The sequence below is a fragment of the Hippocampus guttulatus genome, chromosome 14, assembly GCF_054856545.1.
Source record: "Hippocampus guttulatus isolate MCC_2025c chromosome 14, RoL_Hgut_1.0, whole genome shotgun sequence".
NCBI classification, from domain to species: Eukaryota; Metazoa; Chordata; class Actinopteri; order Syngnathiformes; family Syngnathidae; genus Hippocampus; species Hippocampus guttulatus.
Window position 1 is genome coordinate 5,263,595 of NC_141274.1, and position 241,312 is coordinate 5,504,906.

Sequence of the window (241,312 nt, forward strand, 5' to 3'; positions counted from 1 at the left end):
GCCAGCGATAAGCCCATCAATTATAATAATTCTACAATAATAGCAAAAAAGTGCTCCAATTTAACAATTGCTCTATTTCTCCAGATAAACTGACGTTAATGTTTTGGTGCATCCGTTGTGTGCAAATCCAGCGTGTTGAAGCGTGATCAACAGTTGCCACGGTAACGCATATTCACTCGCATGTGATCTGAAACTCAATTTCATCACAGCACGTCCGAGATCATACCGTCTTTTGTTTGCGATGTGCAAATATCAAGAAGAAAGCAAATCCCCCCACATAATAATCACAAAAATGAACTCAAAGGGCATATTTGCTACAATTAAAAAAAAAAGAAAAAGTGACGCGTTATACCAACGCCACATTCAAATATTTTAAAATGAAATATGTTTTTGTCACATTTCTACATATTATTATTAAGGTCTATGTAATTAAATAATCCATAATTCATGCAAACAGCGTCGCCCTGGGGTAAAAAGGTCAATAAATTATGCAAAACGTATTCAAAGTTGCTCTTCGTTTGGACCAAAGCACAATCATCATTATTCAAATGAGCTGCCACTGGAGGCCAAAGCCAATTATTTAAAATTTTTAATTCATTCAAATGTTGTAATTGGGGTAGCAAGGCTCTTATTTGATGCAAAATGTATTGAGAACCTTCCAAAATCTTGAGTTGGACAGGGAATACTTTCAGTTCATTTTTTGTTATAAGAATCCCCTCACCCCAGTTACATTTAGCGTTGCCGTTTGTGTCATGTGCATCACTGTTCGCAGAACTGTTAGTAACGCTTGCAGCATCACTGTTAGTAAATTCTTAGCAAGGTTATTAGAAACATCGTTAGCACCTAGTTGATTGAGAAATTCACCTATTCGCAGATTTTTTTTTTGGGTGGTACCTCTCGGAAACCCCTGTTCAGACTTTTTTTCCCCTCTGATCTCCAGTTTATTTCCATTTTTCTCCCCTCCCCCAAAATTTCCCGTGGCAATTATAAAGAAGAGACAATTATTTCATCTCAGGAATGTGGTTCGTACCATTTCTTTCCAATATTCTTTGCACCGGTCTTAGCATTTTTGTTAGCACTACAGTGATTTGGCTTTTTTTTTTCTTCCTCAAGATTGTTAACCCCACCGCTATGATAATTGTTAGCGCTTATGTCAGCGCAGTTTACTACCTTATAAGGACGGTATTTGGCTTATTATTCTTATTGGCTGGTTGAGGTCATGTGGTTTTATTGACATGTGGTGTCTATTTTGACTTCTGTTACCAAATACGGTCCATTGTGTTAGAAAGGTCGATTATATTGTTGAGGGTTTATTAGCCAATTTGTTTTGGTTTGACATTTTTTTTCCAAAATACAGCTTTTTGCTCGCCTTGACATTTTGATGATGGAATTAAATGAGGGATGCTACATGCTACTGCTAACAGATCCCGGAACTGGTCTGTGTCAGTCAAAGACCAATTTCTGATTCTCGCTCCTGATGAATGATGGAGGTGAAGGGAGTTCAAGGCAGGGGGATGAAAAAGTTTGAAAGAGTTCAAGGGGTGTCTGATGAGCTCCAAACGAGGTTCTCCTCTGGGAAGGTTATCGCTGGAGCTATACCGGTAAAAAAAAAATACTCTATGCTGCTCGGTTATCCATCATGCCGCAAGCAGGAGATTCATCGCCAGGAATTAAGAGAGCGGACCTGGACATCTTTAGCATGGGCGTGGGAGGGGGGAAGCACATCGACAACATTTGAGGTTTCCGTCACTGAATTTCATCATCACAAGATCTCAGCGTGGACCAGGACAGCATCGCTGTTTGTAATAAATCAGTTTGAATTTTCAGGTTAGATAAGACGCGCATGTTTGATGGATTGCGGCCTGCACTGTATGCTGGCTTTATCTGATCCACTGCGCGAGCTGGAATGGATCACGCTGAGGGGAGGGAAATGGATTTCTTCCACTTGTAGAAAAGGATTCATGGCATCCACAGGCCTGAATTTAATTACTGTTCAAATGCCGTAGTAATAGCAAACCGATGGTAAAAATATTGCAAAAATGCCAACACTTCTATGCCTGCAAAAAAAACAAAAACAAAAAAAAAGCAACAAAATATGCTCGGAATTATGCCAACAATAGCAACTGGTTAAATGCAGAGGTTTGTCACTTCGATTAAATATTTCAGGCCAACTATTTCCATGTGATGTGATCTATTTCGATCAGGTTGGTATACAGTATGTGCCATTACATTTAATCAGGACAGCCATTTTAGAGACGTGCAGAATTAGTATACCGATTCGACCTGTTTATTAAGATTGAGGCGATTTAGTGAGCCTTTTTTTTTTTTTGGTTAAAAATGAAATCAGAATTCTATTAATCAGAACACAAGGCTCCATGGAAACGCGGTTATTAATTCTAGAACAAATGCAATCCATTACACTCCCAGTGATGCTAAACATAGTCCCAAAAATGATGCCAGAAGTGATGCTAACAATTCTCCTAGCTAGCACAGATACAAAAATGAATGTGTTCAGACTTGCGTTAGCGCCTGGTTGTTAGCATTAGCAATCACGGTTACATTGTGTAGCTGTCAGAGTATAGTTCACATTCTGGATAGATTTTCCTATTTTTCATGGGGTCTTTGATGGAAAGCTAGTTTCAAAAGGTGGAATTGCATCTTTTATCATACACATTCAGTACGTTGGGCACATTCCATGCGCAGTCATGCGTCAGTCTGGCTGGCTTTGTGTCTTTTTGGCACACTGGCACACTGACATTGTGAATACAGTACAATGGAATAGAATGAATTGCCTCCGGGCCCGACATAAAGCGAGATGATGTCAGCGACCCCGGTGGCTTGAGGCCACTTTAATTGAGTCTTTCTTTCCCTGAACGGGAAGCCAAAAGAGCCGCGAGACAAATGAAAATGCCTGAAAAGAGATTGTCTCCATAAACAAGCTGCTGCGTTAGCTTTTAACACATTTGTTAATCTGTGAAATATACCTTTACAGCCAGGGCAGGCTTACATTTTATTAGGTACACGAGCTCATCATATGCATTATGGAAGAAGTCGAGCAGACGTTCGATCGAGGACGAAAAGGCAAAGGCAATTAAAAAGCTTGTAAAAATGTGACGTCTTCAATACGAAACCTACCTACAGTTTATTGCATGACCTTTTCTGCTAGACATGCGATTCATTTATGAAACCATTATTTCATTTTGTCATTATTTTCTTGTATTGGATATACAGGATTCCATTTATTTAATTGAATTTTTTTATTTTGTCACATTTATTTGATATTTAATTTACTTGTATAGTGATGCTATTTTAGGAATCGTATTTATGATTACACTGGTAAACACATTTTTCAAAATATTTTAATCCGATTTCTTTTTTTTTTGCCCCGATTCAAATTCGGCCCTCAAATTTATATCAGGTTTTCATCATCATAAATAAATAATCCAGTTAGATATTGAGAAATATTTAGGAAATTAAGGTTCAGGTTCAGCAACAGGTGGATGTTTTTCCTGAAAAGTCATAGCTCTAAATTACATTTATTATAATTAATTTTTGTCCCTTTTTGACAATAGAATATTTCCATTGAGTCTCAATAGCTAGCGTACCTAATGACGTGTCCCGTGAGTGTCCATGAAGGTGAAGTTGAAGGTGAGTGGAGGTGCAGTAATCCTTGCCGGGGCGCTGTTGGTCTCTGTGGCTCGTCAGGTGGGTTAACACCTCACTATGAGCCTCCCCAGCAACATGGCTTGAAGGATGTGAGCGTCTCGAATGAGGCCTGGAGAGCCCGAATCAAAAAGTCAGTGAGGATTTAAGGGGGGATTTGGAGCATCCCGCTTGCACGCGCTACCTTCACCTTGACATTAGCGGTTGCCTGGCAACAACAGCAACAACCACACAATTGACCAAGGAAAAGCCAAACTTGGGCTGTGTTGGGAATCACTCACTAATGACTTCTAAAGCTGACTAAAAATTCCAATCAAAGTTTGGCCAGTTATTAGGGGCGAATTGGTTATGATTCCACATGAAGCAATCACAATAAGGAGGGTTGTTATATCTCGGATTACAGAAGCCCATTTCTGCCAGTACTAAATCAGTAAACACACCTTGGAAAAGGAGGGGGGGGGGACAGGAAAGGCAAAGCAACATCCCCCCCAAAAAATGTAAAGATACTAAGTCATAGTATCTTTACATTTTAAATTGTAAGAAACTTAGCCACAATGATAGTCTCTCAGAACTATGATTTAAAGACCGTCAGCATCAAGATATCCCACATTTCACTAACAAGCTCACTTTATAGATATTTTGCTTCGGAAAATGCAACTAGAATTCATTTTCAATATCATCAAACAGAGCAATCTGGTAATAACCTGGTTGCGCCTGGAACGCTCCTTTTCTATCTTACGCATCACGTTGCCATATGACGATTTGCTACCACATCTTATTGTGACGACAGTTCCAGAAGTGGACACAAAATTCATGATATAGCCGCTGTGGGTGAAGCAATGTACGACTCAACATATACTGCATTATTGCTGTTGGGTGGAACACTGTCCCCCAAATCCAAAGTACAGACCTTAGAGGGGGGGAGAACCCACCGCACCCACACACACGTGTAACATGTAACAAGACAGTTCGTAATTTTGTGTTTTATAATGATAACAATATAAACCAAAATCACACCTAGCAATTTAGGAAAAGTAGACAGCATGCTTTCCCAAACTACATTAACAATACTGTAAACCACAGGTGTCAAACTCAAGGCCCGGGGGCCAGATCTGGCCCGTCACATCATTTTATGTGGCCCGCGAAAGCAAATCAAACATGTCAACTTCTACCATGATTGCTAAAATCTGGACCAAAATTCCAATTTCTTATATGTAATAAGAGATATTGTAAGCATTTTCTCTCATCTACAGGAACGTAAACAATCGTTGACTCAAACATTATTCTTGACCTCTTTAAATGCTTTCAGTTATAACGACCCTCCAAGGAAAATGGTCACTTCAATGTGGCCCCGCGAAAAAAATGAGTTTGACATCCCTGCTATAGACAAAGCTGAGGTTAGCATTAGCATTTCCAATCCAATCCAATCCATTGCTAAAATGCCCAACCCTGGTGTCAAAACAGTCGTTAACTTCCATCCAGCCATTCATTCTGTGCACCGATTATCAAGCAATCGCCCCTTTCAAACCATCACTTGCAAACTCTTTTTCAAAGAAATAAGCAGTAGAACACTGTACATATTGTAACATACATGTAAGAGGCAGAAAGAAATCTGCATGTCCTTACCTTATCATGCCGCACAGCTTGCTTGCGCCGAATAGCCGGAGCATATCACTTCTCCGATGTTTAAGAGCAATTACAGATTTGTTCTCAAGCTATTTTCACTTTAAATGAGTTCATTTTGCATCAAAATGATAGACCAAATGAGGACGGACGCCTGAGCCACCACGGGGAAATGTGCTCTTCGACCACCTTTGACATCCGTAGACAGAAACAAACAGTCAATTTATTTGAAATCAGGCCTAAAATGATGATTACGTGTGTTTTTTAGATTTTCTTCTGCAGGCATCACTTTTAAGTCCGCACCTCTAAAATAAGTGAGAACTTTCAGACCGTTCGAGAGGACCTTTGCTACGTGTATGATTGCTGATTTGAAACACCCGTGCATCCAGGTGCGACTTGATCACTAACATTCACTCAGTCAAAAGTGTCACCAATGGGAAATAGGAAAGTAGATTGTTAGTGCTACAGACTGCAAAAGAGCGAACACAAATGCACTCTAAAAAAAATCATCTGCAAACCAAATATTTTGAGGTATAATGTTGGAAATATTAAAATGTGAGTTAAAGCTAGCCTGGATCAATGCTAGTTAGCATGCTAGGCAGCTAAAAAATTGCTTTGCTGAAAGGTCATTCAATAGCTGCAGTTTTAATCTCTTAAGTTATGGGGTCGTGACCCGAGGGGGAGGCGGACATCAAAGTAGCGTCGGGGGGCTTGCACCGGGCGGATGCGCACCTCCCATATAAGGGCGATGTAATATCAGAGTGGCGCTGACCCCTTTTCACCCTGACGTCCCTGTGCGAGCGCCTTTCATTTTGACGGCCATCAAAGCGGACGCCGGTGATGGAGTGCCTCCTAATTCTCGGGGAGGCTTTGTCATGGAAAGAGGAGACGGCTTTGGGATGCTTCCACAGGAGCACCACTGTTAGCTCATTATCCAAAATGTTACCATCATCCTATCCATCTGTATTTAAAATGCTGCAGGCATTCACTACGGTAGAAGATTGCTAGAACTGGTAGAGAGAGATGCATAGAAGGATGAAAATGAAAGTACAGTACGGAACATCATCCCAACAGGTTTGGTGCACCTGCACAAACACACAATCTTGTTTTGTTATTTTATACATCACCTGTACATGTGCAGCTGCAGATAGATGCTCTTATTTGGATGGGACCGGGCTGTGGACTGCATGTCAAACAGCAGAGGCCGATAAGAGGAAAATGGAATGTGCTGTGAGCAGATGGAAACGGAATAAACATATGTTATGGGCACATTTCGGTTCACTCTTGCCAAGTTGAGAACATCAGGAAGTCATTCTGCCTTATCTGTCTCTGTTCAACAATTGTAAGAAGACATGATTTAAGTACGTACACGACCAGAATGTAGGCACATTAGCATGTACAATAAGTGAATGGCATACTAGTCAAAAAGTACGCTGTTTAAAAAATAAGATCGACAGCCCAAAGTAAGTAAGAATAAAGGTATCGTTAAGTCCGAGAAAACAGACGACCCTGAGCATGAAGGCAGAAAGAACTTGACTCAAACTGAAGTCACGTTACAAAGTTTGCTAGCAAGAAAGTATTTTAGTCGAAAGAAGATGAGAAAATGCAGTCATCGAAAATAAGTGGTGGAAAGTGTGAAAGGGCAATGTGTAGGAAGAACAAATAGCGCGCTAACAAATGTGAAGAAAGCTAAAGACTAAGTATGCACACTACTTGGCGTTTATGTTGTCATGTAGCCCCATTAGCAAGTTTTAGCTAGTTCTGACAATGAACTAGCATTAGCTAGTGACCACCTACCTGTTTTTGCAGTTTTTCATAATTATTTTGATAGAAAAGCTAAGTCAACAACTCACATAACAGAAATAAGACTAAGAACCCAACGCTCCACCGACGCCTTTAAGCAAGACCTAGAAAAACAAAACTGGACCGAGGTCTACTCAAACGAAGACCCAAATACAGCGTTTGAAGTATTTCAGTCTACCATAATCTCTTTATATGATAAACATTTTCCATTAACTAAAGTCTCCAAAAAGTATAAAGACCCAAGTAAGCCATGGATAACGAAAGGCATAGAAAACGCATGTAAAAAGAAAAACTATTTATATAAATTGTTTTTAAAATTGAGAACTGAAGAAGCAGAAAAAAAATATAAGACCTATAAAAATAAACTAGTAAATATTATAAGAACCAGTAAAAGAGATCATTATCATGCACTATTAGAGCAGAATAAAAGTAACACACAAGAAATATGGAAGATACTTAACCAAGTAATCAGAAATAGTCCTAAAAAATGTATTATCCAGAGTATTTTATCAAAGGCAAAAATACTATTTTGGAAAAAACTGCAGAAATAGCAACTGAATTTAATGAGTATTTTGTCAACATCGGCAGTAACCTAGCAAAACAAATTCCTGATCCAACAAACTTGTTTGAAATAGATAGATATGTAGAAAAAAACTCCTCCACGATGTTCCTTACTGCTGTAAAACAAGAAGAAGTATCAAATATTATAAAAACTTTTAAAAATAAAAAGTCAACTGATTGCTTTAATATTGACATGACAATAATAAAGCAGATTATAGAATATGTAGTGCGACCTTTCACGCACATATGCAACCTGTCATTCAAAGCTGGTATCTTTCCATCAAAAATGAAAATTGCTAAAGTTATTCCAATCTATAAAAGTGGAGAAAGACATCGGTTTACAAATTATAGACCAATATCACTACTACCACAATTTTCAAAAATATTAGAAAAACTATTTTCTCACAGACTTGATAGCTTTATACAAAAGCATGCGCTGTTAAGTGAGAATCAATATGGCTTCAGGGAAAAACGGACCACCTCAATGGCAGTTATGGAGTTTGTGGAAGCATTAGCCACTAATATAGACAACAAAGAATTTACTGTTGGGGTTTTCCTAGATCTAAAAAAAGCTTTTGACACAATAGATCACAGTATATTATTGAAAAAACTAGAAAGATATGGCATTAGAGGTGTAGCTTATAAATGGATAAAAAGTTATTTAGAAAACAGATATCAGTACGTGCAACTCAACAATAAAAAAACGAATCAACTAAAAATCACTCACGGAGTTCCTCAGGGGTCAGTGCTTGGTCCAAAACTATTCATCTTATATATAAATGATATCTGCAAGGTCTCAAAACAATTTAAATGTGTCCTATTTGCTGATGATACAACTTTCTACTGTTCTGGAATAAATCTGAAACAGCTCCTGACAACCGTAGAAAACGAATTAAACAAATTAAAAAACTGGTTCGACAGAAATAAATTGTCACTTAACCTGAAAAAATCGAAGTTAATTGTTTTTGGCACAAGACCAATCAAACACCAAGCTAAAATTATGGTAAACTCAATTGAGATAGAAAGAGCGTATGAAACCAAGTTTCTCGGATTAGTAATAGACTCAAAACTATGTTGGAAGCCACATATCGATAACGTAAAAAGAAAAATAGCCAAAACCGTAGGGATCCTCTACAAAACCAAGGAAGTGCTAAATAAGAGATCTTTGTACACATTATACACTTCATTATTATTACCATATATGACCTACTGTGTGGAAATATGGGGAAATGCCTGCAAAACAAACACACTCCCTATTCTCAACCTACAAAAAAAAGCAATTCGAATTATTAATAGATCAAAATATACGGAACCCACAAATCCACTATTTATCAAATTAAATACGATGAAATTTTATGACCTGGTTGACTTTAAAATCGCCCAATTAATGTACAAAGCACACAATAACCTGCTCTGCCAAAACATTCAGAAGTTTTTCGAAATTCGAGAAAGCAGCTATGATTTAAGAGGTACCAACTTATTCAAAAAACTCAAAACAAGAACAAACATCAAGCAAAGAAGTGTATCTATCAAAGGCGTTAATCTGTGGAATAATCTCGAAACGGACCTGAAAATGAGTAAATCGCTTGCTGAGTTCAAAAACAAATTCAAAAAAATAGTACAAACAACCTACATCAATCAGAGTTAAAATGATAAATTCAAAACATTAAATATAATGATAAATCAGAACTAAGTTGATAAATAGAGAAAGGTATATAAATATCCATTATGAATACAAGAGAAAATTGACACAAGAGTGTCAGGGTGTGGAAGTATATAATCCCGATACAAACCAAAAGTTGTAAAAATATCACGGTTAAGGGTAAAGTATGAGCCTTAATGGAGACTTCTTTCTTCTTACTTTTCTGATTGATATAAAAATGATTTATTAGATACAATCACATAACGGGGTAGGACTAGATACGTTTTTTACTTCTTCCTACTCCCTTGAACATAATAACTGTGTTGTATGAAGATTGATTTCTTTCTTTTTTTATCTACCTTATTTTCTGTCAAATTATTACTGTATATATGTTTTATGTTCAATAAACAAACCAAACCAAACCAGTTCTCAAGTTTTAGCTTGTTAGTAGTTAAGTACGTATGTTGGTTCTTATGGTAATTTTCCGCTGTGCTTCCATCACTATGTACAAGTACAGTACTAGGAGGTACATGTGTTGGCAAGTACATCTTCTCTGAGTGCTTAAGTTAAAACCCTGGAGAACCCACGGGGTCTGATTTGGCCCCTATAAATTCTGCTACTCAAATGCTACCCTTGAATCCCAAAGGGTCAAATTTGGCCCTAATCCTAAATGAGGATTTAAGAATTAAATATTTGAAATACCATATTTTGGTGTTCAGTGAACATATAGCAGTCATTTAATGTATAATTCATCGTTTTCCAAAGAAGAAAAGGGTTCTTGGGTTCTCCAGAGTTAAACAAGGCTGTGTAGCTTCGCAATTTACTCACCGTAGGTGGAGCAACCTAAAATGTGGCCATTCCCTTGCAAATTTGGCCTTTCTTGTCATCTCCCATCTGCTTCAGCACTTTTCCTCTTGCGTGCTCCAGAGGCTCCAGTTGGTCCACTAATTTAATATTTGATTGACTAATAAGCACATGAGAAATTTAAGTACTGTGAATGTATGTTGGTTTGTCTGCACATAGAAGGATAAGGCAAAGGTTTTCTGTCCAGGTGGTGGTTGCTGAACCAATGTGGAAAAGTTAAACTTTGGTAAGGCGTCAGAAGATGTGCGGAAGCGCAACAGATGCAAGCAAAGTTGAAAGGTCAAAGCGGTGTGCTCATTTGAGAAAGACGATTCATGCTCAGCAGGTGGCAAAGTCACCATCAATCATCACTCAACTTCCTGAGAGGTCAGACGAAACCCTCGACGACGAACCTCTGACCCCCACGCTCGTCTTCACTCTCCACCAAGTCAACTTCCATGACACGTGAACAAGTTTTGGTTTTAGCTGAGCTGCTCGCTGTTGATGAATGATTTTGCTAGCTTGGTTACTTGACCTGGAGTTGCTTGCGTCACAGTAATGAAAATATAAACAACCTCCACCCCCAAACCCATCTATTCATATTCCGGCTGCATCGCTGCCGTTTTACTCCAGGTATTTAAAAAAATTGTTTTATTGCCAACTTTCAGCCAATGACCGCAGAAATGAGACCAAGGTCACCAAGCAGCAACGACCAAGATTTCATTTAAATTTTGAACAAAATGAAACAAATAAAGCTTATAAAAAATAAAAAATCTGAATTCCACTGTAAATGACTGCACTCTAATGCTAATTGGTGACGCAATGATCTTTCCACTACAGTGATGAGGCAGATGGCGTTGTCGTCTTCCCAGGTGACATCACTTCGTCCTGACATCTGCTTCCAAGCTGTTGACACATGACCTTCCTCTCGGAGGTCGTCCATGGCTCTTTCTTACTTCGTGTTCTTCTCGGGATGGAATCACTTGAACCATTTGAAACTCGGCTGCTGCTACACGGCGTTTCGGATAACGCATTGTCGGGAGGAATCCTCACACTTCGAAAATGAGTACCTTTCAGTAAATTAAAATCATAAACATAATTATAAATAAAGGAAATTAAGGCAACTATTACACTGCACGCTTCGTGACTTTGTCAGACATTTTGAGGATTCAAGATACATTTGTTCTCAATCTATTTTCAACACTTTCAATAGGTTAACAATGTGTAAAAAACGGAATCCAGTGGTGCTAGGCGTATTGCTAAAATGATGTTAACTGCCATAGGGGTAACAATTTTGCTATCAAAGCACTAGCAGCATTGCCAACAAGAGGACATGCTGCTAAAAGGGTTGATAGCAATGTTGCTAATGTTGAAAACAAAAAAGCCAACAGTGCTTCTAGAAATGTTGCTGATTAGGCGCTAATGATGACAATCTTAGCAAGAACGTACATTTTATTCTACATTTTGATATGTACACAACAAGCGACTTATGATAACATGTCCAAGAAAAATAAACAATTGCACATCAGCTTCCACTTTTCGTCCTACTTTAAAAATAAAATAAAAATCAAGATACAAAGATAGATCCAAGATGGCCGATCGCTCACTCCAAAGTGGCCACAGTTGCATTTATAGTTCAAACAGAACAGAGGAAGGAGTACCAGGACTTCATGAAATACTGTAGTATTACAAAGACTATAAGCAAAAGCATACTTTATGCGTGTAAAATATGACATCATCATGATTATCATTATCAGGCACTTCGCAACGCCGCAACTAGCGCAAAGACAACCTATTTTCCATCACATCTATTACTGTGGCGACCACACACAAATTTCATTTTATCTTCTCAACTTGTTTACACGCACAAAACGGAAAAAAATAATACATTAAAAATACAATTTAAGAAGTTTCACATGTTTAAAGAGTAAAATGATGATGATGCTGCTGCTCACTAGTGACCTAGCTCATTAGCATCCAGTCTGGAACGCAAAGTATGATGGCAAAGTTTGATTCCAAAACTTTTATGGCTTCTTTGGAGAGATCAAGATTTTTTTCAATTTACTTCACTTCATGTTAGCATCTTAACTTAGCCTAGCTAAGCTTTTAGCAGGGGCGAAGGTAATCTTTTGACAAAAAAAACACTGAATGGAATTAGCTAGAATTGGGAGTAAATGGCAACAAGGCCGCATTCTCTAATTTAGAATGAATTACAAATCATGAACATGATTATTATATGTTGTCAGCTTCGGAGTGTGGCAAGCTTTTCAATGATACCATCCTTGTGAAAATAGGATAAATATTAACTCATTCGGTACCAGCCAACTCTGGACCAAGTCTGAAAACACGTTTAAAAACGTCTTTGGGAGTGAATGAGTTAAGAAAGTGATGAAGGTTTTGTGGCCATCTCTTGCAAATTTCCCAAGCTCGCAGGGAGAGAGTTATGGGCACATTTCATGCAGATTGCAGCTTGTGGGCACATGCTCATCATTTAGAATGAATTCTGATTCACTAACATACGCAGGTTGGTGAGAAACAAATTGGCCAGTACGTAAGCGTCATCAACGGGATGGTGATTTTCTGAACAAGTTGTACTTGTGAGCAGAGGGATAACATTTCTATGGATTTATTATGAATGAGGTCCAAAGATGCTAACAATGTCCTATCACTGTTTCTGACAGATTTGCTAACGGCGGCGCCAGCGATGTTGCCTACAATGATGCTTGAAAAGGGGCTGTCAGTATTGCTCACAAAGTGGTAGCAGAGTTCCTAAAATAGATGCTAACAGCAATGGGAGTAACGTCGCCACCAGTAATGGTAACGAGGCCCTGACAATGTCGCTAAAGACGCATCAACCGCTAACAGGGTTTCGCGTTAGTCTCGCGAAAAAGGTGCTAGCAGTGATGTGTGTTACCTGACGACACACGCTAGTTAGCTAGCATAACACTCAAAGGCCCAATTGTGTCAAAGCGAGCTAATTTGTGGTCGTCTTTGCATCTGCTTTTCTTTCTTCTATCGCGGGCAGCAGGTGGCTGCCGATGAAAAATTCAGTGTGAGAGAGCAGCTCGTGAGAGGAAGCGGAGAGGGGTTGGGGGGGTGAGTAGCAGGACGAGGGTGACAATGAAGTCGGAGAGGGGGGAGGATGATGAAGGCACGGAGGTGGGCTAATGAACAACAACATTGAAAGCCCGGAGCAGCAGGCAGGCCAACGAGCCGAGCCCAGAGTGGGGGTGGGGGGGTTAGATGGGAGTTAGACAGCAAATCAGAGCTGTCAACACTTCCTAGTAGAGCATCCACAGAGACAGCACCTCATTAATTATTCATGAAGGGTGGGTTGTATTTTTATTAGCGACACAGCATGTCCCATTTTTCCATCTTTTCTGGGCAGGGGTAGGGAACTCCGGTTCCTTAAGAGCCATATACTGCCTGTTTTAGATCCCTCCCTACTCCAACACACCTGATTCAATTGTTCATGATCGTTTCAGGCCGAACTGGATTTCCCTATCCCTGCTTTAGGGGGACAAGTTTTATTTCGGGAGGCGGAACAGGAAGTTCACCAAATCAGGACATGGAAGTCATGGCGATGAATCGTTTATCGACACGGAAGCCAACAACACTGTTCGTTTTCTCTTTACAAGGGAGAACCAAGGAAGGAAGATCAGAAAGTGAATGTAGCATAGTACTGAAGAGGAAAATAAAAACCATCACAAATCCGCCGCTGTACTCTGATCGAGAACATCTCAGGGTGTTATCATAGCATTGAGACGGAAAACAAAAATGAAACATCCGTGGGAGAGGAAGTTGACTGAACATATATATGTGCTGTTTAGCATGGTAGGCTCAGCTTTGAGGTGGTAAATAATATTAAAACCCTCCACTGTGCAGATTTTTTTCCTATTCACTTAATTTGGTAGGATAAAGCGCAAGTAGATCGAATATCACTTTAGGTCACTTGTACGCATCTCACAGCAATGCATTCTGGGAGGTCTCTTTTTTTCCTGGCGCTGCCACCGTGGGAGGTTACACACGTGCTGTACGCATGCACACAGAGCTGTTAACAGCGATCATCAACTAGTTTTACGATGGCAATTTCCAAGTATTTTGATGACTTACGAGTTGATCCACAACTCGCAATGCTGACAGAAAGTTACTCTGGAGAAATCGACCCGTACACGCTGTGCAAGGTTTGATTTTTCGCCGGAGATCCCGACATTGTTTACTATCTGGTGTTGACGACATGCTCTGTGACACACGCCAGATGAAAGCTTACAAATTCACTGGAAGATTACAACTATTTTCTTAGTGGATGGATACAGCGTGTAAACTTCAAAATCGTTGTCTGAAGAAGCTGTTTAAGTTGTCGCACAGGTGGCTAAACCAACGGGTGTTGTTAATTTGCTATTATTCGCTTGTATGAATCGCAGCGGTCGGCGTTTGCCTCAAGACACGTCCGCTAGCAGGCTTGTACTAGCCAACTAACTTGCTAACGAATCCAAAACATTAGCGGCATGCAGTTTAGTATTGTTTCATGAGATTTTTTACATTTTGTCTATATAAAATAATCACTACGATCTTAAAGATAAGCCGACTAAGTGCTGACAAAGCGATCGCTGCACACAGGAACCCAAACTATAGATTGGTCACGGAGGTCTGCCACTTCACTTGCCGTGTTTTAAAAATGTCTTCAGTCTCCTGGCCAAGGTGCATAATTATCTTCGGTTATAACACTCAATGACGCAGCAAGAGTGCACCATTTTTAGAACAACCCAGAGGCGTGTTATGCAATCAAATGCAAAGAGTTGAATGCTATCCACACAAGATGGTGAGCGGAGAAAAACCCAAACAAAAACAAAGCGGAAGTGACTTCATATGTGAGCGACCTGTTCGGGCTGGCTAGCATGTTAGCCTAGCACTGAGCCGGAAAACGAAAAATCTGACAACTGTCGCCAGGAACAAAAATGAAGACAAGGTACCGATTGTGCGTGTCAAGCCATGGCTGGAGGGGGGTTCGAACAACGGGCCGCACATTTTGGGTTCACAGAACGGATGCCGGCGATAAGCGTGTCACAAAATGGACGCCTCAGATGCCAGGCTAAGCTGGGTCTAACCCTCAAGAATAAAATAGTCGTCCTTTCTCAGAGCCGATGCGGTTGAGTCTGGCGAGCTGCGAGGGCGAAGGTGGCACGTCGTGGCGGTACGGACCTTTGGGGGATGCCACCGGGGAGGCCAGCACGTCTCTGGGGGAGGCCCGCTCCTTGGCCTCCAGCTCTCGCCGCCTCTGCTCTTGCCGGAGGAGCTCCTGCGCCTCGAGGAGGACCCTGGCGTTGACGTTGGCCACGCTGGGGAAGCCGTTGCGGGAGCCCTGGTAGCTGGAGTAACGAGGATTGTCCTTGGCCGTCTGGAAGACCTCCCCGGCCGGGTACGACTTTTCCCAAGAGTCCTGAGAGATGGAGCTGGGATTCTTCCGGGGTTGGCTACACACCAAAATAAACCAACATCATCTCATGAACACAAATATCAGAATAGAGATGAAAAAAAATTCAAGTTTACTCTAAAGCTCATCATGATATCACTTTGTGTATATAAAACAACCACAGCGCTTTGCCTTCTGCAAGCTTCGTGCGAGCAGACAATGCAAAAGGCCACAGTCAGGCTCCTCAATGGCAACCAGAGTCACGGTGTTACGATCTCCGATACGGAAGGACCATATCAATTTAATTTTTGTTTTATGTTATCGTATGCATTGTGTATTTTATATTATTATTATTTTTATTATCAAAACCTGATGTGCGAGAGTAAAAGTTTTCTTGCATCTCTGATTTGACCCCGTCATGCACCATATAACCTGATAACATGATAAGCTGTCCACTGTTGTGACCGCTATCCCTCAAAGGGTTAAAAAAAAAAAAGTTTAAAATTGTTGGCCAGTATATGTCACATTGTAATATATTTTGTAATATTTATAAATTGTGGGATAGGTTTAGCAACAGGTGAAGTGAAATCCATTTTGTGCAACCCAAAAACCACCATCAGTTGAGCTGACGCGCCGTGCGAGAAAGGAGCCGAGGGTCCAAAAAGCGTCAAACGAGCATCCAAATGCAGACACTGCCAACTGTTTCATCTCCCAGTCTATCAATAATAGAAGAACCCGTCGTCGTCGTCCTCCTCACACTTGTTTCAATGCGATCACCACAACCGAATATCGTCTTTTCTTCTTTTCAAGGAACAGCGAACGCCGCCGTCGCTATCTCCCGCTGCTCGCTGAGTCGCGCCGGAAAATAAAGCTTGGGTTTTCTTCTCCCGCACGCTCCGACGGTTTACAATCTTCTCGGTGGTCACGCTCTCCTTTCATTTGGACAAAGACGGCCTGTGCATGAGCTTGAGGGCGGTAGGCGCACGTGTGACAAACATATGAACATAAACCAACTATCATGAACATAATTCACGTACAACAATGTGCATCGTCGAACAACGACAAACGTGTGGACATACATGGCGACATGAATAAACAAACAGACAAAACATGAAGCAAACACATCCAGAACACGCAAACGTAGGTAAACATACAGGACCTAGACATATCGTAACATGGATGAACAATTGAATGCACAAAAACATCTGCAAACATACGTGGAAATACACAAATAAACATGATACAGACGAATACACGCATTCATACATGAACATCTTACCGTGGCAGTGAGCTGTACTGCCGCTGAGCCTGAGCAAAAGAATCTTCCTGCCGTTGACGCTGCATCTGAACCTCTACCGACACCGAGTGACGACCCGGCTGGTGCCCGGCCGCCGCGCCGGGCCCGTTGGACTGGAAACGACATCATACGACATTATCATGATCTATTTGAATACAGTACTGTCATAGAGTCACTGGCATTTTCCAAAGACATGACGCTCATTTTTGTTGCTGGAGCGTGTTCTTAGTCAAGACTTGGAAACTTTTGACCTGAGGTATGGGCAGCCAATAGATTCAAATAGTATTTCTGTTTTGAAAAAAAAAAAAAAAATGGGGGATTTTTATTTCAAGACCATATTGCGCAGCCCTACCTAGAGTCAATATTGCCCCCTAAAACATAGCCTGGACGCTTCAAGGTTTTGTTTTCTTAATTATTATTATTATTATTTGTTTTACATCCCGCACCCTCAAAGAGCCAGGAATTTTTTTTATTCACCAAAACAAAAAAACATGGCCCCACCACCCCAATATAAATAAATAAATAAACCGGGTTTTCTTCTCCAAGTTGATTATTGATTGAAAGTTATTGCTTAAAACGTTCTAATGTTATATAAGAGTTACAAGCAGAATTTTTTTCCCACCTTGTTTGGAATGAAAACCAGCAAGACAGGAGTGGACCCCCCCCCCCCCCACCAAAAAAATGATTACAATCAAACAACGGTTAAGAATGTGACTTAAAACATGGCCTGTACAGTTATTTCTTTTTTATTTAATAGATAATCCTGCCCCCCCCGCAGTTGAAATAAAGCAATGACAAAAGGAAAAATAAAAATAAAATTGTATTGTTTTTTTTAAAATATAAAATTGGGGGATTTTATTTTAAGCACCACCATTTCATTTGAGTCGTCAAGTCTGACTGACAAGTGACAAGGATGACAATGAGCTGCCTGATCAGGCACATGTGCAGTCACTTACCCGGCCAAGATGATGATGTCATAATGATGTCATAACGGTGGTCAGGTGACAACAAACAAGACAGGAGGGGACGGAGTGAAGGGAGAAGCATGCTGGACACTCTGACACAAGTTACTGAGGATGATGATGATGAAGATGTTAGTCAAGGTTAATTCGTGCACTTTGAGCACAACATCACGCCCATATAAGGACAGAGGTTAAGCCCCGCCCCCTTCCCCGCACAACACTCGTATCCATCAAAAAGGCCTGGCGTTTGTTTGTGCATTTTCTGCACTGTTCATTTAAAAGAATGACGTGTTTATGTATATCTAAACGATTTAAATTTGGACAGAATTTTTTTCACCCAAAACTGATTAATCAATTAATTGAAAAAATAATTGACAGATTAATTTATCAATATTTTCCAAACCTTCTCACTAGGGTTGGATTAAAATAATCAAAAGGGAGCAGCTCTTAAATTGTAAAATGTACAGCTCGTTTCAGGGTTTTTTACCCGGACACTCGCCCACGTGATCGGTTTTGGAATTGGCCGATCTCACTCATGGATGATCGATTGGTTTTGGAAACATCGCATACACCCCTGATCGGAACAGCCCAGTTCATTAAAAAGTATCTTTTTCCATTTTTAAATGTATCAGTTGTCTCAGGATATAATTGATTCATTGATTTGTCATAATTCTTGAGCACTCCTGTCATAACTAGTGATCAATTATATAGAACCATAAAAAAATATATATATCATATATATATATATATATATATAAATGACGGTATTGATTCCTACACGCAAGCAGAGAAATTCTGTGTAATAGAAAAAAAAAGTCCATAGAAACCATCGAGTTTTGGAGGTACTAAGAAAGACCTCGAGGAAGCTCTAAGACCAAGTTTTTTTAGTGTGTGAACAAGGAGATTATGCAAATTGATGGCAAAGTTCTGAGACTCGGTTCCTGTGGTCTGAAATCTTTCAGTTTTGTTGCCCAAACGTTGTTTTCCTTGTTGTGCTAAAAGAGTCAAACGTGTCAGAAAAACTTTTTATTACGCAGACAAAGAAGAGAAGAAAATAGAGTCTCTCGGCTCTCCGCGGATTTGATCGAAATCTAAAAGGCGAACCACATCGGCACATTGACAAACATTAAAAAATGGACGGGGGCTAACAATCACGATTAAAAAAACCTCTCCATTTGAACAGGAATTGTACAACACAAAAGTCCAAAAGTGCTTGCTGTTGAGTCTTTCAAAAGGAGTTCATAAGATCATTTCATCCTTGCGACAGCACACAAACATCGTTTCACATTCAAACTGGCTCAGAAATACACATAACCTACGTTTGATCATTTTGCTCAATTAAAGTGTGAAAAGGCACCAAATTAAAAAAAAAATAAAATGACAACAGGTGATGAGCTGACAGCCCCTCCCTTGATTTGCCAAGAGTTGTCGACTTGGTGGGCGTGTCCATGCCAACGATTTGACAGAAATAACGGACCAATGAGATTAGTGGCGATGCTCGCATGCAGACAGTCCAAAGGGGTGTGCGTGTGCTGTGTTAGCGTTGGGTGGGCGTCCGGTCTAGTCTGGTCGGCGGTTAGTGGTGGTTAGCATCTCATCGCTAACGCTGTTAGCATCCCGTCGTCAGACACTCACCCACGGCTGCTCGAAGCCGAACGCGCGCCTGCGGTCGTCATCAGCGTCGGCGTCGGGAACGTTCTGCGCCTGCTGAAATTCCTGCCTCAGCCGCTGTATCCGGTCGTGGTTGCTCGGGGCCACGCGGTTGCTAAACAACAAACACACACGCAGATCTGTCAGTGAGTCGCAGCATGGAAGAGAGATGAATATGAGTGTGTCTGAGTGTGACATATCCAGATGAGTGTTGCCGTAAGTATTTGAGAGTGTGCGAATGTGAGAGAGAAACTGAAACAGTGAAGAAATCGAGTGCGTGAGTTGAGTGAGAGTCTCTAAATGAGTGAGTCGGTATGTGGGTGTTTATGAGTGTTAGTCCCTCATCTTGCTCTTACTCATCTCACACACGGTTACCGGGAGTGTGCATGCACGTGGGTTTAGGTGAGAGACCGATGACAGTGTGAAACTGCGACTGAGGAAGTGTGTGAGAGAGAGAGAGAGAGAGAGAGAGAGAGCGAGAGAGAGAGATTGACATGTACCAGTGCATTCCAAAAGTTGTTCCAGCTTGCCCACGTGCACGTGAGGAGTCTCTGACAGGTGTCAATCAAAAGCGATTGTCAAATCAGACACCGTCCGCAATGAAATGTCCCATGTGTGCATTTCAGTGACATCATCATTGACGTAAATGAGATGCGGCGGTGTTGCCATCAAGACCGGTTGTAAAACCGATGTTCAAATTTAAAAGAATTAACCAATCAATACAAGTTCCTCCCTTGTGATGCAGGTTCAACTGTGCAATATGTTCCTGACAATTTAAAAAAAAATGTCATCAACAACATCATCCCTTTATAGCTCAGCCTTAACATTCAGTCATATTCACTTTTTAATTCAGTGAATTCAACGTTCCACGAGGAAGAAACGTTGGGATGTTGTTGAATCTGAAGGAGACACTAAGGCGCACTGACACACACACACACACACACACACACACACACACACACACACACACACACACACACACACACACACACACACACAATACTCACTCAAGCCTCTTGACTGGTACTCGTAAGAGGGAGCACATAACTCCTACTCTGGCATCCCTTCACTGGCTCCCCATTCATTTTAGAGTTATTTTCAAGATCCTCTTATTTGTTTTCAAATCTCTGAATAATCTCGCGCCACCTTACCTCTCTGAGCTCATCCGCCCCTACACACCTGCCCGGCGCCTCAGGTCTGTGGACCAGACTTTATTAGAAGTACCAAGAACTAAACTGAGGCTCAGAGGGGATCGAGCCTTTTCTGTTGCTGGTCCCTCTCTCTGGAATGACCTCCCACTAAACATTCGGCAAGCCTCCTCGCTGCCCATCTTCAAAACCCTCGTCAAAACTCACTTGTATTCTTTGGCATTCGACTCAGCATGACTTAGATTTGTTCTTGGTTTTACTGTTTGGTGCTTTCTACCGCCTATTACCGATTTGTCTTACTGTTTATTGTTAAATTGCTCCATGTACAGCACTTTGTATGCAGCGATGGCTGTTTGAAAGTGCTCTATAAATACTGTTGACTTGACTTGACTCAAGTAGACTGACACACTCTTGCACACAAACACACATTACTCTTTCTCTCACACATACACATGCACACAAACTCTCCCTTTAACGCACGTATCTCACTCTCCCAAGTCACTCACTCACTCACACTTCAACGCAAACACACGCTCACACTGGCTCACTCGCTAAAACATTCACTCACTAACTTCTGCACATAAAAACACAAAAACTTTCATTCGAGCAGAAGACATATTGCGCAACATATTTGAACCATTTAGCACAAGTCATGATTAAAAAAAAAAAGTGATCATCACTTTACGATGCGTCTGTAGCGTCAAGGAAATTAGGCGGTGATGATGATGCTACTGCTGCGAGTAGCCCTTTTACTTTTGAGTGTTGACTCATGGCGCTTCGACACACCGGCACTCGAAGGCGTCCGCCCTCACCAGGCGCTAAATGGCGCCAACGCCGGGCGCGGCGCTGCGCTGCGTTCCTTTCAGAAAGGGCCGCTGGCTGGCGGCTTCTCCGCCGGTCGGCGAGAGCGCTCAGATGGCGGGGCATACGCGCGAACTCGCGCTTTGCCTTTCCGCCGCTCACGCGGCGATTGAGCGTTTCACAGCTCGGTTGCCATGATTGCCTTTATCCATTCGCACTTCGATAGTTGGTTGGTTTGTTGTAATGCTTTGATGTTTGTTGTTTTCTGGTCAGTTTTCGAACGATGTTTGTGGACATTCTTCTCGTCCATTTTATTTTTGGTAGACAAAATTTGACGTGTCGACTATTTCTGAGATTTTGATTTGGATTGGTCGTTAAATTGCTTGCAAATCTGTCAGCCCGATATCGGCGCGGCCGCAAAGCCGCTTCATGGGCAGCGAAAGCTGAGGAGAATCCGGATGACCTGCAGCTCGATGTCTTGTTGATGCGAGCGCCACTAATCTCTCCGCAGCGTCAACACAAACACGCCTTGTTGAGCATGCTAATCCTTGGCTAATGCTTAGCATCCATTCACACCCGTTCCCATTTGGAAGCAAAACGTTGCCCTGGAAATACTTGAGCACAGAGCAGCAGCAAGCGACATGTTTTTGTTTTGAATATTAAAAAATATTTTTAAAAAAATATATATATATGTTGTATATTTTTTATATAATCAATTTTTTTATGTTCTTTGACAATTGTGTAGGTTTTAATTTGTGTTTAATTATTTTAATGTGTGCTGATTGTTTTGGTTTACTTTCCAATATTTGTTGATGTATTTAAAAAAAAAAAAACAATCTTTGTTTTAAATGTAACCCCCCCAACATTGATGTATTGTCAGCCAATATATTTTTTATAATTTTATCCAATATATTGAATTATTTTTGAATATTTGGTTTGTCAAATAATTTTGAGTCTTTTGTTACATATTTTTTCATCGAATATTTGAATATTTTCTTGACTAATTGATTACTTTGCATTTTATTAATTTTAAAATTTGTGTATTCCCCCAACATTATATTACATTAATATAATTTTATATAATTAAATAATTTACGGTTAAAAAAATTTTTTTTTTCTTCTTTCTTTCCTTTTTTAAAAGGTTGTTTCAAATTTTTGAAAAACTTTAAAGTTATTTTCAGTTTTAAAGAGAGACTTCAAAGTTTCTCAATGTCCTTTAAAGGTTTGTTAAGGGTCGGAAACTCTTATTTTAAAATCTTTTAAGTGATGAAGGGTGCACGGTGTTCCAGACTGTTCCGGGCTGTCGGCTAGCAAGTTGGGAAGGTTTGTAGGGGGGGAGGGACGCTTGGGGGTCCACACCATCTTTGGTCGGTCATAAAGACGTCAATGTCTTGGCTACTCAAGTGAAGAAGTCTCTGTCATTTCTGACAGCTTCAAAAGTTTTTCTTCAAAGCGACGTTACTGAATGAACTCTCAAGACAAAACACATAGCATTAAAAAAAAAAGATTCCTGGTTGGGTAAGCATTTTATAATTCGGAAAAATACGCTCAAATTTCCATTCTTGAATATGTATGTACCTTTTGAAGATACTTTGGGAGGCACTGTCGAACAGACGCTCTCCCTTTTCTGAGAACCAACACCATGACCTCACAGCAACTGAATCCAATCAAGCAATATTTTATAAAGAGACAACAGGCTGAACAACCAATTTCCTGCTGCATAAAAATGATTGAGGGGAATTGACTCACTAATTTCCCCCCCGTTCCTGACACCAAATAACAAATCAGATATATTACCCAATGACGTCAAAGCTTCATCCAATGCATTTTTTTGATACTTTTCAGAAAAGAGATGACATATTTTAAGGATCCTTATCAAAGCGAGCCCCCCCCCCCCCCCCCACTTTGCCCGTCAAGGGAAAGAGACAGGGCACGGCATCAAAAGAGCACCAAGGATGGAAAAGAAAAGTCAAAGGGTGTCAGCGCGCCGAAGCCTTCACGCTTGACGCAATCCCTCCCGAGGATGTCTGCTGCTGTCTGGAGAAGATATCCCAGGATGGGAAGCGCGTTTGAAGGCTGAGCTGAGGGGAGAGGGCATGGCAGCACAAGATAAAGGGAAGCAGGAAGGAAGGATGAGTCCGAGGAAGATAGCGGAGGTGCAACAGGAAGCAAGTTGCAAAAGAAAAGCAGGACAAAGCCGCAAAGAAGTTTGCCCTCAACAAATTCTGCGAGAGTACATCACAACCCCCCCTCCCCGAGGGGTTTTGCAAACGTTTTGCACAAGGAGCGACGGTCGAGTTCTCCTCAGAGTTCAAGGTCGCCAATGTTTGCCAAACGTTCTCCAGACGTATGCCAACAGCTTTTTTTTTATTACAAAATTTTGAACATGAACTCAACATTTGCTACCTTCGCCAACCCTATGACAGCTGAAATGCTAATTTGTCAGATCCTTGACAAAGATGTCACTGCAAAATATGGCAATGCTGTGTCTCTTTGGCCATTGAATTTCAGAGTTCATAAACACTCATCAATATTATTATTGTTTGTGACATTTATTTATCCGGATAAGGCAATTAAGAAACTCCCAAGTATTTAATCACGTACAGTATTTGTTTGAACAGAAAATAAAGCATATTATAAAGCATATATAAGGCATATTATCACGTTGGAATTACAGTATTGGCCTAAATATAAGACGGTGTTTTTTGCATTGAAATAAGACTGAAAAAGTGGGGGTCGTCTTATATTCGGGGTCTAGACATTATACCCATTCACGACGCTAGATGGTGCCAGATACCATTGAAGCGAATGCTGAACTTGACTCCCCAGGCCAAAGCGAACCCCTGTCACGAAGAAGAAAAAAATAAAAATAGCGGTAAAAAAGAAAATAATAGAAGAGATAACAGAAAATGGAGAAACGTAGCGACAATCTGGAGAAAAGTTGGGTCGAAGATCGGCCAGGTTAACCGGCAGCTGAGGAGAAGTTATGATGTCATTTACATTTCAAAAACCAGAATCCATTCATTTACGAATGTGCACTTTAGTTTACATATTTTAATGTTCAGATATTAAGATTTGAATGAGGCAAAATAACATGCTTTTTCTCTCAAATATATTGTTATAATCATTTGTTTCAGATGTACTGTAATTATTTTCTGTATAAAAATTAATTTGGTGTTCAAAAAGTCTTTTTTCAAACTTGAGTCCTGAAAAAGAGGGGGTCGTCTTATAATCAGGGCCGTCTTATATTCGGGCCAATACGGTAAAAGAAAAATCGTTTTGAACTCGAAAAATTCTTGTTTGATGAGTTCAAGACAATATGAATCAATACTTTTGTGTTTCATGTTTCACCAGTGCTCCGTATAATCATAGCGAGAGATCCAATAGTCTTGAGTGTCAGCACCTTCATGTTCCCGCCGAACACTCAGAGAAGACGCGGAAAGACTGATGTGGAAAAAAAAAATCAAAGGCCAAAAAAGGTTTGCGCTTCTTTCGTCTTCTGCACTTGCGAGAGCGACGGCGCTCGCCGCGGGGCCAACAACAGGCGAGCATGGATGAATTGCTGCAGGCGAATATTTTATAGATTAGACGGACGCCACTGAGGAGGAGGCTGGCGAGGGCCTCAAAGAGATTGGAAAGGGTGGAGTGGGGCGGGGGGCGCTAACATGCTACGTCATGGTTAAGTGATTAAAGCGGCGAGGTGGAGGGGGGTCAGGGTTCAAAGTACGTTCTGGCATCACGTGAAATCAATCCCTGGAGAACATGCTAGCTGCTTGATGGCAAGCCAGGGGGGTCATAAATAAGACATTAAGGAGATTGAAGGGGGTCGCGTGGGGGGCTCGGCTTGACTTAAGTGTGCCACTTGTGTTGTTAGTTGTGCGCCTCGGTCGTTTGTCACAGCGAAGGCGGCGAATGGGTGCGCAGCTCTTCGCATGTGGTTGATGATTTACTGCATTGTGTCGCATCGGGGCCGCCGCTCGGTCGGTCGCCATCAGGTGACGTCATCGCGCATCATAGCGAGAAGTCAGGCTGCATCGCTACACTCGTCAATCTTGTTTACAGTGAAAGCCTCGCTATTGGCGGCGGCTGTTAGCAATCACATGAGAGCAAATGTTATCATTGCTCATTTTGATGCGGCATGATAGTGGTGAGTTCAATTTTTCATGGGGGGAAAAAAACATTAAAAAATACATTCTGGGTGTTTGGGGGGGAGGGGCTGGAACAGAGAAATCACAATTTCTATGAGAATAGACGATTTTTGAAATTTGCTCAGGTTCCAAAAATAGCCCCAGAATACACACAAAAAAACAAACCCCACCATTACTTTGAGGGCCAAAAGATAGGTCAAATTTAAGTCGATTTAATTGCGACACAGGCACACAGAAATAAGTCTTTCAAGCACAAAGCATTACAACCACCTAGTGTATCACAACACCCACTAACACAGAATTAGAACACAGAAAAGAAACCACATCAAATCCTCATCAAAATTTGATGTCATTTCCATGCAAATCGGGAAACCGAATACAAATAAAAGGCTTGTTGCATCTTTTTTTTGAGGGGCAGTGGGTGAAAAGGTCAGCCGGTGACTTGTGTCACGCAGCACTAAAAAGACTTTCACCCCAAACGCCCATTTGGCATGCCCAAAAATTTGCAAACAAACCAGCATTTGCTTCAGAGCTAGGAAGCTACGAGCTAGCCGTACCTTCTTGCGTGAGCGTGCGATCGCTGCGTTGGTCCAGGGAGCATGAACAAACATTTCAACAGTGCTTAACGTCGCTCTCATTCTGAACAACATGAAATTTGGGAAGCAAGACCATCATGAGTAGATCGACAAAAATCTCTGAAGGGACCAGCGTGGAAAACAAAACTGCCACTTCAAGCTTCTTTTTCCCACGGGCAATGTGTCCATTTTCAGGGGTCCTCATTTTACACACAGACACAGACACACAGACACACACACGCGTGAATATAAAAGTAAGTACCTGGATTGAATGTACATGTGTGGACTCTGAAAAGACAAATAAGTGTTTGGGATTGAATGAGATTTTAAAAGACATCATAAGTGGACTTACACAAAAGTTGTTAGATCCCAATCTGGCAAACAAACCGCGAGTCTTCCATTTTATTGTGTCTAACTTCCATTCGTCACCGCTCACAGATCTATTTCTTATTCGGACGCCACTGATATGTGTCATATTAACATCAATGATGACTCGCTTCAAACTAATATCGATCACGACAGGCGTGCTGCGTGCACGCAGGTTTTAACTATTGATCCCATCATGAGAAATATGGAAGATGAGAAGGGTGGCGGACTATTACGGCCGATTGATACGTGACAGTTTCTATTCTCCGACGGCCAGTGCGAACACGACCCGTCCCTGGGCTCATTAGTGCAAATAACGACCAATCAATATGTCGCACTTCCTGTGGAAGTCCTCTTTAGACTTGATTGATGCCGCAGTGCTACGACATGAACGGCCGATCAATTCTGACAATTGACAATTAAGACCCGTGGTATACACTCAAATGTTTGCATGATGAACAAGCGGTTGAAAAAGGAGGAGGAAAAAAATAGAGAACAAGACAAAGGAGAATGAGAAGAATAAGAAGAAAAGGGAGATGAAATGGAGCAGAAAGAAAATGGTGAAGATAGAAACGGAGAATAAGTGAAGGTAGAAAGTGGCGACATGATTGGTCAATGTCCTGATTTGTCATCGCTGCTTCCTCAAGTCTTGTTGAAATTTGACCGTAACAATAACTGATGAATTTTTTTCCCCCTCTAAATCTTTTCATATATCTCAAGACTAAATCTTGCGAGATTTCAACTCCATCTTCTGAGACATCATGTGTTTTGGGATCGTGTATCCAGTCATAGAGATCAGCTTGATTTCACGCTTGATTTCCTCCCAATGCTTTCCGCCCACAAACAGTCAACGATCAAAGCTAAATTCCCGCCTGCGGGTTCAACCGCCGCTATCCAATAACGCGACCTGGCTGGCTCGCCGCCTTCGCCTCTAGGCGGCCATTACGCGACGGCAAAATGAGACCGGTCCAGAGCCAGACGCATTGTGAGAGTTCACATGCGCTCTGAAGCGACATTACAAAGTGTTCAAGGCTGCTAACCTACAAAAATTCAACAAAAGTAAAGCAAAGCTCGTCACGTGGAGAGCTTTTGCTACTGTAATCGTTAGCCACAGGCCAGGAGCACAAAAGAAAAACCGTAATGCGGCGACCTAGCCTCCAACATGTCTGCGTCAAGACACGCCAGCCGTCCTGTGGCATGTTGGCTCAGAAGCGGAACGCACGTGTTCACATGTATGCGTTGTCAGGCCAAAACAAAAGTGAAGAAAAGAAGCTTGCCGGATTACAAACAATCTTGTGATGGTGTCGCTGATGTGCGAGAGGATGAAATCAACAGATGCACAACCTCGGCGGTCGACAATGGTAAATAAGAAGACAACAACAGGCTTCAATCATGTGTTTGTCTGTGTGAATGATTTTGTGAATGGATAAATGGGCCTTTGCATCATGCTACACACAGAAGTTTTGTGTGAGTTGACAGTTGTTTACATTGCACTTATATGTAAATTGGCGTTCATGCCCATATTGTGTCGGTAAACATACAGACTTGTTTATCGTATGTGAGCGAACGGACAGCCAAATGCTTGTGTGTGCGTGAATGGAGAGAAGGGCATTGACAAACATATTTGTTCAATTTTTATGACATAATACTGTGATTTTTTAAATTATCTTGCCAACAAGAAATACATAAGAAAAAACTAAAATACTAAAACCCCCCCAAAAAAACCTGACAAACCTGCTTTGAAGACTAATTAAAACTTAAAAAAAAAAACACGGACTGTGATGAAAATACCATAACTATTCTAATCGTGGTGTGGATGCAAATAGATACATGTTTACAGTTTGTAGATGGACAGACATATGCTTGAAGTGAATGAATGGCCTTCCAGTCATCAAATCTGTTTCATATGCTATTAAACAGAAGAAGCAACACACTGACATGAAATGTGGGTCACCAGCCTTTTTGGAGCACACTGATGACACACTATAAAGATGATAAAGACTCCCCCCCCCCCCCCCCCCACATCTCTGTCAATCCCATCCCTCCAATCCTGTTCTCCCCTGCTGCGCCGGAACAAAATCCACGTACTGCCACCATTAGCGTCAGGGCTGGTCCAGTTGCAGATAAATGTACTCGTTAAAAAAAAAAAAAAAAAAAGACCCCCCCCCCCTCTTCCTGCTGTGCTGTTAGTACCGCACTGAATATTAAACACCGTAAGTGGATTCCACGCTGACATTAATGGCTGCCTAAAAGGACTCTCAGAGTTTTGCCTGGATTAAAAAAAAAAAAAAAAAAGTCCAGAAATGCCTGTTGACGCGGCACAATGCGTCGACTTTGAATGAAAGCTATAAAAGTAGGAATTATAGTTGTCTGTGATTTCATGCTGTGCTCGATGACGCATGAATTTAGCTTTGGATCACAGCGGTTGACATTAAGACGAAAAATGATAAATTTGACATTAAATATAGTGGCTTATCAACATATCCCCGCCCTCTCCCCGGAACCTTTTGACCTTTTTCCACATTTCGGGCTGCAATCATAAAGATATGAAATTCAATTTTTGGTGAGTGGTCATATGATATTTTCAACTTTTGAAAAAAAAATTCTTAAAAAATGATAAACTGAAATGTGGGGCGGGAGATCTTATTCAGGCCCCTTTACTGTCAGTGCCACCAGCTCACTCCAAAAGTTCCATGAGCAGTACCAAGACTCGGCTGTCCCTCAAAACTTTCAGCCCAAAAAAGGAGAGCACTGATCAGAGATGCAGCCAAGAGGCCCATGATCACTCTGGATGAACTGCAGAGCTCCACAGCTCGAGGTGGGAAAATCTGTCCATTGGACAAATATCAGTTGCACACTGCACAAATCTGGCCTTTGTTGAAGACTGGCAAGAAGAAAGACATTTCTAAAGAGCAACCATAAAATGTCCCATTTGAGGTTTGTCATCTGGGAGACAAACATGTGAATGAAAGGTCAAATGAGATCAAAATTGAACTTTTTGGGGCTAAATGTAAAATGCAACACTGCAGATCACGCTGAGCAAACCGTCCCCGCTGTCAAACCACAGCACCATGTTCTGGGACTGCGGTTTGACAGCGGGGACTGAGAAGACATTTTGAGTTGATGGGAAGCCAATGCAGAATCTGCGGAAAGACCTGCACACTGCTGTACACAAACGATCTCCATCTAGCCTTACTTTTTGACCACACATTGTTAAAATTTACACCACGTAGGTTTTACGTTACAAAGATTTTGTTTGGCAAAAAAAAAATTTCAGCGACAAAAGTTCGGTCTTAGGCCACAATAGTTTGTTTGTTTTTTTAGCGGACAAATGCTTAGTTTTAGATCAAATTGGTTTAGTTTTACACCTCGAATGTTTACTTTTAGATCAAATGGTTTGGTTTTCGACCACAGAGGTTTCATTTTAAATGACGAAGGTAGTTTTTGGCCACAAAAATTGAGTTTAAGACCTCAAATGTGTGGTTTTGCACCACAAATATTTAGATTTTGGTTTACAAATGATTTAAATTGAGACCACACAGGATTTCAACCACAAAAAGGTTTTTTAATTATCAACCACATAAATTTGCATTCATACCACAAAGGATTTGCCCCCCCCCCCCCCACCCAAAAAAAGAGTTCCAAGTACAATGCCCATTTTTTCTTTTTAGACGGGATTACTTTTAGGACCGCATTGGTTTCGTTTTCAACCACAAAGGATTAGTGTTAATCAAATGAAAGCAGATGATGTTCAAGAGAGAAACCGTGCAGTAGATTATGAATGAAGAGGGATTAAAACAACAGTGTAATCCGGGATTGGCACATTCATTAAGTAACATCATCAGACATGACTCGACTTTAGTAGCCATTAAACACATCTTCTAATGGTTCACATCTGTTTTCATCCCAAGAGGATAAGGAAAGATTTTTTTTTCTTTCTAATTGGGAGCAACGATAATGATGTCATATAGACGGGGGGAAACATCACCTGCTATCTTTGAGAGGAGATCTCCTCAGTCAGCATTCAGACCTTTTAAGTGTACTGAGACGTCCACTCCCACGTCCATTAAAGTTTCTTCCCGTGGGCATAGAACTCAGTCGAGGAGTTTTTGGCTGGCGGCCAGAAGATTTGCTCTTGTCATCCCGCCGCCGTGTTACAACAGCTGCCAGGCCACTAAAATGTAACTAAACGCACACGCGAACTAACACTGCGTCAACGGCATGTAGGAGAAGCCTTTTTGAGGGCCGTTTTGATCAAATTGAACACCTCAAAAATGACCAAGTAATTGACTCATTATTAGATGTCGCTATATCAGCAAATTTTCAACCAAACAATAAAAAAAAAAATCCATTGTTTTTTTTTGGGAGGGGGGGAATCAAATGATGGCTGGTTTAAGGAAGTCAGATTTTTTAAAGACTTCTCATTCACAAAATATGATCATAATTAGGGATTAATAATACACCAAAATACGGAAGTGACAACATTATTTTGTCAGTATTTTAAAAATAAAATTGACGTTGAATGAAGCCAACCACAATCAAATTTAGGACTTCATGATTGATCATTGGAGTCAGGCGGCTGTGATGTCGGGTCAATATTACTTACGTAACTTTTTTTTTTCTTATTAAATCTTTAAGTAATGTCGTGCTAATATTTGTTTTTATAACCAAGCTATCATTGGTGGTTCTACTCATTCAGATCTCCATGATGCTAAAAAGATTGGCTATAAAGACTCATTTTTCATGAAATAAGACTGTCATATCAGAAAATTGAATTCACATCCATTAAAAAATTATTACTTTTATTGCTGAGGTCTGACTGAATGATTGGTGTGAAGGAAAAGGATAACTGAGATCAGAAGTGTTTTGGGTGGTTGGCTACAGATCGTTAATCTTGATTATTTGTGGTCACCATCGCAACGACATTGAAACTATTACACGCTGATGTCGCATTGATAGAAACAATTGCAACATTTGCAGGATGAGGGTAAATTAGTGGAGTGTTGCATTGTGGGTAACACACAGCCTGAAGCGGCGAGTGAAGTACAAACCAAACGGGAGAAAAGAGAAGATCAAGCACAGCCAAGCTACGAAAGCAGCAAAAAGCGAAGAAAAAAAAAAAAAAGCAGAGCTGTGCAAATCCTTCCTTTGCTGAGGTGGCTACTTTCCTGCCAAAGTTAAGAGTAGCGAAGGAAGGCGCCTCGCATCGCACGCCGGCAGCGGAGGTCCGTTCAAGTTTGCATCATCAGCTTTTCCCGCGTGCGGAGTGACGGCGACCCCTCTGGCGAAGCCGCAAGACGTTCTGTTCCCACCATGCCCACCCAGTTCGCACATGATGAGCCAACGCGATTGGCGATCTGCGTCCCTCTCAGGTGTTGAGTAGAACCCGATTACTTTGGCACAAAATGTTCCTTCTCTTGATGTACTTGATGAGTGTTCAAGAAATGAAAGTGAACGCCAAGTGTCGGTAAGAAGCCCTCGAAAAAAAAAAAAAAAAAAAAAAAAAAAGAATTGTGGCATGCGATGCTGTCACCAGAGATTCTGGAAAGATGATTCACAATACTTTTTTTTTTTAAATTCAAAGTAAGAAATAAGCCCCTGCAACAACTTCACTAATCAACAAAAAATGGGGTACTGTGTTCCAGAATAGGACACACAAAAAAACCTTTCAAGGACCAAGCAACTGAACAGGAAGTCGGCCATTTTAGTTCGAAGCAGCCAATTTTGCACTCAGATGGATACACTGAAATGTTCGAAAAAGGTTTGAGAGGGATCGAGCACAATTTGAAAACAAATCTTAGTGTCAAAAAAGAAATGTTTCATCACGCAATTTATTTACTCTGTATGCAGCTGACCCTCATGGCTGACCGTTTCTTTCTGCACCGAAGCATTACATGACTACTCATGGTCTGAACAACATCCAGACTTAGAATCTTGAGGCGGCATAATGCCGTACAGCTCCCACAGTGTGAGGGAAGGGGTGCACTTTGGTGACACTTTTCAGACAGTTTGAGTGTCCAACAGAGGTTAGAGATTTTAAAAATGTGCCTTATTGGACAGAGGAAGTTTCCACCTTGCAGTGACATTCTTTTTAAAAGTATTTTAAGACTCACTGTTTACAACAAGAAATCGTGTTAAGCATGTAAACATAAAAAAAAAAAGTCTTATCGGGCTGTGAAAAGGCAGACAGGAGAGGCAAGTCAAAGAGACGCGGCTGGTTTGTTTGCAGGCGGTATCTTCCTTTTTATTTTATTCCCTCGGAGCAGATGAAGCGTAATGGAGGCCGTTCAATAAAGAGCCAGGAATCAAATCACTGCAAATCCCCGGGGGCTTTTCTCTCAGCGTTCCGAGTGGAGGATGAAAAAAAACAAAAAACAAAAAAGGCGGTTAATTCTCATGATCATTCAAAGACGAGCGAGGAGTGTTGTTTTTGTTGTTGCGGATAAAGCTTTCAAACGATAACTTAGCTGTCACCAGTTCAGCACTTGAACAAGAAAAAAAAAAGGATTGCCTTCCGCTTTTACTCTGTGGGATTACGACGCCGTGCTAGATGTCAATCATCCACCCCACATTCTTCCCGGGAAAACATTTGTGCTGAGCATTGCAGAATATTTAGTTTGGCAGGATCAAGACGAGGGAGCAAGAAAAGTCCAACAGGTTTCCCCACAGCAAGGGCCAAAGGGCGGGACCAACCAAATATCGGCAACAGAAAACAGCCCTGCCTGCATTTCAAAGGCAGTTGAGTTATTTTCAGAAGGAGAAAATATTTGCATTTGGCAGCGATGAGCTGGCACACATCTTCAGCAGCAAGTTGACCAATTTGGTCTCAAAGTGCTGCTCTCGAGGTACTGCGCCAACAAAATATGTGGTCGTTCTCATTTCTCGCGTATCCACAATATCGCTTCTAATATTTTGGACGATTAATTAAATATGTGTGTTAATTTTATCATTTTGGGGTCAAACTGATTTAAAGGTTGGACTGTACCTGGAGAATTTAGTACTTATTTTGTGGGTTCACCTCCCCATTCAATATTTAAGCAATAAATCATTGATTAGTTTTGTGGTTATTTACTGGATACTGATTTTTAGAATCGCCACAACTACGATGGGCCGTCTCAACAATAGAGTACTCAATGTCCCCCATCCTTCCCCTCGGGACGTGGGAAAAGCTCCGCCAGAGGTGGGAGTTGAAACTCCTCCTGACAAGGGATTCCGCCAGACGCTCCCAACAAACCGTCACAACGCGCTTGGGTCTGCCAGGTCGGACCGGCATCTTTCCCCACCATTGGAGTCAATTCATCACCGGTGGTGATCAGTTGATAGCTCCGCCCCTCTCTTCAGTCGAGTGTCCAAAACATGCGTTGGCAAATCCGCTTATATGAACAAAAAGTCAACGATCGAACTGCGGCCAAGGGTGTCCTGGTGGCAAGTCCACATATGGACCCCCCCTTATGTTTGAACACAGCGTTCATTATGGACTTTGATGTCAGTGTGACGGCATCAATCTCAACAATTACAAACTTCTGAACTTTGGAAAAAACTAATCTCACAGCAATTCCCATGAAACCTAACACTGTTTATGTTGTACTTATCATGTTAGTGCCACTGGACTGGCCACATAACAAACATCCCCCCCGATCGCCTAAATACCGTACTCACTTCCTTCCCTCTAAGGGGGTGCGCGCGAAGGATATCCACTTTCTGTTTCTCTATCTTGGAAGAGTATTTATTTTAGGATTGCAGCGGTGGGAATGGACACAGTATCCTCGTGGAGTTGGCAACAATGTTGTTATTGTGTCATCACCATGACAACAGCAGCAGGGGAACACTTGAGACCCTTTCAAGCTGTGCGTCAAAACCAGATTTTATAAATGTAGCAACAATTTCACACTAAAATGCCATTCCCCAGGTAATATTTGAAACCATATACATGATTTCATGCCACCTTATTTAAAGCCATCTTGTCTAATTAATGCCACATTATTGGATGCCATTTTGCGCATGACATTTTGCTGTTTGTTGTCGTTGGCACAAAGACAACTATTTTTCGTGGATCATCTTATTATCCATATATACATGTATGTTGTTTCTGTGTTCGCTGGATTCTGTGCCGTCTCGAGTACAAGTGAAAATATGACAGACAGCTGGTCAGCAAGCGAGAGCGCAAAGTTAAAAAAAAAAAAGGTCAGACGTTGCAAAGGTTTCATTCCAGGAGAAGGCTGCATTGTGTGCTGACATTTAGCGGCCATCTTGTGATTACTTTCTCCTGCAGGTGTGATGACCGATGCTCTATTTTACGCCTCAGGCTCACCAGAATGAGCCCACTAAGACCTTTCACACAAATACCAACATGAACTGGTGGAAAGGTCGCACACCGACTGTCCCGTCACACATGCAGAAAAAAGGCGGCAAGTGGATGGCGATAGTCAGCAGACATAAAGACATAATAAGACACAAAATGGCGAACGGATTGTCATCAGCGAGGTTGTGTTAACCATCGTGAATTTGGGGACAATGTGTCTATTTTTCCAAACGGCTGGTCTATTTCCTGGCCGGTCGAACCGCATCACTGCCGCCCCCGATCGCCGATTAGCTTTCATGTGTGACGGCCGCCGACCCCTCCCAGCCATATGTAACTGACCCAAATCAGTGGTCAGTATACGCACCAAAACAGCAAATGGTGTTGAGTTGACGTACCTGTCTGCAGAGGGCGGTCTTTCGGGCCGTGCCTTGCTGACTTGTGTGTAGAGGGAGTCCAAGTGCTGGTGAGCATTTAAGCAGGGGTAGTGCTCGTGGTCATCGCGGGGGGCATGGCAGTCGCCGCGGGGGCTGCCGTGCCCTCCGTTGTTGAGTGGGCTGACGCCGGCGTACAGGTCTTCAGAGGACCTCTCCGGACATCGACTCGCATCCAGGATCTCGGCGTAGTCCCGCTCCCGTGCCTGACGCTCACGCAGCTCTCGTGTCTTGGCCTGGATCCTGCCAACCCCAGAAATGTTTTTTAACTCATTCACTCCCAAAGACGTTTTTAAACGTCTTTTCAGACTTGGGCTAGAATTGGCTGGTACTGAATGAGTTAATCACTCAGAACGGCGAGTCACGGGTGCCTATTTAATTCTATCAAACAGGTCGGCTCATTTGTGGCTGCAAGAAAAATATCACTGTGGGCGGATTTAATAAATTCTCACTTAGAGGTGGGCTCACTTTTGTTGCCAGCAGAGTTGTTTTGAGGGCAAATTAAACGGAGTACTTTAAATGATAGCAATACGGTTATTTCTTTAGTGTTGTCCGATGAAACAAGATCACAAAATATTGACAAAAATGTTTGGGGGGTTTTTGTGTTATGAATCACTGCATTTAAAAGTAATCGGAATGAATCAACGTCACCTTTCTTGTTCCATCCTCATCTTCAGCGTCTCCTCATCCGAAACTTGCGTCTCTTCCGTCCGCCATTTGCTGGAACCTTTGCGATCCATCCTGTCGTCTTTGCGGTGCTTCCCAAACCTGGAATCGTCCAAAAGCAATCGTACAAAGTGTACGCAGTCACTCAAACACTCCCATTACTTGTCAATTCTAGGTTTGCTTAGCAATCAGCACGACTTCTCCATCGATCCTTTTCAGAGAATGATTCTTGTCAAAAGTCAAACTTATTCGCCGACATGAAGCCGGTGAGCCAGCATCTAATGTTACCTGAACATGTCTCCAAGTCCTTTGAGCATTCCCTTCTTGGCTTTTCCTTTGTCCTTGTCTTTTTCCTTATGCGTGTCCCCCTTCTTCTTGTCCTTGCCACCTTTGTCGTTTTTCTTGTCATCTTTGGCTCTCACATTGCCGTTGACCATTGTCGCCGTCGTCCTTTCGCCGCCCGGTGACAGCGGCGTCAACTCGGCCACCGTGGACACGGAATCTCGACCTGAACGGGAACTCTCCTCGGTGTCTTCCTCCACTGCAAGACACCCACACATTCATGCTGTGAGGAAACCATTCTTTATATATAGTTCTGAGGGGAGAAAAATAAGTCCTTGATAATGGGGTAGTACTTTTGAAAGGTCATGGAACCTTTTGGGTTTGGGTCTACAGTGCTGAACAAATCTGATTGCCATATGGGTGAGAGGATTGCTCTCTTACCATCTGTTTGTGATGTCTGACAATAAGGTGAAGATTCAGACCACAATGTTAGATTAGCTAATAATCTAGTTGTGGTTACTAAAACATTTTTTGTGAACATATTAATCTTTATCATTATGTGATTTAAGTGACAATTTGTCATTCTCACAATGAGTTTTTTCCACTGCAATTTTTTTCCCCGACCTGATAGTTTGTTCAAATTTTTCAAGTCAAATTAAAGTCTGTTGCTATTGTACATCGCAATAAATGGCGGAAATGTGTCAGTAAAAATTTCAAAAAATTTCTCTAATCTGAAACAAAAAACCCAAATACAAATTTCTTTGGTCATTATGAACGTTTTTTGGTGTTTTTCAGTTAATGTTAGCAAAACTATGGGAACACATTTTCATTACTTAAAAGTCTAAATCAACAATAAAAAGAAAAAGAAAACGGGAAACTACTGAGTCTTTTCCTTGTACATTAATCAAAACAGGTATTGTACCTCGATTTTCTTTGGTTGGTTTTTACTGTACTTTTACTGTGCTTTACTTTGGCCAACTCCAATGTTTGATGGTGTGCCATTAGATTTTTTTTTTTGGATGTGATGAACAGACCTCGGAAGACACCTCAAGGCAAGGGATAACTTAAACCAAGAAGTAACTTGAGGTTAGAAAGTAAAGAATGTATAGGGTCAAAACGAGTAACATTTACCAGGACATAACTTGATGTAGGGAAGTAACCTCAAAATAACTTATATCAATAACTAAATTGTAAATTGGGGTAAGAAATAACCCCAAAGAATGAAGTCGTCTTTGAATGAGTTTTCACTCCCAAAGACGTATTTAGATGTCTTTTCAGACGCCACACATTTAATCCCAGCTCCCCATTTTATATAGACTGTACTTGGAAAGGGTCTGAGAGTGGCTGGCCATTTTGAGACCCTTTTCAAGTATAGTCAATATAAAATGAGGAGCTGGGATTAAATGTGTGGCGTCTGAAAAGACATCTAAATATGTCTTTGGGAGTGAATGAGTTAAGTAACTTCAGCTAAGAAAGTAACCATAAAGTGCTTAATAAAAGTTGGGAAGGACTGCACGGTGATGTGATGATGATAATAATGGTAAGACCAAAAGCTGTTTGTTCACAACTCGCAAAAGCAACATGAACGGTTAGCGTCCAGTTGTTAGCGAAGATGCTATCACGCCCATGCATCACAATGCAGTTTCAGGCTCGAGGCGGTTAAGTTACGTGGTAACCGAGGTCCTCGCCGGGGAACGTCAACCTGCCCAACACCTGGTATGGAAGGCAAAAAATGTGTGATCGGCGGCACAGAGACACGGGGGTTTCATGACGGACGTCTTACGGGTCTCCATGCCATCGTCTTCGTCCTCCGTGGCGGCCGGCCGGTCATATGACTTGTCGATGGCGGCGCGGAAGCTCTCGTTGCAGCCGCGGCCCCGGATGATGCGAGGACGAGGTCGGTGGAATGGCAGGTCGCCGTTGAGTGTCGCCTCGGCAACGGCTGTCTGGAGACTCTCCAGGGAGCTGGACTTCTTCAGGCCCAACGACGGACCCACATCCCTCGTGGACGAGCCTGAATCAAACAAACACAGACAGGTGCATTTAAGGGAAAGTTTATTTTCAACAGATTAGAACGTTTGAAGACAGTTAAAAAAAAGAAAGTACCGGTAGTCGAATTCGATAAAGGCCAATGTGGTCCAGATGTGTTTGAAAATGTAAATAATACATCTTTATTCACGTAAGATGACAAGTTTTTTTTTTTGGAAGAATAAAAAAAGCAGACTGTCATGAGAATAACATTTAACTTTTTTTTTTTAACAGAGAAACCGATTGTGTGCTTGTCTGAACTCAAGCCAGCTTTTGTTCTAAAGGCTGACAGGTAATTTGAATGCATTCCAGTGCGCTGAGCGAAACAGTCAAGCGTTGTTAAGCAATTACAACATTTAATGGATTTAATTGCACGTCTGTCTCGTTTGAAGGAAAGACAGAAAAAAACAAAAACAAAATGATTTAATTGATTTTCAGTCTACCTTACATGCTTATCATGGACAGAGAAAGTCTATGTTCACTATTGTTACCTCCATAATATGCTCTATGAGAGACAATAAACTTGTTTTGTCGTTACTGGCACAGTCGACTTGTGGCCAACTGCATTTTGGTTGTTGGAGACGTGCTGCCTGAAAAAAGGACTCGAGTGGCCGCTGATCATTGGCTGCATCTTGGTCAGTGTTTGTTAGGAGGTCATGCGAGTGGCGCAGCCCACAACGAAAGACAACCCTTTCACAATCCCATATTGATTATGTCAAACTCCCACCTGCTCCCCCCAGCGCTGAGCTTAAACAACTTTCCGTCTAGCAACAATTTTTATCGATATGTCGGCAAAATCTTCCAACATGCTTTTGTATTCACTTCATTGCAATCTACTGAGTGCATCGTATTCATGTCAACACGAACTCGGCCAAATTTGTGTTTTCCCTCTTGATGGCCAACGAACACCCGCTTTACCTCGTGGCCCATCCTGCTGAAAGACACACTAAAAGGTCAAACCCACACAACTTACAAACACGACTACTAATCTAGTACTACCACGACCCCTGCTACCTAATACTATCTTCTAGTTCCTTTATTGTGACTCCGACTACTTGGATTCCTGTGTCCACAACTACTATCTTTTTATCTACTACTTCTTTTACTAATACGACATTGATGACTTCTACAGGTCTCCAACGACCACCATTTCTACCTCCACCACATCTTCACCTTTTACAACTTCTACAGCTACTACTATTGATACCAATTATCGCATACATGGACATACCTTGCGCGGTGGCTTCATTTACTCCTCGTGGCTTTGGATATAGGGCCACACAAGCGATGGTAAGGACTATTCTCGTTATCTTCGAAAGATAACGCTAAGTCATGGCTGTCCATCAGCTGCGCATTGAGCTGAGCATTCGGCCATTGTTTATTCATGTCTGTTGCTTTCTGTCTACTTCTTCAACTTGCAAACCAAAGTAGAGAAGCAAAAGCTGGACACTGTCTGGCTGGGGTCATGCACCGCCGCGTCACACAGCTGATCACCATCATACCACAATTCTCTGTCATTTAATCACAAAGCCCGACTTAAAAGTGCCCTTAGGAAAGTAATCGACAGAGTGGGGGTTGTTTGGGGCGGACGTTTTTGCCCCCCCCCCCCAAAAAAACAAACAAATAGATAAATAAAACTACTACCACTACTCATACATTTACTAACATTTCTATTACTTCTATACTTCCTAAATCTGGTAGTGTAACTACCAGATCATAACTTCTTCGAGTATCATTTCTAATTCTCCTCAGGCTCATATGACTGCTTCTACAAGTACAACAAATACTACACACTTTTTTTTTTAAACTCAAGAAATTCTTCATTTGGTGAGGGAGGCAAGCCGCCTTGATTTGGTTTCAAGTCTGTTTCTGTCTGGCATGGCGGTCCACCTTTGACATACATTCTACTTTGACACGCATGAAGGGCGACAAGCCAGCTGAAGGTCGTTCATGCAAGGCGCCACGTCTTGTTTGGTCTCCGTCAAACAGAGCGTGCATTATTTACACGTGCGGGATTATTTTAAAGCCGCCTCCGAGGAGACTGAAAATCTCAAGAAGATAGTTTGGGTTTTCATGCGGTAGGGGGGGGGGGACCCTCTCAGGTGTTAATAAATCCCCACAAGAACTTTTATTGGCTCCACTGTCGCTATAATGGATTTTGAAAAGGGGACATTTGAATGAAAATCGAAGTTTTAATGTTTGCATACCGCCTACCCATCGTGTGTGAAATTAAATTAATTAAATATATTCGAAAATGTCTGAGCCAGCCCTTCTGAAGGTGATACCACTGTGATGTTACAGTTTGACGAATTTACATAATCCGCCGACACAGTGGGTTCTTCCATCAATGACTTGGCAGCTAAACTGGATAAAGTTCCACAGGCAAAGAACCACTTTAATGCAACAGCCCAAACGCCATCATGTCAAAGCCTCAAGGTAAGCAAAGCTGCACTAGCATTACTGTGGCAATCAAATGAAAACCAGGTTTGCCATTGGCCCCTTGCCGGACACAGAACCGCTCCTTGAAACAAGCCAATTTCGACCACAAGCAATATATTGTAAAACTGTCTCTCGCATTCCACTGGTTAACAGCAAATTTTAATCAGAAATGACTTAGTGTGTGTGTGTGGGTATGTGTCTTAACATATTTTTTACGCTGATTTAAAAAATGGCTTTCCTTTTTTGTTTTTACTAGCACATCACGTTTTTGAGTTTGACCAATAAAAACTTGAAAAATACGGAATTTGCCATACTTTGCTGTGACATTTCTGGAAAAAAAATTCACCTGTTGCTGAACCTCATCTGCAATTTAAATATATTACTGTATTACTATATTATGTATTATTGTTATTAATATTATTATGAGATGATGACCTGGTGAGCTCGAGGAAAAAAAAGGGCAGCTTAAGAGTCAGCGCAAAAAAAATGTATGCAGAAAAGTTCACTTTTGGTGTCTGTTGTAAGCATTTTACAGATGTTGCGTATTTTACATCTGACAGGTCTTTACATCTCGCTTTCGGATGATCACTGATCAATTAGGTTCTTTCTCCAACACAACGATAAATGATGAATGCTCAGACTGTATTGGTTGTACATTGCAGAGACGCACATCTCACTACTTAGTGCACAGCGCATGATATGATGCCGATGATATCCCAAAACTCAGGAAGATGGAAAAAAGAGAAAAAAAGACTGTCTGGAGAATGGTTGGTTGTAGTTGGATGATGTATTTGGGGGGGAAAAAAATGTGTTGTCAAGATGTGGTTGGCGCATGGCATAACACGCTGCTTGCTGCTGTTTCTGACGGAGGTAAGGAAGATACTGGAAATGACAAAGCTTTCAACAGGCGGATGCGTTAAAAGTTGATCTGTGATGTAATTTTCATGGACATAAGATTGTTTAATGGATGGATGGGTGCAAAGTCAACGAAGTGCATGATGTGCTGCTCATTGCCATGGCTCCCTGAACCCAGAAACACAAACAAAACAACCAATGGACTGGTTCAACTTCATCAAATTGATGACAGTGCTTCATGTTATGCCTCACTGAACTAGAAAAGAAAAAACAAAACAAAAAAGACAAAAACAAAACGATTGGACTGGCTGATGTTGGCAATCATACATCACTCAAAAGCAGTGCATGATGTGCTGCTGCTTTTTGCGTCAACTCACTGAACTCAGGAATAAAAAAAAACAAAAAAAACAAACACTGCAATCCATTAAGCTCCCCTCATCAATCACAACAATCAAATACAGATGACGGATCGTGATCAGAGGAAATTAGAGCAATGGGGCCACTGAGGATTTTTCAAAATAAAAGTTGATATTTGGAGCGTCAAAAGGTGATTTAACGCCGTCATTTGGCAGTTCTGAAGGTCTTTGAGGCTACGCCAGAATGTAGCGCTCCCACTAGCTACTAGCCTTACCTGTGCCGGCGTCAGGACGAGGGTTGAGGTTAATCTCGTCGGCTACTGTTAAAGGAAGTGGAAGACGGGGGGTGGGGGGGGGAGGGGGGCAAAAGATTCGGGGCTTCAGTTAGTGCTCATGACATTCCTCATGCAACATCCCGCCACAGCAAACATCACAAACGTCAGCAAACGTAACGGACGGGATGAGTGCCAGAGTAGCGGGTGAGTGGCTGAACGGACGGAAGGACGGAGGGATGAGAATGGAGAGACAGAGGGATGAACTTAGTGTTATTGATGAGGAAGAAAAGCCGGATGGGAGGAGGCATTTCAAGGAGACGTTATTGATGAGGAAGAAAAGGCGGATGGGAGGGGGCGTTTTAAGGAGACAAGACGTTGAGCAAACTCCAGATTTTGGGCCAAAGAGGAAGAGTTTGAAGAAGATGATGCATGAGGTATTGGAAGAGTTGAGGGAGAAAAGTTAGCTTGGCTTGATGTTTCACTGTTTGGACTGAGCCCTGATCATCTATAACAATTAACAACAAATGCTAACCCTTTTCTGTAGGGCTGGGCAATATAGACAAATTCAATCCCATTCATAGGAAACCCATTTGCAATTTGCCATTTTCCAACCATACACTTATTAACAAACACATACACAACATGACAGTATTCCAATTATTAACCTGGGAGCACATGATTAGCCCACAGGCCTGACATTATTTCCTAGCAAAGCTTTAAAAGGGTTCATGTGAAAATGTAAACACTTGCAGAGAGTTGTAGGAAAGCAATGTTGCATGTTGAACTTGAGCTGTTTCTTTCCTTGATAACTCTTTAAATTGAAGTTAAATAAAGTTAAATAAAATACAATTACCTCCTTCACTGCCAGCCTTCCCAGTTTGATACTATCGGCATATGAAGTCACTGCCTATCAACGGCAGTGAACAAGGTCAAAGTCTTCATGTAAATGAATATCATGACTTACTAATAACATATAATAATTAAAAGTAAGACCAAATGCCCAAGTCGTCAACGCTGACAGTGATTTTGCAAGCTAGCGCCTCTTTGTTTGATTCACCGCCCAGCCCCACATTCTTAACTTCGATGCATGGCTAAGGCTAATCGCCTGAGTGTTTTGAGTGTGTTGAGTAGCTACCGAGGTCCATGCTCTTGGACTTGCGTGTCTTGATGATCTCCAGCTGCGAGGCGTCGCCAAACTGTTTGGTGCGCTTCTCCGACATGCTCTGGCGGCCGAAACCTTCTCGCTGGAAGGCGGCGTCTGCGTTGGCGAGGCTCTCGCCCGCAATCTGTGGGCTGGGCGGCAAATAGAAAGAAATATTGATCACGATTGCCGGTTGAAATTGGTGGCGATACCGATCCTGGCCGATCGATTGGTGCACCCCGAAATACAATACAACTATTTTTACAGTATTGCATTATTATTTATGCTAAATTGTTACAAAATAATTAATGTCAATTTTATGATTTTCATATTTAATTAATGTAATTATTTATTTAAATATTTTGTAGTCTATGTAAAAATATTTTTCATACTCATGTTTTATTTTATAAAGAATCATGTACGCAATAGATTAATATTTAAAAGAAAGGAAATATTATAATCATAGCCTTTTTTTCCCCAACAATTTACAACACATCAACTAACCGAGTATTCAATGAGATGAATAAATATGGATGCAAAAAATATGACAAGATGCGAATGTAAATGTCTTCCTTTGCCACCTGTCCTTAGGAGCGGGGATCTCTTGCGCCCAGGACGGCGTAACGTCGCCGCCGCTTCCGCCGACGTCGTCGCGGGAGCTGGACGACGACTGGTCGGACAAGTGAGGAGGGAGGAGCGGCGGCCCGTCGTCCTCGATGATGACCGTGTCGTCCTGTGGCATGTTGACGGTGGGAGATAGCTGGTAGTTGCCTGCAGAGCAGCCACAGTTCAGTCCAATTCCGACACAAGGCGATACACAACAACTGATGAGCCACCCCAGTGATGATGCGATAAGATAGAGTCCAAATAAATTTGCTCAAATGATGATATGGTGTGATTCACTCCAATTAAAATCACTCCATAGAATATGCAGTTTGATCCACACATCCATTTTCTACTGCTTATCCGGGGTCGGGTCGCGGGGGCAACACAGGAGGCATCCTAACCAAATGCCTGAGCCACCTCATCTGGCTTCTTACGACGTGGAGGAGAAGAGGCATCCAGTCCTGCCTGGATGACCGATCTTCTCACCTTATCTCTCCTATGGGATGTGGGAAAAGCTCTGCAGGAGTTGGGAGTTGAAACTCCTTCTGACGGGATTCTGCCAGATGCTCCCAATAAACCCTCACACTACGTTTTGGGTCTGCCAGGTCGGACTGGCATCTTCCCCCACCATCAGAGCCAACTCACCACAAGGTGGTGATACATTGACAGCTCCACCCCTCTCTTCTGCGGACAAATCAATCATCGAACCTCGGCCCAGGGTGTCCTGGTGCCAAGTTCACATATGGACATTCTTATGTTTGAACATGGTGTTCGTCATGCAGTATTAATCACTCCTAATAGGATATGCTTCACTCCAATTCTGATATAATACAATTCATTCAGTATACAATTTACTAAAAATCTACGACGATTCACTCCAATTATGATTCTATTCCTTTCAAAACTGTGACAAGACAGACACTGTGAGAGTGCACCAGAATGCCTCAAAGGAAAAGATCAGGAAGACAAGAGAAAACCAAAAATCAGAGGGTGGCGTTTTTATAATATAAGATATTGGGGACGGCGCGGAAAGGCAAGGCGATGTGATGCCGTCTAATCAGCTTAGAGAGTTTATCGGGCAGAGCGGCGTTTTGTTGTCACAAGAGCATGATTAATTCAAGCTGCGCTATCGCCACTAATGAAGATAAAAACTTCAGCGCTGACTGAGGTGGGGAAACAAAATAAGTCGGCGCTCTCCCGCGCTGAAAAGCCGGCCTTAAAACCCCTCACTGATACACAGTGCAAGACTTTGTCGTTAATCTCCGCTCCTAAATTGGTTTTGGGGGATGGGGGAGGCGGCACAAGGGGAGATTTCAGGACCATGACGCCTCATGCGCAGACCTCAAGTTTGTTTGATTTTTTTAGTGGGGGTGAATGACTGATCAATCAAAACAGTTACATAAAATCGGAAAATCGGACATTAACGAGGGGATTTGTATCACACTGTGTCGCCTTGAATCACATCATAATGGAGCCAATTCTATTTCTCATAATCCGAGGGAATCCGATCATCAGCACAGCAAATTGTAACATGCTGAAACCCAAGTTAATCGTAGTAAATCATATCGGAACTGGAGTCAATTATTTTGTACGTTGAGTGAATCGTGGATTGAAATTCAAGCATATCAGATTGCGCCGTAATGAAAGAGAGTAACTCGTATCATAAATTAAGAGTGAATCATCGCAACATGCACGGTGTCCCATAAAAATGTACACACGTTTAGCAGCACATAACTGAATTAATTAACGTGTGCACAGTTGGGAGTGAATTGTATCACATCTCAACAACATGCAGCAGTTTGGCAGATAGTGAGCAATTCATTATAAAAAAAAAAAAGGCTTCAAGCTGTTTATTGTCATTCCCGCTTGAAGTTTACTGGCGAGCCTCAAGCTAAAACACCATGCAAAATGCCATGAACTGGATGCGGAAGCTAGTATTGATATGGTGGCACTACCAGACGTTTAGACTACTTATATAGACATCGGACATAGAGATAAAGCATGCAACAAAAATGATCACAGGCATGTATTCTTTATCATCTACAAACAATGACAAATATTACAGTAGCTTAGTTGCAACCTTCTTCTGTTTTATCATTCAATATATGTGCAGTATATTTGTCTGTATTATACTGCCCCCGGTGGCCAGGGAAAGCCCATCAGAAGGCCTCCTTCTGATGGGCTGTATTAAAGCATGTTTTTGCTGCGTGTCTCAGAAAAACAAAGCAATTGAAGGGCTTTCCCATTCATTTCAATTGGGGAAATGCAAGCCAACTGAACTTGATACTTGAAGTCAACTGTACACCTCAGTTAAAACACGTGACTCAATGTATTCAACAAGCTCCCTTCTAATTATGCAAAGAGAAGGAAACACAATGAAGAGATGTCACGCTCACCTTTTTACGGCTCTTTTCAGAGCCTCCTGTCATCTCCATCTCCTCCAGCAAAATGTCAGCTATTGTTCCACGAAAACTATTATTCATCATGTCCCAGGTGCTGCTTTTGAGAGCCTTTTCAAGAAACACTAGCCATATGTTTGGCATACTGATTTAAAAGGTAGCGTGAGCCATGTTGTGGAATCAAAGGCAGAACCACGAGCAAGTAAAATTGTTAAAAACCTTTAATGTTGTCAAATTGACTCCACACAGACCTGCAAACGAGTGAAAATACTGTAACATGCATGCCAGGCCACTAGATGGCGACGTCAGGAAATAGTGTGATCATTTGCAGTTTTGTCTGCTAACATCGCTTTTTCAATAACATCAAATGGGAATTATTTCTCGATTTGATATATTGTTGTGTCTCGCATTAACACTGGTGGAAAACCAATACGTCAATTCTGAGATTCAAGGGAAAAAAAAACGTTTCGGCCAGTCCGATACGATTCACTAAAATTATGAAGGTATACAATTCACTCCAACTCCAATACGATTCACTCAACTGCAATGCGATGTGTGATTTCCTCCAATTAGAATTCAATACAGCTCAATCCAGTTTCACTACAATTCCAATAGTGTGATTTATTACAACGATACAATTCACTCCAATTACGATGCAAGTTGATACACTAAATTTCAATGCTATTTACTCACAACGTGATGTGGAAACTCAGCGTGTAAAGTGAAGGTAGGTGGTAAGTTTGCGGACAAATGCATCACCAGGAATCATTTTGAGCTTTCGACAAAGTGCACAGCGTTGTCAGGTGTAATGCATTGCTTTTTACACGATGGGAAAGTCCATTTAATGCTCTGCTTTGCTTGTCATCTTCTTAGTCTGAGGAGCGACAGTCAGTGCTTTTCCACCTCAAACGAGAATAAAACCTGACTCTGTAATTCCTTTTTAAGTTTGTGCGGCTTTGTCTTTGCTACAAACGCTCCAGTCTTGAGGGGAAAAGAAATCCTGCCTCTATTTCTGTGCGTCTCCTCTTGGGAATGAAAAAATGTCTTACTGGCCTTATCTGGCGTCCAGGCCTTTCACGCCTGCTGTGGAGCCTACTTGCAGTCTGAAGTGTGAATACGGAGAAGGAAATAAAAAATTGAAGGAGTGTGAAGACAGCGAGCAGCAGCCTGCAGCTTAAGACGTCTGGACTTTTACTTTGAAGGTCCAGAAGAGCCTACAGGTGATTTTATTCTTGTGAAGACAAGACATCTAGCTGCACCTGTGATCTACGCTTGTTGCCATGGCGATGGTGAACTGAGCGATCCCTGTCTTGTCCTCTGGCTTATTTGTCAAGCATGAGTGAACCTCACCTATTATCGCTTTCTGTCATTTGCAGCTGAAGATGATTTTTGTTGTTTACATTTATCAAGTGTCAAGTGACAGGGCAATTTGCATGAAAACAGAGTTGACATATTGTGCTGTGTGGTTGAGCGGTCACCGGGAGGGAGCCGTTGGCATTTTCATTGACGGCTGACTCTGTTGACGCTTTTTCGTGGTTTAATTTGACGGCACTCTTTTGTCAGAGCGCCAGGCTTGACAGAGCGCACTTTTTGGCAAATGTGTCTCAGCACCGAAAGGGATGAGCTAGGAAGAGTGCACTTTTCGGCATCAAGTGGAGTGGTGAAATATCAAAAGGGTGGTTAGTGACAAACACAATGCACTTATTGGCATCTTTGTGTCAGGGTACCTCAAGAGCAAAACGAGACAGAGTCCACTTTTGTTATCAAGTGATTGGTAAAAACGAATGTGAAACAATCCCAGTGAATTGCATCTCATTTGAAGCACTCAATGAGGGCTTTCCACATCTATTGAGTCATTTTGACCAGAGATGACCCAGAAACTGTTTCAAAATGCTACCTGAGCTTAACCTGGTGAAAACCCTGAGAAGAGGTCTTACCAACAGTGCGTGGCATCAGGCCTTGTCGGGGCATCAGGTTATCATCCAGATCCTCCAGAGCGCCGTACAGCGAGTGGGAGATCCGACGTTCGTGCTCGTCCAGCGATAAAGAGTTGGTGCTCTGCTGAGGTCCCAGCGGACCCCCCGGTGGCTCCTAGCAAACAAAACACAACCACTTAGCGATTCCTACTGTGTTTTAAATGCAAGGAAAAGTACTGCATCACAAATACAGAAATGTATGATATCACATCGTAGCTGGAGTAAATCGGATCATAAATTGGAACCAGATTTAACCATATTGTATTGTAAATATGAGTGAATTGTATTGCATTGAAAACGGAGTCAATCAAATCGTGTTGTATGGTATCTGGAGGGAATCCTATCACAAATGGAGTGAATTGTAAGGAGTCATAAAAAGAGTCAATCGTATCGTAAATTGAGTTAGTGGAGGTGCAAATGGGGCAAATCATCTCGGAAATGGAATGAATTATGAATTGTAAATGGGGTTACACCTATAAAGTGGAACTAATTGTATCATAAATGGAGTGAATGATATCGTACAGTAAATGCAAATAGTTGTATTTCAAATGAAATTAATTGAAAAGGAACTAAACCGTTTCACATCGGAACTGAAGTGAAAAGTATCAAAATCGAGCGAATCATATAAATGGAGTAGATTGCTTACATCGCGTACCTGGAAATGGAGAGTCACGAATTGAGTGAACCGCATCACAAATGTGAATTGTTTTGTAAATGTAGTGAATTGTATTGCATTGCGAATGGATGAAATCATATAAATGCCATTTGAGCGAATCATAATGCATTGTCAACACAATGGAGTAAATTGTATTGTTTCATAATTGGTGGGAATTGTATCATGCCATAAGGTGAATTGCTTTGCATGGGCCAAGCAATAAAATGGAATCGTTTCTCCAAACAAATCGCCAGTGACTTCGTTCCATCGCACCAGTAATGAACAGACAGCAGGATGCATGCTAATGCTAGCAGTGAAATAACTGGGATAAATGAGGATGGATTTCCAATTGGCCAGCCAGCGGCCCGCTTTCTTATTAGCCTGCCAGCATGCTGACGACGTTCCCCTCGGGGACTTGTGATGAGACTCCACTTTAGCCCGACAAATTGACCATTTTGTGCTCCTCTTATCCATAAGCACACATTCCTGGACTCTGCGGGCAGTGTGTGTTTGTGCTTGTGTGGCCAATGGATCATTGGCCGTATTGATTGGCTGCGGTTTGCTGCATTTAACCGTCTAGACGGCGACAGCCGGAGCGATGAGGATTAGCATCGTTGTCTGCGCCGCGTCACAAGCGATAAGACTCTCCTTGAGTTTGTATTGTTGAGAGGTCTACGCAACCGTTTACAAACAACGCACTCGCGGTGTATTGCGGGAGGAAAAAAAAAACGCACCGCCACACTCACTTCAAGTCACAGATACTACAGTGTCGAACATGAGTATAGCGTTCCCGTGTGGACAACTATTATACCTGCAGCTCACGTGAATATTTTGCTGTTAAATGATGCAAAAATACATTTTTATCTGATTACTTGCTCTATCGATAGTATAATCGATTCAAAAAAATATTCAGTAGCTGCAGTTCTAATCAAGATATTTCTAGACACACCGCAACGGTGGCGAATACAAAAACACATCTATGGTAAATTTTAGATACCTACCGCTGCAGCTGTAGAAATAGTACACATGGGTATTGTACTGTATATCTTGCACCTTAAAAAGCAGTGCACTGCATCACATTTCAGGGTGTTCCGAATATTATGGAGCAAAAGACAGTATTGAGGGTTTTCCAAGGCGATGTGTGTTGCTCTTGTCTTAAAATGAGCTAGTTAATGAATTTGGCCGGCGGAGGTAATAGCAGAGGGGGTGACGGGGTTGGGGGGGGGGGGGGGGGGGGGGGGTTCGAGCCGTTGGTGTGCGATTCGCTACGCCGAGGGAGCGCGGACAAGCCACAGTCCAGCGTGTTGCATATTCAGACAGATAATTAAGCAGCGGGAAGGTCTGGATCTCGTCAGGTGGCCGCTTCGAGTTGGCTAGGATTGAAGATGGAAGAAGGATGGAGGATTTGGGAGGGTGCAGTCATGTGTGTGATTTATGCAAACATTTGCGATTGGAAATTGGCTCCTCGGGAGCCGAGCCGCAGGCAGGAAGGTAAATAACACATGATTTGATTCTACATGTCAAGTGCGTGTCACGTATGCATAAAAGCCTTCGCACATCATATTATGCTGCCGCATCCAAAGGCACATTTGAAAAAAGTTGAAAAGCTAGCTTCTGGCTACGTTTTTTTTTTTAAATCATGATAAAAATCACACTGGGGAACTTAAATATGACACAAAGGTGCCTCTCAAAATGTATCGCAACTCCACTTCTACTCCTAAAATGAATGGGATTTCTAATGTCAGAGTAATGAGACAATTAATTTGAATTTTTGCATCAATTCAATGGAAATTGGACTGCTCCTTCTAGTGTGGGCACCAAATATAAATTGATGCCTATGCAGTAACAATCACATATTCAAAGCTTCTGAGTAAGTCACTGGAATATTAGTCAGTCTTCAGAGGATAAAGAATATATGTCTGGAAGCATCACTTTCTTTCTACATGTTACTCCACCATTTTAGTTTATAGATTCACACATCCACAGCTTCAGAGTAATTCACTGTAGTCAGTATTCATAAAGGATAAAGAATATATGCCTAGAAGCATTACAATATGTGCTCCTCCACCATTTTTGTTTGTCGAGTCGAAAAGAATTTTAACGGCATGACACCAACGCTATTTGTAAGTCAGTTAAACGCATTTTGCATGGTTACCATTAAGACAAACAAATTTGTCTAGAGCAAGCCTAGGTGCTTGTTTTAAATATATAATGTACAACTCTCTTTGTTCTATTATTTAGATTGTCAGAAAACTGGGAGTAGCAATATTATTTTAACAATTGTTCACCTGCGGTCATATTGCAAGAAACAAAAAACAAACCAAGCACAACAAAACAATGCCACAATTTGCCAGGGTAATCTGTGACATTAGGACCACTCAGGTGCCATTGGAGGAAGAATTCAAGTTTTTTTTCTTTGTCTTTGTTTGTGTGCAGAGCCTGGAATAGCCTGCGGCGTCACCTGCAGCCCTGTAGCTGAAGCGTGGACAAGCCGCCATGCTGCCTTGAACCTGAATAAATGCATGCACATGCAGCTAATACACACTACATGTTTAATAAAAACAAAACAGATCTCCGAGCTTGAATCAGGCTTTCAATTAGTTGACGGGCCAAGGGGAAATCTAAAGTTTGGTTGAGAGAAGATGAGAGCGAGGCAGCAAAGGAAAAGTGCCAGAGGCGCTTACGTGCACGCTCACATTCACAGTGCATGCGCGCTCAACTCAAAGACTGCCAGAGGGGCTCAGGTGCTGACATTGCGTCCGAACATGACATTGTCGACATGGAGAACACGTACAGCGCAGTTGGCTTTTTATTTTCTATTCAAGCTTCCTTGAAGGGGAGGTGGGGGGAGGCGAGGTGTGCAACCGAGGCGGACGTGAGTGGGTGCTTGCTCCTCGAACAGCATGACAATTTTTAGAAATCATAACTTTGCTCTCAATAGCCTGACGAACAATGCAAGCTTAAATCCAGTGACATTTCAAAGGACTTTTGAATGGAAACTCGCCATGATAAAGTAGAAACTTCAGAATTTCAGACACCATCACATAACGGTACTTACTGTACAACAGTTTAATTCCGTTAAGATGCAAAGACTCATATGGTGTATGTCGCGATCACACTTTGTTGGCACCCAAGTCAAGAGTTCGAGTCTTTGGTTTCTCAGCAATACATTATGAAAAAAAAAAAGAGCGTGCATACAAATGAGCGTTTTCACATCGTTCATGTCTCCTTGCTGCTCCAAATACAATTTACATTCTACTGCAGCGTACAGGAGAGCATTGTGCACACATGCAGACATGCCTGAGTGAGTGTGTGGCTCTTGCCGTAACTCTAACTGCTCCTCGTCCGCCCCCCCCCCCCCCCAAAAAAAGTAACATTATGTAGTTTAAGACTTATCTATTCCGTTCCATTTGAAATTTTTGCCCTGTCAGCTAAAAATCTGGTGATAAGATTGTGACATATCGAGCTCACATGCGCATGTTTTGCTTTTGCTTTGACTTTTTATGAGACACAATTTAGAACAAGATCCCAATTTTTGCAAAAACAGACTCATAATTTCAACAACTTTAAGTTCCAATTCATATTAAGAGACTCAATCCAAACAATTCCAAAGTCTCAACATGTTTGCATTTGCGCTGTGATTTTTCCTTCGTTCTTTTTTGAAAGCCTACACATTCCAAGCTATTTAACTCTGATGTCACAAGTGTTCACTTCATCTGTGTTGGGCTTTTTCTTTAGCTTCTGTTGGTCAATGACCCACCTGGCTCCTCTTGCCGACACGCCTGGCCACAATGAGCTGAATCATGCCACGCTTGTTTCCCTCGGTGGACATGGACTTGCGCAGCGTCTCCATGGCGTCCTGGTTGGTCTTGCCCAGCAGTGACTCGCTGTTGACAGCAATCAGCTGGTCGTTCACATGGAGACGACCGTCCTGGACCAGAAGTCACACAATACACAACACAGAAGCGACATTAGCATGCTAACTGACTCATTAGCACTGCAGCGAGAGCTCAGCAGCAGTACTGCAAACTGTAAATTATTTCAATTTGCTATTGTTTATCATACTGGAGTGCCATGATAGTAAAATGTTCAAAAAAGTGTGGATCGGGTGAAAAAAAACCCCCTGCTGTTTTTCGTTGAAAGACTTCAGTACATTTTAAAGTATTAATTTCTTTAAGTTAAACAGTAGTTCTGGCCAAGCTTGCAAAAAAAAAAAGATCATATGCCGTCTAATTATGCCTGGCTCAAATGATGTTAAGATCTTCAAACAAATTGGCAACATTTTTCTGAGCATTTTTGAGGGTAAAGCAACCTTGCACGCGGCCCCTCCATTGATGATGGACTTGACGAAGATGCCGAGGTCGGCGTGGTTCTCCTTCGACCGGTTCCCCTTGACGCTGACGCCCAGGCCCGCCGAGCCCGAGTCGCTGAGCGGGATTTCGAAGGTCAGAAACTCACGTGTGCCGTCAGGTGTCAGCACGAGCTCGTCCTCCTCCGGCTTCTGTCACCACAGACACAAAATCCTTGATATATATATATTTTAAACACATTTTGGGGAAACGGGCCTCGAAATGGCTTCTCGGGGGGCAAGGGAACACGACTGAGCATTGAACGGATATTTAAATCACCCAATTTGGAATTCAACCACATTTTTGTGAAAACAACAAGTTTGGGAGTTGAAGTAGAGACACTGAATGTCACACGTGGTGAAAATGAGCTTTCTCTTTCCTCTCGACCGCCACAACAGGTGCTTGTGTCACATTCTCCCTCCCTCCCGACAATAAACGGCATTCTCTCAGCCTCGTTATTTGACAGCTGTCCTCTGAATAGTCGAGCTGCGTGCACACCGCCGCCTGCCAATTATCGTGCTCGCTTAATGAATTCAATCACCGGGCTCACTGTCAGCGCGCTATTAGCCGCTTTTGTTTTTCTGAGGAAGGAAGAGAGAGGGGGGGTGAGGATGGAATGTGTGGAGGAAGGAAGGAAGAGGATGAGGAAAGACAAATAAATGCATCCTGGGATTTGGATGGGGAAAGAAGGGGAACAAAATAACCATGTTTGTTGCCTGTGATCATCAGTGAGTGCGGTGGAATAAATAAGAAGACAACAGGAACGTCATTACGTATGAGTCCGGAATTCAATTACGCAGATACATCAATCCTATTATGCTGCAAAGCATCACAATAAGGAGGCAGGAAATGATCTGTAGAGGGGAAATAACTCTAAATAGGCCATGTGTCACAAACATGGTGGATTAGGATTGGTGACAGTATTGGAATTGTTGCTAAATGCTACCGGCATGAACGGCTGACTTCCTGTTCCAGGGAGTAGACTTTTTCTAACTTTTTAAGGGGGTACGTTTGAGGGCAAAATGGCTGCTTCGAACCAAGACAGCAGACTTCTTGTTCAATTAAAGACAGGGATTCTACAAGGGGAAGACAAATAAATAAATACAATTACAGTATTTTCAATATTTCCGATGCAGCATCACCAGGCTAACAGTATTCTATTGTTTCAGAGTTTGGTCATGAGACGTTCACAAGTTGAGCTGTGATTGGTTGTTAGCTGAGCCCTGAGCAACTGTGATGTCATTTTCAGTCAACAGCAGGTGACAAAATGGCCGCCCCGCCGAGCAGGACAAAAACTAAATTTTACTCGTCAATTCATATTCCAAAAACGCAACATTAATCAAAATGCCGTGTTTAGACTAGTGCAGCCAATGGAATATATTACTGCAAAGAAATCTTTTGACTTAACGTGAAACTTTTTTTATGCATCCCGTGAGGATAGCCGTATCCCCTAAATCTCATGTTCATTTGTGAAATTGGTATCAGCAGCTATTTTTTTTCTTGCCACTGAGTACCAAATGGCTGCCTCAAATCAAAATGGCCGACAGCCTGTTTATTTTCAGCATGGATCCTTGAAACTATTTTGTGCGTCCTCTTATGAATGGCACATTCACTCAATTTCAGTGGGCTAATGTTTTACTTACCGGTATATAATATTGTTTTACTTTCGGGGGGTTGCAACTGAGTGTGGAATGGCTGCTTCAAACTACCAGCTATAGCTTTTTTTTTTTTTTGCCTTCAGCGTTCAAGTCTTCGGCAAATGAAGAGATGCTTTCCACCCTTTCGATGTGAAAAGACCAATTACCTATTTTTGCACTAACACACGCGCGCGCACGCACACACACACGCACACATACATACACACTCGCTTGCACATTGTGCAGTGTCTGGAATGATTAGCGGGTCGGCGGCCGTGTTCAACTTGGACCCAACAGAGATGTCATCTTGACAGCAGAGAAGAGTCACTGCAGGCCAAGTTTCTCTCTCGGGAAAAATAAATAGATGGAAAAAAAAATACAGGAAGAAAGGAGTAAAGGAGATCGCGAAATGAAGAGAAGAAGGATGGAGGAAGGAAGTACAAATAGAACAGGAAAGAAAGAGATCACTGAGGAGAAAGGTGGATGAAGGAAGGAACAGGGAAGAAAAAGATAGCAAGGAGGAGGGGCAAAATGGAAAAAAAAAGGATGCATAATGCGTTCCTCTTTTTCTTTCGTTCGACACGGGCCCCGCGGCAGTGTCGTTTCCGTGGCGACCCGACCAGTCAACTGGCTGACAGCACGCAGAAAATGCACTGAGGAGTCGAGGTGCACCGAGTGCCAGGTGGAAGGCTGGTGGATGCCGTCTCCTTGTCAGCACATGCGCACACCAAAAAAAAACGCACACACATTCATCACACAGACACACTCATGGTTTTTCACGACGCACACTCAGACACACAATCAATGGTCAGTCACGCGCCCACGCACGCGCTCACTCACCCACACATTCACGCAAAGGCGACAGTCACTCACTTATAAACACACGCAGACACACACACTCATCTCTCAGGTGCACTCTCTCTTGCACACATGCGCAGGCGACAGTCACTCACTCACTCATGCACACTCGCACTTACTCATTCCCATGTTCACACACACACACACACACACACAAACTGTTTTTCATAATCTCCCTCTCATTCACTCTCTCACACACACACGCACGCAGGCACGTCTCCACGCACACACAAAAACACAGTCTCACACACACTCTTGAGCGCACACACACACACAAACATGTACGCAAACCCACGCACCTGCACACACTTAAAGGCAACAGTCACTTGACTCACTCAGTCCCCCCCCACACACACTTATTCATGCTCACTCACTCCTTGACTGTTTCACAAACACAAACAAACATGCTCTCTCTCTTGCTCTCACTCACTCATAGCTCTTACATCCTTATTCTGACACGCAGTCACGCATTTAGTCGCACACAATACACATTCTTGTCTTCCCGACAGCACTATGGCTTGCGCTGGTGGTAGTTAAACGTCCGTCATGTCTCGATGATGATGGCGTAATGGCGCCATAACGCGAGACGGTGTGCCATGTTGTAGGGGCCATTAGTCAGAGGCTTATGGGAAGTGGCTGCTTATGTTGCAATTCGACAATACTGCGCAGACGGCAATGTGCCAGGAACCTATCCACGCACACGCACGGACGGACACACACACAGCCATCTGTTGTAGGCATGATATGAAGTAAAAAGCATATAATGAGATCGTTGACATTGTCATACTCATTCAGGAAGGCCAGTCAGTAGGACTTGTTGAGTGCGTGTGTGCATGCGTGCGTTTCATGTGATTGTTTTGGAAAGGCACACCCGATCGATCTTGACTGATCGCAAGCGCACAAAACGTCGTGGAGACTTGTGTGTAACTGAAAGCTTCTTTTAAGAAAGTGTGACTGTGCAGAAGTTTGCGTCTCCTTGTTGCAACAGTTTCCAAAAGTTGACTGACGGGGAACGTGCCACAAGATGCCTTCTGTTGACTTGGGGCTCCCTAGTGTTTATAGGCGGGATCATTACCAAAGCGCGCCCCCAAAGCAGATGTTTGCAGAAACTTTTTTCTCTCCGCCTCCGACCAGGGGTGGAAAAAAAATTGTTAGAATTCACCTCATGCGCTGCCATCCAGACGGACCGGCTCATTCGCAGCCTACAAATGAAGAGTTTTTTTTTCCCCCCTGCCTGACACATCCATACAAGATGAAGGATTCAAATTAGCCTCAATTTCCCTTTGCGTGACTGCAAAACTCAAACATTGTTTTTATTTTTTTTAATCCACTTGCCGCAGATTTCAAATGTCCACGCAGAGAGGATTAAACAGAGGAGGAAGAGGAGCAGGATGAGATTTTATGGGGGGGTCTTACCAAATCTCTGGGGCTTTGCATCTGCATCTGGGCCTCGCCGCCCTGCTGGAGGTCACACAAACAACAAGCACATGTCACAATGTGACACACGGCAACCAAGACAACATCTCAATAGGGTCACAATGTTGACCATCATTTGACTGCAACTCACGGGTGTTTTACTTATCAACACATTATTTTGTTGATTAACCAATGAATCGATTTAAAAACTATTTTAATTTCCATGCCTATATTAAAAAAAAGACTGGCATACAGTTATTATGATTCAGTTTCTAATTTGGCCCAAAAGAATTGGCAAATATGTTGCTCAGTTTTCCAAAATAAAAGCAGATATTTTAAGGTAAACTGTCTTTTCACGAGAAATTTTATTTGCACTAAAATGTAAGTGCAAATTTAAATTTTAATATCAGAGCATCCATTTTAAAAAATCCTTATTTCAGGAGAATTCCCTTTTTTTTCACGAAACAAAACTTTTTTTTTTTTAATTTTTATATTTTTTAAAATTCTTCTATAGAAATAGAAGTTATGGAAATTACCTTTTTTTTATTCTAACGCTGTGCGTTGGTTATTTTATCACTTGGCATTGTATATTTCAAGAGAAAACATTGTTCTGGTATGGTTTTCTTTTTTCAAACAAGAAAAAACATTGAACTAATTCTTTTGAAATGTATTTTAAAAAGCACCTTTAATGTTGTACAGCTAACCTTGTAGTACATTTTCCTGCTTGCCAGCAATTCCAAAGACTGCGCTGAAAAGAATTCAACGAGGATGCTCGTGCAACGTTCAATACCTTTCATTGTAAATGTCAAGTTGATATTAAAGTACAAGTAATATCGCAAAAGTACCCTACCGCCCCGTGCCCCACCCCAAGCTGAAAAATGATGCCTCACCCTCAGCTCTGAGCCTGCCTGCTCTTTTCGTGTGCCTGCCGCTCTCATCTAAAGACAACTTTGACTTGCTTGCCAGAATTGTCACCACTAAGCCGCTTGATTGACACTCCTTTAGCCTCCACTGGGAGACGAAAAAGTAAAGAACGGAGCTATTCCATGTCTTAACAAGCTTTGAGGCCGAGAAAGACTCAGAGTTTCCTCACACACACACACAGACGGATGGACGTATGGACGTTCCTCCTCAATCTCGTGCGTAATTACGAGCGCACTTACTAAGGCGGCGTTTGATGGCGGCAGATGTGCGGGACATCACGTCTCATTTGCCACATGGGGCAATTAGCACCGACATCTGGATGCTTTCAAACTTATTAGCAGTCCACTTGATTTGTTCCTCACCAGATGCCCTAAGGAGGCGCTGGGATGCAAGAAATGCTCCCAAGAATAAAATCTGAATTGTTTTTTTTTCTCCTGAGAAAAGATGAACATTTAAACATTTTTAAAATAAATTGTCTGAAAACAAAACAATATTTCCAATTGGAAATAACACAAATCTAGTCAATCTGTTCCATTTACACATATGAACAGGAAAACATTATATAAAGAATAACTCTAGAATGAAATACAGAAAACAGTACGAAAGAAATACATTGTAAATGACTAATAAAGTGCAGAAAATAATACTGGACATCCATTTCGAAACTTCATTTCAGATTCTTGATGTCGCTGCACTCAAAATTATTTCCGTGCTTGTTCATTAAGTGTGACTGTGAAATAAGCCACCAAAGGCCAAAGAAAGTGTGGTGCAACTGTTCTTATATTGCATGCTTTTATTTTGAAGGTCTGACTTTGGACGGGATGCGTTATCCCGATGTTGCCTGAGTGATGCTGAGCAGATCGGACAAAAAAATGTTGAAATCTGAATTGGAGAAAAACTCTGGCAGATGTAAACTAAGATTTCACTGTACTGCGAACATTTGCACTTTCTCCTTAAATAAAATGACAAATGGCAACTAAAATAACACATCTTGCCTTTTTGCAATTTACTTATTGTCTTCTAACACCAAACACATTTTTTCCTAATAATAAACTAGGCGCTTCCTCTTTGTTTTAACTTTTGGGGGGAAAAAATCACTCGTACTTTGACCAAATTGTGAAGTTGCCAACACTGACTGCAGTTTTGCAAAGTAACTCCACTGTAGGCAGCCACGTTGTTAGTGGCCACGTTGTTAGTGTTCAGCAACGGCCCCAGCGACTAAAATGACTGAATTCTGTGGCCAAAGAGTCAAGGCAGAGATAAAATATGAAAGACTTACCGATTCTTGGGGGAGGAAGGTGTCTTCCTGGCGGAGGACCAGCAGCCCCACAGTGCCACCCATTGGCGTGGCCCTGAGGATGGAAACCACTTCCTCCTGTCTGCGTCCATTCAGGTCGATCCCATTCACCTGAGCAAAAGTGATACCAGTCACGTCGGAGCTTTCTCAAAAAAGGACAATATATTGTTATACCAGGCAGGCATAAAACGGTGATGGGGAATACGTGATGTCATCTCATAATAACAACTTCACTCTCAAATCATCGAGCATTTTACAGTGATATATTCAAATGAAAGTACTTACAATTCCAGTTTAACTCATTCAATCCCAGCCATTTTCACTGGAGCAACCCCCTCAATCCCAGCATTTTACTGGATTTTGACTGATCTTGCAAGGTCCACAGAATATTCAGTTCTAATGCTATATAAACATGGAGCCTAGCAAAAAAAAAAAGTTTGGACTCTCTTCTTTCAGCAGAAAAAAAAATTGTTTCTATCTTTTTCCATTCTTCAGCAACCGGCATTACAAAATGGCAAAGCTTCATGAAAATGGCGATTTCTGGGCAAAAAACGGAGAAAAAGCTTTTTGTAAAAGCATGCATTTCAAGCACGTGAGGCACCACTGCCACCTACTGGTCACTTTTTTTACATGATTTACAATGCAAACGGCTTATTCTCATTCACAGATTGCATCAGACCCTCCTCCTCTCTATGACGCAAAAAAAAAAAAAAAGACTCAGACGTACAAGTATGTCCTTGGTAGGCAGGGCCTAATTTTAAAAAGACGTACAAGTACGCCTTGTGGAATTAAAGAGTTAATGTCAGTCGAATGTTTTACAATAGAAAAAAAAAAATCACATCCTCACCTCGAGTAATCGGTCACCTGCCTTGAGGCGTCCATCTTGAATGGCAGCTCCCCGCGGAAGGATGTTCTTGACGTAAATGGGCGCCGAGCCCCCGATGGGGACGTCACGCGACGTGATGCTGAAGCCCAAACCTTCGGGCCCTGCGGGGGTGAGACCACAGTCAAAGCAGGAAGTCCATTTATAGACCATCAACTCGAGACTAAACAAAACGTTGAGGCGTCACCCAGAGGGAATATTTATGTCATTAAGACAATCATAGCATGGTTGTTTTCTTTGAATTTCCTGTGCAGCTCTGTGGACGCGACCAATCCCTGTCACAACATATTCTTGTCCCCGTCTTGCAGGCTAGATATGATAACCAAAATATTAGGACAAGTCTTCAAAGGAACCCTGGAAATGGTCATTATGAGCCAAAGATGGCCGGTCCAAAGCAAACCAGCGTATTTCCTTTGTCTTTCCAGGCATGCTTGCTGGAGCCTTTTTTGTGGGTCTACTTGACAGACATGTCCCTCAAAATCCATGTGGCTGACTTACTAAATTAGATGGACTGTACTTTGGCGAGTCATTCAATTTTGGGGCTGTGCACCCACACAGAATGACTACAAATCTTAATATTTCACAATTTAGCTATTATTAAAATGAATTGAATTTGTTGGGGGGAAAAAAACCCTCATGAAATTATTGCTCAGGTTTGTATTTAATGTCATCGATCTGTTCAAATTTGGTAGCAATCGAATCAAACTCACAAGTAGGGCTGGGTAATATATTTTTATCGTATCGAAAGTGAAATATAAACATTAAAGATAATGTCGAAATGAAGACGGTATCGGTCATGTGACCTCGCCACTCTTGTATTGCATGTAAATCTCAGTTGATTCACATTCCTGCTTCCATGTTTGGCCTTGATCGACAAGTTAATACAGCAGCAGATGACAATCATCTAGCAGAGGGGGAGGGAGGAGGGACACACGCAGAGTGAGCGAGTTGACATCCGCAGCTGCTGCTGCTGCCTAGACAGCACACACTCAACAAATTCATTTCCATGTTTGCTCTCAAGTATATACCGGACGGTACACATATGTCAAATCAGTCTTGAACAAATCTTGGAATGAAGTCCCTAAATTGGTTACTTCAAACCAATAACGGCAGACTTCCTTTTTATTTGACAACAGGAGTCCTTGAGACCATTTTTATGTGTCTACTCTTGATGAACAAATTTCATGCAGCTAAGTGAAACTGGCTTGAGTTGCCGAACTTTCAAAAGTCAAACCTACACTTCGCTACATAATGATGAAAACCCAAATGCGTCATATCTGTCAAGTATACAAACAAAATTTTGCAGCAATTGGACAAATTCCAGAGGAAAAGCCCGTTTTGTTTTACAGCACAGGACTTCTTTGTGGGTCTACTCATGATAAACACGTCTACACAGATTTCATGTATCTGAATTAAAAAGTGCCTTCGGGGGGTAGATTTTCACAGTTCTCCTTGGAGGCATGTTTTGGAAAGCAGAAAGCAGTGAATCAACATCCCATTATGAGGACAGTTATAGAGAGAGGAAATGATGACAAAGCCTCCATCCTGTCCCGACAACTATCGTATTTGTGCCTGGGAATTAAGTGCGCAAAGCAAGAAGTTGGGACTAAGTGGATGTTAATTACACAAAGGTCAGCAAGACGCTGGCAGTGTTGCCAAGTTAGCAACTTCTACGACCTTTCTAGTTCTAGAGACTATTTATAAAAATAAAAAAATGCGAGAAGTGATAGTGATTTCTGCTAAGAAACAGACAACATGAGCAGAATTCACAAAATTGTGGCGGAACTGGCCCAGCGTTGCCTGCCAGTCTTAGTCAAGCTGTATTCGCCATCGCTCCCACGCCGCTCGCAACGTCACTTTGGCCGTTTCCGTCCATTACCATGGCAACCAAGCACAACAGTAAAAGGCGACTTCACGCATCCTTACTGTGCTGGTCCCCTTCTTCTCTACAGTGTAGTTCACAGGGATGTCGAAAGTGAGCGGCACCTCGTTCTTGTTGGTGATGTGGTTGGGCTGGATTGTCGGCAATCCTTTTGTTGTATTTCAAAATGCAAAGTATTTTATTTGAGGTAAATTAGAGGCACTTTTAAAGCTGTCAGGTGTGTGCTGTCTCGCATTTAACATGAGTTTGAATTAGATTGCTTCTTTCTGATCATAGCCCCTAGATGCACATTTCTGAAACCAATCAGTTATTTTTACTTGGAAAGTCTTTCCACTTAATTTGCACAGGTCACAATAAAGGAGGAAAAATTACTTGTGTACATACACCTTTTATACCCACTGCCGCGACTTTACTTTGCTACTTGCAGGATTCAAAAGTATAAACCATGTAGAGGTTTAAGGCGTGCTGGGAGCGGCGGGATTAAGTGGAAACAAAACGAGAGATGAGGCAAACGGTCCTCTTGAGAGACGTGCCGCTAATCTCCCGGCAAACGTCTGCCGCTGAAAGAAAGAGCGAGAGGATACGAGGAGATTTCAGGGGGAAGACCAAACAACAAGAAGCAGCTGTTTTTGTTTTTGTCACGGATGAGTGAGAGAGAGAGAGAGAGAGAGAGAGAGAGAGAGAGAGAGAGAGAGATGGAGGGGAGATTGGGGGGGGGGGGGTGGGGGGGGGATTTTGGGAGGTTGCAGTCCCGTCTTTGTTGCAGCACAGGCGGCTGCTAAGCAACAAGCTCTTCGCCCACAACCCCGAGTGACGCCTTGGCAGAGGTGCGCACGCGTCACCTGTGCCAAGACGTCTGTTTAAGGCCACGCCAAATTTCTGCGCAAAATGCTGTGCGGAAGCCCACCTGTTGCTTTTCGGGACATGTGGATTCAAATATTGCAACAGATTCCACCTACGTGAATTGAAAAAGAAAATGCTGAAATCTAAAATGGATGGGCAACAAGAGAGGACACTGATTTAAAAAACTTTTTTCCCCCACCCAAAGACATTTATTTTAAAGATTTTAAGACTTTTAGCGTTCCTCATGGTTTCAAGTCAGGGTTAGGTTTTCCAAAGTAGGGTTTCAAATATGGTTTCAAACAGGGGTTGGGGATTCAAGTCAGCATCTCTAGCTGAGGTTAGGGTTTGTCGTTAGGGTTTCAAGTCAGCGTAACGTTAGCATACACTAATTAGCATTTCCTATTTCCATTTGAATTTGAAGGTGTTTCGTTTTTTTCCGCCCTAGTACCTTTCTGAAGCTGAATGTTGAGCCTTCTCCCGATCTTCTTGTTGTATGTCGGGGTGGGGGTGGATGTCAGCCCCCTCTGCGGTGAGTGAATCTGTCCGGTGGGAGGTTTGGCGGCAGAAATGGCTGGCGGGTGAGCGGCGGCGGGCGTGTAGCCGTCTGTCTGCTCTGGATGCGGATGAGCGCGCGCTTGTTTCTGAGAGCCGTGTCGGGACATCCTGTGAGGCGTGAGATCCGTGGCACTGGATGCCGAGTCAGCGGTGAAGCGGCCTGACGAGTAGGCCGGGTTTCTCTCGACCTGGGACAGATGCTCGTAGTGGGCTTTCACCGAAGACGGCACCACGTGGAACATGATGACAGAAGAACGCATGGCCTGGCGGAACATGCTCTGGGCCCTTGGCAGACAGGAAACAGGAATAAAATCACAAATCTTTCACACAAACGAAGGGGAAGACATGTGCGAGTAGTCAGTAAGTAGCTTGAAAGTACCATGTATGTTGTTCGGTCAGTAAATTGTTAGCGTGTATGTAGTTAACTCATTCACTCCCAAAGACGTTTTTAAACGTCTTTTCAGACTTGGTCGAGAATTGGCTGGTACTGAATGAGTTAAGTAGCTTTAATGGACGACAGTAGATTGGTGCAAATAGTTGGGGAAGAAGCTTGAAAGTAGGAATGTAGGTTCTTAGATTGGTGGCAAGTAGTTAAGTAGCTTGAATGCTGGTATGAAGGTCGTAGGTAAATCAGTGACTTGGATGTGTGTAGGTAAGTTCCATTAAGAAGGGTTTACTGGTAGTAGGGTCAGAAGATCGGTGACAAGCAGCGAGGTAAGTAATTTAAAAGTAGATAAGTCGGTAGTAGGTTGGTGGAGAGTGGGTAGGTCTTTAAGGAAGTAATTGGTAGGGTGCCATGGTAGGGTCAGAGGCATCAACCGTGGCAGTGTGAAAGGGAATAGCTGAAAGCCTGAGTGGGATGCGAAGTTGAACAACTGACACTCAATTTTCAGACTCTTTTGCACTGAAAGCAATCGTTCGTCCCTGTCAAATATTTTCTATATCCGACATCCGTCTTTGGCCACACGAACGTCGTGATAAATTCAATATTACTGCTATGGTTCCATCTCCTGATACTCTCACTTGGATGGACAGAAAATCTCCTGCTCAACTGAGCCCCCAACCCCCTTACTCGCTGTGAGCTCATACAGTAAAAGCCCCCAAAAGGAAGCTCATGTTGACAGCAGCAAATCCTCACTGGCACCATTTGCTGCCCTCCATCACATGTTGCTTTGACTTGTCCAGAGAGGACATTCAGGCGAGTGGCCAAAGCGGCAAAGAGGCTTTTAATGCATTCCCGCGGCGTGAAAATGTGTTGTGAAATTCCAGGAGCTCTTTTTGGCAGCATTCCCAGGGGGAGGATGTACTTGTAGATGAGGTAGCAGACGACAACGATATGTAGAGTAGCTCCCGGAGAGACGTGATCTGCATGCACCTGTGTCAACAGAGTCACAACACTAGGACTGACAGGCGCCTCTTTCACACACTTTCAACCCGTACACAGTCGTAAAAGACGTGTCTTTGCATCCGACAATCACTTCTCCCACACTATTGCGTTGAAAGAAACCATCTCTGTCCGACAATTCCTGACGCTAAAACTGCCAGTCACAAAAACTAGCGTCACGGTATTCTTGTTCACGGCTCTGATGCTGACAATTTGTGGATTCTTGATGTTTTCGCATTCTTACCCATACATCACACCTTAGCCTTTCCTCAGCAGTTGGCACTAACATGTTTGAGACGATCGTGACAGTCTCAATTTTACTCAACCGCAGTGAAGATTAACTTCTCCAAAAACCGTCCCTGCATATTCACGAGCATTCTCGGGTAATGTTGCCGCTGCAAGCGGAACCGCATACAAATCTCAGGTTTTGGGCTGTGGAGAATCTGTAAACCTATTAGCAACTGTGTGTGTATGCGCATTTCTGTGTGTGGTAAATATATATATATCCTCTGAATTATAGCTGCTGGTATGAAAGTATAAAAACAACAAACACACACACACTACATTATCATTTCTCCACGCATCATACGGGAATGGGAAAAGAGGCAGGTGGGTTTAGGTAGACGGGGGACTGATGCAAGAAGCGGGATTAGTGGTCAAAGGAATGGTTGGTCCACAAGCTTTCTAAAAAGGCATCCAGGCTGAAAGGATTGAAAGGATCGAATCGGTTGTAAAAGGTTCACTTAGCGCAAGCCTTGGGCACCAGGTGCCAGTAGCAAAGAGACAAAAAGCAAGGATGAAGCTAGGCCATCCGAAAGTCCAGGAGTGGTGTCTCGGGAAATAGTCTTACTGTTCAAAGCGGATGTTGCGCAGGTCCCCGTTATTGATTCTAACAATGCAGTCGTTCTCCTGGAAGAGGGCCTGTTGCTGGGCTTTGCCACCGCGCTCCAGACGCTTGACCAACAAGCCAAGAGTCCTGAAAGTGTCCAACAGGGTCATGTCAACATAACGCAACACAGAAGGTAGTGTGGCTTTGTTGGGAGTACTCGAGGTCAAAAAACAAAAAGGCGGGGCTATTTCAGATTCAGACATGTATTCATAGGGAGGTCAAGTCAAAAATGTTCTGAACAATATGGTCGATGTGCCTCAACTAGTCTAAACACGGCATCCTCAATCATGTTGCGATTGTGGAATATGAGATGGATAAAAACAGATATATTTTGCACAAATGTAATATTAATCCAAAGACCGTGTTTAGACTGGTGGGGCCGTACAGAACATTTTATTCTAAAAAATATTTATGATTTGACTTCCCCTCTAAGGAAAATTACCGAAATCACAAAATACCGAAATTTAAGGTCTTAAGTTTATCTTATTCATGGCAATGCATGTTTTGCATTTTTGAGACCATAAAATGACAATTTGGGGATGAGCAACCATTTTTACCCGAACTGTTTTGTTGCGGTTGAAGTGACCCACTCTAAAATGTACTAATGCATTTTTTTTGGAAAGGAAATAGAAAATCAGCATCGTCATGGCATTTTTAATCATTCACCATTTTACTTCAACATATTTTTTTTTGCCAAACTTCCCTTTGAGCCAAGGACATTTTTGGCATTTCAATGAAAAACACAAAAAGGGCTACTGGTAAACCCTGTCATCATTTTGTTGAAGCACTAGTGCCAATATTCTTGGAAGAGCACAAGATGTTTTCTAAGGGGAGGGAGTGGGGGGTCGACCGGATGATGGTGGCGCAAGCAGCTGAGCCGCCACGCTTGTAATCTGCTGTGCAAAGTGGTTTAGGGCGAGAGGCTAGCATCACCTGAGAAAGGCGCTTGGCGGATTACATAGCCAAAAAGGGAATTTAGGAAAAGATGTGGCAAGTCCAGTCTTCTTGTCGACCTATCATCTCAAGGGGTTTTTTTTTTACACCCTCTCTCAGCGCATGAGCCACCTCTGTAAATTGAGTAGATTGTACAGTTTAACACTCGGCCCCGGCTTCTAATTCAATTGGGATGAGAATTTGATTACGGTGAGGGTAGCAGAGTTCAGGAGGGCGAAAGAGTTCAGAAACATTCCAGCTGATTGGAATGGAGTGGGAACACAATGTGATTTGCCGGGAGAAGGCCTTCCACTTCGTTTGATGAAGGCGTAATCGAGGAATAATGCCCACACATTTTCCCCAATAAAGGCAAACGTGCCTTAAAAGTATGCTCTTAGCGTGATTGAGTCGGCCTGTGAAGAAGGCGATAGCATCTCCCCTCTGAACAAGTTTGTAGTCGCGGATTTTGTTTCAGCTTCACTGCCTCTTTGGGAACATTCAAAACAGATGTGAAATTCCTGGTAATGCCTCTCCGGCCGGCTTTGTTCCAGCTGTGCTCAACGCGTCCTTTGAATCCCGCGGAGCGGACGTGACGGGAGGCCGGCGGAAATATGACGGTCACCTGCAGGCATCAAAGCCCAATGATGGATGGTGGCGAATTGGCAAATGACTTCATGATGCGGGCGGGTGTTTACGCGTCAAGTGGACGATACATGGGCACGTTCAGAGGCCACACCCCCCCCCCCCCTAAAATTACAAATTCGTTTGTTATGCAAGAGCACGATTTCACTCAGGTACAGTCAGGATTTTCTGTATTTTTATACTGTGCATAATGGTAGGCAGTAGGGGTGAAACAGTAGTGTTTATCTGCAGCTACCGAACCACTAATATGCATGGGTCCAATGCATTTGTACCTTTTTTTTTTTTTAACTAAATCAGTACTGAGCCTGGGATTATATGATCAAAAGATTTGGGATGACATAACTGTGCAGGCTATTCTCAATGTTTTCTGGGTCAACCACAACATTAAAACTACTGGTGGGGGGGCCAAAAACTTAAACATGTCTTCTAAAGACTCCTAAAAGAACGTACTTCCCACCTGGACGGCATTATTTTTACCTTCGGTCCCTGCCACTGAAGGGCACCACATGGATTCCCAGCGGGCCACCATCGTTTGTCACCTCCACCACTTTGATTAGGTCTCTGCGATCAGCCGGGCGCGGAGCGATGGGCGACCAAAAGAGTGAGGGTGAGACGAAGGACACCATGTGAGCAAACAAGCAAAAAAAAAGGAGGAGGAAATGTGATGAAGGTGCACATGAATCAAAACAAAAGGGGGGAAACTGAATTAAAACATGGAAAGTAAAATGGTGTCGAAAATGTGACAAACACAAGCCAAAACCTGATACTGACTGTGAACTAAAACAAGCGTGTGACAATAATTATATGCAGTGGAGCCCTTGGAAGCCTTCCAACGTTTTCATGAAAAATGAATTCTGGACTGGGTTCAACTCTTTTCGTTTCTGCTGGGCTTCTGCCCGTGCAAGTGTTAATTATAAAAGATGACTTTTTAAATTGGACATTCCGGCAACACTTCAACCTCCAACTGCTTGTTCATGAAGAGGCGAAGACTCAACCCGGGTGGCTGTGCCCCATTGGGTAGTGCGGGTCATCCAGTGAGCAAATGGTCGGCAGTTCGAATCCTGACTCTGACTGTCTGCTGTCAAAATGCCATTGGGGCAAGGCACTGAAACCTCAATTGCCTCCAGGTTGGCATTGTAAATGAGAACTGATACTTAAATCCATTACCTGGTTACAAAAAGAATAAATAGACATATGGACAAAATCCTGGAAGTTTATTTAATCAATCAAGAAATAAACTGGAGTGTTTTCGCTGTACCTGAATTTTACACAATTACCCAAATGCTTTTGTTTACAGTTCCGGTAAGTGTCCCAATACATTCACTTCTAACTTAATCGAGGTTTTTTCATTTCATCTTCATTTTCTTCATTTGCATTTTCCTTGAAGTTGACCAGATCCTTCTTTTGCTCACTTTTCACTGCCTGCAATGTGTCCATTTCATCTATCCGCACTGTCATGTACATTTAAAGCTGCCAAAATGACGAAAAACAAGTGCTTGCATTTGCAGCCGAGCTCGACAAAACATCATCCAGCCGGCTCGCTGCTTTGAAACAATAACTGTGATTAGTTTGGGGGAGTGTAAACCGCGTGCCTTGTTGACAAGCAAGAGGCGTCGGAAGAGTAATAATAACAGCAATAGGATACCTACATATCAAAGTGGAAAGAGGACCATAACCAGACACGCTGGCTAATAACATTGGCGGCGGATTGGAGGAGTGTGTGGGAGCTTCCGTGCCGCTTTTGCTCCCACTCAAGATTGACAGACTTGAAAATAATTTTGCTATATTGCGTCAGTTTCCAAGAGTTGTTTGGCTGTTGTGCTGCAAATAAGATATTACACCACTTACAAAAACTTTGTGATATTGGGCGTACGGGTGAATTGCAGAATGAACTTTTAAAATGAACTATAACCTTCCATCCAGGTCAACTCAATTTCATTCATTCATTCATTCTCCGGACAGCTGATCCTCACTAGGGGTCACGGGCATGCTGGAGCTTATCACAGTTGTCTTTGGACAGGAAGCAGTGAACACCCTGAACTGGTCACCAGCCAATCATGGAGCACAAATAGACAACCTATTTCATGCCAAAGCTCCACTCATCTCCTTAACTTTTCCACTTTTTGGGAATAGTGTATAGATTTTTTTTCATTTTAGTATCAAGCAGTGAGTGTCTTTGGAAAAGGTGATGGGAAGTTGGGAGACTCACTCAAGAGATCTGGCGGTGGCGGTAGTGTGGTCCAAGCACGAGTCGGCTCGGCCCGCTGGCTCAATTCGGCCATTTTCTTGCTCTCTTGCCTTGTCCTCCTGCAAACAAAAAGACAAAATGGTGGCTGGACAGAAACCATTGCTTTGAACGTAGATAGGTGTTCCAATATTTGTGTTCTGACCACAAGTTTTCTTCACCTGTCCATTCCCTGCATTTTTATTCAATTATTCTATTCTAATGAGGGGGGCGGGGGGGGGGATCTGGGATTGAATCTTTTGGACCAAATCATCCAGCCCTATTGGAACATCCACAATATTGCATCAAGTCGTAGATAACCTGACGGCACCAGCAGAAGCAGATGGGAGGAGGTCTTCAACAGCAATAAAAATTCATGGACTTCAATATTACATTGCCTTCTGTTCTGTGCTGCGTATTAATTTTAATCCACACGTGTGGACACACATGCAGACGCAATACCACACACAAAAACGCTGATCGGCAGCAGTAGCCGAGTGGTAAGACAAAAAGAAGAGGTCATTAAAAGTGGAGGGCTCCACCCGAGAGCGCAGACCTCATCAGTATGAAAATGGGTCTTGTGCTCCTAACGCTGCATGATTGCCATGACACCCGCAGGACGCCGCCGCCGCCGCCGTCGTTCCTGCCTCCATGTCTTTTCTCGCCTGTTCAGACCGCTGCTGATGGCACTCTACCGCAAAGACGGCAAGGGTAACCTCGCAGGGAGCGTGACAACCAGATCGGCGGAAATTCAACGCAATCTGCTCCCGCAGGATGTCCAAGCTTGCATTTATAAAAGAAAAATAATGAATTTTAAGGGAAATAAACAAAGGTGTCAATTAAGCACTAGGAGTACTCTTTTCAGGAGGAGCAGAAATTAGATTGGAAACATAAGATAAATCTTATGTTTGTACGAAGGTAGCCAGTGCAAAGTTTCTTTTTTAGTAGTTGTTCCTTGAGATGCCAGTCATTTTTTTCACAGTATCCTATCAGCATATTTGGATTTAAGTGTATTTTCATGTTCAATTCACATTTTGACTGTTTTCATAAAAGGCTGTCACTTTGTCACTTGAATATTGTCACGTATAAAGATGATGTTTTTTAAAATACGGATTATCATGCAATCACTGTAATGGCATAAAATTGGCGTATGTTGAATAACACTGATTACTCCCCCGGGAAAATGAAAAGAATAAAAACAAGAAAACACCAAAGACCAGCCTGATTTAACATCTCAAGTCACAGCCTTGAAAGATCTACTGAAGTCTGTTTCATCCAAGTACAGTTTACTTATGAATGCAGAAAGCTCCCAGTGTAATATTACTATTCATGAACATTTGAAAACAAAGAGAGAGCTCCATGGAATGAAAAAAAAGGGAAAAATAAGAAAGGAAAAAAAGATCGGGCCGGGGTGCAAGCGTGGGATCGGCGGCGCTATCTCCTGGAAAGGCCAAACAAGACAGACGGGCTTTCATCGTGGCACGCTCCCGACATTTCACCGTCGCTCTTTTCCTTTCAATACGCGCCACCAGCGAGGATCTGGCGGCACGCAGACATACTCCGCAGTCGGGAAGTGTACATACATAGAGGGGGCTAGATGACAAACAATAGAGGCAAATGGAGGCCAATGATGAAGAGGGAGATAGCACACTTTGACACAATTAGATAAATTTTACAACGGTATACTGTCACTGCTAGCTCAGTTGTATGCGAAGTGGCGCTGCATGCAACGCACAACAATTTGATGAACCTGATTTTGGGTACCACAAACAACATTACGTGTTGGAAGTCGCTCAAACCAAACCAAACTGGACTGGTTGGCAACAACAAGCTACACATGGGTTAATGTACTGATCCTGCCAGCAAATGGCGGACGTTCTGAGTCGCAACCTGGTATTATAGGCTCGTGGCTAACAACTTGGAGCGGAGCGTGACCACTCGGCCGGCACTGGCGAGCCGCGGGTGTCCTCTAACCTGCTCTAAGTCATTTGGCTACTTTTCAAAGGCAGTGTGTATTAGGCGAAAATAAATCTGCCTTCGAAAACTAACAGCCGGATACACTTGTAGTTGCAACCGATCCATCTTTAACAAAACATACTTAAATGTGTCTGTTTTGGGGGGGGGGGGGGGGGGTCTGTTCTTGCCTTAGGTTTGGGATGATTTAGGTCCATCGGAAATGATGTGGGTTCATGGTAGAACCAGCCATCTTATTTTGTTCAGCCACGAAAAACTACAAAGATAGGCAGGAATTCCCAAAAGTTAGCTTCAATGCCAATTTCTGGTACCCTGAGGTACTCAACTTTGGGTTTAAAAGATTATTATTTTAGATAATTTCTTGTGACAAAATTGGGCTTTAAAAACCCGAAATCAACATTAGCAATCGCTGGATCTAATGGTGCTTTGATTAGGGGTGTTCACATGGCACACATTTGCTCCGGCGCTACACCGATGTATTTTGTTGCGATATATTTTACACCGGAGCAAATTTTGTGGACTGGTCACACGTACAAAACCGCTGAGCGTGTCGGCACCGGCGCAGCGTCGGTGCAGCTCCACTTGCGTTCACACAGCAGTTTCTGCAGCGGAGCAAAACGACAGAAAACAAATGAGCTGTCGTGTTGGTTCTTTTTAAAACTTTTACACAACTCAAGCAATTATTGTACAGGCACGTCCTTCCCCTTCTCGGTCTCCGTGCCTTCTGCTCGAGAGTGACCGCCCCCAAAAACGTAAATCAACGATGACTTTAATGACACTCAAGCAAACATGTAATGCGCCAAACAGAAAATCAAGAGAAATAATCAAAATAAATTATATGGGGTGCGGGGGTTGTGAACACACAACAAAGGAACAAACCACATAAACAACACCGAGACAGTCCAGTCTCCTACAAAAGGAAAGATGACGTTTGTGGGACTATCCCCCCCCCGCTCTAGTTGAGATGGTATAACCCAAAATGTGCTTGCTACTGTTATCAGCCAAGTCTTGTGTCGTTATTAAACAAACACATGACGGAAGTCCGACAGAGCACGAAAGCAACGCATTCTCGCCGTACGTAATCAACTCTTCTCGAGCATTTGCTCTGAGCAAATTTAACCCAGTTGCGTTCACACGTGCAAATTTACATCGGTGCTGCTTCGCAAATGAGCATTTTCTCTGGAGCAAATTTTTAAACCACCTCCCTGAGATGGATCAAATTTGCTCTGGTGTAAGCTGTTTTCCGGGGCTACGCCGGAGCTAATTTGCACGTGTGAACGCTCTACTGGGGCAGCCCCGGCGTAGCACCGGAGCAAATCTTGCCGTGTGAACACCCCGAAAGACAGCTGACCTGCAGATGAATGGGCGTGAGGTGGCTGCATTTGAGTGACCGCAGCATAGAAACTCCTCCGGTTCCTGCCGCTGGGAGGTGGGCTCTGACCGAGCAGACGTAAATAATTCATGATGGTGTTTGGGGGAGGCAGGCAGGTATGAGGAGTAGTTCCTATCACCCCCCCCCCACCCCCACATAAGTCGTTGTTTGTTTCCTGAGCGAGGAAGGAGAGGCGGCTAGGTGGGGGGAGGAAGGGGGGCGTCACTGTGGCCCAGACTCATTAAAGATTAATTCCAGAATCCATTGAGGTCTGTCCTCCCTATCTTTCGCACTAAATAAAGTGCCCCCACTATGTGTGTGTGTGTGTGTGTGTGCGCGAGTCTGAGAGTGTTGCTGCACTTTAATGAAGTGCAGCCCGCGCGCAGTTCCTGGAACTTTGACCGCACTGACACATATAAATGGATGTCCATGCATGCGGCGGCATGCATGGCTGTAAACTTGCGCACACACACACACACAGTTTGAAGTAAGTATATGGTTCTTTGGTGGATTTGTTAGCTGGTTGGATGGTATCAGTTAGTCGTAGAACATATGAAGCGTTTTAGCTCGAGATTCCACTGTGTCTTCCAATGAATGTAGCTCAAGTTAGTCAGAAAATTTCAGGAGTGTTTGAACGCATTCAGTACCAGCCAATTCTAGACAAAGTCTGAAAAGACGTTTAAAAACGTCTTTGGGAGTGAATGAGTTAATAGAGGCTCCACTGTGTTTCACAATTAAAGTAGTTTAAGCTTTAGTGAGCTAGCTTGCTGAGCAATTAGATTGTATTGTTAGTTGTAGACCTTCAGGGGAGTTTTACCCTCACACATTCCACTGTTACAATTGATGTAGATGGAGTTAGCCAGCTCGTCAGTTAGTTGGCTAGCTAGCTCGCCAAGTAAGTAGTTCATTATTTTGTCAGCCAGCCAGTTAAGTATAGTTTGGGATGCTAACTAAAGCTAATGCTTTAAAGGTTTTGGAAAAAGATGACTATTTGATTGCAAAAGTGAAATCATCTTCATCAATAGTTTAATCCCATTAAAGGTTTACTGTTGTTCCTCACTGAAGAATAATCAGCAAAATCCACAAAATAGAGGAATTTCAGCTTTTTTGTTAATGCTGAATTAGTTTTGAATCTGTGAAAACTCACAAAGACAAATCAGAATGTTTCAGGGATATTTTGGCTTTCAACGCATTGATAATATGCATAATATACAATATATCACAGTTGGTCTTAGAAAGAGTGTCGCGTCTGTGAGAAAAGATGACAGTTCATGGAGTGAAAAACGAATGGCGTGTAAATAAACTACTCAGTTTGAACCATATGGTGAGTCGCTCTTCGTTGTTTATTTGTCAAGAAAAGACAGTAAGCCCTTTGTCAGGCTTGCTTTTACTGTTTCATAGTTTGAGAGAACTCTGCCGTAAAAAGGCAGTGAATGAGTAAACAGCGGTTAGCACGTGACATTTAAAAAACACTTGTCGATGATAAAACAGTGCTTATACAAGGAAATATATTGAACTCTGCAACAGACTATTATTCCCTTTGAGGAAAATGGTTTTGAAATGTGAAAAAAAAAACTATGACAAGCCAAGGTTCCACAGAATATGTATTATATTGCATATTGTGCACGGTTCAACTGCAAATGTCAGTGTGAGTTAACCTAATACTTAGCTAGAAGCTAGAGCATAAGTTGGCGATCCTGCGGGATGGATAGCTTGCACAACCTTCTAACATAATTCCAAGAAAGGAAAACATGTCATAAACCCATCTGATTTCCCTCACTTATGGACTTCGAGTAGACTTGTTACCACGGTAACTTGGAAGCAGAGGTGTGACCATATGCGCGCGTGCGTCCCCCCCCTATATGCGGCCCTCGACAGGCTGTCGGTCGGGTCTGTCACAATCAGCCGGGGTTCAAGCTCAGTGTCGACGATGACACGTGACCGAAACGCAGACAGACCCAGCTCAACTCCTCAGGCTTTGTCGGGTTGCATGAGAAGGCAAACGGTCCAGGAAAAGGGTAACGGCGGAAATTTCGGTTTACGGCGGGCATATGGGCAAAGGAGCGGATCAAGCCAGTGGATGTGAAGTCAACCGAGGAGTACGTGTTTTTCGGGAATCCTTGAACCGTTTTTCAAAAGCTCCAGTAGGGTATACTTTGGCTGACGTGGCCATCACAACCAGACTTGACATTTTGGCTGACTGTTCACGCTCTAGCTCAATTCCAATTTTATTTTTTCATATGCGACACATGTGTTTTTTTTCCCCCCCATGTAGTGTGAACAGTACATTTCCAACTAAATGGCTTCAGGGAGTGCAATGTCCGAGACACTGCTTTTGTTTTGAACAGTTTGGGCATTTTTCCACATTGGTGAAGGAATAACGCATCTAATATATTTTTCTAAGATTTGTTTGTTTGTTTTTTAATATGAAAGAGAATATGCAGCATTTCCAATGTGTTTGCATTTGTGGAAATAAAGGCCATTGTGAGGAATATAAGCTTTACGAGCTTTTTAACTCATTCACTCCCAAAGACGTTTTTAAACGTCTTTTCAGACTTGGTCTAGAATTGGCCGGTACTGAATGAGTTAAACAACGCTCGAACTCCCGCTTTGAAATTTAAACAGGTGGATTATGATTTTTTTTTTTTTTATGGATGCCATCTGCTGTGGTAGGTCAGGTTTGTTTGGAGTCGAATTATATTTGAATTACAGTTATTGTGTGTGCAACTTGCACCCTAAGGTGCTGGTGGTGGCCCTGAGGAGGGAGCAGAGCGCGCTCCCTCAAGATGAGCGACACTTTGATCTGCTACTTGCGTCTCCAAGCTGGGTCGAGAGCCGCACAGCTGGGGAGAGGCGAGTCTCCTGGCACACCATTACATCAAAACCACAAGATCAAAGATGACGAAAAGAGCGCAAGAGAGCGCCCATTAACGTCTTTCCGAGGTGAAGGATCCTTGTGAAAACGACTGAATACACAACTATTAGAAGCTTTATGGGATCAATGGTTCAAACATCAAGGCATTAAAGCTTAAGATGCATAGAAAAATATGGTGGAAACACCCTCTTGAGGATAATGTTTTAGATAGATGGTTAAAAAAAATGAATTCAATGAAAACAAAACTTATTTTTTGTGTGTTTGTCTATTTTTGTGTGCCCATCAACTTACACTGAGTATCAATTAACCTTGAGGGCCATTATCCTGCATGCTTTAAATGTTTCACACCTCTAGCACACAAGATTCTATTGATCAGGTCATCAGCAAGGTCTTCAGAAGCCTGATCATTTGAATCAGGTGTGTTGGAGGAGGGAAACATCTATAAAACATACAGGATAGTTGCACTCGAGGAACACATTTGGACAGCAGTGTTAAATAAACCCACAAGGAAAACTTCCTTGATGACCAATCAACGATGCAAGTTATCAGCAAACTCTTGGTGAGGAAACACCACCTCCTCAAGAAACTATGGTGGAAAAAAAATTGCATGTCCCCGTTGAAAGTTTATGGTCTGCCTCAGTTTAATTTCATTATGGCTACGGGGAAAATGAATGCCAAATGAAACAAATAAGATTGCACTCCACTTGCAGTGCAGTTTATTTGTTTAAAAGATGCAATCGCCCTTCGGCTTGTGCTTCTCGGCAACGTGAATAATTGCAAAAGCGCAAACAAACACGGCGCGAGAGGGTCGTCTGGCGGCGAGACGCGAACAAGCCGGAGGGGAGTCACGCACGGGGACTCCAGCACAACATGGCCGCCGTGCACTTGCTTCACCTTCACAAATCTGAACCCAAAACAACATCATACAAATCATCTGAAGAGATGTTCATTCAAACTGTGCTCTCCTAACACGCGCACACGCACACACACACACACACACACACACACACACACACACACACACACACACACACACACACACACACACACACACACACACACACACACACACACAATTTGAGTCACATATCAAAGCTCCACAGCAGCACCTACTGGTCACGCACTTAAACAGATGTTTGCCGGTCTGTATGTCTGTAAGAAAATCAATTCACACCGACACACACATATACACAGCGACAGACACATTAGTGCACACACAAAGAGGGATTGACATCATACATAATCGGTGTGTGTGTGCGTGTGCATGTACATATCAAACAGCAAGCACCTGCTGGACATGCAGGGATTCAATCTCACTCACAAACACACACGCACAATAAAATCAATTAACACACAAAAAGATACAAACACAGTCAAAAAAATCTATGCATACAAACATACAAAAAGTAATAAAAATCAATGCAAACACTTGCACGCACACTCAACTAATGGATGCACACACTTGATCACACTACTAACACAGACACACACACACGCACACGGGAGCTCGCACGTTCATACATATATAAAATCAATACACATGCATGCTTACAGAGACAGACTTGAATCACTTCAAAGTTTCCAGCAGCACCTGCTGGTCTCACTCACACAAAATCAACACCTGCACACGCATGTTCATATATATGTATAACACTTATTCATTTTCTCCCACACAGAGACACGTTGAACATGCCCTGGTTGTGATTTATGAGCGCTCTGCTGACGAAAGGTGCACCTGAGGGACACACGCACGCACGCGACTCTCCTAACAAGCCTCTGAGTGTCTGCGTGTGTTAGAATGACACATTGAAGGCCAACTGCGCACATGCAAGTGTGCACTCACAAACGCACATATGCACACACATCTCAGGAGCTTTTGCCCCTTGTGCGAACACGCACATTTGTGATCAGTGTGTGTGCATGTGCAGTTTTGCCCCGTCTGGCCTGGCAGTCCCTGCACAGGTGTGTGTCCACACAAGTGTGCGCAGCCGGTCTTCAGTGTGTCATTCTAAAAACATCCCTGGTGAGTTGAGCGCCGCCTCCCCTCACTGGCCTGTCCCAACAGATAACCGCATTGCTCCCTAATAATCCGGGATACACACGCACACACACAAGTTACACATGCAGTTACTCCAACATGGTGACTACATTTGTGTGTTGTGTAGTGTGAGTTCACTTGAACAAAATAAAATAAAAAACAGTAAGGTTTTGAAGGACTAAGCCCCACACACACACACACACGCACACGCACTTTGATATATTGTGTGCGGATATAAATTATATATTATACAGTCTTCCGCAGCAGCGGTGAAGGCTCGCTGTTGCCATGGCGACCCACCCTACCTGTTCGACATCTTTCAACGCTAATTGTACAAGAGCACAAGACTTCAGCTGCTCCATTTGGCCGACCTCGACATGTTACCTCAAACGAATGCATGGTTGGGAGTCGAGCGTGACGCACTTTGCCATTTTACGGTGCAGTGTGCGATTATAAGTAGAGGAAGACTTTTTGAAGCAGCAAACAGTAAGGGCAGCTGAAATCTATTTCAACGGTATCTATCAATCATAAATACAGAAAGACAAAGTGATTGGACCATGTTGGCATTACAAATATGACAAACAAAAAATATCCATGTAATGACTGGTTTCTGTGCCGATTTGGGAGTTCAACAAGGAGTGATGACATTTTCAAGGTGGAACTGTTGGTATCGTCCCAAAAAAAGGAAAGCTTCTAAAGCCCTAATCGCCGGCTTTCATTAGTATTTTCGATCTTCTTAATAACTTGAACCTTTGGTGAGCTCCATCACAATTTTTACAAAAAAGATTTTCTGCTTATAATCAAATTTCCCCCTTTGCCTATGTAGAAAAAGCAAATGACAATTAGGCAAAAATACTTTGCCTTTTTATTTTCTCTCAAATTTTCTGGGATTTGTTTTACTGCCATAGATTGGATAGATAGCTAGATATATAGATAACTAAATATCGAGAAACGGTGGTTTCAGGCTGTGCCTGAAGGCGATATCTGATTTTGATTGATATAACACATCACCAAAAAAAAAAGGGATTTCAGGTAGTAATGAAGGCAACACCAGAAATGAATTGGTCAAACGTACCTGTTCCTGCCTCTCTAGCCATCGGTCCACCATGGGGTGATTGGCGCTGAGGGACGAGCGCGCTGTCTCCCTCTGAAAGTCTCTCTGATTGGCCCACGTCCCATCTCTTGGCAGGCTTCGATAAGTGTCCAAGCCTTTACTCTGCAGCAGAACAATTAAAAAAAAAAAGTTAAAATAACTTATTTGTACTCATTTGGATATCCATGAAGGTGTGTTGTATTCACCTTCCTCTCCAGGCTATTGGTGCCCGAGGCATGGCGGGCTTTTAGGAACCCGGCAGTGGTGGACCATCGGGTCGGGTTCTTCCGTGATGGTGGTTCTTCCGCTTGGACCCGCGAATTGCCACCACCGCCACTGAATGGCCCGTTGAGACACATCAAGGCGGGGTCGCTGCTACGGCGGACGTGGAGGGGCATATCTCAAAGGAAAAAGAAATAATTTGAAGAATCATTATTTTTTAAAACGGCATGTTTGTATGATATGCTGGCTTATTGCTGTCACTCAAAACAAGACAAAAGAGAAAACCTTCCACCGCACATTTTCACTATTCAGCCCACACAATCAGTGACGTTATGCTGGTCTCATCAACAGGGACAGCGCATATGATGCTTGTACAAAGCCCATAAAGTGACACGGAGGGGAAAAAATTGATAGAAAAAAATTCCGTTCAAACAAGAAATGTTTCTCATCATAATGAGAAAATGTTCTGCTGCTAACGAGAAAACTCATCTTGACGAGAAACAATTATCCTCATTTTATCTTCTTTTAGTTGGTCGATGGCACTATTTCGTATAGTCCTTCTTTTGAGGAAAGAGTGTGAGTCTTCTTCTGCTGCCATTGTCTCACTGCAGTGGAAGCAGGTTGAACATAGACTACCGATCACAAGAAGCTAGCTCACGCTGGTAAATAAGCTAGCGCTCGTGGGGAAATACGTTTCTCATTAAGACGAGATACTTTCTCATCTTAACAAGAAACGTTCTAATCCTAGCGGGAAGGTGTAACCCAAAATGTGCACAAATGTACCAAGAAATAGCGGCACCACACCGACGTTACATGATTTATGATACAATCCATAATACACTGCTTGCTGCTATCTGAAATGAAACAAAGGGAAAAAATGACAACATACAAACCCAAGGTGAGCTACGCCGATTATGTAGGGAGTGCTACGCCGTTTATGTAAGGAGGGCATTATCATAATTATCATAACTCTCAGAACAAATAAAGGACAGTAAAACAAACGGCGGAAGTGCGCGTGACGCGAACATCCGAAAAGCTAACTCTGCGACTCTGACTCAAGTGAGTGATGAAGTCAATTAATCAGCGGCATGCCACCGCGGGGGAACGCGACTAACGAGGCCGCGAGCTGGACTCGGCTCAACAGTGTGGGAACAACAACAACGCGAGGGAGGGAAGAGCCTTCCATTAAAACTAATCACGCTGTTTAAAAGTTGCTCCGCGTGGGAGGCCCAGATCTGAACGACATGCCTGCCAATAAACGGCAGCGCAACTCACACCACCGATGACCCTCAATTTAATGTTTTTTTTTTTTGGTTTGTTTTGTTGTTCTTTCTTTTTTTAAATTTTTTTTTAATGAGATTCAAAAATCTGATGGTTAGTTCTGGTGAACCACATAAGGAAAGCGACGGAGACAAATGACAGGATGAAGTGTCATGAACCGTCTTCATTTTGAGCACAAAAACCAATGAGGATTTTTATAAACACGAGAGGCAACAGACGCAAGAGTGTCAAGCGCAAGGGTAGGGGGGCACTTGGGAGCGTGGGACCAGGAAGCCACTGCGTTGGGAGGCCAAGTTTTGGCGTGGACCAACGGCTCTGCACTCCATGAAAAGATGTTGCTTGGATGGCTGCATATGTTTATCCAAAACACGTATGTACCTTTCCGCATTAATGTCGTATTTACAGATGCGTATTTACAGATTAGCACAAGCGCAGGCCCATACTATGACAGATGGCTTTTGAACTTTGCATCCATAACAATTCAAATGGTTCTTTTCCTCTGTGGCCCGGAGGACACGATGTACACATTTTCAACGATTTGAAATGTGGACTCGTCAGACCACGGAAACTCTTTTCCACTTTGAATCAGTCCATCTGAGATGGGCCAGAGAAGCCGACGCCGTTTCAGGGTGTTGTTTGCTAAATGGCTTTTGCTTTGCATAGTAGAGTTTTAAGTTGCGCTTACAGACATATATGTATGTGTAACATTATTGGAGTCATTGGAATTTGGTTTGGGATGAAGTTATAAATCTACATTTTTAATGTATATTATAAATATATGGTGCCCTTTTCCAAAAAAAAAAAAAACAACAATTTTTATCTTTTAGATTTTCGGTGACGCATTGAAATAAGTACCGTAGAAAACATTCGACCGAAATCGGGCTTACTAGTGCGCAGGGCCGACGGCGTGACTTCGATCTCGCTGGCCGCCTGGTAGGGTTGGAAGGCTGAGGCGCCGCCACCGCCTGTGACGAGGTCGACGGTGGCAAATAGGTCTGGGCTTTGGGTGCCTGTGGAACTGGTGCTCGTGCCGTCGCCGCCATGGTGGGGCTCCTGCTCGTCATAAATGGCGATCAACTGCGGGACAGACACAAAGAGGACGGTGATAAGGCGGATTTTGTACACTGAATATCTATATTGAATGGACCGAAATCCACAAGGACAACTACAGTTTGATGTTTTTCACACTTGCATGACACTTTAAAGGGAACAGAAAAAATGTAAAACTGACTTGCATCCAAATAGTTGTGTGTCTGGAGAACCTGCCTACAGAAATTAAGTGTGAAATTAAACCAACTAAATCATTAGCGAGCCAACTAGTTCCCAAAATGTTTCTGCAAGCGAGCACTCCTCAATTGGGGATATTTTACATCGCCCGACCTCCATAGAAAGTTCCCCACCCATTGACTTATACATAATTGGCGAACTAAAGCCAAGTTATATCACGATTAAATCAAACAATGACCATCAATTGTTATTTTAAACATTGACATATTTTACATACCGGTTTTAACGTAGCGCATCTTTTCATTTTAAATATCTAAAGCACCCAGTCTACAGGGAAGCTTGACAAAGCCATAAACTAAGCAGAGCTGCATCGTTCGCACAGCTTAGCCAACGTTATCAGCGTTAGTTTCTGATTGCCAGCACTGAAATGTTCAGCAAGGGTGGAAATGAGTGAGCGCGTAGTCACTGCTAAAGTGTGATGGCTTGCTGATGACGCACTGCATCTACAAGGGAAAAATCACAATTCATAATTTTACTGCCACTGCTTGGAAGTTTCTGTTACCCCATAAACTCCGACACATGGCAACTAAAGGCCTCGCGGTAGAGGGGTCCGTGGGAATCTGTTTTATTAAAGTGCTAAGAAAAACAACATTCACATTTTTTTACTTGGCTGTGTAAATACTCCCTAAACATCACATATGCACAGGTATATAACACACATACGCACACACAAGCACACGCACACACTCATTTCATCGTAGTATCTGTTGACGTTTCCAGCACATTAACGGTTCACTTCACATTAGCGCTTTAATAGCAGGCTGGACAGTCTGCTGTTAAAGCAACACACACACACACACACACACACACACACACACACACACACACACACACACACACACACACACACACACACACACACACACACACACACACACGTCAAAACCCATTTTTCCCATTTGGGCATTAAATAGGTACACACTTCACATTAGAACTGGAGTCAGCTGAAGCTGGATGTAATGAGGCTAATAAAAGGTGCAAGGTGTGCACGTGTGCACGTGTGTGTGTGTGTGTGTGTGCAGTATACAAACTGTTGGGCATGACCTGATGAAAACTCCGACTCTTGCCTAATTCAGCAGCTGAGTGAAGGCCAACTCACAGGCAGGCAAGCACACACACACACACACACACACACACACACACACACACACACACACACACACACACACACACACACACACACACACACACTGCATGTGCTTGCTATTAGCTATTAGTGAGTAATCAGTGAAGGTTGTCTGTCAGAGGGCACAATTAGCCAGCAAAGTGCTTTGTAACCCCCCCCCCCCCACACACACACACAATTTTCTGGCATTACCTCCCCTGCACTATGCCATTTTAGCACAAATGCTATTCAAGTGAACAAAAAAATTCTTAGCTTGAGATCATATCAGAGAAAGAGCTACAGCAAAGCCAGGACAGGTGTATGATAATTATTAGTCTGTGACAATCGCACCATGTTTTTGTGGTTTTTGCATTCCAATCCAACTAGTGCCTTTCAGAGTTCTTTTCCCTTAAGTCACTGTTATGTGTGAAGGGTAAAAATACTAAATTGGCGAATTCTAAGTCACAGTACTCAAGAGTAAAAAGCAAAGGGAAAAAAATGCTTTTCTGGCTCTGATTTGCCACTTTTGTGATCTTTCTCTGTGTGAAAAGTCTAATGTAAAACAATACACGAATCACTTTGACAAGCACAGCTGCATAATCTAAACACTGTTGTCCCAACATGGCTGAGGAGCAGACTTTCAAACTTTCCCCTTCTTACAAAACACTTTTTCCCAACAGGACCACCTGCAGACAGCAGAAACTGCGACAAACTCACTCGCGTTCATTGTTTATGTAAGCTGCTGCTAAATGTTCATTGTCAAATTGTTGTGTAACTCCACTTGAAGACAAGATTCTGTGTCAGGAAAGTATACGTGCCGTTTTCTCTCCTCTTCAGCAAGTTATCTTGGATTGCAGATAATGGAGGAAACGGACCGTCACTCATCCAATAAGCCGTCTAGCGTTCCATTAATAATAAAACCAGAGCCTCAGCAGACCAATACATCGAGAAAGGAAGGAAAAGTCATTAAGTCAGAAACCAAATGAAAACTTAATATGGTAACTTGTCTTCAGCAGATGTACTTCACATCCATGTGCATGTTTTTTTGGACTTTTGGGGACTTTTTGGTGCGTGTAGAGCGTGCCAATGATGCTAAGCTCATGGAGAAAGTGCTAATGGCTACACAATGAAAAGAAACACATTGGCTTGGCACTAGCTGATCTACGTTGCTTTTGTCCACATTCTGGGAGGTTTCTTGAGCTTTTTTTGGGCAAGCGTCACCTTTCATAAGTGGTGTCTGCTATGCAAAGCTAATGAGGAAATTGGTTAACCTTGGCAAGTATAGTTATCAGTAATGCTCATTTGACATTTGCATCTGTTGACTGGCTGTTTTGGAGTGTGAAGTGTATTTGTGATGCGATAGTGAGAGGAAACCACTAATTAAGAGAATACGACTAATAATTGGCCAAAAACTGACCAAAGCAACATGATCCACGCATACAACCATCAATGATGCTAAGCTAAAAAGGAGAATGCGAATGACGACAAAGCTAAACGTCACCACTCTCGGTGTTGAGTGCGACATTTTACCAGACAGCTTTTGAGCTGCATTAAAAAAATGTTGTGATACATTATTATATTTACACTCTTACAGAAGGAATTGTATACTTGTCGAAAGTCTCTTAATAGCAGTCCAAAGTTGAGTGCTTGAAGAGGAAAAGTGAGGTGCCGAGAGAGCTGCATTCCCCTGTAATGACCGAGAATGTGGGCGGCAAGGCTAGCGGTGGCGTCGGTAACGAGTGCCATGCATCATGTGCCACCATTGCTAATTGTACTGCCCGGCTATATTTAGCTTCTGTGCTTCAATTACCTATTTTTTTGCACAAAGCTAATCAACACGTCGCAGGCGGCTGCGCTGCCGTTAAAAAAAAGAAGAAGAAGGGGAAAAAAACGCAGATGGTGGCGAGAGCGTTGATGGATTCGTTTAATTAAGTCGTCCGATCCGCACGCCAACGCTTAATAGCATTTGGAGGGGAAACTCGTTCACAGACAAGATTAATACGATGACTTGTACTTGGCTCAATACTCCAACTACGTCCACAGTTAATAAACAACAAAGCATAACAACCTTATGAAGTGAACTATTTGTGGGATTTATCACAGCTGCATAACACGTTCACGTAAGAAAGGTCTCTAATTTAAGCATCATTTAAAATACAAAAACAAAAAAAGAAGCATGAAAGAGCTAAAAATGTCATTGCAATCACCAATTAGTGTAGCACCAGGATTAAGGAAGCCAAACTTCTGAAGAATGTGTTTTCTCTTTGAAGACCTCTTTCCATGTGTTGTCTGGCTTTACAAAATTTCCAGAGGGTCCTTTAACTCATTCAGTACCAGCCAATTCTAGACCAAGTCTGAAAAGACGTTTAAAAACGTCTTTGGGAGTGTATGAGTTAAAGGACCCTTGGATGTGGCCAGAATGACTCTAAAATGGCCACTTCAAACTAAAATGGTAGATTCCCTTTTGTATTTCAGCATGGAAGACGCTGTACCCCGATCAGTAAAAAATGTTTGTTAAAATATGGGTTCAGATCTTTGGAACACAATTAGTTTCTCTGAAGCTGAAGATAATGGATGTTATTGCGAGCGGCGGTGATTTCAGAGGGAGAATTCCTCACCATTGAGGATATTTGCAACGCGCCGAGGTTCCGGAGAATTAGGGCAAAGGGACGGTGGATGAGCGATTTGTGGGAGTTGGTGGGTATCGCTTGCTCTTCCCACTACTGTCTAAATATGAATTCAAACCTTAGAAGAAGCTTATAACACTTCATCAGCTTACAAGTTGTCACTCAAACCTCATAGAAAGAGCTCCAATTGTCTCATCAAAGTCACCACTGGGACAGAAGAACACAACTCAGCAGGACAGAGTTTCAACATGTGGCAATAAGGCTGAGGTAACGAACGTGCAAGTTCCAAATGGAGAAAAGACATTTTCCCCTTATCCAACTGTAAATGTAGTTCAGATTTGGTAGCAATCAGACAATCTCAACTGGACAAATTAGTCATTGAAGATCATTTAGAAATGGGCAAAATCAAAATGGCAGATTTCCTGCCTCTTCTTAACATATAATATAATCATAATAATACATTTTATTTATAAGCGCCTTTCAAAACACTCAAGGATACCTGATTTGTGGCTCAACTCATAATAGACATAACTTCCAAATTTCATGACCATCAGGGAAACAGATTTCAAGAACTTAATTCCCAAAGAATTAAATAGTGACTTGTAAGAGTTTTGTATTTTATAGGTAGTCATCAAATTGTGCTGCAATGCTCGGGCCACATGCAATTCTAATAAATCCGGAGAACACCAATATCCCGCGGTATTATATGTATGTACATGGATGAAATTTGGTAACAATCTGTCCTAATCTCTGAGAGAAATTAGCTTTAAAGACCCCTAAAATTGTCCAAAGTTGTCTTTTTTTTAATTTTGGAAGAAGGAAAAAAATAAAAAGAAAAGCTTTGTTTCAAATAAGTGGCAAAATTCCTGTGTCTTTCTGGAAATGCCTTCTTTATACATTTTTGTGGGTCAAGTCATAAACAGACATTGCTACCAAATTTTGTTAAATAAATAAAAAGAATAAATTATGATATAGGACAGGTTCATGTTTGAAGGAGCCTAGGATAATTGGCCCTAAAATTGCTGCTTCAAACCAAAATGGCAGATTTCCTGCTTCTTCTGGAAATGACCTCTTGAGGCATTTTTGTGGGTTTACTGAAGGAAAACCGGCTTTGGGGGCTGAATTTTCCCCAAACTGCAACCAACTACTAATGGACAATTCCTTCAAGAGAATGTAAAGCGGGGGAAGAGATTCTGGAAGGGATACCGGGAATGACTTGTAAACACGTACAATGTTCTCTCACGTCAAGTCTTTGGGGATCTACTCGGCTTTTCAGGAGGCTCAAGTTCTGCATGGCGGCTGAGCGTACAGCCGTCATCACAATCCCCCGATTGCAGGCTCCTTATCCAGTCTTGGCAGGGGAAAGAGACTATTTGACGGTCGGACTTGAAACTTGCAGTCCTTCTGGAATTGATGTTGAGGAACATGAGGCATTTTGAGTAGGCACGTGGGCTTAAGAACAACGGGAGAATGTTTGGTGTCTGGATCAAATGGAAGAATGCTGCGGTTCATTGGCAGTCTGAAAATGTCTTTTTGAGCAGAAGGTTAAGACCAGATAGAAACACTGCGAGGGAGAACAAAGGAGGACGTGTCCATTAATCGGGCATCCGTAAACGGCTCTTGTATGAATGATTCAGCTTGATACAAACAAGTCAAGGCACCACAGAATATTTTTAAAAAAGAAGGAGGAGGGAAAAAAAACATGCCGTTTTAATTGTGAATCCATTTTTGGCCGCCATTGCGCGGTCACAGCGCCCTCACTATCGGATTCTGTCCATCTAAACTCTAAGAAAATAGTCCACGTAAACATTTCCATCACAGTGAATCTCATTCAACCCTCTGGTTACAAAGATTAGGAAACCATTGCATCAGTTCCATCACCCGGCTTTAAAAAAAAGACTTTTTGACACACAGAAGCGGCAGAAGCAATTGCTCTCGATCGGTCTTGATAAGCCGCACCAGAGCAAAAGTTCGCCACGTTCTTAGTCGCGAGTCCAAGGAAACTAAACGACATGAGGTGAAAGTCTCCAGAGAAAGAAGCGAAGGGGGGCAGGGGGGTACGACGAAAGGACTACAAGTGGCGTGTCACTTTTACGGGCAATTAATCTTGTGAGCAAAGAGGGACTTGAGAGGACCAAATACGTCTGCGAGCATTTCTTTTTATGGGGCAATTAGAGTGACGACGATGGGTGTGGAGGAGGGGAAGGGAAGACCTAGTTGGGAAGTTGACAGTGTGAGGCCTATTTCAAAACAGATTCTGATTTATTTGGAGGGAGGCGGGGTAGCCGAGGATAAGTTCCATAGAACAAAAAGATGTAAACAGGTAAATTCCTGAAGGGTGATATAAGAGTGCACTGCATTATAGTTCAAATATTGATGCTTTCTCCGATAAGTAACTAATCCTCGCCTTCGTGGTGGAAAATAAACTACACTTCTAACTAGCAGTGCTATCACAAAAGGCAGATGAATAGCTCAACATGCAAACACAACGAGCAACAAGAGAGAACGGGACAAGACGGATCAGCTAATATTAATCGCTAAACTAATGTGACATGCGGCCGCGAAAGACCATTACACTATTACACATAATTGCATATTTATCCAGGTATGACATTGATGTCTTGCATTACTGAACCCTTTTAAAAACCTTGAGAAAGGAATGCCTGCCTAACACCGCCTCTTTAGTGTTTGGGCATTATTAGACTACCGGTAATAGCTTTTCGGGCATTATCTGTCAGAAACATCACAATAAAATCATTCAGCCCGACTGGCAACACTTGTCGCTTTGTGACAGCCTTTGTCAGAAGCACACTCAGATGTGTGACTGTGTGTGTGTGAGAAAGTATTTAACCCTGCTCGTACAATCACATCAGGCTAAATAAACATTTTCCTTGGCAACAGATGCCCACTTGGAGTAATGCTAAAAAATAAACCGGACTCTTATGGGGAGGAAAGTCTGGGAGACGCGTCTTCAGAGATCTCCCCAAAGCCATGCTTATAAAAACACGCCAATGATGGAACAGCCGGACAGATTGTTTGGGTTTGCGTGCTTGGAACACAATCGGAGGATGGAAAAGAGACGACAGAGCAGCGGTTGAGTTTATTAGGCACAATGCTGATTTGATTGTATGCGGTCAACGAGTTTGTTGTGAGAGCGGCTCCTTCCTGTTAAAATGCTCGACTGACAGTCTGGGGAGGTCTGGGGCCCCTCGGCTAAGCAGAAACACTTTCTTAGCCGTTCCAATCACGAGTCCCCAAAGTCGTAACAGCCAGTTGAGCGGCTGACTGAAGTGATGACTGAGGTCGTATGCCTGGACAGCAGTCAAGTTCTGTGATCCGACGCTGACCCCTTGTGGTGACCAAGTGATCACCCCAAAATCCAGAAAGGTCTCAGCCTTTCTCTACAGACACAGAGTGAATGAACAAATGAAGGCTGTAAACTATTCCCATGATAAATTCCATCTAAGTATCAAACAGGCAGCGTGTGGTTGAATCAAGTGTTGCCAGAGACACGCCACCAAAATTCAGTCTGGCTTAATCTGATCATACACTGACACCTACTGGTGAAAGCGTGCAATAACTGACTTCTAATTCGAGGGGATCCGCACTAAGCGTGTGATTTGGACTCAGTTAGGATTAATACTAATGATTAATTTAATAATTGAGTAATATGCCGATTGTATTTTTCAACTAATATTTTAATTGGACTTTTTCAACAATATCCTTCTCTTTATTCAAAACCAGGACTTGATTTCAAATTGACAGTGCAAAAAAAAAAAGTACAGACATAATTGATTGTGATATAGTTATTGGTGTGATCGAATCATGTCAGAAAATAGACAAAAATGTTCCTGAAAAGTACAAGGAAATGTTTGCGAATGTCTTATTTCGTGTAAACACAAAAGATAAGCGCTCTTTTGCATGGAGAATGAAAACAGAGGACTTAGGAAATTTTAAGTTAAACAAGAGTACTAAACTCTTCATCAGTTAACAAAATACTTGCTTATGAATTGATAATCGATTAGCTGGTGCTTAAATCGATTCATTGTCCCCTCCCTCTTGGCTCAGTATTGTGGACCACAAAGTACAGTAAATCCACACAGGAAACGCTGACCTAAATTGGTTATTATCTGGGACAGTACGTGGGATTTAAGATCCTTAAAATCTTATTTGAGGATTAAGTGTTCGTTGCAAGGATGACGTGTCATTTTAAGGATAATTAAGCCTTTCACTTTGGAAAATCTATGGGGGAGGGGAGGTAAAATGGCCCACGAGTATGTAAAAAGGTCACAATTCCAAGGACAATGGGTAACTTTCCATTTATAACAATCAGGGTGTTATTTAGAAATACAGCATTCTTGGAAGAAAAAAAACACACCACAATGTACTCCACACAAATGTACATCCCCTGAAAACTGTGTGTACGACCAAATATTTGGAATGGTGTTAGTCCACCGGATATTGGCATTTTGTTGACTTTCAACAATGTCAGCGTCTTTCACACCACAAGAGGGCAGACTTGAACAACAGAAAGCTCAGCTCACCTGGTTGCAAGTGAACTAACACAGTCAACGGTTTTCGGCCATTTTACAAACAGCAGACTAGACCTGAGATTGAACCTTTTTCGATCAGGCAACCAACCTTCACGAATTGTCACTATGATGCGATGACAAACAACAATTTATGAATAGTGGAGATATGAAAATGGGGGCATTTGGGGGATAAATTTCAGAGTCTCACATCCACTTTCCAGGCTCAACTGTACGGGCACGAGAGTAAACACATTCATGAACAATTTATTTTCATATGTAAAGCAGCAAACGGGGATGTAAGCTTTTTTTTTGCAGAGATGGCCAGCATCATGAGGTCATGATTTAGGGCAAAACTTATTTTTTTAAGAATAAAAATGACCACGGCCATTATTTTAGGAAGGAGACAATACAGAAGGTTGAGTTGTAGTATTCCACAATCAGTCACAACCATTTCAGTATTTTGCCCTTTTAGAGGAGTTAAAATCGGACACCCTGTCTCTGTCCTGTCCATGTACGGCGGTGGTGCCGGATTTAGTGCCCTGTTGTGGGTCCACGGGATCACTGAAGCCAGGCCTCAGGAACAAAAAGATGAGGAAGGACGCGGGAGTGACCACAGAAGGAAATATGCAAACTCGAAACGGTGTTTAACTAGACCGGACCGAAGAACTTTGAGGACTGTAGTATCTAGTGGCTGAATTTTATTTTGAAGTCATTTATTTATCAGGGCCAAATGGTGTAAATTAAGGGATCAACGCTGGCCATCAGGAAAGCGACATGCTAACTTTATCATCACGTCATCTCTTAAAATAATTGTACCAGTTGACGCTATCTTATCACTACGCAATATGAAAGACTGTATAATGAGACATCGCAGAAATCCAACATGCGCTGTCATCAGTGTACATGTTGGCAACAAGCCCGTTTTTTGTGGGTCTAATGTAATTTCCCCATTGCGGGACAAATAAGGATATCTTATCTTATCTTAATCATGGAAGGCATGCCTACCAAATGTCATTCTATTAAGGGAAACACTTCAAGGCGGAATTTTCAAAACAAAAAAACACCACGAAATTATTTTTTTATGTTGCAAGTCTTATCAAATTCAACCACCATAAAAAATATAAATATATCTTTGCAATTTAGCATAATCTGTTTAGCATGCATGTCTTAAATTTGATCGCAAACGGGCAAAATCCCTTGGACAAATTTGTCTTCCAAGTTCCCGGTAAGTGCCCAAATTCAACTAAAATGGTTGTTTCAAACCAAGATGCCAGATGTCTTGTCTTTTTTAAGAATGGCTTCAAGAATTTTTCGTGGGTCTATTCATGATATAAATGCCGATCAAATTTCACTGTGCTATGTGAAATTGGGTTCAGAAAAAAAGTTTTAAAAATATTTATTTTAGACAGTCAATGCATCTTCTAGTCCAAATGTATATCATCCCGAAACTCATGGTGGCGCCACTGATCCAGATTGAATTCAATCCAAATTTTGAAACCCAAATTTTGCATGCCTTTAGGTTTTTTGCGCTTTGGACTGCTGAGCTGCAATAAAAACCACAGAAAATGATGCACTACTGGTTCTTCCGAAAAATATCTATAAAGTGGTAAATCAGAGAGGGGGTGGGGAGGAAAAAGATCAATAGCATATGCAGCATTTAGCATATCTTGCGCACAATCAATCAATCACAACAGAGATGTCATGAGCGGTCCTGCTGCGGCCGAATTTGGCAACGGGTCATCATCTTGTTCTCGTTATGGGGCTGCCGTGGAGGAAGCATGGGGGAAGGAAGGAGGAGGAGGGCAAGCGTGGAAGGAATGAGGTCATCCCCGATGCTCACCCACAAGGATCTGAGGGCCGAGTGCGGCTGGTGTGGTTTGAAAAGTGATAAGGAGAGCCAACTCACATCTAATCCACGGCATGTTTAAGCAACTCACTTTCCCACTTTATTTTCTCACCTCGTCTTGTTGCAAATTATTAATTGTCATCCTGCCCGGACATGTCTCTGACCGAGGTACACAGACGCAAGCACGGGCATGGAGCCAGAACAAAATCTGAGATATCAGATGAACCTTCACTGTATAGATGCCTCACTTCCACTAAAACATTTTCATTGCTTATATTACTGGATGGATGTTCAAATAAATCTCAAACTGTGACCCCAAAACACTTAAGTATCATTTCAAAGCCATGTGACAATATTACCCTTTCACATCAGCAATTTTTGGGGAGAACTATCAAACATGTTGGCTTTTTCAGACAGAATACGACCTCTCATGACCTGCTTTAACTACTATTTTCATCTTTACCATTTTATGACACTTTTAGCTACTTAACTAGGGATGTCCCGATCACATTTTTTTTTTTTTTGCAACTGAATCTGTGTCACTCCATTTTGAGTTTCTGCCGAAATGTCAGGCAGATGTCTCAGTGGCTTCAAACAGAAAAGGTTTCATCAGAATGCTTCCTAGACTACAACTCACACTTGCTCAACACGGGAATGTAAACACACACACACACACACCAGACAGGAGGAGATGTCATGAGAAACGCCTGAGGGCTGTTTTAACCTCGTGGCCTTCCTGTCTGTCAGCTCGTCTCTCTCGCTGGGAAAACCCGGGCGCTGTACACTATATTCATCTTACAAACATGACACGCTCATAAATGTTTAAGTAAATATGTATACACAAGACGCATACGCAAAACTGTCCAGGCAACATCCTAAACATCCAAAATAAACAATGAGGGAGCAAAAGTGATATTTTTTTAATTGTCTGCATCGTGTTGCTGCAAATATGTCAAGTGAAAGTTTCATTTAAAACTAAAATGCTGAGATATATCATGAATTTATTAAGTGGTAGGGAAGACTGTGCAGCAACCATATGTGAGAAGGGAAAAGGAGAAAAAGGGTTGACTTCCACTTTCAGTCAAAATAGAACACAAAAAAGTCTTGTAATAAATCATGAATTTAAAAAAAAATTCATTGTCAGTTGAGTAAATAGCGTAGGCTCACTTTGGTCGTTGCCGTGGAAATTAAATAACTGCGGCAAAATAATTACCACTTCTTAGTAAGAGGGAGCACATAACTCCTACTCTGGCATCCCTTCACTGGCTCCCCATTCATTTTAGAGTTATTTTCAAGATCCTCTTATTTGTTTTCAAATCTCTGAATAATCTCGCGCCACCTTACCTCTCTGAGCTCATCCGCCCCTACACACCTGCCCGGCGCCTCAGGTCTGTGGACCAGACTTTATTAGAAGTACCAAGAACTAAACTGAGGCTCAGAGGGGATCGAGCCTTTTCTGTTGCTGGTCCCTCTCTCTGGAATGACCTCCCACTAAACATTCGGCAAGCCTCCTCGCTGCCCATCTTCAAAACCCTCCTCAAAACTCACTTGTATTCTTTGGCATTCGACTCAGCATGACTTAGATTTGTTCTTGGTTTTACTGTTTGGTGCTTTCTACCGCCTTTATTACCGATTTGTCTTACTGTTTATTGTGCATGTTAAATTGCTCCATGTACAGCACTTTGTATGCAGCGATGGCTGTTTGAAAGTGCTCTATAAATACTGTTGACTTGACTTGACTTCTTGTGGAATTAGTGCGATGACGACGCGCAACAGGCGTGTCAAACATTTTAACGCTGACAAGGGTCACACATGGACGATGACCTCTGCGATGGCGGACGCAGCTGTGATACACGTCTCCAAACGCATACCCTTACAAACACATACACTAACATCGTCTACACAGATGTCATGTTTGCAAGTCCTGGCATGGTTGGAGGAGCGTCACCTGGCAATGTGGTCATCTGTCCGGCTCGACAAGAAACCTGGGAATTTCTTTTCATCGAGAAAACGCCTCAAACAAATCCTTGACTGACTTTGCCGATGGTGGGAGGGTGATGGAAAGATCTGGGAAAAAAAGATTCACTCGACTTTTCCTGGAACCCCGCACACACATACTTTTAAAACATTGAGTATGCTTGGCTTCCCCAAGCAAGCGCGCACTCGCGTGTGAGAGCTAATAAAAGAGGTGGTGGCATTCCTTCCAGACTTTAAAAAGCTTGGCCTAGTGGAACGGACTCTGAAGATGAGTCACAAGAGGTGCCAGGAGCTTCATGGTTGTCCCAGTGGAGGGAGGTCCCATAATGAAAGCACCCCATTGCTTTTGGGCAACATCCCAACCGAAGATATTTGAGGGGGCGGAGAGATTTAAATTAGCACATGTTGGTCGTTGGTGCACGACCAGACATCTTTTTAAAACCGACCTTAAAGATCACACCTAACACAAAATTGCCGAGCTAGTTGAAGTCGAAATTGTAAATTAGTGCACAGCTTGTTACCAGTCAGTGGTGTCAATCAAGTTTCAGAAATTGACAAGATTGTCTCGCATTCAAGACTCACGGCAAAGAAAGAATCCAACTGATTTCAATGGAAATTCTTTGAGGTTTTGGTCCAAAATAGGTGATTTGAGTACCCATTAAATAGTAGCGTATTCACAAAAAGCTGACTGTCTTCACTTTGTGGTCAGAAAAAAAGTGCATTTGGTGAAATTACGATTCTACTGTTGATTACCGGAACATTGAAAAAGATAAAAACTTGTTTTTCTGGTGAAAGAAGAATCCACTCATTCTTTTGAATGAGTAGATTTGTACTTACATGGTCGCATAACACATTACTGTGGGTCAGCCTCTAAAACAGGCAATATGGGCAATTCTGTTTCGAAAACGACTAGCAGTGAATGAGTTAACTGAAAACAACACTCATCGAAACAGACAGTCTGTGCGTCACAGTCCTGGTAAGCGTGTAGCTGGTTTGCGGCACGCGACCGCAAACACACGGGTTCCGCCTCCAGAGTGCTTTACAACATCCATGCTGCGTGCCAACACAATCAACCGCTGCTGGATTTCAACTTGGAGCACACAAGCACAAGGAACAAAGCTCCAAGCATTGTGGGAAACTGCCGCTACGCTCAAAGTTAGGTCGAAATAGGCGTGGGAGTCTTTTAGCTCACCACCGCTACATACACCAATTGTCTGCTTGTTCTTACCCGGTCTTTGTCGTCCGCTACGTCGCAGAGCACGTCATCCAGGTCCAAAATGCCGCCATCGCCATGTTCAAGACGGTGCACCTGAAGCCAGTAGCTGGCATCCTGGGAAGAAAGCACAGCATCCTTACTTTAAAATACTAGCAAACATATTACGCGTAGCAAACTAGACGAGCTTAAACCGTTGCTATTGGACTGTTGTTGCACTCCAGCCCAGAGGAGGCAGTAAAGAGTACCACAAGGTGGGTACATGCCGCCTCTTTTAAGTTAAGGGAAAAACTTTTTTTTTTTGCATTTCTTTGAATAAATAGAAACATCTGACAAGAAAAAAGAATTATCCTATACATTTGAAGCCGGCATGTGGATTCACTTCAGTCCTGTAGGTGGCAGTAACGGGCATCACAAAGTTGGTTTTTTTTCCCAGTTAGATAAACATGGTAGAGTTCATTTAAACACCGTATTTTCACGACCATAAGACACACATATTATATTACATTACATATTATAGACACACTGTTTATATAGAGGAAAAGCGGATGCAACTGAGGACAGCATGCGGACGTTAAAGTGGGAAGGGTGGGTATGAAAGAGGACGCTAAAGGCTCGTCCCCAGTAAGTGTATATTGCATTTAGTACGTGCATTGTGCAAAACATCCCGAAAATGGCTACTACGAAGAGACAAGCTTAAGAAGCACAGCTTAAACAGAGCTATCAGTTATGCGGAGGAGCATGGAAATCGAGCAGCTGTCGGAGAATTCAAGATCAACTAATCCATGGTGCTTGGTGCTTTCGTTTTATGAAATGATGCCAATCTATTCATCCGGACTCTGACAAAGACGTAACGGAACCTTGCGTTTACCATGCCTGCGTCCAACAATACAATTGCATCTTGTGTACGTGTTAAATACAGAAATAGCAACTGTAACTGACACTAAGCCTTTTACTACGGTGTGCCGTATGGTTATGAAAATACGGCAAACAACCTAGCTTCCCGAATTTACTTTCAGAAGCGATACATTTATAGTCAAATCAAAGCGCAGATATTTGTCATCTACAGGCATCCCGATCACAAACTAAAAATAGCTGCTAGTAAACGTCACCTCGCTAATATTTGAAGCTGCTGGTCCACACAGACTTAACGACAAGTTGGCTGATGCGTGATGACAAATGATATCAACACAGAGGTCATCGAGCACTTTTCGTGTCAAATATGAACGCCGGCAGGCAGTCCTGAGATACTTGCTGCCACTCGATAGCATCTCCGGGCAGACAAGAGAATGTGTCTGGCAAAACATTTGGTACATCTTACAGATGTGGAAATCTGATCCCATTCAACTACTATGACACACAGATGTGGTCCAGATATCAATATTTTAACACAATCCTTTGGGTGTGTGTGAAGCGGTGTTACAGTGTAGCCTGCTACATCGCGGTTCACCTCGCAATATCATGGATTTAAACAGGGTTTTTATTGTTTTTGGGTGGTATTTTTACAGTGTGCGGTACTGGCAAGCCCCATACCAAAGAGTTGCGCAACTTCAGTGTAATACGATGTTGTTCCCAAAGAGCAGAAAGAAAACTGGAAACCCATGCAATTAAAATTTTACCAAACACTGTCAGAGGAGTTAGAGCAGCTTTCCTAAATTGCATTGTCATGATAATGCTATAATTCACAATGTTTTTCCCCTTTCTATTTATTTAGCGCAGTGTCCATGACCAGATGCAGTTTGCATGTGACCTTAAGGTTGGGTTGGGATTGAGCTAAGAAATGAAAACTGTGAGTAGTTAACTGTGGCTACTGAATTATTGATGATCGGTATAAAGAATTGTCTTCGCAAACAAAAGAGAGGTCTTTAGCAATGCTTTGTGTATTCGTTTGACAGGAGTGTTGACATTTTTGTCCACCTTGATTGCATTATAAATATCTTGTAAAACGATTTTGTCACTCCAAAAAAAAGGCGAAATAATTTAAAAAATATATATATGGCCATACAAAAAATACAAAAAAACAGGCATGAATCAAATAAGACTCGTATGTTTACATGTTAAAAATGACGAATTGTTCCATATATAAATGTACTGATGACAAATGGTGTAAAGAACCGGCTATTCCGACAACCAAAGCTGCACGCCAACTTCATCATCACTTAACAGGAGTACTACGGTTTGGCACAGAGACTTTTATTACACAGTTGATGCGACTTCATCGCAATGAATCGGCGTTGGAGTTTATGAAAATTTGAACAAGAATTTCACATCGCGTAAATCCGACACGAGATATTCGAACGCCGAAAGCTAGCATGTTGCTAACTAACAAGCCGCTGGTGCTTACCCAATAAAACGATACAGTAGTCGTTCTCATTCACCGCCATGATTTTCATTAGTCACAATAGATGCAGAAGAATATACATTTTAAATTAGCGCCCATAAGTGGCGGTGTCGTCCTTGACGTAACGCGATGACGCCAGATGACGCAGCAACTACACCGTTGATAAATCCATAAAAACAACGTCCCTTTATAAAACCACTTCAAAGAGCAAAGGCGTGACGTCGTGTACACGAATGTTGCTGCAGTATTTTTAAACAGCCACCACAGACGCGGCACTAAGACAACCGAGAAAAGTACCCAGTGGTACTGCCATTTTAAGCAGCGGAGAACCGGCAAAAGAAGACAAGTGACCAAATGGACGTGACGTCATACAAACGCGGCGAGGACGAGGAGTCCGCATGTCTGGAGCTCGTGCACCTGTTCAACAATCTCAAGTGCTTTGACAGCATCTATCTCAACAACGTGCTCATTGACATGGAGGTAGGAGGATAAGTGTTTCTCCTTTCGTAATGGTAGCTGATGTACGAAATCTTATTTGATTTCACACTGCTTAAAACGGTATGAAATCAAATAAAATGTGTTCAAACTGTTTTCAAACCACTGAGAAATCGTTGGCCAAATTTGTGTTAAAAAATTGGCTAGTACATAAAATGAGGCTTCAGAATGGTGAAAAACCGAGCAACTCTCAGCTATATAACGCTGTGGGCGAACTGTCCATCAAATGCGAGTACTGACATTTGGGGGGAAAAATTATGCAACTTCATCTAGCATCTTTTTTCTGCCTACACACACCTGCATGTTTGAGTCGTGAAACTACTGTATCCCACTTCAAGCTGGAATATATTTCCAATCGAATCATGTCTTTTACACACCACGACAACGAGGCACTCTATTAGTGGCCACGCCAATGCGAAGCCCCATTCCACATGCTAGTTGTTAAATCTGAGAAGAAGAAAAAAAATCATATATAGAAAATATTCCCCCGCCTTGCTCATCTTTCTCTGCGTGACTCAATGAAAAGGTGCTGTGAAGCAGGCACGCCAGTGGACAAAAAAGATATATATTTTCAAGGAGTATGCAGGGAGTTAGCTAAAGGTATGTGATAACTGCTTCTGTGAACGTAGGGGCTAATGTCCTTCTATAGTTGGGGAAGGGGGGGGGGACTCATCCCAGACTGCATCACGCAGCACTTTGCCCACCCCCCGAAAAACCAGGAATCCTAAAATAGCAATAAACTTTAGGCTATGCCTTCACAATTGCGTACAACATAATTCTCAGTCTTTGCATGTTTTCAGCAACTATCTTCAAGCATGCACCAACTATTAAGAAAACAACTGGCAACAGAGAAACTGACGGCTGTTAGAAAACTAGTTTCCTGTTTACTTTCAAACTCAGCTCGTAGCAAACACAAGAGACATGATCCTGGCCTGATGATACTGTTCAAAGCCGACTTCATGTTTTACTCCTCTCTCATCTACCAGCTAAGCTTCAAAGGATGTGCAACGAGAGAGAATAAAACTCTCCACATGTATCCCAAGTGCCCTTGTTCCTGTATCCCAAGTGCCCTTGTTTAACAGAGTGATGGTGTATTTCCAGTGGAGATTTTCCCTTGCACTTTTTGAAATACTGTATTAACCAAGTTGATCTGAGTGTCATTCTCCATCCTTCATCTATTCAGACAAAAGGTGCCAAATTTTGATTGCGGAAACACTCAAAAAGATGTACCGTGGTTGCCATGTTTTTGTGATTGCGAGGTTGTCGCACCTGATTTGAGAAACTCACAGATTCAAGAACCCATTAGACAATGGAAGCACAAAAAATGTGTGTACATGTACATCTGGGGGCTGCAGACTGGTCCATTAGTGGAGCCTAAATTTCAAAGCAAACATGGTGAAGCAGCACTGAGCTGTTATGCTGCACACAAATGGAATAAGTTGCTAATGGAAGTGAAGTGAGCCCAGATTATAAATGCTTTTGTAGAATGTTGTTTTCTAAACACAAAGTAACAGCAATTGAGTCCATCGCTTTTGCAACGTTATTAACAAAGCCAAGCCATTTCATGGTTTTACGAACGTACCGTTGTTAAGTGGACAGGAGCTCTAGGTTGAAATTTAACATGCTGACTTGCTCTCTTTTGGCAGTTCAAAGCGTCGCAGAGCATCACGGAGAGCGACATCTCAATGCTGGAGTTCCTGGTGGACTTCATGGAGTTCCAGAACACAAACCACACCGACAACTCAGACTCGGAAAGCGCTGATTTCGCCAGCGACAACTCCGCTCTGAGTAGCGGTGTAGACGAGACAGACAGTTTTGGCGATTAGTTGATGTGAAACTCGTTTATTTAAAAAAAAAAATCCAAAGACTTTCCAATAAGGGTTTGGTCGCAGCGCACTTTTTCACGAGCTCAGGATCTTGACAACTTTCTAACTTGGAAGTTGTTGAAAATGTCAGATCAAAACATTCTGTTTACATGTGTCAAAACACTTTTTTTTAAACACACTTTTTAATTAAAGCAACTGTACCTCAACTGTCTTTCCAAAAGTGAACCTGGTGTGATGATGTTTTCTAGCTTTCCTGGAGGTGTGACTGGTGCAAAATTTCAAACCAAAACGGTTGACTTCCTGTTTAATTGCAGGCAAGCGTTCAGACTATTTTGCTCAACCTGTTTTGAAGTGTACATGTACGTCCATTTTTTTTGTTGTTGACTGGTGAAATTTGTATTACGTTGAATTTTTTTTCTTTTCAAAATTTCCAGAGGGTGCTAAGTAGTATTTCTTCCCCCCCCATGAGGACCTTCAAAATAACAGGTGGCATTATTACATTGAACTGCAAGTTCTTTTGGGCCAAGTGGAAGTCAGAAGAAAGGCTAAATTGGAAAGGGGGACTCAAAGACTCAAATGCTAAATAGTGTTACTCTGTAATATATTTGAATAGAAAATAAAATGTACTGTTTAAAAAAAAAGTCTACATTTTTCATTACACCTTGGGACTTCATGTGACATGAACCTTTTTTCTTCTCGGAGATCTAAGATTAGTATGAGATTAAGATTGAGGTTTTGTGGGCATTTAGAGAGGCCAGGTGGCGGATTCAAAACGTGTTTAAATGTAGAGGGAAAAAAAGTAACAACTCATTCAATTTATGGCAAACTGGCATTGATCCTCACAGCGGGTGAGGTGAATTAGCAACAGATTAAATAAGTAACAAGAAGCTTTACTGGCACTTTACTCAACACTGTCATTGCTTTGTGCTCCTCAAGTGTTTTCCATCTGCTTTATACCAAAAGAGTACCAGGTCTCCAAACTAAATTATTGCAATGGTTGGCCTTGGTGCAGCAAACTAGTTGCACCCAAATTTTTACCTGCATCGCATTCCACAACATGTGCCAAGTAACAACACCGATTTGGGAAATAAGAAGTAGTGACATCACACCAAGCAGATCGAAGCAACCCCGTTTTGCAATCAGATTTGTGCAGTTTATCAAAAAGTTGCCTCGCGTATACTATGTGCAAGCAACCACCTGTTGCTACCGTTCGGGCTCTTGTTTTGTTATATGCACCTGGCCATATAAAGAAAATAAAAACATTCCGATGGTTCTACTGTGTTTATGCGGGCACTCAGCATGATAAATTAGCAACTTTTTTTTCTTTATATATTTATGAATTATTCCAAGTATGCGCAACAATTTAACAATAAAAAATACGCCATCAGGCCGCAAAGGAAGCATCTAACTTTAGACGGCCTTTTTTAAGTGACGCACCCATTGACTACCGATGTCAATTATTTGAGGAAACGTTTTCTGGCCTTGACCTGGCAACGTTTTCCCATCCGCTTGTGGGGTCATCACACGCTGCATGTGTGAGCGTGTGTGTCTGTGTGCACATAATGACGAGACGCTTTTTAGTGATGTTAAACTTGGGCACAAAGCACCCTTTCATTCCCGTATTGTCAATACCACCCGTGAGACGACGGGGCAGGAGAAATTGTGTATGAATCACACACAAAAGTGCAGATGTCTCCGCACCTTTTCCAACAATGCTATACTTTTTCCATTGGCTGATTTCAAGAAACTGGAAACAACCTTTTTGTGGTCAAAGAGAATCTATTGTTTCTTTTGGTAGGTTTGGTGCAGTTATGTTGTCAAAGAAAATATTTGGTGGATCTAGAGTTTAAAAAAGAAAAAGTCGAAAATTACAGTCAATTTGTGGAAATTATGGAACAAAAAGTTTTATGATTTGACTTGTATCAAAAGTCTCCATGTACTCGCAATAAATTTTTGGGCCAGGAGCAGGAGCTTGTGGTTACAAACATGATCATTGCTGGATTTAGAAGCCAAGGGGACATTTTCCAAACAAGCTCTTATTCGCTGGCTTCAGGTCGTCTCCGGCACATTCAGCAAATTGACAACTAAAATAAATCTGAGGAAGGACAGGAGACGTCACAGTGTTCACATTATAAACTTTGACAGTGGGCCCTCAGTTCACGAATGGCCCAACTGTGACGGTGAAATTACTAGTTCCCCGCACTAACGGTTGCATTAATAAGCAGACGAACTGAGTAACTGCAAAGACCTTGCTGATGGCTCAACTATTCAAGTGTTTATGAGGAGACCACTAAACAGTCACCAGGTCACACGAACGAAGCTTCTTGTATGAACTGTTTTTACATGAAACGGGACAAAAATGTTTGTGAAGGAGTAGCTGGCTAGCTAGCTAGTTAGCTACTCCGCAAACATTTAGCTGGTACAGTTGATGTAACAGTTGGATTAAGTGTGGGTTGACTGGTCATGCCTGGAGAGTGACAAACAAGAAAGACGTAATGCAAAAGCGACCTGTGTTTTACCGTCGCAGATACTACGTTAGCATAGCGACAAAGCTAACTCATTAACCCACACTTCCAAATATTATGCACCATACATGTTTTATTAATACGATATATGAGTCCCTCACCATATTTTGGTTTGCTTTATTGTGGCCTCACTGTGTATTTTAAAATTGGACGTGTGATTTTATGTTGTGGATTTTTCGCTTTAATGTGATTTATTTTGTGCTGATAATTTTTCTCAGGCCTCATCACGAAATCCTTCATTCTGTCAATGAATGGCGGGCTTGAGTGAAACCCGAGAAAGGCTAACTGGCGTGAAACAAAGGTGCCATTGAGAGAAACGTTTATATCGCACCAGAACAGGCGGACGCTTGATAGGCCGACATCTAAAAATAGTCGACATGACATACTGGCACAAGGGATTCGTCCGTAATTTTACTTATATATTTTTTTCTCCAAAAAAGAAGAAAAAAAGCTTGTGCATGTGTGCGGTGAATGTTCCTGACACGAATGTTAAATGAAGGTGAAGATGAAAGGACATTTTTCTGAGCGGCAAACAAAAGACAACATCCATAATTCAGCAGGAAAAAACATTCCGTGCCGACATGACGCCACGTGGGGATTCCACCTGCAAAGTCTCAATATTGACCTATAAAAACCTCCGCTATACGGATTTTATCATGTGTTGACATTAATAGCTATAACGTTTTATGGAAAAAAAATCCAAAGGTAACCCTTATTTCATATATTACTTACTACATTACATATGTGCTCGAGATAAAAAGACAAGGACAGATTCTGAATCAGTGCGAACAAATCTGGAAAAATTGACTTGCATCTGATTAAATAAATTGTAGAGAATTGTTGGTCAGTGTTATTTTAGATCATTTTTAAAACTAATTTTAGTTTGCAAAAATAAAATCATATACATAGACTGTTTTGTCCATGACATTTCCTTGCACAATGCCGGTTTATAGCTATGTTAGAATTTTGTATATCCTGTATGATATTGGATTTATTTTCTTGACATTAACTTGGACTGGTAGAAGGTGTGTCTTTATCATGTGTGCGTGCTTTGCGTGTGCGTGTGTAAAAAAGATCACATTTGAGTGGAACACGACACCGTGCTGTTGAGATCACATTACGACAAAGTGTTGTCCTTTGAGAAGGCCCTCAAGCCAAGGATGCCAGCACTCTACGTTGTCTGCATCTCTGATCAGAACAAAGCAACCAAACCATCCATCAAGGACAGATTCTTCAGACGGGTCAATCCGGACGCTCAAACTGACATGGGGACCTGGCGGAATGGTTGCAGCCTGAGGCCAACACGGGAATTTAGCTTGGAGATGTTTATCATGTCGTGCTTTGTGGGACATGACGACAGGATTTCCCATCTGCTTGTCGGGAAGTGGAAGTCAATGAGACAAAAATTGCAGACCCTCTTCACAGAATAACATCATTCAGGAAAATAATGCTTCCTTTAACACAAGGATTTTGTTGAACAAAAGTGTTTATAGCACATGCAGATCGTTATATGGCACATCTCTAACGACACATTTGAGTTGTGAAAACACATCTGCTGAAAGCTTTTGGCTGCTGAAATCTCTCTCACTGGGTTGTCACGGCGTTCTTCCGTACCGCAACAATGAGGCGTTCTAGAGCGGCCACGCCGCACAAAGCCCCTGTCAGCAAGTTGGTTACCGTGTCATATATTTTTTTAAATTTACACTGCTCTTCCGCCTTCTCTCTATCACATACGCACACTCGCAGCATACAATGAGGCACTCTAAAGTGATCAAGCCAGTGCAAAGCTTCTATCCACACGCTAGCTGTCAAATTTTCTGCATGACTTGCGTGCACTCACAGCAGAAAATGAGGCATTCTAAAGCATCAACGCCAGCACACTATCTGAATGGATGATGTCTTTTCAGGATGCAGCTCGGTGAAGACTTTTGTTTCGCGTTTGCATCCCAACAGTGAGTCAAGTCTATTGATTTTGTCCAGTGTTTTGTGGGTCCCTTCGCAGCTGTCGGCTTGTTCCATTCCGAGCGGTCCGCACATGTATTGCGACTGAAGACGCCAACGCCCCCGCCGGCCTTCGTCTCAACTCCAAAAGTTGATCCCATGACCAAAGTGTCCTACTTATTTGTTTCCCAGCTCCAGGCCTTCTGCGCCGTGGTGTCAGGAAAATCCTGCAGTTAGCTCAAACAAATGTCTGACCCGCTTTGTGAGCTCGCTCTTCGCGGAGGAATGCGGCTAACGGGTGTCCAAGTAGAGCGTGTAGATACGCTTGGTTGAAGCAGCTGTCAATCAAGGTTACCAAATGCGGTTTGCATGTAACCAGAAGTGCCTACGCTGTCATTACATAGCACGTCCGGTATATTTGCAGCATCTGGAAAATCTTCACAGCGATTCACTTTTTCCACATTTTATTGTTACGGTTTTGATTCAGTTGATTTTTTTTTCCCACACAAAATTAAAACAAATACACGCAGCACACTGTCATGACTGTTTGAAGTCTGTATTTCTGACCAAACGTTTGGCAAAACTCCCAGCCTTCAAAACTTTTAAGATAGGAAGCTTGGCATGCCGTTCTTCGGCCAGTTTTGCCCTCTATGCAACATTTTAAGCTTGTTTCATTTATTACAAAGCATTTAGAATTATCATGAGATTTTGGGCACGTCTTATGTTGTGTGTCATTAAATATTGCAGTGTCCCGTCAGTAGCTGTAGTGTACAGCATTACTTCTTTCTGAATGTTTTGGTTTAAGTGTACAGTAAAAAGTGTTTTCATGTCAAGAGACCGCTACACTTGCATGGATACGTTTGTCCCAGTTTTTGCCTACGAAGGCCCGCCACTCACATGTAAACCATCATAAACCTGAACTGGCCAGTTCAATAGGCACACCATACCATAACATCCAAAATCAAAACGTCCAACAACGCTGCCAGTGAATAACATGTTTTTACGATATCACACTGAAAACTGTTTCTAACATTTTGCCCCTATATGAACTTTTCTCCCCCAATTTGTTGACGTAATCTGACAGCCAGCGGTCACATGACGACAAACGACAGAACTCCGAGCCATTTCCACGAAATACCGGTAATCCCAACATTGCAGCATGTGTCCATTCACCAAATGTTCCCAGCCACTCGCAAATAATCCTCTTGTTCCAAAAGTACAGAAAAAAAAAAAGTCTTGTGTCATTTTTGTCTCGCTACGACACGGGATTGTGACGTAGCTGCGGCTCCACGGCAACCACAGCGTCACAACAAAAAAAATCGACGCGTTACAGTGATGAAAGCTTTCTTAACTGGACAGCCAATGTCACATGTTAATAGTTTTAATTGTCATACAAGTGAAAGTAAACGTTAACCATTCTCATCAAACCCTTTCACTATTTATGTAGCCTCGCCTCACCAACTCGTCCTGTCGTCCATTCTGACCCTCGCTATCACCAGTCTTTCAGACCCAATTCGTTGTCACCACCATGAATTATTTGGTATTGAATTAACTGCACCATAATTATTGCGTGAAGTTCTCTGCCCTGTTTCACCTGGACTGGGCTTTCCTGCTCATAAGATCGCTTTTTCAAGAAAAGTGGCTGATTTTCTCTGCCATATCGGCATTGCTAAAAAATCTAAACATTACTTTGACAAGAAGGAGATTTTTATATTAAGAAACACGACATGCTTGGATGCAGAAAAGAGGCAATATTTACATGTTTGTGAAATCCGCGAGGGAAAATCAGGATGACAATAGCACCAACTAGCGGGGGGACCACAAATCGATCTGTTTCTTCTTCGGTACTTGCTTCAGGTCTTTCCTGTGCACTGCTGCCCCCATAGTGGCGCAATGCTGCAACTGCAGTTAAATACAAAGCTGATGCAGAGGGACATCAATCGCTCAATCAGCACAGCTGGAGCTTTATGCCGTATTGAGCGATATCAATTGTTCTGGCTGGGGGATGGCACAAAATTAGCTGGATGTGGCTGCCACCCAACTTTGAACGCAGGGGAAAACCTCCGCCTTTGTTCCCAAAAAGTTAATCAAAACCACTTTCTACTGTGGATTTATTTACTGATAGAAACTTTTCAATAACAAGTATTTGCTCCGGCTAATGTGCACTTGTCTGTTTGTTTAGTCCTATCGTTATTAACCGTTTTAAGCGTCAGTTGCCGAGTCAAAATTTCTGTATGTCTACTTGATGCATTTGGCGAATGAAGGTTGGGAGCTAGCTGGCTGGTGACATGGCAATGTACATCTTCACTCAAAGATCCTTCAGATTAAACATCACAAACAGATGGACAACATCAATCATAGACGATCCAAATTTTAAATCCTTCGTAAATACCATGGCTAACGCTAACGTAGCAGTGTACAGCTTGACTCAGTGCACCTTGTCAAACAGCAGCTGAAGTCTCATTCCAAAGTCTTTTGTTCACAAAAAAGTTTGTTGCGCTGTTCAGTGCGAGCGGACGTCTTAGGGCCCGGTTGCTAATTGACGGCAGTCATGTGACGAATGTGACGGTACAATGACAAAGAATCAAAAAGCACAGCAATAGGTTGCTGTGGTAACCTCACGTATATCAATGGGGAAAAAAAACCATCAGAGGTGGCAGGGGCTGATTTGTGAGCGTAGATTAATGATGACTGTATCTACTTAGGGTGATGAGGCTTTGTGGGCTAAATATAGAGCACGGCGCTTCCTTTGACAGCCTACTGATGATTGGCCCGCAGGCACAACCGACTTCAACTTCATTACTCATCTGCTTTGCGCTTCCTTCACCCTCCTCTTCCTCATCCTCCTCAGGCTGACTCCATGTACTGTATTCATACGTGAACATGAGCTCATGTAAAGCCGCATATGACGACTCAAGTCTGAAAAATTCACAAGAACCCATGCATGAAACTGAACAGGAACTCGCCCATTTGGGGTAAATTACACAGGGTGCGTTCGGAAATACGCTCCGAGAGCGCACTGGTCCACGCAGACCGTTCGGAAACTCAAAGCGTTGTTCTAATGTGCCGTTCAGTTCAACAAAGTGCCCCAACAAAGGAGTGCCGGAACACATTCTAGACCCAACTACTGACATCAGGCAGTACAGATGGAAACAGTTCGAGCACGAGCTGTATGATTGGTTCAGAACATAGGTTGCGTTGACAAATTAATGTGTGTGGAGCACACTCTGCCTCTGTGAACACACACACACACACACAATCTCAGAGTGGCGTTAAGGCATTTGAGTAAATTTCCGAATGCGCCAATAAGTACTTCACTTTGGAAAGTTTGAAAAATACTCATCCCCCCAAAAGCAGTTTCACAGATCGACACGAAATTGGGTTGACAAGTCTATCAAAACAGAACACATGAAAAAGTCTCATGCTTGACATTTAAAACAATTTAAAAAAAAAATCAATTAGCCACTTAAACCCATCAATACAAAATCGTGCGGCCATGTTGATGATAACATGACGAAGATCTGGGCAATTAATCGAAATGTAATTGCAACACAAAATTTCGAAAATCTGTCAATCACAACAGGGGGCATGAAAAAGTCTCATGGGGCCGTGGATCAAAACTCAATCAGAAGTCGGTTATTAGTGTTTGAAGCAGCCATTTCACAATCAGTCCCGCCATCTGGAAAGTTTGGAGGAAAGAAAAAAAAAGGTAAAAAGAACAAGGTACCCAAACAACTTCTGTTATGTTATGTGCCTTTAAAAATAAGGGCCCACATCACAATTTAGGTCAAGCAATGCAGGTAGATGAATTTTTGTGGTCATTTTGAGCGCTACACAACACATTTTATTATGTGCGGGCTTGTTACCAAAACAGTAAGACTTTTACAGCAAGGCACACCCACAGGCTAACCTGAGGTCACCATGTTATTTTGCACATTTTTCCTTCAGAGCGGCTACTCCAAGTGACCTTTGAATACATTTCAGCCATTTTATTATGCGGTTCACCTCAGGTGAAGCGTCCCACACGCCGCACAGCCATCTACCCTGTGGCATCGCGACATAAAACACGGGACAGGCGGCGCCTTGCCCTCAAAGAGTTTCTTGTGATGGGGACAGTGCAAGCGGGTCACTGGTCGACGCGACTGGACGAGTAAATATGTCGTGGGTTTGATGACGACCCACTTCTGGAGAGTGATGGCAATACACTGTATGCGGAGTCGGGGTTTGTTTTTACTCCTTATTTTGGTGCTTTGTTCTCAGAGCTTCTCAGAGGATCAAGGTCAAACAACACGGTCACAGCAAGGTCTCGTATACCAAATTCTAAATTCCTGAAATATTCCTCCAATGTTTTTCCTTCCAATGTTCAGCCAAGACACACCTAGAAGGAAGCAAGCTGCTGAGCTGGTTCATTTTTCCTGCGAAAGCTCTACTTAAGGAGAACACCTCAGAGTAATTTTATTTGGGAAAAATGGATTGGCGATGAACCACATCAAGTCACATGTCAAATTACAGCTTGTAACGAATGCTTTCTACACCTGCCATTACTTTCTGCAATATGGCCTCGTATGATCAGCAACGGCCAGAACATTCATTGACCAGTCTCAAAATCTATAGGGCCAGGTCATATTTTTCAAGGTGCGTTTTTTTACTCCCGAGCAGCGTCAGCATCAGCAGGATCATCGGAGAAGCTCTTAATCCCGCATTGTGCCCGTTCTGGAAGCGGCAGGCTCTGGCCAGTGACAAACAAATGAACCGGAACGTCATCGGAACGCACGACTCCCCGCGAGGAACCGGCTTTTGTCTCCGGCACGTATCCCCCCCCCGCCCATAAGAACAGACAACTCCAGGTTGGATCAGATGACACTAGGGGGCACTATGTAAGAGGAGTCAATACCTGTACCATAGATTGAGGTGAAAATAAGAGTCCGGTCGATGTACGAGAGGAATACGGACGCCAAGTCAATGCGTTCAACTCAGAGTAAAGTGGATGAAAAGAAATCCAAGAATGTATTTTGCGAATATTAAATGAAGGACGGGTGACCATTTTCATGGTCTCACGCGTCGACCTCACAGTGCAGAAGTCGTATGTTCGATCCCGGCTCTGACCTTCTGTGTGGAGCTTGCATGTTCTCCCTGGGCCTGGGTGGGTTTTCTCTGGGTACTCCGGTTTCCTCCCACATTCTAAAAGCATGGATGGCAGCCTGATTGAACGCTCAAAATTGTCCCTAGGTGTTGGTGTGAGCGCGGATGGTTGTTCGTCTATGTGTGCCCTGCGATTGGCTGGCAACCGGTTCAGGGTTTCCCCCGCCTACTGCCCGAAGACGGCTGGGATAGGCTCCAGCACCCCCCGTGACCCTCGTGAGGATAAATCGGATCGGAAAATGGATGGATAAATGGATGGCAAGGAGTTAAAAAAAAAAAACAACAACAACAACAAAAAACATCACCTGTATCTGTGTAGTGGTGTTAGAGCTTTAAGACACCACGAGAACCCAGCAAACCATCAAACTAGCGAGGGTTCACTGTAAACCACTTTTGAGTGGACATTTTGGGACATCCTGAGGAATTCTCGTGGTGTTAGTTCCATCCATTGGTGCTGCAGTTAAGCATGGGGGGGGGGGGGCTGTTTGAAGCATTCTCCCTACAGCTGTCAGTGTAGAAACTACAACTTTTTAGTGGATGCAAACATAAACTTTTTGGGCCTTGTCCCCTCCATCACCTGTGTTCTAAACACCCCCCCCCCCAAAAATGATACAGTAATCAATAGCTACGTCCCCATTTTTCATGGTCTAGCAAGAAATTTCAAGTTTACCACACCGTAGACGTCTGTGCGGTAAAAGCTAAATTAACTACTGCGACACATGATCTGCTGCAGGCTTCAGCTCTTCTGAACAACAGTCGAAAAGCCACGACGACGCGGTGAGCCTTGGGAGCACTTTTCCACTAGAGAGATCTATCTGACACCAACTGGAATCGCCACACTTTCTCCCAACCTCCGCCTCATCCAGCTCATTGCTCAGGTATGAGAGGACTTCTCTCCATGTCAAAGCTAGCACGCTGATTTTCCTTCCCCCCCCCCCCCCCCCCCTTGGGAAGCATTCCTCTGTAATGACAGGGGAAGTGACAGTACAAGCCTCCACGTATAAACATCACGGCGACAGAAAACACGCCGGACTCACGTTGCGACATTCAGAAACTTTACGCGTGTTCTCTTCATTATTTATTGAGACAGAGACTTTTGAAGGGAATCTAAAGTTGTTTTAAAAATGATAATAAAAATGAGGGAAGGCGTGGCAATCTGGCCTGGAAATAAAAGCGTTGATTTTTTTTTTTTTTACCCCCTCGGCTTACAAATAAGCAAATGATAATCACATTAAACAAAACAAAGTTTGCGCTTGGGTGTGTTTCCTTCTGGGATTTGATTTATTACTCCTGCTGCCAAACAAGCACTGAAAACTTTTTTTTAACCGATTGTTCACCATTTTAACGAGCAACTTTGACAGGTGAGGTGAACTGTAATAGGCGGTGAATCTCGGCTTTTCATGTTGATATGAGGGAGCAAAATCCCAACACAGACAAGTTAAGGCACATCACACTGCAACAAAATGTATGTGTGTGTTAAAAACACATTACTGTATGGACCGTCAAAGCCTTTTCCCTGTCTTGTTTTGGTTGTCTTGCAGTTTCAGGTGTCACAGAAGAAAATCTATGTTTCTTTCACAAACTTTCACTTATGTTTGACAGGTTATTACTAAAGAACTGAAAAAAATGAGAAACAAACTTGGTGAAAGACTAAAGTGCCTGCTCTTTCTTTTTATCGGTGGATCTGTGTTTATATTGTCACGGAACACAATGTTTTGTGGGTCTAGAAGGAGGACTCGAAATGTTGTTGTCTCTTTTTATCCATCGGCACGATGCAGATAGATAATGTGTCATGGTCTGTGTTTTGATATGGTTCAAAATAAACAATTGTGCCCTCCGGGTAAAATGCAAAAGTAAGAGCTTCCTGCGGATCAAAAGGGAAGAAAATTTAACAAAACCCGCATCAACACAGGTTGATCTGATAAGATGCGACCGATGGAGAAAAGTGTCTGAACACGTTCCGTGGAATTTGATGACACTTTCCAATTAAAGCCGATTTGACGACAAGTTGATTTATTCATCCGTCCGTGTTCGAGAACACTTATTCTCATCAAGGTCACAGTCGGGTAAGCTGGAGTCTATCCCAGATGACTTTGGGGATTTTTGGTTGCCTGCCCATCACAGGGCACATGTTGACAAACAAGCATCAATGGCAGGAAAAAATATTTGACAACAAGAGGCCTGGTTGCCACATGTCAAATCGGATGCACAATTTGTATACAGTGCTGTATTTGCATATAAGACTTTCCTGTGAGAAAGTGCTTGGCCAAAGTATTGTCTTGAGATACAAGCAAAAATTTAAGACAAGTGCGGTTCAGACCCCCACCACCGGATGGCGGCAACTATCCAGATTTCCATAGTCGCGTATCTCCTGCATCACTTCCAGTGGATTAGTTTGCCATGCTAGCTTTACTCATTCAACCTTTAAACAGATTTAAAAATATTAAACTGATTAATCAACATTAAATTCATCCAAGTTCCGTTTTGCAAAGCGTAGTAACTTTTCTCATTGTTTTCAACAACCCCGTCAACTTGCTGTTAGCTTTGCCGTTAGCACGGATTCGCCCTGTTAACTCGCCAACCATCGGTTTCTTTAGTTGGCATTTTGTGATTAAAGGGCTAACAAATGTGGCTTAAAAACTCATGAAAGAGGTGTGTTGCGGCAATTAAAACTGTTGACTGGGCGTTTAGCGAACAAACAACAGTAAACCTAAATAGCAGTAGAGGGCCCGCACCCACCCCCTGTGAACCAGCTGTACCCCTTGGCAGACACAGCGTCTGTGCGAGCATTCAAGAAGGCATGGCCCGCCCGGAGCGAAAAAAACCCTCACTTTTCTGCCACACAAGTGGGATTTAATGACAAGCGCACACCCTCTTAATGAATGATTGCGTCCTCTAAAGTGTCATTTGATGTTGAAAAACATGTAATACGCGTTTAAAATGCACCTTAGACAGCGAGGTAATATAGTATATATTGTAACCTGTTTCAGGCTTGAAAGCCTACGTACCTTGACGCGCTAACCCAGGCTTGAACTGACCTAAATGCGTTGTTTTATGGCTGTCGGTAATTTTCAGAAGAAAAAAAAAACATAAAACATGTCAAATTCTTATTTTTATGATATGAAGTCAATAATGAAATGTTTTATCAGGTATTGGGATTACAAGTCACTGTCCTGAGGATACAATAGTTTTTATGAGCTCATCAGTCATCAGTTCATAACAACTTCCAGTCCCAGATTATAGTCTTGAGACATTTTCCTTTATGACATAGTTTGACAACTTGAATCGTTCTGATGAAGGCTGTATAAATTATTCATGAAGTCAACAATCAAACCCAACATTGTAATTTGGAGCTAGTGAGTCAGCATTGGTAGATGACTTCACATTGCACAATTTGTTTTTATTACAATCACGAGGATCAGCAGCAGAATGTTCCAAATGTTTGTTGTTGTTGACACTGGTCACACGCAAACCCGCCAGCAACTTCAGGAAGCTTCTTAAGACACTTCTGTCGTGAGCCCAACATTCCCATCTGGGTCCAAAACATTTTAATAAGCAAGTGCGCATGGTCCTGCTGATGCTAACAGTCTAATTTGCTAACATCTCTTGAAAGCTACTCCAACTCTTTCAAATCACTATTGGTTGATTGAAACACGTCCATTAAGTGAAGAGTCGTGCTGATGCTAACATGTTAAACAGCTAGCACCTCTGGAAGCTTCTACCACTCCTACCAAGTGAGCCCAAAGTTTCCAAGCGGATCGAAACGTTCTTAGAACTATACCAGCTACCTCGAAATGTAAAATGCTCGACCTACTTCTTTTGATGCTAATTGGCTAGCATCTCTTGGAAGACCCACGCAGTCTTCGAAAGTGAGCCCAACATTCCCTCTTGCAGCTCAACACTCCCAACTCCATCCAAAACATTCCAAATCAATCAAGCTAGACCCCAAACAGTCAATGGAACAACACAAGATTATAAAATCGTTAACTGTGTTGATGATGCTGCTGCCATTAATGGCCGTGACAGGCTTACAGGACAGATCGAATGAAAATCTTTATTTTGAAGTGAGCAAAGTGTTGACTTAAAAAAGACAACATTGTCAACGGGGGAATGTACAGGGGACAATTACCTCAGTAATAGATGGAATAATCCATTCTAAAAATATTCACTGGTGACAGCCCAACAATAACGTATGAAGATGAAGGTGATGTTTGACTGCCCTGATATGCCAACGCTGCGCGCTGATGTTCAGGAGCAAAAAAAAAAATCACAATAATCAATGAAAACAAACATTTGAAGTGGGTATTATTTTACAAATCATTTTAGTATATAAAATGAGATCACCCTTTTGCATTCATGTGGACAGCTGACTGCATTAAAATAAAATGATGGGGGCGGGGCAAACAGCATTTTTGGTTTACTGCAGGTTTATAATTCAGATTTGGGTTCAATTTCACAAATACAAAGACGCAAACAGGCACTGACTGTTGTCATTTAGCAAACTTTCATCCATGCACCTTTTTTAAGAGTTCAAAATGTGTTTTTTCTCATGCAGAAATTACATTTCGTGTTCACTGTAGAACTTCAGTGATTTCATAAATGCTGCATACTGTAGTTTCTTATATTAGGTCAAAATATGTCATGCAGTGTTATCCTCGTGTAAGATGTCAAGAGTTTTGTGTCTCCCGGTGTTTTTCTTTTTCCACTGTGGGCGACCGTCCAAATCTGAGTATTTCAGCTTGCCGACTCCAGCCCTCATTTGATCCCCCAAAAGTCCCATGGACCGAACTAGCCAAAATGCGCGTGCATGGTCTTTCCGATGCCAATATGCCAACAACAAAGTTGCACACTACCTCACTTTTTTATGGGATTTTGTGATTGCTAACTTTTGCACAGAGAAATAGCAAAGGGCAAGCGCAGTGCAAACTTGGCAGAAACAATCGGATCGCTCCAAGTTTGCGCCATATTGCGTGCGCACGCGCACGTCCTCCCTCCGCGTCCCGAAAGCTCGCAGCAACAAGTAGGCTAGCTAGCCGGGCGTGCTAACAGGCTAAAAACAACAGTAAGAAGACAACAACGACGGCGACGACGACTTGGCTTACCTTGGCGATGGCCTTTTTATACCTCATAACGGCCTGTTGGACGAGCGCGTATACGTGAATGTTTCCATCCCCGCACGGCACAACAACGCGCGTCCGTCCGAAGCACACAGTCACTTTCATGGTCTCCGTCCGCGCTCGCTCGATGCTCCCAAGCCCGGCGAGAGGAATCGCAAGAAGTCCACAAGCGGCATGAGGTGGAGGGCGACCACGGTGGGGTTGGAGGTGGATATTTCCTCGGTTCGTTCGGTGGTGCTTCCGTTAAAGCGTCTTTTCGCGTCCCCCCCGGCTGCACGACATGCTTGCTTGCTGTCTGTCTTTCTGACTTTCTTTCTTTCCTTCGGACCACCTGTTTAGTGGAGGTCGCTCTCTCTATTCTCCTTTTTTCCTTCCCGCGCTCGCTCGCGACGCATCCCAGCGCGTGCCCGCCAGGCCGCTCCGTGATGCATTCATGTAAACTCGGAAAATTTCTTTTTTCCTAATACAGGTACAGATCTAAAAGGTGCTAGATTGGCGAACAAATAATTTAGATGATGTTATCAAGACAAAATTTTAAAATGTACACAGGGAATATAATGTAGAAGAATAATGCCTAAAATCAGACGTGTTATTTTTTACTGTTTAACGTCATTTCGAAGTTCACCACTTTGATCAATGTTGCATGTTCGATATCAATCAATCAAATCTTTAGTTTTATTCCACCTTTTATACTTAAAAAGCAGCACAAAACACAATAGTGCTACACTGTAACAAAATACTGTACATAATACATATGTCCGAGATAAACACCCAAATGCGGTCATCATGTATGTCATGTGTCACAATGTAAGATGACCGGAGCGCTTGCTGTCACAAATTTGCCCTCGGAATTAGAAATGTAGAACATTTCCATCCATCCATGGAAGCCAGTGACGAGTGTCCAAACTATACTGTGACATTTGAACCCCAATATTTGACGATATGGCGCCCGAAAACATTCAAAAACACGCACAACAAAGGAATATTGAGAAGTGAGGATGTGGACGTCGCGAGTTATGTAAACGCTTACAGCTTTTAAATTCAAACAATAAAGAACATCACAAGCCTGAGTCTGAACGTTCCGTGATTTCGAAGCCAACTCAACCATACAAAGAATGTTTAAATTTCGTTTACATTAATTTTACTCAAATTCCAATGAAAAGAAGCAGAGAAAAATGAATATATATTTTCTGTCCCTTTGCACAGGAAAATAATTACATTTCACTTAAGGCCTTTCTATTCAAACAAATCCACTAAAGTCGTCTGAGTGTGATTTTAAGCGTGAATGGTTGTCTATTGTGTGTCCTGCTATTGGCTGGCAACCAGATCTGGGTCTACCCCGTTTCCTGTCCAAAGACAGCTGGGATAGACTCCGGCACGCCCGCGACCCTCGCAAGGATAAGGAGAAGAGAAAATGGATGGATGTAAATCGTTTTCGGATTGTTGTGAAATGTGCACATTAAAGGCGTCAAGTATGCTTCCCTCCAATAAACGAGTTAGTAGCTCCCTCTAGAGATCACCAGTGGTAGCAACAACCTCCTCTGGTTGTGAGGGCGTGTTGCTACAGTAACGTGTATTATGGCGCAACAACTAAAATGGCATTTCTGGCTCATTCTCAGTGAATGTAAAATATCTATGTAAAATTACATAAGCGTGATTAATTATCTTAAAATCCTCCCCTAACTAGGGTTAGGGGTTTAAAGTATGGTTTCAGGCCAGAGTTAGGGTTTCGAGGGCTTTAAACATCAGAGTATGGCATCAAACCACGTGAAGAGTTTTAAAGTCTGTTTCAAGCCAAGGTTAATTTTTGTTATGGTTCCAATTTAGGGCTTGTACCAGGGTTTCAAACCATGGGATATGTGCCAAATTAGGGGTTCATGACAGAGGAAGAGTTTGAAAGTAGGGTTTCAAACCAATTTTGGGTTTCAAATTAAGGTTTGAAGCTAAGGTTAGGTTTCCCAATTTAGTCAATGGACGCTCCAGCTTCTTGTTTACTTTCAAACTCTTTGCTTGTAATAGACGTGTGCACATTTTGTGCATGATGTTTCTGATCCACTGGTGAAAGGACACTTGAGTCTCTCCTCTTTCATCGAGAACTGCTTCAAACAGCAAAAGGCATATGCTGGAATATGTTTATGATTGCATGACTGTCCCCGTCTTATGTGTTGCATTTTATGTTTACTGTTCTGTAAAGGACTTTATTACAGCTGCAGCTGTTGTGAAAGCACTATACAAATAATGATGTACAATATTGTAATGTGTTTTACGAGTAAGGGTTTCAAGCCAGGGTTCCCAATTAAGAGTTCAAAAGTAAGTTTTCAAGACAGTGTGAGTGTGTCAAACCAGGTTGAGGGTTCAAAGTAAGGTTTCAAGTCAACGTTAGGGTTTGAAAATGGGTATTGGAGCCACAGTTAAGGTTACAAGTTAGGGTTTTAAGACGGTGCGCGTTTAAAAATAGAGTTTCAAGTGTGACGGTTTCTAAACAGGGTAAGGGAATGAAAGAGGCTTGTTGTGTCGTCAAAGTTAAGTAATCGCCGGAATCTGTTGACTTCTAAGTCCTAATTTTTGGCTTTGAAGAGCCAACCCGGAAGTAAAGGGGGTGACCACTCTCGCTCCTTTCTGGTCAACAAGCACTCTTTGTCCGAAAAGCGTTTCTCTGGGTCGTCGTCATCCGCCCCGTCGTCGCTGACGTGGATCGACGCGAGCGTGGTCACACCTCGTCACCAGTGACGAGCACTGCGTCAAAGTTTGGGTAAGTCTCAACTCAATCCGTCGACCAATCCAACGATCACCCAATCACGACTTTTACGTGAAAAGTCCGCTCGAGGTGCAGCGGAAAAACCGTCGGAGTGAGTCAGCAGGAAGCACAAAGTATATGTCAAGTTAAAAATTGTGACGTCAATGCAGCCAGGACGGAAGTGGGCTCTTGAAAATAAAAGACAAACGCCTAACATTTGCTTCAGAATGCAAACATGGGTTTGGTGAGGCTTTTGATTTCAGGTTTCAAGACTGGGGTATGATTACAAGTCAAGGTTTGGCTTTTAAATACAATATGCATTTATTGACTATTGGAACTCCAGTTTTCTGTCTTTCATGTGACTAAAAGTGTTTCTTACTCATCACTTCCAACATTTGCTTGTGTTAGATATTTGTCACTTCCTGTACGAAAGTTTTCGGTCATTTTTCACACGCACACTTCACTTTTTATTCATTACTTAATAACCATCTACAAGTTGCCTATCAATGTCAGGGCACATCGAGACAAACAATAGACTTGCAGCCTGTGTCGGAGGTCATCTAAGTGGACCGCTTCAGTGCCGGGAGGGGGCCACAATTTCTCATCAGTGCTACTGGGAGGCCACATAGAATCAAGCACTCCCAAACCAGAGAGATCACAAAAATGCCATTTCAAATACAGACAAATTACATGCCCTTATTATATTCCATTTTTCAAAATACATTTCGCAATACATTCATAAACGGAAGCTCCACTATCCTTACCCAATATCAACGGCTTTGAAGCAAGCAACAAAATGAAAAATCCCACATTGTAACTCAGACCATCATAATTGCTAGACATGCGTGCTAACCACTTGGACACTGTGCTGCAATCGCAACTCAACACGGTTCCATTTTTGACTCCAAAGAGCAATCACAAATTGAATCTATTCATTTTGTTTGAAACCCTGTCCAAACTGTGTTTTAGGGTTTTTTTCCCCCTGTTCAGAGGTGAGAAACGATGGACGACAGCGCCAATGACTCGACGGCAGACGAGGAGGAGCAACTGGACGGAATGTCTCCTTCACGAGTAAACGCCTTACCACTTTTTGGACTTTATCGACGTAATATGGCGTGAATTTCGACCTCGATTTTGTGGTCTTGTCCTGAGTACTGGACGCTTTCTGTGGGTGGGACGGGCCTTCTTCACTTGGGCAGGCATCACCAACCACACAGCAACGCTGACCATACTCTTAAGTCTCCAGAGATAAGGCTTCAAGTCTGGGTTAAGATCGAAAACAAACGTGAGGGTTTCAAGCCAGGGATTTCAAACCAATGTTAGGATTTCAAAGAAGGGTTTCAAGACTCGGTTAGATTGCCAAACAAAGGTTGGGCTTTCAAATTAGGGTTTCAAAGAAGGGTGTCGTGCCTGGCAAAGGGTTTTAAACCATTGTTAGGGTTTCAAACAAGGGGTAGGGTTTCAAAGATGGGTTTCAAGCAAGGGACAGGGATTCAAGCCAAGGCTAGGGTTTCAAACCAATGTTAAGGTTTGAAGTCAAGGATTCAAACCAGGCTTATGCGCCACAAAACACACAGCAACACTGCACAAGTGTCCAGAGAAAAGGGCTCAAGGCTGGCTTAAGGTTGCAAAACAAAGGTTAGGGTTTTCAAACAGTGTTAATTTCGTTAACTAAAATTTTTCATCTTTTATTTTCATCACAAATAATATTTTTTTCAGACAAAAAAACAAAATTAAAAATAGAAGTCATTCATTGATACAGGAACGATAACCCAATCGATTGACAATTTTGTGAACAAATAGTTTCAAGGTGGGTTTAGGGTTTCAAATTCAAGGTTGTGAAACAAAGTTTAGGGTTTCAAAAAAAAGTTCAAGCTTCAAGTTAGGGTTTCAAATTGTACATTAACTGGGGGTTTCAAAAAATGGGTTAGGGTATAAAATTAGCGTATCAAGGCTTTGAGGGGAGAGGTAAGGTTTCAAAGTCGGCTAACAAGCCAGGGTTAGGGCTCCGGAGTAAAGTGTCAAGATAAGGTTAGGATTTCCAAATAGGGTATCACGTCTGACTTATGGTTTCATGCTAGGTTGTCACGTCGGTCAGTTTTCAGAGAAGCAAGAACTTTGAACTTTGAAGATACGGATGTCAAACAAAGGTTGTGTTTGGGGTTAGGGTTTCGTGTGAGATTAGGATTTTAAATCAGGGGTTCAAGGCATAGTCATTCCAGTCTTGTTGCCATGTCGTCACATTCAGGTGTTGGACAAACGGGAAGACCACGAGTCTGACGGAGACCCGCCCACGGGACGACCGACCTCCTCCATGGATGAGTATTTGAGAGAGGAGGGGGACGACTCGACTTCATTGACAAGCTGCCACTTGAGATCGGGACAATACGGTAAGATACCGAGCGGAACGGCACAACTCTCACCCGCAACATACGCCATAGAAATCCTCTCACACATATTACTAAGACGCTGTCATACGTTACTGTATATTTTGCTCCTCTCACACCGCGCATGTTTTTTTCCTGCTCTCACACAATGTCCAAAAAAGCTTAACAGTTGCACACTCGTTGTACTTGCTCACACTCGCTACTAAAACGCTCTCTCACACCAGGTAAAATACGTTCACAAACACAACTGAAATGCTCACAGGCACTCCCAATGAGCTCTCATGCTACTGTTCAAATGCTCGCACACCCAGATAAAACACTTTCACACACTAGAAACATGTTCTCATGCCAATACTAAGTTTTCACTAGAGAACGCACACTACTAAAATACTCTTACATACACCACTCGTCTCACACATGCTACTTAATATATTTTTTTCATTTACATGAATTCCTAACACACACTCAAGCTCAGTGTTGAAATATTCACACTGACGCTGCTAAAACGCTCTCACACACACACACTGCTAAAACATTCTCTTGAGCACACAACTGAAATGCTCTCATTCAACTAGTCAAATTCTTTCACACACACTACAGGATTTTTTTTTCGTACACAGATGCAACTGAAAAAGCCTGATGCTCACAACTTCAACTTTTTTTTGCTCACATCCACGGCTGACACACTCTCACACAGACACAATCCTGATTATCATCCTGAAAGCTAATAATGTCGAGGTTTCATTTCTGCAGCCGCCATCTCACAGAGCGCTGCCGCCGCCTCCTCGGGCGGCGCCCACCAGTTCTACATCCACGCAGGACAGATGATAATACAAGGTATGGTTTCCAGTTAGGGTTTCAAGGCCGGGTTTCGGGTTTCAGTCAAAGGTGGTTTGGCTTGAAAGTGAAGTTTCCAAGCCAGAGTTAATGTTTCAAGTCGAGAAACTGCTCTCCTAAGTGGTGCCACGCGTTTGTGTATGGGTTGCTTGGTCTCCCCAATGTAAAGGTGAGGGCTCTCCTTACTGGACTGCGAAGCTTTACCAACTTTGCAGAGTTTGCTTCTCAAGATTTCATACGAGACCTGAACCCGTTTTTTTTTGTCTGAGGCTGAGGAGAAAATCCAAAAAGTAAACTCAGCAATTTTGTTGTAGTTTTGAAAAACCTAAATTCACTGTGCAATGTCTGATTTGAAAATATTTTTAGGAGTTGAAAGTTTGTGAGAACTTGCACAGCTTCTTCAGACCACTGGCCCCGCCCTCTCTTGAGAAGCAACCAATCAGAGTGTCCGATTTAGGATTTTAGAACAATGCTTAGGATTTAACAGTGGCTACGTTTTTAAGATTTTGGTCTCATTTTGTCAATATTTCTAGTCTCAAGTCAAGTTCAAGGCTCTAGGTTCAAGTCAGGGGTTACGGTTTCAAGACTGCATCACAAATTTAAATTGGGATTTAAAATCTGGGTTTTTCCCCAGGGCTAACAATTACAATTAGGGGTTTCAGGGTGTATGGATTCAAGCCTGAGTTAAAGATTCAAGGGTTTCAGATAAGGGTTTCAAGGAAATTGGATTTCAAATTAGGATTTCAAGCCAGGGTTAGTTTCAAACAAATTGTGGTTTTCAAGCCTGAATCAAAGTTTCAAGTAAGGCTTTCAAACCAAATTTAGGGCTTCAAATTGATATCCAGGGTTTAGGTTTCCAGTTCGTGGTTGGATCAGTGTTAGCAATTCTGGGTCAAAGATTCAAGTTAGCCTTTCAAATAAGTCTTTCAAGCCAAAATTAGGTCTTCAAATTACTGGTTTTACCAGGGGCTAAGGTTGAGAATGAGGGTTAGCGTTTCAAAGTAGGGTTTCAAGCTTGGGTCAAAATTTCAAGATAGGGTTTCAAGACAAATTTTGATTTTTGGTTCGCGCAAAGTTAGGATTCTGTTTACATTTCAAATTAAGCTTTAAAGTAAAGGTTGTTAGATTATCTTTTCAAGACAGAGTGAGGGTTTAAATTCGGGTTTGCAAGAAATGAGATTCGGCTGAACTGCACTACATTAACTGAAAAAAGCAAAAGAGATAAAGGCCTTTGAGAGTTCAAAGTTCGGTAAAACTCAGCCGTCTTCCCCAACTTGACACAAGCCATCTTCTTTGGCCGCTCGCCCCGCCTCCCGCTCCAGAAGCAGCCAATCAGAACGGCCTCTTGTTTGTCGCTCCTCTCCAGTTGCGTCACTGCCTCTAAAAATAATTCCCCTCCCCCTTGACATTTTTTTACTCTGGAGGGGGGAGGCGCTCCACCCCAGCGCGTCTTTCACTGACTTCAGCGGCCGTCGGTGACGTCACCGTGACGCCAATGCCGGTAATTGTAATCCGGCTGCAAAGTTGACGAGCGGCCAGAGACGGCGCAAAACGGCCAAGGAAGCGAGAGCGCAGCGCCAATACAATTTTACCCGGCCAGCGAAGTAACGACGGTAGTCTAGCACTTTGGGTTTTTTTTAACCCTCTTTTTGTTCGGTTCTGGCTCACTGGGGAACAACAATGGCAGTCACCGGGGATGAGACTGAGTCAGGTACGGTAAACTTTTTAAGTAGCCCTAGTTTATCTATTTTAACTATACTTGGTCTTTTTGTTTTGTTTTCTTCCTCTTAGTTGTTTTTTGTGTGTCTTGATCGTCTCGTTTTCGTCGTCTTCCGGTTCCAACTCGCGCATGCGCAAAGGATCGACCTAGCAACAGCAGGATATCGTTGCGCCAATCTTGGTTCGACTAAATTCATTTGAAACGACTGTCACCAAGTTAATAGGGTGTATGCGTACACAGACCCAGAAACTAACTTAGCTCGTCGTGTTTTGTTGAGTGACGAAAAATGTGTGTAGCCATCTGGTAAATAGCAACACGTTGTTGACAGGCAGATTGGGGGGGCGGGGCGGTGAACAGATGTGCTCCTTTGACGTCATCGTTGCTTCCTGGAACAGAAGTGGGGAGGGGGCGGGGGGAGACGCACGCAGTGACGTCAGTACGTCCCTCTTTATCGCTGTGTGCCTTGTGGGTCAAGATGACTCATCGTTCCAAAGTTGACATTTTAGAGGTTTAGATCTAGGGATGAATGAGCAAAATGTCTTTCTTGTGAGTTTTTAATGTACTAAAATTTTACTTTAACACAAGCAGAGGAACAATATCAACACAAATGGACAAGGCTTTGCTTCCATTAACTAAAAATAAACTTAGATTTAGTTTACAACGATAAAAGCCACCAAGCTACTTTCTTTACTGCCAATATAATGTTGTTATACTCCATTTATTTGTTATATGTTCCAGATGGCCATTTGGTACTTAATTATTCGAGTGACGATTATGACACACGAGTGTTGCACCCGATGGCAGCGATAAACAACAGTAGTCAAATTATTCAGCACAAACAACCTTCACATGAGGCTCATCTACGGTATATTGGCATTAATTTATACTAGCACAAACTGATGTGACATCACACACAGGCAAACAAATATGCTAGCTAAAACTACACTAAAAGTCATTAAATGTATCTTTTGGCATCGAGAATAATTTTTGTTATTGGATATTTCATTGTAACAACAAACTATAACAAATGCACCATTCATAGGTCTCAACCCGTATTGTTTTGTGTTTTTTGTTATTGTAAAGTGTCCTTGGGTGTCTTGAAAGGCGCTTATAAATAAAATCGACTACTACTAAAAGTCAAAACACACTAGCACTTTAAAACACACAACAACAAAAAACTACATTTCCAACACCAGCAAGATTCCACAAGATGGCACCAAAGTGGAACCTTAATTTGACCGAGAATAAACGAGATTGTCACAGAATAACAAAATAACATAATGATTAGAGAATGGGAGACATCACATCCCAACACAGTCGAAGTTACAAATCTTCTGAGCTAGCTTTAGCTAATCAGCAGAGATTGCTGAAAACAGATTGTGGAGGCGATAATGTGTCATATGTCACCCACCACAGCCGCCACCGGAGACATACCCGCCTGCCAGTTGCGCTCACCCACCTCGGGCCTGGCCCACAGCATCGTGTTGGCGGCAGCAGCGCCGGGCGCCACGCACAGCCCGGTGTCGCACCACGCCGAGGAAGTCACCCGCAAGAGGGAAGTCCGGCTTATGAAGAACAGGTAGACTTTGACTGCCGACCAATTAAGGGGGTCCAGGATCGTGTGTGTTTCAATTATTGTATTTTGGCAGGGAGGCTGCGCGCGAATGCCGGCGGAAAAAGAAGGAATATGTCAAGTGTCTGGAAAACCGCGTGGCCGTGTTGGAGAACCAAAACAAGACGCTGATTGAAGAACTAAAGGCTCTCAAGGACATTTACTGCCACAAGGGGGAGTAAGAGCACCCGGAATCTGCTCCAGTGTTTCACCGCCTTTGCCATAACCCGAAAAACTGTTGTGACTGCGTCCGCTCGCTCTGGCCTCTGCCTCCCTCCCTCGTGTCCCGGGAACGGCCTTCAGCTCTGGACTGTGAGTTGTGCTGTGAAGGATTTTAAAGAATAATGCCTCCCGGGAACGGCACCCTGTTTGCACCATTTGTGGCATTTTCGCTTTAGTTTCTGCCTATTTTTGGGAAGTCTGCATCGCGATCACTAACTTGCATGACTTCATTTCCAACCATTTTAAATCAGCAGTAAGGAAACAAATGGTAATTATTTTTTGTGTCCTGGGACTCCCCCTAGCCCTTATTTGATTGGACATGATAAAAAGCTAATGATGCTCATCCACTTGCTAAATGCTAACTGTTAATTGTCATCAACAAAGACCAGAGGTTTGCTATGTGAACAGTAATCCTATACTTGGAAACTCCAGATGCTACGTTAAAAGTGAAAATTCTCACACAAGTCGACACGAGTGCTTGGTTTACACCTACACATGCTAAACACAAAATGTCCATATAGTGTTCATGTGCAAGCACGTCACACCAATTTTCAATGTGAGCACTGATGCTAATGCGCCCTGGCTGGTCTCTGGGTGGCCATGGTAAGCTAGTATTGCTAAATGCTAACAAAGCTTGTTTATGTTGTCACAAAAGTGTTATTTGTTACAAGAACCCACAACCACACTATTTGCTACAATAGCGTTAGCACTGATGCTTATAAACAAACCAGTAGGCAATCCAGGGGTTGTCATGGCAACAGCAAAGCAATTTTCCATTACGGCATAGCATCCTGATGATTTTCAAGCTGTTCCTTTTTGGGTTCAGTTGGGACATATGTGACTTGAATTGATACAGATCTGTATTATTTTTTTTTTCGAAATGAGTTTAGCTGGCTATGGCTGCTCATCAATCAAGCTAGTATTGTCACATCAATGTCTGGTTATTATGGTCTTTGTGGACAGGCAATACACAACAATAGCATTAGCAGTGAAGCTGAAGCTAACAGAACAGTATATGTGTGCTGGCTGATCCACCAAAATGAATATAAACCATGAATGTTTTTGAACAGTCATTCTATTCTCCATGTTACATAAGCTGGCGTAGCATCCTCACAATTTTTTGAAGTTATATTGTTACATGTCGTTGCTTTAATTAAGACAAAGGACAACACCAATTATTTGTCTATCAAAGCACAACTAATGAAAGCCAGTCAATACCTTTTCACTTATTACGGTTATAAATAAAATTATGATTTTGAAAGATAATTTGACACTTTTTAAACAGCACGAGAGCCCAATCGTCCTTTTTGTACATTTTTTTTTTCATTTTCGCTGTGGTGTAAATAAAGTTGTTTTGTGGCAAGAAAATGGCACTATCTTTGTGTGTCTGCGCGTGTGGGTGTGCTCGCGCATGTATTAGAGTCCACAAAGGATGCCCTTGAGTTGTTTCCACGGCAGCCAAGCTTCGAATTGATGACGCAGGAAATAAACATTTTGCTCAGCCAAATGTGCGATAAGCAGCACGCTCAATGAAGCTTACAGCCTCCTCTTAAATGTTTCTACAAAAACACTTGCCAACATGCACTCAAGTATACTTAATTCGTTTAGTATTCAAAGGGTTTTTAAAAGGCTGAAATTAGCATGTAAAATGTATTTTTGGTCACCCTTTTGTAAACATTGTCCTTGCTGTTTTGCCTTTAAAAGATGGCATCTCTTACGTTATTGCCTCAAAAATTCTGCTGGCAGCATGAATGATGGAATTTTACACATACACACACACAGACATACAGAAAGCTGGAAAATGTCTAAGGATGTTTAAATCTATGTTTGACGCTAATTTTAAAAAAAATTAAACTTTTTTTTCTAGCTCATTAAGAGATTTTTTCTTGCGCAGTACGGATTTTACCATGCGTTATTTATAGCTATGACGTTTCAGAAAAAAAATCCAGCTGTTGCTAAACCTAAACCTACAACCTACTACAACCTAAAAATTAAATCCATTATTGTATGCCATATATTAATTATAATTTTTATTATAATGGTTATTTTGAAAACCTGATGAACTAGAGGACAAAATGAGGGCAATTCCAAAGAAGCGCAAAAACAATTCAATCCGAAAAGGTTACTTGCATCTCCGATTAAAACATTTATTAAGAACGTGTTGGCCTATTTTATCAGCTTTGAGTTGTGTATTGTATCCTATTAGGCGGCTCTTCATGCATTCTAGCAGTTTAACACTGAAACAATTACAAAAATATGACATACAACTACACCAAATAAAATTACTACAAAACTACTGCTGCAGTATTACTTTCACTACTATTATTTTTTTTAATATGCCAAACGGAAATAGAATTCAAATATATGCCTAGTTACATTCATCCATTCATTTTTTAATCTGCTTTCTCCCCGCAAGGGTCGCGGGCGTGCTGGAGCCTATCCCAGCTATCTTCGGGCAGTGGATGTAAAAAAATTGAATTTGTCAACTTCGTACATAATGCACTGTCATAAATTGGCCAACAGATGTCGCCATTTTTCTCGCACGTGCTGGTGCAATTTGAAAAGCAACAGTTTACCACACTTGAAGTTGCCACCCTAATGGAAAACATGCCTTCTGTTTTGCTCTCTTAATAGATGGGGGGTGGGGGGGGGGGCGGGTTAAGATGAAATTGAACTGGTCGCCACCCAGGCATGGTGCTTGAAAAGCAGTGTGTTCTGACCACCCCGAAAGTGCACTCCAGACTAAAAGAGGTTAACATTCAACCGGAACCGAGAACCCACCAAGAGGAAAACAGCCTGTATCACATCTAGTGACAGTGAGAATATGAAAGGCCGGCTCACCCACGAGGTAATATACAGTAGAGAAATGCAAAGCCACAGATGCAGCGATGTCCAGGAGGCGCCACAAACGTTAAAAAATATATATAAAATAGCAAATGCACGTTTATTAATACGTTTTTGAAATATTTTGATGGTGGCTCCGATCTGTCGTTACAATTCGCGTTTATTGTTGTGTGTAAATCCCTAAAACTGAGGTTAAGTATTTACTGTTTGTATGAAATTCTTAATGTACAGTATTATTAGGAAACCAATCTGTGATTTCACGTCACTTTGTAAGTTCGTGTTATTCGGGCACACATTACAAAGCTCATGGCACACCACCAAACCAAAATGGGACCAAATGTATGAATATTGAAACAATGATGACCTCGTCTGAATGTATTCGCCAATTTATTTACTCAGTGAGGAATGTGTGGCCGTTTCATTGAAAATAAAACGTAGATACTAGCCAGATTCACGACTAATTTTGTTGTATGAATGGCAATTAAGAGGTTTGTTGTGATGCACACTCTATACCAGTAGGTGGTAGTAGTGCACCTAAACGTAGACGTTATTAGTTGAAGAAGTGGCACTGCGCTTCCGTTCTGTACGAAACCAAACATGCCCTGATAAACATTTCTTACCGAATTAGTACTGAACAAAATGAAGCGTCGACTCAGTACGTCTATCAATACACTGTAGGTTGAAAACGTCCCTCATTCGTGTCTGGGTAGACATTGCCACATTTGTCAAGCTAGCTTAGTTTAGCTTAGCACAACTCGCTATCCGCTAACAAAGCGAAATTCCAGACTTGTTAGCCCGCTACACCCCCACCCCCCAAAAAACTGAGACCGAGTGTGAACTTGTTGGCATTATCGTGTGTGCAATATGTGTGGAAGATCGACAGCAGATTACGCCGAAGACCTTCGTGGGACCAAAGAAGACAACAAATGTCAACGACCAGACGCTGTTTTCAAGCAACCTACAGTTGGGGTACTAAAAGCCGGTATGTACACACGACAAATAAACCAAAATAATCACTCAAAGGCGTTGCTGACAAAGTAACTTAAATATCTTTGCATTTCTATTATTTCAAAATAATATATTCGGTATGGTATATGATACTGATTTGAATAGTCTGCAAACTACATATTGTTTGTTGAAAAGTGGTGCAGTGACATACATATTTCCCCCGAACATGATGAATAATTGTGATTACAATATTAATAAAAATAATTGTGATTTATCATTTTTGGCCATAATTGTGCCACGCTATGTGTATGTGACTTTTGACCTAATTACAGTTTGTAGAAACATCTTAGTCTCTCTTCTTCAAAATGTGTAACATTTTAAATTTAGCGGGCTGAGACAATTGAGTGATATTTCACTTCATGTTCAGTTGGATTGTAGGAACAATAATACACAACTGGCGCTGCAATTTTCGGTTATTTTCATAATTGATTACTCTGTCAATTATTGTGTCGATAAATCAGTGAATCAGATTTTTTTTAAACCGTTTTAATTTCTGTCTTTTGTGTCCTGCAGACGTCAGTGACAAATATCTTCATTGTGAGCAACACGAGCCAGAGGCCCCTCACATTCAAGCGGAGGAGGAAGAGCGGCCCGACTTTAAAGAGGAAGAGGAGACAGAGACCATCTTTGTTAAAGAGGAAGATGAACCACAGGGCCCCCATGTTAAAGGGGAAGAGGAGCTCAATATCACCAAATGGCCTTTGAGTTTTGCCCCTTTGAAGTGTGAAGATGAAGACGAAGAAGGTGAGTGTGAGGAGGACAGAGGGGCGGCGCCTCCAAAGAACAGCTCAACAAAAGCTGATGCAGACCAACGTGGACCAACACAAGCACATCGTGAAGACACATCACCACATTTCCATGATGATGATGATGATGATGATGATGGACAGTCTGAAAGTGGCACGTCATGTCACACTGACAACAAATGCTGGCAATGTGCTCAGTGTGGGAAAACATTTTGTTCCAAGGGGAATCTGAATGTTCACATGAGAAAACACTCTGGGGACAAACCTTTCACTTGCACGGTTTGCGGTCAAAGCTTCACTGAGAGAGGCACTTTGACAGTACACACGAGAACGCACACCGGGGAGAAACCTTTTGCCTGCTCGTTTTGCGGCGAAAGCTTCTCTGTAAAGGCAAGTTTAACCCGACACACAAGAACGCACACTGGAGAGAAACCATTTGTGTGCTCAGTGTGTGGTAAAAGCTTCATCGAAAAGGGGACTTTGATCAAACACACGAGGACGCACACAGGGGAGAAAAGCTTCGTCTGCTCAGTTTGTGGGAAATGTTTCTCAGAGAAAGGGACTTTGAGAAAACACACAAGGATACACACTGGAGAGAAAGCGTTTACTTGCTTAGTTTGCGGTCAAAGCTTCACTGTCAAGACAAGTTTGACTAGGCATACAAAAACGCACACCGGAGAGAAACCTTTTACCTGCTCAATTTGTGGCAAAAGCTTTGCTGCAAAGTCGTGTTTGGCAAGGCACACCAGAATACACACAGGAGAGAAACCTTTTGTGTGCTCAGTTTGTGGGAAAAGCTTTGCTCAAAAACCAAATTTAACGGTACACAAGAGAATACACACACGAGACAAAGCTTTTGCCTGCTTAGTTTGGGGTCAAAGCTTTGCAAAAAAGGCAGCGTTAACAAGACACAAAAGAAGACACGCCAGGGGGGAAAAATATGACTTGTCGAGCGTCTGCTGAAGGCAGGCGAGCATGCTGCAGAGAAGGGCTGCGGCCAAAGAAGCGGCGGGGGAAAAAAAACCGGAAGAAACTGAGTTTATGTTGGGGACCCATTCTGAACTCCATAATCATATTGTGGAGTTCTTCACATAAGGGAATATGGAGTGGGCTCAAATAAAAAAAAAAAAATCTGTTTTGATACCAAGTCCAGTGATTTATTTTCTACAAGTTCGTAAAAGAAGGAAACTCATTTTCATGCAGAGAAATTTTTGGTTTGACTTTATCGAAACGGGTATATGTGTATAATTGGCAGTAGAAACTATTTATTTTTTAATTTCACAGTCTGTACTTTTTTTTTTTTGTTACTTTGAAAGACCGAATTGAGTCAGCGCTTCTACTTTTCTTTTTTTAAACAAGTGTCTGTACTTCTACTCAAGTACAAAGCATGAGTACTTTTGCCACCTCAGATTGTCGGAAACGTCTGAAAGATTATCCTCGTCGATGATCTGTATGTTGTCACGTTGTTGTTGACCAGGAATATCAGACACTGGATCCGTATGCCATTTTCCTCACGTGTTGAATAAAGTATCTTTCTGTCCATCTCTCTTGGATTGGATGTTTTTATCCAGGATTTATTACTTTACCTCAGAGGTCACCGGCATGGAGCCAAAAGATTTCTAGAAATCAAGTGTTTCCTTCCTAATTATTGTGAGAAATTGATATGATCTGGATCTTCATAGAAATCATTTACTTTGTATCATGAATAGAAACATATCACTGGTTTGGTACATTTTTTTTCAATATACAGGTATATATTTTTAAATCAGAGAGGCAAGCAAACCTTTCCAAGTGTTTTTTTTTTGTGCTTCCAAATCTGATCTTGTTTTTTTCCCCCTTTAGGACATTAATTCATTTGGGGTTTGGGTTTCAGCTGTGAAAACTACATTTGCTTTTACGCAAACTCGTAGAGCCTTATCCTGCCTGTTTTAGATCCCTACTCCAACACACATGATTCAAATGATCAGGATCGACTTTTCAAGTAACCGACCTCCCGCGATCAACCCGCTACCGCACGTGCACGCATAGAGACACACGCATGCCATGATAAGCAACAGCCATAACGGCCCAGAACATGACCGAAAGATCAATATAAAGTCAATATAAGATCTTGTGAATTTGTAAAAAGGAATCGGTGCCTACCTTAGTCGAGACATGACGCGGCGGCATGGGACGCACTTTGGCAGCGTCTTCGATGCAATCACGTCACTATCGTCGCTCACGTGTATCCTTTTAGTTTTTTCTCCTGGCACTTCAGATTCCCATTCTTTGCCAGTGCCATCGGCGAATTGCAGATGAAACAAACTTTGATATTTTAAAACAACAAATTTATAGGGCAACAGCTGTGATCGCAAGCTGTAATTGCAGACTGCTAACAACTTCCGGTGATGCAGGTCACGGCCGCCGTAGGTTAAAGGTGACCTCCTTTGTTATATTATTTTATTTTTAACTACTTTTTTTGTGAAAGTAAAACTGAGAGTATGGTTAGGGTACAGTGTGCACTAACACAATAATATAGAACATTAATAACACGCACACAGACACACATCTTTTATTTTAATCCATTTCCCCCGAGACACCCGCGATAGACTTGGCACCAGTTCGCGGGCTACCGGTTGATCGCGATCAACTGGTTGGGCACCCCCAATGATTAGGGGGTGAACAATCGTGTTTTTACTGTAATTAAGATGAATCACCGCATGCTTGGCGATATCTGTCAGTGACTAGGACGAAACGAGTCTGGGAACCTAAACAGCCAATCACATCGCGGCAGGGCGTGTCCTGTCCTGCCCCACTTCCGCCACACAACTACTTTCATACACGGGTTTTCTTGACATTATTCAACGCTATCCGCTTAATATTGCCTTGCGATTTAGTACTGAACGAACTGCAGCCTCCATACAAGACGTCCGTCACAACTGAAGAACTACGATGTCGCTTATTGAGTCTTTGTGTGCCGATAAACGCGTCTTGGTGCGCGTTGTTCTCGGCCATGTTAGCTTAGCTTAGTTTGGCTTGCTAGCCGTTCACAAAGAAAAGCACGTAGTCAACTAGAGATCGACTGCGAATTTATTGGGATTATCGCGTGAAAATGTCTGCAAGACCAACACTTGAGTACGAGGAGGAACTTTGTGGAATAAAAGAAGAGAATGTGCAACATCTTCAACGGCTGGATGATCTTTACAAGCGGTCTCGAATTGTGCTACACACACCAGGTTTGCATACGATCACTTGTTTAATAATGAGCGCCTTTCAAGTGTTTAAAAAATGCACACTTGTATTTCGATGGATTACTGTCTAGTAATGATGGCCAGAAGTTGTTATGGGGAAATGCGTTCACGACTTGTGGCAACATTCTTATTGAGTTAAGTCATTATTTTTTAAAATGACCTTTTACGTGCTGGTCTGCTTAACATTTGAGAAAATGCGTGCCTTATGAAGTTTACTCCGGTTTGATGGCCCCTACACCTCCGCACGATGAGGCAGACGTGAACCAGTCGCCCACTGCGCCACCCTAACTATCTATATCTAACCAAATAATCAAAGAAAAAAATTCTGAAAAAAAGTTACTTTCGGTCTCTCTCTCTCTCAGAGAGATAAGAGGCGGAGAGAAAGAGAGACTTAACAATTTCTCAGATGTTTTTCTTTGATTCCTTGGATATAAAGATGTAACATGTCAGTCAAGGTACATCATTTCAAAATTATTGAACTATAAATAGGAGATTAATGAACAGAAAGTGAAGATATTTAAGGCAGCTACATAGCATGTTTCATTCACAAGGTAACTATCTACCTGAGATAATAAAAAGTACAACATTTAAAAGCAAAAACACACACACAAAAGAATCAAAGACTAACGTGAACCATATAAACAGGGTTCAAACGCCGTTCCACCGTTACCGTATGCGCGTGAGTGCCCACACTCGCACAGCGCCGCGCAAGAGCTAGTTTGAATTTTTACCATCATGGTTCCCAGGAGGCTGCTCGACGATGTAGTAACTTGCACTGGCATCATCGAGCTGTGGCTTCTCTGGGCTGGCCACGAATAAGTTGATTCATCGCCTTCTCCGGTGCTCCTCCCACTTCCGACAAAGAAGGATAGATCATAGATCAAATCGCTCCATGTGTAGGGTGAGTCGCCAGATTTTTTGCAATGGTCCAGTCCGAATCAGGTTAGGACGCCTCACTCGGTGTGCGGTGGGCCCAAGTCCGGGTACTACTGTACAAACAATAAAACGCAAATCAGTTTTGGCAAGAGATGAGACTTTACCAAACCAAATCCAATCCAATCCAAATCTGCTTGTTTTTTTTATGTCCCTCAGACGTGAGTGAAAACTATCTTCATCCTGAGCAACAGGAGCCAGAATCCTCTCACATTAAAAAGGAGGATGAGGAAGAGCACCATTGCATTAAAAAGGAGGAGCCAGAGGCCCCAATCATGAAAGAGGAGGAGGAAAATGATATCACCAACTTGCCATTGACGTTTGCCCCCTTGAAGAGTGAAGATGAAGACAAGGGTGAGAGTGAGGAGGACAAAGGTACAGAGTGTCCAAACGGCAGCTCAAGTCAACACATAACAGAAGGTGAAGCAGACCACTGTGGAGTATCACAAGCACTAAGTGTTGACTTTACATTACACTCTTCTGAAACAGATGATGATGATGATGAAGATGAATATGAGCACTGTAAAGGTGATAAGGCATGCGACAACGACAAAAAATGCTCCAAATGTTTCCAGTGTGGCAAAACATTTTCTTCAAAGTGGTCTTTAAAAGTGCTTGCAAGAGAACACACTGAAGCCAAACCTTTTACCTGCTTAATTTGTGGTAAAAGTTTTTCTCAAAAGTCAAGATTAGTAACACACACAAGAACGCACACTGGAGAAAAACCTTTTGCCTGCACGGTTTGCGGTAAAAGCTTCTCTCAAAAAGAAAATTTAAGCCAACACTCAAGAACACACACTGGAGAGAAACCGTTCGCATGCTCACTTTGTGACAAACGGTTCTCCCAAAAGGTATCTTTAAGAACCCACACGAGCACACACACCGGAGAGAAACATTTTGCCTGCTCAGTTTGTGGTAAACGCTTCTCTCAAAAGTCAAGATTAGTGACACACACAAGAACACACACTGGGGAGAAAGGTTTTGCCTGCTCAGTTTGTGGTAAAAGCTTCTCTCAAAAGAATAATTTAATAGTACACACAAGAACACACACTGGAGAGAAACCTTTTGCTTGCTCACTTTGCGTCAAAAGCTTCTCCGACAAGTCCAATTTAATGAAACACAAAAGAACACACACCGGAGAAAAACCTTTTGTTTGCTCAGATTGTGGCAAAAGCTTCTCTGACAAGTCAAGTTTAACAAGACACACAAGAACACACACTGGGGAGAAAGGTTTTGCCTGCTCAGTTTGTGGTAAAAGCTTCTCTCAAAAGAATCATTTAATAGGACACACAAGAACACACACTGGAGAGAAACCTTTTGCTTGCTCACTTTGCGTCAAAAGCTTCTCTGACAAGTCCAATTTAATGAAACACAAAAGAACACACACCGGAGAAAACCCTTTTGCTTGCTCAGATTGTGGCAAAAGCTTCTCTGACAAGTCAAGTTTAACAAGACACACAAGAACACACGCTGGTGAGATAACATTCCCTTGCATTGTGTGAGCTAAAAGATTCTCCAATAGACCAGATGTTGAGAGACACGAGTGTGCTGATGAGAAGAGCGGTGATCGTTGAAGCTTGAAGAAGAAACTGACTCTTGGTGGTAAGACGTAAAAGTATGAATATCAATTGGATTAAAATATGATGAGGATGCTAAGATGCTGTTGTGTCAAAAGCTTCTCTGATCACCCCAGTTTGAAGAAAAGCAGCAATTGATGGAGCTTTAAAACAATTGAAGAAACTGACTGAGTTAAGTTAAGCTGTAAAAGTGAAAATGTGATTAAAAAATATATTTATCTTCTGCATTGTCCTTTCTCACACCAACTGCCGTTATGTTTCCCCCCCCACTGCATCGATCAATATTATTTTAGGTCATCATTCTTGCTCACTTTCCTGGCAGTTTTTTTGTTGTTGTATAAAAATACCCTTCAATAATATTAGCACCCCCTTTGACACCGTTTTGGTGTATTATTGTGTGAGAATGTAATTTTTTGTATTTTTGTTTATTTGTTGAATTTATGTAAGTGTCATGTTTTATTTTAATTTGGACTCCAGGAAGAGTAGTCTTCACCTTGGTCAAGACTATTGGGAATCCTGACAAACGTACAACTTGAAACATGTGCTATTTCCTGACTTTTTGCCACACCCCTTGTACATCTTCAAAGTGTTAAAAAAAGATTTTTTTGCATTTGCAAACCTCCTCTAAAAGCCAATTAAAACTGGAGGAAAAAAATAAGTCAAAACAAAATTTAAAAAGAACTACGATGAAAACCCCCAAACTATGCAAACCCTGGCATTCACACATTAGCACACAGCCTTTTCGCAGAATTTGAAGGGCAACCATTGGAAGTTGTGCAACTCAGTTTCTGGGAAGCTTTTGAAGCCTTTCCGGTGACACTTTTTTGCCTTGAGCAAGAAGTGTGTTTCAGTGGGCCAAGACTATTTGATCTGTCACTCAGGATTGCCTTTCCCATGAATGCCTCAATTCGAAATCAGCAACTTAATGTTATTCTATTTATTTCTACAATTTCTAGGACCATAAGCATTTGGCTGTTTTGGCATGGGAGACGCTGACCCATTTAACACAGAGGCAGCATTAAAAAAATCAAAAGGAAAAAAAAATTCTCCTACCTGTGGATGGAAATTCCACAGCATTCTGCGATCATGACGATTCCGACCAATGACACTCACAAGATGGCGGAGACCCGTATGTATCCTTCGGCCAGTCGGCGCGGCTTCTTTAAATATGTTGGAGTTTCCTTCGCGACTTGGCGGCGGAAGGAGCCAGGAGCTTGGACGTCAGCAGGCTGGAGATCCACCCGGTGACTCGGCCCAACTCTGTGTCGACGCCACATACTGTAAGGATTCGCCATCAGAAAGAGTGAACAGCTTTCACATTTACAATCGTGGCTAGATGAACAGAAAGGACAGATAGATCTTCATTTGGTTGGTAGTTGGTAATTTATTCATCCTGTGAGGGAAATGAAAACGTGTATTGTATTCACCGTATATGACAAAATCAAAATTAATTATTTTTAGGCACCTTAACGCAAAACACAATATATCGGAGATAACAGACAGTCACAAGTAGCATAACTACCGTACTCCCACTCTGGACTAGACTAGAACTAGAAATATTTGTGGCAAAGAAGACTCGTCATAAAATACTCAACACATGTGTTTATAAGTATCTAAGTAAATGTTACTGTCAGTTCTGTCCAATACCCATTTGAATAACTTCACACAACAACTACAACATTTTATTGGGGTATAAACTGCATAGCCCACTCTTGAAAAATATTCCTGTAGTGGCTGAGGAATCTCAAGAACGAATCGGTGCTTCTCAACACAGCCGCAATTCAATTTTATTTCTATATTCGTGACAAATCACAAGACCATTTGTCTCAGGGTCCTTTACACAGGGAGCAGGTCCAAGGCCACACTTAGCAAAAAAGTAACGCTAACCCATTGAACACACTCTGACGAATTCTGATGTGAACGTACATTTTAGTACCTTTGCCAACAGTCGCTATTTTCACTCCTCAATGGCGATAAGGGCTAATGAGTGTGTATTAGTTCAATCAGGTTTTACAAATTATCAGCTATTGGCGAGAGATTTCTTCTTTTTTTATGTGAAAGAATGCTGCTCTTGAGACTTTTTGAGTGAGAGCACTAAATGCTAAATTCTGGTCAATGCATTCGTTTGCTCAGGTTTCCTAGTTAGGTAGAGTTGTGTGTCATCAGCATAGCAGTGGAAATTGATGAGTTTTTGAATAAACTCACAAGGGAAGCATATACAGTAGACTAAATAGTACTTGTCAAAGTACGGACCCCTGCGGGACACCATATCTGAATTTTATACGCAAATCTTTGTTCTCAACATTTACAAACTGTAGGTGATCTGAGAGATATGATTTCAAGCAATTCAGGGTAGGAAGATGGGAGTTAGTGCTCGTCTTGAATTTTGGAACAGTAACATCTGATTAACACCTCATGGAGATGATTTTATCTGTGACAGAGTAATTGACTGGCTAGAAGCTAAAGGGTGATTACAAAATGGTCAGTTTCTTCAGTTTATGCTGCAGCTTCGTTGGGGCAGTGTTGTTTCTCTGACCATCACAATCAAAAGTCCAGTCCACTTAATATCACTTGGAAAATAAAAACCCCACCAGACCTTAATTGTTCCTCACCAATGTGTTCTGGTATGTTTGTTTAAACCTGACTTTGTAGAAAAGCTGTTGCCACAAACTGAGCACGGGAATGGTTTCTCGCCAGTGTGTGTTCTTGCGTGCGCTGTCAGACGTGATTTTACGGTGAAGCTTTTGCCACATACCAAGCATGGGAAAAGTTTCTCTCCAGTGTGTGTTCTTGTGTGCAGAATTAAACTGGCCTTTTGAGAGTAGCATTGGCCACAAACCGAGCAGGCGAAAAGCTTCTCTCCACTGTGTGTTCTTGAGTGCATTGTTAAACTGGACTTTTGAGAATAGCTTTTACCACATAGCGAGCAGACAAAAGGTTTTTCTCCGGTGTGTTTTCGCGTGTGTATCGTTAGACTTGACTTGTCAGAGAAACCTTTGTCACATACCGAGCAGGTAAAACGTTTCTGTCCAGCGTGTCTTCTTGTGTGCATTGATAAACTAGACCTTTGAGTAAATCTTTGCCCACAAACTAAGCAGGCAAAAGGTTTGTCCCCAGTGTGTGTTCTTGTGTGTTTTATCAAAGTACTTTTGTCAATGAATCTTTTACCACAAAGTGAGCACAAGAATGGTTTCTCTCCAGTGTGTGTTCTTGTGTGACTTGTTAAATGTGCCTTCACAGGGAACCTTTTGCCACACACGGAGCAGGCAAAAAGTTTCTCTCCGGTATGCGTTCTTGTGTGCGTTGTTAAACTTGACCTTTGAGAGAATCTTTGCCCACAAACAGCGCAGGCAAAAGCTTTCTCTTCACTGTGTGTTCTTGTGTGTTTCACCAAAGTACTCTTTTCTAAAAATCTTTTACTGCACAAAGTGCAACCGAATGGTTTCTCCCCAGTATGCGTTCTCATGTGTACTTTTAAATGCCACTTTGACGAAAACGTTTTCCCACACGAAGAACATTTGTAGTATTTGTTCTCAGTGTCACATGCCATATCACCTTTTGAGTGTTCATCATCATCATCACCATCCTCTTCCTCATCATCATCCACATCAGGAAAGTGTGACATGTTACTTTCTGATAGCGGAGCTAGTTCATCTAATTGTGACGGTCCACGGCGGTCTGCATCACCTTCTGTTGTCACGCGTTGACTTGAACTGCTGCTTGAAGGCTCCGCCCCACCGTCGCCCCCACTCTCACCCTCGGCGTCATCTTCGTTCTTTGAAAGAACAAGGGTCAATGGTGACCTGCTGATATCATCCAGGTGAGGGTGCTTTTCCTCTTCCTCTTTGATGTGGGGGTAATATTCTTCCTCTTGCTCCTCCGTTTTAACGTGAATGGGCCCATCTTCCTCTTTGATGTATGAGTCCTCCTCCTCTTCTTCTATGATGTGAAGGGACTCTGGTTCTTGTTGCTCAGGATGAAGATCACTGACGTCTGCGGGAAAGAAAAAGAAAAGATGTCAAATCTCATGCTGTGACTGATGTCTGTACAAGCGTAACCTCAGGTTGTGAACTTAATCAGTTCTGTGATCCTATTCCTCACCTGAAACATTCTGAAACACAGGTAACGCTTACAATTGAAATGAATGAAAATGGAATAATTCTGTTACAACCCCAAAACTAAGTTGAAGGTATTTTTTTCCCATCAGTGCATGTTTGAGAATAAATGTAGGACAGTACAAAATGAATGAATATAGGCCAATTTGAAGAAATAAAATCATCTAAACATGGTGACTGTCAACTTCTCACTAACTTTCACTAACGAGGGGAAAAGGAAGAAGAACCGTCATTTTCCATAATGACAACGGGAAATTCTGATTCGGGTGTTTTTTTTCTTTTTGTATGTTTCAGGGAAAGTTGCTAAAAAAATTATTAAAGCGGGACATCAAGTTGTCATTTAAAAGACACATTTCTCAGCTAGCCATATTGCTGCGCGTTTAGTTACATCATATTTATGGTTCTCTCTCTCTCTCTCAAACCATCACCTTCAAGCACTTTCAGATTCTGTGTCAGTCTAATAAAGTCTTTAAATAGAGTGAGGCACTTTGTGGGTTGTGGTGTTGACGGTTTGTGTTGTGAATTTCTTGATACAAATTTGGCATAGCAGCTCTGCGTTCATCTGGCTTGAATTCTAAATCTCCACACAGCATCGCAAGGTACAACATTGATTTATGCCTCCCATTCTTCACTCTGCTACCCGGTGGGAACTGACTGGCATGAAAAACTCACGGTAAACCACCCACCAAAAATATTGTAAACAGTGTGCATAATGAAATCATGATATTGTCTCAATTTAGTCACAAATGGACTCTGTGTGAAATCTGGGTTACCCTGTGTGAAATCTGGGCTTGCTTCTGGGATGGATTTTCAAAAATAATGATGTGATAACGAGAGTAGTAATTCATCACAATGCTGTGAGTCTATACTACATGTAACTGATTTTTTAAGAGTCAAGGCGTACCGAAACAAAAACAGTGATCTTAATCGATTACGAGTCTATTAAAATATAACCAAAGGAATATTTTTACCAATTCTGTAGTGAGTGTTAGAAGTGTACAAACCTGCCATGTGTATCATAACACGAGGCTGTTTACAAACGGCGTTCAAAAGTCTTGTTGCAAGTTTTCCTCCGTCAGTTCGGCTCTCGGCTCCGCAGTTTCACACAATAACTCCAACAATTTTTGGGGACATTGGCGATGTATCGCTAACAAAGGCGACCCTTTGTTAGCGGCTAGCGAGCTAAGCTAAACTAACCTAAGCTAACGAGGCCGAGAAGCTTCAATGCGCACTGAGACGAGTGTATCAGGGCACAACGATTTAATAAGTCGCGTTTTAGTCCAGTTAAATAGTGTTGGATATGGGTTCACTCCTTTCAGTACTAATTTGGAAAGAATATTTTGGTAGTGTGCATATGGCTATGTGCACGGGCTAGATTATGAATGCCAATTCAAGACGTGATATTCAAGACATGCCCCGCTGCAATTTGATTGGCTGTAGAATCGTTGTTGGATACGTTTCAACGTTTCCTTCCGCAATGCAACAGCCAATTATATCGCAGCAGCGTTGCACCGCCAAGAAACACGTGACATTCATAACAACGCACGTGAACATTTTTCATTGCGGAACCAGAACCACACGCGCTACGCTAGATGATTCTTCCCGATTTTAAAGTGAACGGACCGAAGCCTTGACAATTAAATCACGTCTGATACTACTGTACTTTAAAGGACTAAAATATATGTTTTCAGTCTTTGCGTCCGGTTAAATTCGCCTCCCTATGTGCTGATTCTTCTCGTCCTACCTCAGCTTACACATTCATAAACATTCATATTTTGTTCAGAATCATTTACACTTTTACAGCTTACCACAAAGATTCATTTCCTTCAGTGATTTATTTATTTTTGGGGAAGCACCAAAGATCCCTGCTATTCTCACCACCACACTTAGGTCTCTTAACACACGGCTTACTCGAGAAACTTTTAGCACACCCAATGCAACTGAATAGTTTTTTCCTCAGCGCGTCACGTTTTTGTGTGTATTATTGAACTTGATTTTTGAGAGAAACCTTTTCCACACTCAGAGCAGGCAAAAAGTTTTTTACCAGTGTGTACTTCAGAGTGCTTTATGAAGCTTCTTTTATTAGTGAAGCTTTTGTCACAATCTGAGCATGAAAAAGGTTTATCGCCACTGTGTGTTTCCTGTGTGTCTCGTTAAACTTCCCTTTTTAGAGAAGCATTTGCCACAAACTATGCAGGCAAAATGTTTTTCTCCAGTCTGTGTTCTCATGCGGTTTAGTAACACTGAGTTCTGAGTGAATCTTTGACCACAAACTGAGCAGGAAAAACGTTTCTCTCCACTGTGCGTGAATGTGTGGAGTCTTAAATTTTGCCGAAGCGAGAAGCTTTTGCTAAAGTCCGAGCAGGAAAAAGGTTTTTCTCTGGTGTGTGTTCTTGTGTGTTTTGTTAAATTTTGCATATGTGAGAAACTTTTACCACAGTCTGTGCAGGTAAAAGGTTTTTCCCCTAGTGTGGGTTCTTGTGTGCGTTTTTAAAGACCACTTTGAACTAAATATTTTCCAACACCGAGTACATTCCCATTGTTTGTTGTCAGTGTGACATGTCCGTTCAACTTTGGCGTATTCATCATCGACATCATCACCAGAGTCAGGAGACTGCGACCTTAAGTCATCACTTGGTGCTTGCGATGGTCCACTGTGGTTGCCGTCACCTTCTGTTATGTGGGAACTTGAGATGCTAGTTGGAGGCTCCGCCTCTCTGTCCTCCTCACTATCACCCTTGTCTTCATCTTCACTCTTCAAAGGGGCAAATGTCAATGACAAGTTGGTGATATCATTCTCCTCCTCCTCCTCCTCTTTGATGTGAGTGGGCGATGGCTCCTGTTGCTCAGGATGAAGATATTTTTCACTGACGTCTGCGGGTCACAAGATGACAAACGCACATTTGATTTGCTCAAGTCATATATCAGGCACTGATTTTGATGTTGTGTAGTACTGTTTCGACAGTGGTACGTTTTGACTTGTACAAAATGAGTTCTTGCACTTATTGTTGTTTTCTTGTTCAGCAGTATGGGGTCATTTTTGAATACGTTATTTTATTTCTTTTTTTGCAGGAGAGCCCTTTGCACTGGAAAGAAATACGTGGTTGTTTTGTTGTTTGGTTCAAACCCCTTGTTATTGGGTTAGGATAGTTGATCTTTCTTTGCACATGACACATGTTTTGTCCATATCTAATATGCCATTTTTGTCATACATTTGTTTTGGAAGTCTGTGGTCCTATGTGGCTCCCGGTCAGCACTGATGAGAAATTGAACAAGAAGAATGTTACGACTGACCTCGATGAATATAAATCGTTTTTCACAGATTGGGAAGAAGATGTGTCTTTGAGTATTGTTATGTTCACCCGTGTGAATGTGTTTCAACCACAGTTGTGTGTGAATATTGGTTATTTGAAGGTATATCAATCCCAGAGTTCAATGCTAATGCAATAGCTGCAGCCCTAATAAATGCATATAAAACAAGAAGCAAATACAAAAGAAAAACTGACAAAATATGAAGAAGGATATGAATCATTAGCCATAACAAATATAACTTTGCTTGATCAATAACAAACAGCGCAGACTCCAGTCGCCATCAGGTTACAGACTCGTCTCCAGTCTAGCCAGATCGGCCCCAACGTACCAAAAACATTGAGAGATACTGGCACGACTTGCTTATCCATTTCCTGTTTTTCATATAATTTATCTTCATCTACAATATTTATGTTGTTCTTTTCACATTTTCACACAGTGTCATGTAGGCCGGTTGAGCAACAAGTGATTTTATTGAGGATTGTGCAAAAGGGCTGCCGTTTCACAAGCACACGTTCTCCTTTCCCATGATGTACAATTATGCTTTTTTGTTGTGTTTTAAACGCTTACAAATGTTGGTTACAGGAAAAGACAATTGACATCTGACCTCATTTACATTGATGCGTTTACAGTTTAGCACAGAGTCGGTGCCTTCAGGTATTTTAATACCCTTTCATGCACCCTGTAACCCGATAACAAGATAAGCTGTCCACTGTAGTAACCGCAGTGCCCAAAGGGGTTAAAGCTTCAAGGATTGCTGCTACTCTGACCAGCACATTTGTGTCTCTTCACACACAGTTTATAAGAGAATCTTTTACTGCACACACTGCAACTGAACGGTTTTTCTCCAGTGTGTGTTCTTGTGTGTGTTGTTAAACTCGACTTTTCAGAGAAGCTCTGGCCACAAATTGAACAGGCGAAAGGTTTCTCTCCAGTGTGTGTTTTTGTGTGTCTGCTTAAATTTGATTTTTGGGAGAAGCTTTTGCCACAAACTGAGCAAGCAAAGGGTTTTTCCCCAGCATGCGTTCTTGTGTGTTTTGTCAAATCTCCATTCTGAAGGAAGCTTTTGCCACAATCTAAGCAGGAAAATGGTTTCTCTCCAGTGTGCTTTCTTGTGTGGACTGTCAAATTGTTTATTTGAGAGAATCTTTGGCCACAAATTGAGCAGGAAAACGGTTTTTCGCCACTGTGTGTCCTTGTGTGTTTTATTAAATTTGATTTTTGAGAAAAGCTTTTGCCACAGTCTGAGCAGACAAATGGTTTGTCTCCAGCATGAGTTCTTGCGTGGCTTTTTAAATTGGACTTTTCATAGAAGCATTTGCCACAAACTGTGCAAGCGAAAGGTTTCTCTCCACTGTGTGTTCTTGCATGGCTTACTAAACTTGACTTTTGAGCAAAACTTTGGCCACAAATAGAGCAGGCAAAAGATTTTGCTCCAGTGTGTGTTAATATGTGCATTCTTAAATTTTGCTTCAGTGAGAAGCTTTTGCCACAGTCTGAGCAAGAAAAAGGTTTCTCTCCAGTGTGCGTTCTGGCGTGGCTTCTTAAAAGTCTCTTTTCAAAGAAACGTTTGCCACAAACTGTGCAGGAAAAAGGTTTCTCTCCAGTATGTATTCTTGTGTGGCTTCTTAAATATCTCTTTTGAGAGAAGCATTTGCCACAAACCGCACAGGTAAAAGGCTTTTTCCCACAGTGTGTTCTTGTGTGAACTTTCAAATTCCCCTTAGAACTAAATGTTTTCCCACACAGGGAACATTTCCAGCATTTGTTGTCGGTGTGCTGCGCAATATCATCATCAGCGTCAGGAGAGTGTGACATTATGTTGTCACTATCAGATAGTGGCGCTAGTTCATCTAGTTGTGATGGTCCACTGTGGTCTGCATCACCTTCTCTTGATATGTGTCCACTTGAGCTGCTGCTTGGAGGCTCCGCCCTTCCATCCTCCTCACTTGTACCCTTGTTGTCATCTTCACTTTTGAAAGGCACGCAGGTCAATGACGAGTTGCTGAAATCCTCCTGCTCGTCATCGTCCTTCTTGATGTGAGTGAACTCTGCCCCCTGCTGCTCAGGATGAAGATACTTTTCATTGACCTCTGCAGGGCCCAAGAAGACAAACATTTTATTATTATATAATGTTAGAAAGCAGTTAATTATCAAACAGGTGAGAATAGGAAATGTACAAACCTGTGTGCAGCATAATTCGCGGCTGCTTGCAAACATCATCTAGCAATTGAAGATGTTGCTCGCTTTCTACTTTTATTCCGCAAACGTCCTCCTCGTACTTTGGTGTCAGTCTTGCACACATTTTCACACGAGAATCCCCGATAATTCGCACATGAGCTCTTCTTTGACGATGTTTCCTGTGCTTCTCTTTGTTAACGGCTAGCGAGCTAAGCTAAGCTAAGCTAAGCTAAGCATCAATGCGCACTGAGGCCATGATATCCGGACACAAATGATGTCGCAATGTCCCAAAGTAGTTTTGGACGGCCTGTGTGGAGGACGCAGTACGTTCACGATTAAAAAAAAAAAAAGAGATGAATCTGAGCGCTTATGATGGAAAGAATAACAGTGTACGGAAGTAGATGCGCGGCGGAAGTCCTACAGGCCCCGCCCTGCTGCAATATGATTGGCTGCTGAAAAATTTGCGGAAGCTTCCAAGCTTGTATGGAGCACCGTCTTCAAGTCACCGACAGATGTCGCAATTTTGGCTGCTAATTGAACCACGCGATAGTGCATTGAATTAAAAAACACGATTTCACCCCAATGTTGTCATACCCCACCGAGTATTACTGAGACCTCGGAAAACATATCTTGTCTCATTTCACAATGAAGCCTAGCGGCGGCTCAACATCCCTCCCAGGTGGGGCTTAAACGGCGCACGTGCAAGTGGGCTGTGAGGCTGGGGCGTCCCGGAGGAGTCCAGGATGGGCAGCACGATCTCATGCTGCGTCCCCGCCACCCCGAAAGTCCACTCCAGACTGGAAGAGGACCGCGCCGAATCGAAACTGAACCTGCCGCAGGAGGAGAGGCTTCAAAACAACCTGCAACACATCAGTGACATCGAGAACATGGACGGTAATGTGAACTCAGCACTTCTCAATGAGCTCAAGAAGGCGAAAGAAACAAAGTTGACTGAATATCTCTATTCAGTCAATACATGGGAAATGTGTAGTGGATATTGTATACCTTGATCGACAATATCCACTATACCTTCCCCATGTATTACCTACACCGGTATACAACACACATTTTGGAAGCTCTTTCGAGACCATAGTTGGTGATTTAAAATGTGACTACAAAAAATTTGTCAATAAAAACCTACCGTACTCCAACATCTGACATTGTACACTGGGTTTTATCGGAAGAACCTGTCAGACCTCCACGAGGGGCAGATACAGGATCAGCCATTTGGGTTACTCGGGTTCGACAAGGCCGCCGTGTGATTCCTCTCATTTTGACAAAGTTTCATGTGTGAATGTTTTCTTGTGAGGACCAGCTACTTCTTGCCAACATTTTGGCTCTGTGAAGACAAAAAAAAAAAAAAAAAAAAAAAATGAAACAAGCAGAAGGGCCCGAGCTAGAATACAACCGTTGCTTTCGGAGTAGGCAGGCAAGCAGGGTGTTGTATTGTTCATGGATTATTCACCAGCGTCTCCTCTTTCGTCCTCTTTCAAGCTTCCTGGAAAAAAAGGTGTGCAGTCATTACAAATCCATCCTTACACATTAGAACTGCATTCAAAAAAGATTTCAAACCCCATGATCGAGGGTGTTAATCCTTCTTCAAAAAACGTCCCAATGAATAAAAGTGGGAGAAAAGCCGTAACAGATGTCGGGTTCCCTCCAGATCGAGATTAGATCGAGATTCGCTCTTGGTTGATGATCGAGTTTCTAATGCAATCGTGTGTCTCCAGAATTGGACTTGATGTTGAGTCCGGCAGATCATCCACAGAGCTGCACGATGTTCCTCACCAAATCCATGAACGATGGTGAAGTCATTTGCTTACAAAAATTTCATGTATATATGACTAATTATACAATGTAATGCAATGTAATATACTGCAATGTAACATTTCGTTACACATCGTAACAGTTCATAATGTAACATACCAGAGACATACTGTATTATACCTTAATGTACTGCAGTGTAATGTAACATAGCATGTCCGGTGATATAATGTGCTGTAACATTTCGGCATGCAACGCAACACAATGTAACGTTTCACTCCGCAACGTAACATATTGTACCTCATCGTAACATACTGCAATGTAACCAAACGTAATGTACTGCAACATACCATGTGCGACGTTACTTCCAACCCTAGCATGGGAAGCTAATTTTGAAAGCTATCACTGAAGAAACCTCCAAAGCTAACGTTAGCATGAATCTTGAAACTAAAGTTGGAGCAAAAGTTTGACAGGTCATGTTGGCATTCCTCAGCTTTAACATCGGATGTAAGATGGGAAGCTAACTTCAGAAGCTAACAGAAGATGTTAACTTCAAAAGCTATCATTGAAAGCTAGGTTTGTGAGCGCACGTTCAAGCTAGCATTGGAAGCTAATGTTGGATAACACTGGAGGTTATATATACCGGTATATATAAAAATGTAGTGCGTAGTACTCAATCCCCCACAGTCCTCAAGCTCAAATGGCGCAGTGTTATCAACTGTTGTTTTTCTTGTGTGTGTGTGTTTTGCAGTGCGAGAAAGACAAAAGATCCACCTCATCCGCTACGTGAGTTAGCGCTCTCATCTGTCAATCACTTTTTTCCGGCCTTCTAATGACAGTCCCTGTACGCGTGTGCATGTTAGCGCGGCCCGACCAGCAAGTGGAAGTACAGCTCCTGCTCCACAATCTTTCTTGATGAGAACACAGTAAGCAGGCCTCACCTCAAATACACCATCAAATGGTAAACTCATCACAAAGTTGAACATTTTCAAGTCGGAATGGAGCAGAATAATATGCTCAAGCAAAAATCTTTTTTTTTTTTTAATTCACAGTGTAGCACTGGCAATTTACTACCACATAAAAAACAGGTGAGAGGTTGAAGATATGTCTTGGATGTCACTGATTGATTGATTGACCGTCTCCCTGCAGGGATGACAACGAAACGCCGCTTCTGGACATTTTTGATGAGAGGCTTCACCCACTCTCGGTGGGAAGTCCACCTCGTTTTCTTTTTTTGTTTTGTTTTCTTGCCTTCAGCTGCAATTCTTTTGGGCCGCAGAGATCACACCAGGTACCTGCCGATTGTAACCATCGGGACCCAGAACCGAGGCAGGTTTACCGCTTTATCCGCACGCTCTTCTGCGCCGCACAGCTCAGGTCCGAGTGCGCCATTGTCATGCTGGTGAGGACCCAAAGCGACTGTTGCACCTTTAAACTGTTCACATTTGGATTTGTTTTACCATAACCAAAGTACAACGAATGTTCCACAACCATTTTTAAAATATCACATCCTAGCAAAGGTCATTGTTTTCTAAATGCACTTAGAATGTCTCGAAACGCATCAACCAACAACAATGTTCCCTTTCATAAGACAACGTATCATTTCGTAACACACCACACCACAATGTAACGTACCGCATAGTAACATATCGTAACGCACAGCAAATCTTTCGTAAAGCAACGTGCCATAGAGCAAACTGCCACATTGCAACGGCATGTCATGCAATGTAACGTAACGCAATGCAACATTCCGTAACGGAACATAACGATTCGTAACGCAATCTACTGCAATGCAACATTTCGTCATGCAGTGTAGCGCAATGTAACGTCACACGTTGTCCCGCTAGTTAAGGTTCTGTATAATATACCGCAACTAACGCATCAAAATGTAACCAAATGTACCGTACCGTACCAAATCGCATCAAAACGTTCTGTACCATGTATACACATGTCCTATCCCACCTGACAATGTGTCCCAAACTTTTACACAACTTAAGTACAAATTCTGGCAAATGAGGTTGAGCGTTTCGCACGACAGGTCTACCTGGAGAGACTTCTGACGTACGCAGAGGTCTCCATGAGTCCTGCGACGTGGAGACGAATGGTGCTGGGTGCCGCCTTGCTGGCATCCAAAGTGTGGGACGACCACGCCGTGTGGAACGTGGACTACTGTCACATCCTCAAAGACATGACTGTGGTCGACATGTATGTCTTCAGAAGCTGTGTCGCGAATGCTTCAGAATGAACTCCCCTGTTGCTGGCTTGTACCTTGTATACTGACTATCGATGTCTCAAAATGCATCACCGTATCAAAGTAGTCATCATTGATGGTCACTAGAAAGAAATGTGTTTCTTCTGGTTTTCCACCTACAAATGACAGCAAGTAATAATATTTCAATATGACACAATCTTTTTTTGGCAGACTTTGTTGTGAATTATAATGCTCACCGTATAAAAAATCCTGTGATGCGATGTCCTACAGGAACCGTCTGGAACGACACTTCCTGGAACTTGTGCAGTTCAACATCAACGTGCCTTCAAGTGTTTACGTCAAGTATTACTTTGACCTGCGCTCGCTCTCCGAAGCCAATGACCTCAGCATCCCGCTGGAGGCCCTCAGCCACCACAAAGCCCAAAAGCTGGAGGTACGTCCTTTGCACCAACTGTTGCCTGCTATCATCTATGTACAAAAATGTGACAACCAATAATAACACAGTAATAATACATTAATAACACAACAACACCAATGACTTACTAATAACATGTCTACAAGACAACTTGAAAGCAAAAAGGTAATTTTGAAACTAGCATTTGGAGTTAATGTCAGAAGCTAAAATGCCGTCTTCACAATCTATAGATTTCCTTACATGCAGTCTAGCTCCAAAGGGAATGCAGGTCATCCCGCTATCCTTGGTTCACATTCTGTCGAGGTCGAGCCCGGTTTCTCTCACATACTCCCGGATGAGCTTTGGGAGTCCTGGATCCTGCAAACTCGGTCATGGCGGCCTTGTTGTTCTGTGTGTTGTGTGATTAATGACCACACGGATGATCATCCAACAGTCGGACTACAATGAGTGGATGAAAATGATCCGATATGTTTCTTTAGGAACTGTGTGCACCGTTAAACTGTATTCTTGAATACAGATTTACAGACGAGCTGGATCCCGGCGTTTCTATTTTGCAACACCTGATCAAACTAAGTTCCTGGGTTTTTTTTCTTTCCTTTTATGATGTTTTGAAGTCAAGGAAGTTGATTTTGAAGGACAGGAAAAACAAGAACGTGTTTTTTTTTTTTTTTTTACGTCTTCAGGCTATTTCCAGACTGAGTGACGTCACCTTCAAGGACGCACGGCGAGCTTCCAGGAAGCGCTCGGCCAGCGTGGACCACCTGGACGGAGACGCGTGGGTTCCTGCCATCCTCTCATAATTCCATCTCATTGATGGACAGGTGGTCGAGATGCCTTGGACATGCAACTCGTAGACTCTGCCTAGATTTCTTTTTTTTTAAAATGGATTCCTTTTTGTATTTAAGTTTTTGTACAGACTGTAGAACTGAGGAAAGCTCAACTTTCTACTGGTTTATTTTTCACTGTGAGTTGAATAAGAACATAAGAGACGTCACTTCTAGTGTTTAGTTTCTATGACCTCCTCCAAGGAATTAGGGTTTCACCCATGTAACTTTGCTACCACATTTGTGTGTCTAAAGTCTTCACCTTTCATTTCCTCTGTCAGTCTCCACACATTTTTTGCTTCCCATCTGCGTGAATACTTTTGTCCAATAACTTTTCTTTCGTTTCAAGCTCATTTTTGGAGATGCTCAAATACCCCGAAAATGTCCATCATTTTCTTTTAAAACAAGAAAGAAATATTTATCATCAAAATTTTCACTTGGTGTCCGAATCCTTTCGTATAAGCTCCACATTTCCTTCACTCTTCATTTCCTTCACATCAGGAAGCTGTCCGAATACTATTCACAGATTGCTTATTATTTTGTTTTCATTATTCATCACTTTTCTTTTGACGGCGGCGCGGGCACCCGCGGCGGCTCCTCTTGTTGCATGTTGTCTTGAGAGGGAAGAAATTTCATCTGTGCTGTATGCACATTTGACAATAAAGTTGTACTTGATGTCCTTGATAACCCCGATACCTTTGTCCGAGCTCCATATTTTCATCACGTTTTAATTTTTGTCGCCATCCAATTTTGTGCACATGAATATACTATGCGCCTGTATAAAAAGTACATTTATGGACCTCCCCCCTTCTGAGGAGCTGTGACAGCTTGTCATCCCAACAATGCTTTGAAGACAGCAGCAGAGGTAAGAATAGTCACACACAGGAGCTCGTGTCGGCCTTGGTACACAAACGCGAGCAGGTTAGCAGTTGGCGGTGGCGTTAGGGCGTTCAAGGAAGTTTCTCGCGTGTGTTTTTGTGGGTCCTCGTGAAGCCATGAGGACGCTCTGCTATGTAATCTTCATTGGCATCGGCCACAACATGTCCTTCTTCGGTGAGTTTCATGAAGTCTCAAGCCAGGCATTTTCCATGCCGTGGCGTACCGAATGAAGTGTCCACATTTTGCGCTCATCTTTAGGGAAGGCGTGGTGGCTGCTGCTGGTGTTGGGTCGCGGCCTGGTGCTGTGGCCGGCTGCCCTCAGCCTGTTCGGAGACGAGCACGACCACTTTGTGTGCAACACCCTCCAGCCCGGCTGCTCCAACATTTGCTTGGACGTATTTGCCCCCGTCTCCCTTTTCCGCCTGTGGCTTTTCCAGCTCATCTTCCTCGGCTTCCCCCAAATTCTCTTCCTGACCTACGTTACCCACAAAAGCAACGCTGCGGCCGAGTGGCGGACGCGGAGCTTCCGCCGTTTTTCCGTCGGCGCCATCGTCCTCCGCATCCTTGTGGAAGTAATGTTCGCCGCGGGCCAGTTCTTACTGTTCGGCACGTCGTTCCCGAAGAGTGTGATGTGCTACGAGGCCCCCTGCAGCTCGGGGGTGGAATGCTACGTCTCCCGGCCCACCGAAAAAACGCTCATGCTACGCCTGATGTTGGCGCTGGCCTTCCTGTCGATTCTTCTCAGCCTGCTGGACCTGGCCGGTTCAGTGAATTCAGTCACGAGAAGGAAAAGGAGGATGAAGGCAAAGAGGATAAGCAAAGAGGAGCAAAGCAGCATTCACACGGCAACGGTACAAGCAGACAGGCTCCTGATACCGAGGACTAGTCCCAGTAGGAGCTCCAGGAGCGGACATGGACGCCTCTACGATAAAAAAGTGGTGCGGACCACACCTGGTGTCAATCGATCTCTTCAAGACAAGAGGGAGTGGGTCTAAAAAACACTTGGGGGCATTTGGGGATTCTGGTTTTTGCTTCAGAATGTTCCTTTCCAAGCAAGATGATTCAGAAGTATTTAGGGAAATGGTTTTCTGAACTTCTCCTTTAACCCTTTCAGGGACAGCGGTTACGACAGTGGACAGCTTATCGTGTTTTCAGCTTACAGGGTTCATGAAACTCTTTTCACTGCCATTGACATTACCATCAACGTCCATTTTAACTGTGCTGGCAGAGGAGTCAAGCACCTGCTTCCGAACACCAGCTGACCTTGAGCAGGTTGTCGCCGGCGCCGCCAGGAACCGAGCAACACACTGACCTCAAATCTGAACTCTGGCCGTAACCCCAAACAACTTGCCAGAAGAATTCACGCCTATTTGCCACCTGCAATCATCTCAGCATACCGGCGACGTTGACAAAAGCAACCTTAACTGTTGGAGGCAATTTACGTGTTTGGCTGTCGTCTTCCTGAGTGGAACTTTACAATCTTAGTATTATTCATATTAACCCTTTCATGCACCTTGTAACCTGATGACATGATAAGCTGTCCACTGTAGTAACCGCTGTCCCTGAAAGGGTTAAAGTAGGGGTGTCAAATATGCCGCCCGCGGGGCGGAACCGGCCCCCGAGGAGGTTCGATCAGGCCCGCAGGATAAATTAAAAGTGAAAAAAATGCATAAAAGACATGGAAAGACGTTTTAATCAAATGCAATTGATTGATGACACACTATTATGTCCTTAGTTTGTAAAGTGTAAAGTAGGCAGGGATTAAATTTAGATTTTACATGCACGTGTAAATGGTTGAAAAATTCCTTTCTTTATAAATCTAGTTTAATCTTAAAATGTGTCACTATATTTTTCAATACCAATTGTTGTGTGCCTTTGTACAATCAACGGCATCAGTTGCAATGCATATACGTGAACGATCAAAGTCAATTGCACATTTGTCTCAGGGAAATCTAAGGTGCTTAATGAAATGTTTTGTAAAAGATATGTTCATTCAATTTCAACATTTTCCTAATGTTCTTGTGCTTCACTATACCAAAACAAAGGAAAGACGTGATATTTTGGCTATTTATAGCAGAGTATGATATATGATGGCGGCCCGGTAGTCCAGTGGTTAGCACGTCGGCTTCACAGTGCAGAGGTACCGGGTTCAATTCCAGCTCCGGCCTCCCTGTGTGGAGTTTGCATGTTCTCCCCGGGCCTGCGTGGGTTTTCTCCGGGTGCTCCGGTTTCCTCCCACATTCCAAAAACATGCATGGCAGGCTGATTGGACGCTCTAAATTGTCCCTAGGTGTGAGTGTGGGCATGAATGGTTGTTCGTCTCTGTGTGCCCTGCGATTGGCTGGCAACTGATTCAGGGTGTCCCCGCCTACTGCCCGAAGGCGGCTGGGATAGGCTCCAGCACCCCCCGCGACCCTAGTGAGGATCAAGCGGTTCGGAAAATGGATGGATGGATGGATATGATATATGATGAATATGATTTTAATGGTTCGGCCCACTTGACATCTACTGAGACTGTATGCGGCCCACAATGTGAAATGAGTTTGACACCTCTGGGTTAAAGGAACGCTGTACCTTCACTGAAAGCTAGCGCCAGTGGAGTTTTCATTGCTTTGTAATATGTGGATGCAGCATTTCATCACCGAGCTGATGAATTACACTAATCAATTAGTGTAGCAGTGTGGCAAATAGGTGCTAAAACTGCTAACACTCCTTATCTTTATGCTTTTGACACCATAATAGTTGTCATAATCAGAAGCATTTTCCAAAATAGTCCAATCACTAAAGAATGGTCTGGTTGTTTCGTTACACACTTTGTGGGTGGGCAAATTTGATATGCTGAACAAGTATTCTTTTAGAAGCCTTGCAGTATATTTAACTCGGTTATGCAAACTCAGAATGTGACTGCAAATTTCTCACCTCGTCCTTCTCCTTCGGTGGTATTTGGGGCAACCAAGGCGAGGAGAAACAAAACACCAGCAAAGTGTTGTCACTCAACCAAACAAACAAACCGTGAAGGTAAACTGAAGCCGAACCCGGACGCAAATAACACGCGCCGCATTTCAGAAACATGTCACCTTGGCCACCATGCTACTTTGTGGACTACTTTTTCTATTCCAACATGATAATTTATTCGTCCTGTTGCATAAATATGTACAGAATGTTTTCACATACACGTCACTTATGGTTTCTTATTTTACCACCCATGATGGATCTTTCTTGATCACATCGTTCTCCGGGCCCAGGATGGAAACGCCGCACGTCTTGTTGCCGACACTCAGGTACCTGCAAAAAAGGCAAACAGACACCATTGTCATAATGCATAAAAATGATTGGGAGGATGATCTACTCGTATGATTCTCAATGGGTGATAATTAAATGTTCAGTTGTAATTATATTTGAACCGACACTTAAATATTTCTATTTAAATGTCGATTCAATATAACAATACTCAAAGCGCTACATTCCTTATTCTGTGAGAAAAATAAGTAATATTACTGCAGCCTCCTGAGCAGTTGACTGTCTCTGTGTATATCCGTGATCGCGCCCCAGGGTGGCCAAGAAGCGCACACCATAAGGAGAGCAGCACAATGTCCATTGAAGCAGAAAGGTGTGTCAAAAACTGTTACGATTGTTTGCATTTTATTTAACAGTATCAACAGTGTATATGTAATTAATTTTATAAAGTACAATATTACAGACGGGATTTTTGGGGGGGGGGCGCAGGGGGGGGGGGTGGAACTTGTTAATGGCAAGTTTGGAAAAAAAGGGAGTGACATATCGAGCTCGAACCTCTCAGCCACGTCCAGCAGGTTTTCCCGAGTGACGTCAAAGAGTCGCTCGCGGTGCCGCTGCTTCATTTCGTCGGTGATTCCGCTCAGGAATACCGACATTCCTGCATCAAAAACAAAAAAAACTTTCAAGTACTCTACGTGCCTGTGTCAAGAGCCGGTGCGCTTTCCCACAACGCCAGATGCGTCAAAATGGGCCATCACGAGCGGCATTTGTTACCTTTGCTCGAGGGCGCCACAGGCGAGTCGACGGCAGAAAAAACAGAGAGCTTGGCTTCGTCGATGTCCTGCTGGGTGAACTTGGCCGACTTGACCCAGTTGACACCTTTGCTAAACGCGGAGAGCGTCTGGACCGAGTTTGGATCCCTTTTGACACACACGCGAAGAAGGCGAATTCATGCTAACTGCATCACTCAAATGTATTTTATTGAATGAGGATTTTGGTGTCTATTTTGACAGACATGCTTTGATTTTCTTTTCTAATATTGTTTTCTTCTCTAAAATGCTGGTATTTTAGTCTAAACAATTTTTGTGTAATTTTTTGGACACATATTTCGGTCTTGTTTTGTGTGATATTTCTGCACCCAAATAAATATTTCTAATTTTGTTAATACACCAATATTGTAGTTTTATCTCATATTATCTTCCAACATCAACTATTTTTGGGGGTATTTTTCTTGAACTACTGTTTGACTTTATTTTTTTAACCAAATATTCTCATTCAATTGAATTGACTGTCAGCATTCAAGCGAATCGAGCATTTTGGGCACCTGTAAGAGTAAAACGAGAACAGGCCGCCTCCACCCATTCTGGCTCCACCACCGTAGGCCCCGCCCTTTTCTCGGATCTCCCCGTGAAGAAACTTGGCTGTCATCATCCTTCCCAACACGCAAAGACTGGCGACAGAAAAAGGAAGTTGTTTCAAACTCATTCCCCACACATGTTCCGATCATTGTGTCAGCGGAGTAAATTAAAAAAAAAAAAAAAGAATCCATTCAACACAAAACCTGGCATAGTCGTCGTGGCTGTAGGGGACGGTGCGCACAGACTCGCCGACAAAGTTGACAGGAAATGGCATTTGGATGAAAGTCTTCATGTGACAAGGCTGGAAATGTGGATGCTTGGAAAAAGAAAGTGAGGACAGTAAAGGATATGGAGGACAAAGTCATGTGACACATTTGGGGATCCTAGTTGAGAAAATATCAACCAAAACACACTTTGAAAGAGGTTAGAAACTCAATTATTGCATGAAGGGGGGAAAAAAAGACCCTCAAATGGCTGCTTGAAATCAAAATGGCACACTTCCTGTTGCTTTTCAGGCATGGCTTCGTCACACTTTTTTGTAGGTTCACTCGTGATAGAAGATTGCTGCCAGATTTCATGTGTTTAAACAAAAGTGGCTCTGACTTCTGCTAATGGCTTCAATCAACCTGAAATGACAATTTCAAACCATGGTGTGTCTTTTCAGGCGTGGCTTCTTGGGACGTTTTTTGTTCGGCTTCTCATATGGACTCACCTATCGAAATTCATGAAGTTAAACTGGTGTTGGGGGCTGAATTTCCCCACAATTCCCATTTACAAAACGGGCGAGTCATCAAACTTCACTGCCAAAACGGCAAACTTTTTGAATATTTTAAAATGTGGCTCCTTGAGACATTTTTTTTTGTGGGTCAACTGAAAATAGACATAGCAATGTGAAATTTGGTTGACAAGCAACACTGGCTTATGGGGGCACATTTTTAAAAAAGGTGTGAGGAAGATGGATTCATGTCATGAAGTAATTTAAAGCAAAGAGGACAAAGACCTACAGCCACAAGTGTCCTGCTGGCTCCAGAGACGTTACGGACATCTAGCGGCCTCTAGTGGAAGCACATGACAGCGCATCAACATGACGTGACGCTCTTTTCAACTATGAAAGCTGGTCCGTCGCTCTCTTACCTCGACGACATTTGGCCGCACGGCTTTGAAGTGCTTCCTGTTGCCGGCCACGTCCTTCATGAAGCTCTCCAGGTGGGCCACCGATTCGGATGTCTGCTGAGGCGTGGCGTTGATGGCACACCTGTCGGAACAGCCAAAATTAGGTGGGATTTTTTTTTTTTCCCCCCTCCCCAAGAGTGTGAATGTCGGAAGGTGAGAGGCACCTCATGCTGTTCGGGTTGAGGAGGTGCTTCTTGATCCTGGGGAGCATACGGAGGACTGGGGTCAGGTCCGACATCTCCGCTATCCTCTTCATGAACTTCACCTGAGGATCACAACAACCAACGGAGCAAGGCAGTGAAATAAAGAGCAGAAACAAACATGGATGAAGGACATTCCTTCAAAAGTCTCCAATTTCGGTACCTGGTCCATCCCATCAAATGTTTCGAGGAGTTCTCCGGCCGGGGTCAGGAGGTGTCCGGCCCGCGTCATGGCGTACACGTGTCCGGAGTCGGAGATCCCGTTGGCCAGCTCCTGCGCTGACATCATCACCAGCACGCGCAAGCGCTCCCGGTCATCAAAGCGGGGGCTGTTGAAGATGTCCCCCCACAGCCGGAACATATGGGGAAGGTTCCTCTCCAAGCAGGAGGAGGACAGGAGGACGCCCTGAAAGAGGGGATGAGGCTGCAACGTCATGTGTGTTGTGTTATTACGGATCAGGGCAGCCAAAGTGAAGCGAACCTGCTCGAACATGTCCATGTGGGTGCAGTCAGGGATGACTTGGGTGGACACGGGCATGCCGCCAGTCCTCAACTCCATCTGTTGGGCCTGCTGACGATAGTCCATAGAGCCACTGCCCAACCTGAACACACCAAAAACAAAAAAACAAGGAGGTCGAAGGGCTAATAAAAAGCATGTCTGGACTTAAAATGTCACAATTTTTTTTCACAGATATAATTTACAATTAAAAGCAAATAATAATAATTCTTTTTCTGGGGGGGGGGGGTTGGTTATGTTATTTGTGGATTTTGTTTTTTATTGATTATTAAAAGGTACACAAATATAAGTACTCCTAAAATATTTTTTCTTCAAGTACTCCTAAAATATTTTTTCTTTCATAGAGTTTTCTTAAGCGACCTCTCAGTGCAGAGGTCGTGGGTTCGAACCAGGCTCCGAACTTCCTGTGTGGAGTTTGCATGTGGCCCCCGTGCCTGCGTGGGTTTTCTCCGGGTACTCCAGTTTCCTCCCACATTCCAAAAACATGCATGGCAGGCAGTTTGAACACTCCAAATTGTCCCTTGGTGTGACTGTGTACGTGGATGGTTGTTCGTCTCTGTGTGCCCTGCGATTGGCTGGCAACCGGTTCAAGGTGTCCCCCGCCTACTGCCTGAAGACGGCTGGCATAGGCTCCAGCACCCCCGCAACCGTTGTGAGAATAAAGCGGATCGGAAAATGAATGAATTAATCAAGTTTTTTGAAGTCATTCACTCCCAAAGATGTTTTTAAACGTCTTTTCAGACTTGGTCCAGAATTGGCTGGTACTGAATGAGTTAAAAGGTTAAAAAAAAAGTACCGGTACTGTCTTTTTTTTTTTTTGAATCGATTTTTTTTTTTTTGTATTTTTTTCCCCCAAGTTAGTTAATGTTCAAAAATACATACTACTCCCTCCCCCGCCCCCACCTGTACGTAAAATCAATGAATGGGCGAGCCTGCCTAAGAGTGAGCATCAGTGGGTGTGAAGTTGGGACTGACTTGGTGATGACGCTGCAGAAGAGCGGCACATAAAGCTTCAGGTCCTCGGGCAGCGTGTTGAGGCTGCACATGGCCCGGAAGTACACTAAGCCGTTGGTGGGCTGCTCGCACAGCTGAAGCGGAACACCGTCTGTGCGTGAGAAGACAAAAAATAAAAAATAGCACAATAGTCACAACTGAAGATTAAATTGGGGGTATTTTTCAGGATAATCAAAGGGGGCATATTATGGAAAACTCCGAGCATTTCAGCCAATGAGAAACCCAAAGAAAGTCAATGTTAGCAAAAGGCATGGAGCCAGGGAACGAGTGGATTTATCCCCTTATATGTCAAATCTGAAATAAAGTAAACAAACAGGTAGATAGCACAGGGGTACAATAATATGTCAAATAAAATAACAACCCAGGTTTAGGAAGGCCTTAAATGTGGTGTGGTACCTGCTTTGGTCATGTGTACAGGAGTGATGGGGATGGTGGGCGCTATGTCGGACACTTTGAGTGCGGGCAGACACGAAGCGTCCTGTGTTTTGCTTTGAGCGTCCAGCAGCTGAAGACCTGAACAAAGAGGACACGGTTGCCACGTGAATGTCTAATAACTCAATGCACTCATCAAATCAAACAGATCTTTCCCACAGAAATAAATTCAAATGCCATTCATTTCAAATTGCCCTGCAATCCTCCACATTTTTGATTTGTGTTTGTCTTCACGGTCACGATCTGAAGTCGGCATGTGAGCATCTAGAAGTGAGTTGTGGTCTACAGCAGCGCCTTGCGAGTGTTTGTGCACTTGGGTCCCTTCCAAACAAAGGCAGAAAATGCATCAGTGACAGCGGCTCTCCTTGCCGTCATGCCAGGGCACGACAGTATCTCAGAGGCTTCATTTATGATTTCATTTGGGAATTTCTCCATTGTAGAGGTTTTCTTATCTTAATTTTTTTTTTTGTCCATTCACTCGAACGGCGATGAATCTGAAGCTCACTCCAACTTGAATGTTGGTTTGCAATACAAAGGGAGAAAAATAACAACATAAAACGACAAAAAGCGACGGATGGTAACTGGGAAAATTAAAAAAAATAAAGAATAAATCACAAGTTGAGGCACTTGGAAGCCAAAGTATGAAGGCCCTTTGTGGCCTTCAGAAATCCCCTTTGTGAGTGATTGTCAGCACCTTTCACGTAAATGTCCTTCTTGTCGCTGTCAGACAGAGCGCTGATCTTCTCCTGGAGGATGCGCTCTTCGGCGGAGGCCTGCTTGTCCAGGTAGGAGTTGTCGGGACTCATGGAGAGGGTGAGTCTGTGGGTGTTCTCCTGGATGACAGAAAGACTTGAGAAAATGATGTGATAGCACTTAGTTCTGAAATTAAGGCTGGATGATTAAATTGACTTTCCACATTTATTGCTCAGGACACGCCCCCAAAAAAAAGAAACTTCTGGTCATGTTCTTAAACTGTAAGCAAAGGAGAAATCCTGCTCAAAACTGGAAATCCCAATAAAAAAATATTTTTCATTTCAGTCTTTATCATCCAACCGGACGCATAATGGGCGGTGCCACCCTCACAGACCTTAAAGTAGTGTTGGACTTTGTCCTGGAGGAAACGCGGGTTCTCTCGCAGGGCCTGTCTAAACTTAAGGACGCTGTTGCTGATCTGCAGAAGCTCCACCGGGTCGCCGTCGTGGTTCCACGAAGATGCGATGTACTACACAAGCGGACTCCGGGTCAACAAACACAAACTCACCGGCCTCTGAAACGTCTGCGTCAGCATGTGCTCACCGAAGCCAAGGAGAGGCCAAAGTTGGTGGACTGGTGCTTCATCTGGATCTCGATCTTGTGCAGGAGCGCCTCGATCCTCTCGTCCTCGAAACCGGTCCTAATGAAGAGCAGAAATATAAAAAATGAGGAATAACGAATATGATGATCCATATGATCCACCCCCCATTCGGACTTACTGGATGATGTCATCGATGGTCCGGTGTATGACGTTCTTGACTCTCTCCGCGTCGTCCTCGGCCATCCCCTGCAGGCCGATGCTGAACGACGCCTCCTTGGTGCTGCCGTCGTATCTGCGGAACACAAAACACAACGCCGAAACGTCACTCCCAATTCCAACTTTCTTCTTCTTCTTCCTCCTCCTCCTCCCGCCCGTCTCACCCGACCACGGAGGAGAAGTCCGTTCCGATTTTGGGTTCGATGAGAGCTTTGTAGAAGGGAGCGTTGGGACCGGATGTCATCAGAGAAGACAGCAGGCTGAGGGTGAAGGCTTCGAAGGTGTCGGTGATGCTGCGGAGGAAAATTTTACAGGCTAAATTTATAATTCAACGCCACCAACACGACACACATCTAAAAGAGCAAACTATGCTTTTCCATTGAAAGAGATTTTGGGTGACAAATTTGGGAACTTGAAAGAAACAAAAATAATCTAATGTGATCCATCAGTCACTATGATAGCAAATAAAGGCACCTTTTTCTTGTTTTTTTTCTATTGACGAATGACTCCAAATGAACCGTTTGTATAAAACATATGACGCGACAGAAAAATGTGTTGTCTTACTCTCCCAGCAGGTAGCTGACACACAGCGTGTTCTGTCGCGTGGCGTCGGGAGCCATCGCGTCGGGACTGCAGGTGACGTGCTCTTCCCTCTGAAAATTGGCAATAAATGTCTTAAAACCTTGTTGTTTACATTTAGCATCCTCGCGATTATTTGTAGAGCTAACAGGGCCGGTCCAGTGCGGTTGAGACGGGACTTGAGTGTTGGGGTGGATGCGTTGAAACTTGGACAGCGCCTCCTGGTCAATCTGCTTCAGGTGCTGCTCCAGAGGAAGATCGCCATACGTGAAGAACCTGAGCGACATAGTGGAGGAAAGATGTAATGGACAAAGGTTTGGAGGCACAAATAGGAAGCGCATGCAGTGGATCAGGAGCAAATTGTACAACTTCCTCAACCCCTTTCACACATTCACACATCGATTTAAAGACAGTTTTTTTCCCAGGTGGCTGTTCCGTGTGCCAGGTATGGGAGAAAAGGTGGAAGTAAACGTGCCATTTTGCAAATTTCTAAAATTAAATTTTCCAAGTAGGATGAGAGATGCCTGTGTGTCAGGGACTGGAGGTGCTTTACATACGAGTCTAAGATACTCATTTTGAACTTTGCTCTCCAATCTTTGGTGCCATTGATACAGAACAGCCAGATGGAGAATAAAAAGGCGGAAAATGCTTTTTTTTTTTTTTTTACTAAGCGTCACTATATTTCACACAGTTTCTTTCAAATGCGAAACAGGCTGAGAAAATTCCACGCAAGCCCCTTTAACGCAGGTGTCCACAAAAGGTGCCACGTGGCATTTACCTGCCTGTGCCTTTTACACACAGACAAATTGGAAAGCGCAGCATGATGCACCTTCATACAGGTTTGCAAAAGATTTGAGTCTTGGCAATAAGTCACGTGGGATCTGTGCCTTTTATGCACAAAAAAAGAAAAGATCGTATGTGTCACACTGAGACCCGAAACAAAACTGATCTGCCTTTCTAACACAACCCCAAAAACGCTGGCATATGGCTCAAACTGTGTGCACTTTCACACAGCAACCTTGATAAGAATGGCAATAAGTGCTTTCAAGAGTGAATATTGGTGCTAAATTTAACAACCTCATCCCTGCTTTTGACTTGTGTGTGTTACCTGGCATTGCTGGGGTGGTAGTGCGTGGCGTGGAACTGCTTGAGCTGCTCCCAACTGAGGTTGGGAATGGCCAGCGGCTCTCCGCCGGACACCACCGAGTACGTGTGGTCAGGATAAAGTTTGTTCTGGAGGTGCTGAGCGTACAGACGCTCGTTGTCCGACTGCCAAGAAGCAAAAATGAACAATCTCAAGTTTCAACTCTGGTGGTTGCGATTTGACATTAAGAAAGAGGATTTGGACTCACAAAAGCCCCTTTCATCTCGTTGAAGACCACACCTTTGAAGACCAGAGGCGAGCTGGCGTCGGTGGGGTCTTCGTTTTCCAGCCTCCAGCCCTCCTGCCTGGAAAGTTCTCGCTTGTGACGCCACAGGAGAGGATACCAAAAACAAACAAAAAAAAAACTTACCAGAAATCCTGCTCCCGCAAGCACGGGAAGAAGACGGCATCCAGGTAGACAGACAGAAGATTCTGGAAGTCTTTTGCATTCTGCGTGGAGAATGGATACATGGTGTAGTCGCTGGCTGTTGGCAAGGAGACAACTGTCACTTTAAATGTTGGGTTTATTAAACAGGGTGGGGGTCATTGCTTGGCCATATTTGTTCGAACTGTCAATGAGAAGCTGACACAAGTACATGATTAAAATGATGAGTAAAAATCTGCGGTCAATGAAATTGACGATCAGGGCTTCAATATGTACCTGTGAAGGCGTTCATGAAGGTGGATAGGGACCTGTTGAGCATTTTGAAGAACGGATCTCGGCACGGATACTTTTGGGACCCACACAGCACGGTGTGCTCCAGGATATGAGGGACCCCTGTGCTGTCCATAGGGGTGGTCCGGAACTGCACACTGAAAATGCAGAAAGACCAGCAAGGCATATTAGCGGAGCAACATCGCGTAGAGAACATATGGTACGGTTTTATTTTTTAGCAACCTGAAGAGATTGTTGGGATCATCTCTGGCCGCGTGCAGGTACTGAGCTCCTGTTGTGTCGTGAGTCAACTTGATGGCAGTGAGGAACAAGTCAGGCACCGCCACAACCTCCAGGAAAAAGACAATGACATTTAATTTTGGTTTAGATACAGTATGACTTAAAAAGCAACCCGTCATGTTAATCGATCATTTTGATCCATCTTTGTTTGAAATTACCGTTTTGCTCCGCCATGACTGAGTGATTGTACCAAAAAAAAAAAAAAAGATCCATTGTACCTCTTTAACTGTAAATCCATGCATTTGTTGCCCGGCTGTGTATTGAAGAGCCTTCTTTCCTGCTGCTGCAGTGCTCCTCTGTCTCCATGAAAGATGCGGGCCCTTTGAACTAGGTTAAAGGGAAAAAGTCAAATAAACCTGAGTGTATTTTCAAATTAACAGTATGCAGAATATTAACCATTGATTCAAATACTCCATACAATAGGCTGAACCAGATTATTAATAACAGTTCTCAAAACTATTCTATTATCTTCTGCGTTCAAGGTTGGTGCTGCTTTCTGAGAGTTGATTGGCTCAAGTATCAACTTTAGGGACAGTGAAATTACAGTTTTCATCTCCAAGAATGTAGGTTAAGTGTTTAGAAACACAAACAAACACAACTACTGATTGTATTAGCAAAATGCCCTCAACTATTCACTTCAATTGTGTATCAAACTAGCGACCTTTATTTTTAAACCTTGGCCACGTTGCCGCTAAACTAAAATAGTGTCACTGTCACTGTCCATGGGTTATTTTGACTGTAGGTAGCGAATGCTAGCTATCTTACCGGACATGTCGAAGTTTCTGGAGCACCGCCTTCGTCTGGCGAAACATGGCGAGCTAAATTATGTTGCGCTCATCAACGACTGCGAAGTCCGCGTTGAGCTCCAACGTACACACTTCACGATATAATACGATTATGTCAGACAAGTTGCATCACAGCATCTTGTGTCCTCTCATGCCATACGACTTCAGAAACGGCGCGGCCATGCTGGTATGAGTGACCAATATTTGAGTGCAGATCTCAAAACTTATCTCGACGCAGGTATTTAATTTTTCTCGCTTGTCGTTTCTATCCAGTACTAATACAAATCTACGGTGCCACTGTTTGACGTTTGCGAATGACCCAACAATATCCCCGCTTGTGATTGGCCAATGATCAAGAATGGCAACACTTGATTGGATACATTTCGGTTACGCCAATTTCGCTCGACAGATTTAATTAAAAAAAAATCAGGAAATATATATTTTTCTCTGTGTTGAAGTTCCAATAAGCGAAAGTGCACTGATATACGGGTCGCTATCCTGTACGACTTGAGATCGACGGTACTACAATATTATAAAATATATTAATGAGGTGTTCTCAGCCCCCCCCCGGGGTACCCGGAGAAAACCCACGTAGGCCCGTGGAGAACATGCAAACTCCAGACAGGAAGGCTGAAGCCGGGATCGAACCCACGACCTCTGCACCGGGCCGCCCGGGTGATACAAGCGTTAACTTAAAAAAAAAAAAAAAAAAAAAAAAACGTTTATTTAATGTAGTTTTACCATATTTCCATCAGATGGCACTGTATAACCATTTTATTTCATCCTTCCTGAGTTTCTCCCTGAATTATTTCATATAGCTCTCATTTTCACATATACCGTATGGACAATTCCAGTTGCGCTCCTTTGCTTGAAAAATGAAGAAACCACTAATAACCAAATTACATTTAAGTGTTTTATATGCAGTTTATGCAGATAAAATTGACCACTGAATGAGCCCACACGATCAGCTTTTCTACACATCATCAGGGACCACACAAAAACAACACCATGTACTATGTATTCCGCATATTCATTCAAATAGAATGTGTACTAATGTAGTATTGGAATCCACCTTGGAGGAAGCCACAATATTCCCCCTAGTGGTACACATGTGTACTGTAGTTATTAATCATTTAGCACCAAGCTAATTGCCAAGCGGCTCTCCGAGATGATATTAGAGCCTAACATGCTCTGACTGCACACTCATTCCAAGCAAGTTCTCCGTCTAGATGGAGCCTCCAGTAACATCTTAGACTGCTGACAAGAAGATCCTCTCTCTCTCTCTTTGCATGTCTTCCTTGTGTTCTCACTGACATCGAGTGGGAGAGTTTTTCCCGGCGGCGTGAATAGAAAGCGAGAGACTTCGACTCTTTGCTGCCTCCAGTCTGTTGGGTCATTATCAGCAAAAAGTCTGCATGGCGCTTTCACATAATAGGAGAAAAAAATTGAATTCTGGTTGGAAATGTCACAGTTTTTTTGGGGGGGGAGGGGGGTTTACCTCAAACTGATGGCATCATTACAATACACTTAACATTACTTGCAGGTATAGTCAAGTCTGTCTAAATGACATTTGAATTTCTTTTAAAGGAGACATACGATATGATTCATTTTTTTCCGAAAGGCAGTCTTAATAAAATGGCTGTGGCACGCGGTGCGTGAAGGTCCAGAATGACTGGCAACAGTTTTAAAGCATATTTCTTGCAATGTTGAAACTAGCTCATTTTAGGGACATCTCTGTCTTGGCAACCTTGGCTCTCATATGAATGAGAACAAGTCGGATGGATATCATTGCTTGTTTCTACCAGCGGAAGCAGAATATTAAATCTGTGCTGACGCCGCTTCTCTGCTTACCTTGCGGCTGTGACATGACGGCGCTTTGTCCAGCCGAGCTGATCAAGTGTAGACACTAAATTTGAGCTGGGTTTATATAAGGTAATTTCAGACTTGTGACATCACAGTGGGGCAAATTTCAGGAGGGCTCAGAAAGGTGGATGGCGACCCCAAGTAATACTTTGGAGTATACCTCACATCAGTGGCATAGTGGCCACCGGGAATTCTGTTAAAAGGTCTGGATTTTCCAGAAGGGCCGGTCTATTTCCCAGCTGATCAGGACGCCTCACCCTATCAAGGATTATATTTATGCAGCGGTTTGCACTCCCAAATTTTTGAATTTAGGTACCGCCATGCCTCACGTGCATATTTTGTATTGGTCTTCTGTATAAATCTTTAAAATACGTATGAATAATAAAACACGGATTTTTGTCTATCATAAAAGGGACGAGTATACTGCGATACAAACATTGAAAAGTCAATTTCCTCCTTGAATCAGTCTTTTATTTGGTGTAGTGTATGTAACAGCCTCAAGATGTATAGGCCATTTGGTGGGTCAAGCATTGTTGTGCTTTGAGTGCTATTTCCTGCAGGTAAATCCACCGGATTTTATAAAGGTCTGCACTGTCCAGACGCAGGCATAAGCCATTCGTCAGTGTCGGACGGAAAACAAAAACCACAAAACCTTGCTTTGTCTTTGCAGCTTTTTTTTTTTTTTTTTTTTTTTACACAGCTTTTTTTACAGGGGGAATGACAGTTGACTGGAAGCTGACGTTTCCTCCCCCTCCCTCCATCCATCCTCAGGACCGACACCACTCCGCACATATTTCATGCTGAGATATTGTAGATGACAGCGGCCGACCTGGAGGAAAACAGTTCGGAAAACACCGTTTCCAGAGGCTGGAGGCACTTAAAATGCCAGTTGAACAAAAGATTTTACGGTAAAATCTATGAGACCGCAGAGAGGAATACAAGCAGTGCTAATGAGACGGGACACAGATTGGACAAGACCGGGAAGGCAAATAGATGATTGGCTCGATAGACATGAATGGGGGGTGGGGGGGGGGGGGGGGCAATCAAAGGTCAGCTGGCAGATCACATGATATATGCGTTATAACACATAATATATATGCATATGCCACATGGTGGTATGCACACATACGTCACAGTCACATAGTGCACAAATCCGGCACGGTGGCTGACCGGTTAGCACGTCGACCTCACAATGCAGAGGTGCAGGGTTCGATTCTGGTTCCGGGCTTCCTGTGGGGAGTTTGCATGTTCCCCTCGTGACTGCGTGGGTTTTCTACGGGTATTCCGGTTTCCTCCCACATTCCAAAAACATGCATTGCAGGTTAATGGAACACTCGAAATCAGGGGTGGCCAACCTTTTATGATCGAAAATCAACTTTTCAAGCAGCCGACCTCCCGCGATCGACCCGCCACCGCACGGGCATGCACACACGTACACAAACGCACACACGCGTGCATGCCATCATGAGCAACAGCCATAACAGCCCCGAACATGAACGAAACAGAAATATAAAGTCGATACAAGATCTTGGGAGTTTGTAAAAAGGAATCAGCGCCTACCTTAGTCGAGACCTGACATGGCGGCATGGGACGCACTTTGGCAGCGTCTTCAGTGGAACAACGCCCCTATTGTCGCTCACCTGTATCGTTTTAAATTTAAATCCTGGCACTTCAGACTCCCATTCTTTGCCAGTGCCATTGGCGAATTGCAGATGGAACAAACTTTGAATGAGGATAATTAGAAAAAACAAAGTTATAGGGCAACAGCTGTGATCGCAAGCTGCAATTGCAGACTGCTAACAACTTCCGGTGATGCAGGTCACATGCCGCACTAGGTTAACGGTTACCTGCTTTGTTATATTATATTATTTAAAAAAAAAATTATTTTTTTTTGTGTGCACTAACACAAAAATATAGAATATTAATAACACACACACAGACGTACAGGTACATCTTTTTTTTTTCCGGCTGGCGACCAATTCAGGGGCTTACCGCGCCGAGCGGCCAATGACAGCAGAGCAAATGTCGCTGTTCTGGCTTGACGATCGTTCGACCGCCTCCTCCCTCTGTCGATCCTCCTCATTGAGTGAGCGTAAATGTTTGTGCATGGGAAAATCGCCACATTGGAGTGCGTGGATGGAGATTGATTCGGGGACTTGGGGGGGGGGGGGCTTAAGGGAGACCCCTTGTGTTCCAACATGCAGGATGACTCCATTAGAGCTACGTCGTGGCATTATATTATATTTCCGTGAACAACAATGATAATAATCATGATGATGAATGTGGAACTGCTGTTTGGAGATATTTCACACTAAAATGTGTTATTAGGAGTCTAATTAATACCTTTAGGATATTAAATATTCATTTGCTTGGAGGTTTGAAGTCCCAGAAGGCTCTTAGATCAGCTATTAGCTCATCGGGGGTGACTGGAAGCTTCTTTTTGCTACATTCTTTTCATTAAGTGCACATTGTATATGGAAATTGACCGGCAGCAGCCCGTCTGCCTCCAACCCTCGTCGCCCTTCTCGCCCCTCCTTACCTCCTCACCCGCGGGGCCAATTAGGGCGTAGGAGCTAAACGAAGCAAAGTGTGTTTACTGTGAAACCTGGCCGTTAATTTAGAGAACCGGCTCATATCGGGAGGGCATCTGGATTGGGAACGTGGAGGATTTTCATTTTGATCCTCCAGATTTTGGTGGGGATTTTTTGTTGTTGTTGTTGTTGCTGAATGACACCTTCACACAAACGCAAAAGCAAAGTTCAGTTGAGTTCTTTTGTTGTACAATAGCTCACTTCTTTTTACAATTACAAATTAAAATGCGAGCAATTGACTAATTAACAATTTGGCTGAATGACTGACTAATCTATTGATGAAATAGAAACTAAATAACTACCGGGAACTAACTAACTATCAAGGAGACTACTTAACAGACGGAGTGACTTAATAACTAACCGACAGACGAACTATCTCACTGACTAAATTACAGTAACTAAATGACCGACGAACAAACTGAGTACCGGTACTTTGACTGATCGACAACCCGCCCACCTCCCACAAAAAATGACTGACTAATTAACTGACTGCCAGATTAACTGATGGAATAACTAACTGACTGGCCGACTAATTAACCAAGTGACTTACCGACTGACTGACTCACTGACTAATTAACTAAATTGTTGTTCGTGAAGGTAATGCCATCAGCTGGCAACACTTGCCAATGTAATGGCTAAACGTGAACTATATTGTTATACTAAACAAAAAAAAGGGAAAAAAAAAAAAGCAAAAATGACAAACGGTATTCAGATGAGCAGACCCAAAAGTGACAGGTATGCAAATGAAGCCTCGTGGCCATATATGGACAACAGGGTCTGAAAACGACTTTGAAAACGAGGGCGTCCATAGAAGAGGCGCTACTGAATGCCGAGCAGTGTCCTTGTGCGACTGAAGCCTTTCCCTTTGGCTAAATTGCGCTTTTGCCGCGACGCCTTCGCACCTGCTGCATCACGCCCGTAACCTTGTTGCATATTTCATACGGCCCACATGTTTCTGTGTTGACTTCCACAAAGCCAAGGAGGAGGAGGAGGAGGAGGCAGGGGAGCAAGAGGATGTTCTGGCACCTTCTTCTTTTTTTCTTTATTATTGTTTTGCATCAACAAGCGTGCAACAACAAAGTCAATTAAGGATGCACGGCTCATCAAAGCAGCGAACGCGGCAGCACGTCTGCCAGCTTCGTGTCTCTCTCTCTTTCTCTCTCTCTCCCTCGTTCAATTATTCACCAAGGTTTTAATAGACGGTAATATTATCGTATGCTTTGACAATGAGGAGGATGGGGGAGGGAGGAGGGGTACCTGCTCGCCCAAAAAGCTGCATTTTTCATCAGCACACAGCAGTAAAAATCACATCGGTTAGCCCTCATGATTGTGTCCTGCTAACTGCTACTATTAATCGTTCACATGCTATTTTAAAAAAAATAAAGGTGCTAACTCGCTGATTCACTCAATGACGAAACTGATAATTATGCTAATCAACCGCCTGACTGAGTAACGAGATCATAAATTGACGAAGTAATCAACCGACTGCTGGCTGACTCACTCCCTCATTGACTAACCTGCTAACTCGCTAACTAGCTAACTCACTGACAAAACAACAAAATAACTGACAGACTGATTGAGTTGATTGACGAACCTACTGAACGACTGACTGACTGACTGCACAACTCGCAATTGACTAACTGGCTAACTCGATTTATTTATCGGCTAACTGACAAGACAGTCAGTTTGACTGACTGACAAATGAAACCAGTACACATTTTCCAAAATAAGGAAATCAATTTAAGACGACGACAACAAAAATCTTTGTGTGCGCGCGTGCGTTTTGTGCTCTGTTTTGTGGTTCGATTGCTCTGTCAGCCGGCAGCAGTGATCAGAGGCGCGGAGGTGCGCGTTGACTAACAAGTTGAGACCAAAGTTTACATGAAAGACACATGGAGGTTCAAGAAGATGGTGGGAGGGGGCTCACACTATCTTCTATTAGATTTATATTTAGACCTACTGTATAGAAAGAAGGCAGCGCTCACAAACACTGTATAATAATGTGCATTGTCGTGTGTGTGGATGTGGGTGGGGGGGTGCTCATACATGATTCATGGCCTCGCTTCAGTCAACAGGTTACACATTCCTATGTATATATACGGTGCGGTGTATATATTTATAGGTGTCACGTTGAATAAAGTGAAGGTGGCGGTAAATAAGCACACTTTGGTCTCATGACTGCAACCAAGGGCAAACCTTGCACTAGAGGGACTCTTTAAGGCAACACCATTTGTGGATACAATGACACAAATGATGATCTAACCAACTGATCCAACAATTGAATGGCCATCTGGCTAGCTAGCTCGCTAACTAACTAACTGAGTGAGTGACTGAGTTGCGTTAGCGCTTGAACATTGAGTCAGTGGGCCATCCAGTCTCCCCGTCTCTTCCTCGCCTCCCAAGCGCCGTCTCCTCTGCTGGTCTATCAGCTGGTCTGGGAAATTAAATATGTCAGCTCTGAATGAGCGGGACCGCCATGTAATGTGCAGGACGCATAATTAACCCACGGCGATTTTAGGAGACCCCACGGAAACCAGTGTGTGTGTGTGTGTGTGTGTGTGTGCGTGAGCTGATTGAATGCAGTGTCCACTCAGAATATTCCACTAGTTTTTCCCTCAATTGGACCACATCATGAACACCGAAAAAATGGCGAGTTAAAATGACTCCAATTTGTTTTCAGCAAGTCGTTTGCATGCACACAATAGAATCATTTGGTTTTACATCCATTTTAAAGTAGATGTACAGTCTACTGAAATTGTATCAAAATCTAAAGGATTTTATTTCATGCAAACACTTAATAAAATGTATAGTAAATTCAACACAACATTTTTTTTTCAGTTTTGTATGCAAGTTAAGTAAAGTGGGTAGAATACTCATCCAATCATCCATCCATTTTTTGATCTGCTTTATCCTCACAGGGGTCACGGGGCGTGCTGGAGCCCATCCCAGTCGTCTTCGGGAAGTCGGAGGCGGGGCACATCCTGAACTGGTTGCCAGCCAATCGCATTGCACTAATAAATGAACAATGATTCACGCTCACACCTTGGGATAATTTAGAGTGTTCTATTAACCTGCCATGCATGTTTTTAGAATGTAGGAGGGAACCAGAGTACCCGGAGAAAAGCCACACAGGTGTGGGGGGAACATGCAAACTCCACACAGGAAGGCCGGAGCCGGAATCGAACCCAGCAACTCTGCACTGCGAGGCAGACAAGCTAATCAGTTGACCACCGTGAAGCCTAGTGAGCATGATTATTTTTAAATGCAGATTTAAAATAATATTTTAAAATGTAAGAAAATTATTGGCGATATTTATATGTGTTTATTCTTCAGGTTTAGGGATTTTACAAACATTTCGTGCATTTATTATTTTTTTGAAGACAGAATTAATGAAGAATATTTTTCTTTGTTTCATAAAGTTGATGCGCTGCCTGCAGTTGGAAAGTTTTCATTCACACCTTTTTCTCACCTCGCGTCACCATGGAAACAAGCTGGCACCCCTCATCACACACACATGCACATGCTCACCTGCCTACGTATGTTTATAACGTGCGTACGTGTGCGCATTCATGTTCAGCGTGTTTGCGTACGTGTGTCACTGAACATTTACAGCACACTATGCCAGGCATTCATATTGTGTACACGTGTGTTCAACGATGCATGTGCATGTGTGTATTTTTGTGTGTTCATCACATGATGTGTGTGTGTGTGTGTGTGTGCGCGCGCGCAAATAGCTCCTGGCGTATTTGTATTTATCTGACTGTCTGCACTTGTTTGTACATGCGTGTGTGCTCATATCATGTGACTGAACGTTTGTGTGTGTGTGTGTGTGTGTGTGTGCGTGTGAGTGTGAACGCGACAAATGGCAAAAATGGAAATGAGTCAATTGATGATTTTCTGATGGAACAAATGACCAAAGATGCATTTGATGCTCTTCTCTCGACACACACGCACACACGCACACTCACTCACTATCTCAGACAGCAGACGCAGATGACTCGTGTGTGTGTGTGTGTGTGTGTGTGTGTGTGTGACATTTCAGCTCTTGAAATAATAGATTTTATTTGACCAGTAAAACCAGCAGGAACACACACACACACACACACACACACACACACAATTAACCCCAGTCAAGTGCAGCCTCAGGGGAATGCAGGGTGGGAAAAACAACAGAGAGCTAATGTTGACCAGAGGCGTGTTCGCGGAAGATTTCTACATACAAGCATGCATGCTACGTCTTTTTTTTTTTTTACCCCTCTATTAATACAGCCTCCCACACACACAAGAGTTGTCGAGTCAAACACAATGATTCACATTTACACACACACACACACACACACAAAAAAGAATGAATAATAATCCCCATAGGGGCTCAAATAGAAATAATGTGTGGCAGGTTCAAACTGTGGCCATCATAAAGCTTTTATTGTCTTTCGCGGGAATCTTTCAAGGCAGATTGTGCGACCAGTCGGCTGTGGATTATTTCGAGGTGTATTTATTTCTATCACGCATGCTGGGGGCGAGAAGCACAATCACAACATGAATCGTATGACACGCGCCATTCCATTTCCACACGTGCCGGTGTATGACCGTCTTATTTATTTGATTTTTGGGGGGACTATATGGATTATTTGGAGTCAAATCGAAAGCTTCACCCAAATTTGTACTTCACAAAAGCATGCAATAATTACATCTCTCATAAAATATCGAGAATCAAACATATTTTGCAACTTCAATTCAATGGACATAGTGTTGCTCATTTTGGTGTGCGGTCATTGGCCACCAGGGGGCAGTAGAATACAGACATACGGCAACACATGAAGCTGGTCCAAACCACAAGTGCTCAAAATAGATGCCATAATAAAAGTCATTCTTCACAGAGGATAAAGAACGTATGCCTGTGGGTGTTGCTGTTTTATCAATCTACATGTCCTGTAACACAACAACATCGATGCTATTTATGTATTTATTTATTTTTTGCCCGTCTCAGGCATTCCGTATTGCAAGCATTATGCTGAACAGAGTTGAGCAGTATTTCGATTGTGTAAATTGCCAGTCATTTATGATAAATGACACCTCGCACAATAACACTTGAACAAGGTCCAAATTATAATTAACATGGAATTACTATTTCATTAGTCGTAAATGATGTATGGGTGACATAACACTGAATGCACAAATCTTGATTTTTTTTTTTTGTTCAGTTTGTTTCAGTTAACATATTGATCATACGACACAAGCATGCACATGCAAATATGTAACTGAGCATCCTCCAGAGTTTTTTTTCTGTGTGGATTCATATTTATTCCTGTTTTGGAAGGTGCTCTATTTCGCCACACAGGCGCAAGTGTGCTCAGGATAAAAACAGGTGCATTTTCATTTTCATGCCGGGACAAGTTTTGTTTAGCATTGAGAATTTGGCAGACGTGCTGGGCGTTTTTCTGGACACGCACTCGGTGGACCTGGCACTTTGATGACAGAAAGCAGAACAGACCTTGGACTGGCTAAAAGCAGGTCTAAGTTGTGGCGCATGAGGTCTCATGCGATTTTGGTGACTTTTGATGGCAGCGTAGGCAGACGGATTTTGCTGATGGGTGAGCTGGATGTCATCGTATTTCATTCAGAAATATGACACGTTCATCAAACCCTCTGAATCGTTGGCGAAATAAATTTCATTGAACGCATTATAATCATCATCATCGTTTTTAAATCGGTTAATGGGTACCAGAACCTCCTGCGAAAAGGAATTTTCGTGTCTGTAGGTACCACTATGTTTAAAATATGCAAACAGTATTTATACTATTTGAGACAAAGATGACAACAGTACACGTATCTACTTAAATCTTCGATTATAAAATCACTGACCTAAAATGAGTCTGAAACTCGAATTTTTAATGACCCGTCGACCTGACGTGACATAATGATGTACTTTTCCATATCCAATTCATCTTTGATTTTTCCATCGACTGCTGATCTGTCTTTGCTTCTTTTTTTTTAATCTTACTCATCACTCTGCTTTCCTCACCTCACCTCCGACCTGCCTTCGGATCTCCTCCTCATCTGCGCATCACTGTGGCCTTCATCGCTTCCTGCCCGTCTGTCTGCCACCCCGCCAAATATGGACACAAATCCTCTCTCGCTTTCTTTTTCGTCCGCCGTCCCTCTCGCGCGCACACGCATCCAGAATTGGACGTGCACGCGTGTCTGAATTAGCCTGCCATGCCCGACGGCGACTTTCATCTTAATAAGTGCATTGTTTATGCGCCGATAAGCCAAATGCTGCTGCGTTGCTCATTACTGCTGAGTGGGGAGGGAAGCGCCCCCCGCAACCCCCATGAGGCTCCACGCACGCAAGCACAGACAGGTACACACACATGTATGGATGCACGTGTGATTGTGTCCATCATGATAACATCTGTCAGGGTTGTAGAATTCACGGCATCAGCAATGCAAATGTGGAGAGTCATTTCATTAGGTACACAGATCAACGGGTCAAAATGAAAAAAGGCAACATTTTAAAACTTAAAATGAATCTATTCTTTCATATGGTACGCGGACACTCCATGAGCTTATACTTTTTTTTTCAAAAATGTGTTTATCACAGGACAGTGGCAATATGTGAATATACGTAGTTTCAGGTACCGTATTTCCACGACTATAAGGCACCATTAAAAGTCTTAAATTTTCTCCAAAATGGACAGGACGCCTTATGATGCGGAGCGTCTTGTGTATGCGCCGAGTTCCAAAACCTGACTGACAGCCGACACGCTGTTTATATAGAGAAAAGGCGGAAGTGACTGTGGACAGGCATGCGGCAAAGAAGTCGGCCAATCAGTGAAGGGTGGGCGTGTAAGTGGACGCTAAAGGGACGCCACAAGCAGGTACCAACACCTGTATAGAGTGTGGCTATGTGCATTGTTGCAAAACAACTTCGGTTTTGGTTTCTAAGAACCCCCGAAAATAAATTCTACAAAGAGACACGCCTACGAAGCTCAGTTCAAACTTCAAGCCATCGGTTATGCTTTTGGCATGCGTGCCCATCTCACAGCAGCGGTGAAAAACCAAGTCAAGCAAATGAACTCTGAGCTTGCCGTCATTCCCGGAGGCTTGACTAAAGAACTCCAACCGCTGGACATCGGCATCAACCGGGCGTTCAAAGTAAAGTTGCGAACGGCATGGGAACAATGAATGATCGATGGCAAACACAACTTTACAAAGAGTGAGAGGCAGCGCCGGGCGAGTTACGCCACAATTTGCGAATGGATTGTGGCTGCTTGGACGAACGTGTCTGCTTGCACCGTTGTTCGAGTTTTTGGCAAAGCCGGCATCATTTCTGTGGAGCCACATGGCAATGAGAGTGACTGACAACGAGAGGGAACCCGGCGTTTTTGATGGATTACCGGTACTTGCACAATTGTTCAATTCTGATACAGAGGATGAGGACTTTGATGGATTTCTGGGTGATGATTGATCGAAAAACGTGAGTACATTGTACGATGGCTAAATAAAATACAACGGAACTCAGTTTTGCTTCCGTTGCCTTTTTAAAAACGTGGTTTTAGCTTGTATCTGTATGTCTTGGCATGCTACCGTATGCTTCAAGCTAACGTGTTTTTAGCGTGCGCGCATGCATGCCGTATGTTTAAGCTGGCGTATGTTTTACCACTTTAAAATTGCGCCCAATAATACAGTGCGTTTTGTCTATGTGTAAAATACAGAAATAGCACCCATTAATGAGACTGCGCCCAACCATACGGTGCGCCGAATGGTCGTGAAAATACGGTAGTTTTAAAATCATTTTTGGTTTTATTTTATGAATAAAAATGTTTTGTTCAATTTTGGTTTTCGTGATTTCATTGGTTTTCTTTAACTATATGAACCTTGGTACATTTTGCATGCTTAGTCGTGCACGTGGAAGAAAAAAAAACTATAAAGTGAGACGCTTTCGAGTTTTGCTTTGATCACATCCGTAACCACGTCAACACGTTAGCTGTCAGTCCACCTTAACTAGGATGATGAGGTGGAGGGGTTTTGGGGGGGGGGGCCTTCTAAGAGGACTCACACATGTAGACGCACCTGCACACGGAACCCATACACACGCACTTTAAATGAGCGAGTTTTCAGTCCGACATTTATTTGACTTTGGCCTGTCAAACATGGCAGAGATAAAAGCCCCCCTCGCGTCTCTGATTCCGACTTCAGATGGAATCGCAAATATGGACGAGGTGCCACAACCTTCAACCACAACCAGCACATCCCACCCATCGCTCATCACCAGTGTGGCTAAATAAGCTAGCTAGCATAGCATGTACAGTAAGTATAGCACATTGGCGTCAACAGCAACATACATCAGGCGCACCGGTCACTTCATTAGGTACACATCCTCAGGTCAGCCAATGGAAACATGGAAGTCAAAATATCAGGCAGCCAAGCCGATGTTGGGCCACATCAGAAAATGACAAAAATGTCTTGTTTCAGAACGTTTTCTGTCATTCTTCTTCAAAAAACAATTTCACGCACAATCTCAGGAAACATTGGGGGAAGGGGGAAGTGCAGAAAGCAACCCCCTCCCAAGGGCCCCCCTAACCCCCACCAACACACACACACACACACACACGCACACACCAATGACATCATCACAGATGAGCTCATCCCATCCGTTGCACAAATTCTCAATATTTAATAACTCTTTGACTAAATTGCATTTGCTTCGTTTGTTCTCGGGCAACAACACGCCCGGTGTAATCATTATGAATGATAAATGAAGCTCCCAAACTTTTTCCTTTCTCTTGGTCTTTTTCAAATGTCAGCCGCACGAGGCCTAAGAGATGGGAAGTAACGACGGCAAAGGCGTGGGCTTCTTAAACAAATGAAACTTGCGGCAGAGTGATTTGACGTCGCCGTTCTTGTATCGACGGAAGCCGCACGCTGGGTGTCATGCGTCGGCCTTCATTTGACTCTGCTGAACGTGCACAAATGCAATTGAGAATCAAATCACTGAGCTTGGTTTGCTCAAGCGAAAGGCAAAGAAAAGCAACGGCTTGCTTGGCTGGTGCTTCACGGCGTCATCATATTAAGTCCCGTTGACAAAATACACACGGCCCAAGACGGCCTTCAATGGGCCGTCGAGACGATCGAATGAAAATTGTTGAAAAATTGACGACCACATTTTGATTATGTTTTTTGTATGTTCATTAATTGAGGGTACTTTTTCATTTGTAAATTTGTCTTTTGTTTGTTATGCAGATTTCAATAGTTGTACAGTATGATGTGTTCACATACGGGTCTGTGTGGAACTTTTATTTTTTTTACTTTGAAGATTATTTAGAGTGGTCGTATGCTATTTATTTCGACTGTGCAAAACTGTAGTGATTATGAATAACTGGCAAGGAACGGTCGCATCACAGCATTTGTATACCTTGTCTACATTAACTGCAGTGGACATTTTTTTTCACTGTGTGGATTATTTCTTATAATTGTTCTGAGGAGGTTGCACATTATCGATGATGGCAATTGCCTGACATGTTGTCATCTATGATCAAGGGTGTAGAGAACTTATTTTATAAATGTATTTTGAGGATAATATTGAGTGTTCTGTAGATTTCTGTTATGCAAGGTGAAGGTGATTGCAAATATCTGGTACATCACTACGTACATGGACTTTTCCTTTACTTTGTGGATTATTTATAGTCCTTCTGCAAAATTCTATTCAGTCCCGAGTATCATGAATAACTGGTAGGCATTGCTTATCGCACAGGTTCATTGCATGCTTAGATTTTGCCAAACATGGCCTAGCATGTCTGGGATGTTTTCTTTACTTTGTGGATTATTTTGAGAAAATGTATTTATTTCTATTGTGCAAAGGTTCAAAGTCATCAAGAAAAATTTAGAAGGAACAATTGCATTCCAGTGCCGATTGGTCGGCAAATTTTCATTTGACATTATGGATTATTTCGAGCCATGTTCATTTCGTTGTTGATCCTTTAATGCTGCCTTGAATTGTTTAATTGAACTCTGAGGAGGTAAAGTGATGCTTGAACCTGGTTTAAACTCTGTCGTGTTGTGTATTTATTTAATTCAGGAAACAATCTCATCTTTGGTTCAAACTAGATAATTTCATCCATTTGATAATTTTTTTTTTTTACCCAAGATGAGCGGACGCCGTGATGACTCGATGACGATCATCTCCGCAGGGAAAGGTTGCCGACTTGCTTTTACGACGCGTCCTTTTTCCAATAAAGCACTAAAGCAGCGGGCACGTCCCAGACCGCCGCCCAGACGAGCCCGCCGACCTGCGAGTAAAACGAGTAACGTCCCTCCAAGGCCGAGCCGCCTTCCTAATTAAAGGCATAAATTCTTTCGCACCCCCCCCCCCCGCAAAGACAACCACAAGAAGATAAAAAGGAAAAGGAAAAAAGGGGAATCAAGGGAAAAACACTCCAAAGTCTTCCCAGGAAGACTTTCCCGCAGAGCCTTGTTGTTCCCGTTACGCTTTGATGGAGGAACACATTTCAATTCAAACAAAAGACAAAATCACTTGAAATAATCCACACAGCCATAACAAAGAAGAGCCCAGTCAACACTCAATTCTTGGCATATTCTGTCACCATATTGTAGAGCTACCGTAAATAATAATGTCCTCTGCGCCATTTCAAACGAGAAATATTCTACAATCACAACACATAATCCGCAAAGTCAAATCATGTCCACGGTACCCTCGGTCATATGCCTGCACATAATGTAGACGTGTTATACCACAAATGTGGTCATGTGATTACTTCTTGTCAGGTATCCTGATACCCGCCACTTTACAGATTAGAAATATGCAAAACGATTACATAGAAATAATCCACAAGGTTAAAAAAAAAGTCATTATGTCATTGGGATTCCTCTCAGTAGATTGTTGGATCTGCCACATGGCAAAATAGTAATAAAGAAAAAAGTGACCAGAAATAATCCACAAAGTCCAATAAAATCCATAGCATGATGAAAAATGTACATGTGATATCATACATTCAGTCGCACTCCTTCCCAATTATTTATAATCATCAAAAACTTGAACAATATAAACAATCAGATTGATTTGAAATAATCCACAGTCACGTGTGCTTGAAATGTAGGAATGGCACTCAATTTCAATATGCCATCATTCTTTGGCATTGAATCACGATAAGCGCATTTTGCAAAATGGAAATCGACAAAAGAATGACAAGAAATAATCCACAAGGGTAAAAAAATACACACAATTCCACAACACACTTGTCCACGTTTGTGCACAATATATATTTGTCGTGCAATGACGATATGATAATTCAACGCCATTTGTTCATGCGAACCAAAAAACAAACAGAAGAAACAATCCACAATCTAAAAGAAGACCCCTCTCATTCAAAACAGAAATTACAACAAACCACACATCAAGTCATACGTCAAATTCAAGGTCTCAATGAGATCCGTCTCGATCAGTAAATACTTTGTGGATATGTAATCACAGAATGGTAGAGTAACCCCCAAATATGATTTCTTTTGTTGGAAAATGTTGCCTGAGCCTTCAGGTGACATTTCGTGTCGTGTTTCACTTTTAGCACCTGTGTAGATTTTTTTTTTCTTGTCACTTTGTGTCAAACAACTCAAAATGTCGCCGGAAAGAACACGTAAACAAGAATGGCAGTCGTAAAATAAAGAAATAAAGAAATAAAATGAAAAGAGTTGGCTCGCCTTGAGACATTTTTACCTTTTACGCTCCATTTCGCTGACCTTCTATTTTTTTTTTTTAACACCTTAATCTGGACCCCAGATCACTTTGATGGAAAGTTCCGCAATCGGGGGGGAGACCAAAAAAAAAAAAAAAAAAACAAGCACCGAGCACAGCGGACAGACAGCGCAAACCATGGCCGGATGGCGTCGGAGTGCTGCGGATTACTTTATAGCTTATTTCGTCACACAAAAGAAGATCTTGTGCGGCGTTTTAACGCAAAATCAATCGGCTTATCGCTTCAGTCATAAAAGTGGGAATGAGCAGTTTTGACGGCCGAGTGCTGACGACAAAGACCTCAAGCAAATCGCAATGAAAATTGACAGCGTTCTGGCTCCGACATGGAAAATAATCACCGGTTGAATCGGACGTCAGTGAAAATCGAAGGGGCGCTTGCTTTTGACGTATAACTCGGAGAGTTCAACCACTTTGGACTCAAATCACTCAAATGTGGAGTCCGGATTGCCCCCGCCACCCCACAGCAGATAACGTTAGCTCCATTTGCATAGTTGACGCTAACGATCTTGGGCTGGGCTTCATATCTTCCCTAATTGAGGCAGCCTGCAAAGCTAATTAATTAGCAATTATGCGCTAACGGCATTCATTGACGAGCCCCGCTAGCGCCTGTTAGCCCCCAATAAATACTTATTAGCGGGCACCGATTGCTAAGGAGCTCATCGCTAACGCGCTCGGCGCACTCGTTAAAGTCGGCTTCGACAAAATGAAGCTGGTGGAGATTCTTTCACATACAGGCGGCCGCGTAGCTCTAGCGGGGGCCTGCATTCTTCTGGATTGATTCATTTTGAAGCTCACATGACTTTATCAAGAGCCTGAATTTTTTTTTTTGGGGGGGGGGGGATTCATTTTGTCAATCGCATCGCTGAATCCGTATGTTGGATTTATTTTGCTAGCCGAATAGCTTCATCCCCGTTTCCTGCTTTTATAGGTTCGCTGCAATTTGAGACGTTTTCATAAAAACTTCAACACTAAACTTGATGTGCCTTGATGTGATTATTTTTGCTACGTTGCAATGGTAAAAACTTTTCCGTCCTCCAGAGAGTGACTTCAACCAACCCGTTGACGCAGGTGCGGTGCCGTGACATCTTTTTGATCCAAACGTTGAGACTTTTTCCGAACGCGCGTCATCAAATCAAGAGAATTATTCATGCGCCATCACACGTATGCGCTTACATTAACTCTTGTCATCTTCTGTGTGTGTGTGTGTATCAATTACACACACACACGCAGAGCATCAGACATATACACTCCTCCTACATTGGCTTTAGGGTGTTGTCACGGCGACGGCAGGGATGCACTCAGCTTCGCATTCACGCAGCTGCGACCTGTGCTGTGCGTCGCCTCGAGGGGTGGGTGAGGTCTTGGGGGGGGGGGCACTAAAGGGTTTTGTGTGTAAATAGGGGGGGGGGGATTAATTGTGTTGTTTTCTTTGTGTGCGTTCACTATGCGTTTGTGTGTTTGTGTTGTCGTTAAGGAAAATCACCAGGATGAGATGAGACAGCAGGAGAGGAAAATCTATAGGAAGGAAGATAATGAAAGGATGCTAATGGACAAGATGCAGGGAGTAATAGGTGTGCGTGTGTTTGAGTGCGTTTGTGCGTCTATTCAAAGTTGGAGATGAAAGGATGAGAAACCTCTTTGAAATTCCTGAAAAGTACATGAGGTGTTTTCCTTCCTCTTAATTTTATCTAATTGATCACATTTAATTTAATCAAATTTCATTTCATTTGATCAAATTTCATTTTAGACTTAGTCAGGTTGGAGTATCAGGTCACATATAGACAAACAAGAAACTGGTCGCCGTCACTGTCAGGCATGTATAGATGAAAAAGGGACTGACTGGACAAACCAGTCCATTGTTTGTCTCTAACTAGTCGATTTCGTCGGCTATAGGTGCCTTGACATTGGCAGGTGACTATTCCGTTTTTCTGGGCGAGTAACGATACCAGGCATGGTATCGGACCGATACCGGCATTATTTAGAGGTATCGTTCCGTCGTGGAGGCTGCCGATATCATCCTCTGATACTTAAAGGCCAACTGTGAAATAATTTCAGAGTGAGTCCTCCTTGGCAATAGTTGGCGCCATACTGTTGCAGTTTGACACGTCGGTGAATTCGCATCTGCATCGTTGAGAAAGGGGGCAGCACGGTGATCGACTGGTGAGCACGTCGGCCTCACAGTGCAGAGTTCGATTCTGGTTCCAACCGTCCTGTGTGGAGTCGACATGTTCTCCTCGTGACTGAGTGGGTTTTCTCCGGGTACTCCGGGTTCCTCCCACATTCCAAAAACATGCTTGGCAGGTTAATGGAACACTCAAAATTGTAACTAGGTGTGAGTGTTAGCGCGGAGGGTTGTTCGTCTATGTGTGCCCTGCGATTGGCTGACAACCGGTTCAGGGTGTCCCCCGCCTACTGCCTGAAGACAGCTGGTTTAGTCTCCAGCACGCCCACGGCCCTTGTGGGGATCAGCGGAACAGAAAATTGATGGATGGATCAGCAAGAAAGGTCTTTTTTCAACATTTTTGGATCACTGTGTTTTTTAATATTCCAAAAGTACGAGAGAGATCGCTAGTGCTCAAAGATCAAATACCCGTACTGGTATTGGTCTGAAAAAAAAAAAAGTGGGTATCCAATATCCCGTGTCCACACGACTAAATACATAAACCGGCGACTTCGGCTATGTATACGACGAGCATTAGCATTGGCTGGCGACCAGTCCAGGGTGGGTCTGCTGGGATAGACCGTCAGTCACGGCCGACCGAATGGAAACACACCCGACGGATTCCGAGTGTTGCCTTGGCGTTTTGATGGATGTTGTTCATATGACGGCCGTTAAACGTATGGAAAAAGCCAAATGGCAAAATCCATAATGTCATTTTGCAGAATGTCAGCCGGCATCAGTGTATCGATCCGCGCAGGTAACTAAATCCACCTGTCAAGCGCCCGCAGGAGCGTCTGGCGGCCAGATATACGGCTCGCCGTTGGGTGAGAGTGGGGGAGCTGCCTACGCCGAAGGGAGGGGCTTACAAACCTGCCGTTTGGCTCGCGTGTCACATGAATCAAGCCAATTGTGCGGCGGCGGCGGCGGCGGCCTCGTAAACACAAGGTCGCTCGGCGTGGCCGCGGGATTGAGATATAAAGGCCTCGTATATATTGGAACAAGGCCTCGGGTCAGTGCAAACATCACCTTGAGCCCCCCCCAACCTCTCTCACTCATTCATTCGCTCTGACCCCCCGGCATGGCCCATGCCCTCCCCTCGGAGGATGCCTTTATTGCTGGTTGCCATGACGATGCCGAGACAGTCTTTCGGACATCGAAAGCCGACCGGCTTTACAGGTAAGAATGTTGATGACTGCGATGCTAACAGCCACGCCATCAACAATACTAACGATCTTGCTCGGAACAATTTGGTGATAACAATTGAGCGCAAGTCACTCGAAATTATTCTAGCAAGCAAAAGAAAGAAAGAAAACTAGTTGACCAGACTTGCGCTGGACAGCAAAAAAAAAAAAAAAAAAAAAAAAAAAAAGAGCCTATTATTCTTAAGTCACATTTTTATCGTTAACCCTTCCATGCAACCTGTAACGTGATAGCATGATAAGCTGTCCACTGTAGTAACCACTGTCCCTGAAAGGGTTAAAGTACAATTTTATTCTTTAAAAAAAAAAAAAAAAACTCATGCTTTTTTTGTTGTTTACAGATAGACAAAAAAATAACTTTAGCATCAGGAAATTGTTTCATTTGAACGAGAACATGTGACTCTTTGTATTACTATTAGAACACTGTTGCTATATCAATCAAGTTGCGTGGTGTGTCCTTGCTTGGCCCACTGCCAAGCAAGGACACAATCCGTTCATTTGCACTCATTCACAAGACAAAACAACACATGATTCTCCTCAACCTTGACGAGGCACCTCCATTGATATGAAAACCAAAAAAAAAAAAAAACACAAAACGCCGACATGCATGTGTGTGTTCACAATTCATCGTCATCATCTTGTGGACAAATACCATAAATATATTACAAACGCAGCAAAAAAAATTAAATAAAATTTGGTCACTTTTTCCAGTCTAAAAAGCTCATTTTTTGTTGAATAAACACGACTTGTCAGTAAAAAAAAAATACTTTTTTGACCAGAAAAATATAACTTTCATTGTACGCACTCATGTACACTAATTTTCGCGTATAAACACACACGCAAAGTAGTACAAGCGTGCACGTCATAAAATACGTATCAGCGTAGCATGTAGCATAGAGCATGTAGCATCTAGCATGTCGCGTGACAGGTTTGTGCGAGAAGCTTAAAAGATAGAAACGTGAATCAAGTGTAAAGCACACACGAGAAGCGGAGAAGGCGAAAAAAAAAAATGTCATGAATAGAGTTGGTGTTTAAATACAAAATGTGTTAATCCTCATGGTGGAGACGCTTTCCTCCCCAAAAAAGGATTAGGGAGTTTTGCAGGGATTAAAAAGAAAGAAAGTAAACATGATAAAGAAAGTTGCATGAAAATATGGGAAAGTTGTTTTGGAGAACTTGTCATGTGAGTCAGTGGAAAAAAAAAATGCTACAAGTTTTAGACATTTGGATTCCTTGGTACGCAGTAAACATATTTCAGAAAGGATAACACACACGCACACATTCTATTTAAAAAAAAAAAAAAAAAAAGATCAACCAAATATTAATCTCCAAAAAGACAAATAATACAATAACTATTGTCGGATAAACACAACAAAATAATATGACATGACCCGCATGAAAACTGTGGTATTTTCTAAACAATAATAAACACAAATCATGACATGAGGAACTTCCTATCTGGCCGCAACACTCTCTGGTTGCTATGGTAACGTTTAAGCGTGCTTTCAAAATAAGATACACCGCAAATACAAAGTGCATGAAAACATACGACTCACCATTGCCGCATATTCTGCAGTGGACTTGGTCCGTGGGAATTTCCTGTTGAGATAAATCCGTATCTTATTTAGGACTCCTGACACGGTCTATAAAATGTAGCTGTCTTTTTCTCGAAAGTTGTAGGCTCCTCTTTTGTCTCCTGGCTGGGCCTTTTCCCCTTCCCAAAGACGTTTGGGTTTTTTTGCTCATTTTGCTAGCTCCTGGATTTCATTTTAGCGGTAACTTAGCATGTGACCCAGAAGCTTGCCTTCGCCTGTGCCAAGAGTGACAAATTGTAGACGGATATAACAGAGAATCCGGTAATTTTTCAAAATAAAACATCTTTCATTCATGAAATGAATAAAACGGATGTAAGCTATTCATTCTTTCTGTGCGGCCTGGTACCAAATGACCCACGGACTGGTACTGGTCCGTGGCCCGGGGATTGGGGACCACTGGTCTAAAGTATTGGGACATGGACAGAACATGAAGAAAAAAAAATTGCAATCTGGACCAAAACAGTTTGGGCACATTTCACCTACACAAATGTATTGAGACATTTCCAGGATGCAAATAAGTGAAGAAAATGTGCCTATAATGGGCCGTGGACAGGACGTGATGAAAAAGTGGAATTTTTACAACTACAGACATAATCCTGGACCCTGGCACGAAATCATAAGTCAGCATAGCCAGCCGGTATGATATTATGCAGTGTTGCTGTCCTCAAGTCATAAAACAACAACAAATAATAAATGACAATCGTAAACCAACGGCAGTTATTTGACAGTGTCGCATGCCGGCATCACAGAGCGCGTTTGTGAGATTGGAGCGAGTGGGTCATTAGGCTGAGTGAAGTGGAACAAGCATCTCGATCAATGTCTCCTCCTGACACTTGACAACCTGACGCATGATCACACATGACGTCTTCTCCATCGTCCCTTCTGCGAGGGGGGTTGTGGGGGGGGGGGGGGGTGCAAATCCGGCGGTGCGCACACTTGATTGGATTCCTTTTATTCCCCCGGGGGGAAGCCTGCCGGAGCCTTTCAATTTTCACCGCGGCCATGCGATGAAGACACAAGGAAGATGATGTGGTCAGTCAGTGGAGGGCAAACAAAAGTATTAGGACAACTGCAGGAAGGCGCAAATTGATTTGAGGACAAAAGTCGGGCAAAAACAAAAAAAAGGAAATCTGTTTGGACAAAAGTTTTGGAACGTATACGAAGTGAAAAGGTGGACTTTGAGACAGAAGTGTCGGGATACCTATGGTGGTGAAAACAGCAGGGGGGGGGGCACGCAAAATTATTGTATTGGGACATGAAAGGAAAGAATGAAAAAGAAAGTTGGTGAGGTGAAAAGTGGAGGGCAAAAGTAATGGGACACCTATGGAAAGTGATGAAAATGTATGGCAAGGACAAAAGTACTGGGACCGGCACTCTTGTATTTAAATTATAGACGGTATGCGTGGATGAAATAATGAATCCGATATCGTTTGATTGTGTACCTATTAAAATGGCGAAGTGAGCGTGTCACACTGGCAGTAGCCGAATGACTTTAAAAAACCCAGCTTTCCACTAAATAACCTTCACAACATTGATTGTTTTGAAAACGTGTGTCTTAAGAATATTTTGATAATAATTAAAAAAAAAGGCAAGGTTTGCAAGGCGGTGTCACTTGTCCTTCCTTTTTCCGATCAACGGCAAGTCAAGCTTCAGCACTTTGCTTCATGCAAGTCAGCAACTGGCTGAATGCTGCACAGATCTTCGTGCACACGGGGTGCGTGCGTGTGTGTGTGTGCGCGTGCTGCAAGTTGTGTGACCAGCAGTTTCATTCCATGATCACACCTAGTTTTTCTTAATACTTTTATGATACTTTAAATCAGGGGTGCCCAAACTTTTTTTTTTGGACCGAAAATCTACTTTTCAATCAATCGATCAATCGACTCGTTAGCGCACACGGGCTCATACGCACGCACTTACACACGCAAGCCATGATGAGCATCAGATCAACGAAACAGACAGACAGTAGACACAAGAGTTTATGAGCTTGTGAAAACGATATCGCTGCCTACCTTCGTGGGAGTCCTGACGCGGATGCATGCGACGTACTTTTTGCAGCTTGTTAGCTACCGTAGCTCACGGGTACAGTTTAAAAATGTTTCTCTCGGTCGTCCAGATTGCCATTTTTTGCGAGTGCCATCGGTGAATTGTACACGAAACGCACCTTGCCTGATTATAATAATAATGATAACGAAGGCTACATCGCAACAGCTGTGATCGCAAGCTGCAATTGTAGACTGCTGACAACTTCCGGTGACGTAGGTCCTGCTTTATTTTATTTATTTTTTAAATGCGTTTTTTGAAAGTGAGACTGATAAAATGATTAGGGTGCAGTGTGCATTAACACAAAAACATATTACTAACATACACAGAGACACACACGTTTGTTTGTTTGTTTGTTTGTTTGTTTTTACGTCGGCACCCCTCGCGATCGACTCGGGACCAGTCCGCGTGCGACCGGTCGCTCGCGATTGACGTAATGGGCACCCCTGCTTTAAATAATCATTGTTAGATGTATTTTTAAAAATATATACATAATTTATGGGACATTTCGAAGGAATTTTATATGATTATTGTGATGTAGCCTTTATTATTTTTGTTTTTATTTAAAGCAATAATTTGGGGTGTTCTGCGTTTTTTGAATGTTAATTTATTTAATAAGTAAGCCAATATGTTTAGATAATAATACTATGAATATGTTTATTTGCACATTTTCAAATAACATTTGTGAGACTTAAAATAATTATAATAACAATTAAAGATAATTTGAAATTAGATTTTTTTTATAGGTTTCAAATATTCATGAAGCCAAATAAGATGGCATGTGAACGATTTACACCTTTATTCTTGGCAAATCCTTTTATTATTATTTTTAAACCTAATTTCTATTTTCAATTATATTTTTACCCCCCCCTCCCCCCTACCATGTACTTCATCTCCTCTGACAGTGACCCCCACCCCCACCATAACACCCCTGCATCCCCCAGGCCAGGCAGTAGCGCTATTTTCGGCCCCCGATTCTTGACATACTAATTATATAACGACAGCGACGCTAGCTGACTTTTTGCTGCTCCATTTCTTTTCTGTGCCAAAGAGTTTACAGTATACAGTACACACACGCACGCACACACACACACACACACACACACACGAACATGCATCGAGTGGCACGGCTTAAAATGTCAATCTTAACAATAGTGAGGTCAATATTGTGTGTAAACGCGAAGGAGGGAGCGTAAACTGTTTAGTACAATCCAAGACTTTGTGTAGAGAAAATAAAAATCTATTTACTGTAAAGGTCAATATTTGGAAATAGAAATCATGTGACGTCCTGCAGCCAATCAGTTACTAGTCATGAGTGCCGTTCAAATACGATATTAAAAAAGTCTTGCCATGAAATGGTTGGTGAAAATATGAATGAAGAAAAAGTTGCAATTGGATGATAGGGATTTTTTTTTTCATTTGTTACTTTTTCCATCCATCGATCCATTTTCTGATCCGCTTTATCCTCACAAGGGTCACGGGGCGTGCTGGGGCCATGCCAGCTGTCTTTGAGCAGTAGCCAGGGGACACCCTGAACCGGTTGCCAGCCAATCGCAGGGCACACAGAGAAGAACAAACATCTGCGCTCACACTCACACCTCGGGACAATTTAGAGTGTTCCATTAATCTTCCATGCATGCTTTTGGAGTGTGGGAGGAAACCGGAGGACCCGGGAGAAAACCCACGCCCCCCCCCCAAAAAAAGATGGCCGACGGACTGCTCAGAGGCCGTTCGCGACATGTGTCAGGAGACGCACAAACGTCGTCTTCGGGTGGTGATTTACGGCCGCCCAGCTGTTACGTAAGGCGATGAAATTCGCCGACCGCCGATGGCTCTGCGCTGCAGGGCGCACGAGAAGCCAACAAACTTTGATCCGCTCTCCAAATGTCAGCGCTCGGTTTTGCATATGCGGCAAAAATATTGATTTATGCTCAGTAGTCGCCATCACGAGCACCGCACGCCCTCGGCCACCTCAAAACAAAACACAAAGTGGCAACCTGAGCAGGTTAAAGGCGCATTTCAAATTTTTTTAAGGGTGGGGGCTAAACTAGTGTTAGCGTTTCAAAGTAGGGTTCGGGTTTCAAAATCGTGTTTCAAATAAGGTCTAATAGTTCAAAGTAGGGTTTGAAACTAGGGTTGTGGTTTGAAAGTAGGGTTTCAAATTAGGCTTGAGGTTTCAAAGTAGAGTTGAAAGCCCCCCCAGTCGAGGTTTTCAATTGAAGGAGGCGTCAAATATGTCGGCACAAAAAGTGTTCTGAGATGTCGGTCCCACTTTCTTGCCGTCTTTCAAGTGGAAATGAAATTTTCTTCCTTTTTCGCATCTCGCTGCATTTCGATAAGACATTCCATCTTCTTTTTTTTTTTTTTTTCCCTGCAGATGTGCGCCAACGCCGCGCCAGCGGCGAATTGGGCCACGGCGCATCTTTGTGGAATGAAACGCTCGCGCGGCCCAGGCTCCTGCGAGCGCCGGCTATCTCGCGCGCGCGGCTCCTCCTTGGACACGCCAGAGCGAGCGCTCGCACGTGTGGAACGGCCAAGTCCAAACTTCCAAACAAAATGGCGGACTTCCTGTGTCTTTCCCCGCATGGCTTCTTCAGACTTTTTTGTGCCTCCGCTCATAATAGACATGCTTACTGACGGCCTTTAAGAAAAAAAAAAACTTCCAAGTTCATCCTTTAAAGAAAGATTTTTGACTTTTTCAAGTGAGTCTTTTTGAAGCGCGCCATGAAAATGTCCTCAAACAAAATGGCTGACTTTCTTTGTCTCTTTCGTCAGGGCTTCCTGAGACTTATCTGTTAATGTACACGTGACCACTTTTCATGCTGCGAAGGGAATCTCCCCCCCCACCCCAAAAAAAGGGTTAGAGGAGTGACAGCTAGTCGATTTTAGGAGTTCACACACACACACAATAAAATGTTAACTATACCATAAATTGTATATTGATATTTTGTAGAGTCCTAAATTGCATCCTTCTGAAGCACACACACACACACACACACACACACACACACACACACGCACACATACAACGCAATTAAGTATGAATTGAGGTCCAAAAAAGAACATGTCTCAAAGTGTGTAAGTGTGCGTGTGTGTGTGTTTGTGTAGGTGAGAAAAGTGACAACAAGATTACGACCCTCAGTGCCACATTTGTGCTACAGGACCATGATAGCATGTTATTAGCGTATCACAAACGCGCGTGCGCACACACACACACACACACACGCACACACACACACACACGCACGCACACACACACACGCACGTTCAATCAACTGACAGCAGCCATTAGCTAAGTAGCAGATGCAGTTGGCCTCTTGACTTTTGTTTTGTACCACTCAGATGTGACCAAATTTACTAGAATTGCATTTATTTTTCAATAATTCATAAATGTCTTTTAGAGCATGAAATAAAATGCCGGAGGGGGTTAACTGACACGACAGAGAGTTCTGATGGCAGTAGTATTAGCATCCCCTAGTCCCGGTGTTGCGCACATAGATACTAGAGTGTATGTGTGTGTGTGTGTGTGTGTGTGTGTATGTAATGGCCAGTATGCGCAGACAAGCAATTCAAACCTAAAATTAAAAATAAAAACAACCTGGAATATTCGCAAAGTCTCAAGAGAGTGCCGGCTAGTTAGCAGTATCTTCAAGTTAGCGTCTTCATTCTATGCTACAAACTCATGACAAAGAAATATAAAAGGACACTTGAATCCAATAAAACCTTTTTTTTTATCCACTTTCCCATAGAAAATACATTCATACACATGTTGCGCATTTTACAAAACAAAGTAAAAACAAAGCGTCACATTTGATCATCCAAACAAGTCACATGGCAAATAAAAAAATAAAGAAAAATAATACTTGTGTTTGCAAAAAAAACCAAAAAAACATTTGAACGATTTGTTATTTTTTTCTTTTTTAATATCTTTTTTTTTGTTAGCTTTTTTTTTTAACAACCCCCACATGGTTTTATTGGTCCCCAGTTGAAAATGGGCCTTCTTGGAAAATGTCCGCAACAAAACTTTTGCTTTGTCAACCTCGCCGAGTGGAAGAAAACAAACAACCAAAACAAAGAACAATGGCCGCCCTCATCTTGTCGCGAATGAGTCGCAGGCTTGTTGTCGCAGCACAAGTTGCGCTTTTGTTAACCTTTAGCTTAGCTTACATCAGCGCTATGAGCCAAACGCCTTCCACAATCTGCACTCAACTCTCCATTCAAGATGCAATTTTTTTTTTGGTCATATTTTTCTGGCAATATGACACGAGTCCTAATTTTGACTCGCTATTAGCTTTAAGTCTTTTTTCCTCCCCAAAATAAAAAGTCATAAAATGTCAATTTTTTTTAAGAGGAGAAAAGTAGCAAGTTTACAATATTTAGCTCCCTGTTTTCTCGATATTTATACACTCGCATAATTTTGGGGGTTAAAAATTTCATTTACATTGAATTTTTTTCCCTCCCAAAAGTCTGAATATTTTGAGATATTTATTTTTCAACAAGAAAAATCTGAGGTTGAAGTCTTATTTTCTTCCGAGAAAGAAATTACATTCGCTTTTTTTTTTTTAAACAAAAACTCATCATTCTGAGATTTAAGTCCTTTTTTTCTAGCAAAATGTCAAACAACTACAAGATGAATGTTGAAACTTTTAGGGGTAGAAAAGTAGTACACAAGTTTTTGTTTTTTTTTTGGAAAAAAGTTAGATTACAAAATTAAAGTCTTACTGTAAACGTAAAATAAAAGTCAGAAAATCAAGTTTGTGTTGGGGGGGGAAAAAGTCAGAATATTGCAAGAATTATGTCAGCGCTTTTCAAGAAAACATTGGAAACTGCATTAAAAAAAAGTGAGAACATTTTCGGATTCAGGTCATACATTTTTCCCAAAAAGTCATACTCTTACAAATTCAAATGTATTCATTTATGTATGAATTAATTTTTAACTGTTTTCAAATGACAAGATTGAAGTTTATTTGGTTGCCGTGAGCGCTTCAAGCGAAACGTCGCCATTCAGCATCAACGCGATGACAAACCGGTCATGCAGGTTTCACTTGCGTCAACATGCGAGAGGAACAACCATGTCGTCGAGAAATTCTCACAGAGTCAGAACGCTTTTCAAGTTGAAGTTCAGACGGACGTTTAGTTGAATGTTGTATTTATTTATCGTGGCAGTGCGGGGGAGATATTCGTTGTTTTTTTGTTTTTTTTTTAGGAAAAAATTCAAGTATTAAATTGTCATTCTTGTCCCAAGAAAAGAAGTTGCAAATCACAACATTAAAATATATTTTAATTTTTTTTTCTTCGAGAAAAAAAATGGAATTTTACTACATTTATGTTGTATTTTTTTTTTTTCCAATTGGGAAGATCATGTTGACCTTTTTGACAAAAAAAAGTCACAATCTGAAATGAGTGTTGGATCTTTATCAAGTGGAAAAAAAGTCATTTATTTTGGCGATTGGCCATTTATTTAACTTTTTAATTGGATCATTTGAAAAGAATACATCTTAAATGTACATCGATTAAAGTCTTCGTATTTTTTTCCTGAGGAAAAAAGTCATAATATTACAAGACTAGTTAAAATGCAAAAATGTAAAGTCAAAATCTAAAAGGGGAGTCACATTTTCACATATAAATAATTTTGTCATCTTATTTTGAAAGCTCTCTGGTTGACTTGGAGCCGAAGGTTTCCTACACAGTAGCAAAGGCCGCCCACACATTCCTGTTTGACACAGTTGAAAGAAGAAAAAGAAATTGTCAAAAATGAAAATGTCTGTCTTTTTTTTCCCGACTGTGATGCGCGGGTTTTATTGTGGCGGGGAGTCGGTTGAGAGGAAATGAGTGTCTGTAAAGCTTTTTCAAGGACTGCATGTGTGTGTTGAATAGGACAAGGCCACTTGCGTAAGGCATCAGGAAGGTCAACAGTGCACTTTTTTTCCTCTCGCTTTTGTTTTGACATGTCTAAGCCAAAGAAAAAGTGAAGGCGACTCGCCTCTAAAAGCGCTATTATTAAGTGGTATTCCCAACAACAAAAAAGCCTTGTTATGCATCTTTCAACAATAGCAACGTGAAGCGAGCTGCTCTCCAACGACGTCATCCTGCAATCGCAACAAATGTGAACAGAGCCGCCCCCCCCACCCCTCACTCATGCAACCCCTGCCCTCCCCACAGCATTGACGTGACATCGACACCCGGTCAACACGCTGCAATTTGCACGCCAAGACACTAGTTGGCGATGTGACTTTTTTTTTCGGGAGGAGCATGTCAAGTCACGAGATGTGTTGACACGTAAACAAAAGGGCGAAATCATGACTGAGCTGTTCAGTCAAAAATAAAAAAACCCCGCCACACCTTCGAAAGAAAACACTGGAAAGAAAAAACGGCAATTAAATCCAAACCCTGTAGGATATGGAAATATTCATTGATTTCAAAAGAATAGAATTTTTATTATTTTTTCGTGCTTCAGTTTGAATTTTACAAGGTTAATGTCAGATTTTTCAAGAGGGGAAGTTGTAAAAGGATTCAAGGTGGATTTCTATCCCCCTCAAAAAATTTATTGATTTCTAGATTTTTTTTTTTTTTTTTTACTATTAGGAGATTAGCCATCTTCATGAGGAAAAACGTGCCAAAGATACTATTCCAAGCATAAATTAGACTTGATGAACTCACATTTTCTCTAGAAAAAGTTAGAAAATCGCAGGTTTTTTTCCAGGGGGGAAAAAAAAAGTTGCCACACCGGAGGATTTTTCAAGAAATTCATATTATTTCAGATTAAAGTCAAGTCATTTGTTTTTCGTGGCAAGTATTAGTTTGATGAGACGAATAAAGACAAATAAATCCTGTGTTATTGTGGGGACAGATTAGATTGGACTATACTGGAGTGTTTCTTTTTTCTGGAGAAAAAGTCACAAAATTAAGATTTTTTAAAAAAAAATGATTTTTTACAAATCTTGCTTTTCAGAGGAAAAAACGTCATAATTGTACAAATTCCTTTATCATTCATTCAGTAATTCATTTAAATAAGTTTTAATATGACACGATTTTAGTTGGGTTTTTTTGAGGGGAAAAAAGTTTTAATATGACAAAAATACAGAATTTTTTTTGGATCAGAAAAGTCAGAATACTTCCATTAAGATTAAAATTGGATTAAATTGATGTAAAAAAAGTCCTTATCTTGCAAGGTTCAATCTCATTTTGGATAGAAAATGCCTTCATTTTACAATATTAAAGTTGAATTATTAAAAAAAATAAATTAATAATAATAATCCTACAAGATTGAAGTCAAATTTTGGGGCGGGATAAAAAAAAAAATTTGGGGGGGGGGGCAAAATTGGATTTGATCAGAGCTGTAAAATGACCAGATGAAAATGAGTTTCCTTTCCAGCGTGTCCTTGACACTCCTGTGCCACTTCCCACTGTTGACGTTCATTGCTTTGAATTTCTCTCGCTTGCTTGAACAACAAAAATGAGCTTTCTGGCGTGTGTGTTTTCAGACAGGCTACGTAATACATTGCACATTTATTAGCTGCACCCAAAAAAAATCCTCCCTCTCTTATTTTTTTTCTTCTTTTTTGTCTTTTTTTTTCCAATGAGCAGGAAGCTGTAGTTCCACCTCCAGTCCTCCAGAGGGCACACAAACAAACATAGAAACCGTCCGTTGCTCTCCAGGCTTTCTTCTCATTCACTCGGAGACAAAAAGACGCCATTCGTCCACCATGCACGCCGCACTTCAGCAAACCATCGCAGGCATCCGCAGTCCAAACACTCCGCTGCGCCCCCGAAAAGTCCCAAGATCCTCCGGCCAGGGGTAAGGAGGGGGCCTTAAAAAAAAAAAAAGCGCCAAACACCATACACCAATTCCCGTCCTTTTCGGAACTTTCCTACTCCAGCACAGCGAGCTGTCGGAGGCACTGAGTACGGTGCAAAACGAGAGCCTGCGTGTACGTCCTGCTTTTTTTCCCCCCCGCTGACGGGAACGTCGTCCGCCACGGTGCGCCGCCGTGGTACCTTGTCGACACGCCCCACCGGCCTCGCTGACGCCACACAGGTCAGGAAACATCTGCCCGATTTGTCCCGCCTTGGCCTTCCACGCCGCCGCCTTAGATGTGCCGCTTCATGTGCAAGGCCAGATGGTCCGAACGGGAAAAACACCTGAGCAAAAGTGAGAAAAGTTGCAGCACATTAGTGAGCACGGGACAGGCCGATTTGCTAAAATTTCCATTTGGAAATCGTGACATTAGCATGTAGCATTAGCATGTAGCACAGCAAAAAGTAATGTCAAGAATAAAGTCAGCCATTTTTGGGCCTCCCCAAAAAAGGTATTATGAGACGTTCAGAGATGAAATTACGGTTAAAAAAAAGTTATGAAACGACAAGATTGAAATCCGATGATTTCCCCCAAGAAGAAAAATGTTCATAAAGTACCTGTCGCAGTGGCTGCATTTGAATGGCTTGGCTCCGGTGTGCTTCCTGAAATGGCGCGTCAGCTCATCGCTGCGCGCAAAGCGCCACTCGCAGCCTTCCCACGAGCATCTGTACGGCTTCTCGCCTGCCACGCAAAAACATAAAAACACGCAAGCGCGTAAGCCGCCGTGCACAAACAAAGACAACAAAATGGCGGCTGAAAAGAGTTGTCATTGAAGTTAGGATGGCTAATGTACAGTACGTCCGGTTTATGGCATGACATACAATTCTACTGACTAATGTTGCCACTGTTGTCACAGACAAATATAGTATGCAGTGTTCTGTCGACATTATTTATTCCTGTATCGTATTCACGAGTCATGGTAATTGTGCCTGTATAGTTAAGACATCAAATGCTGCTAGCTTATCTTGCTATTTTTGTTCGCTCACATCGGGATAGTATCCATGCATCAGATTGCTTCTTTTCAAAGGACAATTTTTAATTTGTGTCGTTTTCGTGCGACACAAAACGATACTGAATGTTGCCGACTCGTGTGAGTTGAGCAGAAAAACAAGCTAGGGTGCAGTGGTATGCAGCTTATGTAATGTGTGTGAGCGTGTGGTGGCATTAATGGCGGTGGAGTGGAGGGGAGGGGGGGGGGGGGGCGGGGTGCGCTCACATGGTCGGGCAAGGATGCGAGGAATGCGACTTCCTCCGCGAATGGGAGCCACTGAAGCTGTAAACAGCCCGCTTGCGGGTCAAAGTTGACGAGGCTCACATGTGAACGGTGACGGCGCAGCACCGCGCTCATGAAAGCTAAGGCAAAGAGCACATTTCCCATCTCGTTTTTTTTTTTTTGGTGGGTTATTTTTTTTCCCCGATGGCAGGCGTTCCCAGGACGAAATGTCAGCCGTGTTTGCAGGATAAACACGGTCTGTTTGACAACATCAAAGGATATTTCCCTCTCTCAAATCTAAAAGTTGACATAAACAAACCAATTTGGCAAAAAAAAAAAAGAAAGAAAGAAATACCCTTCCACCTCATTTAACATGACATTCAAAAGTTGCTTCAAAAAGCTAAAATTCACTGGACCTACAGCCTTTGTTTTGACTTTTTGGGGGGGGGGTTGAGGAGAGCGCGCGAGTCAACTTTAGTGGGAATGCTTAAAGGGGTGTGTGGCTGCAAAAATCTGCGGAAGGCTAACAGGAAGACTGAAGTGTAAAAGAATGAAGTGGAGATGTAAACAAATGCCTCCCAGGGGGTGCGCAGGCATCTTCCGGGAAGGCTTCCGGAGACAGAGGCTTTTGACTATTTTTGGGGGACATCAACTCTCTCTTGTGCTGGAAAAAAATGAGTCTGATATCTCTTATTGTAGCGGATGGTCACAAATCCTTATGAACTACAGTCAGATTAGTCGCTTTTTTTTTGCAGAAGATAAACAATACACGCCAATGAGTCTTGCTTGTTCGATTGTCTGTCTACATGTGGTTGTCCGTGGTTGTGTTGAAGTATCCGTTGCTTAAAGGTTTCTAACACCAATAATTTCGATGCGATTTGCTAGCTATCTGTGCCGTTTTCCATTATCTATGAGCATTAGGCTAGCAGAAAAGAAAAAAAAAATCCCCATAACGACAGCTTCTAACTTGGAAAACGATTAAGTCGGTCGGGTCACTCGTACTTCAAGGCACGAGTGTATTTTCAGAATGCGGGTTGATCAGGTATTAACTCATTCAGTACCAGCTAATTCTGGGCCAAGTCTGAAAAGACGTTTAAAAACGTCTTTGGGAGTGAATGAGTTAAGTGTTCGATGTGGTGCGTACCTGTGTGGGTGCGCTGGTGCGCCTTGAGGTGCGAGCTCTTGGTGTACACCTTCCTGCATCCGTTGAAGAGACACCTGTGCACTCGCCTCCTGCCGTCGGGCGATGCTTCCCCACTGACGAGCCCCGCCCTCTCCGCCCCGCCGCTCGTCCTGCCTTTCCCCGCTGTATGCGGCCCGGCATGGCCGCCGCCCCCCCACACCTGCAAGCCCGCCAGGCCCTCCTTGGCCAGCTCGGGTGAAGAGGGCGGCGTCCCGATGATGACGGCGGCGGCGCAGGCGGCGCTCAGGTCCTCCTCGGGGCTGTCGCCCAGGAGATCGGCCAGCGAGCCGGCGGGGAAGTCGAGGGTGGGCGACAGTTCTTCGGAACAGTCCGACGCTTCGCTGCTGGCGTCCGAGTGGAAGCAGCAGCCCGCGGCGTCTCGGCTCTCCGGGGGTTCCTCGTCCTCCTTGGCCAGCTTGGGGTCGGCCGCCTTGTCGCCACAGGCCAGCATCAGTTTGCTCCACAGATCCTCTTGGTTGTCAAACTTCAGCTCGGACGCCGACACGTACGGCTCGGCCTGCAGGTAGCGCTCCAGCTCCAAGCATGTCTAAAAAAAAACAACAACAACAAGAAGAAGACACAAAGGTCAATATAAGGAAAGGGAAGTTGTCATTTTTGTTATAAGAGTGTACCACACATTTAGTAATGCGCTCATTGTTTTACATAAACGGGTGCAATTGACTTTCATGCTGTTTGGAACAAAAGTGCGCAGGACACATGGCAAAACCGATCGCGGGCTTGTCATTTATGAATAGAAATGTTCGACAAAGGGACAGCACGCAGAGTTCGCATTAAAGCACTTCATGATTTGAAGTGACGAGTTGTTGATTTAGATGTCACATTGCATTCTTGAACAAGAACATTTGCTTCAGAGGTTGAAATTAGGAAGTGGTTTTTATTCCAAACGGTGAAATGCGAAACACTCGCTGAAACTGAAAGAGTCTGCATTAAAGCATGGCCACAAAACTATTTCTTGATTGAGTTCCCAGATCATATTACTGAACATAAAAACAAAGTTTCGTGGTTGAAACAGTTTGTTCTTGTTGAGGATGTCCAAATGTGAATCGGTCACTGACATTGAAACAGTCTGCATTAAAGCTCTTCATGGGGAAACATTTGTTGTGGTGGTTGAAATTCATAACTGGCTCTTGTCCAAAACAACAGAGCACTCGCTGGAATCGAAAGAGTCTGAATTAAAGCACGTCACGATTGCGCAATGAAACACAGTCCTTATTTAGATGTCAAATTATATTCCTGAACATAAAAACAAGATAGAGGTTGTTCAAAATGTTACAACGCAAATCACCCGCTGAACCGGGACGACTGCATTAAAGCACTTGATGAACTATTTGGGGATTGAGACGTCAAATTTCATTACTGAACGTAAAAGTGAATTTTAGCGGTAGAAATGGATCGGTTTTGTTCAAAACGCTGCAAAGCGCCATCGCTGACACTGAAACAGTGTGCATTAAAGCCCTTCATGAATAAAAATGAGTTTCCTGAATGTAAAAAAAAAATGTGTTTCAGTGGTTCGATTTCCTTGTTCTAGTCAAAACTTTCAATCACAAAGTGCAAAAAACCCCCCTGAAAGAGTCCACATTAAAGCGCCACGTGACACCGGCGGCTCTCCTTACCCCCTTCTCCATTCCTTTTGCAACTGCAGCGAGCCGAACCAGGAAGTAAAGCGAAAGGGTCGCATGCCGATGTCATGCGCGTTGACGAACATTCCCGATGTAGGATTGCGAACTGCCGTCTGTGTGCCAAGTGCTTGTAGATCTTTTAGCACCATCAATTATTCAGCATAATGTGGATTTAATAATGCATTTGGAGGCATGGCTAGAAATAACATCGCACGCCGGGGACCTGCGAGGAGGATGCGAGATTGGTGGTGGCGGTGGTGGTGGTGGTGGTGGGTGGGGGCGGGGGTGGGGGCAGTCAGGGAATGGTTGTGTGTGCGTGTGTGTGCGCCATAAAAAGCTCCGGCATGAATACTGCAAGATCCACTTTGGGAATGTATGCGGGGGGGCTTTGGAAGCCGCTATTGTGGGTCCAGCGGGGGCAGAATTCCGACGGTTGCAGATAACTGGAAGATGCCTCATTAAAGGAATCTGCAGCGGCATTCCCAGACAAAACGTGTTGAGGAGAAGAATGTGGACACCAAGTCCAGAGTTGCATCCCACTCCAAGTTGAAATGTTGCAAACCAAAGCATGCAACTCCTGGAATTTGGCTCCGGGCCTGTCTCGGGGGAAGTCTGACAGGAGCCATTCCGCTCCAAGACGAGGATGTTGAATTTGAATGAGAAACAAGGAAGGAAAAATTGAAACAGTGGCCAACACGAAGAGCTCACTGACATTCAAAGACTCTGCATCAAAGCACTTCACCGTGGCACCAAGTTATTTCTTCATTATGAAATTAGTGGGCAATTGTATTGCTGAATGGGGAAAACATGTTTTCGTGATTGAAATTCAATTTGTTCCCGAGTTCACTTTGAAGTGTAAAGAGATGAAAGAACTCGAAAGAGTCTGCAAAGCACTTGACGATGGCGCTCAAGTATTGCTCGATTTGGATGTCAAATTGCATTCATTAAAAATCTAAATTTGCTTTTGGCCGTTGAAACTGCTCATTCCTGTTCAAAACGGTCCAACTTTGAGAGCTAACTGGAATTGAGAGTTCATATCAAAGCATTTTATTTGGACAAACGTCCTGAAGAGCAAAAAAGCAAGTTTTTTGTTGTTGTTGTTTTGTTTTGTTTTTGGTGGTTGGAATTGCTCTTTCCTGTCTGAAACCTGGTCAGCGTTTAGAGCTCATTCCATTGTAAAAAGTCCACATTCAATCATTTCTCAATGTAGATGTTAAATGACCTTTCTGAAGCCGCACAAGTCGTTTTTAGTGGTTGAAACTGTTCATTGCTAGTCAAAACAGTTCCATTTCTCGATGATATCCAAACTTATATCTGGACTTTCCTGTTTCAAACTTAAATGCAAAGCGTCCGCATTGAAGCGCTTGTGCGACGCCACATTATTCTTATTTATAAATTATGAAAATTAAAAAATGAACGTTACAGGCTGGTAGTTTTCCCTCTCGTGCTTGCTGTCGCTTTAGCTGTCAGTCTGCGCGCGGGCACGCGTGACAGCTCCACGCGCGCGCATGTCGACCATCGGAGCTTGCCCTGGGGGAGGTCCGGAATTCCACTCCGACCTATTCTTTTTTTCCGACGATGAAAAAGTCGCTTTTAAAAAAGTGGAAATAATAGAGTCGGGTTGCTGTCAGTCTGCGCGCGTGCACACGTGACAGCTCCTTGCAGGCACGCACGCATGTCTATCCCCGGAACTTGGCACCAGGCTGGCCAGCCTGCCTGCCTGCCTTCGGGGAGGTCTGACAAGCAGCGTCATCGCTCTGCTATGCAAGGATTATTATTTTTACATTTCTATGAAACGAACAAAAGCAATCTATCGCATAAATCTCGTCGGCTGGGTAGCTGTCGCTCGCCGCGCGTGCACAAATGACAGCTTCGTGCACGAGCACGCGCGATGGTCGCGAATGCAAAGTTTGCAAAAGGGGACGCACATCGCCAGCGCGCTCCACGAACAAGTGACGCAAAAATGCCATCAACAAGTTGGCCCCGAATGCACGCGCCAACTTGGGTCCCTTTTTGGAGGTCTTACAAACAACCAAACAAACACAAACATTTGAAGTCTTCTTTTTCCTCTCGTGCAATTAATTACCTGCTGCCAGTACTCCTCCAGGGACGGTAACGCGGAAAAGTATCCGGTGTCGTGCACGATCTGGAGCTCCTGGAAGATGCTGCACATGGGGATGACGTCCATCTCAGAAGGCTGCCTGGTGGTCGTACGTACGTACGTGCGTGCCTGCGTGCGCGTGTACGTCGCGCTGGTTGCGGAGCGCAGCAGTCACTGATTGAAGTCTGCTCCCGAGTGTCAGCTCCCTCTCAACTCACCTCTTCCTCTTCGTTCTCGCGGTTACAACCACACACGAACATGAACCACGTGACATCATGACGTTTCAGGCCGCTCCAGCCAATGAGCTGCGGGCAGCGCTCGACCCGCCTGCCGGTGCTGTCGGCACCAATGACTGCCCGCAGCCGGAGCCTCTGCCCTGGCCTGGTTGGTTGCGCAGCCCCGAGCGGGTTTCGCTGCTCATTGGGCCGCGCCGGAGCTATTTTTAGGCCGCTATATAAGCGCTCACATGCAGGAAGCAAAGCGCGAGCGGAGCGCCCCGAGAGTGCGCGGTTTGGCGGGGGTGACTCTCCGGAGGAATAGCGGCGCAAGTGCTGTGGAGCGCAGACGGGGACATGCTTTCCACTCCGGCTGTGGAGGACGCGTACGCCGGAGGTCTGAACATCGTATGCCTTTTTTTATCCAGCTATTCCTATGACATAGTGACATCATGAAACTATATTATACGTCCAGCCCCCCCCCCCCATACCCTACTTTTTATTTAACATGGTGAAGAATATATGTGTTTTAAAAAGTTGTAATTTTGAAAAAGGAGACTTTTAAAATAAACTGATGATTTTTCAAGTAATTATTGTAATATATTAAAAAAAAAACTTTAAAAATACATTTCATTAAGTGCAACACTATGACGTTTAAAAAAAAAAGATAAATCATGTACGACAACAACTTGTTTTGGGGGGGAAAAAATACATTTTTATTCTCGGAAAGACTACGACTTTTTTTTCTACGGAAAAAATAACACGTCCTTTTTTTCTTTTTAGCATATCCCTAATACTCTAATCTACGTTAAAACGTGATCGACAGTCTGTGGTATGTATGCCGAAGCTACAGGTGGCACTATAACCCATAACTGTAAGCCTTCTTGAGCCAATCAGAGGCTTGATGAAAGACATTTCCTGGGAAAAGGCACAACAGCGAAAAGGGAGGGAAAGCTATCTTCTTGTTTCCAGATGACTTTTCCAAGAGAAGACTTTGGAAAATAAGATCAGGCATACCTGCAAAGACCAGACTTAAATACTCCATTCCCGCTCCCCAACCCTACTGCTGCAGCCTTCATGAATATTTATCAGAGGTTCTATGTTTCCATACATTGTTGATTTATGTTCTTGATTTGTGTCTCATGAGGATGTCAACGTCAAGGAAGGAAAAATTGAAACAGTGGCAAACATGAAGAGCTCACTGACATTCAAAGACTCTGCATCAAAGCACTTCACCGTGGCACCAAGTTATTTCTTCATTAAGAAATTAGTTGGCAACCCAAACCACCAAACCCAAAAATAAAGACTGAAACAACTATGAAACAAACCAATTAATCTCTATAGCTCTATATGTCAAGCTGTCTATGTGCGGCTTGGCTCCCCCCCGCCCCACATAAAAAAAAAGCCAAGAGGCTCTCGAATGGAGCCTTGTGGAACACCACCCGCTCCTCTCTCATTATGTATAATTGGAACTTAGAGATTCTTCAAAAAGATTATTTCAAATTATCCATCCATCCATCCAGTTTTTCCTTACTTTCGACCATGGGAAAAAGAAAATACTCTCTCTTAGAAAATGTTGGTATTTTAATGAAAATATTACACTTGTGGGGGGGATTTTTTTGCCCCTCCCCGAAAATTCTAATTACCCCCCACCACCCTTCAAAAGAGCTTTTTACAGTTTTATCTTTAAAAAAATTCCAGCTTTTAAAATCATGACTTCTTTTTCAACATATACATTTTTTTCTTTTCCGAATGGCACTCCACACCAGTACAATTAATAAAAAAACTCATTGATAATTTTTTATGCACCCAGCCCTTCAATAAGAATTCTATTGACAATGCAGGATGGTCACATGATTACCCCCCCCCCCTAAAAAAGATCAGCGACTTCATATCTAGCGGCAATGCACGAGGGACGTGTGTGACAAACTGTCTCTCTGGCAACTATATTAGCACCACGCGGCTAGCCTATGGATAGCTATACGCTCACACACGCACACACGTGATTTGTTGCCTCACTTTGGAGCACGCCAGTTGCAATATTGATGCAGAAGTACATTTTATGACAAAGGAGTAAAATGTGCCACTTTTCCACCGTAAACTTTACGACACTTTATTGTCTCAAAGTAATTAAGAGAGCATTAAGTTTAATGTGCGGCGCACAGCTCAGGATTACACACAAACACACGCACAGCAAAATATTGCTCATAAAACATGTTCACGTTTAAATGTAATTGCTGTCCCAAAAAACAAACAAACAAAAAACAGCTACAAATTAATAGTTTTGTTGTCGTGTTCTTCAAACAAAAGAGTTTTCGATCACCAATTTCAATCCAATTTTCTTCTTTAAAAACTTTTTTGTTTTGGTCCAAAAAATGTTTCATTTTATTTGAAATTCAAAACAAAAAACTCAAAAATTTTGGACAAAACAACATGTATCTTCAAATCTTTCAACACGCAAATAAAAAACATTTTTGATGTTTTTTAGGTAAAAATGAAGAAGCAAAAATTTTATGGAATATTTTGCCAACTTTTTTTTATGACATGACACCCAAAAACGTTGGCTTCCTATTAAGAAAATGTTCTCAAAATGCAACCTTTCAGCAAGTGTTTCACTGTGCTCTCACAACATCACATGTCGTTGTGTTCTTGTTGTGAACGCCGAGTTCAAATCATCACAAGACTTCTTGATGAACAACAATTGGATTATAAACCCATGGACGATTGGGCACAGTGGCGTTTCCACAAAAGGATGTTCAGTGAGAGACCAAAGCGGTCCGATTTTTGACATTTATCGTGTTTGTTTGTTGGCATCCTTCTTTGATGAACAACAACAGGGCACTGGAAAGCTGAAAATACAAACAAATGTTGGCACCAGTGTGACAGAGCCACGTGAAATTTGGTGGCCACCTCTATGGTGATCACAACAGGACAAACGAAAAAGTCTCAAGAACCTGTGCCCCAAATTAAACAGGAAGTCGGTCATTTTGGTTTGATGCAGCCATTTTGGGGCTGCGTGAGTCCAAAAACGGGATTCGCCTAAAAATCATTTTGGGATTTGATGATTTTTTTAAGTGTGTTGCGAGAAACTATTCAAACTATCGCAAATGCCAATCAAAAGTGAGCATGTTTATTTTTATTTGATAAGCAGTTTAGAAAATGGATGGATACTTATTATTGGCCCAGCTCTCATACAGGTGTACCTAATGAAGTGCCCAGTGCCCGCGCATGTGAAGGTACACCGAAGCTGCGTTTGAGCCTCGTGACTTTTGCTTTTATATTTGTCTGCTTTGTATTTAAGAGGACATTTGCGCATTGATACACTTCACAGTGTATCGGTCAAGGTAACAGGCGACTGCTGTTTGTGCATCATGGGATAAAGATGACTCATCATCATCTCACACACACACACACACACACGCACAAAGGAATAAAGTGATTCCAGATGACATGAAATAAGCTGCGTCCATGTTCAAAGTGATTGTCTTTGACATTCATCCAATTGCAGCAGCCGAGGTTGCCATGGTGACCATCACATATTCACTGTCCAATATTTGGTCACCACAGTGAAGAACAACAGCTTGTTAGCCGACCAGTTGCGAGGACATGGGGGGAAAAAAAAATCTATTTTGAAATATTCTATCAATAAGACCCGCCCCCCTCTCCATTAGCATTACCGGAAATAAAAAGGCAATTTTATTTTTTTTTACACTCTTATTTTTAGTCTGGTAGTTTTGGTCAGCAAGATGATTGCATAAAGTACATGAATGATTTCCATGAAACTAAAAGGATTGGATGCAAATGTATTGTAGTTTAGCGTTAACGCATTCACTGACAGCCGTTTTCAAAGCTTCCCCATATCGGTTGCCCTTTTGAGAGCATTCTTTCAAGACCGACAGAATATTGTGTTCTGAGACAACATAAGAACTGAACCTACATCAAAACATGACAACCACATCATCTATTCTGATGATTTTGACAAATTTTCAACTTACTGTGACAAATACTCTCTTGATACCATATCATACACGCTCTCCGGTTGATAGCCTAAATTTGTCCGACTCCGAATGTGTCGGCATTTCTCTTGCTTAAAAAAAAAAAATCAACCTGTCGAGACTGATTGCGTGATCTTTATCTTCAACTCAAAAGCTGTGCTGGGCGCAAATCCAAATTAATTTGTGTGTGGCAGTCGACGCTAGCTTCCAGTTCATGAATTTGGTTGTCCGCGCCAATCAATGAGTTAAAGACAACCGAACAGAAGTGAGCAGTCTCTGTAACATTATGTTCGGTCAGAACATTTAATTTAGCAATTCCTTCGTGCAGCACACTTTTGAGAATCACTCCATGATTTGCCTTAATAAAGTGCTGAGTCATCACGCTCGGTCATCCAGAGGACATCCTCCACTAGCACGAAGTCACTACGTTACAGCACGTACAGTATACATCACATTTACACTCATGTGACATGATTCATCAGGGATTCCTGCCCTGTATACGTCGAACGGCGGGGAGAGATCATTGATCATCAGCGCGGTGCAGAAATCACGGCCGCCGTGCAGCAATGCATTGTGGGTCTTTGCGTCCCCCCCGGGGAACGACAACATAGAAGGAGAGGAAATGAATGTCGGCCCCAGATAAGAGCGCTGAGGTGAGTGTGCCGTGTGTTGTGTGTGAGAAAAGTGATGTCACGAGTGATGTCACATATTTGAACTGTGAAGCGTGCGCCAAACAAGGCTTCCAGGATATCTCTCATTTTTGTGTAATTCTGATCGCCTGACTTAGAAACCAGTGAACAAAAGATCGGGTTAACTTCAGCTACAGTTATTTTAAATGTTTTAGGTTTTTTTTTCTGCGTGTCTGCTAACTGACTAAACGACAACTCAATCAACCCTACAAAGTAGCGTTTTATTTTGAGCTTTTTGCCACCTGACTGATCGATCCTCTTGACCGACTACCAAACTGAGAATTGCATCTGACAAAAAAACCTCACCAAACTGTTGTTATAATCCTTCGTCCTAACTGATGGACCAACCCAGTGTGACTCACGCGAATCGGTTATCTCATTTTTGTGTCATTCTGCTTCCAAATCTAACACTCAGGTTGCCTTTGTGATTTTGGCATAACCGTACTTACAAACGAACCGGCAATGGCAATTCTTTGAGTCGCTTTTCACAACACGACTGTAAAAATGTCGAGTCCGTCTCTCCGCAGAGGTTTCGGAGAGCATTTGTAGGTGTAGCAAATAAGGTCCGAGCCGAGTAGCCCGCATCCTGTTGTTGACGAGAGGACAGGAAGCGTCCGCATCCCCTCCAAAGGGAAATGCAGGCGGCTTATAAATAGCGACAACAGGTAGTGTCCTGGCCACGCTGCTTGGAAGCGTTATCTGTCCGATACGTCTTGCTGTACCGATACGAAATGTCAAGCTCAGTGGGTCACGCGCTGCACTTGTTGCCTTCTCAACAAGATTCACTGTGACCAAGAACTTGAATTTCGTACGCTTTTTTTTCCAAGCCTTTTCACAAACAACCTGATGATGTTCCCTCCTTACTTTTGCTGCACACAATTTTGACGTCCCAACACATTCACTCCACCAGTCCCTCCCATGAGAGATCTATTTTATAATAAAAAGAACTAAACAAACTCACCCACCAACAAACTTAACCCTTTCAGAGACAGCGTTTCCTACAGTGGACAGCTGTCCATGTTATCAGGTTACAGGGTGCATGAACGGGTTCAACCAACCAGCAAACTAAACCACCCAACCAACCAACCAACCAACGAGCCACCCAAAAATCTAACCAATTCAAATCAACGAACCAACCAACCAACGAAAGCGAGCAACAGATTTAACCACAAAAAACAACCAGCAAAACAACCAAGCGATAAAGAAGCTAATCAAGAAACCGACCAACCAACAAACTAAACCGAACCATCGAGGGAGGGGAGACACTTGATGACACATGAAAGAGAGACACTTGCTGCTTTTGCTGTTTGAACATTTTGTTTGTCGCGGGGGAAAAAAATGGGACTCAACTCACCAACCCCGCATTATTCTCTGCATTGAGTGACCAACCGGTATACAGCCGACCAAGCAACCAACATTTGACTTTCAACCCTGTACTTATTCCAGGAGAAGTGGCCTCAACCAGGACTGTCGAGAGAATAACAATAAACACGGGAAGATTCATATTCAAAGTGGCCACATTTCTTCATTTTTCATCAAGATAAGTTGATTGTTTTACCTTTCATGACACGTAGAAAGTGTTTGGCCCAAGATGTTTTACTGTCCGCGCACGATTGATCATGTCATAGAACGTTTTGCAACTTTTACTTTCCTTTCCAAGTGTGGGCAAGTTTGACGACGCGGCTCCGGCCGGCGAAGTTCATGCATGCCTGGAGAAGGGCATCATGGGAGTTCTGCCGCGCTCCCACGCAGCCCACCCCCCCCAGTGGCAGCTGCGAATGTGATGAGAGGAGCAAAAGACCCCAGAGGGAACCCCGAGCCAACCCCCACCCTGGTTACGCTGCCATAATGCCGATAAACAGGAACCTTTCTTCCCACTGTAATACCGTGACCCCCCCGCCCCAAACCGGGGCCCCCAAAACACCTCCCCTTTTTCCTTTTTCCTCCGCACTCCAAGGGGAACCCTCCACGCCACCAGCGGCATTCCACATCCTGTCCGACCGACTCGCATACAACACATCAGCAACTTTCTCAAGATGTCTCAGTTATGATGTAAAAAAGTTATTTCAAGAAACCCAGACATTAGCAGTAACCTCCGCCAAGGCTTCTTTCTGTTCTTTCGACTGCATCCGAGGGCCCAAAAATGATTAATCCAATGAGGATGAACATGGCAATTTAGTTCTTGTTTTTAGGAAATGAAGGAAGGATGATGGCAGGAGCAAATACAACAGTGTTAAAAAATTGTATAAAACACCAATGGAAATTTCGATGTGAGAGGTTGTTTAAATGGTTACAACCCAAGTAACAACATTTCTGATGCATGTGTCAAAATGATGTTAAATCCCAAATCAAAGGCAGGTCTTTAACTATTTCACTGCTCCTTTGGCATGACATACGTAGCCCGACTTTGGATGCAATTCTTTCACCAACCTATACTGGCACAGGACTCAAGTCATGACAGTAAAACTTTGTCTCCAAAAAAACCCCCCCAAAAAAACTTCAAGGCTAAAAAGAGCGATCAGAACACTATCTGTAACTTCAGTATACACCAGTTGTTACCATCGCAAACCGAGGATCCCTGTAATGTTTTGACCACCAGTCCACGAATCACTTTTGGGTCCCGATCCACCATTTTGACCAAACCAACCCAACAACTGAGAAACCAGCCAACGACTAATCAAAAAACAGCCAACAAACAAATTCAACCAACCAACCAACCAACCCATCGACAACTTTATTGAACAAATTGACCTAAAATAACAAACCAAACCAACCAGCGATCGAAATTAACCCACCCACCAACCAACTACACCACAAACTAACCAACTGACCTGAACAAAACTAAACCAACTAGGCAAACAAACTAAACCAACCCACAGAGTACATCAACCAACCAATGAACTCGCAAATTCAACAACTTAGCAAACCAACAACTTAAACTAACTCACCAAGCTAGCAAGCAACCAACCATCTATACAACCAACAAACGAAACTAACCAGCCGGGCCAACCAACAGAACAAACCATTAAACAAATAAACAAAAAAAAAATCCAAACCAACCAATTTACAACCTAACCCAACCTCGGAACCAGCAAACTAAGCCAGTCACCCAAACAACAACTCAAAGCAACAAACAAACCAACAAATGTTCCAACGGGCAATGCTCATGCAGTCATCGTGACTGTTTGTTGTCCACAACAAAAAAACAAAACAAGCCGAGAGAACATCCACAGCTGGAGGCTAAAAAATGCTCAACACATGTTTCACAAAGGAAGCGCACTGTCATTTGGTCGGCATGGTTACGACGACAACAGGAACTGAAAGTAAAGAGCGTGCCATTTTGCTTTCGATGTTAATGACTCGTGACGGCTAGTTGACAAAGTCTCAACCACACACAAGAACTGTTAGTGAATGAATGCTGAAAGTCGAGGATGAAGTCATCGGTGCTCAGGCTAATTTCTATTTTTGTTGTTGTTTTTTTAAGCCAGGTTAACTTAATACAATGGCATTTAGTAGGCACATCAATCATGAATAGAGCAACTAAAAAGTTCCAAGACATGCCGGAGCGGCCTTGTCCCTTGGATTTCATTTTCAAAATTCATCCCACAAAGTCACTGTTACTTGGCAATTTAAATTTGGGATGTCTTTCATGAGTAGAGGTGGCACGGCGATCGACTGGTTAGCACATTGGCCTCACAGTGCAGAGGTGGCAAGGCCTTCCTGTGTGGAGTTTGCATGTCCTCAACGTGCCTGCATGGGTTTTCTCCGGGTACTCCGGCTTTCTCCAACATTCCAAAAAGGCGAATGGAATACTCTAAATTGTCCCTAGGTGTGATTGTGAGCCTGCGACCCTGATGAGGATAAGCACATTACAAATGGATGGATGGATGGATCTCATGAGTCGACCCACAAAAACATCTTAAGAAGCTATGCTAACCGACTGACCTAAAACCAACTCATTTCCAGGGATCGTCACCGCTGAATTTCCCTTTTGAAAACTAGCTTCACTCAGCAATGTGAAATCTGGTTGACATGTCTATCATGAGTAGACCCACAAAAAAAAAATCTCCAGAAGCAAGGCCCGGTAAGCCACAGCAAGTCTGCCCTTTTAGTTTTGAAGCGGCTATTTTTCAGCTTGTCCTCAAGACCTACAAGACGTTGAAGAGGATGTAGAGGTCTACTCGCTCATACCTTTCAGGCTAAATGCTACAACACCACGTAGCCTTCTGACATGTGACTGACTTTGTGTCAAGAAACAACATCAAGAGTGAGTGACGTGCCCACCAAAGCCATCAATCACCAAGCACAAATTACAGGACGACCTTCGCCTGGCAACAACCCACCGTGCGTCTGCTGGCCGGCCAATGACAATAACAGCAACGTGCACGTGTTTTGGCATTTCTGAGTCACACTCGCCGTCAACGTAGCATTAGCCACACCACACCGCTAACTTTTGGTCTGGCTTGTTTTGTGTCCTTTATGAGTCAGAACTGGGCGTGTATGATTGCGTTGCGACAGTTGTTATTTTAGGAATGTGGGTGATTGTACATTTTGCGTTTGTCAATTTTTGATGCAGCGAGGATGGGAGCCATTGGCTTTTTATTTTCTTTGTGCTACACCATGTCGTGGGTTTTCCTTGACCGCTGTGTGATTTATTTCAATTAAAATAAATAAATAAATGGGGTTTGGTGACAATGTCTTGAGGTTAGGGATGGACAATCTAGCTTTAAAACAAAATATCAACTTTTTCTGCGCAAAAATCACATTTTAATCTGACATTTGTTTGATTTCTTCTTAGTTCCCCATCCCCTAACTTCCACAGAATCATAGAAATACTTGAGTGCGTTGCAATACGGGTGACCTTTTAGTTTTGTCGAGATACAAGTCACGAGTCGGACAATTTTTTTTTCTTTTTTTGCTTTGGTTTGCTGGTAAAATTGGAGATACAAGTACTCACTTGACAAAAAGCAGCAGTTTGGCAGAAAGTAAACAATTGTTCCAAAAAAAGAGGCTTAAAAACTGTTTATTGCCTCTGCCAGATAAATTTAATGCCAAACTAAAAATAAAACCAAAAAAAACAAAAACCTCTCGTGTGTTTAATTAAAACAGCCACATAGCTTTGCTTTAATGAGGTGTATTTAGCATAATGCTAACACACCATGCAAAACATCATAAAGAGGCGAATGAAACTAGCATTGATGTTGCAACCTTTTGCACAATGGATATTTAAGCACAAATAGTGGAGCAACACATGGAGACACATAATATAACAATGCTCACAGGCATCTAGTCTTTATCCTTCAAATTGTGTCATGACTTTGTTTTTAATCTGTTTTAAATGTATAGTTTTATGAAGTAGAATAGTGCTATCTTTCTAATTAAAAAAAATTTTTTTTAGGTGGCTGGAGTGGATTCATGGCAGTTCAATTTCATTTCAATCGGAAGCGTTTATTTGAGATTTCAGATGCCAGTGTGGTCCCAGAACAAATTTAAAACCCTTATAGGAAAAAGTCCCATTCTGTATCTCTACGTTAATGCGGGAAAGAAACGCTTTTAAAACTTCCGGAAATTTAAAAAAAAATAAAATAAAAGGGGCAAAACGTGTCATTTTTGTTTTACTTTTTAAATGAGCAAAATGGGGAAAAAAAAGACTAAAATAGGCAACTTCAACTGAAGGCCATGTCGCGCAGCCCTAGTTGAGATCCAATCAAACATTTTCATCTCGTCAAAGAGCGCTAATCAGCATCCCAGTCACACGTCCACGCCGGAAAATTCATTTCCCCACTCTGGCCGTTTCGCTTCGATGCCACGCGGCGGGACGACGGTGCCAGAAGCCGAGCGGGCGCCCGTCTGTCGCTCGCGCGACGTGCCGCGCTTCAAAGAAGCGACCACTTGCGACTGTTGTGTTCGTCTGTCGCGCTTCGGCCGCCAAAAGCCAAAGTGGCAAATGGGTGCGAATGGCTTGGCACGCGCAAGCTAATCACAGAACGGGGCGGCGTCCAATCAAAATGGCAGAGTGACGAGCTGTCCTCACACCTGTTTGACGACCACACGCACACACACACACGCTCACTGACTGTCTTAATCAAAAAGGCAAACGCGCATGGACGCATGCATGCACACGCACTTAAAAATAAAAACAAGCCTTTTCCTCGAGAGGCCAATTATCTGTTAAATGGATGCACTCCGTCAACACTGTGGATGAGCACATGACAGCTTGCACGTGGTGCTTCGACAAAAGTATTGAGACACTTACGGGGAGTAGAAAAGAAAATCTGAAATTGGACAAGCGTATTGAGGACAGCTGCAAGAAGTGAAAAATGATGAATTCGCGGATTTTGGACAAAAGTGCTTGTAAAAGTTAGATAAAAGCTTTGGGACGCAGGAAGTAACTGGAAATGTGGTGTTTGGGGACAAAAGTATTGGGACACCAATAAGAGGTGAAGAAAATGAAGATTTTGGACAAAAGAATTGGGGCACCTGTTGGATAAGCAAAGGGTAGAGAAAAGTATTGGGAAAGCGTAAACATTAAACGAAATGAGAAACCTACAGGAAATCAAACAACATTTTTGACAGGAATTGTTGCAACAGGGAGGAAATCAAAATTCTGGACAACAAAATTAGACACCTTTTTTTGCAACAGTATGATTCAACTGTTCTGGGAACAACACTGTGCAAGATTTTGGAGTTCACCCACGTCCTCCCACAAAGTTGGAATCACAAATCCAACATGTCTGGATACGATCAAGAATGACAACGACAATGTTGAAGACGACTCGCCAGACTTAAGCGATGCGCTTGTCGGGCGGGTCAAAACAGGACACGAGGAGCTTCAGTGTCGGGCCAGCCGAAGCACGTCTGAGACGAGTTTGTTGTGCTCGCCCGGTTCTCATGAAGTCATGGCCTGACACTCGGCCAAGTACACGTACACGTACACGTACACACACACACAAAACAAAAACAATGCAGCCCAAATGAGCTAAAAACAAAAGAAGACAAAATAGTGACTCGTTTTATTGGTTGCATGTGTTTGGATGTCTTGGGACAGAAATGGCGTTGTTTCAGCGAGACTCTCACACATGAAGCCGAGATCGTAAATCAGCAGGGAAGAGAAAGAACATTCCGGCTTGCAGTGTGGCCAACATCCAGTCGCGAATCAGTGCCGAAGACCTCAGAAGAACTTGTGCGCTACCGCAACTTGGGTGAACACCTTCACCTCAACCTGAGGGTAGCGAGGAAGGGAGGAAGGAAGGTAAGAGAGGAGGGAGGAAGAGAAGGAAGGAAGGTAGGTAGGAGAGGAAAGAGAGGAAGGGGGGGAGAGAGGAAGCATAGAAGGATGGAAGTAGGAACAAAAGGAGAGAGAGAGAGACAAGGTAGGAAGTAAGGAGGAAAGTAACGAAGTGAGAGAAGGCAGGGTGGTGTTTCGGAAGGACGGAGAAAAGCACAAGATGAAGCAGGGAATGAGAGAAGGACGGAAGGAACAAAGAAAGGGAAAGGAAGACTGGAAGGAAGTAAGAAAGGTAGGGTAGAGGGCAGGAAGGAGGTAAGGAGGGAGGGAAAGAGGAAACTAAGGGAGCGGTCGGCAGGGACGTGTGTAGGAAGGAAGGAAAGAAGGAAGGAGGGAGTAAAAAAGGAAACAGGCATAAGGAAGGAAGTAGGGAATGACGGGAAGATGGAAACAACGATGGAAGGAATGAAGGGAGCAAGGAAGGAAGGAAGGTTGGGAGGTGTTTAGGATGTAGGGAAGGTGGTGAGAAAGGGAGCTACGAAGGAGGGAACAAGGAATAAAGGAGGGAGGGTGTCACACGTGACAAAGAAATGCATTCGCAGAGGCTTGGGTTCATATTGCAGTGACACGCCCGGGCTAATTAGCATGATTGTTCCTTTCAACCACGGATGTAGTTTCGATGGCTTTTGCCACGCATCGGCGCAGAGTAAATGTATTATGGGATAAAAATGTAGCGCATATTGGCATTGTGGGAAATGTAGTACATCAGTGAAATCCGCCAATAACCTCCAACTGTTCACTCATATCCAAGTTTCCATGTTTAATTAAACGTCACAGAAAGACACAATCCATGAAACCAAATAACTTACTTCTGGCGCCGCATGTTGACTTTTCGCTGTGGTAAATATTTGTAGCATTCAACAACTTCTAACGTTAACAATTATCGGATTTATAATAACGGTTCAAGTATTCTTCATAAATTAACATCGCAAACATTGTACACATGTAAACCGTTTTCGAAAATAGACAGTCAACATTTTAGACTATCAAAATTCAAACGAAAACCAAACAGTTGAAGCATTACTTACCAAATCAGAGCGCTGCTGAAAACGAGGACATGAAAAATCGCTCAGACGTGAAAACGAGGACGGGCTTTCAGCTTCAAGCGGAGAAATAAAAGTGCGCATTGAAAGCAAATAAAAACCTAATTGAAATGTTTATCACATCCTCATCGGGAGGTCCGTCCTGAAATCAAGTCCTCACTCGGGTAAATCCAACATGGCCGACTCTTGTGAGAACGCCCAAACGTCGTAACATCCTTGACGTCCTGACGCTATATAAATATTTCCCCAAACTTTTAAATGTTCCCTTAACAAAAATACTGAGTGTCATAAATGTTAGCTGAATTCGACACTTTTTAGTTCGGTCAACTGCGTACCAACATTTGACTTTCACAACCTGCTAGTACGACTGTTTGGATTAACAGTGTAAGAATAATCGTAATAAGCTCAGCTTGTATTATATGTTGAAATGAATCATAGTTACTGTAAACGTGATGCGTCTGACATTATTGGATGCCTGTTTATGTCCCGCATTTTGTTCTGGTATGTTCTGCACTCTTGCCTGTGAAAGCGTCTGCAGGCCAGGCCAAGTGAAGCTTTTTGGCTGAGGACGAAAAAGTTACATAACAACTTTGGCAACATGTCCGCGCTCGCTTTGGCCTGACTTGGTCCTTTTTTTTTTTTTTTTTTTTTTTCTTTTGGTTGCTGCTGATTTTCTTGTTCCGTCCTGCTCTGTCTTGGTCTCACGCTGGTGTTACGTAACCGCTCAAGACCCACTTCACTCCGTTAGCTACTTTAAATTTTGTGCTGCACAATAAAGAGACAAAACAAGACGTTTGATGAGATTTGCACAAAAGGTCAGACTGTGAGCAGCAGTAGGTTGGCCAGCCTCCCGACAACTCCATTCTCTGCGTTTTGCTTTGCTTTGGCTTTTTTTTTTTTTTTTCTGGCAGCATTTTTCAACTTCAAAGTCACTTGTTTTTTTTGTTTTTTTAAACAGAATTTAGATGGCAGTTAAGACGTTCATTGAACAAGAAAGTTATTGATTTTCGTTGTCCTATCACTATAAAGCGGACCTCCAGTAAATCTGCACATTGGAGCAGGACCATGATTACTGGCCTCGTAAAAGATTTCCCTTTGGACGGCAACATGCTTGACTCAGCGGAAATATGCAAATTACATATATGTCATAAAATTCAGACAACGGCGCAGGCTCGGAACCACAAAGTGTCACACTTTCAGCTATTACTCAAAAGATAAATAAATAAATTACCAAGATGTTTCAGTAGTGACCCGAGCCAGAAAAAAAAAATCTCCCACCTGCTAAATGTCATGTGAGAGGCGAAGAAAGCCATCCGACGGCGTCTGGCTTCTGGCATGGGAGTGTGTCCATCTGCGAGGTCCACCCGCAATGGCGGGAGCCTGCACCTGTGGAGCACAAACACGCCGTGACTGGATGCCTGGGCCAGGAAAAGACACCATGAACATTGGCACGCGTTTTTCAAACACAATTAATAACAACTTGGATTCGCTAGTTTTCTGTCTGTCAATTAGTTCAATTAGCATGCTAGCTGGTTAGCATCACGGGGCTACGTCACGGTTCTCTGCAATCACGCAGCTTTTCCCGACGGCGTTACTGGGGGGAATGATGACACAGAAGAAAAGAGGAGCACAAAGCAGGTTTCATCATTCCCGTCTAATGACTAGTCGCCGCCGGTGGCTCGACAGCTCGTCACTTTGATTGACAGCTCCCAGGTCGGGCGCCGGATGGCACATCAGTCAGTCAGTCAGCGGCGACAAATTGCGCCTTTCAGCGGGAAATCCTGCCTGGAAGCGGCCGTACATGTGGCGCATTGTGGATAAGCTTTAGTACCTTTCACCGGGAATTCTGCTCCGACGAACAAAAGGACGTTTAAGTTGCGTTTTAGGACACATCAAACAACAGAAAGTTAAATTTCTTCCACTTACTTTATATTCACTAGCTGCACATTTTATTTAACTTTTTTTTAATTTAAAGGACATATATATATATATACATTCTCTCTCTCACACACACACACACACACACACACACACACACAGACACACACACACACACATACGTAAACATGAATGGACAGGTGCGGTGGCGGCATAGAATTCAGAATGTTGCACATTTATTTTTCCCATGGAATGCTTCCAGCTGGCGTTGTTGCACGACTTTTGCTGCCAGGGAACGCCCTCCTTCAAGCTCGAAACAAACGAAAAAAAAAATCTGTGCAGGAGAAGACATGTCACAGCTTTGTGAACATTTGCCTGTGCCAATCGGATGCTTGCTAGCCCGACCTCAAGTCAATATCCGAATGGTCTGTTGGAAAGCGATCACATTGGACCACGGTCAAGTGTTTTGTTTTGCGTTGGAGGTGATGATACGATATTTTGCAGACCATGGCAGTTATGAGAATAGGAGAATATTTCATTGTATACCTGCATTTGAAGATCAAACATTTCCAGTGAGTTAACATATAGATAAGGCAAAAAATATCATGTGATTTTCACTCCAATATTGATACAACTCACTGAAATGTTGTTAAAGTCACGCAAATTGGAACACAATTTTACACAAATGACAATACGATTAACCGCCATTTTGTGTGTGGAAGGAGATTCTTTTCTGATGTGGGACAAAATAACCCCAGCGTGCTCATTAAATCGGCATCATGGTTGATGTAAGGCGTTCTGTAATGAGCCAGCCAAAAGCGGGTGCACGCTTGTCGCTTCATGACCTCTGTGTGTGAGCGTCAGTGTGTATAAAAATAAAACAGGTCATTCGGATGGTGTGTGAAAAAGCATGGGGGGGGGGGGGGGGAGATGAAGTTGTCTCCTCGGGCGTGTGGACCGAGCCAGCGCCGACAAGTTAATTCATGCTCACAACGCTGTAGGCCATTCTGATGGTGCGCTCATCAAGTCTCGCCATTGCGCACACACAAACACTCACACACACACACAGGCACAGGCACACGCACAGAAGATTGTCTGTGTGTGTGTGCTGGTTTCACATGCTGTTTTACGAGGTGATAACGTTCTGTTTGGTTGTGTTCACCGTATTGACTTTCTCTCAGCACAGCAACTGTATCGGCGAGCCGACTTCAGCACTCACCTCACTGGACACTTCATGCGCTACATCAGCGGATGTGATCCGATATGCGAATGAAAAACATTTTTGATGAGATAATAATGATCGCTTTTGATTGCGCTGGGCGGATCCGGCAATTCATTTGAATCCTTTCGGGGACAGCGGCTACTACAGTGGACAGCTTATCATGTTATCAGGTTACGGGGTGCATGAAAGGGTTAAAATCTCAGAGATATTGCAAGTGTACTTCGCAAATGGGATCCGTTTGTCCGTCTTTCTTTCTATCCGGCAGTCCATTTGTCCGATGACGGTTGCAAGCAGATTTCTGTTCTGGACAAGTGTAACAATAATGGCTTCCACATGCTATCAAAACCATGAAAAAAGACGTGAGAAAAAGAAAACAAAGCATATCTCCCAGCCGCAATGTCCGCTCTCCTGAGGCTCAGCTGCACTGTGTTTGTTTACGGAGGCGATTACATTTCCTGCTCCCATAGCTAATATATTTGCGCGGGAATTCGGCAACACCTCTGGACTGTGCCCTCGATGTTCCGTATCGAAGTATCCGAACACACGCAGCGCTCAATCCCCTCGTGATAATATTAAAAAACATGAGATGAGATCAAAGATTCCTGCATTAAAATTCCCTGCCAAAAGCTTCACAATGGGATTGCGACGCGGCATGATGCATGATGGGTAAACGCTCAGGCTCCTAATAACGCCAGAGACATGAATGACGCCTGACTGTGATGTAGACCACGGCAAAAGAGAGAGGGTGAGAGATGGAGTGTGCCACATTAGCCAGTCTGATGACAAAAATGAACACTTTCATTACTTGGACGCAACCAGTGGAAATGCTCCCCAGCCCCACAAACGCACATTGCACATTTTCATCTTTTAGCACTTTCACGGAAGACATTTTTTAGATTGATTTGGATGTATCTTTAGAAGTTGAATTGATTTCCTGAGCTACGACTTCTCCATGCGGCATTGGGATCAATCCCGTGCCCGCCTTTGTTTTCGTCTTAATGTGGACGACTTCCACCAGGAAATGATAAGTATCGAATCTCATACACAAGCGGGAAGATCAATACCAAGCATTGAGGGAAAGGGTTGCCTTGAATAATTACTTTTAATTATTTAATGAACACATGCATATGTCTATATTTTCTAATTGAATTTTGTCGAATAAATATAGCCGACATGTCATAAGATTATATCGGCCAATTGTTTTTTTCTGAATATTACAGTACATTCATCCAAATGAATTACAGCGGTAATGAATGAACACAATGTCAAATTTTCACTTTTAATTTTTAGGTTAAGATATTTACATCTGTACAAAATCTATTTTTGAAATAAATGTTATATTTTTATTGGAAAGGCCAGACATGTTTTTTTTACGTTAAGACTACTGTATAATGTAATATATAATCATAATAACGTAACAATGTTCACGTTTTAATGTCATTTCTGTTTACATTGAATACATTTTGTTTATATATAATAAGCTTTCCATTTTTACTTGCTGAAATTTTGACTTTTTAACAATCCACAATATGACAATAATATTTCTCATTTCTACACTTTTTATGTTTTCACTCAATAAATGTAATTTTTTTTTAAATAAAACAACTTAATAAATCGTTCCGATCCACTGACATTGAAAATATTGACAACATTTCATCAGCTTCACGTCAAGTGTCATTTCCAGGCGTCATTGTTGTTTGTCCTTGACAACTCAAATTGACCACATGAATACTAAAGCCTGAGAATTTAATCTGCACTGACGCAAGTCCCAAAAGAGTTGAGGACAAGTTGCAACACACACCTCATCTCCGCCATTATCCCCATGAACAGCGGGGATATTTTCCCGTGTCGTCCGCCGCATGAACGCATGCAGCAATCACCGAGTGACTCTCTCGGCTTTGATGTTTTCCCGGCACCCGACGTTCCCGCATGGGATTTCTTCGCCGTTGCGACATGCGGGAAAGCTCTGCACAAGAAAGCAACCCGGCATTCACGCAGGTGGCAGCCGCTAACATATTATGTGCAAGTCAGAAGAAGTCCCGAGTCTTAACCGTAAAGTTTCGAGCAAGTGCAAAGTTGTTGTGGCAAGTCAAGCGGAGTCCCTACTAAATGTCAAGCAAGTCAAGTCGTTACTTGGTCTGAGCAAGTAAAATGTCAAGTCGTCCAACCTTGCACGGTCACAAAGTCGCAGTTAAGCCACTTTGCACTCACTATTAGCATGTAGCTTGCTGTGCTAACACGTTCTCAACCACAGTCGTGAGCTGTACTAACACACATTCACAAGCACGTGGCTTGTGTAGCTGTATTTTCTATGACTTTGTCTCCTCGATGAAACATAAGCCACATGACACACCTGAATAGATATCGGCGAGCCAAATCGTAACATCAACTCGGCTAGCTTATTTGTCTGTTGCTTTTCTAGTGTAGGATGAAGTTCAATGTCATAGTTGCTGTCTCTCATGATTTGGAAATCATGCCTGTTACCATTCTTTTGTTCATTTATTCCAAAAGTGACCGTTTTCAGAGCTTCTCCCAAAATGGAACTTGCTTTTCATTCAGCATCACAGGACGGGATGTTTCTTTTCAGCCCATTGAAGCAATGTCATAGTTGCTTTTACTCTTTTCCATCCGGCAACAACTTTGGACCTCTGGATTTTTCTTTTTTGGTCTGATCGTTTTCACCCGATGCCGATCAGCTAAAAATGCAGTGATCAAGCCCCATTTCCCCTCACATGTTGGGATTATTATAACTCTAATACTGACAACAATTCTTCTGCCCTAACCATGTGTTTGATCGGAGAGCAAGGTGTCATCATTGAGCTAAACAATCCTCCAATGAAAACACAAAGATGAGAATCCACCGTTTGGTATTTTTATGGAAGTCTTTCTTATAAAACTGCATCCAAACAGAAACACAACACGAATGTTTATACAGCATCCAATTATACATATGAAATGACACTCATGTAACAGCCCTATTCTCGAGCTCATTCAACAATTCCATGGTAAGTATTTGAGGAGATTACCTGGCGAAATATTGATAAATGTCTAAAAATAACTAGCACAACAAACAGTAACATGTACAACTGTGTCAATGTACTTACGGATTGAGCCTGAACTTGTCAAAAGAAAGAGGATGGAAGTGGATGTGATCACACCTCTCCACTGTCATGATTCAAAATGGCTACCCCACTGACTTTTTGGGTGGTTTTAACTACTTCTACCACTAGGGGCACTGCGCTGCATTGTAATGCAGTTTTGGGTGGTTTTAACTACTTCCACCACTAGGGGCACAGCACTGCACTGTCATTCAATCACTGGGGGCAGAATAATAATCATAAACAAGACATGACGTTCAAATGGAAGTCAAATTGAGTGTTTCATAAATGTATCCTCAGCAAGTCCGACAAGTGGCCACTTAAGTGGAAGTCCCCCAGCTCGGCGCATTAAGCGACCGCACCGATTGGATTGGTTGCCAGCAGAGACGACGCTGACAGTGACGGTGGGCCTTCAATAAGCCCGCGTGTGCAGTGCCTTAATTATTCATGGAGGCGTAATGAAGTGTCAAAACTGACAAAACAGGTTCATAAGAGCAGCTCGGCTAATTGGCTTTTCTTCAGCCGGGTGATGGGAAACATTTCTCCCGTCGGGCCTTCGCGGTACCATCTCGTCCCTTTGGATCATCAACATCGGGAAATGGCGATGGCCTCCACGCCGACCTCGGCCCAGGCAAATATGCCGGTGTGTTGATTTGCGAGCTATGAGTTACATCATCATCAAAAACATTTTGGTACCAAGAAAATTTCAACAGTTTTCAGGTATTTTGATGTCGCCGAATCCAAAAATGAAAAAAAAAAAATTCGATTTAGCTCTGGTTTTTTTTTGTGGATATTTTATATTTAGTTTTTTAAAAAAAAGTTATATGTGCACCTTATGAGATTGTTATTGTGTTTATACTCCAACTTTGCCAGGTTTCAATAAAGCGCTACGGTTACAAGGGTGAGTTAGGGTTTCAAATTATGATTTAAAGCCAGTGTTAGGGATTCAAGAAGGTTTTAAACCAGGGTCAGGGTTTCAAATTAGGTATTCAAAAAGTGTTTCAAGGTACAGTTAAGGTTTCAAAGTAGGGTTTAAAGCCAGTGTTAAGGCTTCAAAGTAAATCTCAAACCGGAGTCAGGGTTTCCAAACCTGTGCAGTGGTTTCAAATTAACAACAATCGAAGTTTGGGTGTCAAGCCACAGTTGGGGTTTCAAATACCCAATTGGCATCCAGACGGAGACGCTATCAGTCTCCCGCCAGCGAGAGACAGGCTAAGCAGCGGTAACATTATGGCGTCCAATCCGAAAACAGTTCCGCACCCCCCGACGTGTTTATTGAATTATATTCCTTGCATGCGACGACGGCGACGGCGGTGACAGCAACGACCGATCGATGTGTCGGCGAGCCGGGCTAACAAGCGGCCCAGGTCCACAGCGGCGGCGGCGGCGGCGCGGCGCGGCCTCGCACTCGCGCCTGTCGGCCTCGGCTCTATTTACGGCCTGCTTTGTTTTAACATCCATTCAGCATGAGTGGAAATCAATTTTTCATTTGGACTTAATTGCATGGGCACGCCAACCGGCCGGCACGGCCGCCCCCACCAAGACCCTCGCACGGCAGTATTTTAAAGCTAATTACACATCTGCCGCCCTCGTCGACCGCCGCGACGCTTGCGGGGGCCGGAATGGGCGCGGCCATCTTGACGTTGGCAGCGATCCGGTGGAGTTGCATGAAGCGACGGGAAACGACAACCGTCCAACGCAGACGAGCTATGACATGAATGGGAAGGCTGCCACGGAAGCGGCTGGAAGACATTATTTGGGTTTCAACTGTGGGTGAGGATTCGGGTTAGTTTTTCAAACGGGGAGATTGGTTTTAAAGTAGGGTTTCAAAAGAAAATAATGAAGTCAGATTTCAAGTCTGTGCTCCGGCTTCAAAAATGACAACGTGGAGGCTTTTAATCCAGAGAAAGTAGGGTTCAAAACCACGCAAATATTTCACTCAAGGTTCTACAATAGGGTTGCAAGACAAAATTGGGGGTTTGAAGAAGGATTTCAAATCTGGATTAGGGTCTCAAACTACGAGTTCAAATCCAGAGCAAGGGTTCGAAATGAGGGTTCCAAGACAGGGTAAGTGCTTTAAGACGGATGGATCGAAACGGGTGGATTTTGATGCTTCGTTCATATTCCACGAATCCAATATTCATCTGAATGTCACGTTTATAGAACATTTTATTGTCTCGAACATATTGGACTTTCAATTTCACTATTTTAGCAAGAAATATGAAACGCACATGATTTGCATTGATGGGCCCCAGAAAATGATGTGGTGGCCAGGTCTGGTCCCTGGGCCTTGAGTTTGACACCTTTTCATCGCCAGAATTTCTTTTGAATGACATCACGTTAAGTAAACTGCAATTCAAAATGTAGTGTAGTGTAGTTTTTTCTTGTTTGGGATTCAGTGACGGTAGATTGTTATGGCAGCAGATCTGATTTTCTTTCAACATGTTGCGGCTTGTCCCAATCTGCCAGCTGCATTACCCACAATGCACCACAAGCCCCGCCAGCAAAATCAGTAGCAAAGTTTCAGTATCTGTTTGATATTCACGTTGAGACACGAAGAAATCAAAAAGCCGCTGAGACGCATTACCGTGCAGGGCCCTCGCCGGCGGTGAGTCACGTCAATGTCTCCACGCCCAGTTTGCAGGCGACCAATCATGAGATGAGCGAGACGTTCCATCACACGTCCGCGACGCTTCCCGCTGGACTGGAATGAGATTTTCCTGCCAGGGTTCTCTTTAACATCGCTCTCAATTGATGGATATCATTTATTTGTTTGTCGGCACTCTTTGCGTATCCGCACTTTCTAATGAAAACCTCCTCTCTTCACTCTCTGCTGATTTGGACAATGGCTGCTTCAAAGCCAAATGGTTGAATTCCTGTTCAATTTCGCGTATAGGTCCTTGAGACATTTCTGAGCATTAGGTAAGAGTAGATGTGCCCTTTATTTCACGTCAATCGGTAAAAGTGGCATCACTCTTCAGTGGTGGGGTCATGTCTGAAATTGCTTCAAATCAAAATCGACGACTTCCTGTTCAACTTTGAGTGTGGGTCCTTGAGACTTTTTTTTTTGTGCATCCTTCTCCTATGTTCACCCAATTTTGTGTACATTAGCAAAACGGGCGTCAGGGGCTAATTTCTTCTATTCTCTACTTTCTGAGTGCGCAACAGAGTCCGAAATATTTGCTTCAAAACAAAATGGCTGGCTTCCTGTTCAATTTCAGGCATAGGTCCTTTTTGTGCGTCTGTCACAAGAGAGAATTTTCGTTTTTTGAATTTTCCGCAGGATGCTACCAAGTGAGTTTTGTGTTGGAGACACGCCAACATTCTCTCCAGGATACGTGCACTTGCAAGAATTTGTGACTTTTTCAGTATGTTGAGACTCCCAACAAGGCAAATGATTTATAGTACGGATAACAGGAAACACAGCCATTCCAATCAGGGCAAATCTAGATAAATACCTGGCTAGCTTGCTAGCTGTACATAAAAAAAAAAAATTAAAAAAAATCAAGCCAATGTTGTGGTGATAATGACGTGTGAGGATGAAACGTTCCCGTAAATGTCGTGCCCGCTCGTCCTCACTGACTGTCTCAATGTTAAAGTGCAGTATTTAGTCATAAATGTCGTTACTTGCGATTACGTTTGACGGAGCGGCAGGTCAAAACATCTCGTCGCTCACGTTGTTGAAAGCCGGCATCGCTGAGTCATCCGGCGTATCTGTCATCCTGCATCCAGGAAAGGCTCTCAGCTGGCTTCATCTCTTTTCCCATCCCCCTCTCCTCCCACCCACCTATCGAGTGCCACTACTCACACTTTAGTGTAGCAGGAAATGCTGATGTCACGCTGCTATTGTTTCCAGTAACGCGGCGATGTCCCTGCGTGACTTTTGTGAAATTTAACAGCAAAGGGAACCTTGGGAATGAAGGCCTAAGGATATCCCAAGTGGTTTGTTTCAGTTCTGATTATTACCATATGGTAAATCTCAATCTGGAAATGAAAAAAAAAGGACCTATATTTTGGGATACGTCACAGCGGAAACACAGAAAATGCAACCTCGCTATTATTGTGAACGAAGGTTTGGGAATTGAGTGGCAACTAAATTATGACACAATACAACCATTCCAGGATATTCGATACATTGGTTTTGGGCAATTGTCATTCAATAGAGTGATAAATTGCCAGTGTGTGTATATATATTGATATTATAATCAATATCAATGTATATATTGATATTGGGCGCAATATCAATATAAAACCTTAACAAAAAAGTTAAGCGTTGGTATACAACACAAAATAGTGCTCTGTGTTGACTTGTGATTTCATAATCCATGCTTTTTAAAAAATTGTTCTTTTTTAATTGCGCTCGAAAAAGATGTGACTTTTCAGAGTGGATATTTTGTAACACTAAGATGGGAATTCAGAACTGGAACAGCATAAACTGGTTTGACCGCAGCTACTACGACAACAACTAAGGTTCGGTAATCAAGACGTAACATACGTTACGATATAGTGACGCTTCGGCAATGAAAACATTAAAACAAATATCCGCAAATCAATATATTTCAAAACATCTCCGTTTCATCAAGATATTGAGATATTTGGAACCCGACCTTCATACAGAACAAGCCAAACGTGTCAAGACAGGAATACTTATTGTGTTGAATTTAAAATGAATATTTTTAGGGTGGTTAAATAAAAAAATACATACAGCATTTCTAGTATTACCCCAAAGTACGCACTTTTATTTGGATGTTGTCACGGTGACAATATCAATACGGTATGTGACCGTGATCGTAAGCAATACAATACCGATCCATATAATTAGCCAAAATTGAGCACATAATTTTGGATTAAAGCTAAAATGTCGAATCAGTTGTTGTTCTCCGAGGAAAACATCGAAGAGTCTCCGTAAAAGGCTGACGATGAGCTAAGTAAGTATTTTACTTGAAAGGCTCGAATCACGCAGCGGAGCCTTGTAAAATCCGCTGCACTGGAAATGAACAACGTACATCTTCTTTACACCTAAACACAGCATACGTATAGACGGCAGCCCGGCGCAATTATGTTTGCACACTTGAGCAATATAACCTTGGCCCCGTTATATGATGTAATGCGCCGCAATAAGTCCACTTTCCAATTAAAGGCCCAATTGGTCTCCGGGCGCTCGCATAAACTAATATGTTTGGAGACCAACGGTCCCTCTGAAAGCGGCGCTACATCTCGTGCAAAGAAAAAAAAAATCCACTTTTATCTTACTACACTTGAACATGGAGAGAGAATATTTCAATAATACAACTTGAAAAGAGGTGTCTCACTGGAGCTAATTGGTTAGCAGTCATTAGCTAGAGCTAGCAGGGATGAGCTGCTGTTCGCGGGGGCAAGCGGTGATTTTCCAGGTTGTAGACAAATAATAGAAAGTGGATTAAAGGATGTAACGTGGATTAAAATATATAAGAACACATAAATGGGTCATTAACAAATAGAGGTAGACAAAAACTGTCATTTGAGCAAAAAAAAAAAAAGAAGTCAAGTGATATAAAGTGGAATAAAAGAAGTAAAGCGGAATAGAGAATGTAAAATAGTCCAAATAGGGATTAAGGTACCAAACGCAGAATTAAAGACGTAATATTACACAATCATACACGATGATGTAAAGTGGAATAAAAGAGGTAAAGTGGAATAAGGATGTAAAATTGACAAAATGTGGAATGAGGTATAAAATAGTGAATAAAAGATGTAATGTGACAATATTATATATGATTGTGTAATGCGGAGTAAATGACATGAATTGGAATAAAGCAATTAAGTGGAATAAAGGATGTAAATGGACAAAATGCGGAATGCGGTTTCAAATGCAGAAAAACAAATACAGGACACACAATGGTGTAATGTGGAATAAAGGGTGTGAATGGACAAAATGTGGGGTGAAGTGTCACGTTCAACTAGTCAAAATTATGCAAGTGGAATAAGGGATGCAAACGGTTTAACAAAACGACAAAAAGGTGCCATGCAAGCAGAAATATGGGCTGTGGCGCCAAACCATAAAGTGGAATAAAAACTGTAATTATCTGTGATAATTATGTAAATGCAAAAGTACAAAAAGGATGTCATTTGTAACATCAACAAAAGAATTCAATGTGGAATAAAGTATATAATGTGTTCAAATGTCCAGCATACAAACTTGGACAATGCATCATAAAAATACAAAAGTGAAGCCTTACATATTTTTCTCAAAACAACAACAACAAAAAAAGACTATCGAAATTATATTTCCTACTCGACCATATAATCATATGTGGGAATTTTCCAGTCATATTGGATATTGTTTGTAATGCCAGCGCAACGTCACCCAGGCAGTCAGGCGATCATTTTTGGAATCCGAGTAGGAATCCTGTACTTAAGTGACTCATCCTATGAAATTTTGATATGATTAACTCGTCCAGCATGATGTCATGGAGTGGCCGGCACAATTTACACACACGCAGCTCCATTAAAAAAAAAAAAAAAAACATATTTTAACACACGCTGAGGCAGGGGGGGGGGATGATGTCACACTCTAAATCCACTCTGGGCCAGACGGGTGCGAAAACGACAAAGTGGCGGCTAAGTGGCTCTGCCAAACTGCAGCGGGGAGCCACACCGGCGCTATCGCGCTCACTGGAACAACATCCGGCCGTCAATACATTATCGGCCGCTGCGAACGCAACGCACTCGCCGTGGTAGTGCGTTAGCAATGTGGAAGCAAAGCAATAATCAATCGTGAATAAAAGACGTGGATGGGAAAAGTGGAATGGAGACAAAGATTTGGGGTCATACAGTTAGAAACGGGCGAAAGGATGCAATGTGGCGTCAAGGATGTCAAGTGTGGTGTGAAGGAAGGTTGCGGAAAAAGATCGGATGTGGTGAATAAGATGGCTGGTGGACAATCTGATGCGATTGAAAAATATATTCAGTGATGCGATTGAAAGATGCGCTCTAATATTGTACCGTGGTACCTCTACTTACGAACGTCTCTTCATATGAAATTTTAACAGGAAAATATTGCCTCTTGTTGCGAAAAAAATTACTGAAAGAAATTAATTATAAGATCCGAAAGGTAAAGATGCAGTATGGGCTGCTACTTGTAATTCCAAGTTTCCTGAACGCAACATACTCATAGCTGCTCTACTATTGGCTATTACCTAGCATCTTCCTGGCATTCCATTGGTTAAGAGGGGCCACTAATGTCCGGGTCAATGCGTGTAGATAGATTGATGTGTCGATGTACCGTCCTCGTCATTCGACCCTTGGGCGAAGTGGCATTCCGATAGTTTAACGTAAATGTCAATCATCCAGAAAAACTGTTCAACAGTCCGGCGATCACTCACTACGCAGATGTTTGCCTTGGACAGTTTCGAAAGATTGTTAAAAGCCGAACAAAGCAAACGTCCTTGGATCAGTTCTTGACAAAACGGCAGGCAAAAAACACTTCTGAGAGAACATGAACTACAGAGGGCAACCCCCCCCCCCCCCCCCCCAGGACACAGTTAAGTTAAATGACCATCATTTTTATTCTTTACTCTCTTCTTTTTTACATTCTGCACAACTCTCATTTATTGTGCAATAATCTAATTGTAACATGTCTTTGTTATATATTTTGACACATTTTTATGCTTTAGAAAACATTTATGTCAGAATTTTTTTGGGAGGGAGGGGAGCTTGGAACGGATTAGGGCATTTACATGGAAAACACGTCTCTACTTACATTATGTTCTAGTTAAGAAATTTCTTCCAGAACCAATTCATTTCATTAGTAGAGGTAGCACTGTAATTCATAAAAATAAGCAGCAATGACAACTAGAATTAAAAATAATCAGAAACAGTTTTTTGCCTTCATATTCAGTCGACATTGTGTTGCTCCTGAATTTTTTTTTTTTTAAATACATTGATCCGAAAATGAATCTTTTGTGTGTGGTCAGCTGCGGGCTTTCCATACACAATCTTGTGACTTTCCACAGGCGTCCCATTCAACGGTACACGAGCGCACAAAGTGAGCTTTTATGGCCGCAAATGTCACTACTTTTATCCGGTGTTATGTTCTCTCACTGCCTCTATTAAATGTCCCACACAAGAGTGTAAAAAGTAAAAGATGAGGGCAGAGAGTGGAATGTTTTGGCTCTTAGTGGAAAGAAATGTCTCCGCTTTGTCAATGTTCTGATTGTCGGAGCTCACAACAGAGCCGGAGGGAGGATGGAGGGATTCTGGGGGGTGGGGGTTCTTCAGATTTTGGGATTGGGGGGTAGGGGGGGGGCGGTCTGAAGCTCTTTCTTTATTTCTTTTTGTCCCATCAAGTCATCCAACATAAAGTCAAGAATGCTTTCATTCAGCACCACCAAGAAACTCCTGGCTTGTCTCACAGGGTGCACAGGGCGACGTGCTACATGAGGCATGAGACAAAAATGTGAAATAAAGGACGAAATGTGCACATGTGGACAAAGCAACATGGAGAAAAGAATGTACTGATGTGTCATATGCAAAGAGACACTCAATGTGAAATAAAAATGCAATGCACAGCACCCGAAACGATGTGATGTGGAGTAAAGAACGCAAGGTACAGCATAAACCGTAAAAGGATGCGATATGGAATAAAGGATGTAATGTGGAATAAAGAAAGTAAAGTAGGAAAAAGGATGCAATGCCTAGTACCCAAAGGATGAGATGTGGAATAGAGGCTGTAATCTGGAATAAAGTGTGCAATATAGAAAATATAAAAGGTCGTGGAGTAAAGGCTGCATTGGGAATAAAGGATATAATGTGGAATAAAGAATGTAAAGCGGGATAAAAGATGCAATGCACAGTGCCCCAAAGGATGAGATGTGAAATCGAGGATGTAATGTGAGGTAAAGGATGTAACACATGATAGGAAGTGATGTGGAGTAATAAACACAGAGTACAGCATATAAAAGTATGTGATGTGGAATGATGTCTGTATTGGGAAGAAAGGATGTCATGTGGAATAAAAAAAAGTAAAGTGGGATAAAGGATGCAATGCCTGGTACCTAAAGGATGAGATGTGGAATAGAGGTATATAATGTGGAATAAAGGGTGCAATATAGAAAATATAAAAGGATGTGATGTGGAGTCAAGGCTGTATTGGGAATAAAGGATGTAATGTGGAATAAATAATGTTAAAAGGGATAAAAGATGCAGTGCACAATACCCCAAAGAATGAGATGTGGAATAGAAGATGTAATGTGGAATAAAGGATGCAATGCGTAGTACATGATAGGATGTGATGTGGAAGAAACGCAAGTAATGTGCAGTGTATAAAATGTTGTAAAATAGAATAATAAAGCATATCAAATGGACAAAATGATCCAATGTGGAAAAAAAATAAAACATTTTTCGCAACATATAGAAGACGAGAAAATACAAAAGGTTTTAAGATGGAATAGAGGACACAATGTTCCATTTAGAAAAAAAGCTCAAATGATAGCATAAAAGCTGTGCTGCCTCAACAAATTTTGGACCCGAGTGCTTGAAAGGCATCTGTCGGGTCTCGGTTTGACTCTGTGCCTTGTGTGCTTCCTCAACGGACACACTGCACTGGATGTGTTGCATAAAGAACTTTTCATTCCGCTTCTTCTGTCCAGTGATGTGTCGCTGTTGTATCCCGTTTTGGGCTTTGGGGGGGTGGGGGGCTTGTGGTCAGCGATGGTGTGAGGAAAGGGGGCCTGCACCCTGCACCTCTCACAAGAAGCCTTGCTGTGTCGTCTCGCAAGAATGCCGCCTCTCAACTGCATGACACGCACGTACACACATACATTGTTGTTGTGTGCGGGTGTGTGTGTGTGTGTGTGTGTTTGAGACCCAAGATGGTTAAATGGGGGCTTTGTAGTGTGTGTGTGTGTGTGTCACTCTAAAGTTGGTTGCGCAATTCGGAACGATAGAAACATTTTCAGCAAAACGCCGCCTCTCATATAAATTAATTATATATATATAATATAATATATATATATATATAATATAATATAATATAATAAAGCAAAGCATGTTCAAAGGTTGGAATATGGAATAAAGGTTGCAATGTGAAATTCAAGTTGGACTAGGAAATCAAATATAAAATGTCTGATGAATTATTGGAGGTTGTGTAAATGTAATGTGAAACAAAATGACTATAGAAAATGATGAATTGGGAAATCAAAGATGGAATGTGGAATATATGATGTAAGTTGGAATATACAATGTTATATGGACAACATGATGTAATAAAGAATGCGGAATAAAGAATGTAATGTGGAATCGAGGGCAGAAAACGGAACAAACAATGACGTATGGACAAAATGATGTAATTTGGAATAATACATGCAATGTGGAATAAAAAATGTTACGTGGGGAAAAGCCTGTTGTAGACAATCGTAATGTGAAGATGTAAAATATATCAAGTGATGCAACGTGGAATAGATGGCCGTAGTGTGGATTGAAATTTGTCATCTGAACCCCTCAAAAATCACACGCTCTTATTTTGGCCCAGACGAATGGCTCCAAAACTCAATTTTGGGGTCTCGAAAAGTTCCTCAACTCGGAAACAAGTAATTGAGTTCTTCCGGCTGATATTTTTATCAATCTGGTTTTCTTGATGACATCATCCTAGAGGCCCCATAGGCATCCAAAATTCCCATAGACCTCTCGTGAGCCTCACTTCCTGTCAGCCGCCGCGCGCCCTCCCGATTGGATGCTTTCTACATACTCAGCAGGAACTGTGTGATGCTGAGCGCATGGTGTCGGGGTTCTACATGCTGCCCCACTACCAGCCCCCCCCCCCCCCCCCCCCACTCCCACCCCGTGCCTCTTCTGAATGACTTCACCAGAGCAATGGTGGCATTGTGTCGGGAATCAGGCCGGATATGTGGCCTCTACTGTCAGCTCATGCACCAGCCACAGGCTTGTCCGCCCTTGTGTGTGTATGTGTGTGTGTGTGTGTGTGTGCCTGCCTCATGTTATTTTCTCCTGAAACATTCCCAAACCGACTCTTTCATCCATTAAGTGTCAACTGCATCGGACCGAAATAGCAAACTTCTTGTGTCTTTTGGATTATGACTTTCAGAGACTTTTTTTGTGGGTCTAACCATGATAGACAAACTGGCTTCAGGGTCAGATTTTCTTTCTTTTCTCAAATGCAGGAAATGCTATCGATAATGAACAAATGTTGCTTCAAACCATCAATGACAGATTGCTTGTTCCTTTTGCAGCATGACTTTTTGAGACTTAATTTTTGGGTGTACTCATGATGAACATGACAACAATATTTCATGTTGCTGAGGAAAACTGTTTTCAGGGGCTGAAATTTCCAAAATGTGTACATTCAATTCGATGGCAACTCTTGAAACTTTCCCACCATGCCTTGAACAAAAATGGGTTTTTTTTGCATGAATAATTGAGACGTTTTGTGGGTCGACTCATAACAGATATGCCTTCCAAATTTAATGCTAATAAGTACAACATTCTCCACGGGCTGAATTTTGCACATATTGTGTATTAGATTTAATGGCATAATGTGACTGTGTGCTGTGTCTTTTCCTGCGTGGCTTCTTGAGACTTTTTTTGTGGATGTCATGTCATGTCTACCAAATTTCAAGTTACAAAGTAAAATTCGGGGTCAATATTGTTAATTAGATTAAATTTTGGACTTTCAAAGTTTGCTACTACGCTTTGAACAAAAATGGCAGACTTTCTGTCTTTTCATGCATGGCTTTTGGAGACTTTTTGGGGGGTGGGGGGGACGTCAATCCATTAAAGACTTTATGGCCAAATTTCACATTAAAATGGCTTCAGGGGCTGAATTTTCAAAATGTAGGAACTGCTACCGAGCCAATTTTGCCAACCCTGTTTCCGAGAACACCAAATCACTAAAACCATCCGACAAAGCAATTTCACCGCTTGCTCGGGCCGTAAAAATAGAATCCTCAACAATATGCCGGAGTACAAACGTAAGCAATTGTTTGCGCTGGGCTTAACGGGCAGATTTCCTCGGGGAAGGAGGCCCAGTCGTATCCCGATGAGGACCCGAGTACTCGCTTGCGTCCAGATGGCCAGCAAAGACAAACGGCAACACAATCTTGTCGGTAAGCTCCACAAACAGCGCAAAACACTGCGGCGGTAGTGGCGGCGGCTGTGGCGCCATGGAAACGCTGGCCTGGGCAGCCACATCCATTCTCATTACCCAGCCCCACCTTCATTTCAGACCAGTAGATACAGGCCGCAACGCATGTTTCAAGGAGAATATGATTGAGAGAAAAATAAAAATAAAAAATCCACTTATTGGACACCTCATTAGGTGCGCTCGAACCAAATCTTTTCCATCAAATTGAATATAATTCCCATTATGAATTCTCTTTCCTTGTAAAATGGCATTTCCCCCCCCCCCTCAGAATATTATGAATTATCTTTACAGAAAAAATATATTTTTTTCCTAGATTGTCATGATTAAATCATTTTTTCCTTACGAGTTAATTTTTGTCATAAAATTGCAATTTTGTCTTTTACATTATGTTCACTCAAAATTTTAATCATTCTTATTACTTTTTCATGTTTTGACTTTTTTTCTCATGAAATGAGACTGCAATTTTCTAAAACGACTTTTTTCTCTTTATTTTTTTGTCTTTATTTCAGATTAAATATTTTCCGTTTAAAAATCTTTTGTCTTCTGGATATTATGAGTTCTTTTTCCTGAAAAAGGGATTCAGCTCTAATGATTAAAAAAAGAAATTCTCATTAGATTTTCCATAAAATTCCATTGTATCTCACAATATTGATGATTTAACTTGTTTTGTTTGAAAAAAAAAGTCAAATGCAATTTCCCTTTTCAGAGTATCCTGAGCTATTTTCCTTAAAATCAAAAACAAAAAAAGAAAAAAACTCTTTTGTCAATCCCCCCCCCAAAAAAAATTCCCAGAAAATGTTCTTTTAGTCTTCTGTGATACATGAATATTTTCTCACACTATTTGTTATTTTCATCTATTTTTAGCGTATTTTCATTTTTTTCCCGGATTTTTTTTTTGTTATATCCCCCTCCCCAACATAAAATTGCTCCCCTCCCCCCACAATGGCGCTGGGGGGCGTGGCGGTCGTCTTCAATCAACGGCGCAGACATCCAAGCTGAGCGAAACATTGCAAGCAAGGCCATAGCTCAGCTTTAAACACGGTGGGCCATCGACCCGCCGGCCTTGCTGTCGACCGTTCGCTACGAGAAAAAAAAAAAAAACATATCATTTGCGGCCGGCGCTCCTTTTCTAAGCTGACCCAGAAAAGTGCACGGGGGTCTCTTCATCTCCGCCGCGTTGGCTATCGATTTCCGCTGAGGCTAATGACTTTTTATGTATGTAATATATGAGGCGGCGTCGGAGCCGTTTGCTCACCGCCGCCCACTTTCGCGCAAACACGTTTGGGGACTCGTACGGGGAGTGGAATATACGTCGTGCCATCACCTCTGAGGGCACAACGTAGCTTAGCCAGCTCGCCTTTCATTTCGACCCACGCTGTAAACGTCTTTTAGAAAAAAACAAAAAAAAACGTGTCTGGTATCTTTGACACTAAAATATGGTCAATGGACACTTCATTAGGTACGCTCATTCAGTCTCATGTCAGTGGTGGTCGCATGCCACAAAATGCCACTGAATCCTCAACTTCTCATAAGTTGAAGACAAAAAGTGGCAATTTCAATGAAGGAAATAATAAAATAATGTAAGGAAAATGGAATTTTATGAAAATGTCTGTTTGGCATAAAATGCAATTGCAATTAAATATGTCATCAAATTACATTTTTCCTTATCAACCTGCAATGTACTTACAAACTTCAGTCGGAAAAGCATTTGCTTTGATCGCATTTTAAACAGCCCGGACGTTGACTTTTGTCAATGTACGGCATCTACATATGGACAAATGACCACGCTGTCTGGTCCAATCCCTCGGTCCACCCCCACCCCCACCCCCACCCCCACAACCCAATCTCCCACCCACTGGCTTAATGACCGCATGGATTTTCTTCTTCTGTGGTTGTCGTTTGTCTCGTCGCTGCACTGCCGAAAAGCGGCACACTAATTGCGATGATGGCCTTACGCTTTGTCGATCGTCACGACAACATCTTCAATCACTGGAAAACAGCATAACATACATAACAACGCATGCTAGCATTTATCACCTGTTAGCCCGGCTAACAGCGTTGCATGATTTATCACATTGCTCCACAGAAAATGCTATCCAGTGTTATTTTGGGTATAATTGTGACTTACTTGTCTTCTACTTTCCTTCTACTTTCTCCCTTTCATAATTTTGCTGCTGTAAATTGGGAGTTTCTCCATTGTGAGACAAATAAAGGTTTTCTTATCTTCTTAAGTAAAGCTACCATTATTTGGTTGCTTCAAACCAAAATGGACAACTTCTTGTTCAAATTCAGGCATGTGTCCTTGAGACTTTTTCATGTGTTTGACTGACGTGCTCAACAAATGAAGCTGATGCTGGAGGCTGATTTTTTATTTATTTTTGAATTCTTTTGGTAACTTTTCAGAGGATGGGACTGAAAGCAAAATGGCTACTTAAAAGGACCTTGAGACTTTTTCATGCGTCCTATTTTGAAGGCTATGTTCACCCAATTTCTTGTCCATCAATGAAACTGGTGTCTGGGCCAAATTTTTTTTCTTGAACTTTTGACCTTTGCGATTCAAGCTTCCAAGCAAAACGGGCGAGTTCCTGTTCAATTCTGGCCATTGGTTCTTGAAACTTTTTTGTGCGTCCTGTCATGATAGTCAAGTCCTCCAATTTCATGATTGGTGAAGACAGTGCAAGCTCTAGATTTTTGGAATTCACCCCCAAAATTGCTTCTTGAGAGCAAAACGGCCGAGTTCCTGTTCAATTCTGGACATGAGTTCATGACACTTTCTTGTGCGCCCTATTTTCATCGAAAAACCAACCGCCCCTCTCCCGCGCCCTCCCCCGTCGGTGTTGATGGGTGAAGCTAGTGACTTTCCAAAGGAAGCAAGTATTCATTATATCTTGTGTTGTAATGCGAATATACGTCAGTGCGGAAGACTGTGATGATTGTATGCAACCTATGTTTGTTTGCATGAACAGTGTTGGACATGCGGTTATGCAAATGAGGCCCGTCGGCTGGACAAGTGCCAGTTTACTGGTTGAGTGCTGATGAGAAGCCCTCCGGTAAACGGGGCATCACGCGAGAATGAGATCCCCACTTGGACATTTCACCCTGGGGTCTTGTCCATACGTCCCCACTGTACACATATATACGTCTGTGTGTGTGTGTATGTGTATAAATATGAATCATGTATATGTGACCTATATGTTGGAGTGGAGTCATTGCAGCCCTAACGGGGAAACATGAGGAGAACGTTTGCCCAAAGTGTTAAGACAATTTGACAATCTGAAGACAAACCTTGGTCTTGAAACCCTCGTGATAAACTGAAAATTTGCATTGAAAGCCAGATTATAGCTTGAAAGGCAAACCCTGAACACGAATCCCCTCTTCTAACCTTATTTAGAAACCCCAAATCTGTCTTGAAACCTGAACACGGGCTTCAAATCCTCTTTAGAAACCCAACCTTTGATTTGAAAAGCTAATTTCAAACCCTAATCTAGATTAACACTGGCATGACTATTTCCTTAAAATCTTACCTTTGGCTCGAAATTAAAAACCACACTTTGAAACCCTACCTTTCTTTGTCTTACTTCAACCCTTGTGTCTTGAAACGCTTTGAAGCTCTAACTTTGTCTTGGCCTAAAACTCATTAGGAATCCTCTCCCTGCAAACTATAATCCACCATTGAAACCCTACTTTGAAACTTCACCCTCTCTTAAAGCCTTAAAATCCTAGTTCGAAACCTAAATCTCAACCTTCGACCTTAACCCTAACTATGAAAGCCTAACCTAGTCTGGAAACCTCACCCTCCCTTGAAACTCAACTTCGACTGCAAAACCTGGATTTCAATCCCTCACCACGGTGTAATTAGAACGCTCATTTTTGTTTGAAGGACGGTGCCGTCTTCATATTTGGGAGTTTCATGTTTTCTCATGGCAGGTGGGCGGGCGTCTCCAGCGTGCCCCCAATGAAAAGCATGTGTTGTTTGTGGATCAAAAGCATATGGCGCGAACCTTCTTCAACTCCTCATCCTTAATTTAAACCATTGCCCTGTTTTGAAACTCTACTTTGAATCTGTAATGCAGTCTTGAAACCCTAATACTCATTTGAAACTCTGACCTTGTCTTGAAACCCTATTGTGAATCACGAACCCGGGCTTCAAACGTCACTTTGACAACCTAAACCTTGAAACCCAACTTTAATACTGACACTGTCTTGAGCCTTGCATTTATTCAAAACCACAAATGTGTCTTAAAACCCCACTGTGAATCCCTAATCCTTTCTTGACACCCTACCTGGAATCACCAATCCTGTCTAGAAACCCAACTTTGATTCCCTAATCCTGGCTTCCAACACTAACCCTTGTTTGAAACCCTGATGTTGTCTTGGAACCCAATTCTGAATCACTAACCCTGGCTTCAAACCTTACTTTGGCCTCCTGACCCTTGTCTTGAAACCTTACTTTGAACCTCTAAACTGTCTAAAAAACACATTCTAAACCCCTTACCTGTTTTAATGCTTTCAGGGACAGCAGTCACCACAGTGGACAGCCTACTTTGACCTTCTAACCTGTCCTGAGACCTCACTCTTGATCAATAACCTGTCTTAAATTTGGGGGCATGGCTCCGTGGCAGTGGTTGTCTCCCAACTCACAAGTTGGAGGTTCGATCCCCAGCCATTGCAAAAGTTGAAGTGTCCTTGAGCAAGGTACTGAAGCCTCCATTGCGCCTGATGCTGCACCATCAGGAGGTAAGTGAGAAAAAGCGCTTTGAGTACCAGAGGTAGAAAAGTGTTATGTAAGCGACAGCCCATTTACCATTTAAAACCTTACTTTCAAACCCTACTGTGAACCGTAACCTGTCTTTGAAATATGGGTTTCTCGATTTAGTTCTCACTACAAAGTATGTTTTGAAGACTTAAGCAATCATGCTCATTTCCGTCAGTGTGCGATATTGGCCATCGATCTGCTTTTAGTACGCCGGCGACACTTTTATGGCGCAACAAACGAGCAATCTTAGCGCACGCTAACGACTCGGCACTCAGTCGGCCAGAGAGCTCATCAGACGTCCGTGATGGGTCTCAGTGGCCTCGGGGTCCTAAAGGGCATCACACAAAGATGATCTCAAACGGCATCCCATACTAGCACAAACGCTGACACGCTCGCGAGCAAATGAGTTGCGATTAAGTCCAGGCAAGATGAGAGAAGCTAGTGCTAAGGAAGTTAGCATTTCCTCACCATTCAGTTCCATTTTCAGATGATCAAGCAGTCCTTTTGTAGCTCTGCTTCCCCTTATTGAGTTAAAGGGCACGTCCATCAGGTTGACAGCGAATTGTTTGGGGAGGTGCAAATCTTTATTCATTTCAGTATTTTGTTCAGCAAGATTTTGACATCCGCCCTATAACGTTGCGTTTCAGGCAGCGAGCCCTCCATTGAGCCAATGATGCTCATGAGTTATCCGCCTCTGCGTGAGGCAGAGCGGGTCCAGATGTTTAGGCGGGAGGTCAAAGGGCGCGGGGTGGGGGTAGGACCGGAGCGCACCCCGCCTTCCCCCCTCTCAATCTTGCGCGCTTTGAATGAGGGCGGCCGTGACGGGGGTGCGCTTAGCTGAATTTGGCTCGCAAATGAGTTGATGGATTATTTGGAGAAGGTCGCCTTTTGTTTGATAATCATCGGCACTATCGTGGAAAAATACGTGATCGGCATCTGTCGATCAATACCTTTGTTTGCCGCTCACCAAAATCAATCAGTTGCAAAGTCTCCGCAAAGGCGTCTTATCCTCTGTTCATGTTCTTTATGACAAAGAATTTCGGACACCTCTCAACAGGAAATCTTCTCATTTCCTTCAAGCAAACTGATTATCTTTGTGTTTCAAAGAACTCAATTGCAAACATGAACTCAATCATCAATTCATATATTGGCATTACGGACAGATTAATCAATTATTAAAATAATTGTTAGTGAGCAGCCCGAAAATTGACAAATATGAGCTCATCAATGTGATGGGTGTCCGTCCCGGCTGACCTCACTCACTCACGGACGATCGGTATTGTAATCGGCAGTGTCGTGCACGAAAAAACATTATTTGGAGGACAGGATGGATTTTTTTTTTTCTGTGCTTGCGTGTGAATGAGGTTGACGGGGGACAATAATAATGCGTCAACGCCGTCTTGTGATCCGTTGGGAGGCGTCATCACGCACGGCCCGACGGGGAGGAAGGCCGCCCGACACAATCCCGTCAGCCGGGCCTTCGGACGTACATTTGCTCGCCTTCCTCGTCTCCTCTCCGCTGACCCGGCACTACAGCTACTCTCCGACTCATAAGGGGAGTGAAATGAAATCCATCCCAATACGACTTACATCAACCCCCAACACTACATCTCCTCCACTACTTCACCCTCTCGACACTACCAGAGGGGATCTCATTTCCTACACTGACTGCATCACTATTCACTCACACACACACACACACACACGCACACACACACACACGCAGTCACACCCATCCTCTCACACACACGCCTGGCCTGACACTCTTCCAGGAATCTCCTGAATGTGGGAGTGGGCCTGCTTGCAGATGTTGGAAAAATGTTCCCCCCCACTCCACTCTCACACACCCAAACAACTCCTGACCCGCACCCCACCCAGTCCCGGATGAGCGCACCCTCCTGGGTCCCTTCCAGCGGACCCCTTTACTGTGTCAACTGTGCAGACGTGTGCACGCAAACACACACAACAACTGTCTTGTCACACATGTGCATGCATGCACAAGCATGCATACACACACACACACACACACACACACACACACAATTACGGTGAGGAGAGCGATGACCCAACGACATCATTGACAGCAAACAAATGAAAAGTGTGAAAAAAACCCCAGATGAAATGCAAAGGAGATAAACTTTGGGGCTAAAACATGACGAGAACAGCCTGCCAGACAAAAGTAATCAAAGTCAGAGTGCACCTCATCATCAACACAATGAAAAGCCAACCCAGCACGGGTCGTATTTCACGCGCAGGAATTTACAAGATTTGACCTGAAGACTCGAGATTAAAAAAGGTTTTGCATTTCAAAAATGCAGCTCCTATTTCGACATGACTGGGGTGGGGGTTCGCCTATCATGTAGTGCGTTACAGCGCCCCCTACGTCCATTGTAAGAGGCATTTAAAAATAAATAAATGAATCGCAGACAAGCGGTGAGCAAAAAAAAAATAATAAAATAAAAAAAGACATTCGCTCCTCATTTACATCCAAGACGATTTCATCAAAGTGAGAACATGGCAGAGTTTGTGAAACATCTTTGATTCATTATGTCGTCATCAATCTTCCGCCAGCTGCCTGTGCGTTTATTATTATTTTTCATTCATTTTCTTACTTCTCAGTCATGGCACACTTTTGTCATTTATCAAGCCACAATGTTTCATATGCACGTCGCGAGATTGTCCACTCATTGACAGCAAGCTCAACTCCAGCCACAACACCCGCACATACACACACAGATCCATTCCCAGCTTGAGGCAAATATTGAAAGTCGATGCGTGTACAACATGACAGCTTTGCCAAACTTACATGAAATTAAAGTCAAATATGGAATTTCCTTCATCATCATTAGGCCTCATTAATAATTGTGTCCAGAAAATATCTGCGCCACCAAATGCCGGCGCCAGAGCAACACGGGAGTGGTGGTCGTCATGGCGATGGTGGGGATTCGAGGGGGGAATGGGGTCAAGGTGGTCTTGGGCTTAACGAGGTCACGTCACACAGCGCAATTAGCGGCTAGCTCATTAGCGCATATTTACAAAAGCGGACGCGGCACGTTCCGGCCGATGGTTCCAAGCCCCGCCTACCTGTTGGGGTTTGTGTGTATGCATGCATACGTGTGTGTGTGTGTGTGTGTGCGGCCCACGTCGCCAAGGCAACCCTTTCCCAGCCTGGCTGGACAAACAGCGGAAGGCCAGCCGTGCAGGATTAAGTAATCGAAGACAATGCGCCGTTCTTATTAAAAACACTTGCTTGTATTCCGCACGGATGCTGTCTTATTGTAAAGGTTATTAACTGGATATTATGACAAACAATGTTACATATGTTCAATATAAAGACAAGACACAGGAGGTCACCGCACGCGGGCAGACGGATGGTGGGCGGCCATCTTTGCTCGAGTCCTCAATATCTTGGCTCCAGTGATCGTCATCATCAAGTCACCTTTGACGCTAAACTTGCGTTTTTCATACAGGAAATATGCTTTTTTTTCCCCCCAAAGTGTCCATCCCCCTCGTCTGCCCCCGAGTGTCAGCATCTTCAAACGTCCCATCTGATTAACTGACATGTTTTTTTTCTTTCCCCAAGGGAGGTAAACGCCCTCGAAGTTGCCGTTGAAGTTTTTAGTCGTGAAAAGTCAGCGTGTCGTTGCAGCCGTAATGACAGCGTCTATACGTTTTTCTAAGCCAAAATCATCATATAACAGAGGGGAGGCATTTAGTCACCTCCTGCGCTTTGCACTTTACGACGGCGAAAAAGTGGTCCGAGGTTGGCAAAACGGGCACGACGAAGCAATTTGGTGGCGTTGCCCCCTCCCCCTTCCCTCCCCCGCACCCATAAACAATCAGCCGTGGTAATGGAGGCCATAATGCTAATCTTTACGGCTCACCACGACCCCCGACGCTGATTTAATTAGCTTCCCCCCCGCCCCCACACACACACCTTTCCATACCGTCATTTCCCGCTGGCTGTCTCTCGGCTGCCCTATCTGGCTTTAACGAGCTTTTTTTTTGGCAATTTAGCATCTTCGCCGCTAAAATTGTCACGCAAGATGCTCACCTGCAACGTAAACAGAAAATACATTTACAGTCAACACAGGGAGCGAGATCGGCATTTGGGGTTTCACGCTAAGGCCTTAACATGAAAAATTACATTTTGTTTTTCATAAAAATATCAATTTCTGATTTGAATGCATATTTCCTCTCCACCTATTGAAAAGTCAAATGGCAATGACATGATTTTTAACCCTTTCAGGACGGTTATTACAGTGGACAGCTTATCATGTTATCAGGTTACAGGGTGCATGAAGGGGTTAAAAAAAAAAAAACAGTTGACGAACACAAAAATCCTCAGCAGTACGATGCCAAAACGCTTTGGTATACTTTCAAACTCATCTCACAACATTACATGAAAAATAAACAATTTACAGATGATTTGAGTTGGGTGGGGGGGGGGGGGGGGGAGCACCATGATGACATCGGCAATTTCTAACCCATCAACCTCTGAACTGACTATATCTATTTGGGCCTTTATGTTCCACAATTTAACTTCTTGTTTAGCCAACAAAGCATTTTGCTCCAAAATCAAGCTCTCCGATTAAAAGGTCACCTAAAAAAAAAAAAACGTCAATTTTAAATCTCCTAATGAGATGCCGCGGCCACCTTGGCAGGAGACGTCCTAATTTACGGCGGCGCCATTTCACGCAAATGACAAAAGATCAAAGCTCACCAGATAAAACTGCGGCAAATGTCAGAAATGATGGCGTCGTCCTCTGCGGGACGACGCCTTTTCTTGTCTTCATCTGCACGCGTCGCCAACTTCGTGTCAGGCGTGACACGCAGCAACACAAGTGCGCGTGCGTTTTGTGAAA

At 42.7% G+C, this 241,312-nt stretch overlaps 10 protein-coding genes, 2 long non-coding RNA genes and 1 pseudogene across 19 annotated transcripts; 6 read left to right on the plus strand and 7 right to left on the minus strand.

Annotated features, from left to right (window-relative positions):
• Positions 1-11,569: 11,569 nt before the first annotated feature.
• pard3ab (par-3 family cell polarity regulator alpha, b) lies at positions 11,570-114,867 on the minus strand. 5 transcript variants are annotated; one of them, XM_086129686.1, is made up of 25 exons: positions 114,437-114,867; positions 95,080-95,181; positions 81,365-81,554; positions 79,181-79,374; positions 78,957-79,097; positions 69,608-69,705; positions 67,876-67,959; positions 65,785-65,910; positions 63,444-63,835; positions 60,235-60,374; positions 59,370-59,498; positions 57,167-57,211; positions 53,219-53,404; positions 52,667-52,837; positions 48,213-48,366; positions 43,852-44,041; positions 43,265-43,422; positions 42,130-42,174; positions 37,960-38,190; positions 36,183-36,435; positions 35,880-35,996; positions 35,193-35,471; positions 19,443-19,572; positions 16,828-16,958; positions 11,570-15,609 (listed from the first exon to the last, which is right to left on the minus strand). In XM_086129686.1, exons 1-25 carry the CDS (start codon positions 114,554-114,556, stop codon positions 15,246-15,248), a joined length of 4,170 nt encoding a protein of 1,389 aa, XP_085985812.1. In that variant the 5' UTR covers positions 114,557-114,867; the 3' UTR covers positions 11,570-15,245. The 5 variants fall into 5 exon arrangements, 4 of the variants coding, with proteins under 4 accessions (XP_085985812.1, XP_085985811.1, XP_085985813.1 ...); XM_086129685.1 differs by having other exon boundaries at positions 53,219-53,407; XR_015102889.1 differs by lacking the exon at positions 11,570-15,609 and adding an exon at positions 26,112-26,134 and having other exon boundaries at positions 53,219-53,407; positions 114,437-114,866.
• A 1,703-nt stretch (positions 114,868-116,570) lies between these two features.
• On the plus strand, positions 116,571-125,334 carry LOC147194599 (cAMP-responsive element modulator-like). The gene is made up of 6 exons (XM_086129696.1): positions 116,571-117,203; positions 118,158-118,259; positions 119,437-119,578; positions 120,329-120,412; positions 123,549-123,711; positions 123,782-125,334. Exons 2-6 carry the CDS (start codon positions 118,191-118,193, stop codon positions 123,924-123,926), a joined length of 603 nt encoding a protein of 200 aa, XP_085985822.1. The 5' UTR covers positions 116,571-117,203; positions 118,158-118,190; the 3' UTR covers positions 123,927-125,334.
• Positions 125,335-127,386: 2,052 nt separating this feature from the next.
• LOC147194600 (uncharacterized) lies at positions 127,387-130,098 on the plus strand. Its single transcript, XM_086129694.1, has 2 exons — positions 127,387-127,792; positions 128,332-130,098. The coding sequence occupies exons 1-2, from the start codon at positions 127,675-127,677 to the stop codon at positions 129,525-129,527; spliced, it is 1,314 nt and encodes a 437-aa protein (XP_085985820.1). The 5' UTR covers positions 127,387-127,674; the 3' UTR covers positions 129,528-130,098.
• Positions 130,099-131,615: 1,517 nt separating this feature from the next.
• LOC147194601 (uncharacterized) lies at positions 131,616-139,831 on the minus strand. The gene is made up of 3 exons (XM_086129697.1): positions 139,424-139,831; positions 137,992-138,297; positions 131,616-135,582 (listed from the first exon to the last, which is right to left on the minus strand). The coding sequence occupies exons 1-3, from the start codon at positions 139,437-139,439 to the stop codon at positions 135,467-135,469; spliced, it is 438 nt and encodes a 145-aa protein (XP_085985823.1). The 5' UTR covers positions 139,440-139,831; the 3' UTR covers positions 131,616-135,466.
• LOC147194602 (uncharacterized) lies at positions 131,643-134,527 on the plus strand. The gene is made up of 2 exons (XM_086129693.1): positions 131,643-131,779; positions 132,887-134,527. Exons 1-2 carry the CDS (start codon positions 131,656-131,658, stop codon positions 134,227-134,229), a joined length of 1,467 nt encoding a protein of 488 aa, XP_085985819.1. The 5' UTR covers positions 131,643-131,655; the 3' UTR covers positions 134,230-134,527.
• A 408-nt stretch (positions 139,832-140,239) lies between the features above and the next one.
• On the minus strand, positions 140,240-142,099 carry LOC147194603 (uncharacterized; annotated as a pseudogene).
• An 83-nt stretch (positions 142,100-142,182) lies between these two features.
• LOC147194604 (uncharacterized) lies at positions 142,183-144,493 on the minus strand. Its single transcript, XM_086129692.1, has 2 exons — positions 143,913-144,493; positions 142,183-143,821 (listed from the first exon to the last, which is right to left on the minus strand). Exons 1-2 carry the CDS (start codon positions 144,031-144,033, stop codon positions 142,476-142,478), a joined length of 1,467 nt encoding a protein of 488 aa, XP_085985818.1. The 5' UTR covers positions 144,034-144,493; the 3' UTR covers positions 142,183-142,475.
• Positions 144,494-144,652: 159 nt separating this feature from the next.
• On the plus strand, positions 144,653-149,546 carry LOC147194605 (cyclin-Y-like). The gene is made up of 10 exons (XM_086129695.1): positions 144,653-144,803; positions 145,640-145,714; positions 146,425-146,459; positions 146,537-146,634; positions 146,726-146,761; positions 146,823-146,880; positions 146,953-147,075; positions 147,712-147,878; positions 148,156-148,318; positions 148,984-149,546. Exons 1-10 carry the CDS (start codon positions 144,653-144,655, stop codon positions 149,098-149,100), a joined length of 1,023 nt encoding a protein of 340 aa, XP_085985821.1. The 3' UTR covers positions 149,101-149,546.
• Positions 149,547-150,119: 573 nt separating this feature from the next.
• Positions 150,120-150,998, plus strand: LOC147194606 (gap junction delta-4 protein-like). The gene is made up of 2 exons (XM_086129440.1): positions 150,120-150,177; positions 150,262-150,998. Exons 1-2 carry the CDS (start codon positions 150,120-150,122, stop codon positions 150,996-150,998), a joined length of 795 nt encoding a protein of 264 aa, XP_085985566.1.
• A 2,096-nt stretch (positions 150,999-153,094) lies between these two features.
• Positions 153,095-163,119, minus strand: pitrm1 (pitrilysin metallopeptidase 1). Of its 2 annotated transcripts, XM_086129690.1 has the most exons (26): positions 162,888-163,119; positions 162,341-162,449; positions 162,066-162,172; positions 161,829-161,980; positions 161,538-161,652; positions 161,376-161,472; positions 161,132-161,292; positions 160,173-160,299; positions 160,009-160,097; positions 159,609-159,737; positions 159,407-159,520; positions 159,231-159,327; positions 159,022-159,156; positions 158,629-158,767; positions 157,899-158,015; positions 157,464-157,593; positions 156,453-156,573; positions 156,135-156,377; positions 155,936-156,036; positions 155,733-155,853; positions 155,603-155,653; positions 154,802-154,914; positions 154,565-154,690; positions 154,015-154,160; positions 153,796-153,898; positions 153,095-153,288 (listed from the first exon to the last, which is right to left on the minus strand). In XM_086129690.1, exons 1-26 carry the CDS (start codon positions 162,932-162,934, stop codon positions 153,195-153,197), a joined length of 3,084 nt encoding a protein of 1,027 aa, XP_085985816.1. In that variant the 5' UTR covers positions 162,935-163,119; the 3' UTR covers positions 153,095-153,194. The 2 variants fall into 2 exon arrangements, with proteins under 2 accessions (XP_085985816.1, XP_085985815.1); XM_086129689.1 differs by having other exon boundaries at positions 156,135-156,573.
• Positions 163,120-189,841: 26,722 nt separating this feature from the next.
• Positions 189,842-200,367, minus strand: LOC147194608 (Krueppel-like factor 6). 2 transcript variants are annotated; one of them, XM_086128676.1, is made up of 4 exons: positions 200,110-200,367; positions 196,345-196,930; positions 194,545-194,668; positions 189,842-194,271 (listed from the first exon to the last, which is right to left on the minus strand). In XM_086128676.1, exons 1-4 carry the CDS (start codon positions 200,209-200,211, stop codon positions 194,220-194,222), a joined length of 864 nt encoding a protein of 287 aa, XP_085984802.1. In that variant the 5' UTR covers positions 200,212-200,367; the 3' UTR covers positions 189,842-194,219. The 2 variants fall into 2 exon arrangements, with proteins under 2 accessions (XP_085984802.1, XP_085984804.1); XM_086128678.1 differs by lacking the exon at positions 200,110-200,367 and adding an exon at positions 198,018-200,101.
• A 245-nt stretch (positions 200,368-200,612) lies between these two features.
• On the plus strand, positions 200,613-209,718 carry LOC147194609 (uncharacterized). Its single transcript, XR_015102793.1, has 3 exons — positions 200,613-200,736; positions 204,817-204,987; positions 206,470-209,718. It is a non-coding gene; the product is annotated as an uncharacterized LOC147194609 (long non-coding RNA).
• A 2,303-nt stretch (positions 209,719-212,021) lies between these two features.
• Positions 212,022-219,642, minus strand: LOC147194610 (uncharacterized). 2 transcript variants are annotated; one of them, XR_015102853.1, is made up of 4 exons: positions 219,559-219,621; positions 218,256-218,420; positions 214,633-214,740; positions 212,022-212,786 (listed from the first exon to the last, which is right to left on the minus strand). It is a non-coding gene; the product is annotated as an uncharacterized LOC147194610 (long non-coding RNA). The 2 variants fall into 2 exon arrangements; XR_015102854.1 differs by lacking the exon at positions 218,256-218,420 and having other exon boundaries at positions 219,559-219,642.
• Between the last annotated feature and the right edge of the window lie 21,670 nt (positions 219,643-241,312).

Bases quoted from the DNA above. Each gene is read 5' to 3' on its own strand.
- LOC147194601 (XM_086129697.1), bottom strand. The intron at 135,583-137,991 runs GTGATGCAGACC...GAATCCTTACAG, and splicing joins TCAACGCGTGACAACAGAAG to TATGTGGCGTCGACACAGAG.
- LOC147194600 (XM_086129694.1), top strand. From the start codon at position 127,675: ATGTGTGGAAGATCGACAGCAGATTACGCCGAAGACCTTCGTGGGACC. The intron at 127,793-128,331 runs GTATGTACACAC...TGTGTCCTGCAG, and splicing joins AGTTGGGGTACTAAAAGCCG to ACGTCAGTGACAAATATCTT.
- LOC147194606 (XM_086129440.1), top strand. From the start codon at position 150,120: ATGAGGACGCTCTGCTATGTAATCTTCATTGGCATCGGCCACAACATG. The intron at 150,178-150,261 runs GTGAGTTTCATG...GCTCATCTTTAG, and splicing joins CCACAACATGTCCTTCTTCG to GGAAGGCGTGGTGGCTGCTG.
- LOC147194599 (XM_086129696.1), top strand. From the start codon at position 118,191: ATGGACGACAGCGCCAATGACTCGACGGCAGACGAGGAGGAGCAACTG. The intron at 119,579-120,328 runs GTAAGATACCGA...TCATTTCTGCAG, and splicing joins CTTGAGATCGGGACAATACG to CCGCCATCTCACAGAGCGCT. The intron at 120,413-123,548 runs GTATGGTTTCCA...CACCCACCACAG, and splicing joins AGGACAGATGATAATACAAG to CCGCCACCGGAGACATACCC.
- LOC147194608 (XM_086128676.1), bottom strand. From the start codon at position 200,211: ATGGACGTCATCCCCATGTGCAGCATCTTCCAGGAGCTCCAGATCGTG. The intron at 196,931-200,109 runs GTAATTAATTGC...GTTTTTTTTTAG, and splicing joins TGGAGGAGTACTGGCAGCAG to ACATGCTTGGAGCTGGAGCG. The intron at 194,272-194,544 runs GTACTTTATGAA...ACTTTTGCTCAG, and splicing joins AAATGCAGCCACTGCGACAG to GTGTTTTTCCCGTTCGGACC.
- pard3ab (XM_086129685.1), bottom strand. From the start codon at position 114,556: ATGAAAGTGACTGTGTGCTTCGGACGGACGCGCGTTGTTGTGCCGTGC. The intron at 42,175-43,264 runs GTAGCTACTCAA...TTCCTTTAACAG, and splicing joins GTCCAAGAGCATGGACCTCG to TAGCCGACGAGATTAACCTC. The intron at 15,610-16,827 runs GTAAGATGTTCA...TTTGGTGTGTAG, and splicing joins CAGTACAGCTCACTGCCACG to CCAACCCCGGAAGAATCCCA.
- LOC147194605 (XM_086129695.1), top strand. From the start codon at position 144,653: ATGGGCAGCACGATCTCATGCTGCGTCCCCGCCACCCCGAAAGTCCAC. The intron at 144,804-145,639 runs GTAATGTGAACT...GTGTGTCTCCAG, and splicing joins TGACATCGAGAACATGGACG to AATTGGACTTGATGTTGAGT. The intron at 146,635-146,725 runs GTAAACTCATCA...TTTAATTCACAG, and splicing joins CTCAAATACACCATCAAATG to TGTAGCACTGGCAATTTACT.
- LOC147194604 (XM_086129692.1), bottom strand. From the start codon at position 144,033: ATGTGTGCAAGACTGACACCAAAGTACGAGGAGGACGTTTGCGGAATA. The intron at 143,822-143,912 runs GTTTGTACATTT...TGGGCCCTGCAG, and splicing joins GCGAATTATGCTGCACACAG to AGGTCAATGAAAAGTATCTT.
- pitrm1 (XM_086129689.1), bottom strand. From the start codon at position 162,934: ATGTTTCGCCAGACGAAGGCGGTGCTCCAGAAACTTCGACATGTCCG. The intron at 162,173-162,340 runs GTACAATGGATC...TTTTTCCTGGAG, and splicing joins ATGGATTTACAGTTAAAGAG to GTTGTGGCGGTGCCTGACTT. The intron at 159,521-159,608 runs GTGAGACGGGCG...TGTGTTCCGCAG, and splicing joins GACTTCTCCTCCGTGGTCGG to ATACGACGGCAGCACCAAGG.
- LOC147194602 (XM_086129693.1), top strand. From the start codon at position 131,656: ATGTCTGCAAGACCAACACTTGAGTACGAGGAGGAACTTTGTGGAATA. The intron at 131,780-132,886 runs GTTTGCATACGA...TATGTCCCTCAG, and splicing joins AATTGTGCTACACACACCAG to ACGTGAGTGAAAACTATCTT.